We start from the raw sequence: 288,358 nt of genomic DNA on the forward strand, positions 1-288,358 counted from the left end.
GGATTCATTTAGTGACCACAGAGTCCACTTAACAACTGCAGCAACAGTGAGAGCAATCAACCCATGGAACTGAAGTTGCCTTCAGAAGTTGTGGGAGCTTCATCACTGGAAGTTTTTAAGAAAAGACTGGGCTGCCACCTGTCAGAAATGGTGTAGGGTCTCCTGCTTGGGTGGGGGGTTGGACTAGAAGACCTTCAAGGTCCCTTCTGACCTTATTATTCTATGTGTGCTTTCAGAGCAAGGAAATGCCACTGGGATGCTTCTCTGCTCCTCTGTTCTTACATCTCCTCCCCAAACCCCTTTTATGAAATTTCGCCTGTACGGATAAATGTCTGTCCTTCTTCTAGAAGGCTGGAACTCTGCTGGGCATTGAGGAAGTGGCCAAGGACGCAAAGCCTCTTCTATGAAAGGCCCCCCTTCTTTCACCAATGAATGCCCTGTGCAGTCTCCACATCGCCCTTGGCAGGGACCTCACGGGTGGGGCTCCCCTCATCCATGGCCAAAGACATTTGGGAATGGGCCAAGGAGAAGCAGATGTCTGCTCATCCCAGGCACTCTTCGGGCCTTCGCAACCTCCAGAGCCCAAAATGAAGGGATTGGGGGATGCCTTTTTGGCTCAGATCTTGCTTAATGTCAGGCGTCCTCCTTCAGTGTCCAAGAAAGAAAAACCTCAACTCCATTTGAATAGATATAAAATACTTTTACTAGATATGAATTGATAGCAGCGAAAAGGAAAGATCTGAGCCAAAAAGGCACGAACAAGTACATACCAAATGATTGCCCAGCCCCCTCCTTCCAGTTACCCCGGCCCAGTGTCCAATCTGCAACTCCCTAAGGTGTCATGTGGGGTGCATCTTCAAAAGGCCTCATCAGGTTGCTATGCGAGATGGTTGGCCTTGACCAAGTCCAAACATCGGCCATCAGCATGCACAGAAGATGGCGAGAACAAAACTCCCTTCTACATAACTCCTCCAGTACCATACGATTCCCTTCCCCATTACTGAGGTTCAAGGGCAGACCTTCATCCTGGCTGGCAAGCAAACCATCCATCTATCCATCCATCCAGGGGTGAAATCCAGCAGGTTCTGACAGATTCTGGAGAACCGGTAGTGGAAATTTTGAGTAGCTTGACGAACCGGTAAATGCCACCTCTGGCTGGCCCCAGAGTGGGGAGGAAATGGGGATTCAGCAGTATCCTTCCCCTGTCACGCCCACCAAGGCACACAACGCCCACCAAGCCACGCCCACAGAACCGGTAGTAAAATAATTTGAATTTCACCATTGCATCCATCTACCCATCTGTCCATCTATCCATCTATCCACAGAACCATCCGTCACCTAGACATGGTGTCAAAACAAACCTGCCATCTGTCAATCCTTGCCGTGCAGCCAATGGAGCAAGCTGCAGTTTGGGAGACATTGGCCTGTCCATCAAACCTGTTTGGTCTGAAAAAGAAGGGTGCCCAAGCTTCTTGAAGGCCTCCTGAACCCCAGGCGAAAGTCTTGGAAGCGCTAAGAGCAGGGCTGAAATCCAGCAGGTTCTGACAGGTTCTGGAGGACCAGTATCAGACATTTTGAGTAGTTTGGAGAACCAGCAAAGGCCACCTCTGGCTGGCCCCGCCCACATCTATTCTCTGCCTCCCGAGTCCCAGCTGATCAGGAGGGGAGGGAGATTTTGCAGCATTCTTCCCCTGCCACGCCCACCACCAAGCCACTCCCACCAAGCCACACCACACCCACAGAACCGGTAGTAAAAAGAAATTTCAATTTCACCCCTGACTAAGAAGGAACATCTCAGGCTGAATAGCCTTCCTTTGGATTCATTAAGAGTCTCCTTGAATAATCTGAACAGCTTCTTCGGAGGTTTCTTGGCGCCTGGGTTGAGTCGCCTGCCGCCTCTTTGCTTGTTTAGGTCTCTGCTGACTTCCATCCCGCCTGCCAGCCTCCCCACATCACTCATATGTACGTGGGGCTTGGCTCTCCACCTCTGCCTTGGGGCCACCCTCTTCCTGCCCCCACAGGCCAGGCTCCTTGCTCAGGCTGGCCTCCCCCCCTTCCCCCCTCCCCCACCTTCAGGGGCACTGAGGCCATCCTCCTGCAGGGCAACCACAGTCCTTCCTCTGCATCCATTCCTGGCACCTTTCCTGGGTGGGGGAGCAGCTTTCCAGCTGCGGTTTCTGTTCAATCGGACCAGCAAAATGGAGGGAGGGAGGCTTCTTGGCTAGGAAGGCTGAAGACCCAGTTCCAGCCCCTCCCCAGCCCCCTCTCCCAGCTTTTGCTGTTTTTCCAAAGTTGTTGCTTGGATTTCCCCCCTGCGGAAAAACAAACAAACACAGAATATTTTCAGAGAAGAGCTTGCCTTCATCTCAGCTTCAGGGTGGACTGCTGGTTCTTCCTCTTCGGCTCCATACTGGATCCCAAGTTTTATTTTCAAGCATCTCTCAAGTCTTGGTCTGTGTCTGGGTGCATGGGTGCGTATCGGTAGCGATTCTCCATCATCCCAAAGGGTCATGGTTACTCCAAAGGTGCTTTTCATCCTTTTTGAGGGTCCTTTTTTATTTCCATTTTCATTTTCATAACATACTCACATGTATACTATACATAGCCCGTATCATATAGTATTAAATAATAATTACATCAGTTCCTCTTGTCAATAATGCCCAGAAAAATAAAAACCCATTATAGCTCTTCTGCTCTCCGTACACCTTTCTTCTACCATCCTCCAACTTTCTATCTTCCCTCCATCATCCTTTCCTACTCTACTTCCCCTTCCTTTCTACTGCTCCTCTCTCTACAATCCACTCCTCCTTATCCTTCTCATCTTCCCCCTTTGCCCTCTCTCCTATCCTTCTCTTCCCATCTTTCTTCTCCCTTCTGTTTCCCACTCCTCCTCTCATTGGTGTTTTTCCGCTACATGTCAATATGCTTAACATATCCTAGTTTTAAATTTTTGATTTTTTTTTTTGATTTTATTTAGCATTTATAGGCCGCCCTTTTCCCTGAGGGGACTCAGGGTGGCTTACAATAATAAGGGAAGGGGAGTGAAGACAAATATAGAAAAAAAAATGTGAAATAACTAAAAAATACTAAAACACAACATTCACTCAGCATTCGGGAGGGGCAGAAGAGTTTATCCCCAGGCCTGACGGGCTAGCCAGATCTTGAGGGCTGTACGGAAGGCCTGGACTGTGGTCAGGGTACGAATCTCCACGGGGAGATTGTTCCATAGCGTCGGAGCAGCAACTGAGAAGGCTCTCCTCCGAGTAGTCGCCAGTCGGCACTGGCTGGCGGATGGAATACGGAGGAGGCCCGCTCTATGCGATCTGATGGGACGCAGGGAGGTTATTGGCAGAAGGCGGTCTCTCAGATAGTCAGATCCACTACCATGGAGCGCTTTATGGGTGGTAAGTAAGACCTTGAATTGCACCCGGAGATCTACAGGCAGCCAGCGCAGCTCGCGGAGGATAGGTGTTATGCGGGCGAACCGAGGTGCGCCCACAATCACTCGCGCGGCCGCGTTCTGTACTAGCTGAAGTCTCCGGGTGCTCTTCAAGGGCAGCCCCATGTAGAGCACGTTGCAGTATTCCAGCTTAGAGATCACAAGGGCTCGAGTGACTGTCGTGAGAGCCTCCCGATTCAGGTAGGGCCGCAACTGGCGCACCAGGCGAACCTGGGCAAATGCCCCCCTGGTCACAGCCGATAGATGGTGATCAAAACTCAGCTGTGGATCCAGGAGGACTCCCAAGTTGCGGACCCTATCTGAGGGGTATAAATTTTGTCCCCCCAGCCTGATTGATGGTACGGTGGTCAAATTATTGGGAGGAAAACACAACAGCCACTCGGTCTTGTCTGGGTTGAGCACCAGTTTGTTTGCTCTCATCCAGTCTTTAACAGCTTCCAGGCCCTGGTTCATCACGTCCACCGCTTCATTGAGTTGGCACGGGGCGGACAGATACAATTGAGTATCGTCCGCATATTGATGATACTTTATCCCGTGCCTTCGGATGATCTCGCCCAGCGGTTTCATGTATATGTTGAATAGGAGGGGGGACAAGACCGACCCCTGTGGCACCCCATATGTTAGGGGCCTCGGGGACGATCTCTGCCCACCCACCAACACCGACTGCGACCTGTCCGAGAGGTAGGAGGAGAACCACTGCAAAACAGTGCCGCCCACTCCCACCTCCCGCAGTCGTCGCAGAAGGATACCATGGTCGATGGTATCGAAAGCCGCTGAGAGGTCAAGGAGAACCAGGATGGACGCAAAGCCTCCATCCCTAGCTCTCCAGAGATCATCGGTCAATGCGACCAAAGCGGTTTCTGTGCTGTAACCTGGTCGGAAGCCGGACTGGAAGGGGTCAAGATAGTTTTTAAAGAAAAAATAGTAATAATAATAGTAATGAAAATATAAGAAAAAACAGTATATATGTGGAGTCAAATTACATTAAAATCTAACACGTCTCGTCAAACCTGATATATATCCCTTCCCCCCCACAACCCCCCACAACCTTCCCCCCCCCCCCCCCCGACTTCCCAGAACCCGTACATGGTATAGATTTTTAACAAAAACAGTCTAAAATATATTGGGGGGAAAAATAAGAAATTAATAACATCTTTACATTGAACTTAGCTCCTCCTTGCTAAACTAACTTTAAACAATTTAAATCATTCCTGATCTTAAGCATAAGCTATCTGGAATTTCTTAGTCCCATATTTATTTTGTATATAATCAATCCATTTTTCCAGTCTCGTTTATATCTCTCGTTTGAGTAGTCCTTAAGATATGCAGATATTTTAGCCATGTCGGCTAAATTTTGTCCATTCTTGAATTGTAGGCAAGTCTTCCTTCTTCCAGTATTGCGCCACCAACAATCTTGCTGCAGTTATTAAGTGCAAAATCAAGGGTCCTTGACTGAGGTCCTTGAAGCACTTGGAGGTTTTATCTGTGTCCTCAGGGTCACCTGAGTGGTGCAAATGGTTCATGTAGTCTGCAATTTTCCATGTGGAAATCCATTCCTACTCCCACCCCATTCCAAGGGTCTTCATCTCAAATTGCACAGCTAAAAATCTGTAGAGATTCTCCGTCCTCCAGGTCCCCAAGGTGCTTTTTTCAGGAGGCAACTGGACTTTTTTTCCCTTCGGACACAGATAAACCGCCAAATGGCCTCAATGACCCTCTAAAAGGAGGCCAATGACCAGCTGCGTGCAAGGAGCATCAATCCTTCCTTTCCCCACCCTCCAGTCAGAGCTGAAGAAGCTTCTTGGAGGAGAAGCAAAACGTCTTCGAAGAAAAAAATAAGAAAGTCCAGTTGCCTCCTGAAAAAGCATCTTTGGGATGTGTGTGCGCACATGTGTTTGTGTGTGTTGCCCGCACTCGCACCAGCAAAGATGATCCTGGAGTCCTGCCAGTGTTTCCTATCAGGAAGCAGCCCAGTTGTGATGGGAAACACTAGCAAGGTAACTGCATGGACATCTTTACACAAACACACACGAATGAGATGCTGCTGAGGTTGACGCAGTGCAGCTGCCATAAAGCAGGCCACTTATCCAGATCCCATGACCATGGGGATGCTACAACGGTCATAAGTGTGAGGACTGGTCATAACCCACTTTTTTCAGTGCGGTTGTAACTTTGAACAGTCCCTAAATCCAGGTCGTCCACGACTTGCAACTACAATAGAGCCCAACATTTCTGTTGTTAAGTGAGACATTTGTTGAGTGAGTTTTGCCCCATGTAGCAGATTTAACAGATTAAGAGAGTTGGAAGGGACCTTGCAGGTCATCTAGTCCAACCCCCCACCCAAGCAGGAGACCCTACACCATTTCTGACAGATGGCTGTCCAGTCTCTTCTTGAAAGTCTCCAGGAATAGAGTCAGCACCCGCAACCTCTGGAGGCGAATCAGATACAGATTAACAGAGTTGGAAGGGACCTTGTAGGTCATCTAGTCCAACCCCCTGCCAAAGCAGGAGACCCCACACCATTTCTGACAGAGGGCAGTCCAGTCTCTTCTGGAAAGCTTCCAGGGATGAAACTCCCACAACTTCCAAAGGCAACTTCTGTTCCATTGGATTGTTCCAAAAGTTTCAAATAAGGGCAGCTCGCAAACCCTCGTCCCACCCACCCCCACCCGCTGGGCGCCCGCTTGGGGAAGGGCTGCCTCGACCGCCCCCGCGGCTCCCTCGTTGGCCAAAGCCCAGCGAGGGGGGGGGACCCAGTTGCGGGACAGACGACTACCCACCTCCATCGCCCCCCGCCCCGTCCAGTGAGCGGCTGCCCAGCAGAGGAGCCTCCGCCTCCCGCGCGGGGCGAGCCTGGCTAAGGAGATAAAAGGCAGGCGGGCGAGAGCGACGGGCAGGAGGAGAGGAGCTTTGCCGGGGTCCCGCCGGAGAGACCCTCAGCCAGGTGGGTACCCTCGCCCCCCTTCATGCCACCCCGGGTCTTTTCCAGCCTCCTCTTTCCGTCCTTTGGAGAAGGGAGGGGTGTGCGGCCATATCAGAGTCTTTTTTTAAAAAAAAAGTTTGTTATTTGTTATTCCATTTAAATCAGGAGTCTCCAAACTTCGTAACTTTAAAACCTGTGGACTTCAACTCCCAGAATTCCCAAGCCAGAATTCTGGGAGTTGAAGTCCACAAGTCTTAAAGTTCCCAAGTTTGGAGACTCCTGATTTAAAAGGTTATATTATACAATTTGGGTTGCTTCATTTACCATCCTTTCCACCTGTTGTAATACCACCTTATTTTCCCTTTCTTTTCTCCCTCCCTCCCTTCTCTACTTTCTTCCTTCCTCCTCTCTTTCCCCTTCCTTCTTCCCTTCCCTTTCTCCTACTCCTACTCTTCCCCTCCCCACCCTCTCTCCTTCTCTTTCTCTCCCTTCCACCCTCCTCTCCTTACCTCTTTCTTCCTTCCCTCCTCTTCCTCTCGTTCTCTCCCTTCCTTTTTCTGTTGTTATAGGTGTCTCTTTCAGATCTCAATTTATGTTTCCTTGGGATGGTATTTCTGCAAACCCAAATATAGTTTAATATCATTTCTTATTCCCTTTCCTTCGCTAATCTATCCTAACTATGTTTTCTTCCCCTTTATATCTCACTCTTGAATATATACTTGTATATTTAGTACTTTCTTTTCAGAGCCTTTTGAGAGACATTCAGGTTATCCCCCCCTCCTAAGCCCCCATCTGGCCTCTCCTGCTGGCCCCTCTTTCTCTCCCTAAAGTCTGCTCACCGACTCTATCGCTGCTGGGGCAGCCTTTCCCCATGGACCAGGGCGGGCAGCAGATTCCCTGGGAAATGGGTCAGGGGGACTGGTCAGGCTACCTCTGATGGGGTGGGGGCACCCGGAGGTTTGTCCTGAATACCATATCTGACCCACAACTCCAAGAGGCAAGCTGTTCCGTTGATTAATCCTTCTTTTTGTCAGGGAATTCCTTCTTATTTCCAGGTTGGATCTTCCTCTGGCTAGTTTGCATCCATTGCTTCTTGTCCTATCGTCAACAACTTTGAAGAATAACCCCCTTAATCCCCTTTTAAGATTGTGTCCATTTGCAACCTCCTCCAAAAAGTAGGATGGATCAGGGAAGAAAATGATGGAGAAGGTCTGCTCTCTTCTGCCCAAGGAGGACAAAAAAGATGTTGAGACTTTGGAAAAAGTGCAGAGAAGAGCAGCTAAGATGATCAAAGGCCTGGAGACTAAAACATACAAAGAACAGTTGCAGGATTTCAGTTTGGCTAGCCTAAAGAAAACAAGAATTAGGGGTGACATGATAGCAGTCTTCCAGAACTTGAGGGGCTGCTGCAAAGAAGAGCGGGTCAAATTATTCTCCAAAGCCCCAGAGGGCAGGGCAAGAACCAATGGATGGAAATTAACCAAGGAGAGAAGCAACCTGGAATTAAGGAGACGTTTCTAACAGTGAGGACAATTAACCAGTGGAACATCTTGCCTCCAGAAATCATGGGTGCTCCATGGCTGGAAGTTTTTAAAAAGGGTCTACTCTAGACAGGCACTTATCTGAAATGCTATAGGTTGTCCTTCTTGAGCATGGGGGCTGGACTAAAAGACCTCCAAGGTCCCTTCCAGCTCATTCATTCTAAACTGGGAATAGAATGTTGACTTCTTTGACCAGAAGTGAATGTCCAGCTTTGTTTAACTTTTCTTCTCTCTTCTCCTTCTTACTTAAGGAGTGTTGAGGATGCTGCTGCAGGAAGCCATTTCCCTTCTCCCATCCCTGGGAGAGCAGAAAATGTTACCCAGGTTAGCCACCATCGTGATGGTTCTTGGCATCCTGCCTCTGCCCCTTAGCAGTACCCAGGTAAGAGGACATAGAAAGGGCTGAGAAAAGGTGATGCCCAGCAGATCCCAGGAGCAGGGGGCTGGAGAGGGGAGGAGACACAGCCCAATTGTTCCTGGTGGGGGTGGCCAGGAGCCATAAGCCAGGGATATTCATTATTCATGCATTCTCAATATTTTGACTTTGCTCTCCGAAAGTTTTATTTGGCAACTTACAACCGTCTGGCTGGTGTCATGATCTAAAATGTACATGTCCAAAATGGCCTCTCCCAGTAAGTTGGGAAATACAGTTCCCATAATTCCTTGCAGCAACATTGTCCCCAGGAGAGGAGGGAAGTCAGAAAAGTCAAGATGGCGACTGAAGAAGAGTTCAAGTGTTGCCTTCAGCCATGACAACCAGCTGGAGGACTTGGGGCCAGTCACCCACAGCCCAAACTCACCCCACAGGATGGTTGTGGTTGTTGGGGGAAAAATAGGAGGAGGAAGGAGTTCTTTGTAAAACAATTAAGTCCAAGATTTGTTGCTAAGTGAAACATTTGTTAATTGAATTTTGCCTCATTTTAAGTCCTTTCTTGGATTAGTTGTCAAGGGAATCCCTGCAGTTCTTCAGTTGGTAACACGGTTGTTAAGTGAACCTGGCTTCCCCATTGACTTCGCTTGTCAGATGGTCATAGAAGTGGATCATGTGACCCCAGGACACTGCAACCGTCATAAATATGAATCAATTGCCAAGTGGATGAATTTTGATCATGTGACCATGGGAATGCTGCAACTGTTCCACAAGTGTGGAAAACGATCCTGTGGGGCTGTCACTTCAAACAGTCACTAAATGAAGTGTTGTCAGTCAAGGAGTACCTATAATAAAGACGGGATTTAAATACTCAAATCCTTGGTGGCCACAAGCACAACTTGGCTTTTCACTGCCAAGCGATCCTGGTGAATTGGCTGCTGAGCCTGGGAAGATGCCAGCCAGAAGAAAATCTCTTTAGGCTGATCTGATTTCTGGGGGTGGGGGGAGACCCAGTTGTGGGGGGGCTACTTCCTAACCGGCTCCCCTCTCTTCCCTCTGCCCAGAACTGCCTGAGCAAGCAACACGTGGCAGCCGCCATCCAACAGATGCAGAAGCTGCTCTTGGCTCACGAGGCGGCCCAGATGCGCAGCCTGCGAAGCCTGAAGAAGCAGCTGGCGCTCCTGCCAGCCAGTGCCCAAAAGCCGCCGGCCAAGCGGAACGGTAAGAGGACAGCAAACCAAGAGGTGGGCCAAAACGTCAAGATGGCGTCTGTCGTGTAGGTGTCAGCGTTCCAAGTATCATGTAGAATTAAATCAGAGTCCAAGGCAAAACGATCCTTAAAGTTCCAATTTAATAAAGCAGACATCTTAGCACATTGCTGTGGAATTCCCAATTCTGGAAATTACATCAGAATTCCACCCAGTTAAAAGTTCATGATCTTGTCCCCACAATCCATCATATGGTCCAATTGTCTTCTTCCAGGTGCAAAGGTGCTGAGACAAAAGATGGCCTTGGTCTTCTAGAAAAGAATGACAACAACACATTCCACAATCCTACTCCTTTCTATTCCCCCCTCCCATCCATTATACTAATAAAACAGCATAATAAAATAAGAGAAAGTGTGGCAGGCCAAAATTCTAAAAGGGATATAATTGCAGGCCTGACAGTAGGTTACAGACGCCATCTTGCTTTTTTTGACACCCCCCCATCATCTCCACGGGCTCCCGTGGAATCAAAGGCTGCAGAATCCAGGGGGAAAGAGTGTGGAGTTGATTCCACTGGAGTGAAAGCGAATAAACTTTAAAATGTTTTGGTTTTTTTAGCCATACTGACCTGTATCCCACTTTGCTAGTTGGGTTGTTTCAAGGCTGGACTTGAATCCAGATCTACCCTGCAGAGGTCCATTGTGGATCATTCTGCAATCAGGCTTCTTCCAAATCCGATACTATAATAGCAAGGTCTTTGCTGGTTATTTCACCCATGTTAAATTCCTAGGAATTAACTATAGATTGTAGTCTAAAAGACATGTTGCCAAAGGAAAAGAGGAAGAAGGAAAATGTGAGCCAGTTCTGTAGGTGGCAAAGTTCTCCCAATCGTCCTGTTAGTTACAAGTGATGAAGATGACAGCCTAACCGTGAGAACAACCAACCAGTGGAACGTTTTGCCTTTAGAAGTTGTGGGAGCTTCACCCCTGGAGGTTTTTAAGAGTCAATCTATCAGAATAGAACTGAAGGGATCTCGGAGGTCTTCTAGTCCGGTTCCACCACAAAACCGCGGTAGACAAAAGCGTGCTCGACGAAAGCGTGTACGTGACGTCATCACAGCGCGACGAAAACATCGCGCTGTGAGCGGTAAATTTAAAATTAAAGCGAAAATCTTACCCTAACCCCCCCAAACCTAACCCTAAACCTAACCCTAACCCTAAACCTAACGCTAACCCTTAACCTAACGCTAAACCTAACCCTAACCCTTACCTTTATGTGAATCGGCTTGCTTTAATTTTATTTTAATTTCAATTTAATTTATTTTTAATTTTTTTCATCGCGCTGCTGATGACGTCAGGTACGCGCTTTCGTCGAGCGTGGTTTTGTCTACCGCGGTTTTGACGGGTCACGTTCTAGTCCAACCCCCTGCTCAAGGAGGGCACTCTAGACATTTCAGATTCAAGTTGGTTGTCCAGTCTTTCCTTAAAAGCCTGAAGTAATGAAGTAACCCACAACTTCTGAAGGCAATTTCTGTTCTCATTGTTGGACTAGATCAGTGGTCTCCAACCTTGGCAACTTTAAGACCTGTGGACTTCAACTCTGGGAATTGAAGTCCACAAGTCTTAAAGTTGCCAAGGTTGGAGACCACTGGACTAGATGACCTACAAGATCCCTTCCAACTCTGTTAATCTGTTAGTCATCCACCCTGTTAGGAAGCTTCTCCTTAATTCTGGTTTCCATCCATTGTTTTTTGTCTTGCCCTCTGGTGCTTTGGAGAATAGCTTGACTCCCTCTTCTTTGTGGCAGCCCCTCAAACACTGGAAGACTGCTATCATGCCCCCCCCCTCTCCTAATTCTTCTTTTCTTTAGACTGGCCATACCCATGTCCTGCAACCGTTCTTTATACCTTCCTCATCTTAGTTGCTGTTATTTGCATTTTTTTCCAAAGTTTCAATACCCTTTTTGTAAAGTGGTGACCAAAACTGGGTGCAGAATTCCAGGTGTGGCCTTACTTAAGGCTTTTGATTCTATGCCTCTGTTTATGGAACCAATTGGTTTTTTTTTGTGGCTGCTGCACATTACTGGCTCTTACTCAAGTAATTATCCATTAGGACTCCAAGGTCCCTCTCCCAGTTACTGTTTTTAAGTCAGGTTTCGCCTAATCTGTACTTGTACCTTTGGTTTTTCCTGCCTAGGTGTAAATCCATGCTTTTCTCTACATTAAATTTCATGTTGTTGGATAGGAGGAGACTGTCTCCTGCTTGAGCAGGGGGTTGGACTAGAAGGCCTCCAAGGTCCCTTCCAGCTCTGTTCTGATTCATACTGTACATTTAATGCATCGTGGTTAAAATAAATCCCAAGAGCATTTCAGATGCTATTTTATTTGGTTTTATTTTATTTTAATCACAACAGATTTCACAGGAAGACTTTGTTTGAGTCTGCTGGCATTTTCCCCACTGGAAAAAAATAGCCTTTGAAGTTTGCTCAGGAAGTTTTTAATTCCCACCCCCAACTCTTTTCTTCTACGTTTTTATGAACCGTGGTGCCAGGAGAAATTAGCAATGGGTTAGGGTTCCCTTTGGATTTACTTTGGTTAGGGTCCTTTGCATTTGGGGTTTCTGAGGTCTATATTCAACTGTATGAGCAGGAAAGTCGCTTCAGGTTAAACCAGGAGTTGTCTAAGGCAGTGTTTCCCAACCTTGGCAATCTGAAGATGTCCGGACTTCAACTCCCAGAATTGGCTGGGGAATTCTGGGAGTTGAAGTCCGGACATCTTCAAGTTGCCAAGGTTGGGAAACACTGGTCTAAAGAGCTAAAAAGGGTCTTCACCTTGTTTCTTCTTTTTTTTAAAAAAAAACAAACTTATTTTCAAAACAAACAAATCCTCCTTCTTTACATACTGTAGAAAGTGCATCAGTCGGTTACAAAAGGCTTTTGTGCATCTCTTCCACCGTCATCAAATATAATTCATATTAATTCTAATATCTTAACTCGGATATTTATTATATTATCATCATCATACCTCCACTTTTATTTGACTATGATTATTTAAACGTCCTTCATCATAAAATATACCAAGATTTAATACATAACCACATACTGACATTTCATTTGCTTATTCATAAAATCCCCCATTAACATTATATCCTCATATCCTGTTCTAGCTAAACATCCATATTGAATACCAAAATTTTCTAATCCTCCATTTATATAATTTATTATCATTATCCTTGCTTTATTTAACTACATCCTATATCATAACATTTCCCCCCTATTAGTTAAAACTTAGCTGTGTCTAATTTTGTTCTTTTTTATTGTTATTGTTATTAATAACCTTTATATATAGTCCAAAAGTATTTATAACCTTTCCTTCACGGGTAACATTCAATATTCATATCCAATTTTACTTATCATAACAGCTCAACATTGTATACATTACTATCATTATCAATTTTTATTTAACTATACCTATTATCACTAAATTTAACTTGTCTCTTCTTCCATCTTGCTCCCCGCAGAGAGCTGCACCCTCCTTTCCGCACCCACCAACGGCCGGAGGCTGGGCAGAGGAACGGCCGTGGGGAATGAGCTCCATTTTATCTGCAACCCTGGCTTTGCACTGACCGGCTCCGAGACTCGGCTCTGCTTGGACAACGGGACTTGGAGTGGACGGCAGGCCGCCTGCAGAAGTAGGTGGAAGGAGAAGCCTCCCACTGGTGATCTTGGCTTTTAAGCACTCCCGCCTCCAGGTTGCATCTACAGGTAGCCCTCGACTTATGACCACGATCGAGACCTGGATTTATCTTGCTAAGTGAGAAATCTGTTCAGGGAGTTTTCTCCTATTTGACGACTTTTCTTGCCCCCCTTGTTAAGTGAATCGCTGCAGACGTTAAATGAGTCACCCGGTCGTTAAGGGAATCTGGCTTCCCCGTTGATTTGACTTATCAGAAGGCGATCACATCACTATGGGACACAGCGGCGGTCATAAGTATGAACCAGTTGTCAAGCATTTGAATGTAAATCACGTGACTACAGGAGTGCTCCAGTGGTCATAAAGCATGAAAAAGGGTGACTTGTTTCCAGTGCCGTTGTAGCTTCAAACTGTCGCTAAACAAAGCATTGTAAGTCGAGGACTACCTGTATAAAGCCTGCTTTTGGGGGGCCGAGTTGCTTCAAAATCTGTTTTATTGTTCACGCAGATTATTTTGCTTACCTGTTTGTCGTCTATCCTGTTTCCCCAAAAATAAGACTTCCGTGGATAATAAGCCCAATTTGGGGGGGGGGGGGGTTGAGTGCATGCGGAAAGTATTGCAACACAGCAGCAGCCATGGGGGGACCATGCTCGCCGCCTCCTGTACCTCAAAAACAACAAGACCTCCCTGAAAATAAGGACAAGCACTTATTTCAGGGGTCAAAAGAAAATAAGTTATTTTTGGGGAAACAACATTTGCCCCCTTTCCCTGCATCCGCAGAGGGGCTAGAATTCGGTCAAAATCTGGGCCCTGCCAGTGGAGGAGGGCTGCGTCTCAATCTTTGGCCGAACGAAGTATCTCCTCGTTCTTTTATTCCCAACCAGGCACCAGCGATTGTGCCAGTCGCCCCTGTGCCAATGGAGGGACCTGCGTGGATGTTGTCCGCCGCTACAGCTGCTTGTGCCCCAGCGGCTGGTCGGGGAGCACCTGCCAGGCACCCCTTCATGCCCGTAAGTGACAGAGACCCCTGGGGCTGCGCTAGCAAAATCCCGAGGATCCAAGAAGCAGCTCTTTGGCCTTTTCTTCCTGGACTGCCCTCTGTCAGAAATGGTGCAGGGTCTCTTCCTTGGGTGGGGGGTTGGATTGATGACCTTCAAGGTCCCTTCCAACTCTGTTGATCTGTTACTCCCTTTAAGGGAGGGCAAGGAGGGCAAGGCAGCTGCAGGGATTTGGATGGGGGGGCTCCCAACCCTGGAGCGACATTCTGACCCCTGCATCACACCTGCTTTGAGAGGGGAAGCGTTTAATTGCCCTTGGATTAGGTTGAAAGGTGGGAGGGGGTCTCTCAGCAGGTGGTGGCTGAGATGGGAGACCCCAGGCCAACCAGAGAGGGATGAAATAACTCTATAATTCACGCTGCTGCCAAAGAACCAACAGGGAGGTATGTGTGTCCCCTCCTGGACTTATGACCGCAACTGAGCCCAACCCTTTTGTCACTAAGTGAAACATATGCTAAGTGAGTATGCTCCCATGTTACAACTTTTCGTGCCACCGTTCTTAAGCTGAATCACTGCAGTTGTTAAGTTAGTAACACAGTTGTTAAATGAATCTGGACTGCCCGTTTACTTTCCTTATCAGAAGGTTCATAGGAGATCATATGACCCCAGGATTCTGCAACCGTCATAAGTACGAGTCAGCTGCCAAGCATCCGAATTCTGATCCCGTGACTATGGTCATACTGCAACCGTCATAACTGTGAACGATGGTCAGAAGTCACTGTTTTCAGTGCTGTTATAATTTTGAACGTCACTAAAGGAAATATTGTAAGTGGTAACTACCTATAGTCACTAAAGAACTGGTCATAAGTAGGGGATTCCCTCCAGCGGAGGCCATAATAAGCCTATGCAACAAGGAAATTCCAAAGGTCCCATCTCTTTCCCACCCTCCGCTCTGCTTCTTTGTCCCACTGTAAAGTCCACCCTAACGGCGACCTCTTGGCCACAGGCAACGCAACGTTCAGCCGTCAACCCCGCTGCGTTGAGAATCCAGGAGGCTCACGCCAATGCAGCTGCGATGCTGGCTTCCTGTTGACAAGGGGAGGCACCTGTCAAGGTAGGATTATGGGGTGGAGGGGCATACTAGTAACCCTATACCCCAACTGGGATCCTCAACTAAAGGGGCAATCGCTGCTCCCAGATTTCTACCATTTCTTGCATCACTGAGTCTTCCAATCTTGCTTTCCAAGAAAAGAAAAAGAACAGTGACCGTGTTGGAAGGGACCTTGGAGGTCATCTAGTCCAATCCCCCTGCTCATGCAAGAGACCTGTACTAGGGATTTGAAGCGCCGAACTGCCAACCTTTCATGATTGACAAGCTCAGTGTCTTAGCTACTGAGCCACCTAGTCGGGAGCTAGATATCTTCGGAGATTCTCCGTCCTCCAAGACATGGTTGTTCCCAAAGGTGCCTTTTTTTTCCAAGAGACAACTGGACTTTCTTTGAAAATGTTTTGCTTCCCATCCAAGTAGTTTCTTCCGCTCTTCCCCACCATCCAGTCAGAGCTGAAGAAGCTTCTTGAATGAGAAGCAAAACGTCTTCAAAGAAAAACCAGAAAGTCCAGTTTGCCTCTTGAAAAAAAAAAGGCACCTTTGGGACAAAAAGAAGTGAGAACATTATAGCAACCAGGAAATTGTCCACACTACCAAAGTGACACATCTGGTGGGGTCCACCAGCATCAAAAGGGAACATGGCTGCAGACTGTATGTGCTCCCCACCCATCAGGACTGTCCCAAAAGAAGACTCTGGACCAAAGGAACAGAGAGCTGCTGGCCTGCGTTTCTGGGACCATCTCCCCACCACCACCATAACCCCCCACCTGAACATTTTCCAAGAATTGAGCAGGAGAGGGATGGAGTGGTAGGGCTCCCAGAAGCTTCCCTGTACAACCCAATCCTGGGTTGTATAAACAGAGGCATAGAATCAAAATCACGCAAAGTATTAGGACTGCTTTATAAAACCTTAGTAAGGCCACACCGGAAGTACTGTATCCAGTTTTGGTCACCACATTACAAAAAACTTTGTAAAACTTTCCAAGAGACTTTGGAAAAAGTACAGAGAAGAGCAACTAGGATGACCGAAGGCCTGGAGACTAAAACACATGAAGAACGGCTGCAGGATTTGGGTTTGGCTAGTCTAGAGAAAAGAAGAATTAGGGGTGACATGATAGCAGTATTCCAGTATTTGAGGGTCAAATTATTTTCCAAAGCTCCAGAGGGAAGGACAAGAAATAATGGATAGAAACTGACCAGAGAAGCAAAATTAAGGAGAAACTTCCTAACAGGGAGGACAATACAAGACAATAGCAGAGTTGGAAGGGACCTTGGAGGTCTTCTAGTCCAACCCCCTGCCTAGGCAGGAAACCCTATACCATTTCACACAAATGGTTATCCAACATCTTCTTAAAGACTTCCAGTGTTGGGGCATTCATAACTTCTGGAGGCAACTTCTGTTCCACTGATTCATTGTTCTGTCAGGAAATTTCTCCTCAGTTCTAAGTTGCTTCTCTCCTTGATTAGTTTCCACGCATTGCTTCTTGTTCTGCCCTCAGGTGCTTTGGAGAATAGTTTGACTCCCTCTTCTTTGTGGCAACCCCTGAGATATTGGAAGTCCTACTTTTAATTAAACTAGACATACCCAGTTCCTGCAACCGTTCTTCATATGTTTTACTCTCCAGTCCCCTAATCCTCTTTGTTGCTCTTCTCTGCACTCTTTAACAATTAACAATTAACCAGTGGAACAGCTTGCCTCCAGAAATCATGGGCGCTCCATCATTGGAGGTTTCTAAGAAGAGACTAGCCACTGAAATGGTATCAAGTCCCCTGCTTGAACGGGGGGGGGGGGGCTGGACTAGAAGACCTCCAAGGTCCCTTCCTTCCATATTCTATTCTGCTCTGCTCTTCTCTTCTATTCTCAGTCACATTTCTACCCTTAAGTCCTGAAAATACCCCACCCCCATCCCCATCCCCCCCAAAACCCTGCTGTTTTAGTCCATTTTAGACAGTGAGGAAATGGGGCGCTCTGCTTTCTGGAATGTTCTTGGTCTGACATCTACCTGATTTTGAGTGGAGGAAAATGGATATTAAGAGAAAGGAGATGGGATCTTTGATCCAGTCATTTGGCTGCTGAGTGTGGGCAGGAGAGTCTCGGGGAATTTCTACAGTCAATCATTGCTCCTCATCATGTCATAGAGCAGTGTTTCTCAACCTTGGCAACTTGAAGATGTCTGGACTTCAACTCCCAGAATGCTGGCTGGGGAATTCTGGGAGTTGAAGTCCAGAAATCTTCAAGTTGCCAAGTTTGGGAAACACTGTCAGTGTGTCATGTGAACCAAACCACGGTTAAGCTATGATAGGTTGGTTTTGTTGCACTGGCTGGGGAATTCTGGGAGTTGAAGTCCACACCTCTTGAAGTTGCCCAGAGGGAGAAACCCTGCCTTAGAATGTAATGGGAACCATTTCATTGCATCCTGGTTCCATCTTAGCACATTTTGCAAATGTGCTGATGCTTCTCCACTCCAGAGCCCTAAATCAGAGCCTCTCCCGTGATTCGGCTCTGTGGTGCCCATTTTTTCGGGCAAAGCTTTGCTGAGCATTGTACCCCAAGTGGGAAAACCTGCTGGTGTGAATTCACCCTCTCTGGAAGACTGAGTTAAGCAGGGATTGGGGACTTCCTTTCTTGCCCCGGGGACCCACTCAGCAGCTTCCTCCTCCTCCATCGCAGATGTGGACGAGTGCCAGCTGTACCAGTCCAACTACCACACCCGGATCTGCCTCCACGAATGCGTGAACCTGCCTGGGTCTTATCAGTGCACCTGCCCATCCGGCTATCGCTTCCAGGCTGAGCAGAACATATGCAGCGGTGAGTCCCTCCCATCCTCCTCAATAAATTGTAGAAATATAGAGCACTCATTTTACCCTCCTCTTCAGGCAGTGGTGTGTGTGTGTGTGTGTGTGTATAAAAAAGTACAGGTAGTCCTTGAGCCCAACATTTATGTTGTTAAGCGAGACAATCGTTCAGTGAGTTTTGCCCCAAAGTTGTTAGGTGAATCTGGCTTCCCCATTGACTTTGCTTGTCAAATGGTTGCAAAAGGGGACTTTGGGACACAGCAACGGTCATAAGTATGAACCAGTTGCCAAGCTTCCAAATTTTGATCATGTGACTATGGGGATGCTGCAATGGTCATAAGTGTGGAAAACGGCCATAAGTCACTTTTCAGTGGCATTGTAACTTTTAACAGTCACTAAATCAGTGTTTCTCAACCTTGGTGACTTTAAGTCCTATGGACTTCAACTCCCAGAATCCCCCAGCCAGAGGGAGTTGAAGTCCACAGGACTTACAAGTCACCAAGGTTGAGAAACACCGCACTAAATGAACTGTTGTAAGTGGAGGATTACCTGTATTAAATAGCCACATAGATTGATAGCCGAGGATGGTTACCTAACCATGCAATTCAAATAAAGTTTACATTATAATCACAATAGGCTGCTTACCTGTCTCAACTATCATAGAGTATAACCATAGATTACAACAGCAAAACAAAATGCATTCTAACATGTATTCCAACATTTTGCTTGTCCAAAGGTCGCAAAAGGGGATCACATTAATCTTGGGGCACCACAACGGTCATAAATATGAACCCGTTGCCAAACATCTGAATTTTGATCACATGACCATGGGGATGCTGCAAAGGTCATAACTGTGAAAAATAGTCATAAGTCACTTTTTTCAGTGCTGTTGTAACTTTGAACAGTCACTAAATGAACTTTTGTAAGTCAAGGACTATCTGCATGAAATGCAAAAACATAGGGTTGAAAGTGGTTGACCCCATTCATTCCAGAGGCTGGGCATCCCTCAGCGCATGAATGCCATAACCCTGCTCCATATTCATCTCTTCAGAACAAGCCTGCACACTCTTTTTCAGTTGCAGTGGGGAGCTGCACAGAGCTGGCATCCGTATCGCTGCCTGTTTGCTGTGGGTCCTTGCTGGGATTGAAGGGGCACAGGGCCAGCAGCCCAGAGCAGCTCTGACCCTCTGCCAAATTCCTAGAGCAGGGTGAGGGTCTGTAATGTTTGCCAGGACGCTGCAGGGCTCCAGACCACCAGGGTTGAGACAGACTCTCTCTGTTGTCTTTGCAAGATGTGGATGAATGTGCGACAAATCAAGAGCACTGCAGCCGCGGACACACCTGCGTCAACGTCTATGGGGGCTTCCGTTGTGTGAAGGCCGAATGCCCCAAGACTCAGTTCAACACAACCTACGTCAAGACGTCAGCCTCGTAAGTAGAAACTGCAGGAATGAGGACGGAGGGCTGGGCTCTTAGCGGGATGAAGATGACAAGAAGAATTGGGTATATCTAGTCTAGTGAAAAGTAGGACCAGGAGCAGTGGTGGGTTCTGGATCCATTCCAACCGGTACGGTTGGAATGGGCCCGGTGTTGCCCACACGGACGTGCACAGCAAACGCATGCATTGTACCTGCCAGCAACACCTCTGCAAGCCTCCGCGACGCTCCAGCTGCTCGGCAGTGTCGCGCAGGCGCTATATGCTGTATGACCAGTGAAATGGAGTGGCAGCTCAACCACCTGTCTTTTGAGAAATGGGTGTTTGGGACTGCCCTTGCCCACCCAACAGCCATTATGTCCAGAGACAAGCTCCCTTCAGAGAGCCATTAGATGCCAGGATGCTTTCCCCCAATTCAGACGTATCTTTGGGGACCTAAGATGGCTTTAAACTCTTATAGCCCTGATTGGTTGTTTCCTTTCCGCAGGCAGTGTGAACGGAGCCCTTGCCCCATGGGCAGCCAGGCCTGCCAGAAAGCTGCCCATGCCATCTCCTTCCACTACCTGCCCCTCCAATCCAACCACTCCGTGCCCTGGGTCCTTTTCAAAATGTCCACCAGCCGCTCTCTGGGGGACAGCCTGCGCTTCACCCTCCTAGGGGGCAACAGCCATGGGAGGCTCGCCGTCCAGCGCTCGGACCAGTACACGGGGGAACTGGTGCTGACCCGCTCGGTCCTGGGCCCAGCGACCCTGGAGGCCGAGGTGGAAATGAGCGAATTTGCCCAGAAGATCCTTCTAGGGAAGCACATCTTCAAAGTCACCGTGTTTGTTTCCCAGTATGAATTCTGAGTCCCTTTGACACCCCATCGTCGGGCCTTGGAGAAGGCCAGGACCAGATGTGGCGGGAACAGGGGTCAAATCCAGCAGGTTCTGACAAGTTCTGGAGAACTGGTAGCGGAAATTTTGAGTAGTTCAGAAAATCAGGAAATGCCACCTCTGGCTGGCCCTACCCCCACGTATTCTCTGCCTCCTGGGTCCCAGCTGATTGGGAGGAAATGGGGATCTTGCACTAACCTTCCCCTGGAGTGGGGAGGAAATGGAGATTTTGCAGTATCCTTCCCCTGCCACGCCCACCAAGCCACACCCACCAAGCAGGAGTGAAATCCAGCAAGTTCTGGAGAACTGGTAGTGGAAATTTTGAGTAGTTCAGAGAACTGGCAAATGCCATCTCTGGCTGGTCCCGCCCCCATCTATTCTCTGCCTCCCGAGTCCCAGCTGATTGGGAGGAAATGGGATTTTGCAGTAACCTTCCCCTGCCATGCCCACCAAGCCATGCCCCCAGAACCGGTAGCAAAAAAATTCTGAATTTCACCACTGGGCAGGAACCTTGAGGGTGCATTTCTCTGCCCAAAATGGGCCATAAGAAGGGCCAAACAAGCCTTGATCTGCTGAATCAGACTCTCCTCTCTTCTCCCCCTGTGGCTGTACCCTTTCCCCACGATCTGGTCCCTTCGAGACGCTTTGAGGAGAAGCCATGGATGGGAAGCCCCTCCATGTTAGGCAGAAGCCGAATCACGGTGGTTGCGAGGTCTTCCAACGGCTGGCAGAGACAAAGATCCGGAAGGCCCATCCATCCTCCCAGGCAAAAGCAGAGCAAAACCCCAGGATGGGTGAGTGGGCTTTACCAGATGTAGCTGCTCCCCTCGGCCTGAAGCAAAGTTTTTGTGCTGTTTTTAAAAACAAGAAAAAAGGCCCAAGTGGCACAAAGCCCCCCAGAATTTGGAAATTCAGCTTGGGATGTGGGTTAAAAACCACCGTTCAGCAACCTTTTCGGTCTGGTCAGAGAGGATGCTGTTAGCATTTTCTCCCCATTTGGGTGAAGAGAGACTGATACTTTTCTGAACCATTACTATCACTAAATTCCATCAACAGCTGACTCTGACTCCTTTGGGGCAAAAATTGGTGGTTTTTTTATAACTTGCCTCCCATCCTAGCTGGGAATCGTTTACAGCAGGGGTCCCCAAACTTGTCAACTTTAAGACTGGTGGACTTCAACTCCCAGAATTCTCCAGCCAGCTGGCTGGAGAATTCTGGGAGTTGAAGTCCACCAGTCTTAAAGTGGCCAAGTTTGGAAACCTGTGGTTTACAGATATCTGCATTAAAACAGCCTCGCTCAGACTTTGTACCAGTGGACCCGGTTTATAAGCAAACCAACTTTGATGTATAGATAGCAGTTATTAAAATAGAAGGTTTTGTTGTCATCCTGTGTCAAATGTTTTGGCTGCCATGAAAAAAAAAATTGTGGCTTGTCCTCCAATAGAGAAAACCAATGATCAGGATTGGAAACAAAGCTCTGGGAACAAGTGTTTAAAAAAGCTGGTGGCAATCCTACAGCTATGCAATCCCAGGCCCACACAATGCGCCGTCACAGTCATCTTAACCAAAAGCGCAGGTACGCATCATGTGCAGTGAAGAGGCAGGGACAGCATAGCTGGGCTTTGCAGGACACAACTTCCCTTAGTTAAAAACCAGGATTCTGATAGCAGCTTTTCCGACTGTCAAATTACCTGTAAATTTCTGAGCTGTTAGCTAAAAAAGATACTACCAGAGTCCTGATCCCCCCCCCCTCCTGCAAGCTAACCTAGTTCTCTGCTTTGGAGAAGAGTGGATTTTATTTACTCCTGTTTTCTGAGTTAGCCCAAGACAGACCCATAGCTAACTACATTGGCTGGTTATTGTATGCAGTGGATTAATTACAATACAATAGCAGAGTGGGAAGGGACCTTGGAGGTCTTCTAGTCCAACCCCTTGCCTAGGCAGGAAACCCTACACCATCTCAGACAAATGGCTATCCAACATCATCTTAAAGACTTCCAGTGTTGGGGCATTCACAACTTCTAGAGGCCAGTTGTTCCACTGATTACCGTATATACTCGAGTATAGGCCGACCCGAATATAAGCCGAGGCACCTAATTTTACCACAAAAAACTGGAAAAGTTATTGACTCGAGTATAAGCCTAGGGTGGGAAATTCAGCAGCTACCGATAAATTTCAAAAATAAAAATAGATACCAATAATGCCATTGCCCATTGAATAACACATACAGCCTGCCTGTGCCCATTAAATATACAGTAGCCATTGTAAAAAATTGCTCTGCATAACAAATTATTATCACACAATACCGGTGTATTCAATGAAATACTTCACTCACCTCATGATGCTGATGTTCCGCTGTGATGATGATGTCCCGCCTCCTATGACACACGGCACAGTGATTCCTATCATTGGATCACTGTACCAGAGGAGGTGGGACATCGCTATGTGGCTGCTTGCCATAACAAGGAGGAGGTGGGACATCGTTGCAGAGCGGCAGGAGGGGGAGGAAGGGGAATCGTAAGACAGCCCTGCATTACATTAGAACGTGAGGAGGGGGGATGGTGCGGTGCACGCTGCGCGGCAAACTGACAGAGGGAGGGGAAACTCAAAGGGGCGCTGGGCCATTCACGAGCGTCACCCAGCGGCATGGCCCCGTCCCTTTTTCTCCTCCATTTCGGGCAAATTTTTCACTGACTCGAGTATAAGCCGAGGCGGCTTTTTTCAGCTCAAAAAGTGGGCTGAAAAACTAGGCTTATACTTGAGTATATACAGTAATTGTTCTAACTCTCAGGAAATTTCTTCTCAGCTTGCTTCTCTCCTTGATTAGTTTCCACCCATTGCTTCTTGTTTTACCCTCAGGTGCTTTGGAGAATAGCTTGACTCCCTCCTCTCTGGGGCAGCCCCTGAGATATTGGAAGACGTCTATCATGTCTCCCCTAGTCCTTCTTTTCATTAAACTAGACAGTCCCAGTTCCTGCAACCGGTTTTCATATGTTTTAGCCTCCAGTCCCCTAATCTTCTTTCTTGCTCTTCTCTGCACTCTTTCTGGAGTCTCCACATCTTTTCTACATCGTGGCAACCAAAATAGAATGCAAATATTCCAAGTGTGGCCTTACCAAGGCCTTATAAGGTGGTATTAACCCTTCACGTGATCTTGATTCTCTCCCTCTGTTTATGCAGCCTAGAACTGTGTTGGCTTTTTTGGCAGCTGCTGCACACCATATTTAAATGGTTGTCCATTAGGACTCCAAGATCCCTCTCGGTTACTACTGATTAATTTGAGGCAACTATGTGGAATGATTACTCCAAATAATCCAAATCCAAATAAGAACAACATTGGGGTTTTGTTTTTTTTGTAAGGTGGGTTCGTGGGAAGACTGCATGGGAAGAGCTCTTTTGCCAATGCTTTCTCATGGTGGCTGCTTAGCTCCAAGAATTGCTTCCTATTAAAGCCCTAAGAAGCCCGGGCGGGCAAGCGAGTAGCTGGGAGGGGAGGGCCGAGTAAAGGCTAGCGAGGCACCCCTCAACGCGAGTGAAATCGAGTTGGCCACGCCCATCCCGCCGGTCATTAGGCAGGTCATATTAGTGGTCGCAGGATTTAAAATTATGAATTTAGTGGTCCCTGATGTCCGAAAGGTTGGTGACCCCTGCCCCAAAGCAGCTGAAGACAGGGCAAGAAGCAATGGATGGAAACTAACCAAGGAGAGAAACAACGTAGGACTAAGAAGAAATTTCCTGAGAGTTGGAACAATGAATCAGTGGAACAACCTGAATGGAAAAATGACTCTCTGGAGATCGGGTCATATGCACTGCAGGCACATGAGGGCAACTGAGGCTGCACTTCTGCAGATCAACTGCTGGGGCGCCAGCGCATGGCAGAACAAGCGCATCTTTTGAAGCTAATGGGCTGCTCTTTTCCCCAAATGCCAAACCAGGGCAAAGAGTTGCCTCTGGATTGCCCCCATTCCCCATCCACTGCATACCCCCAGCTTGGCTGCTCACCCGCTTGAGCCCCTGAAGGCAGAGCATCTAAACTAGGACAAGCCATTGTGTGTAGTGCACCAGTGTGTAAGTGGCCCGTCAGCTGCCAGCAGAGCTAGCAGCAGAGTCAAATGAGGAGGAGGTGGCAAGAGAGCCTGGGATGGTTTTGGAGCTTTTGGAAGGCTCTGAGAAGGAACCAGCATCGGAGACTGAGCCGGGGCCTTCCGTCCTCCCCCAGGGGGAGAGGCAGCTGTCTTCGGGGCCTGAGCTGAGTGAGAGGGGGGACAGATGGGGCCCGTACCAGATTCGTGTATGCCTAGAGAGGAAAGGAGAGCAAAGGACAGCAATGAGCCCGGCTCTCAGGGAGAGGCAGACACAGACAATAGCCAGTCCCTCCCTGGCTGGGAAAGGAACCGGAGGGGTTTGGGAATGGCCTGTGGTCGCAGACAACTGTTCTTTTTCTGGTATACCGAAACAATTCAGAACCAGGTTTGTTGGGATTACCATATTTTTCGGAGTACAAGACGCGCCTCCCCCACCCCCAAAAAAGAGGGTGAAAATCTGGGTGCGTCTTATACAGTGAATACAGCATTTTTGGCCTACCAAAACTCTGCCCCCTTTACAAAAATGGACGTGCAGAGGATTTGGGAGGCTTCCAGAGTGGTCCTGGGGGTTGGGAAGGGCAAAAATGAGCGGAAAACCTGCCATTTTTGCTTGTTTTTGCCCCCCCCACCCAGCCCCCAGGAACACTCTTAAGAACCTCCCAAATCCTCTGCATGTCCTTTTTTGTTTTTGCAAAAAAGACCAATTTTTGTGAAAAACGGGCCATTTTTTGCTCAAAACGGGGTGCGTAGAGGGTTTGAGAGGCCGGCAGAGTGCAAAAACCTTTTCCCCTTAAATTTACCTCTTCAAAATCATGGTGCGTCTTATACTCTGAAAAATACAGTAATTAAGTTTGGTTTTTGTTTATCCACATGAATAAAAGACTGTTCCTGCCCGGTTTTGAAAAGGGGTTTTACTCACAAGTTAAGCAGCTTATCATCACTTGCGAAGGTTGCTGGGTCAGAACTGGGTGGCTGAAAGGCTGCTCTGTCCGTGAGAAGGGAAGGAGAGGAGGAGATGGGCATCTTGTATAAATGGCTGCATTCATCACACTGATGAGTTTCCAGGGCTGTGGTTAAAGCAAGGTTCCAAAGCAGGAACTCCATCACCACACACATACACATGTCCACAATTCCCCTATTACTGAGCATTCACAATCCTCCCACTGGATTCATAGGCTGCTCAGCAATGCCTCTCCCGAACCCGAGATGCAGAGGCTGGCAGCCCAAATGCTACCTAGTTCTTTGGAAGACCCTGAAGCCAACATCCAGACTAGCCAGCATTTGTAGCTAATCAAGTCTTTATTATATACAAACACAGTGGCCTAAAAAAACAACAACTCTGGGACAGGAGTTCCTTGCGGACAGGTTGTGTGCTGAAGCAGTAGCTTCCCAATTGGAGAAGGGCAGAATAGGGGGGGGTGGGGGAAGCGGATGCTCCCACGAAGGGGGGGGGGCTTCGGGCCAGGAACAATTTCCCCAGCGAAGACGGCCAAGGTATCTTGCAAAGCCAGGAGGGTTTCCTGTGTCTCAACCGTTGGGCGTCCTGATGAGTCCAAGGCTTTTAGGCACTAAGCTGGCTGAGACGGGGCAGGGGTCAAGGCCGAGCTAAGCCCCTCCGTGGTCGCATGGTGAGCGTAAGGCACTCTGAAGAGGAGGAGCAGCAGCAGCAGCAGCAGTGACTTCCTCGGCTTCAGGCCATGTGGAAGTAGCTGCCCAGGGAAGCTTTTCGGTTTTTCGCAAATGATCACGATGGACTTATTAATCACAATGATCTTTCCCCTCCATCGATTCGGGAGGCAAATTCTAGAAAGAAACCCAGGATCCAGGGTGGAGGGGGGCATTCAGCGCCAAAGTAGAGGGGCGTTCCTAAAGTGCATCTGAGAATGGCAAAGGAGGAAGGGGCTGCAAGGAAAGGAGGGGGGGCAGAGGGACTTGTGCTTCTTGGCAGGAGTCCGTCCTCCCCCACCCAAAAAAGGCAGGGGCAGCTAGGCCAGAAGGCAAAGAAGCGGGAGAATTGCACGGAAGAGGTTTTGCAAAGAAAACAGTGAGCCTGGTACAAACGCACACGGAGAAGCTTGGCAGGCAATGCAAAAAGTGAGGAGGGGGTGGGGGGGAAGGTCTTCACTCTAACCTTTGCAGGAAGGTGATGGAAGGCGGTGAAGGAAAAGATATCTTTGGCACAAGGACAAAGGTGGAAGAGCTTTGATAAGCAAAAAACAGACCCCTCAACAGGGACAGGTGATGGGAACTACAGCGCAAACCACCCCAAGTGGCACCAACTGGGGAAGGCTGGCTGTCCCCGGAGGCTTCTCGGATCCCCCTGCCTCGCCTTCTCCCAGGTTTTCAACCTGCAGGGGGTGAGTGGCCAGCTCTTCTGCCCCTCTGCCCAAGCAGACCAGGACGTTGCAGCCTAGCCAGCCTGAGAGGAAGAGGCAGAGAGAGGACGAGGGTCTTGGGGCAGCCCCTGAACTATTCTCAGGCGGCCTTGCTGGGCTTCGGTTAGTGCTGCTTCCAAACTGCCCTTGTCCTGGGAGGCTGAAGATGCCACCCCAGGGAAGACTCTCAGGATGAGATAAAAATCCCTGCGCCTGGAAAGGGAATTTTTCGCAAACATCTGTTTCTTACTGTTCATCCCAGGATGGGAAACTGACAGGTTCAGAGGTGCAGGTACGACACACACACATTGACTGGCGGCGGTGGGAGATCACAGGTAGAACAAAGGAAAGGCAAGGAGAAGAGCCCATCAAAAGGTCTCCGGGAGCCAATTAAGGGACTTTGGAACAGAATCACTTTCCCCAATTACTCCTTCCCAGCCTTCATCCAGAGGGAGGCTAAAAGAGGAGGATCAGAGCGAACGAGAGGGCTGGGAGGGAAGAAGAGCTATAAAGTGAAGCATGATGTTTGTTCTCTTGGGGAGAGAAGAGGAGGCAAGGCTGAGTCTCCAAAAGAGCCAGTCTTCCTGGCCAAGAATTCCCTCCCTGGGGGTGGTCGGGAGGGGAGAAGCGTTAAGCCTGCCAGAAGCGCCACAAGAGGACTTATCTTCACTTCCCACCAAGCAGAAATGCTGTGGCGTTTTGGTTTGGGGGCAGAACCTGGCAGCTCTCGTCATCCGGCGGGGGCCTTTGGAGCTCCAAAACCGACAGGGAAGGAAATCTCCAGGTAGGTGGCTGATTGTCCGACCTCATGGCCAACGAGATGATCACCAGAGTCGGAGCAGCAGTGCTAGCATCGTTTTTGGCCAAATGCAGCGTTTAGATCAGGGATGGGGGGGTGGGGATGAGGGGGACAATGGTTCGATCCCCCAGGCAAGCTGCATGTCGGATCAGCCTTAAAAATTACAGCGCAAGCTGCTTACCCCAAAGTCTCGGCCCTCTCTGTCCCCAATCGTTTCCGTGAGAGAGACACTCCCCGCCCTCCCCACCCTCTATTGCACAAGCCGCAGATATGCCAGGAAATGTCCTGTTCCAGCCCGGCTGCCTTGTAGAGGCTCCTCATCTCCCATGTCTGTGCTGAGAATCCGGGAGCTGAAGTCCACGTCTCTGGAGGTCACCCAGGAGGGAGTTGGCCATGACAGGACGACGACCTGAGAGGCAGCCGTACCTAAAGTAGCTCTCATGAGATAAGATCCCAAAGGGGGAGCAGAGGAGATGAGTAACATCAGGCGGTTGTATTCCTATCCGAGGGACTTCCGTGGCCCCATAGATCGATGCAGATGCATGCCAAAACTACCAAGTGGCTCCTGCTAACAGAATGCAGCATCTCCCACTCTGGAGATAAAGGTGAGATCATCCTCTTGTCATTTCTACTGACCCCTCTTGAAGGGAAGCCGGTAGAGATAGGACCAGAATGTCTTCATGTGAGCAAATCTCTGAATGATGCGAGTAGGTGCCTTAAACGAGCAACAGGTCTCGCTCTGCAGGCCACTCCATATCCCAAGAGGTCCTGCCAAATTCCCAAGGCCTCAAACTCTCCCTGACAGCTGAGGGACCAGGGAAGACTCGGCTCGCTCTAGAAACAGAGCATCGCACCTCCCTGTCATAAATACCCCTTTAAGATTGGGAGTGGCAGGATCACTTTGGGAAAAGGAGGAAGGGAAAGGGTTAAAATATACAAAATGTCTTAAGGAGTCCAAAGAGCAATGTGGGGGAAAAGTCTGGCACTTGGTGGGGATTATTTTCCCTGGAAGCCGCTGAATTCCATCTCGTCCTTGCGCCGGCGGGTGGTGAAGAGGGAGCTGAAGGGGTAGAGCTTGGCCTTGGCTTGGAAGTGCTGCCCCGCAATGTCGATCTGGTATTCGCCCCGGTTGACAAAGTCAGGTGTGACGAGCTGCTCCTTGCCCGTCTCGGGGTCCAGATTTTGAACGAAGCCCAAGCAGACATGCCGTTCCAGCGTGTAACTGTAAGCGCTGCTGGTGGTCTTGCCCACGTAGCGGCCATTGCGGTAGATGGGATCCCCCCACCAGGGCCACAAGTCCAGGTCAGTGTTATGGTCTTCCAGGATGAACATGGTGAAGCGCTTGTAGACTCCTTCCTGCTTCTGAGCCATCAGCGCATCCCTCCCGATGAAATCTATGCCCTGCCGAGAGAGAGACAGAGAGGGAGAAAGAAGCACATCAGGAGACGGGGTTCAATCCACTTCAGCTCTTTCTTCTACTTACTGCTGGGAAAGGTCAAGCAACCCACTGGCAAGCGTTTTAACAAACTGCATTGTTTGGTTTGGTAGCTGCAGTGCGTCAGATAGAAAGTCCCTACAGAGAGTGGTGAGGACAGCGGAGAAGATTATACAAAGCTCGCTTCCTGTTATTCAGGATGCTGCTATGTGCCTCCCCCCCTCCTCACCTTGTCCAGCTTCACCCGGAATTCTCTCCCGCATTCCATAGGGGTGGTGAAAGCGTCCAGGTCTTGTCCCCAGAAGGCAAAAAACTTCTCAATGCGCAAGCTGCGGAGGGCGTAATAACCAGAGTTCCGGATCCCATACTTCTGCCCCACGCTCATCACCTCGTTGTACACGTGGAGGGCATACTGCAGAGGGGGGAGAGGGAGGAGAGGGGCATTTAAATAACCAGCCTGGAAACCAAAGGCTGATAGCATTCCACGGTCACTTGTCTCTTCAAGATGCAAGTCTTGGACAATGACCTCCAATGATACGGCAGACGAGCTGAGCATAGATCAGTCTTGGCCAACATGGCCTCTAAGGGCCACTTCCCTGGCTTCATTTAGGAACCTGAAAAGATGACACAGGCACTGTCTAGGCACTGGTAGTCCTTGAGTTACAACAGTTCATTTAGTGATTGTTGACAGTTACAAGGGCACTGAAAAAAAATGGCTTAGGACTGTTTCTCACACTTATGACCATTGCAGCATCCCCAGGGTCACATGATCAACATTCAGCCACTTGGCAACTGGTGTGTATTTATGACTGCTGCTGTGTCCCAGGAGTTACGTGATCCCCTTTTGCGACCACCTGATAAGCAAAATCAACGGGAAAGCTGGACTCACTTAACAACCGCGTTCCTAGCTTATCAACTGTAGCGATTCACTTAGCAAGGGGGGCAAGAAAAGTCATAAAATGGGCCAAACTCACGTAATGAAATTTTCACTGAGCAGCATAAATGTTGGGCTCCACTGTGGTCATAACTCCAGGACTCTCTGTACTTTTTAGCAAAAGTTCAGAAATTGTGGATGACATCATGCCCTCTGGGGATTGGGCCCCTTTAGGTACAAGTCCCGTCCCCCCATCTCCCCCAACAGAGTGAAGATGGACCTTCAAAGCAGAAGCCCCACTCACCTCGATGGGGATGTAAAGCATGAAGCCGGGCTCCCCCGTGTGCGTCATACTCATGACACGGATGCCATTGGCGTAGCCGACACTCATCTCCTGCAGAAAAGAGGGACCAGGCCGTTTATACATCCAGAACAAAATTCCAGAGACAAAGACAAAATATTTTTTTTCTCATTCAAGGTTTTTTATTTTTCAGTACAAATTATACATATTATAGGAACAAAGAGTTTTCCCGGGTCTTTTCTTTTACCTCCCCTCAGTTACAAAGTCCTTTTTACATCATAGTTTCATTTTCACTTTCTGCCAAATTATTCTCTTCCATTATTTTCCATCTTGATGGTTATTTTTTTTTCTTAATACATTAACAATATCTTCCATTGCCCCTTCAAAGTTACACCACATTTTCATTTCTTATTTTCTCTATTGGTATATTTTGCTATAAACAGCATACATCCTCTAATTCAATTTAAGCATAGAGAGCATTTCTTTCCATTTTTTTCTACAACTAAAAATATACTATCATTTCTTTATTTCTTAATTAGATACATCACAATAACAATCTTACTACTATCCTCTTTAGTCTTCTAATATAGCTCTTTTCCCCTTCTTCCTCTTTTAACCATTTTCTCTTGGGCTCCCAAAAATCCCAGTTTTAATTCTTTTCCTTCATCTCCCCGCTTTCCCCTAACTTCTGCTTCTTTCCCCTATTTTTGTAGTTATTATATTTTTTTTCTTCAGCATGTTTCTTTTATTATTCTAGTAACTTTTCCCAGGGTTTTCCTTTCACTTGACCATAGGTAAACCAGCAAGGAACAGGTTTTAACTGGGGGAAAACAAAACTGAAATTCTACACCAGAAGTATCTTGGCTCAGCGCTCAAGATCAAAATGTGGGTGACTTGCAGAATGGGGGAGGGACACACCTGTTCTCTAGTCTTAGAACATATTCTAGGCCAGCGTTTCTCATCTCTGGCAACCTTAAGACAAGGGGACTTCAACTCCTAGAATTCCCCAGCCAGCTGTGCCACACTCCCCAGCACCCCTCCTATCCCTTGCACTCCTTACCTAAGCCTCCCGCCTCTTCCCACTTAACAACCTACATGGTCCTGAGGTTACAGTCACAACGGAAACTGCCAGGATCGTTGTCACTAAGTGATACCATCATATGGTGCCACACTTTGCGACTGCGTCATTTAGCAAGGGCAATCCCAATCTGAACTGCCATCATACTCAAGGATCACCGCTGTTGAAGTGAGCTGTGGTGGCGCAGGGGTTAGAATGTAGTACTGCAGGCTGCTTCGGCCAACTGCCAGAAGTTTGATCCTAACCGGCTCAAGGTTAACTCAGGCTTTCATCCTTCCAAGGTGAGTACAATGAGGACCCAGACTGTTAGGGGAAAGAGGCTGTAAACCGCTTAGAGAGGGCTGTAAAACACTGTAAAGGGATATATGTCTATTGCTACTGTCTTTCCTTCTTTCCTTCCTTCCTTCCTTCCTTCCTTCCTTCCTTCCTTCCTTCCTTCCTTCCTTCCTTCCCATCCATCCATCCATCCATCCATAGTTTGCAGTGGATAGAAAGCATTATTGCAGTCTGACTCCTGACCAGCTCAAGGTTGATTCCACTTTCCATCCCTCCAAGCTGAGTAAAATGAGGACCCAGATTGTTGGGGGCAATAGGCTGACTCTGTAAATCACTTAAGAGAGCTGTAAAAGCACTTTGAAGTGGTACATAAGTGCTATTCCTTCTTCCTTCCTTCCTTCCTTCCTTCCTTCCTTTCCTCCCTCCCTCCCTCCCTCCTTCCTTCCTGTTAGAATGCACTATTGCAGGATAACTCTGCCCACTCCCAGGAATTCTATTCTCACTAGTTCAAGGTTGACTCTGCCTTCCATCCTTCAGAGGTGGGTAAAATGAGGACCCAGATTGTTGGGGGCAAGAGGCTGACTCTGTAAACCACTTAGAGAGGGCTGTAAAACACTGTAAAGTGGTATATAAGTCTATTGCTACTGTCCTTCCTTCCATCCATCCATCCATGCATCCTTCCATCCATAGTTTGCAGTAGTTAGAATTTAGTATTGCAGTCTGACTCCTGACCGGCTCAAGGTTGATTCCGCTTTCCAACCTTCCAAGCTGGGTAAAATGAGGACCCAGATTGTTGGGGGACAATAGGCTGACTCTGTAAATCACTCAAGAGAGCTGTAAAAGCCCTGTGAAGTGGTATATAAGTCCCAGAGCTGTTGCCATGGCTACTGTCTCCTTTGCACAAAGGGAAAAATGGAAGAGCAGACACAAAAAGCCCCATGAGGGGCATCTTATAACGGAGGCAAGCTGACTTCCGACAAGCAAAGCAAGGGAAGTTACAAATAGCAACCATGGGATTCCTCACTTAAGGACTGCACTGCTTAATGATGATTTTTTTCCTGACCCCCAACTGAAGTCGTAAATTGAGGACTACCTGTAAGCATCTGCATGAGCAGGAAGAAAGTTGCCAAATGAAATGGAAAAGTCCCCTACCTTACAGAAGAGGGAAGGGAAATGCTCAGGTGTCATTGGCGCATACGACAGCTCCGACAGGACATCCATGGCACGTGGGCCAATCAGATTCAAGGCTGGAGGAAAACAAAGGAAAAGAATTCAGCTTCAGGAACCACTGCAGAATAAAATCCTTGCCCCATGACTTCCTTCTTCTTCCCTTTGCAGCTTGTCAGCTCAACACAAACCAGCAAAAGCTGGGAAAGGATCCGGAATCTGAAATTGGATCTCACTTGGGGAAGAGGAGACCACTTCAATGGGACAAGATACCTGGAGACCCTAACACAAGTTCTTGCATCTTTTCCAGCTAAAGGCTTCTCCCATCAGCCTTCCAAAACAAGCGCCCAGCTGTGCCAAGCGCTGATGCCCACGTTGAGCAACTGTCCTCATCCAGCCCTTGGGTTAGGCCTCTGGGATAGGGGAGCAACATCAACTGTCTACCCCATAGCATGGCAGCCAGTTTGGGAGAGCCAGTTTGGTCTAGTGGTTAAGGCACCAGACTAGAAACAAGGAGGTGGTGAATTATAGGGCCATGGTGATGCAGCGGTTAGAGTGCAGTACTGCAGGCTACTTCTGCTGACTGCCTGCAGTTTGGCAGTTCAAAGCTCACCAGGCTCAAGGTTGACTCAGCCTTCCGTCTTTCAAAGGTCGGTAAAATGAGGACCCCGATTGTTGGGGGCAAGAGGCTGACTCTGTAAACCGCTTAGAGAGGGCTGGAAAGCACTGCAAAGTGGTATGTGTCTAAGTGGTATTGCATTTTTTTTCTTTCTTTCTTCCTTCCTTCCTTCCTTCCTCCCTCCCTCCCTCCCTCCCTCCCTTCCTATTAGAATGCAGTATTGCAGGCTAATTCTGATCAGAGTCAGGAGTTCAAATCCCACCAGGCTCCAGGTTGACTCAGCCTTCCATCCTTCTGAGGTGGGTAAAATGAGGACCCAGATTGTTGGGGGCAAGAGGCTGACTCTGTGAACCGCTTAGAGAGGGCTAGGAAGCACAGTGAAACGGTATATAAGTCTAAGGGCTATTGCTAAGTGCTATCGTCCTGCCTTAGGCATAAAAGACAGCAAGTGATTTTGGGCCAGTCACTTTCTTTCAGCCCAACACACCACACAGAGTGGTTGTTGGGGGGCAAATAGGAGGAAGGTCCCTTGAGCGATTTGTAAAAACAACGAACAGAGGAATAAATAAAGGCACCAACTTGGATCTGACGCACTAACCAAGAGACACAAGAAGCCTTGTGTATCTGGCAAAGATTAAAACCTATTTGCCACATTTATGGTTTTTGCTCTGAACAATGTTAAATGTGAAAAGACCCAGGGGAAACCAAGTCATTCCTGCATGCCTGACTTGCTCAGTTTCAGGAACCCAGAGAGCTGGAGCTCCGAGATTCCAACCAGGTGGGCAGGAACACATCGGGACGCTGCCATTCTGGTGGGGACAGGGCCTGGGTGCATTCTTTAGTTTATAGCCCTTTTCCTGGTGCCTCTCTATCCTGTATTTATCTTCTGATTTATCTTTTTTGGGAATGAAAGAAGGGGAGGGCCATCTGTTTTGTCTCTGCTCCGAAGCCTCCAGCAAGCGACGCCTGAGGACTTCTTATCACCTTCTCAGCCTGCGATTCTCAAAACAACTTTGCAGCTGTGGATTGGCTTATTCAACACCAGGCTGAGGGGAGGGGTTTCTAACTGCTTTAACCTAATGCAGGGAATCCTCAGATCCTGCTTCTTTTGTCTTGCTATCACTTTCCTTCAACAAAAGGTTCCTTGTGGAATGGTAATGTGATTCTCAAAATAACTTTGCACCTGTGGATTGGCTTATTCAACACCGGTCTGAGGGGAGGGGTCTCTAACTGCTTTAACCTAATGCAGGGAATCCTCAGATCCTGCTTCTTTTGTCTTGCTATCACTTTCCTTCAACAAAAGGTTCCTTGTGGAATGGTAATGTGATTCTCAAAATAACTTTGCACCTGTGGATTGGCTTATTCAACACCGGTCTGAGGGGAGGGGTCTCTAACTGCTTTAACCTAATGCAGGGAATCCTCAGATCCTGCTTCTTTTGTCTTGCTATCACTTTCCTTCAACAAAAGGTTCCTTGTGGAATGGTAATGTGATTCTCAAAATAACTTTGCACCTGTGGATTGGCTTATTCAACACCGGTCTGAGGGGAGGGGTCTCTAACTGCTTTAACCTAATGCAGGGAATCCTCAGATCCTGCTTCTTTTGTCTTGCTATCACTTTCCTTCAACAAAAGGTTCCTTGTGGAATGGTAATGTGATTCTCAAAATAACTTTGCACCTGTGGATTGGCTTATTCAACACCGGTCTGAGGGGAGGGGTCTCTAACTGCTTTAACCTAATGCAGGGAATCCTCAGATCCTGCTTCTTTTGTCTTGCTATCACTTTCCTTCAACAAAAGGTTCCTTGTGGAATGGTAATGTGATTCTCAAAATAACTTTGCACCTGTGGATTGGCTTATTCAACACCGGTCTGAGGGGAGGGGTCTCTAACTGCTTTAACCTAATGCAGGGAATCCTCAGATCCTGCTTCTTTTGTCTTGCTATCGCTTTCCTTCAATAAAAGGTTCCTTGTGGAATGGTCATTGTTTCAAGAGTTCTGCTTTGTTGAACGGAGAAGGGAGGCAGGCCCTTCACAGTTAGCTTAGGTGTGACATGTCCGAACCCTGCAAACCAAACAGCAGACCAGGCTGCAGAATCTGAGGTTCCCTTGGAGAAGGACCCTCCCTTGATCCAGAGGAGTACCAACAGCTGGCAGCTGCCCTCACCTGTGTATTTCCAGGTTACATCTTCCAAGAAGAGGTTGCTGTTTTCAGGCATATGCTTCTTCAACCAGGCCCAGCAGTGAACCTGCTGGTCTGTGGGGGAAATCATGAAGAAGCTGCAGTAGGAAACACAAGAAACGCATTTAAGCCCAAATGAGACAATTTTTATACAAAGCCTTCGCAAAGATGCCGTCAGATAGCACTTCATTACTTATTCCATCAGGCAGAGTGTCATGCTCAGGATGCTGAAGATGCTGCTCCACCAAAAATCTGTGGAACGTCAGCCTCAGGAGAGAGAAAGATAGGAATCACCTGTAGCTGGTCAAATCAGGTACCACCCGACCATGTGGAACAGTCGGACAATATAAGGCTTCTCAGTCCTCATCCCCAGAGAGGAGAGCAGGGATGTTCTATGAGGCTCCCTCTCTCTCTACTTCTTTCTCTTTCTTTCTTTCATTCCTTCCCTTATCTATCTATCTATCTATCTATCTATCTATCTATCTATCTATCTATCTATCTATCTATCTACCTACCTACCTACCTACCTACCTACCTACCTACCTACCTACCCACCCACCCACCCACCCATCCACCCATCCATCCTACCCATCCATCCATCCTACCCATCCATCCACCCATCTACCTACCTACCTACCATTTCTTAACTGTCCACCTCCCTCGGAAAGGGATTCTTGCCAAGCAAGAGAGCAAATCTCTTGATTAATGACAGCTGACCAGCCTGATATAAGAGGCAATTCTGACCCATGTTCCCTTTGTCAGAAACAACCATCTGATCTCTGGTTCTTGTGTGGCATTCATACAGTTTCTGCTTGTGAAATTCTAGACTGCCTAACAACCCTGATCCATCTCTTGGATCCTTGAACTGATTTTGGACTATTCCTCTGCACTCTTCTTTTAAAAAGCTGACCATTCAAGCAATCATTTATCAGACACTCTGTTTTGATTTGCAGGCTTTGGCTATTGTTATTTCTTGGACATTGAGTAAAATATGAATTACCATAGCAACTCATGTGTGAGTAAGTATTTGGAACCAGAAGGACACAAAGTGTGGCAGCACGGTTTCCAAATAACCTGTTTTATTAAAAAGCATAACTGTTAAGAGTCAGCCAATGAAAATGACCAGTCAGGTGCTCACTATCCAACTCTGATAGCAACAGGTTTCCATGTCATTTAGCAACTTTCTTGCTTGTCTCATTTCTGGAAAGGCATCTTCAATACATTGAGCACATTACATTCTACAGCATTCAGTTCTCTAGGCTTGCACAAGTCCATAGTTATGTATATCACACTATCAAAAGACTGCTTAACCATAGTTTATCAGATAAACCACAGGTAATTGGCCTGACAGGTGACATCACTGATCATGGTTTAAGGAAAAATAACCAGGATCAAACAACGCATTTTGGCTAAGCAATGATAGAAATTCCTGGACTGTCTTCTGAATGTGTTTATATGAAATTAAGTATGGAATGGGGAAAGATCCCTCCCCTTTCTAGTTAAACTCAGGTGATTCAATTTGTTTGTGCCCAATGCTGGAAACAAAATAATACCCCCTCAGACGAATTAGTGATAAAAAAAACTTTGGATTGTGCAGAGATGGACAAATTAACACTGAAATTAAAAGATAAAGAAGAGTTGGAATATTATGAAATTTGGAACAATTGGTACAAATGGCTGCAAAACAAGAATAAAACTAATTAAGCCAAAAAACTATATATAAATATATATAGAACTGTGTATAAAGGTGTGTAAATATAGAAGCGAAATATTATATACATGTACAGGTATGATGACATAACAATGTTGATGTAAGGTGTTGACAGTCAACAGTCAACAATGTTGACTCTAAGGTGTTGTAGAAGGGAAAAAATAATGAAAAAATCTGCTAAACAAAAATAAAATTGTTTGTGCCTGCATCCAAGTGTTATACAGAGACCAAAGCTTCTCTTAAGCCACAATGATGATCTAATAATATTGTGAGCTATGATATAATCCTGCTAATGATGCCACATTGAGTTTACCATTCTGACATCATCACGGCTTTAACCAGATTCCGAGTATGGATCACCAAAGGCTCCACAGGCTGAAGCCAGCGAGTATCCAGGCTGTACCTGGGAGACCTTACCTGCGTTTGTTCAGACGGGCTATGCTGCAGTCATTCTCATACCCTCCGGTGTGATTGAGCATCCCCGTATGCACAATATGCCCAACTGGCACCTCCAGGTCGTTGGAGAAGAGATACTGCAGAACTTCCAAAGCTTGTCCTCCCGTGGACTGCAGCAGGTGGGAGAAGGAACACAAAACATAAGAACAGCTTGACAGATGAGGCCTAGTCACAGCAGACGAATCTGAAGCCTACCAGCTGCCTGCGAGAGGAGATGGAGGCATGGTGTCTCCTGGCACTATTCTGCTGTAGAGGCATTTGGAGCCAAACTGCCCCGACCCAGAGATAACTTGGTCCCTGTCCAGTGCATCCTATTGAACTATTACCATCTGGCAGACAGTACAGGACAATAAAAACAAGGGCAAATTGAAACAAGCAAATTGACTGGAAACCAGAGACATTCCTATTAGGCATAACAACGACTAAATTTAAGAGAGACCTTATATTTTAATCTTGCATAGAATTACAGTGGCTAGGATTGCATTCGCGCAGAGATGGAAGAATAAGTCGACACCCAATGAAGATGAAACAATAAGAAAGATTCTAGACTGCGCTGAGATGGACGAGTTAAATAAAAAAAGTCCAAGGAAAGGAAGAGACAGAGTATTATTTATTATGGGGGAAATGGTACAGGTGGTTGGGGGAAAGAAACAAAGATTAACAATGATAGCCTAAGAAAGATAAAAGTTACAAACCAAGGAAAAGGGTTAAGCAAGCAGAAGGACAAAGATTGTCTGATGTATATAGCGAAAATATAGATAGATAAGTGAAAGATAATGAAATAAGAGGGTTAAAAATGATGAAACTCAATCGAAGTGTATTAGGAGGAAAAATGGTATATATAAAAATGTACTGATTCAAAACTGCTTCAAGAAGGAACATGAAGTTCCGGTGTGTTGTGTAAATTATAGTCTATGTCTTCCTTATTGTGTTCATGTTTTTAAAATTAAAAATTAAAAAGAACAAGGACAAATAGGCTGAAAAACAGCTTCTATCCAAGAGCAGTAACTATGTTGAATTCTACTGGCTAGTGCAATATTAATGCAATATCCGGGGTTTTCAATTTAATTGTATAGAATGTGTGTTTGTGTTTCATTTTTATAGTTATAATGTACACTGAGGATGGCATTTAATTTCATTGTTTGAGGTGCAATGACAATAAACTAAACTAAACTGAACTGAACTGAATTATGAACAATTTAAATAAAAGTTCCACATCCAGAGGAAATCTATTTGTTCCCAGAAACAACAACAAAAAAGGAAGGAGCTAAAACTATGAAAAGTCCTTAACCTTAAATCAAGACTGGCAGTCACAATGTTTGTGTTTTGAGCTTGATTAAAAATCTCCGCCTTCTTGAGGCATAGGCTTCATGTTATACATGTTGCAATTAAAAGTTTTACCCTACCCCAAATTGGTTGCATTTGCAAATGACACTAAGCAATCAAGACTTACGTGCCCCACTGCTTACACTGGCAATACGTTACTAAGCCAAAGGCAAAGTATAAAAACTTATGCCTGAAGTCAGGTCCCTGTGTCAGACCTGCCTCAGCTTGGGCTTCTAAGTAAAAACGATCCTTAGCTCCATTTGCTGAGAAAGGTATAGTTTACTAGAAGTCAAGTGAACTACAGGAGCGTAAAAGCCGGAGCTGAGATTTCACGGCAGACTTTTGCCAGTTACCGTACCTTTTGGACTATAAGACACACTGGAGTGGAAGATGCACCATTATTTTGAAGAGGTAAATTTTAAAAAAAATGTTTTTGCACTCTGCAGGCCTCCCAAACCTGCTGCACGCCTCGTTTTTTGCATACACTCACAAAAAGAAAGGCATGCAGAGCTTCGGGAGGCTTGTAGAGTGCTTCTGGGGGCTGGGGAGGGGTGTAAAAATGAGCAAAAACAGCCCTTTTTTGCTCGTTTTTGCCCTCCTCCCCAGCCCCCAGGAGCACTTTCATTTTTGCAAAGGGGGCGGACTTTCGGGAGGCAAAAAATGCTGCATTCAGTGTATAAGACGCACGCCGATTTTCACCCTCTTTTGGGGGGGGGGAAGGTGCATCTTATATGCCGAAAAATATGGTAACTTTCCTCCCTTGGTCCCTTTTCTCATTGTGTATCTCTCATTGTCCAATCAAGTTTAAAAGAGATGTTTTGGGAACAGTTACTCTACAGGTTGGCGTTCTTCTCCCAGGGAACCGGCCTTGGTTCTCACAGAGGAGAGTTCTCACAGTTCAGTTTATAGCAATAGCAATAGCAGATTTTTATATACCGCTTCATAGGGCTTTCAGCCCTCTCTAAGCGGTTTACAGAGTCAGCATATTGCCCCCAACAACAATCTGGGTCCTCATTTTACCCACCTCGGAAGGATGGAAGGCTGAGTCAACCCTGAGCCGGTGAGATTTGAACCACTGAACTGCTGATCCACTGCTGAACCACTGAACTGCTGAACCACAGTCAGCTGAAGTGGCCTGCAGTACTGCACTCTACCCACTGCGCCACCTCGGCTCCTTTATCTTAGAAATGGCAGAAAAGCTGTTTCCCTTCCAGTTTCCCCCCTTCATGGCAGACTGGCAGGGAGGTGGCGTTTCTGACACCCTACAAACCAACACGGAAAGCTTCCAAAGGAAAAAGAAAGCTCTGGGGGAAGATGCACTTACGCTTATCTCAAACTTGGTGAAAGACGACATGTCAATCACACAGACGGCCTCTTTGCAACACTTGACCTCTGCGCCCACAATGTCAAACCAGTCGGGCTTGTAAAACGTCTTGCTCTGATCCAGAGCCAGCAAATCTGCGGGAGAGGAAGCACAGGACTCAGGATGGGCCCCCAAACGTGGCTCTCAGGTTTCGGGGTGCATTCAGGGGAAAATCATTCTCACCTTTCCCTGGAGGGACAAAGAATTTTGCCCTCTCAAAGCCATGCTTCTCCATCCACCTCGCTCCCTGGGCGTCCAGCCGGTCGTAAAGGGGAGACGTGCGGAGTTGCCGGCCAGTCTGGAAATCCCAGCGGGGAACTTTTAAGTCGTAAATCAGGGCTGGAGAGGGGCCACAGAATCATAGAATCAATGTGCTGGAAGGGACGGAGCACATTATCTTCCCAGTCCTTACAGAATAGCAATGACAATAGCCCTTAGACTAATATACCACTTTCCAGCCCTCTCTAAGTGGCTTACAGTCAGCCTATTTCCCCCAAAATCTGGCTCCTCATTTTACCCACCTCAGAAGGATGGAAGGCTGAGTCAACCGGAAGGAAGGAAGGAAGGAAGGAAGGAAGGAAGGAAGGAAGGAAGGAAGGAGGGAGGGAGGGAGGGAGGGAGGGAGGGAGGGAGGGAGGGAGGGAGGGAGGAAGGAAGGAAGGAAGGAAGGAAGGAAGGGCAATAGTAATAGCAGACTTATATACCGCTTCACGTTGCTTAACAGCCCACTCTGAGTGGTTTACAGAGTCGGCCTATTTGCCCCCAACAATCTGGCTCCTCATTTTACCCACCTCGGAAGGATGGAAGGCTGAGGCAACCTTGAGCTGGTGAGATTCGAACAGCCAAATTGCAGTCAGCCAGCAGAAGTAGCCTGCAGTACTGCATTCTAACCACTGCTCCACCACAGCTCGTAGAATATCCTTTTATAATCCCCCAAACATCCAGATCAAACTTTAACAGAAAAGAAGCCCACCAGGATATCAATCCAAGGTCAAGAGAAGCTCCTGGTAAGGAACTAATTTTGAATTTGGAAAAGTTGTTCCTACTGTTTTCTCTAACACGATCAAATCTGTGGAGTCCTTGATGCTCTCTGAACTTGTTGAACTTTCTTGCAGACATTTCCAGGCCTGACTAGGTAACATCTTCCCAGCATAATGCTCAGCGCTTCAGAGAGCACCAAGAACTCCACAATTCAATCCTGAGCTACCTTTTCTTCTATAGGTATCGTATTTTTCGGAGTATAAGACGCACCGGAGTATAAGACACACCAAGATTTTGAAGACGCAAATTTTTAAAAAAGGTTTTTGCACTCTGCAAGCATCCCAAAAATGGCCCGTTTTCACGAAAATGGGCCCATTTTGTATCAAAAAAAGGGCATGCATACCCTTTAGGAGGCTTGTAGGGTGCTCCTGGGGACTGGGGGGGGGGGGGGAAACGAGCAAAAACCAGTCCATTTTTCACTCATTTTTGCCCTCCCCAGCCCGCAGGAGCACCCTACAAGCCTCCTAAAGGGTATGCATGGCCATTTTTGCAAAGGGGGCGGGATTTCTGGAGGCCAAAAATACTGTATTCGTTGTATAAGATGCACCCCGATTTTCAGCCTCTAAGGGAAAAGGGTGCTTCATACTCCGAAAAATATGTTACTTTTTCATCTCTTACGCCAATTTAGGTAGTCAAGAAGAAAAGCGCAGCATGTCAGATCCCTAAAAGTGATACTGCCATTCAATTGGAAGGAGGGGAGCCTCGGAGTTAAATCCTTAGCTACATCTGAAACAACTGAGTTTTACAACTTTACAACTGGTTTCCTGTCACCAGGAGACTGAAGGTCCCAACATCTCTGGAGGGATGTTTATGGTAGCCATGTGGGATATCTTACTTTGATGTCTAACTAGAGATAGCCATGGGAACGTGTGCTTTATTGACTCCCAGGGCAGAAGAGTTAAGGAAGCATCTTCACACACGTATTGGTCAGAATCTGCATTTGGACAAAGGGAGGGGTCATTATCAGCTTAATCCCATTTGCATGGCCTAAAGGTTTTCAGATGCTGCTCTGCTTCTAATGGTTTCCATCCTGCTTGATTAAAGGTTCCTTTTGAAATAATCCGTTTCAAGAGTCTTTACTTTCTCAAGTTAGGAGAAGAGCCATTACAGTAACCTTTCTTCCTTCCCCTCATTGTGACCTATGGTGTAGCATTACTTTTATAATAAGGTTTCCACTGACTATGTCTACCTTCAAAGGGGAAATTGGAGCCAGGATGTTAAGCTGGTCTGAACAACTGAAAGCCAACTATGGTTAATATGAACCTTCCTAAAAACAGGAGGAGAATGTGATTTCCCCAAGAGGTTCTAAACCACTTAATTCTACGCAAAAGGCCAAGAAGAGTTTTGTTTGCTCTTTCTTAGCAATACATTAATAATGATAAGCAAACATAACACCAATAGCAATAGGCACCTTGGGTGCAATCCCAAAACATCTGGAGCACCACTTGAAAACCATTGGCATTGACAAAATCACCACCAGTCAATTGCAAAAGGCAGTTTTATTCAGAACAGCTTACATCCTTACATCAAGCAACATCATTTTCCTATCCCAGAGCCTTGGGAAGGATGGACGGACGAAAATGCCAAACCCAATTTAAGCATTTGGCTGACTGTGCAGCCAAGGAAAATAATAATTAATTACCATACTTTTCAGAGTATAAAACCCACCTTTTTCTCTCAAAAAAAGAGGGTGAAAATCTAGGTGCGTCTTATCCACTGAATACAACATTTTTGGCCTACCGAAACCCCGCCCCCTTTGCAAAAATGGACTTGCAGAGGGTTTGGGAGGCTTGCAAAATGCTCCTGAGGTTTGGGGAGGGCAAAAATGAGCCGTTTTAGAGCCTCCCAAAGCTCTGCATGCCCCCCCTTTTTTTCTGCAAAAAAACGGCCCGTTTTTCCCTCATTTTTGCCCCACCCCCACCCCCAGCCTCCAGGAGAACTCTACAAGCCTCCCAAAGCTCTGCATGTCCTTTTTTTTGGTGGGGGGGAATGAGGCGTGCAGAGGGTTTGGGAGGCCTGAAGAGTGCAAAAACGTTTTTTAAAAATTTACTTCTTCAAAATCATGGTGAGTCTTATAGTCCGAAAAATACGGTATTTCCACCCATTGAGAAACAGCTTCCAAAGCAGTTCTGAGAGAGCCTCTAACGAATGAACCACCAGCTGCCAAGCCAGGAAACAGGCACAACCCCTCGCCCACCTCCATGAGCTACGTGGCGAGCCCAGGGAACACGAGAGGCAACTACTTACGCATCACTTCCATGACCCGATGACGGAGGAAGGTTCGGCTGCTCTGCAGAGCTCCAAAGCGCTTCAGGTCCAAGGGCCAGATGTTATCGGAGGGGTAGCCATTCACCATCCATTCGGCCAGGTACCTGTTATCAAAAACACACAGAGCTGGAAGGGGCTGTGGAGGCCATCAAGTCCCTCTGTTTGCAGCACAAATTGCATTAAAATGCCCCCCCCCCACAACCAGTAGCTTTTGAATCTCTGAAGATATCCAGAAAACTCATCATTCCAAGTAACAGATTCCAAATCCGACAATGAGAAATGTGAGGAAACCTATAAGAAGAACTCAGAAAAGTAACTCATAAGTCACAACCTGTTGTGGCCCAGCAGGAGCCGTTGGAGCTGCAAACAGACTCCGACAGCGAGGGGCCTTATGAGTCGGCTCTGGAAGTTAAGGACTAGAAAAAATAGCAGTAGCACTTAGACTTATATACTGCTTCACATGCTTTTACAGCCCTCTCTAAGCTGTTTACAGAGTCAGCATATTGCCCCCAACAGTCTGGGTCCTCATTTGACCCATCTCGGAAGGATGGAAGGCTATGTCAACCTTGAGCATGGTGGGATTTGAACTGGTGGCTGTAGGCAGAGTTAGCTTGCAATACTGCATTCTAATAGGAAGGAAGGAAGGAAGGAAGGAAGGAAGGAAGGAAGGAAGGAAGGAAGGAAGGAAGGAAGGAAGGAAGGAAGGAAGGAAGGAAGGAAGGAAGGAAGGAAGGAGCAATAGCCCTTAGACTTATATACCACTTCACAGTGCTTTCCCGCCCTCTCTAGCGGTTTACAGAGTCAGCCTATTTGCCTCCAACAGTCTGGGTCCTCATTTGACCCACCTCAGAAGGACGGAAGGCTGAGTCAACCTTGAGCCTGGTGAGAATCGAACTGCCAAACTGCAGCTGGCAGTCAGCTGAAGTAGCCTGCAGTACTGCACTCTGACCACTGCGCCACCTGGGCTCAAATCATTCTCCTACAGAGAACCCCTCCCCCCCTTTCTTTCCTCCACAGGAAATGAGTCCACTTACTTGCCTGCCCCACCTCCAAAGGATGTACCAGCGGCGTTCATTCCTGCTAGGACGAAGTATCCCTGTATGTTGGGGGATTCTCCCATAATGCACCGCATGTCTGGAGTAAAGGATTCTGGGCAATTCACCAGCTGCACAATCTCCAGGGCCTCCATATCCGGCATCCTCCGCAGCAAGGCACTCAGCAGCGGCTCTAATCCCCCCCAAGAGAGAGCAGACAATGGCAGAGAAAAGAGAGGACACTCCCACCACCCCAAAAGTGCCAGGTCTCCAATAATGACACTTACAGGTGATTCCTTAGAGCAGGGGTGTCCAAACTTGGGAACTTTTAAGACTTGGGGACTTCAACTCCCAGAATTCCCCAGCCAGCTAAGCAAAGCATGTTTCTCGGGCCAGCCTGCTTTCTATAGGTAGTTCTCGACTTACAACAGTTAATTTAGTGATGATTTGAAGTTACAACAGCTTCAAAAATGTGATTTAGAGCCATTTTTCTTTTTCTTTTTTTATTGAAGAGTTTTAATAAATTTTACAAATATTTCCCCTTCCCTCCCCCCACCCCAACCCTCCCCCCCATCCAACCCTCCCTGCCCCCAACTTTCCAGAACAAAATACAGGGTATAAACATTTAACAATCATTCACTAACATAAGCTAACTAACTATAGCATCCTACCTCCTCTTGTACTTTAACTCCGCTTTTATTAAACTGAATTTAGATAAATTGTAACATTCCTTGTTCATTCATAAGCTAATTGAAATTTCTTAGTCAGATATTTTGAATGTAATCAATCCATCTTCTCCATTCCAACTGATAGTTCTCGTTTGAGTGGTCCTTCAAATATGCTGAGATTTTGGCCATCTCTGCTAAATTTACTACTTTTAACGTCCATTCTTGAATAGTAGGCAATTCTTCGTTCTTCCAGTACTGCGCCACCAACAATCTTGCCGCCGTTATTAAGTTCAGAATCAAATTAGTCCCTATAACTGTACAGTCTGTAATTTAGAGCCATTTTTCACACTTGCAACGTCCCCAGGGTCATGTGATCAAAATTGGGATGCTTGGCAACTGAGTAGCATTTTGCAGTGTCCTGAGGTCCCTGGTCCCTTTTTGCGACTTTCTCACAAGCAAAGTCAACCAGATTCACTTAACAACTGCAGGAAAGCCGTACAAGGGGGGCCAATCTCACCTTTAACAAATGTCTCGTTTAGCAATAGAAAGGTTTTGGCTTAATTGCGGTCATAAATCGAGGGCAACCTGTATTCTGCTCGTCATGGTGCCATAAGCAACATGACACCATCTTAAAAGTTGCAGGTAGTCCTTGACTCACAACGGTTCATTCAGTGATGGTTCAAAGTTACAACGGCACTGAAAAAAGTGACTCGTGAAAGTTTTTTCACACTCACAACCTTTTTGCATGCTGCAAAGGTCACGTGATTTACGTGCAAATATTTGGCAACTGGTTCACATTTATGATGGTTGCCGTGTCCCAGGGTTACGTGATCCCCTTTTGTGACCTCCTGACAAGCAAAGTCAATGGGGAAAGGCAGATTCACTTAACCGCGTTGATCTAATCTAACAACTGCAGTGATTCACTTAACAACGGTGGCAAGGAAAGTTGTAAAATGGGGCAAAACTCACTTAACAAATGTCTCACTTAGCAACATACATTCTGGGCTCAGTTTTGGTCATAAGTCGAGGACTACCTGTACTTACCCGGCAGTAAAGATGAAAAAAAGGAGAAGTGAGAAAGAGCAACCAGGATATATGTGCAAAGTTCCCCCCAAAATAAAGGACACTGCAATGCAGCACTGGGAGCCCCTTCATCCCCCAACTGCTTTGCTGAGGCAGGCAGAAAATTCTGTATTTTTCTGAGCCTCAGTTTTGATGGGCAGCATCAAAATGGAGTAAATAAAGAAAAATAATCAAGTAAAACGGGCATTCTTTTACACCAGGGGTGGGGAACGATGGCCCCTTTGTGACTTGTGGACTTCAACTCCCAGCTGGCTCGGGAATGATGGGAGTTGAAGTCCACAAGTCATAAAGGGGTCATCATTCCCCACCTCTGCTTTACAACAATCAATGGCCCGGCCGCCTTACCAAAGTGATCCCAGTCTTCCTGCAAGCGATGGACCTCCAGCTGATTCTTCCCCTCTGTGAAAATAGGCTTGGGGTTCTTTTCAAAGCCTCCCGAGAGGATGCCCCCCTGCCAGCTGCGGATGTAGATCCTCCCATCAAGGTCTACAATAGCTGCGGAGGAGAGAAGCAAAGGCTTGAACCCAGGGAGAAAAACAGGATGCTGGATGGGGTTGGGGCAACCAACCCAAAACACAGAGGAGGGGGGGGGGGAAACACTCTCCTTGCTTACTAAAGGCTCCACTGCACACAGCATTCTTGCACCCAGAGCCAGGCTGCCTTCTCGTGCAACTAGAAGTCCCACTTGGTGGTGCATTGCTTAGAATACAGTATTGCAGGATAACTCTGCCCACTGCCAGGAGTTCGATCCTGACTGGCTCAAGGTTGACTCAGCCTTCCCTCCTTCCGAGGTGGGTAAAATGAGGAGTCAGATTGTTGGGGGCAAATAGGCTGACTCTGTAAACCGCTTAGAGAAGCCTCCCGAAGCCTCCGGAGGGAGAAAAACATCCCAATGGGCAATCCGGAAGTCCGTTCCCGATCTTCCAGTTTGCAAGTTGGGCTGTTTTTCGCCCTCCCCAGGCTCCTAGAAAGCCTCTGGAGCCTGGGAGGGTGAAAAACAGACCTACCTGGCCCATTGGAAGTCGGAAAACAGGCCGTTTCCCGCCTCCAGGGGGCCTCTGGGGGGCGCTTTCCCCCTCCCCAGGCTCCAAGAAAGCTGAATCAGAGGAAGAGGTGTGGGAGTCAGGGTCAGCATCAAGGCAACCTGAGAGCTCGGAGGGGGGAGGGAATGGAGCTGGCAGAGAGAGAGAGAGAGAGGGAGGGAGGGACGGAGGGAGAGGCGGAGCCTGGGACATCCCTCAGCCCTCAGATGGAGAGTCAACAGCCCCCAGGTCTGGAGGTGGTTGATGAGGAAGAGGAGGAACAGCTGGGCCCAGTGCCTGACACATGGATGTGCAGAAAGCAGAGGAGAGGAGTAAAAATCTATGGACCGGCCCTCAGGACGGAAGACCCACCACTGCTAGTGAAGCCCCACCTTAGCTCTGGGGATCAAAGGCAGGGGGCAGAGATGAATAGATGTGAAAGACAACTATTCATCTCCCTGCCAGACAGACCTGTTAGTCTGCGGTGAGAGAGAAATATTTTGTCGACTCCTAATGAAGTCTATTCTTGGGCTGTCAGACTCTTAAACACAACCACAATCACACCACGCACACATGGAAACGTAGGACTAGTTTTTCTTTTCTTTTCGCCCCCTTGCATTGGGAATATTCTTTATACTATTTATGTTGTTTGTATTTGCTGTCATAAATTGCACCAGGGAGCTAAAACCATTTTCGCTGTATTGATTTTTGTACAATGATAATAAAGGCTACACCACTATAAAAGGAATCATAAAGGGTTTGTTTGGGGAACTGGGTCAGAAGAGACGTCCAACCTGGGCAACTTTTAAGACCTGTGGATTTTAATTCCCAGAATTCTGGGAGTTGAAGTCCACTAAAAGTTGCCAAGGTTGGATACCCCTTTCTTTAACTCACAGACAAGAAATCTCTGGAGCTCCAAGTGTCCAAGTGGCAGACATCAGCCTGCACTGAAGCCCCCTGTCCCTGGAGTTGATAGCCCTTAAACACCTGGAGTCCCTGGGGCCTCCAACCTTTGTGGATGCCAAGCACCTCTGCACTGAACACGCTTGGCCTGCCATTGTGCCAAAGCCCAAGCACCTGCAAGACAGCACAAGAGAAGGTTCCTCACTTGGCGTGTTACTCTCCAGCGGGGTCTTCAGGGGGCGCGTCAGCAGGTAGAAGTGTTCGCAGGCATGCAGCGGGATGCTGACCGGCTGTTCATTGGAAAGGCCGAGCTCGTAAGCCCACTGAAAGCAAAGAAGGGCATTTAAAAAAGCCAAGGGCAGATTTGATGTCCGTGGGGCTCATTCTTGAAATTGTGCTGCATCGTTTCAAAGAAACATTTCAACCTATTTTTTTAAATGGAGGAATACAAAAATACCGTAATAGGAAACCCAAAGCCCCACATTTCATAGGAACAAATAAAAACCCAGAAAATTGTGTATATAAGTTGGTTTGTAACATCGAGGACTGAAACAACTGTTAATTTTCAATATTTTGCTCCAAAAGGACACTTGCATTTAATGCATTAAGAATTTCTTTCATTAAACTGAAACCATAGAAACTAAATGAGAATAAAATAATCTTTAAACAAAGTGCTTCAGAACACTTTTAATGTTGTGTTAATTTTTCAGACAGTGATATTTACCAAATTTTTAGATGTTATTCATTCAGTTTTGCTATAATGAACCTAGCAGATAATAACAAAATTAACTGAATTAATTTTTTATGCTGCATCGGAAGGGCCAGGAAAATTAACAGTAAGATTGTGTTAGAATGACTTATCAATTTTAATTGTTGCTTTATCATTTTTTTTCAAAAACAAAAAAAAAACCAAACAGAACAAGTAGATATCAACTTCAGAAAGAGTTATATGGAATATGATGATTATTATATTTCCAGCTCAATCTAGAATTACTGCTATTTTAAGAAGCAGCTTTAATACCACCTATAAACTCTTTTTGGTCAATTCTGGGATTTGCTCTAATAGATGGGAATTTAGTTAATGAGATTCTTATTGTTGCCAAAGAAACAGCAGGGATAATATATCTGACATGTAGTACAAGGAAGAAAGATTGCAGGATGGATGTGAACAGCTGCCTGGGAAGAAGTAGTAAGGACCTCGTCACAAGAGACAAAATGCATAAGGAACAAGTTATTTATTATTTCATTTTATAGCCTGCTTTTCAACTGGTGCAGCACACAAACAGTTAGCAAATATTAGTTAATATGGTTTAACACTCGCTGAGCACAATTCCATGCTCTGCACAATTAGTTCTGATCACAGAACCCAAAGATAACGGTGAGAAAAGCAGATAGACAACCTTCCCGTGAGCTCCTTCTGGTCTCCCAGCAACCATATGCCTGCAACAAGCAGCCATCCATTCACCCACTGTTCTTGATCCCACCAGCCACCCCATTTAGCACAACTGCCACTGAGTCTAACCAAAGAGAGAAGCAACCTGGAATTAAGGAGAAACTTCCTAACAGGGAAGACAATCAACCAGTAGAACAGCTGGCCACCAGAAATCGTGGAAGCTCCATCACTGGAGGTTTTTAAGAAGAGACTAGACAGTCACTTATCTGAGATAGTATAGGTTCTCCCGCTTGAGCAGGGGGCTAGGCTAGAAGACCGCCAAGGTCCCTTCCAGCTCATTCATACTTAGTACCATAATCTACTTTAAAATGTAATTAACAAACCCCCTTTTCCTTCACTTACTCTTGCCCAGGTATGGTAGCATATAAAATTCCATTCTACTCTATCAAATGCCTTTCTGAAGATCGCATTCTGTTCAAAACCATAAACTCTTTTGTCTACTTTAAATTTTCTATAGGATTAATTTCTGTAATTTAAACTGTAATTCAGAGAGCTGGGGGCTAGACTAGAAGACCTCCAAGCTCCCTTCCAGCTCATTCTGTTCTATTCCCCATCCAGTGCCGTGAGCAGTTTGCCAATCTGAATAAGTGCTTCTCCTTTGTTGCACAAAAGGCCCAGCCACATAAAACCTGTTTGATAAGTCTACTTTGATAGGCAGTCCCAGAACCCCACAAAGAGGAGACCCAGTCGTAGTCAGAACCACAAGCCCTTCAGCTCCACAGTCCAATCAGGGCCTCACCTGCCCAGCACAGTTAACGAAGTATGGGCACTCAATCATCCCTCTGTCTGTCTCCACTCCAGTTACGCAGCCCTTCTGGTCCAGGACATGGATGACGCTGGTTCGTTCGTGGATTTGAACACCTGGGAAGACAACAGAAGACAGGAAGTTGGGTGATCTCTGGTGATCCATTGCAAGGGAAAGCTGCGACGAACCTGATGTCAGGGTTCCAAATAGCATCCAAAATTAAATCAGAGTCCGAGGCAAAGTATTGCTCAAAGTTCCAATTTATCAAGAGAGCCATGTTGGCACATCTGGGAAAACCCGAATCTGAAAGCTTCCGGGTTTTCCCCACCCAGTTGAAAGTTCAAGATCTTGCCTCCACACCCACAAGTCCATCCCATGGTCCAATCTCCCACTGCCATGCTGGCAGCTTCCACCCATCCAGTTCCGGTCAGATGCAAAGGGTTCACCGACAAATGCGCGATAGACATAAGCGCGCCGACAAAACCGCAATGGACAAATGAGCGCTGTCAAAATCACTAATTGATTTTTGACAATAGCGCACCAACAAATGCACGATCACAAAATCACGAGTGAATGTGCTGTGCCTTTAACATAGTGGAATGCGTATACGTACGTTATAACGTACGTTATAATGCAGTCAGCACACGCCAGTTTAATAATAAATATTAAAGGAAAACAACAACTGCTATATGAAGGATATCGGTATCAACGCGACAAGTTAAATCAAGATGGATCGTCTTCGTGGAGGTGCATTAAAAGAGAGTGTGCCGGCAGACTTAAGAAGAAAACAGACGGGACGTTACAAACAAGTACTGAACACATGCACACTCCAGATAACGCAAAAAATGAAAGTGAAAATATAAAAGCGACTATACGCGAACGAGCTGAAAATGGTGTGGAAAAACCTTGTCAAATTATTGTGAACAGCACAGCAGGAGTCTCGCTGGAAGCAGCCCATCTTTTGCCGTAGTATTCAGCAAGCCAACGGACTGTTCGAGCGGAAACGGAAGAGGCCTGATGTCAACAATCCTAGGCCACATTCTGTTCAAGACCTCATTCTTTCGGACACTATGAAGGTAACAACACGTTGCGAAAATTTTCTTCTGTGGGATTCGGGTGATCAAGACAGAAACAGAATGTTCATGTTCGGCACTGCAGCAAATTTGCAATTGTTGGAGCAATATCCGCACTGGTTTATGGACGGAACATTCAAGGTAGCTCCCGAAATATTTCTACAGGTATTTACGATACATGCTCTAATTGACAATCACAATTAATATATGTGCTCATGAGAACAAAAACACAGGCAGACTATGAGTGGGTTTTCCGCAAAATGATCGAACTGCGACCATCTCTCACGCCTACCAGCATTCTGATTGATTTTGAAAAAGGAACTATGAATGCACTGGCAATTGTATTTCCACATGCTACCGTACTTGGTTGTCTGTTTCACCTTGGTCAGTCATTTTGGCATCGTATACAAAACGAAGGCTTATCTAATTTGTATCACGACGACGAGAACATTAAACTGTACTCAAAAGTGCTAATTGCACTGAGTTTCGTGCCTCCGGAAGATGTTGGGTCCGCCTTCGACGAATTGAATGATAGTAAACCAGACAATCTTCAGAATGTTTATGATTACTGGGAAGACAATTACGTTGGTCGTTTGAGATGCAATCGACGAGCTAACCCGTTGTTTCCTATCACCATGTGGAACATGCGAGGTCGTGTTGCTGATGGCTTGCCGCAAACAAATAACTCAGTCAAGGGTTGGCATAAAGCGTTCCAGTCGTCTGTAGTATGCCACCATCCAACCATTTACACATTGGTTCATCATTTCCGTCGTGAACAAGACGTAACAGAACAAACCATGAGCCGTATACAGAGCGGAATTACCAAACAGTCAGGCAGCAAGCAAGTCTAAATACGTGCAACTATCAAGACGTCTTGCTGCAATTCTTCCTACATATGCAGGGTGTGATCGTACGGACTATCTGTGTGCTGTATGTCATAATATTGGCATCTAAATTAATTCCGTCAAATTGTTTAGTGACATAATGAATTTTAACTGCAGAGTTTTTAAATTATTTAGTGACATAATAATAAATTTTAACTGCCGAATGCTTTAATTATTTAGTGACATAATAAACTTTTACTGCTAATCAAACAGTAACTTGTGGTTGTCATCATCGCGTTTTTGTCGTCACGATTTTATCGTCGCTTTTTTGTTGGCACGATTATGACGTCTCGTTTAAATCGGCGCTATTTTGTCGGCCTGGATATGTCCATCGCGCAATTGTCGGGTCACGGATGCAAATGTGCAAAGACAAAAGGCTTTCTAGAAAGGAATTTTATTTTGGCTACATCGCATCTAACTCCTTACAATCCCCCTCCCATTTTCCCACAATAGACAATGCAGAGTAGAATAATAGAAAGTGTGGCAGGCCGGACACCTGATCTTTCACTGTAACTCTTGGACTCTGCTCACCTAAAGCGCCACACTGGAAGGAACACAACTCAACAGAACCTCACCGCCATTCACGCTCCTTGACAAACCCAGTTTGACAAACGGAATGCTGCCTTCAAAAGGATATCGTCTCACATGGTGGTGCAGTGCTTAGAATACAGTATTGAAAGCGAACTCTGCCCACTGCCAGGAGTTTGATTCAACCATCCATGCTTCTGAGGTCGCCTCCTCCTCATTTAATTCGGCTACTGGAGGGGCCAGCAGCCAGCAGGCCACAACACAATGTCTTAAAGGAAAGCTGGAGGGGATTCTATCCCTGTGGGTTTGTAGCATCACTCCACCCCCCCCTCCCCATTCCCAAGCAGAGCCCACCCTGAGAAAGGAAGCTCCAGCAGGACACTGGGGAGGCGGAGTCATACCGTTTGCTGCAGCAGCATTGGCCAAAGCAATTGTCACGTCAGCAGATGATACGATGGCGTCCTCGGGCACATGCAGGGCCCCCACCAGGTCGTGGATGTTGATAAAGGGATGGAGCTGGGATACTCTCTTTGGCGGGATAAGCTCACAGGGAATACCCATGATTCTGCCGGAGAAAACATAGGAACCGTTACACTTGTTCCATCCAGGCGTGTGCCACCCCACCAGATGCACCTATGTGCCAGCTTACTTGAGGCGCGAGGCAATGCGCTTCAGCGAGATCAGCCGGTCTTGGGTCTGAGCTAGTGAGATGGAGCCTGTCGTCACGTAACCTGGAACAAAAAAATAATAGCCTACTCTCAGCCTCCGTGAGGTCCCACCAGAGCCATTTTCTGCATTACTTACTGCATTTTTCAGAGTATAAGACGCACCTTTTTCCCTCAAAAAAGAGGGTGAAAATCTGGGTGCCTCTTATACACTGAATACAGCATTTGGGCCTACTGAAACCCTGCTCCCTTCACCAAAATGGCTGTGCAGAGCCTTTAGGAGCCTTCCAGAGTGCTCCTGGGGGCTGGGGAGGGCAGAAATGAGTGAAAAACAGGCCGTTTTTGCCCTGCAGTCCCCCAGGAGCACTCTATAAGCCTCGTAAGGGCTATGCATGCCCCCCTTTTCTTTTTCTTTTGACAAAAACGGGCCCATTTTCAGGAGGTCTGCAGAGTGCAAAAACTTTTTTAATTTGCCTTTTCAAAATCTTGGTGCATCTTATACTAAAAAAAATACAAATACGGTATTCTTGGATGGGAGAAGAACGGAAGGAAGCAGGGGTTAAGAGCGGTTGTTTCCCAACCTTGGTGAATTGAAAGTGAGTGGACGTCAACTCCCAGAATTCCCTGCAATGGCTCTGCTGGTTGTGGAATTCTGGGAATTGAGGTCAATATACTGGAAACTGCCACAGTTGGGAAACCTGTTAGAGGGAAGAGCTTGGACAGGAGAATCCGCACTTCCAACCTCTGCAGCGCCATGAAATGAAGCGAGTTTAAACCACGTGGTTGCTATACGGGCAGTCCTCGACATGACCACAACGAGCCCAAGATTTCTGTTATTAAGTGAGACATTTGTTAAATGAGTTTTGCCCCATTTCTTGCCGCAGTTGTGGTCGCAAAAGGGGGGATCACGTGATTCCAGGACACTGCAACTGTCATGCGTCAAGCGTCTGAATTTTGATCACATGACCCTGGGGGTGCTCTAATGGCCATCGAGGGTCTGGCTAGTCAAAAGAAAGGAAGAATTAGGGGTGACATGATAGCAGGATTCCAGTATTTGAGGGGCTGCCCCAAAGAGCAAAGGTTACATTATTCTCCAAAGCATCAGAAGCAGAGGTGGGTGGCCAATTTTTTTACTACCGGTTCAGGCACGCCCCCTTGCGCATCCACAACGCTTCTGCAGTGGGCGGAGCCTCACGACGCCGCTACTGATTCGGCCGAACGGGGCCGAACCGTGAGCAACCCACCACTGATCAGAAGGCAAGAAATAATGGATGGGAAACTAATCAAAGAGAGAAGCAACCTGGAACTAAGGAGAAACTCCCTAACAATGAGGACAATTGACCAGTGGAACAGCTGGCCACCAGAAGTTGTAGGTGATCTGCTCACTGGAGGTTTCTAAGAAGAGACTGGACAGCCACTTGTCTGGAATGGTATAGGGCAGTGTTTCTCAACCTTGGCAACTTGAAGATGTCTGGACTTCAACTCCCAGAATTCGCTGGCTGGGGAATTCTGGGAGTTGAAGTCCAGACATCTTCAAGTAGCCAAGGTTGAGAAACACTGGTATAGGTTCTCCTATTTGAGGAGGGGCTGGACTAGAAGGCCTGCAAGATCTTTTCTATTCTATTCTGTTCTACTCTCCCCTTACTCCTGATGAAGTTGGAGGGTGCCAACAAGGTAGATACAGGATGTCTTGTTTGCCCAAAGTGGCACCTCCAGTGCTTACCAGTTTTCACCCCTGTCTCTTGCTCAAGCTGCTGGTAGAGCTTCCGTGAGTAATCAGCCATCTTCAGCTCAATGGACAAATGCCGCACGGTGCTTACGATGCCTGCGCAGAACCGAGTGGAACCGGCTGCCAGCCTGAAAGAGAAAAGCCAGGGAGGTGAAGAGAAATTCCAGACCCCCAAGAGGGAGAAGAGTAGAAGACGCCCCCGAAGCTCAATTGCAAGGTAAACACACAGTCCTCGACATACCACTGTAGCAGAGCCTGCTCATCACGGTCATAAGTTGTGATGATTGCAAAAGGGGTTGGCCAGAAGAGTGACTCAACTTACTCCCATCGTGACATTATGACAGAAATTCTGGGCTCTATTACAGTCATAGGTTAAGGACCATCTTTATGGTAAAGCAAGCAGAGATGCAGTCCAGAACAAATAGGCCGGGTGGGGTGGGGTGTCAAACTGGATTTCTTTGAGGGCCGGATCGGCATTGTAGTTCTCCTTGGCCTGGGTACCTGAGAGACCGCCTCCTGCCAATTACCTCCCATAGACTGATTAGATCTCACAGGTTAGGTCTTTTCCGGATTCCATCTGCCAGCCAATGTCGGCTGGCGACTCCCCGGGGGAGAGCCTTCTCTGTCGCAGCTCCAGCCCTCTGGAACGACCTCCCCGTGGAGATCCGGACCCTTACTACCCTCCCGGCCTTCCGCAAAGCCGTTAAGTCCTGGCTGCTCCAGCAGGCCGGGGGGCTTTCGAAATATCCAGCCCCACGGAAACTGTGACTGTTGTGTATTTTAAAGTATTGTTTTGTTTATTTATCCCCTCCCTTGTTTATTGTAAGCCGCCGGGAGTCCTTCGGGAGTGGGCGGCATACAAGACAAATAAAACTAAACTAAACTAAACTTGGCGGGCTGGCAGGATGGGTGGGAGGGAGAGGAGAAAGAGGGGACAGATGCCTCCTGTAGCACTTTGCTGGCAAAAGCTGGGCAGGGGGGGGGGTGCACACAAGGCGCCCTTGTGTCCCGTTTTCTGCCTGGAATGCTACGCAGGTCCCCCATGTCGTTTTGGCTGGCAAAGTGCTGCAGGAGGTCGTCCAGGCAGAAAATGGCATTGGGGGGGGAATACATGAGGTTCCCCCCCCTTACCCATTTTGGCTGCCAGAGGCATTGCAGGCCAAATTTAAGCACCCGTTGGGCCTTGAGTTTGATACCCCTGGGATAGGAGATCAATTCATTCGTTCCTTCTAGCCGTTGTCAGCCCACTGCAAGATGGAAGCCTCTTCTGAATGTTTCCAGCCAAGACTGTCCTGAGCTTTCTTTGGCCAATTGGGCCAGCCAGACTTGCTGATGTCCTCTCTCCATCTCGTTTTAGGTTCTCTTTCGTAGACGCTTTTGATCAAGTGGGATCCATTCTATGACCGCCTTGGTCCACCTGCCCTCAGTTCTTCTGGCTCTGTGACCAGCCCATTTCCATTTCTTTTACTCTCAAAAAGGGGCTCAATGAAGGGATAATATATAGAAAATCACCCAGTGCAAAAAAAGGCATAGAGAGGAAATCTGATCCTTTATAGAGAATAAATGAAGATGTACCGTATTTTTTGGAGTATAAGACACATGGGAGTATAAGACGCATCAAGGTTTTGAAGAGGCAAATTTTTAAAAAGTAGGTAGGTAGATAAGAGGGATAGAGAGGGGGAGAGAGAAATAAAGTTAGGTGGATAGGGAGAGAGCGCGAGTAGGTAGGTAGGTAGGTAGATAAAGGGATAGAGAGGGAGAGAGACAGAAATAGAGAAATGCAGTAAGTAGGAAGAGAGAGAGAGAGAGTAGGTTGGTTGGTTGGTAGGTAGGGGAAGAGAGGGAGAGGGGGAGAGAGAGAGAGAGAGAGAGAGAGAGAAATACAGTAGGTAGGTAGGTAGGGAAAGTAGGTAGGTATATAGATGTTTCCAGGTGTATTTATCCATGTGCTGGAGAAGGAAATAGCTGACAATCTGCAGCACCTAAGACTTTATTTCTGCTGGAAGAGCACTTGACCAATCTAATTCTCATCAATCAAAGAGCTTTCCAAAAGGAAAAAAAAAGTTTTTGCACTCTGCAAACCTCCCAAAAATGGCCCGTTTATCGCAAAAACGGACCCATTTTTTTCTTCAAAAAAAAAAAGGCATGAATAGCCTTAGGGAGGCTTGCATACTGTTCCTGGGGGCTGGGAGGTCCAAAAACAAGCAAAAAACGGCCCATTTTTGCAAAAATTGGCCTGTTTGTCAAAATAAATTGCATGCATAGCCTATGGAGGCTTATAGAGTGCTGCTGGGGGCAAAACTGAGCAAAAAACGGGTCATTTTCTGCTCATTTCTGCCCTCCCCAGCCCCCAGGAGCTCTCTGAAAGCCTCCATAAAGGTATGCATGGCCATTTCAGTGAAAAGGTGGGGCGTCGGAAGCAAAAAATGCTGTATTCGATATATAAGACGCACCCAGATTTTCAGCCTCTTTTTTGAGGAAAAAGGGTGCGTCTTATACTCTGAAAAATATGGTATTTCAGAGCAAATTATGGGTGGTTTGAGAGGAGGAAAACCAAGGAAGTTATGATTGGACAGAGTTGGCAACGTTCTCAAAAACATCATCCTTTACCTGCCCTGCTCCAGTAAGACAATGTCCTTCCACCCTAGCTTGGAGAGATGATATGCCACTGATGTGCCCATGATTCCACCACCACAGATAACCACTTGTGCGCGTGTTGGCAGGGGCATCAAGTGAGATTCAGCTCCATTGCTGCTACTGTGCCGGCAGCCACACAGCCTCCACCACGACAGAGTCATTCTTTGCCACTGGAAGTTTAACAGTCGTTGGAGAAACATCATGCTGATGGTTCTCCGAAGACGCACCAGGAAATCTTCACAGCTGCTGCTAGCTCTGCAAAAGAGGAATATGCTTTTCATTTTGCTTGGAATACGACTTCAATGATATCGGTCAGCATTGTTAGGTAAGCTCCCCATTGGGAGAGCGAGTACGTTCAGCAAAGCGTTGTATGAGTTGTGTTGGAGAACACACAAACCAGCATACAGAAACACTGCAGTTTAAATAGATTTTTTTACTTTCATGGAAATAGAGGTATCAGAGTCCATCAAACAGTCCAAGTCATACACGGATAAGACAGTCAGTCATCAATGTCTTTCAGTTAAGGGATAATCCAAATAACATAGTCCATAATCATACAAACAGTCTGGTACTCAAAGTTTGCTAGCAGTTGCAAAACTTACAATAGCTCACGGCACTTTCTAACAGCCAGCTTCCAAATCAGATCAGATTAGCCCAGCATCTAACAAACAGAGAGCTAACAGTCATTCTGGCTCCCTCTTATGGCGGATTGAGGAAAAACATCAACCAATCACATTTTACAGTATGATTTAAAGAAAAAGGTACAACATTGTTACATGATTTATATATTGCCAACCCAATCATTAGAATTATATTCCTAACAAGCATCACCATCTGAGATGTGAAGAGATCAAGGTTCTTAAAGTTTTTGGATGGGTGGGAACCTGTAAAAGTTTGAGTACAGAACCTGGCCCTTTTTGGAAAAGGATTGCAGTGATCATTCATCAGAAGCCATTTTTATCACTTTAGTATTTGGAATTCACAAACTGAAACAAAAACATTGCACACTTTCAAAAAATCAACAGAAAATGTTGGGGCAAGCCATATAATTCCACCAAAATAAAGAATATGAGCACAACCAAAATGCATTCTGCAAGTACAATAATCCCCACTCGCTACTTCCACTGGGGATATTGGTGGAGCGATGGCGGCCCCGCATATACAGCGGCCGCTAAATTGAAAGGATACGCAAGTTTGGTCAAATTCAATGGCTGCACCTCTTCTCTTTCAACCTCATATACATTTAGAGAATAGACTTGATCTCAAGTCCAGTTAAGCAATCATACAACATGCCATGCGCAAGTATGTATTATACACCTTAATGTATGCAAACAGACCCAGGTGAATTTAACCCACAATCCATCAAAACCCATTTTTAGTTTGATCTAGTGAATCCAGGGACCCAATGGCATAGTGGCTAAGACGCCAAGTTTGTCGATCAGAAACATCAGCAGTTCGGTGGTTCGAATCCCTAGTAACGGAGTGAGCTCCCATTACTTGTCCCAGCTGCTGCCAACCTAGCAGTTCGAAAGCATGTAAATAATGCAAGTAGAATAATAGGAACCACTTTGGTGGGAAGGTAACATTGTTCCGTGCACCTTTGGCATTGAGTCATGCTGGCCACATGACCACAGAGATGTCTTCGGACACTGCTGGCTCTTTGGCTTTGAAACGGAGATGAGCACCGCCCCTTAGAGTCCGGAACGACTAGCACATGTGTGCAAGGGAAACCTTTACCTTTAGTGTGAATTCAGCCAATATGCCAGAGAAGAGGCACCACTTGTCTTATCTCGCTCTGCTTTGGCACAATTCCACAGGTAAAACAATTTACCCACTGAATGCCAAAAGCACAATTACTGCTACAGGGCAGCACTGACTCAGTCACACCTTGACCTTAAGTACAAAAGTGATCACAAGAAAAGACTCACAACGTGACAATAAACGGAAAAGAAGACAAATCCCTATTTAAAAAAAAGTTTTGTATTTTTTAAGAATGGGAGCTCAACCATTATTTCCTTCCGATTTCTTTCTTAAGCCTTAAAAACAACCCTGGTTGCAACCTGAAATCATCTCATTTGAATGCATGCAACCTCCTCCTATTTTATTTATTGCATGGCAATTTATAACTGGGCAGCAAATTCAGCATAGTGGTTAAGGCATCAGGCTAGAAACTGGGAGACCATGAGTCCTAGGGTACAAGGCAAGCTGGAGGATCCTGGGCCAGTCCCTCTCTCTCAGCCCTAGGAAGGAGGCAATGACAAACCACTTCTGCAGGGACTTATCCAGGGAGTCTCTAATACCCAGATACAATTGAACAAAAGAAATATAATTATTTCTATTGCTTGAAATAACCAGGATATAAATAACTGCTATAGTTAAGCCCCTGGTTATCTTTTTATTATGTTTGTTGTTTTATCCTGCTTTTTAAAATATATACATATATATGGTGGAAAACATTGCTAATCCACTTGCCTCCAATTTCCCCACAAGGACACAATGAAGTGAGTTGGGCTGAGAGCGACTGTCCCAAGGTCACCCAGCCAGTTTTCATATCTGAAACTTTTTTCTTCCAATTTTCCCCCCCAAACCCAGAACATATTTTTCTTTCTCACGGTGCCATTACAATTCTCTTCAGCATCCGGTCATCTTCTCCCCTTCTTTTTATGCCTGGTCAAATAGACCTGGATCTCCTGAGTCATCATCTCAGCCCGAGATCATCCCACTCACTCCAGTGAAAAGACCTACTGGGATCCCTCTGGGCTCTTCTCCTACGGGAGGTGAGGTGGGGTCTCCTCCACACTCCTGGCCTGCTGGAAGACCTTCAAAACCTGCTCTGCCAGCTGGAGATAAGTTCCCAGACACCCACCCTGTGTCCTCCATCTTCTTACTTTTTAGTCTTTATTTAATCTTTCTTGATTTTAATTATTCTATATAAAGATTTGCATGGTGGATTTGAATCCAAGAAACCAGATGCAAATTCATTTATTCACCCATGAATCTCTTTGTGAGATTTTCCATTAATGTGATCAACCTATTTGACATTTGGTCCATTTTTTTCAGGTAGTCCCTGGTTTACGACCACAACTAAGCCCAAAATTTCCGTTGCTAAGTGAGACATTTGTTAAGTGTATTTTGTCCTATTTTACGATCTTCCTTACCAAAGTTGTTAAGTGAATTACTACATTTGTTAATCACTACAACTCAGTTGTTCAGTGAATCTGCCCCCCAAATTGCCTTTACTGGTCAGAAGTTTGCAAAAGCCAATCACTTGACACTGCCATCGTCATAAATCTGAGTCGCTTGTCTAGTGTCTGATCCCCCTGACCTCAGGGGTGCTGCAACAGTCGTAAGGGCGAAAACCAAGGCACTTTTTTTCAGTGCCATTTGCGACTGCAAATGGTTGTTAAATGAACGGTTGTAAATCAAGGAGTACCTGCCTTCACCTTATGTCATTTGATAAGCCACTTTGATAAGCCACCTAGAGCCGCTGCAACAGCGGGTGCAACATGTCCTTGACTTACAACGGTCAGAAGGAGGGACCTGCAGTTTCAAGTTCAGGGGCCATTTGTTGAAATCAGTGCAGTTAGAATTATTACAACTTGGCTTGAGATCACTTAATCCACTTTCCTGGGTGCCTGAATTAGCTTGTTTTCAGGATGGGATCCTATCCAGTGATGGGACTCAGTTCGCACCACTTTGGGAGAACCAGTTGTTAACCTTTCTGAGCAGTTTGGTGAAATGGTTGTTGGGAGAAATTCATTAGGGCAGAGAACCAGTTGTTAAATTACTTGAATCCCACCCATTCTATCGGCTAAAATATTGTGGAAATGCTGCTTGTGGGTTTTTTCTCTGAGCCTACATAAATTGGGTTTGTGAATGTATGTTAAACCCATGAACATATGTTTAATGGATGGATTGCCAGTGGTCAGAAACCGTGTAGAGGCTCCTTTCTTGGGCGGGGGAGGGAGGCTCGACTAAATGACCTACAAGGTCCCTTCCAGCTCTCTTCTTCTGTTAAATAAGGTATGAAATAACAAAGAGACAAACAAACCCAGTAAAGGTCGGGGGGGGGGGAGGGGGCTATCTACCTGAGGGAGGTGGCCCTTAAGGCCAAGGAGCCCTAAGACTGCCACTCTTTTGGGGAGGGGGTATCAAATAGCTCTCTGAGCCTCACCCCCAACCCACCCACCCACCCACGAAAGCCCCGCGGGAAACGAACCCACAAGGGTGGGGGACGTTTCGTCCCCCCCCCCAACGCCGAGAAGACTTTCCCACCACCATGGGACGGGAGGGGGGAAAGAGAGAGGAGGGGGTGCTGGACTATAAGGGCTACAAGGGAGGGGGGCGCCGCTCCTACCCTTCGGGGTGCTAGGAAGGTCAGGGCGAGGCAGTCTGCCCCCCCCCCAGCCGGGTTTCCTCTCGGGGCCGCCTGAACGTCCTCCCGCCGTGTCCAGCCCGGCCGCCAAGGACCCACCTGTGTAACCTCCGGCGCGGCGCTCACCTGGACGCGCTGCCTGGAGGCTTTAATTTGCATCGTCGGCCCCGCCCCGCGGCGGGTCATCTGCATACTCGGCTCCGCCCCCGCAGGTATCGTCGCGGGGGGGGGAGGAAGGAAAGAGACCTGGGACGGGCGCAGAAGCGGCGCGCGACCTTCCCCCTCTGCTTTTTTTTTCTCCGTCCGCGCTTTACGGCCGTCCCGCGTGCGACAAAGTCGCGCGACTGCCGGTGGTGGAACCCGTCGGGCGGCAGCCAATGGGCGCTGGGGCGGGGGGGGCGGGAAGAGGGGGGCGGGGATAAGAGCGTAAAAGAGCGAGCGCAGGCGCGCTTCGGTGGGGCAGTGTGCCGTGGTGGTACTGCGCTTGCGCACTCTTCCCGTTGTCGGTCGATCACCTGGATGCCGGTGGAAGCTGGGCGAGTTTTTGATCGGCTTCTTTAAGCGCCGCCGGAGGATCGGGTCAAATGCAACGATCAGCAGCGGAGCCAAATTGAGAAGAGACTGGACAGTCACATGTGAAATAGCAAAGGTTATCCTGCTTCAGCAGGGGGCTGGACTAGTGTTTTTCAACCATTGTGCCGTGGCACACTAGTGTGCCGTGACATAGTGTAAGGTGTGCCGTGGGAAAAACACCTTATATAGTCAATATAGGCACAGAGTTAAAAATTTTTAACATTTTCTAATGGTGGTGTGCCTCGTGATTTTTTTCATGAAGTGTGCCTTTGCACAAAAAAGGTTGAAAAACACTGGACTAGAAGACCTCTAAGGTCCCTTCCAGCTCTATTCTATTCTATTCATTCTTTCTATTCTATTTATTCTCATTCTATTATATATTCTATTCAGTCTCATTCTATATTCTATTCTATATTTATTTATTTATTAAAATTTATATGCCGCCCAATCCCGTAGGACTCCGGGCGGCTTACAAAAAAGAAGAGGAAGAAAAAAAATTAGAATTATACTTCACTCTTCTACTCTATTATTACATTCTATTCATTGTTCTACTCCAGAGTTCTTCAAACTTACCAACTTTTAAGACTTGTGGACTTCAACTTCCAGAATGCTACTCTATTCCTTCTGTTCTTTTCTATTATTTCTTTTCTATTCTTTGGCGGGCTGCCAAGCAGCAGCAGAAAATGTTACTGCCCCTTTCCTCTTTTGGCATAAACCTGATGGTTTACTTGAATATCGATCTTGCCCTGAGGCTGCAAGGGAAAAGGGGCAGCTGGCGGCAACACCTGAGTTGGATCCCTAATACTCAAACCACGAAATAGAAACGATCCTTGGCTCCATTTTAAAATCCAGTTCGATTAGAAGGCCAGTACCTTGCGTTCTCCCTGCCTTGTAGAGCAGAGACCGTAGCCTCGAGACTGACAGCATAGGTCTAAGAGGGAGCATGGATGCACTCCTCTACCCAATGCCTCTACCCCCAAGAACTCTGTCCTCCCCTGCAACAAGTATCAGTCCAGATTGAATAATCTGAGGAATTTACAAAACTGATCCCCCTGGTTTGTCAGTAAACTGAGGATCAGGGAGTTCTTCAAAATTTCAAAAGCGCTAAGGGCAACATCTGGAGACAACCGGTAGTCACCATTAAATGACCTTGAAAAGTAGCAGAACTCGGGTGTGATTATGAAAGGCAGTTGAGAAAAACACAGCAAAAAGCATAAAACCTGCAGACTTTTTTATTAAATTCTCCCATTTCATCTGTACAGAAAAATGCACATTATGTTCAGTATTTCAGTTAACAATTCAAAATTGCACAGCATGAACATGTAAAAACAAAGAATGGCCAAGAATTTGTACATAGATAAGGAAAAAAAAACAATTTACAAACAAAAACCTTAATATTACATTTTTTTAAAAAAAAAAAAAACCAAGATCAGCCCACATTTGCTGTTCTGTTCTGTTTTTTGTTTTTGTTTTTTTAATCCTTTTACCATGTCTCCAATGGCTGTTTTTCAAAGCCGCAAGAAGGGCACCGGACATAACCTAGCTATGCCATTCCAAGTTGTTTGCCGTGGGTGTTCGTTTCAAATCCAGTATTTGGCTCTGCAATGAAAACAAACCTCAAAATCACGACCCTCAAAAACATTCGTTGGTTCTAGGCTGCCTTGCAGGTAAAATGCCTCTTGGTGCCAATTCAGGAAACTCCGGATATGGGGCCACAGGGTTGGCCACACTGCAAATTTGAGGCCGAGGAAGCAATGCCACTCCTACAAAGACCCCAAACGTAGCCAGTCATCAAGAGTGGCAGTTTCCTCACAAAAAACTATAATGCTTGGTCCAAAAGGAAGTTAGGTTCAGTGCACAGCCCCCTCCCCACCCGCTTCTGTCCTCCCTCAGCCTTCCATCTTGAGGCCCCCTGATGCTCTAACTGGCAGGCCAAAGATTCTTAAAGGAACCGCTGCACTAACTTTCCCTCACTGAGTCAAGGGGAGCAGACTGTCTGATGCTGCTGCTTCCAGCTCCAGTTCTCTTTCTGAAGTGCAGCACAGAGAAGAAGGCCAAATGTACGTGTCCCAGGATAAGGTAGCAGGATACAATCTGAGTCGGTCACCGGGACCAGACGTTTTGTCTTCCGAGCTTTCGGAGTTGTGCCAGAAGCCCATCCTCGGGGGAACTTCTTCGCACAGAGAAGTTCCCTGAAGAATGGGCTCCAGGACAAGTCCAAAAGCTCGGAAGACAAAACTTCTAATCCCTGTAAACCGATCCAGATTGGATCCTGGAAAAGGCGGCGTCCTCACCAAATTTAGGCAGAGGAGCCCTCCGCGACCAACCTGTCCCCTTCTGCAAACGGTTGCAAAAGCACAAAGCACAACTATATAGAAGTAGCAAGTGGAAGGAGCCTTCCGGGTCCCAGTTAAGGAGGATTTTCAACCATTGAAACTGGCAAAACTCAGCACTGCTTTCTCTGCCTTCCTTGAATTAATTGATCTAATTAAGCAGAATTAATCTGGTGTGGCACAGCCTAAGTGGAAATGACGCCTGATCTCTCCTCTCCTCTCTTAAGTGACCGGTTCCTGAGGTTGAAAAATAAAACGGAAGAGGCAGCCGGAGAGAAAGTCCTGGGAAAGGAGCATGGGGACTGCAGCAACATTGGAGGCTGTCCACCCTCCTTCCAGAGGGCAAGCTATCTCGGTGCCACTGCTTGTCCGGTGCCCTGTCTTCTCTTTCCGCAGAAGCATCATTCCTTCTCCTCAAGACAAGCTGGGAATGCAGGAAAAGGCAACTACAGCTAGCTGAGGGGATGCAATTTTTTTAAAAAAATGTGTGTGGTGTAATTTTCCAGCTAAAATGAACTGGGGGGGTGGGCACTTTATCAACAAGATGTCTTGCTGGCATCTTGCCCAGTGCTACAATTCTGAATGAGTCTTGTCTGGGACTCTTCCTTGCTTTAGCCTCTTCAGGCCTGCTGTAGTCCATTATCCACAGCCAGCCTCTCCACAGAGCTTCAATGCCCTATCATGGTTAGGTAAACCATTGTCTGACAAAATACTGGAGTTGTTTTTAGATCCTGCAGAGGAGAAAAAGCACCAGGCCCTGCAGCATCCACTGGATTCTCCTATCATGTGCCTTTTACCAGTTCCACTTTCTAGAACAGGGGTGGAGAAGGGTGGCCCTTTTATGATTTGTGGACTTCAACTCCCAGAATTCCTGAGCCAACATGGTGCCTGGCTGGCTTAGGAATTCTGGGAGTTGACGTCCACAAGTCATAAAAGGGCCACCCTTCCCCACCCCCTGTTCTAGAAGATCCAGGGGGAACACAAAAAGAACCGTGACCCAAGTACTGTTCATGATAGCAAGAAGAAAAAAAAGAATCAGTAGTCACTTAAAAATATAAAACACACCAAACCGCCAGCTCTAGGGAAGCAAAACCAGATGCCACATTGCTCATTTTCCAGTATGAAGTCTCCTAAAAGTTCACTTTGTGGAGACACCATTCACCAAAACTTCAGAGCAGCAGAAAATATTCACAGTACTGTTACGAGCGACAGCTTGCCCAGACACTCTGACCGCCCTGGTCCCTTGACAGAAACACCCTCCACTTTCGGGAAGTTAAATGCAAAAATAATAATAATAATAGTAATCTATAAAGGTAGAATCTGCCTAGCAAGTGCAATACTGGGATGAGCTGGAACATGCCAGGGAAATGGAGAGGGGCAAGCAATTAAGCTTTGCACTGGCCAGAACACCCAAATGCAGGATTCAGACCCAGCAGGCTAGCAGGTTAAAAGACTGTCCCATGTGCCAACCAAAGAGCAGGTGCGGCTTCTTTTACTCCCCAATCAGGTCAAGAGTAGCATCCAGGTTCAGGCCAGGAGGGCTATTCAGAGAGCTGCTTCAGAAAAGTTACTGCTTCCTTTCAAATAACAGACAAACCGTCCCCATCAACCCTTTTGTGCTCAGGAAGAGTCTCCAGAAGGGACCCCTTTCCTACAGAGCATGAACCCCTCTCCCCTTCCGATTAATGCCACATCTGCATATCGGGGGAGAGGGTCACCTTATAATCATCGCCCCAGGAATGGCCATCTTCCTCTTTCGGGGCCCCAAATCTTCAGTGTAACTTTCCGAGACGCCTACTTGCTACGCAGCTTTGCACCCTCACTTGTCTCATCTAACAGCTTCCACTGGGGCAGGATGTAGCTTTTTCGAGGGGAAAACCTATAAAAGCACCGGACTTTTTCGTATGTGGGGTCGATATTTTATTCATCCCAAAGACAACGGAGAAAAAAAGTGGCTTTTGCCGGTTGGCGGAAACTAAGGAACAAACTGGTTAAGGAAAGGAAAAATACACACAAACAGACCCTTGTGACAGAAAGAGGAGAACCGGTGGAGATGATATTCCTCTGAGACCATTTTTTCCTGACAGAGGATGAGCTGAAGATGCTGGTTCATTGGCAAACTAGGTATCCAAACCACGGGTCGGTGGTGGTGAGTGGTGGGTAAAATGTCCCATCCTTTCAAGTCCTGCCTAAACTCAGGGTGCAAATATTTCCTCACCGAGACACACTGCCCTCTTCCCCTCGCCAAATTATGCCAAGAATGGATCTTTAAAAGGTTGACTTTAAAAACCTCCGGGGCTGCAGTTTGTCAGTCTGATTTGGAGCACGTGAAGAAGGTAGTTCAACAGGACGAGGGGACCAGAAAATAAAAGGGGGGGGAGGGGGGAAAGAAAGAGCTTTGTCTACAGGCAGGCAAACAACCGTGGCTAACGATGGGGTAACAAAGCTGCTGGACAGGATGGGAGACCAGTCGACCCGAGCTGCTGCTGCTGCTGCTGCTGCTGCTGTTCTAATTGGCTTGTATTGTCTGAAGGAGAGCGAGGTGGGGAGGGAGACTATACAGAGAAGACTGTACAAATTGGGCAGGCCTTCCTCCTCCTCCTCCTTCCCTCCGGTGATCAAGGTCGTCTCTACCTGTCCTTCAGTTCTCGTGTCACTCGCTTGGTGATACGCCCGCACATCAGACCAATCAGGAACAGGACACAGATGCCTGCACTGATCACCGACAGGATGTAGTTCTTGGAGGGAGACGTCACCACTTGCATGGCAAGGTCCGAAAAGCCTTCTGCTGGGGCCACCTGGCAAGAGGAAAAGGAGCCGTCAGCTACCAAGCCCAGGGAAAGACAACTCAACCCAACCAGGACAGGTGGATTCGGGTTGGCAAGGCAGGAGACAAACAAGAGTCTGTTCCAATGAAATTACGCTAATAAAAGGACAATTTCACCTGGCCAAATTCTGTAGAAATCTCTTAAGTATCAGTCTGGCTAGAAGGTGCAACGCTGGCTCTTAACAACCATGAAGCTCACAGCCAGAGAGTTAAAGCATGCCCAAATACATTTCCACACATTTGTTCTGGGAAATGATTACTGCACCTTTCTTAAAACTTTCCAGACGTGTCTAAGGATGGGAACCACGTTTTTAAGGTCAAAAGTTCTGTTAATCTTTGATACCTTTAAATCATTGTTTCTCAACCTTGACAACTTGCACGAGATGTGCAGATTTCAACTCCCAGAATTCCCCAGCCGGCATGTTGTCATGGTTATGATAAACTTCTTTACATGCATCCAAGCTAAAGTTCCACATAAGTTTGTAGTAGAATTTTCTTCAAAGTTGAAGCTGGACAAAACCCTACTACAGTTGCTTATGGATCAATCCCTAACTTTATTACCATCCCACTTTGTAGTGATACATCCTAACGTGCCTTCAAATCAATTTGCCATGCAAGTATTTCCTCTTTAATAAACAAAGCCAGTGAGGTTCTTTTCCATGCAAAGCGCAGGCGAGGTCCAGATCATGAACAGACTACAAATGAGATAGGAGTAGGGGAGAAAATAGAAATAGAAATAAAATAGAATAGAATAGAATGGAATAGAAATAAGAGTAGAATAAGAATAGAATAGAATAGTCACTTTAAATGTACACTAATCAGCATACATGAAAATGAAGTTTCGTTGCATTCAACTCATCATTTAGTACCTCTTTTAAATGAGAGAGAGACAGACAGAGACAGACAGACAGACAGACAGACAGACTCAAATCAGCAATCATACTGGCTAGAAATCCTCCACTTACAACCATTTGTTTAGCAATTGTTTGAAGTTACACCACCACTGAAAAGGTGACTTGTGCCTGGTCCTTGTACATGAACAGCACAGCAACCTTAGTCAACCAATCAAAATTCAGGCACTCTCAACCAACATGCCTTTTCGACATCCCAAAGTTGTGTAAAATTATCATTTGCAATCTTTCCAGCCAGCTTCCAAACGGGCAGTCAATGGGGGAAGATGGATTCGCTTAACAACCACATGATTCACTTAAAAACCACCTTGGATTTGCTTAACAAATGTGGCAAAAAAGTGTTGTTAAAATCAGACACCACTCACTTCACTGAGTGGTGTCTTAAATTACTAAGTCTTGCTTAGTATTGGAAATCTCAGTCCTAATTGTAATCGTAACTCAAGGATGACCTGTATGAGGATGAGAGCCAACCTACCTACAAGAACACCAAACACTTCTTAGGATCTGTTTTACCTCCTCTTAATTTCCTCCTCATTTCCAAGCAGGCCAAGGATTCTTCTATCCCCATTTCGTGCCACCTCACTCACCTTCGCGGCAAAGCTCCACATTTCGATCCGGTCATTAAGGCGTTTTTTGCATTCTGGCTGTAGCCGTACCCGCTTGTCCTCCAGAGCCTCCATGAGGCAGGACATCTCTGCAGAATGAAGGAAAACACTATCACCAAAGGTGGGCTCCCTTGAAGAGGTCAGGGAAAGGCCCTGCCACACCGCAAACCACGAATAGAGCAGAATCTCCAGGAAGGAGGCTCCCCTTAGCGCACGGGTGTCAAACTCGCGACATCACATTGTTGTCACGGGATGTATGGTGACTTTTCCCCTTTTGCTAAACCAGGGATGGGCGTGGCCAGTGTGTGACGTGAGTTTGACACCCCTGCGTAGTGCATGACGTAGGTACCTTCTCAGCCAGCTTCTTTCTCTTTCTCCTTCACCACCCTCCCCAAAATAAATGTAAAAACCCATTTTACAGATGGATAAGTATCTGAAAACAAGACACTTGCAATTTGAAACTTTTCCACCCCCAAAAACAGGGAGAAGCAGGTTAAAAAAATGCCCTTGTCCTTCATCTCTAGCGTGGTATTCATAATTATTCATCAATTCATAATCCAGGTTTGTAAGCAGCCACGATCTGGAGTGAATGAACTTTGAGGTCAGAACAGCCTTGCAGTCTCAGCACTCCACAGGCCCCTCAGTTAATGCAAAACTTACGCCGGCCTCTTCCTGGAGTGATGGCGGCACAGTGGTGCTTGATGTCCAGCGCGCAGGCTGTGTGAAGGACGGGATCCACAAAAATATCAGCCTTGCTTTCCTTCAGCATGTTCAGGACCTCCTGGAGAGTAGAAAGTCACAAGCAACATGATCGGATAGGATCGCAAGTTGTTGTCGAGCTAATGAAAACCAAAGGGCTTGGGTTTTGGGAGGAGGAGGAGGAGGAGGGGGGGGAGGGGGGGAGGAGGAGGAGGAGGAGGAGGGCGGCAATAGGCTGACTCTGTAAACTACTTAGAGAGTTGTAAAGCACTGTAAAACAGTATATAGATCTAAGTGCTATTCCTTCCTTCCTTCCTTCTTTCCTGTCTTCCTGTTAGAATGCAGTATTGCAGGCTAACTCTGCTGACTGCCAGGAGTTCTATCCTGAATGGCTCAAGGTTGACTCAGCCTTCTGTCCTTCCGAGTTGGGTAAAATGAGGACCCAGATTGTTGGGGGCAAGAGGCTGACTCTGCAAACTGTTTGAGAGGGCTGCAAAGCCCTGTAAAACAGTATATAAGTCTAAGCGCTATTGCTGTTCTCGCTTGAGGCAGCCTCTGAGGAATCATCTGAGGAGTTGTCCAAAGAAAACAACACAGCCGATCGGAACCAGGCCTCAGAAGTTGCGCGAACAGACGGGTGGAACAGCAGGTGAGTAAATGCATGCATGTGTCTGCCTCTTGTGCAAATGGAGCTGCATGTGCACACGCTTGCCTGCCGCTCAGGTGGAACCAATCTCCTCTCTACCCCCCCTCCCTGCTGGCCCGCAAAGCCAAAAAGGTTGTGGAGCTCAGATATAAAGACAATTCCGACTACAGATGCCTCTCAAAGGGAGACTAATGCTGAGGGCTCGGAAATGTCTCCCTTCCCTTGGAAGACTAGAGCCGCTGCTTTTATCTGTGTGGCCATGAACTGCTCACCTTTTTGCACATCTCTGCTTTAATTTTGAGCAAGTTCACTTTCAGGCACTCTTCCACCTGCCCAGTCTGCTCCTGGGCTGCAGCCTCTTCTGCGCACAAAGTGAAAATCTGCAAGGACAGAAAGCACGTTAGAATGCAGCGCCCAGAGGGCAACCTAGCAAAGTTCAAGTATTTACAAAAGGAGAACAGAAACATGGAATAGGCAAACAAGTTTTCTAGGTACCTCAGCAAACAAAGGGGAAGGGATGCTGTAACTTTGCCCACAACAAGTGGATTTGTGCTCAAAATAGTTTAGTATTCCGGAGCCAAGGAACAGAGCTCCGCTATATTTAAGGGTAGAAACTTTAGCTGAGGAATGCAGCCTAGGATCGAATTTAGAAGCTAGTCATTTAAGATGATACCAGCTTGATAATAATAGGTTTAAAAACATCGTGGAATGGGAAGTGCTCAGGGGCTGAAAAGGCTCTGGCCGTGTGCCATGGCCATTACAGAGGCAAATGTGATTTTAGAATTACATCAATACAAGCAAGAGTTTCCAAATATGGGAAGTAATCCTTTCCATATATTTTGCGTCAGTCCAACCTCAAGCACTGTGCCCAATTCTGGGCGCCACATTTTTAGGAAGGTTTAGAGAAGCTGGAACAGGTTCACAGAGCCGGGGAACGTGGATCTGCAAAGAGCTTAGGAGAGAAGACTGAGGGAGTCAGATCAGGCCGAAGGAGGGAGAGGTTAGTGGAATGAGAGTCCTTCTCAAAAACTGGAAAATGTGGCGCAAAGAACCTCTGCCTTGTTTCAGGAAAACAGGAGACGGGATGGGAGTCAGTCCTTCTTCCTAACCGTTTTGACATCACTGGACCTGCTCCAGGCAGTTCTAAATCAGAGGATCATAACTGAGCCTAGAATTACAGTTGTAAATCACAATGATCTTAATGTCTCTGATTTTATGACCGTTTTTTGCAGCAGTTATTAAGTAAATGCAAAAGGCCATAAATATGGGCTTTCGCCAAATGCCCAACATTTCATCACGTGGCTCTGAATGTGTATGTGACACAACTTCAAAACTGGGTTGTAAGTAGCTCGGGGGGAGTCTATTGTCATTTCAAACAGCCGCTAACTGTTAAGGACATAAGTCAAGGACTGCCTGTAATTTAGATTCTGGAACGGAGTAAAACTCGATTGTTGTAATGGCCTTTTTCAATTCAATGGCTCTAAGCATTTACAAGTTCTTATTTTCGCACAAGTATCAGAGAAACACCCCCAGATATTCTTGCAGGAGGAAGTCCTCCTGCAGCCCTGGAGAGCAGATTAGCAGCAGCAACACACACACACACACACACACACACACAACAAAAATACTGACTGGCAACTGCATTTTGTCTGCAGTACAAACAGCAGGAATTCCAGCTCTTAGCTTTACTGTTTCTTCCAAAGTGCATAGGGGAGACTTATTTTCACAGAGATCTTAACTGCAGAAAGACAAATTGGGGAATCAGATTCCATTAACCCTGGGGGGGGGGGAGGCCCTCCACAAATAAAGGAATTTAATTGTCCCAAAGGTGCTTTTTTTTCAAGAGGCAACTGGACTTTCCGGTTTTTCTTTGAAGACATTTTGCTTCTCCTCCAAGAAGCTTCTTCAGCTTCAGAAAGCCAAAGAAGCTTCTTGGATGAGAAGCAAAACATCTTCAAAGAAAAAACAGAAAGTCCAGTTGCCTCTTGGAAAAAAAAGCACCTTTGGGACAACCATGACCTGGAGGGCGGAGAATCTCCATAGACAAAGGAATTTAATGAACAAGCTGAGTTCCGAACAGGTCAATACCAGAGAAGAGTTCTCATAGATGATATTAAACTGGTTTTGCACAATGCAAATTCAATGTAAATAATGGCAATGGCGATAGAGGGATTCAGAGAGATTTATATCCCGGTTCATGACTCCTATTATTTACATGATGCGGTTAAAAGTGATAAGAACTTGTCAACATATTTGGGGGGGGGGGGAGGACTGAATCTGGAAGCTCCCACCTCTTCTGAGCAGTGCATTTGCAACTGAGGATCTAACCGGTAATCCAGAGCAGATTCCTCAATGATCACTCGAATCTGATCTTCGCAGTCTGAAGAAAGACGCTGTACAGAAACAAGAACAAGAATTGTCGTCACGCTGGAGAAGAACCAAGCCTGATATCACTCTCGACATCTGACTTGCTGTGCAGCTGAATAGAGATTAAAAACTGCCCAATTTATTGTCATCTAGCCTTGCAAAATGAAAATTATCTCCTGATTGTTTACAAGCAGTTGTAAACAGTTGTAACAGTTGTAAAGCAAAACACAATACTTATTTTGTTCAAAAGCAAACTATCTTCATGGCAGTCGGTGAGATGTCTGGACCTGCCTTTTCACTTCTGCTCCCCCCTCCCTTTTTGTTTTGCTGGTTTCTGTAAAGCCACAATTGCAGCCCTGTTTTGCCTTTTCAGCAAAAGGAAAAGGAGGATGGGTGTCCAATCCTATATCCAAACCAACAAATGGCAATTGCTGATGTCTTTTCAGGATTGCAGAAAAACAGAACTCCAGCTAACCCCTCAGGTAAAGCCCTTGAAACCCACAGCCATTGTTGGTTCCCAGACGAGACAGCTGGAGTACACAAATTCACGCAGCTTGGAAGCCTGATTCATGATCCAGACCAGTAATCCCCATCAACATTTGGACAAACTGCTTCCATATCAAGTCTCTAGCTCAGAGGCCAAGCTACCATCTTTCCCCAAAAATAAGACCTGGTCTTATAATTTTTTTTCCACCGAAAAAGGCACCAGGTCTTATTTTCAGGGGAAGTGGTCCCACTGACTCACCTCACTTGTGTGTGTTGCCCCCAGCCTCCTTTTCACTCTCAGAGGCCTTCAGTAACTTCTTCTGCAGCCTGCAAGACTTTCCTGAAGGCTTCTGCAGCTGATAACAAAGCTCCAGATCAATCAATCTGGCCGCAGAAGAAATAGGCTGGCAAGGCAGGTGTTTGGGGGGGGGGGGTGAGGCGTGGCTGCGACTGTCCAAAGGTAAGTAGTAGGGCAACTCCACCACCCCCATTCCCACCCTAGCTTAATTTTTACCTGGGCACCCTGGAGTGGGTGAGGTCTTAATCAGGGCATATTTGGGGGATAGGGCTTATACTGGATGCATGTGTAAAAATCAAGCTAGGACTTACTTTTGGGGTAAGTATTATTTTTGGGGAAACATGGTACCAGGTCAGTGAAAGTGCATGGCACATCAGCCTTCCTGTTTCTTCATGCCCAGTGGGTTTCCATTCTCCAAAATTCTTAACAATGGCCAAACTGGCAAGGAATTGCAGAAGTCAGCTCACACCTCTGGCAGGTAGGCTGACAGGAGAACCCTGTGGCCTTCAAAACCCTACCAAGGATGCAAGATTGACGCAGGCTTTCTTTAAGACATTTTAATGCCGGGAATTAGAAGATCGGAACCTGCCAGCTTAAGTGAGCGCGTTAAAGCAGGTCTCCTCCCTGATCTTCCTTTCCTGCCATGCTTGTGTGACAGCCTAAGAGTCTCTTTCGTTGATAAGCTTGTAATGGGATCCCACTTTGGGTTGAGGCAGACTTCGCTTTCTTTTTCTCTCTCAACCTCTGCACGGTTTCTACAGAAGCGGAAAGGAAGCTCCGTGGATTGTTCTGGCCAATGCAGGGGACCTCATTACCTGGTCTGCGTATTTCAGTTTCAGGCAGGAGATGACCTGCCCTTCCAGCTCTGACTCCTCCTTGGCTTTACTCAGAATGCTCTGGCAGAATTTGGGGATGTCTGCTTTGCATGCTTTCCTGAGCACTGGATTCAGGCGGTAATCTGCCAGAGAGAAAAAGGTTCAATCAGGCTTAAAAGATTCGCAGGGGAGGCATTTCTGCAGAGCTGTACTGGGTTTACAAAGCAGCCTACAAGTGGAGTTGCATCTGAATGCTCTCTAACGGAGCAAATTACAAAGGCGTTACCTGAAAGGAAGGTCTGGAATACAATTCCTAAACACTTAGAGACTTCGTTTTTTCAGCAGCAAATGTGCAGATTATGACTAGCAAAGAAAAAAATAGCTTCACTGAACTGAAATGGTTGCTGGGATCTCAAAAGGCAGAGGTAATGGTTGAACTACTCTTTGTCTGGTTAAACGAGAATTCAAAATTACCATGATTTTATGTTGACCAAGATAGGCTAAACCCCAAGTCTTTTCTAGTTCAATTTTTTTTCCATTGTGGGTTTTTTTTTTTTAATGGAAGGGGAAGATTCCCCATTCAGTACAATCCAAGGCAAAAATGAAATAAAAGGATTTATTTTAAGCAAAGAGCAGCTCTCACAGTTTCAGCCAGTTCCAAGAGAAAGTTGTTTTGGCTACCTAATGCAGAATTCAGCAATCTCTCTCTCACTCTTCCTCCCTCCCTTCCTCCTTTCTCCTCCTCTCTCTCTCTCTCTCTTTCTCTCTCTCCTTTTTTGTGGTTGCATGTTCAGTTTTTACTGAATCCATATCTTTGTCTATGCCAAAGTCCCTCCCAGCCATGCTAGCTCAGATTGTTTCAACCAGCCAAAGTCCAAATTAGGGGCTTTCCATATGCCAGGTAAATTCTTCTCTGAGCTCCAACATTTCTACTTTGGGTCAAATATATTTAGTAAGTTGCAACCAAGTGCTTTCTGTAGATTTGATGATTACATTTCAGTTCACTTTGAAATGACAAAATGCTCTGCATGGAGAAGACAGATCGGTGACCCTCAGAGGAAAATTTTACTAGGCCTAGGATAGATTTGAGCAGACATAAAAGGCACACTCTGCAGAAAAGCAAGCATCACATTCTGCTCAGACAAGCTGTGTGGGTGATTTGAAATGCAGAGAGGTGGCTAGAAATCAGAGTGCTCAGTGCTGCACAATAAAAGCAAGCAACAAGCACAAATAATAGACTCCAGAACAAGAAAGCAGAGGAGCCATGTGCAAGGAGCACGACGAAAGGAAAGGGCAGAGTCCTTTTGTAGGTTTTCAATTTACTTCAAAGCCCCAGACACAAGCAGAAACAGAATTCACCCACGAATGAAGGCATGCTGTCCTGTTCTGGCTCCACGCGGCCACAGAGCATTACCTGTGTTCTGGGTAATCTGGCGCTTTGTGATCATTTGCTTGCATTTGGGATCCATCACCTCGCTGTTTTTGTTCTGCTTCAAGCACTGCAGCATGTTCTTTGCATCTGCTTCGGGGCAGAACCTCTGCCAAGGGAGACAGGGAAACAACAACTCAGCCAAGGAGAAACTTCTCCTATGCTTGAACATCTCCTCCAAGTAGGAAACAGTGCAGGAAGGCAAAGCTTGGAGACTCATCCTTCCTCCAAGACCCAGACTCAAGACATGGAGCCCTGGATTGCCTCAAAATGCCTGCCCCGTTGGTGTTCTCCTCAAGTACTGTATTTTTCAGAGTATAAGACTCTCCGGAGTATAAGATGCACCTTAGATTTTGGGGAGGAAAATAAGAAAAAAATAACATTCTGCCTCTGACTACCAGGTATTCCTCTGGCTAGGGTCCTTAGTTTGGTCAGAACATTAGTTCGCTGGTTGTAAGCGTGTGCGTGCATTGGAGCAGATTCGTAGCTTCAAAAGCACAGCTGATTGTTGCAGGGAGTTCCAGTGAGTAAAGCGCAGAAAGTGGTACGACAAGGTAGCAGCTGTTCCGAATTGCCATTTTGGGCTCCGCGTCTCACCTTTTCAGCCTCTGAACTCTCCATTTGAGACCTGTTCAAGGCTGCGGGGATCGCCAAAGCAAATCGCCACCGATTGCCACCCAAAAAGGTGATGCGCAGAGGCCAAACAAGTGATGCGCAGAGGCAATATTGATTGAGGGCAATAAAGGGATTGTCCTGTTTAGAGAACTGGATTCTTTTTTCTCACAAACCAACCCTACCACAGCTCACAATCCATACACAGAGGAAGTGAGGGATGAGGACATCAAACATTCTGAGTCTTCCATGCCCATCCCATAACACTCCCCACTCCTTCCAGGAGCCATAGTAGCGCCCTAGTTAGAATGTAATATTGCAGGCTGACTCTGCCAACTACCAAGAGTTCAATCCATCTCAAGGTTGACTCAGACTTTCGTCCTTCCGAGATAGATTGTTGGGGGCAACAGGCTGACTCTGTAAACCACTGCAAAGCACCGTGAAGCGGTATATAAGTCTTAAGTGCTATTGCTATTCTTTCCCACATGAAGCGATATATAAATCTAAGTGCTATTCTTATTCTTTCCCACATGAAGTGGTATATAAGTCTTAAGTGCTATTGCTATTCTTTCCCACATGAAGCGGTATATAAGTCTTAGGTGTTATTGCTATTCTTTCCCACATGAAGCCATATATAACTCTTAAGTGCTATTGCTATTCTTTCCCACATGAAGCCATATATAAGTCTTAGGTGCTATTGCTATTCTTTCCCACATGAAACGATATATGTCTTAAGTGCTATTGCTATTGCTCCTGCTGTTTACTTTGCGGCCTGAACAGCCAGCCCTGAACAAGTTTTTATATAAATTATGATGAACAAGTAGTTACATTTGTTTAGTAACCATTTGTAGTTACAACAACACTGAAAACAGTGACTTATGACCACTACGTGCACTTATGACCATCACAGCATCCTGATGGTCACAGGACCAGAATTGGGGCACTATTCAAGATAGTTACTGCAATTTGGGGTCCTGGGATCTCTGCCTACAACTTCCCCAATCGACTTCCGACAAGGAAAGATGCAACAAAGAAGCCAGATTCGCTTAACAACCTTGTGATTCTCTTAACAGCAGTGATTCACTTAACAACTGTGGCAAAAGAGGTTGTAAAATCAGACTCGACTCACTTAACTATCACCTTGCTTAGCAATGAAACTGCTCCCAATTGTGGTTGTAAATTGAGGACTGCTATATTACACACAAAACTGTGTGGCTACTGCAGACTTCTCACTCCTTTCCCAATAATCCTTCAACATGATTACTCATCAAAAGGGGCAAGAATTAAAACAGAAGACCCAGATGCACATCTCACTCTCTTTCTGATTGGGAGGAGAAAACGCTTTCTGGGAGCTCTAACAAATTAGTACCGTTTTAGTAATGCCACACCTGGAATACGGTGTCCAATTTTGGTCACCACATTGCAAAAAGATGTTGAGGCTTTGGAAAAAATGCAGAGAAGACCAACCAAGATGATTAGGGAACTGGAGACTAAAACATATGAAGAACAGATGTAGGAATTGCATATGGCCAGTCTAGAGAAGAGAAGGACTGGGGTAGCATGACAGCAGTCTTCCAGTACTTGAGGGGCTGCCACAAAGAAGAGGGGGTCAACTTATTCTCCAAAGCACCTGAAGGCAGGACAAGAAACAATGGATGGAAACTAATCAAGGAGAGAACCAACCTGGAATTAAGGAGAAACTTAATCAGTGGAACAGCTTGCCACCAGAAGTTGTGGGTGCTCCATCACTGGAAGTGTTTTAAGAAGAGACGGGACAATCTCTTGTCTGAAATTGTGCAGACTCTCCTTTTTAAGCAGGGGGTGGGACTAGAAGACCTCCAAGGTCTCTTTCCACTGCATTCTGATTGATTGTCAAGTTGTCTCCCTTTCCTTCCCAATGCCCAGCCCAAGACGTTCCTGGGGCAAGGACTGGTCATCCTTACCTTGATCATCTGTTTGCAGACCCGCATAAGGGTGTAATCCAGCTCTGGATCCATCATCTCTGTCTCTTGGAGTTTGAAGACTTTTTGATGGCAACGGCTGTTCAGCTGTTTCTTGTTTTCTTTCAAACACTCAATGATCTGCCAGGAGAGGAGGGGATGAAGAAAACGACCGTTAGTTTATCTGAACGGCCTTTCTATGTGCGCTGCGGGAGAATCGAGGAGCACTGACTGTAAAGAGGGCAGCGCTGATGAAACAGAACTGGGATCGGGTGAAAGACTACACCCGGTCAAAATGCACTTTGGTAAGAAGACCCTTATGTTAGATAGCATCAAATCCCAGCCCAGTCCAAGATCAGCCCTTGCAAGGCCTGGATTGAAGGAACCGGTTGCACAGATGACATCATTGTTTCTTAAACCTGGCCCTGGAAGATGTACGGACCAGGATTCCACAGTCAGCCATGACTTACATCTTAAATTAGCTAAGGTTGAGAAACACGTGGTGATGTTCTCAAAAGTTTTAGTAGCAAATTTTAGAAAAAAATTTAAAGTGTGCAGAGATGGACAAACTGACAAAAGAAATACAAGGAAAGGAGGAATCGGAATATTAATATCAACATGGAATATATGGTATAAATGTTTAGAGGACAGAAACAAGAAGTAGGGAAACATAAAATACTGATGTAGTAGAAGTGTTAAGATATAGTGATAAAATAAGATATAGTTAAGGTAAGTTAAGATATAGTAGCTAAACGATAGTAAGTATATAATGCACAATATGTGTAAAGTTATATTCTGATACAAACAGTCTAGTATAAATAAGTATGAAAATAGAATACATAATGAAGCAAAGAACAAGGGGACTACGAATGTAAGATATGAATGTATATGAGGGAAAACATCAATTGTAAAGACCTACCGATATGGAACTGCTGTATGCTGGAACTTTTTGTTCCTTTGTTGTTTTAATCTATGTTTTTTTGTTTTGTTTATGTGTTTATATGTTCGAAATAAAAAAAATTTAAAAAGTTTGAGTAGCAAAATGTTTAACTTGAGAGCAAGCAAAACTGTAATTTAAGAGGCAAGAAAGAATTTGAAATGAAGCCATTTCTACCACTAGCATGATAATTTCAAAGTGAACGTTTTCAGCAACTGCTTGTTATAGAAGCACTGATTACGAAGTATCCCAGAATACTGCATGTCCCTTGTTCCAAGCAGAAGCAAACAGAGAGAAAAGCAAGGCTGAGGCATCTTCAGCTTTGGCTACACTCCAAAAATTAACAAAAAGGACTAAGGCAAAAAAACTAACTCTGTTTATATTTTAAGTTAATTCAAATGAAATAGTTACCATAAATGCACTGTGGTCATTTTAGAAATATGCTATTCTACCACAGGGACAACCCTATAACAATTTATGAAATCTTTGTAAATCACCTCCCAAACTTAAAAGGATGGCATGCAAATTAGAGGCTTTGCATTAGCCTTGTTTATTATACATTTATCGTTTTACCATTTATAAGCCACCTTATCGGTGACACGAGTGGCATATAAATGTAATAACTACACACATACTGTACATACACACACTCTCAATTAGTAAATCTCACAAGAGTTGGGAAAGGCAAGCTCAAATCTGGCACAGGCACCACTGCTTTGCAATAAAATATATGAGGAGTGGAGACCAATAGCGTTACACCTTGGAGCAAAGTTGCAAACGTCCAAACAAACCCCTGCAAATACATCTAGAGAAGCCTATGATCACCTGGGCATTGCCGTAGGGAACGTTCTGGCAGTAGTTCCTAATGTCAGTTTTACACGCTTCGTGAAGATCTGGTTCCAGACGGATATCTTCAGTCTGCAAGACAAATTCGGATCCAAAAGAGGAATATGAAACGGGAGCAGCCATGGAAGCTCAGAGCAAACTGGCAGCTTCTTTATTTAGACCAAAGGTCTTCAAACTTGGCAACTTTAAGACTTGGGGACGTTGAAGTCCCCAAGTTTAAAAGTTGCCAGGTTTGGGGATCCCTGGTTTAGACCAAACCAAAGCGCTCTGCGCTCTTCAAGATCCCACAGAACCCTTTAACTCGGTGGTTCTCAACCTGTGGGTCACGACCCCTTTGGGGGTTGAACGGCCTTTTCACAGGGGTCGCCTAAGACCATCGGAACTCTTTAGACTCTAAAGCGTGCTGTGTCGCTCTCTCTCTCTCTCTCTCGCACACATGTGCGCACGCAAACACCCACAAATGCACATGCAGGGAAGTAGGAGAAACGCAAACGTAAAAAAGGGTGGAGTCTATATATTGGGGGGGGAGAGAAATTGGGTTCCAAGCCAATCAGAGCTGAGGGGGCGGGGTTTTGGCATAACAGAGCGTTGGTTGGGAGTCACAACATGAGGAACTGAATTAAAGGGTCACGGCATTAGGAAGGTTGAGAACCGCTGCTTTAACTGATTCCTGCCACTGCAGGAGGGGGGCGGGAAGGATGACATGCATTGAAAGCACTCGGGCTTAGCCTCAAGATGCAACACAAAAGCATTATTTAGAGCTGAGCTCTCCTCAGTTGTCTTCCAGGAGGAATCTGAGTTCGGCCCCAGCCTTTACTCCAAAACCTGCCAAGAAAAGATGCTGAGATTGGTGGGATCAGACTGGGCAACACAATGGCACCCTGGGCACCCAAGAAGACTGCTTCCTTGTGGCAAGGCACCAGCGTGGAACACAAACTCGGCAAAAGATAACTAGGGGAAAACCCATAAGCAATGAGTGGCGGTCTGTGCTTTTAACCCACGTCCCACCACATTCCCCGAGAAGCCTGTGCCGGACCGACAAGCAGCCAGGCCTGTTTACCATTTCCAGCTCCTCCACCCGCAGCTGCTTGCGGCACTTCAGAGAAACCCGGTGCTCTTTGGCGTCCTGCAGGGTATCATTGCGCACCGTGGTGCTCAGGCAGATCACCACGTCCACCCTACAGAAGAAAGAAGCATGATGTTTCCCCACAGACCAGAGGAAAGGCCAACTAGGCTGCCCCACTAACCCACAGAGGAAAACAAACAGACGTACTTTTTCTTGATGTTGGGACACAACTTCAGCACATCTTCCTTGCAGGCCATTTTAAATTTGTAGGAGAACCTGAAATCCTTCATTTGGATCTGAACAAAAAAAAAAAAAGTGTGCAGTTATCAGTCCTCAACTCCCCTGAATGTCTCCCTCCAGTCTAGCAACGTTCTGGTGGAGAGCGGTAGGACCACAACTCCTATGCGGATGATGAGAAGCATGTGGTTGGCCAGACTCCAATTAACAGCCATGGAAATAACGGATGGCCATCTGGAAGGAGATGCATTTATGGAGAGAATAATCATTACAAGGAAGCCAGGAAGCCTTGAGGAAAGGGAGCACAAGGAGCCCACTTTCTATTCACTGGGCGATCCTGTCCATTTGGAAGAAGGGGGCCTGTCTGGTTCTTTGCCCTGGCAACGCTCAAATTCTTTTTGGCTTAGCCTTTTTAGATCACGGAAAATCTGCCTGCCCTACATCGTCGAGCAGGGACAGGATGCTCCAGGTACCCATCCTGAAAAAAACTGGGGAGTTGGGACCCAGGGATGAGCTTAAAGTGGCAGTTCCCCTTCAGTGGGGGAAGAAGTGGGGAAATAGAAAAGAAAGTATTAATATATAAGTATATGTTCAAAAATGAGATATGGGGGGGGGTGAAATAGTTAGGATATGATAATGAAGAAAAGGGAATAGGAAAGGATAAACATAAAATTATAACAGGGTTTGCGGGAATACTATCACGAAAATACACCAGTTCAGAGTTGAAAAAGAGATAACCACAACAACAGAAAAGGAACGGAAGAGAGGAGAAGAGAGGGAAAGGGAGAGAAAGAAGAAAGAGGAAAGGAAAGGAAGGGGACAGAAAGAGAAGGAGAGAGGGTACGAGGGGGAAGAGGAAGAGAGAAGTAGGGGAGAGGTAAGGGAAGAAGGAAAGGGAAAGGAGAGGAGGAAGGAAGGAAGAGGAAAGGAGAAGAAGGAGGTAGGGGACAGAAAGAGAAGGAGAGAGGGTACGAGGAGGAAGAGGAAGAGAGAAGTAGGGGAGAGGTAAGGGAAGAAGGAAAGGGAAAGGAGAGGAGGAAGGAAGGAAGAGGAAAGGAGAGGAAGGAGGTAGGGGACAGAAAGAGAAGGAGAGAGGGTAGGAGGGGGAAGAGGAAGAGAGGGGTAGGGGAGAGGTAAGGGAAGTAGGAAAGGGAAAGGAGAGGAGGAAGGAAGGGAGGGTGAAAAGAAAAGAAAAAATAGGATGGTGATAATACAAAATAGGCGTATGGGGTGATAAGAAAATCAACCCAGAATGTATATTTTAACTCTTTATATGGAAAAACAAATATGTAAAAGTGATAAAGATAAATAAGAACAATAACTATGTGAATGTATACCTATAACTATATATAAGAGAATAAAAATTAAAAAACTTTTGGGGAAAAATGGCAGCTCTTCCCCTTCTCTAGAACAGTGGTCTCCAACCTTGGCAATTTTAAGACCTGTGGACTTCAACTCCTAGAGTTCCTCAGCCAGCTTTGCTGGCTGAGGAACTCTGGGAGTTGAAGTCCACAGGTCTTAAAGTTGCCAAGGTTGGAGACCACTGCTTTAGAACAGCTGGCTCTCCAGCAGAATGTACTCTGAGGTTTCTAGAAAAACGGAGAGGGCTGTCCTTTTTAAGACAGCAGCAATTGGGCAGGAATAGCTTCCAAGTGATGCCAGTAGTTAAAAGCATATTATTTTTACTAGTATTTCACGGGTGCTTTTACAGTGATATATATAATCAGTCCCCTGGAGTTGTTAGAATCAGCAACATACAAACAGCTGGGAATAAACGAATCAAATGGCTGTACTCACTAGCTGGAAATGCGTAACTCCAACTGCACACTTCTCATTCATCTCCTTCTGATGTTTATTTTGAACCAGACACTCCATGAGGTCTCCTGAGTCAATTTGGTTGTCTGCCATTTCCTGAAGGGGAGATAGAACAATTAGGGGCATGTAATGACTGTCTGGCAGAAACTCACTCCCTTCTCGGCAGCTTCCGCCATCAAATTAAGGAAGGCATAAATCATAACTTGGAAAAGTCTCAAGGGGTCTGCTTGAACTCAACTGTCATCTTAGAAGGTGAGGGAGGAATAGCCAGTCTTGGCCCCAGAACAATCTAGTTGAGTCGTATTTCCTCAACTCAGCACATCAACCGCTAATTCCATTCGCACCTGGCACTGCCAACCGGCTGCGGCCAAGGGCATTTAAAGTTGCAACCCAGTGCACATCATGAGGAGAGCAAACTGAGGAAAGGTGTAGTACAAGCAGGATAAAATTTTATATAGAACATAGAATAACGGGGTTGGAAGGGATCTTGTAGGTCATCTACTCCAACCCCCTGCTCAAACAGGAGACCTTACACCATTTCTGACAGAGGGCAGTCCACTCTCTTCTTGAAAGCCTCTTGGGATGAAGCTCCCACAACTTCTGAAGGCAACTTCTGTTCCATTGGTTGATTATTCTTACTGTCAGAAAATTCCTCCTTATTTCCAGGTTGAATCTCTCCTTGGTCAGTTTCCATGCATTATTCCTTGTCTGGCCTTCGGGTGCCTTGGAAAGTAACTTGGCCCCCCTCCTCTCTGTGACATATGTTTCCATACAGCCAAATTGCCTCATTAAATGCTACTCAAACCCCACAGGGACAGGGGAATGAAAATTAAAAGTCAGTTCCTATATAAGGTTGAAAGTCTATGCACAGTAACATTTGAAACTCTTTCTGGCATAAAGGTAATTTTTGACTTATGACCAGAATTGAGCTCAAAACCTCTGTCGCTAAGTGAAACATTTGTTAAGTGAATTTTGCTTTATTTTATGACCTTTCTTGCCACGGTTGTTAAGTGAATCACTGCAATTGTTAAATTAGTAACACTGTTGTTAAGTGAATCTGGCTTCCTCACTGACTTTGCTCGTTGGAAGGTCGCAAAAGATGGCCACGTGTCCCCGGGGACGGTGCAACCGTCATAAATATGAACCCAGTTGCCAAGCATCTGAATGTAAATCACATGACCATGGAGATGCTGCAATGATCACATGTGAAAAATGGCCATAAGTCACTGTTTTCAGTGCCGTTGTAACTTTGGTCACTAAATGAACCATTGTAAGTCAAGGACTACGTGTAATTACTTCATTCTATTCCAAAATGCCGGTTTCGCTTGGCTCCATGATTAAGGACAGCACTAGAGCAGCGCTTCCGGAGTCTCGCCTCCACCTTCTGACAAACATCCCCCATCGTGAGAAACTTTGGCCAGTGGAATTGGAATTGGAATTGAAAAAGTTTATTTATAGGCCGCCCTTTTCCCTGGGGGGACTCAGGGCGGCTTACAACTCAGTGCTGAACAAACCTTTTCAATTACGTTCTCAAAGAAAGAAATCCCTTTCTCAAGGGGGAAGAGGGTCTGGAAGGTTGAGAGGAAACTGATGTAACAAGGAGGATGGCCCCAGGCATCCGATTCTCCACCATCTGCCTGCTCTTCTAACTCCACCTTTTTGGTACCCAAGTGATCGCTACAAGACTGCAAATTACATGTTTTATTCTCTGTTAGGCAGGCAAGTAGGAACAGGGGCAGGGCATTTTACTACACTGCAGCTCCTTACTCACAACATTCCCTCAGATGTTACAATACATATACTCTGAAGGAGTTGGGCGGTTTAGAAGTAGGAAATAAAAATATAGGACTCTTTCACCCGCAATTCCTTTGCAATAATTCCATTAATTTTCTTTCAGCACTACAGAGAGTGATTAATTTGGCACAAGAAACCATTGGTTGCCCCCTAACACCACTGGCTGACATCGCCAACTCTCATTGATTCAGCAGAGTAGGGAAGATATTTAGGGACGATTCACATTCTGGTCGGTGTCTTTTCTCACTTTTACCATCAGGCAGAAGACATACAAAAGTATAGCCAGCCGGACAAACAGATTTTAAAAAATAGCTTTTATCCATGGACTGTCAGACTCCTAAATACAACTACAATCACTCCATGCATACAGGGAAACATATGACTGGTTTCTCCCTAATTACTTGTCTAAGGACCAGTTTATATATTATTCATGCTGTTTTCTATTTTGCAGAGGCTAAATCAATTGCGCTGTATATATGTACAATGACAATAAAGGTTATAACTTATAACAGAGGCAGCTAACAAAATCCTGGAATCTGAAAAAAAAAAAGCATCTATCCTGACCCGACTTTTCCAGTATGGCTCCTTGCAGATAGGAAGTGACTGCAATTTCCAGAATCCCCATCTCTAATATATTGGAGGCCATCTGATTGTGCAAACTGATGACAATCAGCAGGAGCAGAACATTTGCATTTTACAGAGATTCCAAGAAGGAACATTTAACAGGAAGGGCATCAGGAGAAGTATCGCCTAATGCAGGGGTGTCCAAACTTGGGAACTTTAAGACTTGTGGACTTCAACTCCCAGAATTCCCCAGCCAGCATGGCTGGCTGGGGAATTCTGGGAGTTTAAGTCCACAAGTCTTAAAGTTCCCAGGTCTGGATATCCCTGACTTAATGGGAAAGGACTTTACATTAATGTGGCCAAAACTATGAGGGGAAAGAATCACTTACATGGCAGAAGGTCTGGATGATGGGTTCACATGCTCGCATCAGCAAAGCTTCTATCTGGATGTCCTGTCAGAGGAATCCAGAAACCAGTCAGTTCACTCTAGGTCATGCCCAATTTTTAACACAAACGATGCTCTTAGATATTTTCTGCTTATACTTCTGCTTCCAATACCGGCAATTCAAATGACGATTAAATAGTTACCAGCCCATAAGTATTGCAAGGGGGTACCAGAAATGACAATAATGCTATCCTATACTCCCATTTAAGTGGGATGCGGTGGCTCAGTGGCTAAGACGCTGAGCTTGTCAATCAGAAAGGTTGGCAATTCGGCAGTTTGGTGGTTCAAATCCCTAGTGCCGCCTAATCGAGTGAGCTCCAGTTACTTGTCCCAGCTTCTGCCAATCCAGCAGTTCGAAAGGATGTAAAAATGCAAGTAGAAAATTAGGAACCATCTTTGGTTGGAAAGGTAACAGCATTCTGTGCGTCTTCAGCATTTAGTCATGTCAACCACATGACCATGGCTCTTCAGCTTTGAAACGGAGATGAGCACCGCCCCTTAGAGTTGGGAACGATTAGCACATATGTGTGAGGGAACCTTTACCTTCTTAGTTCATTTGTCCTAAGAATTTAAAACCATCTTATTTCCCATTCCCATAACATCTCTTTGTTTTCCTGCACAACTGGATAAGGAAGTTCCTTTCATCCACTGAGTTTCCCTTTTGATTCTCTTTTTATAAAAAATTGCTTTCTCCCCCAGGCCCTCTTGTAGCATTTCCTCTGTGTAATCTAATGCTTCTTCATTCTACTTTATGAGAGGATATCTGGACATCTGTGCCAATCCCACTACTTTTCCTTAAGCATCTCAGTAAACATTGCAGCCTGTGCAAATATTACATTTCCACTGACTGCAAATAAATGCCCCCTTTTTCCAGGTCAGCTCATACATACATATCACAAGCCTTGCACATCCCAATTTGTCCTGTCCTTTCTTTTTCACTTAAGTTGCTTAAGGCACCACTGATAGTTTCTTCTCAGGCACTTGGATTAAGTGAAGTATGTATGTCAAGCTTGAGGTGGGGAAATGGAGTCTCCTCCACTTAATTCTCTCTGCTTACTCAATCAAAGAAGTCCCTCCCTGGAAGCCACTTAATATTTTTGCTAAGAATCTGCATCAGCCTCTGATTTCTCAGCAAGAAGGAATCACTCAACAAACATCTAATGTATAGATATACAAATTATCATAAACAAGGTAAGGAAAACATGCAGAGCATGACTCCTGGAATTCTATTTTTTCTCCACAGCCAGAAACTGGATTCATCCCACTTTGGAATTCAGATTTTTTTTCCTGACTTCGTCTACCATGCCGAGTTTGGTTCCCATTCCTTTCTGGATTTTTTTATTTAGCAGTATGGCACTGATGGACAGATACTGAACCAAGTCTCTTCACATAATTTCTCATTTTGGATTGGAAAGGGTCGAAGGCAAAGGCTAGCCAGACCTTGCTGATTTGTTAATAGATTTGTCTGCCTGACTGCCATGATTCCCAGGGATAGCAGCCTTTGGTTATTTCTCAAGGTCTACTCATTCTAAACACTGGGAGATAAAGCATAGTTTGCAATCCATTAACAATGACTCAGTGTTAAGCGTCACAGAATAGTGGAGCTTTCTCTTTTGAAAGAGTGACCTCACCTCAGATTCCAGCTCTGTAAGGTTTCCAACAACGTCTCTGCATTCAGTTACCAGATCATCCAGATGGTCTTGTAGACATTCGAGTTCCTGCACATAAAAAACAACAACAAGAAGACATGAATGCCCACAAAAATATCCCCAGGATTCTGCTATGGATTTTAGCAATGGTGTTATATATCATTTTTCTGACAAATATAAATCCTGATCTAATAAGTCATAATTATTGCTCCAGGTTGCATTGAAGTAAGAAAGCTAAGATTCACACCCCTCTGAAATACCACTGGTCTCTCAGCTGGTCATTCTTTTAGCTACAAATACTTGGCTTAAAACAAAGAAGAAAGTAAGGTTTTACACCTAGGCAAGGAAAACCAAATGCACAGGTACTGAGTAGACGGTACCTGGCTTAATAGCAGTAATTGTAAGAGGGATCTAGGAATCTTGGTGGACAACCACTTAAATATGAGCCAGCAGTGTGCTGCAGCCACCAAAAAAGCCAACACAGTTCTAAGCTGCATTAACAGAGGGACAAAATCAAGATATCGTGAAGTGTTGATACTACTTTCTAGCGCCTTGAATACCGCATCCAGTTTTGGTCGACACAATATAAAAAAGCTGTTGAGATTCAGTAAAGAGTGCAGGGAAGACCAACAAAAATGATGATTAGGGGGCTGGAGACTAAAACATATGAAGAACAATTGCAGGAATTGGATACATCTAATCTAGCAGTGTCAAACTCACGGCCCGCAGGCCAAGTGCCATCACACGCTGGCCATGCCCACTTCCATTTTAGCAAAATCACGACAAAAGTCGTAATATGTCACATGACAATGGAGTTTGACACCCCTGGCCTAGTCTAATGAAAAGGAGGAATAGTGGTGACATGATAGCAGCGTTCCAATATCTGACTAGCTACCTCAAAGAAGAGGACACAAGCTGTTCTCCAAAGCACCTGAAGTTAAAACAAGATGCAATGAATGGAAACTAATCAAGGAGAGAAGCAACCTAGAACTAAGAAGAGATTTCCTGATAGTTAGAACAATTAATCAATGGAATGGCTTGCCTCCAGAAATTGGGGTTCTCTTACACTGGAGATTTAAGAAGCGACTGGATAGCCATTTGTCTGAAACGGTATAGGGTTTCCTGCCTAGGCAGGGGGTTGGACTAGAAGACCTCCAAGGTCCCTTCCAACTCAGTCAGTTTATTAATGCCCAATGCTAAAACTAATTCTTGCATAACATATGAAATGTGCTTGGTTTATTCATTCTAATATGCACGTATTTCCTAACTAGATTACAATATTTCTGGTTCTGAATCTTTTACTTCGTTTCTTATTTCTCTGGCTGATTAAGCAATTGGCCTTGCTGGGGTAAACAGCTTTTGGGCAGCCAATCTTCACTCAAGTATGCATGTTGCCTTTTAACTGTCTACCTGTAAGGAGCAAGTGCCAAAACCAATCTCCCCTTCATCAAACTCCTTGGAAGGAAGGCAGGATAAGGTCGCATGAAAAAGCGATTGAAGAAAACGTTCCCCGCTTTGTTCAAATACTCATTATGCTGAATAATAAAATCCGTTTAGAGAAACCTCTTATGAAAAAGAGCCCCAAACATCTCCTGCTTTGAGGTTCTTCTTTCTCCATTAAAAAGTCTACATTAACATGCTGAAGGAATGTCAAAAGACAAAACAATCAACCCGAATTCTCTTCTCCAGGGTTGCCACCAAGTTCCTTCTTTGGGGTCTCTTCAGCCAGCTCAGAAATTCTGAGAACTGAAGTACACGGGTCCCAAATTTTGCCAGAGTTGCCCACCCCTGCACCAACATTTTCCCTTAACATCCATAATTTCAAACACCCTTAACAATTTAAAAACGTAGCCAACCTGTTTCTTGACCAGCAATCTCACAACTCCCCTTTCCTTATTACTTCCTGCTGAATTGACGATTGATTTGGCTTGGGGCAATCTGGCAGGGAAAGTCGCAAATTGCAATCACCTGACTGCAGATGTCGCAACTCTCATAAGCGCAAGCTGGTTGCCAAGCATGCAGATTACAATTGTGTGACAGCAATGACCAGAATTTTGAGAACAGGTCCTAACCACGACTCATCTCGCACCATTCTAATTTTATGTGGTTGCGGAATGGGTGGCTGCTAACCAAACACCACCTGTAGTATTAACTGCACTGTAAAAACAGCAAGGACAGTATTCAAAATACGAAATAGTATCTGTGTGATCGCCTCCCTGTCCTGGTTGCTGGAGTCAGTTCTCTTGTCAACTGTGCTATTTTTCTACTATGTACAGTAAAGGTAAAGGTTTCCCTGCCAGTTCTGTCCAATTCCAGGGCATGGTGTTCGTCTCCATTTCTTGGCCAAGGGAGCCAGTGATGTCCGAAGACAATCTCCCTGGTCATGTGGCCACAATAGCTATATGCCAAAGGTGTATGGAATGCTGTTACCTTCCCACTCAAGGGGTACCTATTAATTTACTTTCATTTGCACGCTTTCAAACTTGTACAAATTCTCTTCAACCAACACATGGCCCCACAAGCAATCAGGTTTCTATTCAAAGCAGTAGGTTACAGAAATGCTCATATTCTAAACCTGAAGAAAAGTTATATTGACACATTATTTAAAAGTCGAGATATTTTCAGGTAATTACCACTGCTTAGCCCCCAAATATAACAATTCCAGTCTAGTCTAATCTAATCTAATTCTGAAAAGAATGAATGCCACAGTTACCTGTCCAGTTTCTGTTTTCTCACTGCACCACTTCCCCAAATCTATCATGCACTTGTCTTGAAGGGCTGGATCTAGTTTCACATCCAAAGCGCGCTGATGAAGAATTCGCTGTACTTCCGCTCTGCATTCTCGGGATAACTACGAAAGACGGATATGGACATTTCTGATGAACAAACCCACCCACTCAAAAAAATTGTGTTTTTCTTCCAGAAGCAGACACCAATTCTCCAGCTGTTCTTGGCCAAACCCAGTACCAGGTCAAAACATTGTCTCTTCTGAGTCTTCCTTTTTTTGCAGTCCCCTTCCAATTCTTACTTTCATTGATATTTGAATAGCTCAAATGTTTATTTAATCAGAAAGTACTTAAATAAACCATCAGAAGGCAGCAACTGAATCAATTGGGTCAAGCTGCAATTCTTGTTGTAGGTAGCTAAAAATAGATCCAATCTCTAATTTGTGCTTGTATCGAAGTGCTCAGAATTCCAGATTTTCTATCTTACATTTAGGAGGCTGTTTACACCGAGAAGTCTCACAAACATTACATGGCTAGATAAACTGTCTATTTATAGAAAATAAAGTCATATATCAGCAGAAGACTCAACTAATGGACAATACAAAAATCAGATTGAAACTAATGTTCTAAAAAATTAAGACTAAGTTAAATATAGCCAAATTTATTGGGGAAGGAAGCAGGGAAGGAATATAAGAGATGCTCCATTAATCCTCTGGTCTTTTATAAGTTTCTTCTATAAAGCTGACTGTATGATTTTTTTTTAATCTACAAAATGCCACAATCTCATTTCAAAAATCCATTCTTTCTTGGAGGCAGTTATGGTTCAGTTTCCCCAGATCTCAAGCACATTGCAAGAAAATGATGTAACCAAGGTGTTATTGGTACAAGAAAAAATTGATCAAACCCACCTCCACAGCTGAGCAACAGTCTGCCAAATCTTTTCCCCTCCCACAATTTCAGTTACTCCTCTGTAACATCGGGAGAGAGATCTTCCCGTAAAATGGGTAAAATACAATTTTCCAACTTTTTTGTCCCCACACCCAATCTCTAATTGCAAAAGGTCTGTAGAGTCTACTTGTAGAGTCATCTGGGTTTGTTAAATCCAGATGACTCTACAGCGGTGATGGTGAACCTTTTTCCCCTTGGGTGCCAAAAGTGCATGCGTGCATGTAATAGCGTGCGTGCAGATATCCATAATCCAATGCCCACCCCGCATGCATGCACGACCCCCCCCCTTCCATTTTGGTGCTAGTAGGCTTCCCTGAATGCTAAGGTTGAACCTGGGATGCCAAGGTTGAATCTGGGATCCTCTGATATGGAAGTACATTGCATTATGAAGTCTCTCCCAGGGACTAACAGCTCTTGACCTCCTTCCGGTGGATCCTTGCCTCATTATAGAGGCAAGGAAAATAAAAATCTGTAGGTTTTCCCATGAACATCCTAATATGCACATGGAGCTTCCCAGCCAAGAAGGCTGGTGTAAAGATCCAAGCAACTAGTCCAGCAAAACACTGCGTTCTCTTCCCAGATGTTCCCAGACCTTCTGCTCAGTTTCTCCTTTAGGAACATTCAAAGACTACCATATTTTTCGGAGAATAAGATGCTCCGTGATTTTGAAGAGATAATTTTTTTAAAAAAAGTTTTTGCACTGTGCAGGCCTCCTAAACCCTCTGCATGGCTCATTTTTTTGCAGGGGGGGGGGGGAAAGGCATGGAGAAGCTTTGGGAGGCTTGTAGAGTGCTCCTGGGGGCTGGGGAGGGGGCAAAAACGAGCAAAAATGGCCCATTTTTTGCTCACTTTTGCCATCCCCAGCTGCCAGGAGCACTCTACAAGTCTCCCAAAGCCTATGCACGTCCATTTTTGCAAAGGGAGTGGGGTTTCGAGAGGCCAGAAATGCCGTATTCAGTGTATAAGATGCCCTCAGATTTTCACCCTCTTTTGGGGGGGGGGGGGAAGATGCGTCTTATACTCTGAAAAATATGGTACTTCAGGAACTAAACCCACTGCATGCTCCCAAAGCCTATTTATTCTCTGAGAAGCACCAAGATGTGTCAAGAAGATGATGGGATAATACCTACCCTTCTTCCCTGCTCTTCTGTGCGATAAGCGTGTCTGTATAGGCAGGAGAAGATGGCTCCGGGAGGAATAATCTCGCTTGTTTCATTCCAACCATGAGTGTGACAAAGTCGAGAGGCATCTCCTTGGCACTTACGGTAGAGGACGGAATCCAACCTAGGAGGGCCCAAAGAGCATCAGCGTGAGATTTCTGGGTGGCTTGGCTCCCCACAGCAGCCATGGACCAGGTAGGAAGTCTCAGAGTCACAAGCAAAGCGCCTCAACGCCCCTTCCCCGTGCACTCACTTCCAATCCCGTGAAATAAAGTACTGAAGCTCTAAGAGCCGGTGTTCACAATCCTCCACCATCTTCTCTGTGTACAAGTGCTCCATGAGGCAAGAAAGAATCCTACAGGAGAAAGAGAAAAGTTAAGACCGCAACTACAGCATTTCTTTTTTTAAAAAAAGTTTATTTTTTCATTTCAAGTTCATTCACACATATACATTTTATAGTTGCTATTTAACATTTGTCTATTCATTATTAGTCTCTATATTTATTTTTACACACACACACACACAATTCAGTTCTTGCTGCCCCGTGCCTTCATCTTATCTTGCAGCAACCTTGCTCCTTCCATCTTCTCAACCTCCCTTCTCTGCCTTCTTTCCTCCTCTCCTTCCTCCTTTCTTCTTCCCCTCTCCTCCTCCCTTCTAATCCTTCTTATCCTCTCTCCTATTCTAGGTTCCCCACCCTTGCTTTCTCTGTTTTACCCTTTCTTCCTCCCTCCTCATCCGCCCTCCTTTCCGTTGTTGCCCTTGCAAATACAGCATCTCTGACACTCTTGTATTAGGTCCTACTAACCGCCAGCCTCTGGCAGGCAGGCAGGCGAACCAACCTGCCCACAAACTGGCTGCCCATTGCAACCACAGAGCCTTCTCTAGATGAAGGTCTCTCTCTGGTCCACCCTTTCCCTATATTGCTTATCCGCAACACCAACTTGAAGCGGCATTAAAATCCCCGCATCTCTCTTCTCTTGGCAACCAATTGCCTCTAAAAATCAGAATCTCCCAGTTTCTTTTAACAAGATAGGCAGAAAGGGAGGTAATCCTCAATCTACAACAGTTCATTTAGTGACCGTTCAAAGGTACAACAGCACGACACTGAAAAAAGTTGCCCTTGGCTGTTTTTTGCACTTACGAGCACTGCAGCATCCCTATGGTCACATGACCAGAATTTGGATGCTAGGCAACTGGTTCAATTTATGACCATTGCCTTGTCCTGGAGTCATGTGGTCAGATTTTGTGACCTTCTGACAAACAAAGTCAATGGGGAATCGAGATTCATTTAACAATAAATGCAGTGGTTCGCTTAACAACTGTGGCAAGAAAAGTCGTAAAATGGGACAAACTCCCTTCACAAATGTTTCGCTTAGCAAGATACACTTTGGGCTCAATTGTGATCGTAACTCAAGGACTAAATGTAGAATAAAATTATACAAATCCCAGCCCATTTTATCCCTCAGAGGCTTTCTTCAAATTTTACCACTACCCGCTCTGAATCAGAAGAAGATGGTTTATTTCCTTGATAAGTGAGGGATGTAGAAATGGCCAGGAAGATGCCATTAACGTATCATTGTATTGTATTGTATAAGTTTATTTATAGGCCGCCCTTTTCCCTGAGGGGACTCAGGGCGGCTTACAACTTATGTAGGAGGGGGATACATACAATGACATATAGGACAGTACATAATTAAAAGAATAAAGCAACATTCATCATTCGGGCGGGGATGGATTATAATCTTTAACCCCAGGCCTGACGGGATAGCCAGGTCTTGAGGGCTGTGCGGAAGGTCTGGAGGGTGGTGAGGGTACGAATCTCCACGGGGAGATCGTTCCAAAGGGTCGGAGCTGCTACTGAAAAGGCTCTCCTCCGCGTGGTTGCCAGTCGACACTGACTGGCAGATGGAACTCGGAGGAGGCCCAATCTATGCGATCTGATGGGTCGCGAGGAGGTAATTGGCAGGAGGCGGTCTCTCAAGTACCCAGATCCACTACCATGAAGGGCTTTGTGGGTGGTAAGTAGCGCCTTGAAGCGCACCCGGAGATCAACAGGTAGCCAGCGCAGCTCGCGGAGGATAGGTGTTATGTGGGCGAACCGAGGTGCACCCACAATCACTCGCGCGGCCGCATTCTGGACTAGCTGAAGTCGCCGGATGCTCTTCAAGGGCAGCCCCATGTAGAGCACATTGCAGTATTCCAGCCTAGAGGTCACAAGGGCCACAATCACAATCATCACAGCACCAATCTCTTCTAATCTTTCTTAGTCCAAATCTTCCCTCTGCAAGAGACCACCTGGAATCCGTCCCTTTCTCTGTGGGTCCCTCTCACCCCAAAGAAACATGTGCGGGCAAAAAAGGGCAGGGCTTGGCCACCTACATGGGATCTCCGGCACGGATGTGCTTGCAGGCCGTTTGGATCACTGACTCGCAGGCTTCGTTCAAAGCTCGATCGATACGATAATCCGCCACAGGGTCCACCTCCTGGATCAGCGTCTGAAGCTGAAGGAGGGAGAAGAAACAAAAGTTAAGATCCAGAATCCTCATTGGGACAAGCAGCTGTCTCGCCACCAGTTAAATCCAGGAGGCCATGATTCTGAAGCATGGATGTCACCCATTCCTTGCAACTTCAACGTGGCCCATAGCCCCCCCCCCCAAAGGAGAGGTGGCTTTGGGCAAAGGGTTTTTCCAGCCCAACCCAATCAAGAGCAAACGGCTGGACTTTGGACTAGGTAAGACACCCGACTTTTTGTAGTTCTGCTCTTTCATTTGCAGCAGGAAACTTGAAGTCAGGCAGGCAAAGGGTCAGGCTACCCCACAACATCTCAAGATCCAGGCATTTGCGACCCAAAGTACCATCCCCTTTGTCAGGCCCCAGGAACCAAGACAAATGTGGCTATTCTGCATGTCATATAATATATGTAGGTATATACATAATTTTGCATTTATGTATTTATCTTGCAATCTTTATGTAGTGTAAAATTGGAGGTGGTGACCCTTTAAGAGCTGTATGCAACTAGATTTCATTTTTAATGTATGCCAATTAGTGTAATATTCAAAGTGACAATAAAGTTATTCTATTCTATTTCATATTTCTGTTCTGTTCTGTTCTATTCCACATTTCTATTCTATTCCATTCCATGTGGAGTTACTTCTGAGCAGTTATTATTCCTCACCTATAGACGGAAAACTTACCAAACGAAAACAACTACTTGTATTACTATAGATATACTCTTAAGAATCACCAGGAAGGAGCCTTAACTCTCCCCGAACAACCCTTCCCTTGCCTTTTGGAAAGCAGCCCCGCCCTTCTGGAATCCAGACTACACTCTACCACACTCATTATGCAATTAAGATTAATCTCAATGAGAACAACCAGAACCACCTTAGTTGCATTGGGTCTTTTTCTCTTCCTAGAACTGACAAGGCAGGTGGGCAGGGCGAAGCTGTGCTGGGCACTCTAGGACGGTGGTCTTCCCCCCCCCCCCACCAATTCCACTCATGAATGCAAGTTGCAACCTCCCAAATCTGAAACAGCTTTCAAGTAAAGGATGTTTGAGGTGAATGACAGCCTAGGAATTTAGTGCTCTTAGTTATTTCATTTGGGATGAGAAGAAAGCAAAATATAAGCCACCGGACCCAAATTATAGAAAACATACTGACATTCCAGTTTAATACAGTGCAACATTAACAGCAAGATGGCCAGTTTCCCAAAAAAGCTAATCTGAGTGCAGTTCTGAAGAAATCTCAAAGCTTATGGCATCCTATTACCCGTTCCTGGAAAGAAAGGAATTCAGTAAAAGGTTCTTGTAAGGAAGCAGATTTTTATTTAAAAAGCCTTATCACTTGACAGTTTTCTAAGGAAAACAATGTCAGCTTTGAACATTCTACTTCTCGATTCAGCCACCTGTTCGTTGTGGACTTGGCACTGCAATCAAACCACAATCTTTCCAAATCCTCGCAAGCTAAAAGAGTTCCCTAATTCTTTGGAAGCAAAATTCTTCCTGAAAACCCAAGTGCTGCCAGGAAGGGTGGCCAAAGGGGATCAGCCGAGCTGCATCCCAGCCACTCCTTTCCCAGCTGATATGTTGCAAAGTACCTGAATGAAAACCTATCCAGAAAATCTGGACAGTCGTAAGGTACCAAACCACCAACTTCCTTGCACTAATGCACCTATCCAACAGAGGTGTGTACCCAACAATGGAAGCCTGCAGGGGACACCAGCATCATCTGTGTCTGTCTGGGAAATAAATCTACTGCTCTCGTCACCCAAGGTACAACACACCGAAGCAGGAGGAAGTTTTCATTTCAGACACACAATTCTTTGGCTTCCTTTCTTTAATCTTGATTCTGTTTATCCTTCCCCAGCTGGAAACATAAAATGATCAGGGCCCTCCTTTTATGTACAACCAGCAAGTTCTTGGCAGACTAAGAGTCTGTTATTGAAGAAGAGGGAGAAAGCAGTGATAAAAGATTAATGTTGCTCCCTTTTATCGTTGTTAATTCCTGCAACTAGGATGTATTTGGAAATACCGAATGGAAATACTGTGCCAGAAAGATAATGTATGCACCGGAATAGGAGAGGTGGCGGCTACATGGAGCAGAACCAAGGGAACATACCCTGAACCTAAGCTACCACATTCACACAGCCGTCCGTGTGTGTGTGTCTGTGTGCCTCGTGTGTGTGTGTGTGTGTATGTGTGTGTGTGTGTGTGTGTATGAGAGAGAGAGAGGGAGGGAGGGAGGGAGGGAGGGAGGGAGGGAGGGAGGGAGGGAGGGAGGGAGAGAGAGAGAGAGAGAGAGAGAGAGAGAGAGAGAGAATGAATGAATGAATGAATGCAGGCTAGCTGCTCCTGGTTTTTATGTTTGGTATAGATCAGTGATGGGGAACCTTTTTGGCACTGAGTGGCCAAACCGGAACGCACATGCACATGCTGGCGTGCCGAAAACCGGAACACCAACTGGTCTTCCAGTTTCTGGCAGACGCAGGCGTATCAACCTCAATTGTGGTTATAAGTCGAGGACTACCTATGTTATGGAAGGAAGGAGAGGGAGAATAAAGAAGGGAGAGCGAGAGAGGGAGAGATGGAGAGAGAGGGGGGGGAGAGGGAGAGATGGAGAGGGAGAGGGAGCGAGAGAGAGAGAGAGAGAGAGAGAGAGAGAGAGAGAGAGAGAAAGATCATCCTCCCCTCAGCCAGTCTGCAAAGTGGCAAAGTTGAATGATTGTTGCTTTAATGGGAAGAGTTCCTTCCAAACAGCCCACTGCTTTCTGCACAGAAGCCGGAAAAGATTATGCCCAAGATGCTAAAATCCAGCAAGCACCAAACAGGGCATCCCCCTGTGAGGAAATTGCAGGTGAAGACTCCCCCACCCCATGCAAAGCTTACTGAATGTTGGCAGCTGTCCCCCAAGTTGCCTTTCTCTCCCCGAACCACTTTCATCAGGCAGTGCAGAGTGCGGCCCTTTCGATGCAGCCCCGAGCAATGGTGCTCGATCTCAGTGCGGCAGCCGAGGATGATTTCTGGGCTCAGGGAGAAGTCCTCCATCAGCATCCGCCTGTAGTCCAGCATTTCTCCCTGGCATTCGCTGCTTACCTGCCGGCCTAGGACAAATCAGAGGAGACTCAAGGAAGGTGGAATAGAATCCCAGCAATGAACAAGTCATCATGGGCCTTGGATTGTTGGAATGGCACATCAGAAGAATTGCTCTGGCTGGGACTCGTGCATTACATAGACACTCTTGTTGCAATAACAAAAATTGGGAAAGGGATTTTCCACTTGGAAATTTTACATTTATCATATTTTTTCGGACTATAAGACGCACCAGTGTATAAGACGCACCAAGGTTTCGAAGAGGTAACTAAGAAAAAAAATTTTTTTGCCTTCTCCCAGCCCCCAGCAGCCCTCTGCAGGCTTCAGCAGGGCTCAGGGAAGGCAAAAACAGCCCCATTTTTGCTAAAAATGGGCCATTTTTCACAAAAATTGAGGCATTTTTGCCTTCCCCCAGCCCTGCTGAAGCCTGCAGAGTGCTTCTGGAGGCTGGGGAAAGGCAAAAACGCCTCAGCTTCGGGAGGCCAAAAATGGCTGCATTTGGTATATATAGGATGCACCAATTTCAGCATCAGAAAGCTGATAAAAAAGGATGACTTGACTGAGTGAAAGGAATAGAGCTGAGGCAGGCACCAACCCAGCTATCGGCATTTTTAGTTTTTTCAGGCTTGAACCTTTTCCTAATAAGAGCGTTGCTTTAAATTACTCACATACATATCTGAACACGTTTTTGTTTTCAGTCTGCCCCTTTTTTTATTAAATGCTCTAAACCAACTTCTACTGTCTTTGTTGGGGAAAGTGCGTGAAATTTTAGATTTACTTACTGGACAGACTTCCTGCAACTGGCAATGATGCAATCCTGCATTTTAGCATAGATGTAGTATGGTCATACAGAAATACCTTGATTGGTTGATATCTGGAGCTTGTCTTGCATGGCTGCTCATGTCAGGTGACACTACAAGCATCTCAGGTGGGTTAAAAGTCAGGGCTTTAACTTGCCCTCCCAAAATGCAAAAATCCCTTTTGGCCCAGCCAACTGCCAGATTCATTTGAACACCGGGAATTGTTGTTGTGCTGCATCACTTACATCTGTGTAAGCTTCATCTCACAGAAATACAGCCTGACATTCTCCTGCAGAATTTGCTGGTTATTATCCAGAATCAATTGCTCACTCAGCCATCGAGAGCTGCACAGCAGCCCCAAGCCATGATACTCCCACTGGCATGCTTCACAGTTGAGTGAGGCACTTTTATTGAAATGTAATGTTTCATTGTCTCCAAACACAGCGTTTCTCATTAAGGCTCAAAAGTCTGCTTTTGTTAGTCCCAGCTCCCGACACAATATTGTTCCAACTGCCTGCTGGGTCATTCAGGGGGTCTTTGGCAAATCTGAGACAGGCAGAAATGCAGTTTCTGAAAAAGTAGAGATTTTATCCTTAATATCTTCCTATGCAGACTGTTCTTCGGTGTTGCCCTGTTGGTAGACTCATGAATACAAAGATCAAGCAACATAAGGGCCAGTAGATCCTTTATTCTCAGGATTCTTTGGGCCCCTTGATCTTGGAAGATCTGTCCTCAGAAGAATAACAAGGTGCTCCTCCATTTGCCTGACCTGGAATCCAACATCTCTAGAAATTGCTTTGTAGCCGTCTCTAACCTCACGAACATCCCAAATCCATGTTCCAAGGACCACAGAGCTCTCTTTTAATCGTGACATGATTTATTGCCACTATTTTCTCCTATGAACAGAAGCTCCAAGAGGGCAAACAATTGGTCTCTTTTTTTGAAGAGACGGAGCTGCTCAAACATGCCCCGAAACTCACAATTGTCTTCTGATGGATGACTTTGCATATACTTCCCAACAAAGACAGTGGATATTGGCTTAAAGTCTTCAATAAAGCTGCCTCTTTAGTCAGTTTCTCTTTAACTATTAATAGTCTTTAGATCAAGCTCTGATTGTTTTGAAGGTCACAATTCTGCAGGATTATGAATGGATCTAAAGAAGCGTTTCAAGCTTTCTGTGGATTTCAATTCCCACAATCCTGGGGGCTTAAGTCCACACATCTAAAAGTTGCCAAGTTTGAAAATGCTGCACTAAAGGTTTCCCAACTTTGGTGTCAGCACTATGCATATTAATTCAGGGACAATCAGAAGTCCGGCTCCAAATTAAATTCAAAGTATAACATTGGTTTTAATACTCTAAATAGCCTAAATAGCCAAACTTCCGACAATGGCTGATAAAAATGTTTTGTTGACCAATGCCAACATCTGTCCCGTCAGGTGCAAGGAACCAGAACGACACAGTGGATCAGAACAGTATGCTTTTTTAAACTCACCCATTTACAAGGATTTTTCTAAACTAAATGCACTTTCTAGAGTACAGCCATATAGTCACTCCAGGCTTTTGGGGGAGAGGGGGATGTCAATTCCCTGTGGCTTCCTCTCCTTCAGATTCCAGAGACTGACATGATTTTCATGCAAAAAAATTCTGAAGTTTTTTTTTTTTACATTTCAGATGCTACACTTGTTAAAAAATATATTATTATTTAATGTGTTTTTCTCCTGTGCTATCTAAGGATTCTGCATGCATCTCAGTGACCAGGGCTGCACCCACAGATTTCTGTTACCATATATTCCACCATATAAGGTGACTGGGTGTATAAGACGACCCCCTACTTTCAGGCGCCCGCGAGCCAACTGAAGGCCTCCGTGCTGCCGGGCTTTCGTAGTTTGAGCTCAGCACCTTCCTCCTCCAGACCTCCAGCCAGACTTTACTAAGCCATCCCAGCGCTCATCCATCCACATGCCCAGGCAAGGAGCGCCGAGGTTATCGATTGAAAGGCCAGCATCTGGGCTGGTGGCGGCGCAGATTTTTGCTTGATGGCGTTGCTTTTTCTTTTGTTTTGGGGTTAAAAAGTCATCTTATATGCCGGAACATATGGTATGTTCTGTTCTGTTCACAAATTAGGGTTTGACAAAAGAGCAAAAAGGATGAACACTACCTCTGTGCACAGCAGATTCGAGGCACATGAGCAGGTAAGAGAGACGGGCTTCCCGGGTACGAGGCAAATTCTCCACATTACAACGGTACTTTTTCAGGTCGCTTTTGCAGGATTTGGCCAAGGAGTAGCTGACTTTGTAATCCTGGGCAATCAACTTTTGCCGAGTGGTCAATGCATCCCGACACTGAAGGGGACAAGCGAGAATTCAAGTCAACTGACCATTCACCTTTGATTTATATTGATTTATGACATAATTAAAATTTTGCACCAATTAAAAATGAAGACACATCTGAATTAGAAGATCCCAAAATGCTCCATGGTTACAAAGGGCTCCATTTTTCTATATCACATCAGTCCAATTCTTTTGGGAATCGCACAACCTTTTTTTTTCTGGTTATAAATCTTCTGGAGCAGGAAGTGGCCCTGAGAAACTATGAACTCCTGTTCCAAAAGATTTATCTGTAGACCAACCCTGGATGGGCTGAATCAGTATGTATCTGGAAGGAAAGCGGAACGTTTTCTTATTCCCCGGAACATACAATTTTGCTCAAACTTAATATCAATACACCACCTCTTTTGTCATTCAGAAATTATCCTGACTTTCACTAGACCAAGGGACAGAAGTGCTACAATAGACTAGCCCAGGGTGCTCTTTCAACTTGCTCTGTCCAACAAGTTGACTTTATGACATCTTTGTCCCAAACTGATGTTTACTTCGTTTCAGGCAAAACCAGGCCCATCGCGAACAATGGGTTTATTTAGCAACTGACGTGTTTCATTTAATAACCGCCACAATCGCTTAATCACTGCCACAGAAAGGTTGAAAAAATGGCTCTGGTCTTGTGGTGGATGCACTTCATGGCCACCACAACTTACCACTGTAATTTCCAAACTTAATTACAATTGTAAGTCAAGGTCTACCTGTGCTACATTCTGCAATTCAGGGCAACTTTCCCTTGGTTCACAAAGCACAGACAGAGATGTCCTAATACTGACTCCATGCCTCCACCTAAATCTCCTCTCCTTTCTACTGTCCTCCCACCCAGCTAATATGATCTCCATAGACCTGCCTGAGTGGACGCAAAAGGAACTGGGGAATTTGTGGTTCAGCCTATTTTAGAATCCAGCCACAGTCTCAAAAGTTGCATGAACTACCTTATCTCTTTAAGCCATAAGGCGATTTATTTGAGCTTAGGGTGCTTGTGTGAATAAGCAACTGCGGTGTGGGAACTCATGACTCTAGTTAGTCAGCTGGCTTATCCTCTCTTGGGTGCATAGATTAGAGAAACCCAAGAGGTGACTGAGAAGCCAAACCTTGGGTGAAGGAAGGGGCAGCGACTAAAAGGCTGAATTCAGCACTCACCTTTTCACTCATGGCATCTTCAAACTTGTGGTTAAATAGACACTTGTATACTCTGCCTTCGCCTGCTTGAGTCTGTGAAATAAAGCAACAATTATTTTAGTATTTACATTATAGTCACTTTTCAAAATCTGATACATACCGTTATTCACCATATACCGTATTTTTCGGAGTATAAGACACATCTTCTTTCGTCAGAAAAGAGGTTGAAAATCTGGGTGCGTCTCATACACTGAATACAGCATTTGTGGCCTCCCAAAACCCTGTCCCCTTTGCAAAAATGGCCATGCATAGCCTTTAGGAGGCTTCCAGAGTGCTCCTGGGAGCTGGGGAAGGCAGAAATGAGCAGAAAATGGCCGTTTTTTGCTCAATTTTGCCCACCCCCAGCCCCCAGGAGCACTCTATAAGCCTCCTAAAGGCCATGCATGGCAATTTTTGGACAAAAAAACAGGTCCGTTTTGCTCGTTTTTGCTACTCCCACCCCCCAGGAGCACTCCTACAAGCCTCCTAAAGGCTATTCGTGCATATATTTTTTTCAAAAAAAAAATGGGCCTGTTTTTGTGAAAAACGAGTCATTTTTGCGAGGTCTGCAGAGTGCAAAAACTTTTTCCCCCCCGACAGATTTTTTAATTATTTTTTTCCCTTCTACAACACCTTACAGTCATTATATCAACATTCTTATGTCATCATACCTGTACATGTATATAATATTTTGCTTCTATATTTACACACTTTATACATAGTTCTATATATATTTATATATATGGGTTTTTGGCTTAATTAATTTTGTTCCTGTTTTGCAGCCATTTGTACCAATTGTTCCAAATTTCATAATATTCCAACTCTTCTTTATCTTTTAATTTCAGCGTTAATTTGTCCATCTCTGCACAATCCAAAGTTTTTTTTATCACTAGTTCATCCGTGGGGGAATTATTTTGTTTCCAGCATTGGGCAAATGCTATTCTAGCTGTAGTTAGCAGATGTGTTAATATGTACTTAATTTTCTTTGTATATTTCCCTTTGATTATTCCCAGTAGAAAGATTTCGGGTTTGTATTTTATCTGTTCTCCTGTAATTTCTTGCACCCATTTCCAAATTTTTATCCAATATTTTTGTGTTTCCAGGCAGGTCCACCATATGTGATAATAAGTCCCTTGTACTTTTTTACACTTCCAGCGGGTCGGCTTCATGTTTGGGTACATTTTAGCCAATCTTGTTGGTGACAAATGCCAACGATAAAACATTTTGTATATATTTTCTTTAAGGGCTGCTGATCGTGTTAGTTTATAATTTGTGTTCCAAATTCTTTCCCAATCCACTAGATCTATGTTGTAACCAAAGTTTTTGGCCCACGCTATCATGCAACCTTTAACTTTTTCTTCTTCTAATGTTACTTCTAATAAATATTTGTAAATTTTTGCTGTGAATTTATTTTCCGGGCCAATTAAAATTTTATCTATTGGTTGTAATTCTGTGTATATTCCATATTCTTTTACATCTTTTTTGTATCTCGATTGTAGTTGGAGATATGGCCACCAATCTATATTTATATTTTGCTCCTTTAATTCTGGATTTGTTTTCAAATTCCCTTGGCTGTCTAAAATTTCAGTATATCTAACCATTTTCGATAGATCTAGCGTATTGGGATGTGTCATGGCTTCCATAGTGGAAAGCCATGTCGGTATTTTCATGTAATGTTTTTCTCTAATTTTATTCCAGACCTGTATCAGTGCATTTCTAATATAGAGTCTGTGAAAGTATTTTTGTTTCTTTTTAACCTCTTCCCACTTTTTTTTAATTTGCCTCTTCAAAACCTTGGTGCGTCTTATATTCTGAAAAATACGGTGCTGTTCCAACAAACTCATAGACAGACTGAAACACAATTGTCAAAGCCAATTAGAACTTCAGCTACGCTCCATTTTACTAATATATATTTTATTCATTGCACTTCTCCGACTGCTTTTTAATCATAATCCTGTACTTTATAGTTTACAAGTCTGTTGTTATTTACGAGGTAGCATCCTCAGTTAAATGAAATCAATGTTGAATCAAGTTTGTTATTTTGTAATAAAAAGTAGCCTCCTTAAATCAAGCTTGACTTTTTGTTGCCTTCATAGCTCTGTCCAATAGTTTCCTTGGCAACAATACAAGCCATATTATGGGCTTTTTCTTCTCCTCCTTCTTTCTTTTCTGTTAATTGCCAGGCTGGCCTACAGTTTGGAAATGCCGTGGAGGAATCTCGTCCTAAAGCAGGCCATGTCAAAGACTTTGAGTCCAGGCAGTGCCAGTGTGCTGTCCCACTCCCCCACACACACAACTGTGGTTTAGTGGGTTCCCCTGGAACTCCCTTCACCAAAAACCCAGAACTGTCCCAATGAAGTCCAGCCATAAGCAGACCAATGCTAGTCCACAGAACAATGGCCGAGGAGTCCAAGGCACTTGAAAGTGCCCCAACCAAAATAAACAGGCAAAATTAAATCCACAACACAAGAGGCAACTTCACGAGGCAAGAAAGGCCCAGAGTTCACAAGGCAAGTTGTCAATCCAAAGCAAGGCAAGAATCACAACGACCGGAGAACACACAGCTAGGAAATGAACACATTGCTCCCAGCGTAGCTCCCATCTGTCTGCTGTGCCAAAAAGCCAGTTTCTGCTGCAGCCCATCAAGAAGAACCTCGGCTACCTCCTCACAAGTAGTCGGGCTGACCTTCTCTGCTCCTGCCTTTTCTCTGCCCTGCGTGTTCTTGGATCAGGTGCAGAAGGTGGTTCCTCTTTCTCAGGGGTCTCAAACTAGCAGCCCCTAGGCCAGATGCATCATGCGGAGGCCATGCCAACCCTGGCTCCGGAAAGGCATAAAATACCACAATGCTTCACCTGATATCACAGGTTTGTCATCCGTGCTCGTCCTCATCCCTGACCGGCTGCGGCTGCATGCTTTCCCCAAAGCCTCGGTGCTGTCCTGCTGCAGCTGTGCTTCAGCCAAATCCCTCTCGGACGGCTGCTTGGAGCCACTGACCAACTCCCCACCTGACGTGCCGGGAACGGGTTCAGCCTCCCCCAAGCTGACATCGGGAGAGATGCCTAGGCCAGTGTCTGGCCTAGTCAGCACAGCCAGCCAGATTGGCTGAAGAGGGGCATTTTGATTAAAGAAGAGGAAAGCTAAACAGGAACTTACAGTCTCACAAAAGTGCTCCCGATCATCTCGGCAAGCAAAATAGAGATGCCGGTCCAGGTGGAAGTCATCCGAGGACAGCTCCGCCACTCGGAGAATCGCCTTCATGCAGGACTCCGAGACTTTGATGCGATGCTCGTTGTCCTCCGCCACTTTCACCAGTCCTTTCTCCAGGCAGGCCACCACTTCCCCTTGAGAATGGGCATCCTGCGTGCAGAGGAGGAAGTCATTCCACAGCAAGAAAAAATATATTCAGCTCAAATTTAGGGGCAGTTCTTGACTTACGGCCATTCATTTAACCGCTGTTCAAAGTTAGGACAGCCCTGGGGGAAAAGGCAATTACAACAATCGCAAGGATCCCTGTGGTCACATGATTAAACTCTGGGTGCTTGGCAACTGGCGTGTGTTTATGACCGCTGCAGGATCCTGGGATCATGTGATCATCTTCACTGAGGGATTCTAACAAGTAAAATTAATGGGGGACACTGGTTTCACTTGATGATTATTTGATTCATTTAATGACTACAGTGATTTGCTTAGCAACATATGGTGGCAAGCAAAAGCATAAAATTGGAGGTAACTCATTTAATGACCATATTGTTAGCAATGAAAATTCTTGCCCCTACTGTGTGGTCACACATTGAGGACTACCTGTTTTCTAAATGCAAAACTGAACATCCCTAATCCCAAGGGCATCCTCAGACATTTTATTTCTCATCCAAGAAGCTTCTTCAGCTCTGACTGGATGGTAGGGAATGGAAGGATTTATATTCCTTGCAGGCAGCTGGTCATTTGCATCCGTGGTTGTTGAAGCCCTTGGACGCTTATCTGTGTCCTCAGGGTCACCTGAGTGGTGCAAATGGTTCCTGTAGTCTGCAATTTTTTCCCCTCTGGAAATCCCTTCCTACTCCCACCCCATTTAAAGGCTGTTCATCCCAAATTGTATAGCTTAATCCTTCCATTTCTTACCATCCAGTCAGAGCTGAAGAAGCTTCTTGGATGAGAAATGAAACGTCTTCAAAGAAGTAACAAGGAAGTCCAATTACCTCCTGAAAAAGCACCTTTGGGACAACCATGCCCTGGATGACTGAGAATCTCCATAGACTTTTAGCCATTATCTTCCAACTGGTCTCTTCAAAGCAGATTAGAGAACTTTCCTTTTTTAGAGAAATGATGCTCCTCCCCAAAATTAATAGCTATAGAATCAAAATATTTTCAAATAGATTACCTTTTCTCCCGGTCGAATACTGCCACACTTCAGGAAGTTAATATCAGACCTGCATTGATCCATAAATCCACAGATCAGGCGGTAATCGCTGAAAATTATGGCTGTCATTTTGGTGATGTACTGGTGACACTGGTATTCCGTGATGTTTCCTCTGTGCTCCACCAAGCACGATACCAAATAACCTTTTCCGACCGGTTCATCAGCACACTCTTTGATCTGTTCAGAAAGAGCCATGAGAAAATGAATAATACCTTGCCCGGATTATTTGTGGAGAATTTAGTTTGCCAAGTTCCTGTCCTTTAGTTTTCAGTACAGAGTTAAAAACCCAGACTCCAATTTTCAGAGACAAAGGCTAGAACAGATATTAAGGCTTCAGCATTCATGGATCCCCTACAACATGGTTCAGCAACCCCACGGCTCTGGAGTCGCATGTGGCTCTTTCATCCCTCTGCTGCGGCTCCCTGTCACTGGTCGGCTTCACCATTGATAGGACTTTTAGCTGCGACAAGTAGAGGAAAAAGGATGTCGCGCTAGGAGAAGACTCTATGACGGGGGAACCGGACTTTTGGTCAGCTCCAGAATTGAATGGGGGCCTTCCGGTTAGGACCTTTGTGGCTCTTTGAGTGTTTAAGGTTGCGGACCATTGCCCTATAAGTATTCAGAGAATGAATTGTTAACGTGTCAGTCTGGTTGCTCATTCTGAGAAGCCACGATGAAGTTAGGGTGTCCAACCTTGGCAACTTTGTGGACCTCAACTCGGAGGATTCCCCAGCCAGAGATGCTGTCTGGGGAATTCTGGGAGATGAAGTCCACAAGTCTTAAAAGTTCCCAGGTTGGACACCCCTGCTCTACAGTGAGCAACCTCCGCAGGGAAGGTTTTGGAGTGATTGGTGGCTTTTACCACTACTGTCCATGAACTAAATCCAAGGGGAAGTATCACAGCTCTCCTCCAAGGCAGGAAAATAAGCACCAGAGCAGACCAGGAATCTTGAAGCCATTTAAACAAAGCGAGAGACTGAAAACAATTGCCTTGATGAGTAAAATCTTTGCAAAACAGTATTTGGAGGCCCAGAGCGCAGTGGAAAAGCTACTTCCTGCTACACAAATAACTTTTTATGGGAGCTTGAAAGCATCTTCAAATTCTACTCAAAAGAAACTCAAGGTAAGACCGCCTTACAGGTAGTCCTCAACTTACGACCTAGGCCTGGAAGCCATCTTTTGCATTGGGCCTTCAGACCTGCCACGTTTTCTACTGTGGGAAAATGGGAGGGGGGATAGTATGGGGTAGGGGAGATATATAGTCAAAATAACATTCCTTTCTCCGAGAGTCAAGGACATCTTGCCCTGCACATGGAGTGGTGTGACTGGGAGGCATCTCCAGTTGGGAGGGTGCCTGGTTGGACCATGTGACGGACATGTGGGTGCTGGGCAGGGGCTTGGACTTTCTTTTGGGTGGGGAAAACCTGGAAGCTTTCAGATTCGGGTTCCCCCAGATGTGCCCATAGGACATCTCTAATAAAACGGGACTTTGAGGAAACTTAAGCCTCGGAGTCTTCTTTCCTTACGGGTGTTACTTGGAACCTTGTTAACCACCACAATTGGAACTGGCACTTCTGTCATAAGTCAATGTGGTCGTAAAGCGAGTCATCATGCGACCAGACCCCATTTTACAACCATTTACCACAGTCATTATTAAGTGAATCGCCATGCAAATCCAGTTTCCCCTGATGCTGTTTTGGGTCAAAAACTCTCTGGGAAAGTCACACATTTCAACCACATAACCACAGGACACGGTCATTGGTTGTAAATGGGAGCTGGCCGCCAAGCATCCTAATGGGGATGCGACCGCAGGGATGATGGCATGATGGTCGTCAGTGTAAGAACAAGTCATAAATTATTTTTAAGGATGTCGCAAATTTGAACGGACATTAAATGAATGGTCATAAATCGAGAACTACCTTCTATCAAGGTGTAGGAGCTATATTCTGAGACCTGGGGACTTAACTATACAGAATGCAGATCACACTAGGCATTTTCTACCAACAAGGGTTTTAAAAAGAAAGTTTCAGATACCAGGCATAATCCCTGCCTATACATGTTGATGTTATTGAAGGGATCTCGTGGTATTTACCCATCAATCTCCCTGGAAGTAATAGAAGTTTAAAGCTAAGCTAACTGACCAAGTCAGGAACAAGAAATCCCTAACTACACTGAACAAGCCTAAGAGTAAATGGGAGTTACTAATAGAACCACTTAACCACAGAAGAATTATCTTAAATCACTTAACCACAAGTGGATTACCTAGTGAATATTTAGAAATCACACCCTTAAAAGAACTGTAATGACGCATCACAAATGTCTGCAGTTGGAACACTTGTTTAAACAATGATAATTTTGATTCTCATCAAGTAAACCTTAGTCTAACAAAATCATTACATTCAACTGTTCTTTTTATGCTACAATTTTAAAAGAAATATTTTTTCTAATTATGCAGAACTGGGCAAGAAACCTGATCCACAATAACTTCCACACTTGTCGATAAAGAAAATCCATTATATCAGGGGTACCCAAACCCAGTCTGAGGACCGACACCGTCTGTGGCCCGCCGCACAAGCAATCAAGTCCCCATCTGCACAGGTGCAGCACCCAGGCAGTGCACGAAACCACAACCCTCCCCGGGTGGCAGAAAAACCGTTTGCCATAGAACCGGTCCCTGGCACCCAAAATGTTGGGTCCACTGCATTATATAGTGAAGAGGCAGTGGCCTTTTTAAACAATCCTGCTTAAAATACAGCTTTTATCTGTTCGCATCAGGAAAAAAGAAGGATCTATTTTGTACTGGTGCCTTAGTTGCAAAGGTACCCACACAAGTGAGTGTATACTTGGAAAAGAACAGGGTTTTTTCACCCCCAAAAAATGAGTTGTTCCAAAAGAAATGCAGGGGCCAATTCAGATGGACTGCTGTGATTGCAGGAACTTCAATTAGGTGGAGTCATGTATTGAATGTCTGGAGTATTTTATAGCTGCAAGAAACACAAAAAGAACAAGCTATTTTCCCATCTTCCTACTAGACAATACAGAATAGATTCCCTGAAGGAAGAAATGTTTGGAGGGGAGGGGAGGGGGGGACCTCACCTATTGTCCTGAAAGCTGAACACCAAGTTCTCTCTTACAATTCTTCTTCAATAAAAAACTAGGTGTTTGACTTCTTGTGGCGGGGAAAATTAATCAAAGAAAACTATTGTGTGCAGTTGTGTGTTGCTAATCCGAGTGCATTTTTAAAGAATCATTCACTGGTGCTTCTGGCATCAACCCTGTCTCGCCACTAGATGCAAAATGGCAGAAAGCATTACCCAACTAAAATCCACAATTGTCCTTTTTGTATTGAGAAGCTCAGAGTCAGTAAAGATTATTTGAGTAAAATCTCTCCTGGGATATTTTATCTGATGACAAACAGCCTAAAAAGAACTCGAGGGCGAAGGCATGAAGACTCAACAAACAGTACAACCTTTGGTCAACTTAGCGGTCAGCTATTGCCATAGTTTTATGACTTAATGTTTAATTTATTGGACCAAGCAAAAGAGAATTAGCTAACTATAATATAATAAATGATTACCAGAAGACTGGTAATTGGATAGGGTCGTTTTAGCCTTCAAAACTAACCCTTGACTCCAGGCAAGATCCAAATTAAAGATTTTGCAACAGGTGATATCCCTTCAGCAGCTCCTGAGAACCTGGGGCACACTTAGAAACTTCACTTGTACTGTTCAGAGGATTGCAGTTTTGTGTGTAAGCTTCCGTTAAATCCTGATTTCCAGTTATTCAAACATTGAGTTGCAGGCATGTGTGAAAGATGATACATACTGGCTATGTCTCTGCCCAGGAGTTTTCATTATCATTCATTCAATAATAGCAATAGCATGTAGTCTTATATGCCACTTCGCAGTGCTTTACAGCCCTCTCTGAGCAGTTTATAGAGTCAGCTTATTGCCTGCAACAATCCGGCTCCTCATTTTACTGGCCTCGGAAGAATGGAAAGTTGAGTCAAACTTGAGCCAGTCAGCATCGAACTGCTGGCAGTTGGCAGAGTTTGCCTGCAATATTACATTCTAGCCACTGCGCCACCATGGCTCTGGAACAGGGGTGTCCAACAGGCTGGCTGGGGAATTCTGGGAGTTGAACTCCACAAGTCTTAAAGTCCCCACGTTTGGACGCCCCTGCTCTAAGGAATCACCTGTTAAGTGTCATTGTTGGGAGACCTGGCATTTTTGGGGTGGTGGGAGTGTCCTCTCTTTTCTCTGCCATTGGTGGAGATCATTGTCTGCTTCTCTCTAGGGGGTTAGAGCCAGTCAGGATCGAACTGCTGGCAGTTGGCAAAGTTTGCCTACAATATTACATTCTAACTATTGTGCCACCATGGCTCTGGAACAGGGTGTCCAAACTTGGGAACTTTAAGACTTGTGGACTTCAACTCCCAGAATTCCCCAGCCAGCCATGCTTCTACTGAGGTGATTAAGACGTCTGGCCGTGTTCTCTGGAATCCCTTCTGGTCTGTGGGCTATTATGAAGTAGAATGGCTGTTCCTGTGGTTTTCTGCAGCCATTTGGACTTGATTGTGGCTCTTTGATGGATTTGATGGGGTATTAGCAGTGTGATCTGGAAGAGCCAGTTCCTTCATTTGAGAAGGTGCCATGCCAACAGCCTTGTGTGCCATGCAGCTGAGCAAGCCCAAGGCTAGGAAAGCTACACAGATTTGAGTAAGGCCTCGTTTAATGACAGTCTGGAATAAACGTAAAAACTTGAAAGCTGTAAGGAGATTTTCCTACTTCCACGAGTTCATGAAGGTTACATTTCTTGAATGAACTCCAATGCTCCTTCTCAGCTTTCTTGCCACCTGGGCTAAACAAATGAGATAAGGTGTTGACTGATCCATCCTCTTGATGGTTTATGATTATTCTCTTCCAATCCTTTCCCAGCCTCCTTATAACCCTTGACAACTATCACCGTGGAGGAAGAGTGCTGAGACTGTGGCTGCAGGAACCACTTGGAAGAAGCAGAATATCTGAAGCCTTTTAACTTGGGGTTCAGAGATGGGCGAGGCATGAAAACAGTCACTCTTGTGAATGTCTTCTGCAGAGACCTGGGTGGGAAGAGCCTGCCCTCTTGATCATCCTATATCCATGATGGCGAACCTATGTCGGAAGTGGTATGCAGAACCATCTCTCCGGGCACGCCAGCCATCACCCATTGCTCTTCTGGGTTCAGGCGGTCTTCAGGCACGTGGGAGCACCAGAAATTGGAAGAGCAGCTCCCTGGCACGCATGCACATGATGGGAAGCTGATCTTCCAGTTTCCGGCACTCCCCCTCACACACACACACACTCCCACTTCAGCACTCGGTGCTGAAAAGGTGTGCCAACACTGTTCTGTAGCCTTTGATACCCCATTTTGTGATCTGGTTCAGGAGAGGGGAGAAACCCCAGGGTGTGGGGCCAGTGGGGCCAGGGGCAGTGGGTGCTTCTGAGGGCAAGACTCCCAGGCGACCCAGAGGCACCCTGAAAGTGTGGTCAGGTCAGAAGCTAGCTGCATGCAGATGAACAGGAAGGCACAAAGAAGGTCTCAGTGCACTGCGGGTGAAAAGTCCAAGATAAGGAAAAAGGAATGGAGCTATAGGTAGTCCTGGACTTACGACCATAATTGGGCTCAAAATTTGTGTTGCTGAGGAATTAGTTGTGAGATTTGCCCCATTTTATGACTTTTCTTGCCATGTTTGTTAAGTGAATCACTGCAGTTGTTAAATTAGAAACTCGGTTGTTAAGTGAATTCAATTCAAGATCACGTGAAGTATTAATACCACTTTATAATGCCTTGGTAAGGCCAAACTTGGAATCCTGCATTCAGTTTTGGTCACCTCGATGTAGAAAAGATGTGGAGACTCTAGAAAGAGTGCATAGAAGAGCAACAAAGAGGATGAGGGGACTGGAGGCTAAAACATATGAAGAACGGTTGCAGGAACTGAGTAGGTCTAATTTAATAGAAAGAAGGACTAGGGGAGACATGATAGCAGTCTTCCAATATCTCAGGTGTTGTCACAAAGAAGAGGGAGTCAAACTATTTTCCAAGGCACCTGAGGGTAGAACAAGAAGCAATGTGTGGAAACTAATCAAGGAGAGAAGCAACTTAGAACTGAGGAGAAACTTCCTGACAGTTAGAAGAATTAATCAGTGGAACAGCTTGCCTCCAGAAGTTGTGAATGCCCCAACACTGGAAATCTTTAAGATGTTGGATAGCCATTTGTCTGAAACGGTATAGGGTTTCCTGCCTAGGCAGGGGGTTGGACTAGAAGACCTCCAAGGTCCCTTCCCACTCTGCTATTTTATATCTTGAATCCAGCTTCCCCATCGACTTTGCTTGTCAGAACGTGGCAAAAGATGGCCACGTGACCCCAGGACGTTTCTACAGTCATAAATGTGAGTGAGTTGTCAGGCCATCTGAATGTAAATCACATGACTGTGGGGATGCTGCAATGGTCATAAGTCTGAAGTCGTAAGTCATAAGTCAATTTTTCAGTATAATTGTAACTTTGAATGGTCACTAAGTGAACTGTTGTAAGTCGAGGACTACTTGTACCGGGAAGGAGATTGTGAGATGTGTGTTTGCTGAAAGCTGAAGGAGGGATATAAGTGAAGTTGAACAACTGCAGTGATTCACTTAACAAATGGGGCAAGAAAAGTCATAAAACGGACTGTCGTTTCTGTTCCCCTAAGAATTGAGTCTTTTATCAGCAATATTTACCATTTTTCCCCCTAGGGAAGCCTGGAATACGTTTCTTCCGGCTGCAGGAATGCTGGGTTGTGTCTCTTTCTTAGAAACTATTGATGAATAGTTTGTGGGTGTTCTGCATATTTTCTTCTACCGTGTTTCCCCGAAAATAAGACATGGTCTTATTTTCTTTTCACCCCCAAAATAAGTGTTTGGCCTTATTTTTGGGGAGGTCTTATTATTTTTGAGGTGCAGGAGGCGGTGAGTGTGGTCACCTCATGGCTGCTTCTGTGTTGCAATATTTTTGGGGAGGGCTTATTTGTGGGGGATGGCTTATTTTAGCGCATGCGCTCAAAAGTCCGATTGGGCTTATTATCTGGTGAGGTCTTATTTTGGGGAAAACAGGGTAGGGCAGAGTGTCAAACTGGTGGCCCATGGGACTGTATAGTCACATTGCAGGCCGTGCCCACCCCAGCTCCGTGAATGGGAAAAATGGGAAACCTCACATGACGGCAATATAACATAGCAAGTTTGACGCCCGTGTTCTAGGGGGAGGCTATGAAAGTGATCGTTCCGTTCCAGAGGGGTTTCATTGCAGTAGCTTCATTCACTACTACCTTAGTGTCATTTAAACGGCAGAAACAGGTATGCTTATCATCTTCATCTTAAGAAACCCTCCCAGCAATTTCATGCAGATGCTAAAAGATGGAGCCATGGATATTCATGGATAAATGATACACATTTTAACCACTTTTTTTGAAACCAGGGCTTCAGAGAGGAAGGAAAACACTGGGGCAGCTTTCTTCAACTTCCCTGCAATTGTAACATCTATATTGGGTGCCAAACTCAGAAAGACTCCTCATACCTCCCAGATTCCATCAAACTATGATCAGTGGGCATCGCATAGTTCTGAATAATCCAAGCAATTAGTAGCTTTGCACTGATTCCACGTCCCCTTTCAGAGAAATGCCCTACTTTTCCCAGCGGACTATTCAAGGTGGTTGCAATTCCAAAATTAAAAACAAAATCAAACTCAGCACAGAATTCCTGTGTTGTCGGTGGCACAGCACCAGATGCACCCAGTTATCCACTCAAGCACCATGCCAAAGAAGGGCAGTTTGTAAACAGTACCAGCTGGAAAACCTGGTATGGTAACATGGAGATATTTTTAAAAACATGATCTCACAACTGCCTTCTCTGAGGTAACCAGTACATTTTTTTAGCAAGCCCTCATTATCTCCAACACTTAAATAGACATTATCAATCCAAATAAGGACAAAGAGAGAAAGGTGCCGCCTGCAGGCAGAATACTAATGTTCCATGAAGAGATTGCAGCTCTTTCCCTCTTCCTTGCAGCTTGCATTCATGTCTGTTAAGGAAAATCTTTGTAATTCTTTGGATCTACAACAATTTGCCATGGCCCACTCCACACATGACAACTCACCAGAGGATAAGAGTTACACTAATATTAAATGAATAAAATCATTAAAGAAGGATGCCAAAAGAGGAACAAAATGAAATGAGAATGACAAAAAATAAAATATTTTTTAAATTACTTCAAAGAATCAAATTGAGTTGTTGAATTGTTCTGGCAAGTTGTCCCCTGGTGAATCAGCTGAGACGAGTTGGCCACCATGAACTGACTGTGGCAAGTTATCCTATTCTGTCAGATTCTGAAGCTCCAGGACCACCTATACTGGTCCTGGTTTTGGAAAACATCATGCTAGTTAAACTGGGCACTGGATACTACCCCATGACCATCTTCAGGCTGCAACTGGAACTAATCCCAGGGAAACTATAGTACATCTTAAAAGCAGAGCTTCTTAATTTTGACTCCTCCTAAGATGATAAAAGAATTATGCAACTCCTACTCCCCCCCATCCCAAATGCATAAAATTAATTGCATTCACTGCGCATACGGTTGGACCAGAAATAAATGCACCGTATTTAATGAAGAGGATCTTGAATTGCAGATTGAGAAAGAGGCTTGAAGTCCCCATTACTTTGTAATGCATTGCTCTCACATTTTTGATAACTAGCAAAAAAACATAGACTAAATCTGCAATGGAAGTTAGTGGTTTTAAAAAAAAACATGTTTCAAATTCTATTTAAAAAAAGAAACAAAATCAATTCAGAAGATATTTACACTTTTTGGAAGAATAACTCAACGTTTTCATCTTTTACTCTGTTTTTCAGAAAAAGGTAGTCAGTTTCCAGGCTCTGCTCACTCCGCTAAGAAATCAAATTACCTCTGATATAGTGGATTTGCAAACTTCTCTAGCCACCGATTCAAATTTTGGATCTGTAGTCAGGTTCAATTTGTAGTTCCACAGCAGCTAAAGGGAAAACAAGAAACAAAAGATAAAACTTAGCTTTTAAAAATGCTGCTTTGGGATCTTTTTTTTTTAAAGGAATAGCTTAATCTAATCTAACATAAATCTGACAACATTTTTCCTGTGATATCAGAACTTCAATTTAGATTAATTTATTGAACACATTTATGTAGCCGCCAACTCTGGGCAACTCCCAAAATGTATAAAACAACATTTTCTACACATCAGATTAATCTTTGCTTCCTGGTTTTTAAGAATAAGGCAACATGTAGATCAGATATTTTTTTCTTGAAGTTTACACTGTATATAATTTATGAAATTTATACTTTATCTCTACATGACTCACCAGTATGTGAATGGTTTTTAAACCTGGCAACATGTTTAAGACATGTAGATTTCAATCCCAGATTTTTTCCGCCCACCAAATTAGCCGGGATCTCTGGGAGTTGAGGTCCACACATCTTAAAGTAGCCAAAGTCACATTGGTGTATATGTATTTCTATTCCTTATGTGTTGATATGTTTTCTTTAATAGGTTTTACTATTATAAGCCACTGAGTAATTGCTGCAGGCAAGTAAATGACAATTAACATAGAGAATTTTGTGCCCCTAAATGCAGATGATAAAATAGAGGCAAGGAGGGGTACTAGACATGTGAATCTACTCATTAAAACTCACACCAATGCAGCTAGGGAGAGAATGGTTCTCCTTTCCCGTGCTCCAAAAAGCTCAGTACTCTGTGATGAGAACTGTTACTCTATCCTCTTGTGACGTTATTTTCAGCACAATGCAGCCTTCTCTTGCCTTTGAAAGGTCTGTGTGTGTGTGTGTGTGTGTGTGTGCGCGCGCGCACCTGTTTTGCTTTAGTTTTATACCCTAGGAAGCCGGGTGCAGTGTAAATGCAGTGCCAGTCCCCCACCCACCTTATTTTCTTTGAAGCTCATTGAAATCGCCAGTGGAATAATCAAGATGGCATTCAATTGGAACAATGCTGGAACTGCACTTTGTATATGCACCTTGTTAGGGAGCTGTGTGTTGTTGTTGTTTTACATGAACCTCTTCCAAAAGGCATCCAGCTTAGAGCAGCACAGACCAGAGGTGAACCGGTTGCAAACTGGAGCACGAGATTAGGGCAGCAAAAGGAGAAATGGCTAAACAATGAGCTGACTGAACAGAAATTGTTTCAGAGCACAAACTGAGTGCTTAAATTCGGGGAAGTTTATTCGGTTGCATTCCTCTCAGTAGCTTAAAGGAAAATGATTGATGAGTTGTACGCATAGGAAAGTTTTGCCTTTCGAGCACAATGCCTTTCCAACAAGCATTTCCCGACAAACACAATTCTGACTGGCCTACAGAGGCAGCCATAGAAAAGTAAAGAAAGCTGAGCCTTTTCCATTTGGTTGAGTTAGTCAGGATCCCACCAACTTCCCCTTTTGTCAAAACAAATGTGCTCAGTGCTCTTGAAACAATATGTGCCAAACCTTTTTTTCAAAAAGCACACTTACGTGGTTGCAGTCAGAAGAGATCTCGTTATCCGGCTAGAAATAGAAAACAAAACAAAATGGTATTAATTCAGAGGTCAGGATACCCTGCTTTCCTTCCCCACAAATCAGCCAATGTCATTGTCTCAAAATAATGTGCGTGATCAGACTAACCTGACAAATCGTTCTGCCAAAGCCAGCAGCCCGCAGATTAAATACCAGTTTATCTTTTCTAATCAATGGCTACCACCAAGGAATTAGTTTCAACTCAAAGGCATCAAACTAAGTTTCTTTTCCGAATGTTCCATTTAGCTTGCTTTTCCACAAGTCTTATTTCATAAAGCAATCTACTTTAGACAAGCTGGCGCTCTACGCAATAAAGGCCCGCAGGATTGTGCGAACAAAGCTTCAATCGTTCTTAAGATGGTGGAACACTTCACTTTTTTTTTTCCTGGCCATCAGTCACAATTGCAATTACGAATTATCATTTTACGGGGAGGAGAAAAGCTCACAATGATGAGAACATCACACCATCCGTTTCTTACCAGATCTAAGCAAAAGCCAAGAAGCCATCTCAATTCAACAAACACCTTAAGATGAATGGGATCTTTTCCCCCAGATGTGACTGAAACAAGGGAACAAACTCAAGGAGATTCCACTGTACGCATACCCAGCCGAAGTAACGCAAAACAAGTTTTTCTCATGTGCCTTTGGCTTGTATTCCTTGTCTATTTGGGGTACCACTTCACTACCCTGAAATAGTTTTAACCCTGAAATATTTTTAACCATGTTTAAAAACGTGTAACTATGTTTGCTTACATTTACCCCTTGATATATCCTTCATTTTTCTCACATGCACTACTTTTTTTTTTCCTTTACTCAACGAAGCACATTCCTGGGCAAAGGACTCCCTAAAAGGCTTATAAATTTAATGCTGAATTACAACCTCCATCAATTCCCTGTCAACAAGGGACAAGGACTGCAACTGCAGCTGTAGTTGAAACCTCTGGAGGGCATCATACCAGAGGTGGGTATTCAGCAGGTTCAGACCAGTTCTGGAGAACCGGTAGCAGAAATTTTGAATAGTTCAGAAAACCAGTAAATACCACCTCTGGCTGGCCCTGCCCTCATCTATTCTCTGCCTCCCTCCCGAGTCCCAGCTGATCGGGAGGGGATGCGGATTATGCAGTATCCTTCCCCTGGAATGGGGTGGGAATGGAGACTCTCTAACCCTGACTCTCAGGCCTCCCCCTTTTCCTATTATTTATCTATTAAATTTATTGGCTGCCCAACTTACCATAGGGTAAATCTGGGCAGCTTACAGTTACAAAATACAGTTAAAACAGAAAAAAATAAAACCAGACATTAAAACCAAGGACACACAGGGAGGGTGGGGGCCAAATGTGGGGGGAGATGGAATCTGTTATTACTCAATCAACCACCTCCACTGTTCCCCCACTGGTGCCCCAAGCCAGCTGGCACAGTCAAGTCTTATGGAAAGATAGGAGGGTTGGGGCCAACCCCACATCAAAGTGTTGGAGGGGGGTGTTCCAGAGGGCAGGAGCCACAGCAGAGAAGGCCTTCCTCCTAGATCCTTTGGGCTGACAGAACCTGAGCATGCCTCCTCTGCCAGCAAGAGTGGTATGGGCCATTCCCAGTGGGGAGAAGGTCCCTCACGTAATCTAAACCCACGTCATGAAGGGCTTTGAAGGTGGTCACCAATACCTTGAATTGCACCCAGAAGCAGACAGGTAACCAATGAAGTCACAGAGCAGTGGTATTACAGGCGCCGTTCCAGAGGACCTCAAAAGTACCCGAGCTGTCTTATTCTGTACTAGCTGTAGCTTCACAATGCTCTGCAAGGGTAGCCGCATGTACAGCACATTACAGTTCCTCCACCGTGAGATGACCAGGGCCTGAACGACTGAGCACAGGCCATGTCTAATCAGCAGGGTCAGCAATTTGGAATTGTGGGGGATCAATCCAAAACGTCTCCAGGAAATCCAGTTTAAGGGTATACAGGTATGACCACAATTGAACCCAAAAACGTATGTGGCTAAGCAAGACAGTTAAGTGAATTTGCCCCATCTTACGGCCTTTCTTGCCACAGTTGTTAAGTGAATCACTGCAGTTGATAAGCTGGTAACACGGTTGTTAAGTGAATCTGCCTTTCCCAATGACTTTGCTTGTCAGAAGGTCGCAAAAGGGGATCATGTGACACCCCCCCCCCCAAGGATACTTCAGCATTATAAATGTGAATCGGTTGTCAAATAGCTGAATTTTGTTCACATGACCATGAGGATACTGCAAACACTTGTAAGCGTGAAAAACAGTCTTAAGTCACTTTTTTCAGTGATGTTCTAACTTTGAACAGTCACTGTATGAAGTGTTGTAAGTCGAGGACTCGCTGCACAGGTTTTAGAGCAAAAATGCAGAATATTTCAGGCTTCTTACAAGCCAGGCATTTTCTACCATTTTATCCAGACAGCTTCTAGGAAGGAAGGGAGGGAGAGAGGGAGGGAGGGAGGGAGGGAGGGAGGGAGGGAGGGAGGGAGGGAGGGAGGAAGGAAGGAAGGAAGGAAGGAAGGAAGGAAGGAAGTAGGAAATGAAGAAACCATCCTATGTCACAGGAAGCTTGAAGTTTCACATGGGAGCCAGTTTGGTCTAATGGTTAGAGCACCAGGCTAGAAAATACGAGATCACAACTTGGGTACGAAAGTCAGGTAGATGACTTTGACCCAGATGCTCTCTCAGCCCAACCCACCTCACAGGAGTTTTTTTGGGGGGAGGGGGGGATAGGAGGAGGAAAAATAATAAAGGAGGGATAAAAATAAAGATAATGTTCACAACATATTGTAAACAAAACACAAGGTGATTGTTTTTAGTTTAATGCACATGGTTGGGATCAGCCTATTTTCCTTATTTTAACCAGGGAACAAGCTCCATTTACAAACTACATCAACAGAAAGTATTCAAAACAAAAGCACACAACTTTTTCTGTCCTTTGGATGATCAAAATCTAAGAACCACAATCCAAGAAATAAGTCTCGGACCATGATGGCAAAACTATGGCACGCGGAGCCATTTCTGCAGGCACACGAGCCGTCGCCCTGGTCAGTTCCACTGCACACATATACCTGCATCCTGCTGTCCAGCTGATTTTTGGGTCTCTGGTGGGAGTAGTGCATGCATATGCAAGGGGGGGTTGTGTGCGCATGCATGGCAGGTGGAGGGGATGGGCCTCCCTAGGCTCTGTTTTGGGTTCCAGGAGGCTTCAGGGAAGCCTGCTAGCACCAAAAGGAGAAGGGGCTCTCACGCGCATGCGTGAGTGTTGGTATGCGCACTATCACACGCACGTTTTTGGCACCCAAGGGAAAAAAGGTTCGCCATCACTGGTCTAGGACAAGAACTATTTAAATGTGAGTGCTATCCGGACTTATATTTAATCGTTTCACTTTCCAGTTAAACTTTAAGTTAAACTTTAAATTTTAATTTGTTAACCGTTTGTATATCTTAGCATTCATATAGTTGCTCTATGACCTCTGCTCTGGGACAATGGCCATAATTCTAGAGAAAAGAGAAATGCAAGGTTCCATTTCATTTTACTTTTCTAAGGCCAGATTAGGGAGTGAGGTAAGGCATACTTTATATAGTCTTTCAATAAAATCCACATCCCAGCAAACAGGATGTGATATTTATAAAAGCAAAGTAGTTCACTTCTCCACAAACAATTTTGCCACCACTTATTAAATATAGTTTGAGAGTCAAAGAAAGTGCAGTTCTAAATTTTGACAGGCCCACTGAAGGATATCTCTCTTCTTGGCACAAGGCAAGCCCCTCCCTCCCTCCCATTTTTTGTGAATAAGTGTGCAGCCCCATCCTTCAAAGACTAACCAGCTATGATTTTATCAGCATAATGCTATTTATGCAACAATTGTAAAGCTCATCTAGCAAAAGCTTATAATTAAGGTAACAGTAAATCAATTACCCATAATTTAGCTCTTGGTTCTTGCTTCAAAGACTAAGTGCAGGTTATGGAGGAATATATTCAGAATTTTTACTCACTCACAGTAGCAATTAGGCGCTTCAGCCACCAAGCACCTAGAAATTAACTAGCCTTACTAACTTGTCCATACATGTTTAGTTTTTTTTTAAAAAAGACTCTTCCTGGGTTCTTGTGGCGCCTTGCTAAATTTGTACTTCAAAAAGAACATGACAACCAAGTTTTTATAGCCACCAGGAAAGTCATTCAATCTGGATTGCACAGATTATGAACTCTTCCTTTAGGATGTCACCTTAATATTGACTTAAGCTAACAAGCAGGTTAGCTCGCTCACTCAACAGTGAGACGCTGGCAAGGTGAGCACAGCAGCACCTGCATTTTCTGCATCGCATGTGAGAAGAACGCATCTTCCTTCCCCTGTCCTTACCACTTTCTATAGAGGGATGATTGAAAGCATCCTGTCATATGGTATTATTGGGTGGTTTGGAGGTTTTAACTCCTTCAGGCAGGAAGGCTGTGCAGAGAGTGGTGAGGAGGGCAGAAAAGAGTATTGGAAGTTCACTTCCTTCTATCCAGGACATGACATTGTTCCATTAGTATCACCCTTCTGAACTCTCAACTCTCCTCTTTCCGCTATGTATTCAAAATGGACAATGGTGTGTGTGTGTGTGTGTGTGTGTGTGTGTGTGTGTGTGTATTTCTTTTAAGAGCAGGCAATATAATTTCATTAGTAACGTGTGCCAAGTGTGCTCATAGTAAAAAAATGACAATAAAGGTTATCTTATCTAACTTACAGGCTGCTAAATTAGCCCACATCACTGATACACATTTCGAACTGCAGACCAAACTGGCTTCCAACAGCAATCTAGGAAAATGATGTCCTAGGTAACAATAATGAAAAGCTCTGAACTATAAATTTGATTGTGCTGCTGCTGCAGCCTTGAACTACAATAAAAATTGGCTTCTCTTCATAAGAAGGATCTGTGAAGGATGTCTCTAGAACAGCCAATCTGCTTCCTGAAATTGCCACCACTTCCAGAGTATCCAAAGCTAGTAATTTAGGTCACTTTTTAGTAGGCTGTAATAATAGGTTTCAGGGCTTTCTAAAATGGTTAAAGATGGAGGAATCTCCTTCCAGATACTCAGAAAAGCAAGACTTGCTGAAACCATAAAAGCTAATTTCACGTCTAACTTCAGAAAAAGAAGTTGCCATGGCTGAACTGATATCCTGCAGCAAATAAAGTATTTAATTTCATTTATTTTACAATATTTATTGCCCACTCTAATCCTAGCCGATCTGGGCAGGGTGAAACACTATCCAAAAATGGGAAAGCGTCACACTCAAAATGGTTGATAGATAGAATGTTGGTGTTACCTGAACATGTCTTTTAAGAGGAAGGGAGGGAGTGGTCACGTATGGGTATTCTCAAAGCCTGATTGGTCCAAAGACTGAGAGCAAACACTTAAATACTGGTGCCTTCCAATCCTGCCCCAGTTTCCTCAAAGGCGAACAGTAGAACTGAAACAACAAAACAACAAGAACAAACCCTCCCCCACTGGGAACCACCCGAGTCCTCCCCTTGGCCCCAACACGGAAACCTCAGGGTGGGTCGTGACCACTCCCTCCCTTCCTCTTAAAAGACACATTCAGGTAAGACCAACATTCTTTTTCCAGAGGAAGAGAGGGAGTGATCACGTGTGGGACATACCCAAGCTACTAGTCCCAGGGAGGGAGAACAAAAGACCCTTAAGGCTCAAGGGGAGCATCAGCCGCCACCCTCTGCAGGACCCTCCGACCAAAGGATGCGTCCGCCGAAACAAAGGCATCCAGGTGATAATGTCGGATGAATGGCATCGGAGAAGCCCAAGTGGCCGCCCGACAAATGTCCTCAAAGGGAGCTCTTGTGGCCCACGCCGCCGTGGTCGCAGCACTCCTAGTAGAGTGGGCTGTAATGCCCAACGAGGTCAGATGACCAGCCGCTCCATAGGCCTCCGCAATGGCCTGACGCAGCCAACGGCCAATGGTGGCCAAGGACACCCTAGATCCTAACGTACCCCGCTGGAACGAAACAAACAAGGCCTCCGACCTACGGACCCCCTCGGTCCGCCAGAGATAGATCCACAGCACGCAGCACACATCCAACCGACTAGCAGCACACATCCAACCGATGCCCTATATTGGACGGGCCCGGGCAAAAGTCAGGCAGGAAGATCTCCTGAGCCCTATGAAAAGGAGTATTCATCTTTGGGAAGAAGGTAGGATCAAGGCGAAGCACCACCCTGTCCTGGTGAAAATGGCAAAGGTCGTCCCTGGAAAACAGAGCGCCCAGTTCTGAAATACGCCTGGCGGAGGTGACCGCCACCAGGAAAGCCACCTTCAGAGACAAGAACCGTAGATGAACAGACCGGAGAGGTTCGAATGGGGCCCCCGTCAAAGCCCTGAGAACCAGGGGAAGATCCCACATGGGAAACCTGTGGACGGGGGGAGGCCTAAGGTTAGCTGCCGCCTTCAGAAAACGTTTGATCAGCGGAACATGAGAGAGAAAAGAAGACCCCACACACCCCAAGACCGAAGACAAAGCCGCCACCTGGTGGCGCAATGTATTCAGTGAAAGCCCGTCATGAAGGCCCCTCTGCAGGAAGTCCAAGACGCTGGGAATAGTGGCCCTGTCGGGAGAAATGGCAACAGGAGAACACCACCGGACAGAGGCCGCCCAGGTGGAATTGTAAATGCAGGTCGTTGATGGACGCCGAGACCCCTCGATGGTACAATGACCCCGGAGGATAGGTTAGCCCCCCTTAGTAGCCGCTGTTTAAGAGCCAGGCGGTCAGATGGAGGCACTGAGGCTCTGGGTGAAGCAGGACCCCCTGCTGCAAAACCACCTCCTCCCGTGGAATCCTCCACGGCGGAGCCACCGACAGCTGGACTAGGTCTGTGAACCAAGGCCTCCTGGGCCAATAAGGGGCCACCACAATGACCAGCGCCTTCTCCGCTACCACCTTCCTGATGGTCCCCAGAATGAGGGGGATGGGAGGAAATGCATACAGAAGGCCTGAGGGCCACCTGCTCCTGAGGGCATACGTGCCCTCCGCGGACCTGGACTGGAAACGGGTGAAAACCGGGGAAGTTGTGAGTTCGCGGGCGAGGCGAACAGATCCACCAGAGGAGTGCCGAACCTCTGACAGATCCTCTGAAACAACGACGGATGGAGTTGCCACTCGCCATTGTCCAGAGTCACCCGACTCAGCCAATCCACCTGGACGTTGGAGAGCCTGGAGATGTGTTCCAACACCAAGGACAACAGGTGTCTCTCCGCCCAGACGCCCAGTCTCAGAGCCTCTAGCCAGAGAGCCAGAGAGTGGCCCCCCCGACGATTGATGTGGGCCTTGGTGGCCTCATTGTCCATCAGGAGGAGCATGTGACGCCCCTCTACTGAAGTCTGAAAGTGTCGCAAAGCCAGGCAGGCCGCCTTCAGCTCCAACCAATTTATGTTGTGGCGGAGATCCAAGGCCGTCCACCTGCCCTGAGCCATCTGGGTACCCACCAGGACCCCCCCCCCACCCGAACAGACTCGTGTCCGTGGTGACGGCCACCCTGTCCGGCTCCCAGAAACAGCAGCCCCGCTGAATGGCCGGGGAAAGCCACCACCCCAGCGAGACCTGGACCCCCACTGGGAGGCGGAGGGTCCGAAGAGAATTGTTCAATCGCCCCCTCTGAAAAGGGATGAGTTCCCACTGGAGAGGCCAAAGATGAAGTCTGCCCCATGGGACTATCCCAATGCAAGAAACCATCTTGCCCAACAACTGAGATAGAGTGAGGATCGAAACTAACCAACTTCTGCGAATGTTTTCTGCCAGTTGACGCAGGCTGCTCTGGCGCTCCTGGGACAGATGCACTACCCCCGACACGGAGTCTATGATCGTCCCCAGGTGAAGAATGTGTGTGGAAGGGGAAAGGTGGCTCTTGGGAAAGTTCACCAAGAATCCCAGGCTCTGAAGACTCTGGATGGTGAGCTGAAGGTCCGAAATGGCCTGAGGAAGAGACCCCCGCCTGAACCAAGACATCATCTAAATAGCATTGGAGCCGAACCGGAATGGAGCGCAGATGAGCCGCCAGGGCCGCCAGAACCTTCGTGAAGGCCTGGGGAGCCGAGGCCAGCCCGAAGGGAAGAGCCCTGTATTGGTAGTGACGGTTCCCATGTGAGAACCTCAAGAACCTGCGATGACCGGCCAGAATCCACTGAAGCCAAGAAGTCCCCCTTTCTGATGCCCTGCCCAATTAAACCAAATGAGAGATCAGATTGAAACAAATAGAAATCCTACCAGGAATATTCTCACAGTACTTGGACCAAGAAAGACTGAGAGGAAACTGGGCCAGGATTGGAAGGCATCAGTATTTAAGTGTTTGCTCTCAGTCTTTGGACCAATCAGGCTTTGAGAATACCCACACGTGACCACTCCCTCCCTTCCTCTGGAAAATAACAACAGATCCCACCTACCCCACTTCTCATCCTACTCCCTCTCTCTCCATCTTTTAGTTATAGTTGATAAGTTGCATTTTATAGTATATAAGAATAAAATACTATTGCATTTGTATAATTTTATTCTTTTTAACACTGCAAGCCACCCAGAGTCAACTCATGTGAGATGGACAGAAAACAAATTTAATAAATAAATATCAGCAACAAGTACAACATTAATCAGAACTTAAAAATCTTCTATGTATCAAAAGTGCCACTTGCGTAATCTAAAGGCCAATATCATCCTTTGCCCTATTTTTGAAATATCTCTCTGCAACTTTAACATGCATGGCCTTCAACTCCCATAATTCCACAACATGCTAGCTGGGCAACTGTGGAAAGTGAAGAAGGCCACATACCTTAAAATTACTGAGCTGGAAAATAAGGCCTTTGGAGTATAGGTCACCCTTACCACTAGAGAAAGTGTTTCACAAAAAGGAAGCCACATTGTTGGGGACTGTTGGGCTAATCCATGCTTCATGAACCTCACAAGAGGGGTGCATAATAGGAAGGAAGGAAAATATCTGACTGGAAAGCTGATCATTCTTGATTCAAAAATAGATGGAGACAGGGCCAGCCAGCGATAGTATTTACCAGTTCTCCAAACTAGTCAAAATTTCCGCTACCGGTTCTCCAGAACTGGTTAGAACTTGCTGAATACCACCTCTGGTCCGTAGTCATAATAATGAGACAATAATTATTCAGGTTATATATGAGTAACTTCAATCCGCTTTTTATCCAGAGGGATAACTGAAATTACCTTAAAATTCCATTCCAAAGACATGAAAGAGCTGGGGTTTTTTGAAGTATATCAATAACTCCAATTTCAATCACTTGCATTGAGTTTTACCATTTTCTTAAAGCATTGTGGGGATGATGAACCCAACGCCAGAATGAAATAAATCGTAATCATAATGTCTACACGCAGTCTGTGAATATGCTGATTAACTGAGCTGGTTTATCCTCTTGCAGGTGAATGAACAAGCACAGCACCACCAATTCGCGGTGAATACGGGATGTGAGGATAGAGTAGAGCCAAGTGACATTTATATAAATAGAAAGGTTGGGGAAAAGAGCAAGGAGGACTTCTTCCGGCAGCCCTGGAGAAATCAAGACCGAATGTCCATCATTGAATAGAACACTTTCACCACTGCAGACTGCAAAGGATCCCTTTCTGGGATTGTTTTAATGAAGTTCCTGTCACTTAAGCGCTCAAATTTGCAGTCTACTGAAATGATAATCTGGCCTCTTCTGAAGTTGCAAAGAGAAATGTTTCCTTTTCCTTGGACTCATAAATTCTCAACTGGGAAATAACTTGCGAAACTGAAAAAGAAAAGATCTCTATTTTGCAGAGTGAGAACAGTAAAACTGCACCCCCAGAATGGACACCAAATACTTCATGTATGTTTTCACATGTGATTATCCTACACATTTTTTCAATGCATGTACAGACAGCCATGGTTAAGAGAAACATTTTCATGTTGTTTAAATAATGTTTTGGTGATTTGTTGAGGAAAGGCGTGTCAAAATAGATAAGCTTATTGCCACACATAAAAGCCGCTTTAGTGATTAAAGGGATAGTTTCCCTATCACTACAAGAGCCCGGTTGCTGCCTAATGATATGCCAAGCATGTATCTGCTTTGGTACCAAATAAAATTATTCTAGTATCACCTCAAAACATCTGAGCTAACAATTGCTGCATAATGTGCGCATCTACCTTCTGAAATTGAAATCTACATAAATCACAGAAAAATAATTAATATGCATTAAGGTTATATCAGGCAAGAAAAAACTTTCTTTTACTGAATGAATGATTAAGTAGAACCCTTCCGACAGTGACTTAAATCATTAACATTTGAGTTCTCCTGAGCAGGGCCTTAAACCAGGATCTAAATCCATTTTGTTTAACTTAAGTCTTCCTCCCACAAGATAATGCCAAAATGCCAAACGCCAGCAAAGCCACCCTCAACTGAAAAGTTGGAATTGGATGGGTTGGTTCTCTTTCTCACAAGGCACCTGATAAGGGTCAGCAGAGATGGAAGGGTGTGTGTGACTCACTCCCACAGATAGGCTTTGCAAATGCATATATTGGCCTTTGAGCCTTGATCCCACATGACTGTGGCCACTTTAAAGAAATGTCCTGGCAGGGAACAGATCTACTTGGCTGGTTGCAGCTCCCTTTGCCCAATGAAAAACTTGGGTCCCTGCTGCAGATTTCTCTAGCTCTGCAGTGAAGCCCTCCTCTCTGGCTTCACCCACCCCTCAGCCCTCTCAATCAGAAAGTGAAGAGAAGGGCAGCCCAGTCTGGATGTACAGGTAGTCCCCAACCTACAGTAGTTCCCTTAGTGACAGTTCAAAGTTACAAGAGGACTGAAACAAGTGACTTATGAGTTTTCACACTTGTGACCATTGCAGCATCCCCATGGTCACGTGTTTTAGATTTGAGTGCTTCACAAGTGACTCATATTCACGACGGTTACAGCGCCTCAGGGTCATGCGATCCCCTTTTGCAACCTCCTGACAAGCAAACACAATGGGAAATCCAGACTCACTTAAAGTTACTAACTTAACAACTTCAGTGGTTCACTTAACCACAAGGGCAAAGAAAGATAGTAAAATAATAATAATAATAATAATAATAATAATAATACAATCAATAATACAATAATAATACAATAATAATACAATAATACAATACAATCAAGGCCATAAATACCTGGGCAATACCAGTTATAAGATACACAGCTGGTATAGTTAACTGGACACAAGCTGATTTGGACCTTTTGGACCGAAAAACCAGGAAACTAATGACAATGCACTACAGTTTACATCCACGTGGTGATACTGATAGACTATATCTGCCCCGAAAATCAGGTGGCAGAGGATTATTACAAGTGAAGCAAACAGTTGAAGAAGAAAAACGTGCACCAGCTGATTATTTAAAAGAAAGTCAAGAACATCTATTAATCGAAGTAAAGAACAAAAATCTACTGAAGGCCCAACAGACGAAATAAGAATACAGAAAAGATGTGATAAAATCAAGAATGGAGAGTTGGCAGAACAAAGCACTGCATGGCCAATTTCTGGAAAAAATAAAAGATGAAGTGGACAGTGAACAAACTTGGTTATGGTTAACAACAGGTACATTAAAGAAAGAAACAGAGTCACTAATCCTGGCTGCGCAAGAACAAGCTGTCCGCACAAATGCCATTCAGGCCAAAATAGAAAAATCCTCTGATGATGCCAAATGCAGACTTTGCAAAGAAGCTGATGAAACTGTTGATCACATACTCAGCTGCTGTAAAAAAGTTGCACAGACTGACTATAAATTGCGGCACAATTCAGTAGCACAAATGATCCATTGGAATTTGTGCAAAAAATTTAATATTAAAACAGCAACAAACTAGTGGGAACATCAGCCTGAAAAAGTCACCGAAAATCAGATGGTCAAGATCTTGTGGGATTTCCGTATACAAACGGACAAAATACTGGCGCATAATACACCAGACATCACACTGGTTGAGAAAAATAAGGTCACAATCACAGACATTGCAATACCAGGTGATAGCAGGGTCGCCGAGAAGGAACATGAAAAAATCGCAAAATACCAGGACTTAAAAATCGAAATTCAACGACTATGGCACAAACCAGCAGTGGTAATTCCAGTGGTAATCGGCACACTGGGTGCTATTCCAAAAGCACTGGAATTACATTTAAAACAGTTAAAAATTGACAAAATCACCATCAGTCAAATGCAAAAAGCCACACTGCTTGGATCTGCACGCATATTACGAAAATACGTTACGACGTCCTAGGCCCCTGGGTGGGGCCCGACTAGTAACCAATGCCAAATCCGGCGAAACAACTGGCCGCTGTGATACAATTGTAATAATGATAATAATAATAATAATAATAAGCCAATTACACACAACATAAATTTTGGGCTTAATTGTGGCTATAAGTTGAGGACTACCTGTATATAAAGACCAGCATTTGATTTGCCCTCTTCTCCTGGGCTTGGAAACATTTCTTTTTTTCCTTTCTTTTCCCTCCAGTTCCCTTTTCTTTCTTCTCTTGCCTTTGAGACCAGGAGCTCTCTTGTTTTACTCGAGCTGCTCTGGGAGAAAATAGTTGCCTGACTATCAAGATAGAAACTTCCTGAAATTGCAACACTCTGGTATTTAACACTGTTACTTCAGTATATCTTCCCCAGGTAATTGATCCGTATTTCCTTTAATACTTATGTATTCAATACCTCAGCAAGATAAACTGAAGTAACAATTTACTGTCACATGAAGGCTAATTACTGACTTGCATTACCTTTTTATTTGTTTGTTTAAATACAGAAGCCATTTTTCTGGAAATTTTGAAGGAAATGAAAAATCAAATGGTGGGGAAATTAAATGCATGGGAGTCAGTTTTTTAAAATCCTTACTTTATTTATAAAATAAGCAGGCTTGCTTAAAATTAAAAGGGTTAGTTTAATTCAAAAAAGCTATAAATCTGCTGATAGAATTTATATGATAATGAATTGTAAGGAAAAGAACATTTTCTTTTTGCCTTTCCAAAGAAACATGCAATCAAAATGTTATCAAGGAAAAGGAAAAGAAACCGTGAACACTGTAAGTTATATATTTTTAGTTTTGTTCCCCATTTTGTCAAACGGACAGGAAGTAAGCTGACAAATGAAGGGGAAGAAAGCTCAGAATACAACTGTTGAGACATGAGGCATTAACTGAATCTGAAACACTATCACTTTCAGCAGTTTTTGTTTCTTATTTTTTTTAAAAAAAACCTTGTTATCATTCATAGACTTCTAAAAACTGGTTTCCTAGGCCGAGGCGAGAATAGAAATACTTATATCAAAACCGATGTCTTAACAATTTTGTGTAAAAAGAAATATTACAGGCCATTTCTTTCTTCTGTTTTTTTGGTAGAACTTCCCTCCCACCCAAAAAAAGTCACAGGGGGAAAAACAAACAACAGAACACCAATGTTAGAAGGCACCACTGAGGCCATGAAGTCCAATCCTTTGTTCAGGCAGGAACCACATCAAAGCTTCCCCCATGGATGACTGTCCGGCCTCTGTCTAAATATGGCCAGCAAAAGATGGTCAACCACTTCTCTGGCTAAGAGGCATTTTGTGCTTCTGTCTAGAGCTTTTCATCCCAGCCCAGTTTCGGCATCTGGTTCTCTGGCAGCAGGCACTGGGCGAATACTTAATGCCCAAATAATAGGCATTTACAGCCTCTCTCCTGTAAATTATTTCAGTTCTATCCCACCATCATTTGCAATGTTTTTTCTTTTTATATTGTTTGTTTGCCATATTTAAGAATCACCCTATACATTATATTATTTGAATGCAATGTTTTTTCTAAACTGTTTACTGGAAATTATTAACATTCTGATGGTTAGATAACATAGACCCTTTAACAATAAAGAGAAAACGTGTATGCTAATATTAACTATGATTTCGCATTTAAAGGTAAGCCATCAGTTGCAATTCAACTCAGCTACATAAACTAGGCCTATTATTGATCACCACTGTATTAATCATTTATCTGCAGAAAGTAAGAACAGCCAACTTTCTTCCCATATATTACAAAAATATTTTTCTGCATGATTGCCCAGGGGACAATTACTGTTTCTTCTTGGGGTTCTGAATATCTGTTTGCAAGTACAATTTCCCCCCACCAAATAGGCCTCCATTTTTCTGAAGGATTTTCATTTGATTCCTTCATACAAATGAAGTGAGCCCATAGCAAGGCTCCTTTTGGAAAATATCCAGGAATTCAAGTTATCTAAAATGCTAGAGAGAGAACCAGATCACCAAAAGCCTCTCATCCTATTGCAGCAATTACAATGTCTTCTTAGTTGGTTCACAATTGTTTTCTTCCATTTAAGACTGAAAATCCAAGAAAGCCACCTTGTCTAGTCCAAGATGTTTAGTTATAACAAAGGAACATTGTTCAGAGGTTCTTCCCAGGTTTGCCCCCCCCCCCAAAACTGGGCTCTTCTTGGTGTCGAAGGCGATAAGTCACCAGGCACAAAGTGTGATACAGAATTATACTTTTATTTTGGTACCAAGTTATAAGGACCCCGGTTTGAAAAGCTAAGCAAGGGTCCAGATTAGGATCTTACAGCAGTTTTTATAGTCAAGGGATGGTGGCATTCAACCCTTTGCCCTTCCCCTAATAATGCATGCATAACAGATAATATTGATTGTTATTTGGGCTTCAGCCCCCCCCAAACCCTTACACTCATTATGTTAAATAGCTAAATGTAGTGTCACCTGTTTTTCACCCCAGGTCACGGGTATCTTGCAAAGTGTGCCACCTCTATGTGGGTTTTGGGGTTTTTCTTATAAGCGAGCTATTCTTGTTCCTAATATCCTGGCTAGTGGTTTTAAGGTGCCAACTTCTGTCTCGCTGTTAATGTGCAGCCCCCCCCCTTCCTATTGCAGAGCAGAATAAAAGAACAGTTTTATCTGAGGCAGCCCTCTGCGACCCCCCCTCCCTCTTCAGTGAGAGAGACAGGAAAGGAGCAAAGCTCTTAATTGTCAAGGCAAAGAAATGAAGACAAGAGCAAATGTTTTATCAGAATTAATATTCCTCACTCTCATGTCCATTCCATCCATACCTGCGTCCTAACTCCTCTGATCCCAAGGGCCTCATCTGTGCATACATTCCATCATTTGATCCTTCAGGTATTACCTTTCCAAGAGTATCATATTTGCACAAATCACAGTAACTTTAGATAGGCTTTTGTTTTTTTAAAGAAAGTACCTTATTGCCCTTTTAAAAAGTGTAATCATACTGGTTTTCATAAATATACAGATGAGATTTGGAGATTAGTTTTCCCCCCTTTGTTTTACTTGCATCCTATTGTGAGCCAATAAATTTGTAACCGAGTGGTATGTAAATTGCATAAACGAACAGAAAAAGCAACCTTAAAAATGCAATTCAATTTCATCAAACCAAACTTTAATGTGGAGAAACATTGAAGGGGTAGAAAGATAGTCCGATCTGTATCTGTAGCAGGAAGGCAGGGTTCGGTTATAACTTCAGTGGCTTTGGTTTTCCCTTCCTTCTCTCTTGCCTTGTGATTTACCAGAATGTGGTCAGCTGAAGCAGTTTATTCTTTATTATTGCAAGCCATATCAAAAATTTGTCAAAAATTTCACAGCTATGATGGCTTTTTAATCTTTCAGTAGTCCTGAGAAACACAACTTGCTTCATAAAACAAGCCAAAATGTTGTGAATGTGAAGAAATATTAATTTCAATTGTAATTGGTAAGCCTGTTTGGATAGTTGCTGCAGTACACCAGAGGTCTTTGTGCATAATTAAACCACAAGGAAGTCTTGCAAGGCAACTGATGCCAAGCCCACAAGCACAAACTGCTGAGAAGATTTGAGGAAGGGGAACTAACCTGACAGCTCCCAGTACTTTCAGACAGCCTGGCCTAAATTGTCAATCCTTGGGGACCAGTTATAGCTTGTAAAAAAGGCAACAATGGCTTGATTAATATGGGTTACAGTGTTGGAATCTTTTCAAACAAAAACATATAATTTAAGCAGACTGATCCATTTAAAAATATGAATTGAACCACATTTTAGTTCAAATGCATGAAAAATGTCACAAGCTGGCTTGAAATATAAAGTTATTCTGCCTAAACAGACACATCCTCAGTTATGCTCAGTCTAACAACTTGTACAGCCCAAACTGACTTTTATCAAAAGGAATTTGTATATTTTTAATGTAAAACTGACCAAAACCAGAAGATTTGGGATTAGAATTTCCTATCTTTAGCCAGTACTGAAGACCATCTGGTTCTGAGATTTTTTACAAGTCCCATAGACTTAATCAGCAGGATATAAAACTAATTCAAAATCATTATAACCTGCCTTATCTCTTAAAATCCAAAGCAAAATCCAATAGTACAAAAACAAATACAAAAAAACAATATAAAGAATAAAACTTCCTGCCAAAATAACAGGGAAGGTAAATAATAGAATGATATCAGAGGTTCCCAGGAGCATGCAAGTATAATAAGTCCAATGAGTTGGCCAGATCAATAATCTGCAGCAGAGATCTCCAACCCCCAGTCAATGGACCTACATTGGGCCGTAGCATGCCAGAAACCGGTCCGTGCAAACAAGCAAAGCCCAATCCGTGGGATGCTGGCAGCACATGAAACCACGCCTCCTCTGGTCTGTGGAAAAGCCTCTCTCCATGGAATCGGTTCCCTGGGGCCCAAAGATTGGGGACCACAGATCTACAGGACAAAACAGATTTCTCTACCTATTTTCAGCATTCTCTTTTTGATTGAATAAGTACATGTGTAGTTCTCTTCAGCCTTCAGTCCCTCTACAAACAACACTGTTGCTGATATGTACTAAATATTGTCCATTTCATTTTCAATCAAACTTTAAGCATTCGCTGACAAGTGTAATGATCCAAAAGTAATGCCAAGGGCCAGCATTCAATGGATTTGAATGAAGCATGCGCATAACAGAGAAAAACAAAACTACATATTGAGAGTTCATCTTGAGCCCCAACTTTTAACTATATTTAAAATCTTCATTTTTATAAAATATAAACAATTCTATATAGAATAGAATATAAAGATGTAATATCATTGGATGATTTCAGGATGTAATGAAATGCCATAATATAAATTTACTTCAAATTTAATATGCCTTATGTTGAAAGGATGTAATAAGAGCTAGGTTTAATGGATGTTTAATAATTATAACAATTTGTATACATGTATATTAGATTGATGATACTAATAATGGGGAAAACCATGGAATTGAAAATTATTAGAGAATGTTATCAATGCTAAAATAATAGAATGACTTAGAATAGGATAAAAAAAATAACTCTTTATTATTGGATATATTGAAGATGATATAATGAATAATTATAATATAAATGGTTATATATTTAGAATACCTTGTTTAAAATGGAGAAACAATAGTGATAATCAAACAAAGGAAGCATAATAACAATGTATACAAAGATATTTGATTGACAATATGTGAATTTTGATAAAATTCAAGTGATGACTATGGAAAGGACGCAGAAAGACCTTGTAACCAATTGACACACTGTATGTAGTTGAAGAGGCTTTTATGTTATATGTGTTGTGTGTTTGTGTTTGTTTTAAAATAAAATTTTCATTAATAAAAAAAAATATTCCTTCTTGTGTGTTGACAAACCAAGCCCCCCCGTCTCTCTCCTCGGGACCTCAGCAATCCAAAATGGCCTTGGCCTCTCAGTGTCATCTTGTGCTCACAGTCAATGTGGCAAACAAGAGTTTTCTCTCTTTGTCTAGCAGATGAATGGTCACTCCACCCCAGTGGCTCTTAGCACACATTCATCTGTCCTCAAATACACAGGCTTAGCTTCTGATTCACCAGGACAATGTTATGCAGATCACTGATTTGGTTCAGATGCAAAAATAGTCCTGGAGCAGCTTAGAAACGTGGAGAGAATCCAGACTGGCGTCCAGCTGTCACTGCTCTCCCACTTCCTTCCTACTGAATATTCATGGTTTTAATGGGAAATTTCATCATCACAATATGGGTTAACCAAAGATGTATCAATCAATGATAAGTTGTAGCTCCGATGGAGAAAAGAAAAGAGTGAAAACAGATTCACTCTCTTTTATTCTTCCAATGCTTAATTAATATAAATGAAACAAATACAGGAAGTCATCTACTTACAACCACAGTTGAGCCAAACGTTTCTGTTCTTAAGTGAGATATTTGTTAAGTGAGTTTTGCCCCATTTTATAATTTTTCTTGCCACTTTTGTTAAGGGAGTCACTGCAATTGATAAGTTAGCAACACCGTTGTTAAGTGAATTTGGCTTTCCCATTTGCTTGTCAGAAGCCACAGAAGGTAAATAACATGACCCCAGGATACCGCAGCTGTCATAAATATGAACCAGTTGTCAAGCATCCGAATGTAAATCACATGGCCATGGGGATGCTGCAATGGTCATATGTGTGAAAAATAGTCACGAGTCATTTTTTTCCAGTGATATTGTAACTGCGAGCGGTCACTAAGTGAACTGTTGTAAGCTGATGACCACCAGTACATTGTTTTGATCCTTGACCAAAACCCTACTTGCAAGGTCCTCTCAATAATAAGCTCTTTAAGATCCAACACCAAGATAGGCAAATACCCACACAGCACACTGTGTGTTCAAAAACATTTGTGGGTGGTTCTAGGAGAAAGAAACAATATATTTTGTTCTGGTTCAAACATAAAGGTTTTGGCCAGAATTTAATCGGAGGATGAGATGAAAATCAAACTGGGTCAAACAGCAAGTGCAGAAGCGCAAAAGACCCCCACCAGGGAAGATCTAGGTTTCCAGAATGGGACAACTTGCCACAGCCAACTTGCTGTGGGACAATTTAACAATTCAATTTAATTATTCAAAATTAATTTAAAATTAATTTTTAATTTTTGTCAATCACATTTAATTCCCTCCTTCGACATCCTTTTTTTAATGATTCTATTCCCCCATTTCTTTGATAATTAGTGTCACTCTTGACCCACAGTGAATTGTCCTGCAGCGAGTTTGCTACAGCAAGTTGGCCGTGGCGAGTTGTTCGTGAATTGTCATAGACTCCTGTGCCTCTGCTATTATTCCTCCTCACCCAGCAACACTTAAAACCCGGAATCTGAAGCCAAACTGAAGTCCACAACTGATGAAGCAGAAAAACACAGCAGGCAAGAGATAGTTCGTTGTTTCTGAGCTAACTAAGAATATTTCACACAGAGAAGTTCCCCTTTCCGTAGAAGATGGAACTCCACAAAATATCAGCCAATGAACTGCAGCAAGCAAAACAAAGCTTCATTTTTGTGTAGTGGTCATCAACAAACACAAGATTATTGTTAAAGCTTGGTGACTTCAGTCCAACACGATTTTCAGGATGGCTGGAACAAAGGCTTTGGAGAAGCAGTGCTCAACGTTCTTGTACAGGTAGTCCTTGACTTACGACCATTCATAATTATTATGGTGCTGAAAGAAAGGACATATAGCCTGTACTCAATGCTATGGCCACTGCAGTGCCATACACAATGAAAATTCAGGCACTTGGCTATCTATCCTTCCGCTCTTATGACTACAGGTAGTCCTCGACTTACAACAGTTCACTTAGTGACTCTTCAAAGTTACAAAGGCATTGGAAAAAGTGATTTATGACCATTTTTCACACTTATGACCGCTGCAACATCCACACGGTCACATGTTTTACATTTGGATGCTTGGCAACTGGTTCATATTTATGATGGTCGCAGTGTTCCTGGGGTCATGTGATCTCCTTTAGCGATCTTCTGACAAGCAAAGTCAATGGGGAAGACAGATTCGCTTCACAACCACGTTACTCTTTGAACCACTGCAGTGATTCACTTGACAAACGTGGCAAGAAAAGTTGCAATATGGGGGGGGGGGAACTCACTTAACAAATTTCTCACTTAGCAACATAAATTCTGGGGCTCAATTGTGGTCGTAAGTCAAGGACTACTTGTACAGTGATGCTACAACTCCATCTGGGTCCCAGAGCCTTGGGCCTCCTCCCTCCCTTGGCATGCCTTGCTCCCCTTCCCTCTCCTGAAGACTGCCTCTTCAAAAGCATGCCCAGCCAAGGCAATGCACAGCTTTCCTCCAGAGAAGTCCCTCACACTATCCCAAGAAATGGAGGAAATTCTGGATCCGTCCACAATTCTTGTGATCTCAGAAGAGCACAATTTTTCAAATCACACAATTTGGAATGTTAATGATGATGTACTTCTGAGCAAATGCACAAATGATGCCCACTTCCAGAATGGCACAAGATCTCATGTCGCACCAGCTGGGTCCTCTTTTGGAAAGGTGAGTTTTGGTAAGTGGGGCAGGGAGGAGACCCACGGCCTGAAGCAACCCAGAAGCAAGCCCAAGGCTGGTGAGACCCTACAGGGTGGGAAGCTATGCAACGGGAGGGGGGGGGCTCAGTGGGTGGAGAGACCCAACATAGCCCAATTGAGAGAGGTGGTCTGGGCCTGCACTGGGCCATCCCAACCTCCAGACACACGCACTCAGATTACTGACCTAGTATTTAGTTAACAGCCACCACAAAGAAATCTGGGCTAGTCATGTGGACATTTTGTTTAATGAGCACAATAACTTACAACCATAATTCCAGGCTCAATTTTGGTCATAATTTGGAGGATTGCTTGTATTTAGCAACTTGTTTTGCACCTTACAAATTCCCCAAAATAGTAGTTCTCCATTTTTTTGCAAGAAGCTCCCTCTACTTCCAGCAAACCTAAAGTAAAATACCAAATACCAGGAAATGGATATAACTACAGGCAGAGACTTGAACCATATTGCAAAACTTTTCTACACACCTCATTTCTTTCAGAAGAATACTTAGCCAACAGTAACTCCAAGATCTTTAGAAAGTTTGTTACGTTAGCAAAAAAAAAAAAAAAAACCTCCCTCAATTATGCAGAACTTAGGTAAAAGCTGTAACCAGCTTCTCAAAATTTTAAGATATTGTTTAGGAGGAATATGAGAAACCGGCTGATAAACACAGGTGGAAATATTCAGTAGACAGAAGTACAAAGAATTTGCTAGCTCTGAAATTGCTCTTTGAAGGAAAAATTAAGCCTATTTCATAGCTGAACACTATGCAGCAGCCCAAGAGAGACATTATTGACGATTCTGTGCTTTTTGATACAGATATAGCTGTTATTCAAAGAGAAGCAGAAAGGAAATTAAGCAATTGTGCATCCAGCAAAAAGCCTTTTCTCAACCACTAGATCACAAGCTCCCGTTCTCTGCATTCCTCATTTTAATTTGAAAGTTTTACTTAAATCAGAAATATTTTATGCTGCTGGGCCAAAATCCCATGCAAATTGTAGTGACTTAATTTTTTTTGGACAAAACAGGCAGTGTTGCAGGGACTACTGTCTAGTTAAAACTCTATTAACAAGAATGAAGTCCAAGACTTCCAAAGACTTACACACATTTAATAATGCAGGGGGGGAGCTCCAACCGAGTCTGGTTGCTTTCTGGGGAGCATCTACTATATATACATATGAATAATGACAGGTGTGACTTTTTTTTTTAAAGTGCTGTATGGGCACGGTGAAAGCAAGGACGGTTTGCGAGAATAGAAAGAGGTATATACAGTTAATAACATTGAGGTAAACTAGATTTAGCAGCCCATCTTTTTCTTAAGGTTAGTGTGTTTATTATTTCAGACAGTCTTTCCGCATAATATTGCCTACCGCAAAAGGGAACAGCGTGACAGTTACAGAGCACAGAACATATACGGGTATGTGTATGTATGATGCCAGTATCTTTATAGTAGTTAACTATAATCTCAGCCTTTACTTTGTCTATTATCCTCAAATTGTCAGACCCTCTGATCTTAACTGCTTGCCCCCATTCCCAGGTCTAGGAAGCAAAAGCATACACGCACACACACACTGCATTGCAAGGCAGATTCCTTGAATGGCTTTTCTAAGATAGGTATTCAAAAACTGAATGTAATGGAAGCGCTGAAGCTAGCTTGGAATAAAACCGCTCGGGCGCGCAAGGCTCGGCAGTTTAAACAGAAGCATGACTCATCACCGCAGCTATTTATTACATTCTGGTTACAAAAATGCAGAGGTAGGGATGATCTGCTTAACTAAGTTTCTCAAAAGAGAGGGGCGGGAGGGGAACATGCTGTTTGAGGCCACCTTTGGCCTGATGGGAATCTCTGTAAGAGGCAGACCTGGGAAGCCTCAGCCATCTTGGTTTGAGATCTGACAACTCCAACAGGATTGCCTACATCCTGTTCAGGCTCTGTTGGAAATAGGTAACTACCTGTTTACTACATTTTTATTGGGAGGTACTCATTAATGAGCCTTAACTAATGAGCTAAACAGCTGTACTAACTGCTTAATGACTGAAACTATTCTGGTGATATTGCTGAAGAACTCCAGGTGCCATCTGCTCACTGCAATTTCCAGGCAGACAGTAAAATGATAATGTCTATCTGATCACAAAGTACGCAAGAAAGCCGAAGTATTTTTTTTTAAAAAAAAAAAGCAAATAAACCCACAAACCATTTTGAACCAGTGCTCTGTGCAACAAATAAACAAAATGTCAGCTCCGAAAGAACAATGGGGACTCATGGAAGGATTTTCCAAACTCTCCACTCAGCTGAAAGTAGAAGTACAGTATGTAAAGATCTGTTTAAGGCACATAGACAGAGCTTTTGTAGACACACAAAACTGTTGTGTGCCAACTCTGGTAACTCTGCTACTGGTCCCAGTTTTGCTTAACTCTCCTAGAACTTTTTCCCCGCAGTGACGATTCCCAGAATGAGACGCTCCTGTCTGATACAGCAACTGAGAAGTCGTCGTCTACTACTACTATTACTACTACTACTACTACTACTACTACTACTACTACTACTACTACTATTGTTCCCTCCATGCGTAGGAAGATCACAGCTAATGGTCAATCTTCAAATGTAGGGGTTGAATGAGGGTTGCTGAAAGACAAACTGCAAAGCAGGAAAGAGATAAAGAGATAGCACAAATGCAATAAATACTTTTCTAAGTTCCTATCATTGTTTCGCATCAGGTTATCCTCTTCATTATTTTCATTGGGTTAATGTTTATGCATCTTTGATCAATATTTAACTCCTTCATTAGGTCAGTGCTTTGAAATAAGGACGCTTCTATGAAAAGAGCTCATCCAGAAATCTTGCCTGTCTCTGCGGCACAAAGCAGAACACCAAATGCAGCAGAGAGAAAGAAAGCTCTTTTTAATTCTATATCGATGCTTCTGATCTTCCCAATGGAGGAGGACAGTGGAATCTCTTAAGGACTTATATTTCATTATGCTGGTTCCCTCAGAGGAAAAGGAGCGTCCTTAACAGTCCCCCATTGTATTCACACCTGCATGGCTATAAATTACACAAACAGCCTTCAGGCTCAGCATGTTTATTGATCTAAGATCAAATGAAGACTTACAGACTCAATTCTCATCAACAGCCCATCTCCTAAAAATTTATCAGTGATACAGAGCGCTTTCTTCTCAGCCAGAGCTAGACACTGGGGTGTCCTCCAGATGTTTTCAAGAAAAAAACATCCTTTGCCATCAGCTACACTGGCTGGGATTGACATCTGGATTTACCTACTAGTGCAAAGTCAGATCTAAATGTGAACTAGCATTAAATATTTTTGTCTAGACGTTTCATATACATCCCCTTTTAATGTTCATCTATTTAGTTCCTATCTGTTAACACAAACAATTCCTATACCTATCTCCTAGGAAATAAGACCCAATAAGTTTATTATAGATGAACATAACATCTAAATGGCTGCAGCAAATCAGTAGGAAAGGCTTCTACAAATATCCTAAATCATAACATTTAGAGTAAATATACCACTGAGAAAGATTTCTAGTGAAACATATTGGCTATTATGTTTTTATTGTATCTGTATTAACTGTTGGATTAGGATTAGAGAGACCCAAGTTGAAATCTATCTTCATGTCCCTGAGTCCCTTCGGGGAATAGGGCGGCTTACAAATCGAATAAATACCAATACCAATACCAATGTCACTCCCTTCAGAACAAAGAACCAGCATGGCGGTGTGGTTCAAATATTGGACTACAGACTAGGAGACTGTGAGTTCTAGTTCCCTGCTGCACCATGTGATATAAGGATAAGGGATGATAAGGGATCAAAGCTGCTGTTGTGTAGATAAAAGAGAAAGCCATACTAAACTTGCCTAGAGCACTTAAAAAAAAGGCGGGGATAGAAAAACCAACAAATACAGATAGTCCACAACTTACAACAATCAGAGTCTGCCCATTATGATCAGAAGTTGTAACAATCATAAAAATGAGTCACCCATGTGACCAACTTGATTTTACGAACTTTTTTGCATTGGTTTTAAAGTGAATGTCACAACTGTAAGGCAAACCCATTATTTGCTGTGGGCCATTTTGATCAAAAATAGGAAATAAACACCAGTTTTCAGCAAAAAAAAAAAAAAAAACCTTGTAAAACCCAGTCATGTGACAGCAGGATGCTGCAAATGGTCATATATGCAGGCTGGTTGATGAGCCCCCAACATATACTCACATGTATATGAGAGCTCAGCGGGGGGGGGGGGGGGGGAGAAGGAGGCTGTCGGAATTTTGTAACCAGGTCATAGATATTCCCAGAAAGTCTGTCGTAACATCAAATTGTCACTAAATGATCAGTCATAAGTCAACAACTACTTATACTCCACTATGTCAATATACAGTTCTCATTTTTGTCTTCACAAAAACTGGATCGATTAACCTTATCTGGTGTAATAACTGAAAATGTGGTATTTTTATTTATTAAAGAAAGAGTCTGAAACCTTTCTATTCTGAGCTCTCAGCTTGTATTTCTTAAGCTAGGGCTCTGTATGCTTCACTGTTATTTTAGTTTCCCTGCATTTCCTTGTTATTTGCCATTTTAGTCTTTCAGTTAGCTATTTATCCTGGCAAATACAACTTAAACTTCAAAGCATGCTAGAATCACACAAGCCACAATCAAGAACTACGGTACATGACAGCAGCACAAGCCTCTGAAGGGCTAATAGACCTTTACATATTTTAATAAAAAAGCATATTATTTACAGAAAAGGGTTTTTAAAAATGAGTATTTTTACAATCAGTACTTAACAGGGGACACAATGATCTAATTCAGTGTTTGCATTCTTGATTCAAGCCTATTTGAGATTTATTGAACTGAAAAGGAATTAAGAACTGGGGGATTCCTCCCCACCTCTCCTCTTGGCACAGAAGACGCAGTCTAGGTATTCCTAATTGTGTGCTAGGAACCAGGTGGCCTCTTCTATGGTTGGATGCAGGGAAAGAGGCTGTCTCTAAGTCTTGCTGCTTTTCCTCATTCATAACCTGAGCTGCAGATTAAAGAAAGCTCTGCAAACTCTGTTATTATTCAAATGGTGACTCCAACCTTTGCCTGTTTTGCCTGCAAGACTAAAGCTTAATTTAATCTACAGCTGTTTCCCAAATACTACAAACAAAACTGATCACAGTATGAGGGACAAGACCAGAAGCCATAAAAATTGAACTGTTTAGGCAGGGCCTTCCTTATCCATCAGAATTTGAGATTGCCAATGCATCTCCTAACTTGGAGGAGAAAAAAACAGAAGACGAGGAACTATGGCCTGAGATTAGAAGCAGCAGAATCTGGACATAACGTGTGTTACGGTGTATGATACTGAATCCTGTCTGTATAAAAGTAAATAGTGTATCCAGTCAAGTAAGAAATCTAACTCATGTTTTTTGTTTTTATCCAAACTATCTCACCAACCTAAGACCATCTAAATGGATCGTTGGTTCCTGCATGGTGATATAACACCTCTGGAAGTTTTCAAAACCATGGAAAATGTTTTAATATCTTAACTTATAACAATTAAAAATATGGGAATGGACATGGAAGATGACAAGAAAAGAAACAGGTAAGCATAACTATATAAATATTTAGTGAGAATTTTCATTTAATAAAATTACTCCCAGGTAATTTCTGAATTCAATGTTACTGAATAATAAAAAGATTAAAACTATTATATAATAAACTTTTTAAGAAGATACAAGGCAATACAAAATAATATACTCTCAAAAGGATGTTAACATATAACTTGAGTCATATTGGGAAAAACAAGGGGAAATTTTTAAAACAAAGGTATTGCATAGATTTTGAAAATCATAAATCCATAAGGAAGGAAGTAGTCATTCTCTGGGTTTGACTGATTTGTAAACTTGGAATAAACTTGCTGTCCCTAAAGACCACCCAGAAGCTTCAACTGATCCAGAAGGTGGCAGCTTCACAAGCTGCACTGGGTGAGGTGCAATTCAAGGTATTGCTTGTAACCTACAAAGCACTACAAGGCACAGGGCCTGGTTCCTGAAAGAACTAACATCTTCAATAGTATATACCAGTGGCCTCCAACCTTGGCAACTTTAAGACCTGTGGACTTCAACTTCCAGAGTTCCTCAGCCAGCATTGCTGGCTGAGGAACTGGGACTTGAAGTCCACAAGTCTTAAAGTTGCCAAAGTTGGAGACCACTGGTATATACCACACTGATTCAATCCTGCAGAATGAGTGTGCTTCAGGTTCCTTCAATTAAACTATGTCATCTATCAGGACCCCAGAAGTGAACCTTCTCTGTAGCAGTGCCTGCCCCCTGGAATAAAGACCCCCGTCTGTTCCCCAATCCAGATGGCTCTGATTCTACTGTTGATCAAAGGAGCTGTGAAAACCTCCAACCAGTCCTTTGGAGAAGGAGAGAGACCACTTGCTTCCTCATGCTTGCCATCTTTTATCTTTTATTGATTTTATTGGTAATTTTTAATGTCTGGTTGTTGTGCGTCATATAATTGTTCAGTTCATGTAGCATACAAGTTTAATAAAGTATTATTGCTAAATAAATGAGCTATAATTCATTTATTATTCTAAAGCCAATTATTTCATAAGGGTATGCTTTAGGCAGGGCTCAATCTGTATCCAGTCTCATGTATAGAGATGAAACAAAACTATTTTGCTTTAATATCTGACATTTATATAACATAATGAGATAAGAGCATTTAAACGTTTTCAGATTTTTCATAATCATTTCTTGAGCACCTTGTAAGAACCAAATGATGTGGGACTAACACGAAACAGGGGGTTGGACTAGAAGACCACCGCAGCCCCTTCCCACTCTGTTATTCTGTATCCCTGTCTCATGCAAAGATTGCTACTTATCCCCATTTAACAGCAACAGACTTTAGGAATTGTTGTCCAATATATCTGGCTGTTGCAATGTACAGACAGCTGGATTAAATGTCACAAAATGCTGGAAAGACCAACCTCAGAACTAATGCTCTTCCATTCTCTGGGGCTTCAGCTGTAGAATGACAGATGTGTAGAAGTCTCTCTCTTCAGCTCATAAAACTGTTGTTACATGTAAGATTTCCTACATGAAGTCCATTTCATATTAAATCCTAATAAACACTTCGAAGGACTGAAGCCATTTCAACTTGTTAAAGGTAATGTCTACTCCAAGGTCTTGGAAACAAGAGAGAAGTAGCATCTCCCGGCTTCTTTCAGAATGTTGGACTTCGCCATCCAACTGGATGGTCTGGTCTTTCTCCAGGTATTAAGAAGGTCCACTCATTCTGCTTCCTCAAAATCATCAAAATTCACTTGATGCCGCCACTTTGATCTTAAAACTTTATTTCTGATAATACATTCGGCACAAATATCCATAGAATATGGTTTTTAAAAAAGTCAATGTGGCCATGGATGGTGCAATTGAAGCTCAGCCACTTACATGTTTGTGCACAATGCACACAAAAACTAGGTTCCACCACAAAACCGCGATGCCCTTATCCGCGCCGACATAAGTGCGGAGGCAAATCCGCGGCGTCCGAAGCGCTAAGAAAAAAACGACCCTACCGCTGCAACAACAGCGCGGTGACAGAAGGGCGTTCTACATGCTTCGTTCTTTGCCTCCAAAGGTAGCCCTCCTCCTCCAGCTGACAGCGGCAGCGGGCACGGGGCAAAGCGGGCTGCCCAGCAGCAGCAGCCCGTGGGAAGGGTCCAGCTCAGCCGCGGGGGGCAGCAGGAAGCGGAGGAGGACGCGGCAGCGGCGGCGGCTGAGGCTCTCCTGGGCCGGCGAAGCGGGCTTGCCCGGCGGGGGCAGGCTGCCCTCTTCTTCCTCAACAACATCTCCTTGGACGGGCGGCCTCCACCGCCGGCGCCTCCCCCGGAGGAAGAGGCAGGGCGGGCGGGCGGCGGCGGCTGAGGCTCTCCCGGGGCCGGCGAAGCGGGTTGCCCGGTGGCGGCGGCCACCCATCCAAGGAGATGTTGTTGAGGAAGAAGAGGGCGGCCTGCCTCTGCCGGGCAAGCCCGCTTCGCCGGCCCCGGGAGAGCCTCAGCCGCCGCCGCCGCTGCGTCCTCCTCCGCCGTCGGCGGCCCTGCTCGCCCCCCCCCCCGCGGGCTTCCTGCTGTCCCCCGTGGCTGTGCTGGACCCTTCCCGCAGGCTGCTGCTGCCGCTGTCAGCTGGAGGAGGAGGGCTACCTTTGGAGGCAAAGAACGAAGCATGTAGAACGCCCTTCTGTCACCGCGCTGTTGTCCCCGCGGTGATGACGCGCGGTGATGACGTCGCGACTTTAGTGACGCGATTTAATCTCCGCTATTTTGCGTAGCGCGGTTTTGTCGTGCCACGAAAAACTAGGCATACTTTGACTGCATTGAGATGGCACCATCTTGGTTTTTTCCCCCTACATAACCTGCAGACACATCTATTACCAGGAGTCAAGCTCGCAGCCCACAGGCAATCACACACTGGCCATGCTCACCCCTGGTTTAGCGAGGGGGGGGGGAGTTGAGATACATCACCTGACAAGTTTGACACCCCTGCTTTATATGCTATATAGAGAGAAGGGAGGAGGCATCTTCAAAAGATCTCCAGGAATCAATGACAGAGAACTGTAAGACAACCAATGTAGGATTTCAACAGCACATGCAAATTTTGTTACTGGTTTTAACTCTAGAAGAACAAACTTGCCAGCCACTACAATATTCTAGAATACACAGTACAGCAAACGGGGCATTTCATAAAGAATTCCACGTCACAAAAAGAGTTACACAGTTGTATCCTTTAAGTACTAGGACATTCCCTAAAATTCAGTGCAATCAGTTTCCTAACCATTCACGTTCCTTCTAAACTTTCTTTCTGACAATAAGAAAGCAAAATAACAAATTCCAAAACTTATGAAATATTTTTAGCTGACATGTCTGGACAGTTCACAGTTTACATCGAAGTATCATATCTAGAAAACTAACTGTAAAACCAGAATTCCTCAAGAATTCACTGGTGCCACAAAAGATTTAGGCAGCCAGAGCACCTGTCTCTCTTATAATCATTATTAGGTACCTTGGAGGTCTTCTATCCAACCCTCTGTTCAGGGAAGGAGACCTTATACCTTCCACCATTACTGTCTTATATCAGCCCTCATTTGCTATGATCTTCTGCAACATTCTTCCTTGTATTATGTAGGTGTTAAGATTGTAGTTACATGATAGTACATCTAGAACATAATGCTGTTCTTTTGAAACTATTGAAAGTATAAATTGTAAACTCAAAATCTAAAACAACACCCACTATCTAAAAACAAAAACCACAATCCACTGGCTCGTTCACTGTCATTCACACTGAAAATAAATATTACAATTCAGTACAAGAGCACTAAGATCTACTGTTTGAAACAGGAGAACAAACTAGAACTCAGGATGCAATTCATCCCAATGCAGGGTGGAACTGACATCAGAGAAAGTGCTGTACTTAACGTGACATCAGACAAGGTGCTGTACTTAACGTAAGTTACACTTCTCTTACACAAGATGAATAATAGTTTTCCCTGCCCCTCTAGTAGTATTGCAAGCACCAAGAGCATGGGTAATGGAAACACTAATTGAGCCTTAGGTTGCAACTTTTAGGGATGAGGGGATCATTTAGAAGTCTAAGACAAAACTGTGAGTGTTCAAATAATGACTGTCATATTTCTGACAATTCATTAAAGAACTGCCATGGTGTGAATGACCAACCACAAAACCATCATTTACCAAGCAGTGAACTGGTGAGTTTGGCTTCCTTTATCTTTCTAGCCTTCTGAGATGCTGTCCATCAAACCCACTCTATCACTGCGCATTCTCTGGGGGAGACACCACCCTTCCAAACGATACACTAAAGCACAACTTAGTTTTGCTTCCTAAGGACATTTTGAGGCCCACTTGAGGCATTTTCAAAATAGAGATATGAGAGAAGCTGGTGTTTTATGGGAAATGGCTTTAAATGTCTCTCTGCTTTAAATTAGAAAAGCCAGCAACTATATTAAAGTCTGGGAAGATAGGCAGTCTGGTGGACACCAAGGGAGCTAGCTGTCTGCAAGGACACAGATATTCACATTGATTTCCTCAGTAACTAGCTATTCCTTCCACGTCACTTTTGCTTCCTTTACCCTTAGTTCAGCCAGAAAGTGAGACATTTTCCAATTTCAGAACTCCTCCCCCTGTGGTTTTCATATTCATGGTTTTAGAATGAAAAAAAAATAAAGAGGAATCTGGTAACGCCTTTTCTGATTAACAAATTTGACTAAAAGGCGCTAAGCTTTTGTAATAAGCCTTTTAATACAATGTATTAGAAAAAAGGCTTCCAGACTCCTCCTGTTTTTTGGTCACAGTAGACACAGCTTTCCTACAATAGCAATGAAAGGAAACCCGAAGTAGCCAGTGCAGCACACTGGACACTTTTCTAACAGAACAAACAGATACAAAGCAATTCCATATCACAATCTAGAATTTAGAAACATTTGGCCTGGTTCACACCAAGTTAAAAACCTGTTTGTAAGTCTTATTTTTCTTTCTAGGAGGATTATCCATGTTATAATTCAAAAGAAAACTAAATTAAGTGGTGCTAATCAGGCTCTTGCCAATACTTACTAGCAGCACCATCTCACCTGAACTTACAATAAAATGCTGCCCATTTTGTGACTGTGAAGCCTGAAAGTAAACCCAATGAAACAAAAGACATTATTCTCCTGCTTAACCAAACTCAGGATTCTATGTGATCAAATAGTGAGTGTTCTTTTTAAGCAGAACATAGTATCTTGCCCCACAGAATGTCTTGACTTCTTTCAAAAACGAAGGACAGAGGGGGGAGTAAAACTCCACCTCATGAGTTAAACATGTCTTCCCACTCTTACATTCAGTCAAACGGATTAATTACAATCTTTTCACTGAAACTTTTTCCAATATTGGTATTATTATTAAAAGCACCATGTTACTGGCCTCAGCCCACAGTTTTGAAGTTATTCAAATATTTGAGAGAGAGAAAAACCAACAAAGAAAGACAGCACAAAGATAAATTTCAGCTTTTTCCAGTAAAACCTATCAAGATTGGCTGGTTTGTGCTCTTAATCTAGAGCTCATTCTTCGCTTGCCCATTTCACAAATTGCCATACTTTGCATTCTTATGAATGGAACACTATAAGAATAAAAATGTTAAGTAATTTCTATTCAGAAGAACTTGGAAAGAGCCGAAACTTAGCCGCAATCATTTCTTAAAGCATCATGAAACAAATAATAAGCCTTTCAATTTAATCTGTGTAGCAGACATATATTTGTTCATGTTCCTTTAGAAATTATTTCTAATAAAATCAGTAGTTTTAAATGCCTAAATTCAGTTGTCTGTTCTGTTAACCAAAGTTAAAAAATGAACCTAGTCAGTAAGGATAAACGAGCAGATGATGCACCACTCAAAACTGGAAAAGCCGAGACCCCAAATAACCTTTATAAAATCCAACTTTTTCTTCTTCTTTGGCTGTGGGTCAATGGGCGCTTTTTTAAAAAATCCACCAGTCAGGTGGGAACCAAGCTTCCGCCTTACTGCTGCTTGAACTTCCAAAAGTTCTGAGGAAAGTCCACAAGTGTTTCTTGTGCCAGCTGCACCCACCTGATTCTCTCAGGCTAGATTTTGGGGGGGACAAAGTCACACAGCCAAAGAGGAAACAACACTGGCTTTTAGGAAAGCGTCTTTCCCAAGACCACCTCACCCAGTCCTGGCAAAAACCTCACGGGTGGGATGCCAGGTCTACCTCTGGTGGGGCTAGATCCGCCCAAGCGAGGCTCTCTGGGCAGCACAGGAAGCCGGGGGTGGGGGTAGGACACCCCTACACAGAAATGGGGCTGCACCCTAAAATCCACAGCAAGACCGAAAAAGCTAGCTTTTGGGGGGAGAGGGGGCAGGGCCAGTTCTACCCACCCTCTGGATCCCCAAGTGTCCCATAATGCTCGGCCAGCAAGGATGCCCAAGGAAGCGACCCTAATGCGCGGCCAGGTTAAGGAACGCCCGAGGTCGTCCCGTCAAGCCTGCCTAGGTGAGCCTAGCGAGGTCCCATCATCCACCGACGCCTCAGGAAGGCCTGGCAGCCGGGTGGGGGGGTTCGCTGATCCTCCCCCCTCCCCGCCCGGGGGTCCCGCGCCGCCCGCTGACCTCGCGCACGTCCTGCAGGCACTCGAGGACGGCCAGGTTGTTGGCCCAGCTGTGCTTGGGGCAGACGCGCATCACGTCTTCACGGCACACCGGCTCTTCGGCCAGCTTCCAGCCTCCGGAGGAGCCGACGCGGGGCGCCCGCCCGCCGCCGCCAACGCCGCCCACGGCCGGCCCGAGTTGAGGCGACTGCTGCTGCTGCGGCTGCGGCTGCTGCCCCCCCTGCGGCTGTCCCTGCGGCTGCCCCGGAGGCGGGAATGCGGCGGCGGCGGCCCCGGCCGGCTGAGCCAGCGCCGGGCCGAGGGCCGCGAGGAAGAGGAGGAGCAGAGGGCCCGGCCCGCGGCGGCCCCGGGCCCCGACACGTCCGCACAGCGCCATCTTGGATGCGACTCCTTCGCTCGGGCCGCCCCGCCCACCGCGACGCCGACGACGCCGAGGCACGCCCACCGCGTCCTTGCGCGCGGCGCCGCGGGGACGGAGACGGCCGTTTCGAGAGGGTGGGGCTGCTGCGCCTCCCCCGTCTCCTTGGCAACCGCTGGGCCCGCTGAGAGGTTTCGGTCGCTTCCGCCGACCGGGCGACGCAACGGGGAGAATGTAACCGGCGCCCGTTTGAGAGAAGAAAAACGCCCGCCGTACAACAGCAAGGACCGGTTGCATTCGCTAACTCCCTGGGCTTACGGGTGGCATCAAACCCTCCTTTAACCATGATTTATTGTTGAACTGTTGTTTGCAGGTCACAACGGCTGGGGGGGGGACGGACAAAACACACGGAGGCTGTTTCAGAAGGAAGCGCATTGCACGTTGATCGCTTTGTATCTTGGGTGCTTGCACTTCTAGGCTGCCAAATCGGAACACCAACACACCAACAAATCCAGGTAGCTTAGTCCTGGTCTGCAAACTCAGCTATGGTGGGCTCGTAAAGATGGGCAACATTGAATATGGGATGGAATGGGAGGACAGAAGAGAACATAAAAGATTGTAGAATAGGATAGAAAACAGAAAAGGAATAGAATTACAGTAAGGATAGAGTAGAATACTAATAGAATAGCAATTAGAATAGAATAGGAATAGAATAGAATTAGAGTAAGGAATAGACTACAGTACAGTAGAATACTAATAGGATAGAATAGCAATTAGAGTAGAAGAATAGAATAAACTTTATGGTCACTTTGAATGTAACCTAATCGTCATACATTAAAATGAACTTTCATTGCATACAGCTTTCAAAGGGTCACCACCTCCAATTTTCACTACATAAACATGACAAAATAAATACAAAATTATGCGTATACCCACATATATTATTATAGGACGCAGAAAAACAACCCAGTTTAGTCCGGATGTATATGCGTGCAAGGCAAGAAGACCGAATTGCGAGTTTAGCAGGCGAATGGCACAGGGAACAAAGCTCTCACAGAATCGAGTTTGAGGAGGGGTAGGGGGAATCTTCCAGGGCTATTAGCTCTCAAAGGGAGAAGCTGCAAAGAAAATGCTGGTCGCTCGCGGGGGAAGATTGGGGACAGGAGCCTGTTAGCTTTTCCGACCTGCAGAGTTTATTCCAAGGCATCAGTTTTCACGAGCAAGCAAAGCACAGCCCTCTTCCTGATTTCTTACTTCGTTATTCTTGCCGAAAAGGATGTGAATTGCAATCCTGTGCAAGCCCAGTTGAAAACGCAGGCTACAGTTGCGAGCCCTTTGAGAAAACTCCCCATTTGTGAAAGGATCTGAGCAGCCTATTAAAAGGGGAGGGGGCGTCGGCTGAACCAGTCCCTTTGTTTGAGGGTGGACGTGTTAAACAAAGTGACTCCCGAGGGCTGGTTGCAGAGACAGGAAGGGAAGCCGCAGCACCCTTCTCAATAGCCACTTAAGACTTATACAACACTTGGAAGCACAAAAAACACTTTGGGGAGGGGGAGGGCAGGGAGGAGACAAGGAAAATCACCAGGCACTCCCACACTTAGCAACTTAGAGAGGGGTGTGCGTATATGTGTACACAAAAGTTGAAGAGACTTGCGCAGGCTAAATGGGAACAATTGCAAACTTGTCCTACGCTTTACCTGGAGAAGCCAGGGGTGGGGGGAGGACTGAACCTCTAAGTCCAGCAGGTAAGGGTGGGTGGGTGCGTGCTTTAGTTTGATTCATGAGGTTGCCCAAATTAATTGTATCCCTTGACGATGGAGACTGCAACACTGCAAACTTTGACCCCTGCATATTTTTTAAATTTATTCTATTATTGCTTTTAAAATAATGACAAAGAAACAGAAACAAAACACAAAGATAAAAACAGATACATTGTTAAAAAAAGAAAGAATACATAGAAAGTGGGCTTTTTAAATGGAAAAAACAAAAGAAAAATGTATCTTTTAGGTGAAAATAGTTACAACTCCATATATAGTTATCTACTGCAATTATTATTTGAGTACAACTTCATTTCTAACACCTTTATATAACTGAATTTTTAAATAGGCATGTTTTATACAGATGAATTCCATATTTCAATTAATTTGTCCACACAAAGACAACACCTATAGGCAATCTGCTCATAGGTGGCAAGGGCAACTACATAGTAACTTCCTTGATTTTCATAATACAGGAATTAGTACGGCCATCAGACTAACACAAGACAGCATTATCCCAAAAACTAAACCAAATTCTTCCAAAAGAGCTCCATTTTACTAAGTGTTTGGAAGGCTGTCAGAAGCCTTTGGGCAAGGTTTTCCAAGTTCAAAACTGTAAGATGCGTTTGCCATCTTCCACAATTGTCTTGGCTGGATAATATTAGGAGCTGAAGTCCACTTAATTTAAAGGTATCAAAATTGGGAAAGGTGGTCTTTTCAAAGGCTTCCTTTATAAAACACATGGTTACAACAGGACAGCATCACGTTCTCAGCAACCTGACTTTATAAAAGAGCTGACCAACATCCACAATTGTATTGGCTGGGTCAATTAATAGTGGAGAAGGCTGAGATTTCTAAGACTTGTTGAAAGAAGTGTCCATCTGGGTTCAGTTCGAAGTGGGAAGAAAGACACTGGAAACATGGAGACTGCTTGGAAAAATGGTTTCATGGTGGACAGGACCACATGGTTCAAGATCCTGGGCAAAAAAAAAACCCAAATGGGTGGGAGATATATATTTATACCCTCTCTTGGGGCCCACCTTGGATCTTCCTGTTCCTGTTTAAGAAGTGTACTGATTGGTTGAGGACAAATTCTACCTTTGTTGGATCTTGGGTGAGGGCATTTGCTTATCTCTTTCTCTGTTAAGTGCAGACGTCTGCTGTGAGCTATTAAGAGTGAGTCTGCTTCCTGCCTACCAAAAGCATGTTTTTCCATTCCTCAGCCAGGGAAATACAATATTCTGCCTTTTTTTATATTTCCTAGAATATTTTATTTTTCTAGGAGAGAGGTGAGTGCTGAGTTCCAGACTTTTTTCCATTTCTGCAGAAGGATTAGGCCATGTATCCTGAGTTAAGCCTAAGTAACAATTTATAGTTTTCTGCTTCTCCTTAAAACATGCTTTCCTGTGTTGATTATTAATATTCAGCACAATAGGATTTCTGAAGCCCCAAGGCTGCAAAATGTGAGTCCAGTGGCATTTATGTTCTCTCTTCTGTATGAATTCACTGAAAGAACACCGCACTGGAATTGGACAGCTAATAAATTTAAATAAATAATAAGAAATAATAATCATTCTTTCACATATCTCAGGCAACATTTAATGCACTTACAGTTTCTCCTCTATATAAATTCTTCAACACTTGGTAAGATTTGCATTCTAAGTACAGCTTTTTCCTCATTCCAGGGCTAAAATGATTTCTTTACTCCGTAAATATTTGAGAAATGATGGTCTTTGTAGCAACACTAAAGGTCTTCTCAGCGTTTATATTATTTATAGAGCTGTTTTTCTCCCTACAGAGAAACCTTATTGGATGCCTTTTCTATGTAAATGTCTTGGTTTTCTTTCTTCCGTGTGCATTTTGGTCTGGATTTTAAACAACTTCCATTTCTGCAACCCGATACTCAAAATTAATTTTTGCCTCTTGATACACGGCTCTTTCAAACACATTTGGTTTGGCTTGTCTCATCTACTGGATGCTGCAATGAAAAGAGAACTAGAGAAAACAAAACACAGATCTGGAAACGACCCAACTGTACTATTTGGAAAATAAGAGAGAACACCTAAGTGTCTCTTCCCTTTTAGCATATCCAGTAGACAGAGCCAACAGAAACTGCTCTGAAAAACATGTGATTAAGGTTGGTTATAGTCAACTAGATGTTTACATTGGATTTGGCATTTTTATCTCTTTCGGGTTGTTCCCAAGGACCTGTTGCTTGATGGGACTGCTGCAGGATGTAAGCTGATCTGAGAAAAGCTGCTTTTTGCAATTGACTGATGGGTTGTTTTTTTCAAGCAGTGGTCCAGAGGTTTTGAGATGGCACACAAGTCACTTTTTAGTATTGGTACTACGTTTGCTTTCTTTTGCCACTATCATCCCACCTCTGTTTGCAGATTTATTATTAATTGGAGGATGGAACAATTTATTCATTCGGGTTAAATCTCACTTTTTCTCCTGGAGCTCAAAGGCCCCTCCATCTTCCCTCACAACAAGCCTACAAAGTAGGATGATGATCATAAATGGTTCCGTTAAAGGTGAGACACTCTTATCATCAGCATTGTTTGGCCAAAGTAAAAAGGATTCCACTTATATTTTTATTGTATAATTTGATTGTATAATTATATAAACAGAAGTGTAGAATCAAAATCACACAAAGTATTACAAAGCCTTTGCAAGGCTACACCTGGAATATTGCAACCAGTTTTGGTCACATTACAAAAAAGATGGTGAGACTTTGGAAAAAGTGCAAAGAGCAACTAAGATGATTAAAAGGCCTGGAGATAAAAACATATGAAGAATAGTTGCAGGAACCAGGTTTGGCTATTTTAGAGAAAAGAAGGATTAAGGGGGACATGATAGCAGTCTTCCAATATTTGAGGGGCTGCCACAAAGAGGAGAGGGTCAATTATTTTCCAAAGCAGAAGGCAGGACAAGAAACAATGGATGGAAACCAATCAAAGACGGAAGCAATCTGGAATTAAGGAGAAACTTCCTAACAGTGAGGACAATTAACCAGTGGAACAGCTTGCCCCAAGAAAACATGGACGCTCCATCATTGGAGGTTTTTAAGAAGAGACTGGACAGTCACTTGTCTGAAATGATGTAGGGTCTCCTGCTTCAGCAGAGAGCTGGACTAGAAGACCTCCAAGGTCCCTTATAGTTTTATTCTGATTAATCCTTATGCGGAGAAGGCATATTCTTGTAATATTCTAACATGACAACATGAGACCATATGTAGTCCTGAGTTCAACCATTTTTTAAATTTCTTAGATTATCTTCTAATTTATTTCTGGAGTTCAAGTAGCTCGGTTTGGCTGAGAAAATGTAACTGGTTCAAAATCAGCCCGGAAGTTTCTATGCACAAGAATGAACTTGAATCCGCATTAGTCCAACACCTTTTAGCACTATATACAATCACATCTTGGAAAGTCAGCGTTGCCCAGAACGGAAAGGGAAAATATGTTCTCTTCACAAATAACCCCAGGCAGGATTTGGAAATGTTCCCAGTTCCTGCATAATTGTAAAGAAACATTAAAACGGTGATGGAAAAACAAATATACCAGGCACCCTTGACATTTCTAGAAGCAAAGGGAAAAAAACCCAGAACTGAGCTAAACCTTATTTATTCCTGCTTTCATTATCATAGCTACCTTAAGATAGGATCTATTGCAGAGAGGAAATTACACTGACCCGGTCAGCGTTGGGAAATCGGCACCCTCACCAGCCCCCTTGCCAGGGTGCTGGTGATTTGTTTTAAAAGGAGATTTGGGATAATGTCAGCGTTCCAAATATCATGCAGAATTAAATCAGAGTCCAAGGCAGAGCTATCCTTAAAGTTCCAATTTAATAAGACAGACATGTTGGCAACAAACTGTAGAATCCCAAATCTAAAAGCTTCCTGGGATTCCACTCAGTTGAAAGTTTTTGATCTTATCCCCCACCCATAAATCCATGACATGGTCCAACCTTCTTCGGCCACGCTGGCATCTCCACCCAGCTAGTTCTGGTCAGATGCAGAGGTGCGGAGACAAAATATTACCTTGATTTCTAGAAAGGAATGACAACACATTCTACAATTCTTCTCCTTACTATTCCCCCTCCCAATTACTACACTAATGAAACAGCATAGGAAAATAAGAGAGTGTGGCAGGCCAAAGATCCTAAAAAGGAATATAACTGCAGGCCTGACATTAGCCCTATTTTATTACCTTTCTTGCCACCGTTAAGTGAATCACTGCAGTTGATAAGTCAGTAACACGGTTGTTAAGTGAAACTGGCTTCCCCCATGGACCTTGCTGGTCAGAAGGTTGCAAAAGGGGGTCATATGATCTCGGGAAATTGCAACTTTCACAAATACATGCCAGTTGCCGAATGGCTGAATTTTGATCACATGACCATGGGGATGCTGCAATGGTGATAAGTGTGAGAAACGGTCATAAGCGTTGTTGAAACTTCAAACAGTCACTAAAAGAACTCTTGTAAGTTGAGGACTGTATACTGTACTGTATAAAGCAGGGGTCTCCAAACTTGTCAGTCAGCTGGCTGGCTGGGGAATTCTGGGAGTTGAAGTCCACAAGTCTTAAAGCTGACAAGTTTGGAGATCCCTGGTATAAAGGGAAAACATTTATCCATCAAGTCTCCACCCAAAGCTGCAGTTTAAGCGTGAAAGCTGAACAGCCCCCAAATTACCACAAATACAGGTAGTCCTTGACTTATAACCACAATTGAACCCAAAATCTGTCGCTACATGGGACATTTGTTAAGTGAGTTTGGCTCCATTTTACGACCTTTCTTGCCACAGTTGTTAAGTGAATCACTGCAGTAGCTAAGTGAAACTGGCTTCCCCCATTGACTTTGCTTGTCCGAAGGTCGCAAAAGGGGGGTCACATGACCCCGGGACACTGCAATTGTCATAAATATGAGTCTGTTGCCAAGCAGATGAATTTGATCACATGCCCATGGGAATGCTTTTAATGGTTGTAAATGAAAAATGGTCATAATTCACTTTTTCCAGTGATGATGTAACTTTGAGCGGTCACTAAGTGAACTGAACTTGTTAAGTTCAAGGACTACCTGTATAAAACACTGCACATAGTCACACAACCTCCCCAAATCACATCCCAACTCCAGCCTACACTGCAAACAAGCCTCAAAGAAATAAACAACAAGCAGATTTCAGTATAAAGAGAAATGGCTCATTACTACCGAAAGCTACGGTAGCACACACCCAAACTGTTCAAATTCTAAAGCAAACACTCCATTTAAAAGCCACCAATATACAAATATTTAAAATATAAAAGTACACATTTTCTCTCAATGTTGCACCGTCAAAAACTGGCTACAATGCAAACACTCTCAAACAATTACTCTCAAATTACGTTGCAATGCAAACACATCGTTCCTTAGATATGTATTAAACAAAAACAGTGGCAATGTAAACATAGTCCTTCCTCCAAAGGTAGGCCACCATGTAATTCCTATAGCCACCATCACCTTGGGAAGAATAAGGTTTTTTTTAAAGAAAGACATAGAAATCAAGGAAACTTTTCATGGAGTGAAGGGTATGGAAATAGATAAGGCAAAGATCCGGGTGGGGGGGGTGGGGGAGTGATATACAAAAAAACCAGTGCGAATTACACTGCAGAGCTGCAGACAAAACACCCCCAAATTCCTGATACATATGAAGCTGTGATTATAGAACTACTGCCAGACAATCTGGGAAGTTAAATGAGCATATTGCTAAATGAGAAATATTGCTAATAGCAAAGCTTCGCAGTCTGGTTGATATTGCCAGCAAAACTGTTTAAAATGTCACACGATGCAGCTAAAATACTTCTTGCGGTTTGCAAGTAGACATGGAGTACAGGTAATCCTCAACTTACAACAGTTCACTTAGTGGCCGTTCAGTTACAATGGCATTGAAAGAAGTGTCTTATGACCTTTTTTCACACTTACGACCATTACATCTGTCTGCATGGTCATGTGATCAGAATTCAAGAGAAGGGAAGAGAAGAGGAGAGGATTATTGACCAAGTGTTAATTAGACACACAAGGAATTTATCTTCGGTGCATAAGCTCTCATTGTACATAAAGGTTGTAAGTGAAAAATCATGATCATAGTCATCATAAAAATACATTAATCATAAGATACAAGACTTAGTGATAGAATCAACATAAATCATACTAGGAAACTAAATAAAACAATATAAAGCATAAAGATACAAGCCACAAAGTTATAATCATAAGTAGAAAGGGAGCTAGGTAATAGGAAAGATAAGAATATTAATAGTCTTACTAAATAGTCTGATAGTGTATTTATGATAGGTGCAATTCACTTCTGACAAGCAAAGTCAATGGGGAAGCCAGGTTCACTTAACGATTGTGTTACTAGTAACTGCAGTGTTTCACTTAATAACTGTGGCAAGAAAGGTTGTAAAATCGGGCAAAATTCACTAAACAACTATCTCGCTTAGCAACAGAAATCTCAACTGCAGTCATAGGTCAAAGATTAACTGCAAAAATGATGGGAATAGAAATTGGGATTAATATTGCTGGGAAAAGCAGCAACAATGATAAGATGGTGATTCCCGTGGAAAGCTAAAAGGGAGAAAAACCTGAAAGATTTCTTGTGGAAGGTGAAATAAGGGCATGTAAAAGCCAGCCTGATGCTCAATATGACATCAAAATTATGCCCACCCCAATGCAAGCAGAAAGCTGAAACAGTAACAGAGTTTATATTCTTAAAATCAGAAACTGCAGGCAAAACATTAAAGTGCAGAGGCATCATCCTGACAACAAAGGTAGGAACTGTCAAGATCATAGTTTCACCAATAGTGACATGATTTTGAAATGCAGATCATCAGAAAGTCTGAAAGAGAAAAGTGAATATGTGCAGCAGAAAATTGCTGATAAGATTTTACAATTCTCTCCCTAAGTCAGTGTAAATTGGCACCCTTGCCAATGAGGCACTGCAGGAAACAAAATGTACACCACTAGGTGTCATTTTCTGTGAGAGGGGCAGCTATATAAATTTGATAGATAAATAAAGTGGCTGATCCCACACACAAAAAAGAAAAAGAAAAAAACAGGTACATTCATTTGAAATTTCAAAGGACCAAAAATTACCAACGCCAAGCTTTTCCAGCCTAAGGTTACCGACTCCTGTTGAAATCAATCCTGTATGTACGTGCGCATCATATTTTTGTGTGCTTATATTTATGTGGATGTGTGTGGCTAAAGCCACATTCTATCCAAGGGCAGAGTTAAGACAGAACAAGCAAATTAACATCTACTGGTTCGCCATAATTATAAAATAATTATCTTATTCCTAAAATAATTGATCCCATCTTTCTTTAACAACTGTTCTTTGCCCTTTCTTTTACATGCCCTGAAAGCAGAAACACAACTCCCATATATTCCCTGCTCATTTTGTGCTGCTTGATATTAAACTACGCTCCCCATCAATCCACTACAGTAATTTCTGTGCTGCGTGAAATTTATGAAAAGATTAACTGTGCCTTCTGATCTTTGTGATCCAGGTAAAGTTCCAGAGAGGCCCTGCTAGTTTTGCTGTCCCTAATAACACCATCTTGGGAGGAGGAGGGTCCTCCCATCCAAAAGAGATTTTTAAAAAACCTTTAGGGTAGATGATAAGGCTAGAGCCGAGCTGCTGACCAACTTATTCCATGGCCAGTTATTCTGAACTGTGTGTTGCATGAAAATTAACTAGTACGGACAAAATGCAAGCACAGCTTGCCAAATAATAACATTGACATATATGCAAGTCTTTAAAAAATACATCCAAGATTTCTTAGCAGCCTGGTTGCATTTCACCTGGTTTGATATATTTTTGTTGTCTAAATATTCTCAGCTATGATGCATGAAAAATGAACACACAATGTAAGAATTGGGCAAGGGTTCAAAGGCATAATACTGTATCCTCCAAGAATTTGGGCTGGTATTAATACCATCTTAACCCTATTCTGTAAATAGGCTATACACTGCAATAATCCAAGCACCGATTGAGGGTTACATCCTGCATTTGTCAAATAATTTTTAACAGCTTTTTTTCTAAACTGTCAAAACAGGTCATCTAAGAGAAGTACAGGAAGTCCTTGGCTTTCGACCACAACTGAGCCAAAAATTTATATTGCTAAGTGAAACATTTGTTAAGTGAATTTTGTCCCATTTTACAACTTTTCTTGCCACAGTTGTTTAAGTGAATCACTGCAGTTGTTAAGTTAGGAACACGGTTGTTAAATGGATCTGGCTTCCCGATTGACTTTGCTTGTCAGAAGGTTGACACCCCCCCTCCCCCCGGGACACTGCAACCGTCATAAATATGAATCAGTTGCCAAGCATCTGAATTTGGATCAAATGATCCTGGGGATGCTGCAACCGTCATAACTGTGAAAAAAGGCCGTGTCACTTTTTTCAATGCTGTTGTAACTTTGGTCACTAAATGAACTGTTGTAAGTCAAGGACTACCTGTCTATTGAGAGACTAAGACACCAATGTTGTCAGTTACATTTACCTCTGCAGTGTTATTAGCTGGGCGGTATCTCTAATAGAACTTGGGCTACATTTCACATATAATCCTTTTGCAAATATCATTTTAGAACATTTTAAATGTTCTTCAGATGTGCTCTAGATGTTATCTATGCATAGACAGGATATTCAAAATTCCTTATAAATGCTTGATAAAGAAGTTTATTATACAGAAACTTGTATTTTTAAAGCAATTGTAATTCTGGCGATGTCACAAATTCATCTGTGTTTACATTATAGTGATCATGTACTTTAATATAAAGTGACTTGCTCACTGTTAAAAGCAGAACCGTTTCTACATTCTAGAGATTCCCACAAGGTAACAGTTCATTCCAACACATTTCATTAAAAAAATTAACTATGTTTTCAACTTAGTTAAGGTATAATCATTCATTTTTGAAAAGAGTTACCTTATAAATTGCACCTTGCTAGTTGCCAACAAAAAGCTAAGGAAATATTCCCCAAACCCATATACCGTATATATTAATTTACCACATGGAAGCTGTCTGGTCTGACAACAGGTACAAAAGGTATCATTTTCCTACAGATCTTTTGAGATGCACACTCTCCTTCCCTTTCTTGGCACTTATGCTTAATTTTAAAGCGATTCGAATAGCCTAACAGCAAAGTGTTTTGCCCACTGGAGAAAACCACTGATTTTTAAAGTTTGTTTCACAATTGCTAGTTTAACAAATATACATAACAGGACAATTGGACATACTTACATGTCACAGTATTTCAGTTTAAGAATGTTGTTCTGAGGCTTGTACTGCCACGCACAGTAGAGGCAGTGCAAAAAGCTTCCATTTCTACAGCTTTCGGATTTTAAAAGGTTTTCAGATGAGCCTTGCAGTATATACACTCTAGTAATTTGCTTTGTGAAAGCCAGCAATCAAAATACAATGTCATTTTAATTCAGAGCAGAAAACAGATCACCGGTGTACTTAAGAAAAGCCAAGCAAAACCTTTTTTCTTGCAAACATACTTAATCAAGTTCTGAAGTGGCTTCACTTTTCATTTTTGCAATGGTCTGGCTTTGGGAGATCGGCTGGAAGTCCCCTAAATCACAGTTTCAATCCAAACAGTTAGGCTTGTACATTAAGTCACTGCATCTCACCAAATTGCATTCGAAATCCATGTCAGCAGCCAGTTTCAGGCAGAATTTGCGATCACTTTTCCTCATGATCAGAAAACATTTTGCTAGAATAGTTCATTGCAGAAAAGTGAATTTAAGTAGACCAAAAGAGAAAGAAGAGCGATACAAACTGCTTTTTGCTTTGTACACAATAGGTTAGTGACCTATTAGTACCCACATTATGAAGTTCTAGGCCACTGTGGAGCAGGGCTAATTAAGGTAGTCTTAGCAAGCACCAATGATTAATTTCCAGAAACTATATCCAGAAAATGGCAGCCAAGTTTCTTCTTCACTTACTCCCAGAATAATGCAACCAGAAGACCCATAACAAGATTTGTTGCATGACTGAAACAACTGTCTTCATTGAAAAAAATATAAATTGGGGGGAGGGGGGGAGGGGGGGGAGAGAAACAGAGACATAAGGTGAGCAGAGATGGAGCAAATAAATTACCCTGAGGTACAAATCTAAGGTGATTCAGGAATAATCCTATCTTCAAGACAGCCAAACATCCAATTAGCAGCAAAGCATCTGCCCAGGGATCAGGCTTGGAAGGCAAGGGAGACAGTCACTGCCACTTGTAGATTTTCACCATCTTCTCCGTCAAAGTAGCAAGGAAGCTGTTGCGATTCACCTCAAAAGGACAGACATCCAACACAGGGAGGTCAGCTGGCAGTTTCTGAAGCAGAGTTCCACTTCCTGCGTCCCAGAGCTTCAGGATAAAGAGAAGGCCATAATTCACCACATATCTCAGAGGGCAAGACATGGTTCTGCAAACTACAATGTTTTACAGGAAATAATACTTCCTAATAAAGCTACCCTCCTTTCCTGTCCCCTGATAAATGGTTTTTAGAAGACTTCAGACTAGAGCTGTAAAGACCAAATAAAATAGAAAAATTAGGGACTGGCCTCCCTTCCTTCTCACCTCTAATGAACAGTATTGCATGGAGGAATACTGGCTCTATATGCCCCACAACTGAGTTCATCATTTTCCTCCCAGTCTCCTATCCCTAGAGAAATAAATAGAGGACAGCCCCAGTCCCAGCTCAAGGTTCAGCTGCACAAGAGGTTCTCTAGTGCAGTGATCTCCAACCTTGGCAACTTTAAGACTTGTGGACTTCAACTCCCAGAGTTCCTCAGCCAGCTTTGCTGGCTGAGGAACTCTGGGAGTTGAAGTCCACAAGTCTTAAAGTTGCCAAGGTTGGAGAACACTGCTCTAGTGGCATGGATGTATACCAGAGGTCTTCAAACGTGGCAACTTTTAAGTCTTGTGGACTTCAACTCCCAGAATTCAACTCCCAGAAAAAAGCTGTGCTGGCTGGAGAATTCTGGGAATTGAAGTCCACAAGTCTTAAAGTTGCCAAGTTTGGGGACCCCTGATGTATACTGTGGCAATTGCAACACACCCGCACCCTCACTCAATCACTCCATGGTTTTTGTGACTTAACTGTTGTGGAAGAAGAAAAACAATCAATACCTAACACTACCAACGAAAGGCAAAGTTCTTATCCAAAATTAAGGGCATACCATGGCAGAATTTGATGCTTCATCCCCTGCACACACAAGGATGCTGCCATCATCTTCGGGACTTTGAAAAATGGAATTTTTGGTTAAGAGTTTGCACGTTGGACCTGCAGTAAGAGTTTGAATGGGGTTGCACGAACAGACAATTTCGTCATCTCGGTCTGTCAGATGAGTAGATGTCAGCTCCATCACCACACACTGCAAGCAGTTGTTGTTTCGGTCTGTGAAAGGGCAAAATTGAAAAAAGTTACAAAGTTGGAAAATATCAACACCCAACACTGCAGAAGCATTTAAATGAAATCCCTGTTTGATAGATGCTTGATTTCCTTCAGCTGCTGCTTGTCTGCACATTGAGACAGTGGTGGGTTCCGGGCGGTACACCCCGGTACAGGCGTACCGTACCGGAATGGTGCTTTGGAGGGCTCACCCGCTTGCCCTTGTTACTTACCTGTATTTAAGCCAACAGGGCCATTTGTGCATGCGTGTGCAGCGTATGGTGCCTGCGCGATGCTCCGAGCAGCTGTAGCATCGCAGGGCGGTGGGTGTGCGAGCGTGCACAGAGCGCATGCCCATGGTGGACGGACGGCCCCGTCAGAGTGTACCAGTTGCGATGGGATCCGGAACCCACCACTGCATTGAGACCATTATTTCACTCAGTCCTGAATGCCAAATGCCAAGGTAGGGCCTGCTACCTACCTACCTACTACAAGAGTGGCATTAGTAACAATCTCTGAGGTTTGCTTGTAAAGCAGTATTCCAAATGGGGGCAAAAGAGAAAATCAGATTTAGCACAAAGCTCCGTGTGCTGGAGGTATAATTCTTAATGTTTCCAGGCAGTGAGAAAGACATGTTGACAGGAGATTCCATGAAAGATGCTATGTTGGAAAAGGAGGGGATTATGTCTGTGGTCTTTGGGGTAGAAGCAATGGCCAGGGGTACAAAAGGAGAGCTCAGGCTACGCCCATGGCCCAGTCACATACATTAAATGAACCCTGAAATGATTCTCTCCTCCATCTTCAAATCTCTCCTAACTGACAAAAAGGAGACAGCCAGAATAGCGACCAAAAGGTACTACCAGCAATGCCCTACAGTCCAACAGGAAGCGCCATCCAAAGTCCCCCTCCTATTTATAAGTAATGGATCAGGCAGGAATCTAACATAAACAAGTACTGTCAAGAGGGAGGTTACACCATTTGGTAAAAGGAAAAAGGGAGGGGAGGAAACAGAATGCTTTCCTGAAGATGATTCCGTGTCCAAATTCGATGCTTCTGCTGGGCCAATCCTAACCCTAAGCAAAAAAATATCCCCAGATGACAACTTACTGGGTCTGAATGTTGCAAGGCAGTGCCGTGTGCTGGGTTCTGTCTGAAGGTCAATGCAACCTCCGGGTTCAAAGAGGAGATCGTGAGGTCGGTAGGAATTGCTAGACTTCTGCTCCCAAAAACAGGCACCTTCCAGCGTTCCAGACACCAGTCCACCATATGGCAGTGAAGTTGAAGCCATTCGAGGAAGGTAAGATAAAGATACCACAGGACATCTGATGGGGTCAGAGACAGCAGCAAAATCAGTATCATCAGACCATTCTCTCTGATTCCCTAAAACGAAAATCTTTATAGCAAGGGTGTCCAAACCTGGGAACTTTTAAGACTTGTGGACTTCAACTCCCAGAATTCCACAGCCAGCCATTCTGGGAGTTGAAGTCCACAAGTCTTAAAAGTTCCCAAGTTTGGACACCCCTGCTTTATAGGAATGTTTTAAAATGATTTCAAAGAGAAACCATCTAACTTAATTGCAAGTGTTGCTAAGACTGAAATCCCCTGCTTACTTCAGATTAAGCATTACTAAACATTGTAGAGATAAGAAGGGTAACTTGATTCACATCACTCATAATTGCTCAGAAGACTCATTAATGCAGAACTACTACAAGCAAGATAAATGCCATCCCACAACTTTACCCTCACTGTATTCTTTCCAATTCCCCACCATGAGAAAGCTAATGTCAGCAGTGACTTAAGGAGTAGAAATGCCTCTATGGCAAGATTAGTTCGACATTAGCTAGTCTGGCCCTTTTGCTCTCGCCAGTTTGGAGATTTATCTGGATCACAGCAAGGAGTTTATATTCTGTATCCAAGTCTTCAAAGGAATTCTTTTCAAGAAAGGTATGTTCCTAGCCTACAGCATGAAGTATTTTTAGCCTTAGAAATGAACTTATTACGGAGATGTTTTAAGTTTTCCGTGGTCTCAGTGTTTGGAAAGCAATATTGTCTTATGAAAGCCATACCTGGACTTCTGTGGAGGCAATTCCTGGATGTGGGAATTTGTGTCCCTCAGATCATAGACCAAGATCGATCCATTAGCCAGCCCAGCATAGACGTAGTTGGTGTCGTCGAGGCACCAGCAGCAGCACCAGATGGGGCGGCTAGCATTATAGGTCTGTACAACAGTGTTTGTGGCTAAGCTGGGAGAAAAGGAGAGAAGAGCCTCTCAGCATCTGTGCCCCATGCCTACCCTTGTATCTCTTCCCTTGGTCCATTACCACTCAACAGCAATAATGGCCAGGCGGGAAACCATTTCCCCAAAAAAGGACCACAGACCAGTTTCCTGAGTCACGCAGCGTAAAGCCTCTTCACTACCAGTAGAACTATAGGGCTAGAAGGACCCGGAAGGTCTTCTAAACTAACCCCCTGCACAAGGTAGGAGTCTTTATATTATCCTGGAGAAATGGCTGCCCAATTTTTTCTTGAAAACCTCCTCTGATGGAGCACCTCAACCCCAGGAGGCCAGCTGTTCCACTGATTAATTGTCCTCACTGCTAGCAAATCCCTTCTCATTTCCAGGTTGGATCTCTCTCTGCCAAGCTTCCAGCCACTGCTTCTTTTCCTGCCCTCAGATGCCATAGAGCCATGATAGCAAGCCTATGGCAAAAATGCCCAAAGTGGCATGCAAAGTCATGTTACCTGGCACACGCGGCCTTCCCTGTTTGTCTTCTGGGTGTCTGGCATGCATGTGCGCGCAATGATCAGTTGTCCTTCACAGGCGACAGTGCGGAAAACCGGTGTGTGCATGCACATTGGTCAGCTGATTGCCAGGTGCACATGCACACCAGAATCTGGAAGTTTGGATTTTCCGGAGCGCGGCCATGACGTTTCCACATGACTTTTTTGGCACTGCTAGAGAGAATAAACCGGCCGCCTCTTCCCCTTCAACTATTAAAAGACAGCAATCCCGTCTCCCCTAAGCCTTCTCTTCCTTAAGCTAAGCATATCTAGTTCATCAGACATTCTAACCTGCAGAACTTTATCCTCTTTGTTGTTCTTCTCTGCACACTTCCTACAGTATCAACCTCTTTTTTTATAACGTGGTAACCAAACAGCATCCCAAGAGTGGCTTCACTAAAACACTATAAAGCGGTACTATCCCTTCACACTGTCTTGAAACTATCCCTCCTTTGGTGCCGCCTAGGATTGCATTGGCTTTTTGGGCAGCTGCAGCACACGTCAGGCTCACACTTAAGCTGTGATCGACCGGGACACCTAGATACAGCCTGTCTTCTACCTATGCATTTGGTTTTTCTCCCTAAATGCAGGGCCTGACTTTGTAGTGTAGATACGCACCTTGTAAGCCTGAGCGTATGGTCCAAAGAAGCAGACAAGAGCAAGCCATCTGCCCGGTTGCTGAAGGCCAGGCCCCGGATCTGCTTGCTGTGGATGGGCACATACTGACTGCTCTTCAGGTTGACGGCACTCATCATCTTAATGCCATAACCTCAAAAGACACGGAAAAGGCCACTTAGCCAACTCCTCCCTTTGACTGAGATAGCAATCACACATCCCCACCTCTTGGTTTGGTTACTGACTCACCAGGGAGGAGAGTACTTTGCGGAGAGGGCTGTGAGACCACGAGGCAGCTCAGGGGGTCACAGTAGGCCATCACCCGGCAGTTGCCCATCTGAGAGACCAGAAAGGCTCTCTCAAAATGGTACTTGTGCTGACCCTGGCTGGAGGAGAGGCAGCCGGGAAAGCAAGAGCGAGCACTGCTGGACTGCTGAGAGGAGGAGCTGGCGTTGTGCCGGACCAGCAAAGTCTTCAGTTCCTGCAGAAGGGAGTGTTAAGTCAAGCCCAGAGAGCTCGTTGTGTTTCTTGCCCATTGCAAGGTGTGCAGACTTCAACTCCCGAATTCTCCAGCCAGCATTCTGGGAGTTGAAGTCCACATGTCTTAGTTGGCAAGGCTGAGAAACAGTGTTCTATATAAAATATATGATTTGGCATGGGAGGGCTAGTCCAGTGATGGCTACCCCACCACCACCCCATGCCCCCGTCCCCCTGTGCATGGCACATGCCCCACGGCATGCACTCCGCCCCACCACCGTGTGCGCCCTTTGCCCCGTGCATATACGGCAGAGACCCAAAAATCAGGTGGTTGGTGGGAGGTGCGCGCGCATGCATGGCGGAACTGAGCTGGGGCAGCAGCTCATGTGCCCTCAGAGAGGGCTCTACGTACAACCTGTGGCATGCATGCCATAGGTTCGCCATCACGGGTTTAGTCCCTCCAGGTATTTTTTTTCCCATGGGTACATTCCAGATAAATAAAAGGCCATATATTTCATATATCTCTTATCTTTTAATGATCAGCTTAAAGGATGGAGGTTTTTGTGCTTAGTCAGGAAAGCCCTAAACAAAGGAGACTAATTTTGTTAAGCTGTAGATAAACATTCTTCTTTAGTTGGACTAATTATTTTAGGCCAGCAGTTATAAATTTTAATTTATAATGGGATCAACTAATACAACTTTTTATTTCCTTGTACAATTTCAAATTTATTTCAAAATTCAGATGCCATTGATTGGCCAAGTAGCAAAAACAGACTAACTGCCATCTTCTCCAAACTTCTACAGAGCCTTGCTGTTCCATTCTCACAAGCTCACCAAGCAAGATTGATCCATGCCAAGCAATCCCTTCTCTCCATTTTGATACTTTGAATCCAGCTTATCAATTCACTAGCCCCTGCCTTCCCGCCTCCATTCATGTGTTCTAAAACTCAATTCACTTATACTTTCCCTTGTAAGGCAAGCATTTATCTGGAATGCCACAGACTTTCTCCTAGGAAGTGTCTCAAAGTTCACTGGTGGTTAGGCTGTCAGGCTAGAAACCAAGAGATTGTAAATTCTAGTCCCGCCTTAGGCATGAAAGCTGGCTGGCTGACTTTGGCCCAGTCAATCTCTCAGTCCAATTCTTCTAATATGGTGGTTTTAGTGGAGAAAATAAGAGGAGGAACAAGTGGTAGGTAGGTAGGTAGGTAGGTAGGTAGGTAGGTAGGTAGGTAGGTAGGTAGGTAGGTAGGTCGGTCGGTCAGAAGAAAAGAAGGAAGCTTGGCACGCCCCAAGGAACATCTCTGGGGATATCTGTACTCTTTAACAACCATGAAGGGGATACCATAAGAATCTCTTCCACAAATGCTTCCCCGCCCCCAAAGAGCATGTGACATGGATTACAGAGAGTCCTTGACTTACAACAGTCCATTTACGACTGTTCAAAGTTACAATGGCACTAAAAAAATGACTCATGACTGTTTTTCACACTTACAACTGTTGCAGCATCCCCATGGTCATGTGATTAAAATTCAGATGCATGGCAACTGGTTCAAATTTATGAGAATTGCAGTGTCCTGGAGTCACATGATCCCCTTTTGCGATCTTCTGACAAGCAAAGTCAGTGTGGAAGCCAGGTTCATTTAACAAGCGGGTTACTAACTTACCAATTGCAGTGATTCACCTAACAACTGAGGCAAGAAAGGTCCTAAAATGGGGCAAAACACACTTAACAACAGAAATGTTTGGGCTCAATTGTAGTTGTAAGTCGAGGACTACCTGTACAGTTGTCCTGGGTGATTGACTGCAGCTAATCTTACCTGTACTTGCTGCTTCAGTTTGCTGCACTCCTCTGTCATGACCTGCAGTTGAAGGCGGCTCTGGGCTGATTCCAGTTCTGCTTTCCTTCGCAGGCATTGTTCCTTTTCTAAAGAGCTGTGACAAAAATGGGACAGATCTGGTTAGAATTTTGGATGGGAAATCACCAAGAATTCCTAGACTGTAGACTGGACTGAAAAACTGAGAAAACATCATAGAAGAAGTCCGTGACAGATTATTTTCCTCTGGATTCTAAGGAAGCTGCTTTGGTCTAATGATGAAGGTGCTGGCCTAGAGACCAGGAGACAGTGAGTTCTAGTCTGGTCTTACCCGCATTTCCCCAAAAATAAGACCGACTCATATTAATTTTTGCTCCAAAAGATGCATTGGGGCTTATTTTTAGGTGATGTCTTATTTTCAGGTAAATATGGTCCTAAATGCATCTGTCTGGTTGATTGTTTTTAACTAGGGCTTATTTTTGGTAGGGCTTATATCACAAGCATCCTGAAAAATCATGCTAGGGCTTATTTTCTGGCTGGGTATTATTTTTGGGGAAACATGGTAGGTAAGAGAGCTGGCTGGATGACTTTCAGCAAGTCACTTTCTCTCAGCCCAATCAACCACACAAGATGTTTGTTATGGGGTAAATAAGAGGAGGAATACCACCTATGCAGGCCATCTTGAGTTATTTCTAAAAATAAAGATGGGATAGAAATTAATAAGAAATAAATAAAAGCTACAAGGAATATCCACGAAGTCACCAAACCTGACCCAAGAGACTCCCAAAATCCTCACTGTGTGTTACAATATTTACAGTACAGTGTGAGTCTGGCAGCAAAGCTCATTTTTTAAAAATGCACTAGAAGTCCTTTTGGCCTTAAAAGCGCTTCATATAAACTTTAGTATCAAAAAGTTACAGAACATTTCTGCACACAGACATCTAAATCTTATACATGGAATAGCTGATTAAACAAGACTGAGAAAGATTAATCTGAGCTGTGATGTTAGAATACAGAAAATGTCTACAATTTCACGGTGACCTAGTTTTTCTGGACGAAGTTAAAAGTAACCAAGTTACAAAATGTATAAAACTGTCAAGAACAAAAGTTCCATTGACGTTTATATTCTTCATGTCATCTGAACCCAACTATTTGCTAACTTATGATTAAGCAACCATTGGCTTTCCAGAATAAGGCAGAGTTGCAGAAGCAGGATCATTCCCATAGAAATATTGTTGTTGTTACCGAGGGAAAGAATTATACTCCTCAGCATATCTGACCTGCGGTAACTTCAATACTTATCAAATCACCACCCTTCTTTATACACCAGTTGATACAGTAAAAACGTTGTCAATGCAGCTGCAACTGCCACAGAAAATGGCCTCAATCTATCGTTGCTCATTACAGCATTCAGTGAAAGATTTGATGCTAATCACAGTCTTTACATGCTGCCGATGCACCCATTAATCGTTAGTAAACTTTGTTTGAAATCATTTTCTGAGTCTGGATACCAGGTTGTTTTCATGCTTTGCTGCCTGATCTGGACTCACAGATTAATCAGGCACAAAAAATACCACTACAGGTTTGCTTGATCTCCTAGACATAACTTGTAATTGTGTTAGTGTTTTCATTTATTCGTTATTTATACAGGTAGACCTCAACTTACGATCACAGTTGAGCCCTAAATTTCTGTTGTTAAGTGAGACATTTGTTAAGTGAGTTTTGCCCGATTTTATAATCTGTCTTGCCACAGTTAAGTGAATCACCACAGGTGTTAAATTAGTAACACAGTTGTTAAATGAATCTGGCTTCACCATTGGCTTTGCTTATCAGAAGGTTGCAAAAGAGGATCACATGACCCGGGATACAGCAACTGTCATAAATATGAGTCAGTTGCCATGTCCAAATTTTGATTGACCATGGGGATGCTGAAATGGTTGTAAGTGTGAAGAATGGTCATAAATTTTTCAGTGCCATTGAAACTTTCAACGGTCACTAAATGAACTGTTGTAAATCAAGGGCTAGCTGTACAAGATTCTTTCAGCTCCAATCTGCAAACCTTACATTTATTATTTGTAAAATTTATAGGCTGCCCATTGTACTTCAAGATAACTCTGTGGCTTACAATCATAAAAAATAAAAACCATATAAACTAAAAAGATAAATTAATATAAAATCTAGACCACGGCCCAATTAAAAGCTGGGAGGGTGGAAAATCCGTTGTTAATCAACCACCTCCACTATGAAGTTCCCCATTGGGCCCCAAGTGTCTTTAAGCTCTTTAGGTGAGGACGATTAGGGCTGACCTCATACCTGGGGGGCGCAGGAGGGAGAGAAGAGGTTCCCCAGGGTAGAAGGCCCTTCTTCAAGATCCCACCAGTCAGAATAATCAGGTTCATCAGGCCTGCAGCATGCATGCTCTGCTGATATGGATAGGATGGGCTAATCCCAGTGGGATGAAACGGTCCCTCAAGTAGCCTGGCCCCATGCCAGGAAGGGCTTTAAAGGTGATTACCAACACCTTGAATTACACCCAGAAGCAAATTGGCAACCAATGCAGCTCACGGACCAGTGGTGTTAGATGGGCCATTCTTCAGACCCCAAGAACTGCCTGCGCCACTATATTCTGTACCAGCTGAATGCTCTTCAAGGGTAGCCCCACGGACAGCACAAAGCCATTCGGTCTTGCCAGAGTTCAGTCAAAGCCTGTTGATCCCCATCCAGGCCCTTAAAGCCTCACAGAAACACAAAGAACACATTCTGAGGGAACCTGGGCTGATCTATTCTATGCACAACACATTTCAATAAAAAATTATTTTGACTTCATCCTTGACCATAAATGTACATAAAATTTCATGTAAGAAAATGAAGGTGATCCAGCATCAATACCTTTTCATGTTTTCCTGTTCAGTGGTGTCCAGTGCTTTCAGAGTACGGGCATAAAGGACAACAATATCTGTGCGTTTGGCTTTCTTATTGCACTAAAACAAAACACAAAATGAAAGTGAGTCACTTTCTGGCAAATAATCTATTGTTTGGCTGTGGTTTGGATAAAAACAACATTACAATCTCGGCCCAACAAACACATCAAATATGGTGCATTTTTAGGAAGATTGTCTGAAATATTTTCACATCGTGAGGGATACTGTGCTTGTGGTTACTTGCTTTATCAAATGTAAAGTGTTTTTTTTCTTTATTTGGGCTCTTCTGCTAGTATCGATATACTTTTAAGGTACTGGTAAGTTTGTGGATGTAAGAATTCTGTTTCGTACTTGTCTGAATGCAAGAGACCAGTGACTCCTTGTAATCTGTTTAAAACTTCTTTGGTAACTGATCTTTATCACAACAAGCCTCCGCTGCCAACAGTCCAAGTGCACTGTGCACTGTCTGTTGCAATTTGCATACAATAAATAATTCTCCTGAATGATAATAGCACTTTCCCCCTTAGAATCCTAATTAGTTTTATTTCAAATGAGTCTTTCTTGCTAAAAGACTTTTACCTGGGGGCATTTGCCCACTTGACCCTTCAGCCATCTCTCAATGCAGCTGTAGCCAAAGAGATGCCCACAGCGCAATGCTGCAAGACGATGCTGCCCAGCGTTCGTCCACTCTTCAAAGCAGATGGCACAGATATCGCCACTGTCCTCTTCCAAAGAAACCAGGGATGCCGCCGGATTACTTTTCTTTAATGGAGTTGTCTAGAAAAAAGAAAATATGGAAGGTAGCTCAGGTAAATGAGGGCCCAGGTATTCAACTTCACTTCCTCTCACCTTCTTTGGTTGGGAAGCTGTGACTCTAGAATCAGGATGCTCTATCTCATTAGAATTATCTCCAGGAGGCTCCATTTGATTTGAGACAATTACTAAGAGAAAAAACAAAGAAATATTTCATGTAAGCAAATCAATCTATATGAAAGTGCAACCCTCCCAATAAGCCATTTCAATTTTAAAGAAGAGACAAAAAAGAATAAGCAAGTTATTTCCATTTAATTCCAAACCACAAAAACCTCACAGACAATAAGCATATAGAATTCAAGACAGACTTAATCAGACTATTTTAGATAGTTACATACAAATATACATACTAATTAGCAACCAATCATTACTGCACAGTAAAGGTAATGCCAGGCACAAAATCTGCCCAAGACTTTTCGTCTTAGCTCAGCCAATTTCTTAGATTGTTAGGTTACAAAACGTGATCCATCCTATGCAACAGGAGATGCAAAACAACAGGGATATCTATTGGGTTTGGTTAAAATAGTCAAAATGGCATCCGCAACCGGCCAATCAAAATTCCACCTGTTTTTAAGGTGTAATTGGAGCAGAGCTTCAATTGTGCCATTGCAGCCCCCACATCCTGCCCCCCTCAAAAGACCGAAGCTCATGAAAATGTTACACAAACAAATAAATTGCTCTGATCAAGGATGGGCATCATGTCCTGAGACATTTACATACATTTAGATTTTCAAAGATATGGAAACAATGCAAACCTTCCAAGCCAATTAGAGGTATTTCCTCTAAATTTCTTGCAGGTTCCTCTTCGTCCTCCGTCGGGCTGCTGCTGTTGCCGCTGCTCTCGGAATCACTTAGGACCACCGTTTCATCTGAGCTGCTGTCATTGTGGATTACTAGAAGTGATGGTTCTGCTGGCTGGGTCCTACTGACCTGGAAATAGCTGTCCAGCGATGCTGTGGATCTAATCAACACAAGGTAAATGTGTATTTGTGTGAAATCTGATTTTAGCCCCCTCGAAACATGCATTTCCTTGATCTCAGTGGCTGAGCCGTGCAGACTCCAACACCCAGAATTCCCACAGCAACCCAGCAGCAGTTTTCACATGTCTGGACTCCAATTCCCAGAATTCCCAGCCAGCCCAGCAGCCACTTTGACAGGCCTGGACTCCAACTCCCAGAATCCCACGCATTTTAAAGTGGCTGAGATGGAGAAAGGAGGCGATGAAGCGCCAGTACCATTCCAACCCCCAACTGCAGAATTTAGGCGCTAACCACCCACCCCCGGCCCCGAAAACAGCCAGGGAGCGTCCCCGGGGCTCGGCCTGCCGCTTCTTCCGAGGAACGTCTCCGCAGTCCCGGCTAGCCCGCCGAGAATCTGAGGGGCGTGGAAGGAAGGAAGGAAGAAAGGCGGTCGCCAGGCGATGGGCAGGCAGCGCGCGGGGCCCACGACTACTCACCTGGCCCGGGCTGCCCGTTGGGAGGACGACGCTGAGGCGGAGGAAGGCGCTGCCCGAGGGGCGCCAGGCAGGTTCCTCCGGGAACGGCGCGGCCTCCGCGACTCCGCCGCCCGAGCGTCTCGTGAGGAGCGGGCAATCGCCGGACGGCGCCCCGAGGCTTCCTCGCGATCGGACGCGACGGCCGGCTCCCTCTCGTCGGCCTCGGCCACAGGCGGGAGATCCACTTCCATGGCCTCCTCAGCCGCCGCCATCGGCCTCCTTCCCTCCCGCCCTCTGAGGGGCCAGGCGACGCGCGCGCCGGCCAGCCGCTCAACCGCCCCGCCTCCTGCCCACGCCCCCCCATTGGCCGCCCGGGAGGCGCGCGAACGCAGAGTTTGATTTCTATTGGACACTGAGTCTCTCTATTGGTCTTCCCGGCTGTCACTCTTCTGGGTAAACATGGAGCGGAGCAGGGAGGGGGAAGGAAAGGAGGACTGGAAGACGCGCGTGCGCAGTTTTAAGGCCGCTGCCGCCACCAGCCGGAGTTTAAAAAGAAAGCGCGTTTTGCAGCCTGATGCGGCAGTGGCGTTTGCGGGTGGGGCGGATGCGGTTCCGTTGGGCATGAAACACACCACTAGAATTTTAAAAAAAAACAGTGGAAAAACGGGATCCATAGGAAGAAAAACATTGGGGGGGGGAGGAATTGACAGTTTCAAACAGCAACGTTGAATTGCCAAAAAGGCACTAGGAGTTGTTAACCTAATCTTGGGAGGCTTCTTCTCTGGTAACTGCGATTTCTCCGTGGGTCGTTCATGAAGCCAATGTGGAAGAGAGACTCGGACACGAATTCCCTTCGGGACGAACCGACCCAGAACGGAGTCCGGGGGTCCTTTTTTATTGAGCATACACAAGAGAGGGGTGGATTTACATAGCCAATGGGGACCAATCATGATTGTGCAAGTTTACAGTATATGGTAACTCATTTACTTCCATGTAGACCTAAAGAATACTCATAGTCAATAAATCTTTTATCATCGTGTAAACTTCCAATCCTTAATTAATGTTTGAGAGTTAAACAGTTGTAACCCCTGATTTAATCAAGCTTGTAATTAAGAGTCTGTGATTACTGATCTGCTTAGTGTTAATTACTAATTTACTTAATGCCTAGAGTTAAACAGTTTGTCTTACTGATTCAATCATAGGGTTAATCATTGCTTCTATTCTATACACGTTTCAGCATAGCTAATGTATGCCTGCGCGTATTGCAACAGGTAACGTTGTATTGCTAACTAGGGCATACAAAACCTTTCCTAGACCAATTCTCCAATGCAGCTCATCTACCTGGAACCCGCACTGCATATTAGACATTTACACAATTGAGCTAGTCCAGAGCAGTGGTGGGTTCCGGATCGGGTTCCAACCGGTACGGTTGGAACTGACCCGGCAGCGTCCACATGGACGCATGCACACACGTGCAGCGCGCACAGGCATCAGCACCTCCGCAAGCCTCCGCTATGCTCCAACTGCTCAGCGGAGCATCGCGCAGGCGCCAAAGACTTAAAAGACCAGTAAGGAGCTCGGGCAGGCGGATGGACCCTCCGGAGCACTGTACTGGAATAGTATTTGGTGCTGCGGGCAGGCTCCGGGGCACCCGTACCGGGACGTACCACCTTCAACCCACCACTGGTCCAGAGATATTTCACGGGGAGAGTCCTCCACTCCTCTGCTCACAACAGAATCCCTTATGCCACCAGGCTTGAAATTTTGGGCTTATGCCGTCTTCGATCCAACCTAAGCATAGTACATAAAACTATCTGCTACAATGTCCTACCTGTCAATGACTACTTCAGCTTCAACCACAACAATACACGAGCACACAATAGATACAAACTTAAACCTAAACTTCTCCAAACTCGATTGCAGAAAATACAACTTCAGCCACAGAGTTGTCAATGCCTGGAATGCTCTACCTGACTCTGTGGTTTCTTCCCCAAACCCTCGAAATTTTAACCTTAGACTGGCTACTTTTGACCTCACCCCATTTCTAAGAGGTCTGTAAAGGGGCGTGCATAAACACACCAATATGCCTACCTGTCTTACTATCCCCACTTATTCGTATCCATTTCCTGTATTCGTAACCATTTTTATACGTATCCATTATCTTATACATGTTTGACAAAATAAATAAAATAAAAGATAAATAGATAAATAAGCTTTATTGTCATTTTTAGGGCATTATAAGACATTAGAGAGCAATGGGTAAAAACAAAGGCTGTTATTTTATAGGAGGTTGATTGTGCCAGGCGGCATGTATCAGTGCAATATAATAAAGGTCCCTTTTAACTATTAAGGCGTGAGCTAGTTCCTTTTGTGTGTCCCATGAAACATCTTTCTTTCTTGTAATCTGTCGTTTTTAAATCAACTTTCAAATCAAGAGCTGTGGTGGAGCAGTGGTTAGAGTGCAGTCCTGCAGGATACTTCTGCTGACTGCTGGCTGCCAGCAGTTCAGCAGTTTGAATCTCACCAGGCTCAAGGTTGGTCTTCCATCCTTCCGAGGTGGGTAAAATGAGGACCCAGATTGTTGGGGGCAAATAGACTGACTCTGTAAACTGCTTAGAGAGGGCTGTAAAAGCACCGAGAAGCGGTACATAAGTCTAAGTGCTATTGCCCTTCCTTCCTTCCTTCCTTCCTTCCTTCCTTCCTTCCTTCCTTCCTTCCTTCCTTCCTTCCGGTTGATCCTGCCTTCCATTCTTCTGAAGTGGGTAAAATGAGGACTCAGATTGTTGGGGGCAAGAGGCTGACTCTATAAACTGCTTAGAGGGGGCTGGAAAGCCCTGTGAAGCTGCATATAAGTCTAAGTGCTATTGCTATTGCCCTTCCTTCTTACCTTCCTTCCTTCCTTCCGGTTGACTCAGCCTTCCATCCTTCCGAGGTGGGTAAAATGAGGACCCAGATTGTTGGGGGCAAATAGGCTGACTCTAAACTGCTTAGAGAGGGCTGTAAAAGCACCGTGAAGCGGTACATAAGTCTAAGTGCTTTTGCTATTTCAGATCAGTCTTTTTGGGAGGAAATTCTCCCCTGTTGCGTTTCTTAATGATCAACGGCCTGAAGAATAAATTGAATAATGAAGCGTAGCTGCCAGAAAGAAGCCTCTAGTGACAAAGAACCAAGATGAGTGATATTCAGCAAGGCTTCTTGGCTAGCTAGAAAGATCGACATTCAAACATATGGTGACTTTAATTCTGTGTTTATTGATGGGATAATGTTCTTTTGGCTTTGTGTGGAAGGAAAAAGGCTAATTTTGGTTCCCCAAAGAAAGAGGCTACCATATTTTTTGGAGTATAAGACACACCTTTTCCCCCCCAAAAAGAGGGTGCCCAGGACTGAGTGGTTTAAGGCTGTTGTGCAAATACAGATAGTCCTCGACTTACAACCACAATTCAGCCCAAAATTTATGTTGCTAAGTGAGAAATTTGTTTAAGAGAGTTTTTGTTGCGATATACGTGCAGGTATGCATTCAGCCATACTGTAACACTATAGAACAGAAGCAATAATTAACCATATGATTAAATCAGTAAACTAAAAGCAATAATTGGCCATATGATTAGATCAGTAAGACAAACTGTCCAACTCCAAGCGTTGATTAAATCAGTACCCTTAACACTAAGCAGATCAGCAACCACAGACTTGTAACTAAGCGTTGATTAAATCAGGGGTTACAACTGTTTAACTCTCAAACATTAATTAAGCATTGGATGTTTGCATGATGATAAAAGGTTTATTGACTATGAGTGTTCTTCGAGTCTACATGAGAGTAAATGAGTTACCATATACTGTAAACTTGCACAATCATGATTGGTCCGCATTGGCTATGTGAATCCACCCCTACTTGTGTATGCTCAATAAAAGAAGCCCCCAGACTTCGTTCTGGGTCGGTTTCGTCCCGAAGGAAATTCGTGTCCGAGTCTTCTTTCCTCATTGGCTTCATGAACGACCCACGGAGAAATCGCAAGTTTTGCCTCATTTTAGGACCGATGAAATCTTCCACGTTTCCCTGGGAGAAGAATGCCAACCCATAGAGTGACTGTTTCCAAAACATCTCTTCTAAACTTGAACCAGACCATGAGAGACACACAAAGGAAAAGGGACCAAGGGAGGAAACTTAACTGGCGTGAAATCTCAGCTCTGACTTTTACGCTCCTGTAGTTCACTTGACTGCTAGTAAATTATACCTTTCTCAACAACTGGAGTTAAGGATTGTTTTTACTCAGAAGCCCAAGTTGAGGCAGATTTGACATTGGCCTTCAACATCTGGGGGGGATTTGCTACCCCAAACCCCCACATTTTATGGAGCCAACAGAAGATTTGGGTAAATGGCAAAGATGGCTCATGGTTCAAAGATCAGGCTGAGCCAAAGAATATTGAAACATGTGTTAGGAATATAATCTAATGGTTGGGTTGGCAATATATAAATCATGTAACAATGCTGTTTCTTTAAATCATACTGTAAAATGTGATTGGTTGCTGTTTTCCTCAATCGGCCATAAGAGGGAGCCAGAATGACTGTTAGCTCTCTATTTGTTAGATGCTGGGCTGATCTGATCTGAGTGTTTTTGGAAGCTGGCTGTTAGAAAGTGCTGTCAGCTATTGTAAGTTTTGCAACTGCTAGCAAACTTTGAGTACCAGACTGTTTGTATGTTTATGGACTATGTTATTTGTATTATCCCTTAACTGAAAGACGTTGATGACTGACTGTCTTATCCGTGTATGACTTGGACTGTGTGATGGACTCTGATACCTCTATTTCCATGAAAGTAAAAGCCTATTTAAACTGCAGTGTCTCTGTATGCTGGTTTTTGTGTTCTCCAACACAACTCTCACAACGCTTCTCTGAACGCACTCGCTCTTCCAACGGGGAGCTTACTTAACAACGTAGGAAAAAAGAGAGACAGTTCAGATGATAGAACGTATCTCCCACAATCACTGATTTTCACTCATGAAGTTGCTGCCATTATCATCCTGGTGAATGAGGAGTTGGTTCACAATAACTGCAAAGGAAAAAAAATCAGTTTTCAGAAATCTTCCTACCTCAGTTTTGTAGCTCAGCCTTCAAAACATGGTGCCATTTCTCTGCTTAATAAATGAGTAGCAATTCCATCTTTGCTGGTGTCATTGCTGCCATTCTGCTAAGATGCGCATCGCAAGCTGACAGCCTGACATCAGTAACGGGGGGAGGGAGCAGTGGGGGAAGGGATAGCAATAGCAGTTAGACTTATACACCACTTTACATTCAGAACCCAGATGAATCAAAAGCAAGCCATCCCATCCTCTGGGAAGCCAACTGTCTCAAGGTCACACCAAAGGAATGTGGAGCCATGCGCATGCACAGAATATTTCCCAAACAAAGTGTTAACTGGACATTGGCTGATAATCAGGGAGTTGGCCAGGAACAAGGGAAAGTTAACGGTATCTTTTGTTCGTGAAAATTTCAGATCCAGCTTTGCGTCTTCTAGGACCACTTTGGCTTTAGTAATGTATACTTTTGGCTAATTATGGGCCAGGAGTCTTTCTTTCTTTCCTAACTGACCAGGCTGGAAGAGTTGACAGCTAGTGAGATAAGGAAGTGTGAGCCCAGAGTACTTATGTCTGGATTCATTGCTCCCCGAATACCCCAATATTGGTGCACCGTTTAGTGTTGCATTATATACAAAACTAGCTACAGGTTACGCATCAAACCCTAACTAAAAGCAAATTATGGCTTAGTGAAATGTGTTACCCCAACCACGCATCCCAATGCCTGCTGCTTTCTCATACCTTCAGTAGTTGGGCGCTTGGAAGGGTTATAACTGCGACACTGGTTGATGATTTCCCGTAAATAGGGCGGGCAGTCTTCCGACAAAGGCTCCTGTACTTTTTCCTTATGAACCTTCTCATAGATTTCTTGAGAGTTGCAGCCTAGAATCACAATCAGAGAGGTTGCAAGGTTTCACATAGATAGGCATACCGAGAGCTTGCATCCAGAAATTGTGACTGCTCCATCATGGGAGTTTTTCAAGAAGCGATTATACAGAGATGATTGTCTGAAGTCGTATATGGCAGGAGTCCCCAACGGGGGGGTCTGCAGCCCACTACTGACTGGGCCACTTTCAGGGCAACTATGACTTGGATGATTGTTTGTTTGTTTGTTTGTTTGTTAGATTTATATGCCGCCCTTCTCCCAAGGACTCAGGGCGGTGTACAACATTAAAAAAAACATATATTACAAGTTTAAAAAAATTAAATATTGTATCCAAAAAACAAACCCAATTAAGATGAACAATCACATTTTTAAAAAATTGATTAAAATTAACAATAATCAAACATTTATTTTATTTTGTTCAGGCCAGGCCGGTTTGCTGGAAAAGCCAACTTTTTAGGGCGCATCAGAAGGACTGGAGGTCAGGGATTGAGAATCTCCCGAGCCACTGAGGTCTTCCTGAATTTTATTTTTTATTGCTGCCTTCTGCGCCTCTATCTGGACTTTTCATATACGTTTCCAAGACTCCAGTAACAATTTTATTGGCCGCACGACAGACATCTGTATTTGTAAAGGCGAAAAAAATCAGGGAGAGTCCTTAAGCAAAGCCCGGCTGATCATTGTCTGGGATCATATCTCTTAGGGTGTGTTGAAAGAGGGATCTTTCCTGACTGCTGCAAAAAAAGGGCTTGACCTGCCCAAGAGCAGCAGATGTGGAAGAGAGACAAGGGGTGGAGGGGAGCAATGAATCACTCCAAACTGTAGCCAGCTGGTCTTTGTCTCTGCAGATAAAAAGGAAGTTCTGGGAATCTGCACAGGAAGTCTCCTGTGCAGATTCAGAAAATCCAACTTCCTCAACCCAAGATCTGGGAAAGTCCTTGATCCCAGGTTTCACTTCTACTGGCTCTTGATTCAAAACGCCTCCATTTTAGGAGCCTCCAACACAGCCATTCTGGGCTGCTCTGGAATCACTGCCCCTGGCCCTCTCTGCCTGTGCTCCATCTCCAACTGCTGAGCTGAGACCACGGCAAGAGGAAGGGCCAGAGGGCTCTTTATCAGCATGGACCAGACCCTTGGGCAGGAGAGCAGTTTCCCTTATCTCTTATCTTCCCTTATCCCTCAGCTTTCCTTCTTCCCCACCAATGGAGAAGTAGGATATGGCATTCCTGATAGGGGAGTGGGACATGGCCCTCTTCCACTAATTGGCAGGAAGACAAACCTTGAGAACTGTTCAATGGCAGCCTACTGTAAGAAACCCCAAAGCAGTGTTTCTCAAGCTGGACGACTTTAAGAAGTGTGGACTTCAACTCCCACATTTCAACTTTAAGATGGATGGAATTCATGGTTGGCTGGAGAATTCTGGGAACTGAAGTCCACCCATCTCAAAGCTGTCAAGGTTAAGGAGCCCTGCGCAGGGGAATGCCATGAGAAACACCCCCCCCTTTAGAGAAGGATTAGGGGAGACATGATAGCTGTCTTCCAATATTTGAGGGACTGCTGAAGAGAAGATGGACGTGCTCTCCAAAACAACTGAAGGCAGGACAAGAAGGAATGGGTGGAAGATCATTAGAGAAAGATCCAGCCTAGAATTCAGGAGGAATTAATTCTGACTAAGAAAGCAATTAAACAATGGAAGAGCTTGCCTCTCAAATTTGGGTGCTCCATCACTGGAGGTTTTCAAGAAAATATTGGACTACCTTTTTTCAAGGATAGTATCATTTTGGCAGGTGGCTGGACCAGAAGACCTCCAAAGTCCCTTCCATCCCCACAGTTCTTTGTTTTACACAGTGGTTGTGCCACAAGATGAAACTGTACCCTTCTGTTTTACCTACAGCATCCTCCCCCGTAGAGAAGAACCCAGACCTTCCCCAGAGAAGAGCCCAGGCCTCACCTGTAAAGGGGAGCTTCCCAGTTGCGATCTCCCATAGCACAATCCCAAAGCTGAAAGAAAGGAAGGCAGGAGCTGTCACACAAGGGGGCCAAGAGATGGCAGCTCCTTCCCTGCCATTATCAAGCCATGGGGTGGCCCATCTGAGTGGGCCCTGACACATTGGCCAGATCTGCACAATACTATTCAGTCTCCAACCAAACATCACGACATCACGGCTTAGTAGATTCTGTTGAAAGCTTTTAGGCCTTTCATGGTTTGCAAAGCTAGCTAACAGTGGCCTATTCAATAAATCATGGTTAAGCAAATGGCTGATGTGTGGTATGGATGGAGCCACTCTGGGATTCATGGCCCATAGACCCACCTTGAAGGACACCAAGGGTGGGTCATGGCATTTTGCCCTTTTTTTACCCCTCTCCCTCAAGATGGCAGCCTGCGACTAGGGCAGAGTCAGTTCTAACTAGGGGTTTTGATATCTTCAGAATGCCTTTTGGGGTGCTCCCGCTCAAGGGAAGCCTTCCTCCCCTACTCCCCAAGATCCAGCCTCCACAGTGGGCCACTAGCCATGACAGTGGCACTCCTGCAGATTCATTTCTCAAGGAAAGCTGAGTTCACATGTCCCACTAAGCCTCAAAAGTGGCCTATTGTGTGAATCCAGACACCGTAATCATTAGTTCAAGGTTTATAACTTAATATGTCGGGCATACACAGCTATTGGAATTTAGTCAAGTCACGGTTAAAGAAATTGAGTATGACATCTGAACTCTTGTCACTTCCTCCTTTCATTACTGCTCACATAAGGGAATCTCCAGAAAGGAAACTGAGGGAGTTTCAATGCCACACAAATTACAGATATTTGGCTGCTCTTCTCAAAGCGGCCCCTGGAGAGACAAGGGAGGGACATGTTGCCATAGATTGCTGGCTCTCTGCACAACACACTTTAACCTTGATACTGAATTAACCCATTTTCTGTGCTCCCACAACATTATGAATTCTAATGGAAAAGGCTAAACCACATACAGACGGGCATCCACTGGCAATCCTAATCCAATTTAAAATTAATCAAGTTCAACATGACATAGCAATGCAGAATTCGGTCTGAAACTGACCCCATTAAACCGAGGCCATACTGAGCTCCAGAAAACGATGTGTTGACCCCACATAGCTCTTCATAGCTGCGAAGAGGCAGGATACAGACATACCTGTATATTTCACTAGCCAAGTTGTATGGGTGGTGTAAAGAGGCCAGGCCCTCTGGACAGATGTAGGCTAAAGAAGACACCGGCCTGGAGACTTTATCCTTGCTTTTTCGACCGATGGAAGACTCAGTTTGGTCCAGTTTAAATCCTGACAACTGAATGGAATGGAAGCAAAGTGAGTTCTGTGAAGCCTGTTTGGAAATGCATCCACAGCCAATGGAGTTATTAAGGTTTTATAAAGCGGTCCTAATCGCCTGAAGTATTAGTACTGCTTTATAAAGCTTTATAAAGTAAGGCCGCACCTGGAATACTGTATCCGGTTTTGGTGACCACATTATAAAAAAGATGTTTGAGTCTTTGGAAAAACTATAAAGAAGAGCAACCAGAAGGATTAAAGGCCTGGAGACAAAAAGATACGAAGAACAGTTGCAGGATTTGGGTATGGCAAATCAAGAGAAAAGAAGGACTGGGGTGGGGGTGGGGACATGATAGCAGTATTCCAGTATTTGAGGGGCTGCCACAAAGGGAAGGGGGTCAATTATTCTCCAAAGCACCAGAAGGGAGGACATGAAACAATGATTGGAAACTAACGAAGGAGAGAAGCAACCTAGAACTAAAGAGAAACTTCCTAACAGTGAGGATAATTAACCAATGGAAGAGCTTGCCTTCAAAAGTTGTGAGTGCTCCATCACTGGAGGGTTTTAAGAAGAGACTGGACAGTCACTTGTCTAAAATGGTAGAGGGTCTCCTGCTTGAGCAGGGAGCTGGACTAGAAGATCTCCAAGGTCCCTTCCAGCTCTATTTTGATTGAGTTGTGTTAACAGGGAGTCCCTGTAATTCTGGCATCCACCCAACTAGAGCATCTTCCAAAATCATCTCCCATTGTTATACTTCCCCAAAGTAGTACAATGAGGGCTTATATCCTTCCAGGGATGGATGGGTAATGCTAGGAAGATATTGACTCCCTCAAATACAACACAACTTTCTAAGGGCAGGTTTGTGTAGGTTTTCTCCAACATAATCTCACTGAAAGGAAATACAAGCCCCCTCTTACAATTCTGTAACGATTAGACTTTTAGGCTCATTGTCTTTAAACCAGAAAGTACAGGTAGAGATAATCCTTGACTTACGACCACAATCAAGCCCAAAATTTCTATTGCTAAGTGAGACAGTTCTTAAGTGGGTTTTGTACCATCTTACAACCTTTCCTGCCACAGCTGTTAAGTGAATCGCTGCAGTTGTTTAGTTAGCAACATGGTTGTTAAGTGAATCAACCTTGTCAGAAAGTCGCCAAAGGAGATTGTATGACCCAGGGACATGGCAAACGTCATAAATACGAGTCATATGCCAAGCATCCGAATGTGACCACGGGGATGCTGCAACGATAATAAGTGTGAAAAATGATCGTAAGTCATTTTTTTCAATGCTATTGTCACTTTGAACGGTCACTATATGAACTGTCGTAACTCGAGGTCTATCTTTATAGTATAGGGATGCTACATGCAGACCTCACCTTTACACAGTAGCCCTTGGCAACCAAGAATTTGGAACTGTTGATGCAACGATGCAGTTGGCACTTCTCTCCTGTCTGGTGCAACCTGCAGCCAACAAAAAGGAAGAGCTTCACCCAATTCTTATGTGCAGTTTATAGCAATGGCCCCCTCTAAGCAGTTTACAGTCAGCCTTTTGCCCCCAACAATCTGGGTCCTCATTTTACCCACCTCAGAAGAATGGAAGGCTGAGCCAACCGGAAGGAAGGAAAGAAGGAAGGAAGGAAGGAAGGAAGGAAGGAAGGAAGGAAGGAAGGAAGGAAGGAAGGAAGGAAGGAAGGAAGGAAGGAAGGAAGGAGGGGCAATAGCACTTAGACATATGCAGCTTCACAGTGTTTTTCAGCCCCTTCTAAGCAGTTTACAGTCAGTCTCTTGCCTCCAACAATCTGGATCCTCATTTTATCAGTCATGGAAGGATGGAAAACTGAGTCAACCAGAAGGAAGGAAGGAAGGAAGGAAGGAAGGAAGGAAGGAAGGAAGGAAGGAAGGAAGGAAGGAAGGAAGGAAGGAAGGAAGGAAGGAAGGAAGGAAGGAAGGAAGGAAGGAAGGGCAATAGCAATAGCACTTAGACTTATAAACTGCTTCACGGTGCTTTACAGCCCTCTCTAAGGAGTTCACAGAGTCAGCCTCTTACCCACAACAATCTGGGTCCTCATTTTACCCACCTCAGAAGAATGGAAGGCTGAGCCAACCAGAAGGAAGGAAGGAAGGAGGAAGAAAGGAAGGAAAGAAAGAAAGAAGGAAAGAAGGAAGGAAGGAAGGAAGGAAGGAAGGAATGAAGGAAGGAAGGAAGGAAGGAAGGAAGGAAGGAAAGGCAATAGCACTTAGACTTATATGCCGCTTCTCAGTGCTTTACAGCCCCCTCTAAGCAGTTCACAGAGTCAGCCTCTTGCCCCCAACAATCTGGGTCCTCATTTTACCCACCTCAGAAGGATGGAAGTCTGAGTCAACCTTGAGCCTGGTGGGATTTGAACTGCTAAATTGCAGTCAGCCAGCATTCAGCAGAAGTAGCCTGCAGTACTGCACTCTAACCACTTTGCCACCAGGGCACTTTTCCAAATCTGAGACAGACCTGATCCCTCAGGGCACACCAGGCAGCCAAGGCTTAGTCAATGAGTCCTTTACTAAGACCTAAAGCTCATTATTCATGGGTCAGGATGTATTGAAGACCACATGGGGAGGCTGGGACTGAGATCCCTGGATATGTGAAGCTTGTAGACCTGTGGCGGTGCAGTGGTTAGAATGCAGTATTGTTGCAGGCTAATTCTGCCCACTGCTAGGAGTTCAATTCTGATTGGCTCAAGGTTGACTCAGCCTTCCATCCATCTGCGGTAGGTAAAATGAGGATCCAGATTGTTGGGGGCAAGAGGCTGACTCTGTAAACTACTGAGAGAGCTGTAAAGCACTGTGAAGCAGTATATAAGTCTATTGTTATTGCTTTCCCACATTCTTTCCCACATGAAGCAGTATATAAATCTAAGTGCAACTGATATTGCTATTCTTTCCAACATAAAGTGGTATATAAGTCTAAGTGCTACTGCTATTGCTATTCATTCCCATATAAAGTGGTATATAAGTCTATTGCTATTCTTTCCCCCATTCTTTCCCACATAAAGCGGTATATAATGAGTGCTACTGCTATTGTCAGGACAGGATGAGACAAGAACTGGTGTTGAGGATCAACCTTCAGGAACACCTGCTTCTTCTCCCTCCAGCCACACACACCTGTACAGCCCAGCGGCCGCATCCGAAGCCATGTCGCAGCGAATCTTCCAGGGCAGGTCCTGTTCTTTTCTCAACACTTCCCGCAGGGTGCCCTTCTCACAATACTCAGTGACTATGGAGAACTGTGGAATTGTCCCTAAAGGAACAAAGATCCTCCATGAGGAGATGGCTACTCCTGGGAGTCTGCCCCGCTTAGCTCACCTGGCCGGGATGCTCCGTTTCTCAACCCCAAGCCAGAACAGCAAAGGGAGCCCCCCAGTGGTGGGTTTCAAAAAAAAAGGAACCTATTCTGTGGGTGTGGCCTCCTTTGTGGGAGTGGCTTGCCGGCCATGTGACCTGGTGGGAGTGGCTTGCCGGCCATGTGTTTTCTCTCTCTCTCTCTCTCTCTCTCTCTCTCTCTCTCTCTCTCTCTCTCCTTCCTTTTGTCTCTCTATCCCTTTTTTCTTTTTTTCTTTCATCTCTCTCTCACTCTTTTTCTTTCTTTTTTCTTTCTTTCTTTCTTCCTTTCTTTTTCTTTCTCTCTCTCTCTGTGTCAGTGTGGGGGGGGGGCAGTGGAGGGTTTTCAAAAATTTTGGAACCTCTTCTGTAGGTGTGGCCTGCTTTCCAGGTCCACTGGTGGAACCTCTTCTAACCGGTTCGGTAGATTTGACGAACCGGTTCTACCGAATAGGTGCAAACTGCTAGGAACCCACCTCTGGAGCCCCCCTACCCCACCCCCTGCTCCGCTTAGCTCCTGTTCATTGAACGAAAGGCAGAAGTCAGCTATGCTGGCTGGGGAACTCTGGGAGATGGAGCCCAGCCATCTTCAAGTTGCCAACTTTGAGAAACAGTGAGTTAGAATGAAATACAAATGTTTTGCTGATATGCAATGGCAGGTTTTGCACAGAAATCTACCTGTGGCTATGTTGACCGCCTCACTGGAAGAGCCGAGGCTGAATGGCTGTGCCTACCAGGAAACATCTGCCCCTTGAGTTTAGGTCCCTGTCCAGAGTTCCCACCCACAATCCTCTGAAGAGCTGGCTCTGAAAAGCTGGCCACAAACCTTGCCATTCTGCCAACAATGGAGTGACAGCAGCGCTCCTACAACCTCACTTCCCTTTTTCTGCAGGAAATCTCTCCCCTTACTCTGCACGAAAAGAATCGGTGGAAGTTAGAGGGGGCTGCATCAGGACAGGAAGTCCTTTCCTTTAGTGACTGTTTGAAGTGACAGTCGTGATGGAAAAAAAGGGACTTATGACCTGTCCTCAGGCTTACAACTTTGCAGCATCCCTGTGGGTCTATGACAACTCGCCACAGCCAATTCACCCTGGCCAACCTGCCACGGGATCACTCACTGCAGGACAAGAGTCGCACTAATGTTAAACAAACAGTGGAATAGAATCATTAAAGCAGTGTTTCTCAACCTTGGCCACTTGAAGATGTCCGGACTTCAACTCCCAGAATTCCCCAGCCAGCGAAATCCAGACATCTTCAAGTGGCCAAGGTTGAGAAACACTGCATTAAAGGAAGGATGCAAAAGGAGGGATAGAGTGAAGTGTGAAATTGTTTTGTAATTTATTTTAAATAATTAAATAGAATTGTTAAATTGTCCCAAGGTGAGTTGGCCAAGGTGAGTTGGCTATGGCCAGTTGTCCCATTCCAAATCCCTCTAGTCCAGTGTTTCTCAACCTTGGCAACTTGAAGATGTCCGGACTTCAACTCCCAGAATTCCCCAGCCAGCATTCGCTGGCTGGGGAATTCTGGGAGTTGAAGTCCGGACATCTTCAAGTTGCCAAGGTTGAGAAACACTGCTCTAGTCACCTGATCAAAATTTGGCACTTGGCAAACAGCCATGAGTTTATATAGTTGCAGCATCGCAGGGTCTCCATTTGCCACTGAAGGGAGATAGTCACATGAATCAATGGAACCTTTGCTATTTGCTTCTGTTAAGAATGGATTTTTGCTATTTTACTTCTGTAAGGGATTGGAAAACAAATAAGAAAGATACAACCAAGAGCTACCCAGGAACATTCTGCTCCATAGATAACCAGGAAGGGGGGGGGGCAGGCAAGGAGCTGCCCAAGAATGCCCATCAAACAGATAAGGAGAGCAGGGATACATAAAGCTACAAGGGATGCTCTACAGACATGCTTTGGAGATAAGAAGGACACGGACAAGACATTGCCCACATTGAGTAACAAACATTGTCTCTGACTGGCTACATGAGTGCATAAGTTCTTAACCACACTCTCCCCAGGTGTGGCTTTTTCCTTGCATGCCTGTATGCTGTGAACTTGCCCACCCAGCTCTTTTGCTTTGGCCCAAATCAAAGCCCTTACTTTTTCCAAGCCTTTCCTTAGTCTCTTTTTGGCACTTTGGTGACTCTTAAGTACATTTTGGACTTTGCCGCTTGGCTTCAGAAAAGCAAAATCAACGGAGGAAGCCAGATTCACTGAACGACCGCACAATTCACTGAACGACTGGAGTGATTCGCTGAACACCAACACCACCCCCGCTGGGTAAAAAAGATCGCAACATCCAGTGTGACTCACTTAAAACCCGCCTTGCTTAGCAATGGGAATTCTGGTCTTAGATTGTGGTCATAAGTCGAGGACTTCCTGAATTCATCCCCATGAGGCTCTTCTCCAAATCCCAAGCCAGCCAAAGATCTTACCGCTTTCGTCAATGCAGATGCCGTACAAGCGCACAATGTAGGAGGACTCCAGCCTCTTCAGGGTCCTGATCTCCTCCTCGAAGATCTGCCTCACCTTCCTGCGAGAAACTGAACAGGGTCAGTCTTGGGCAGGAGCTGATGGCCTCGCCCTCAAAACCCACCCACCCCAAACAGAGAGAAGGATTTGCAACGATGAACAGATTAGCAGAGTTGGAAGGGACCTTAAGTCCTCTAGTCCAACCCCCCACCCAAGCAGGAGACCCTACACCATTTCTGACAGATGGCAGTCCACTCTCTTCTTGAAAGCCTCCAGTGATGAAGCTCCCACAACTTCCGAAGGCGACTTCTGTTCCATCGGTTGATTGTTCTCACCGTCAGAAAATTCCTCCTTTTTTTCAGGTTGAATCTCTCCTTGGTCAGTTTCCATCCATTATTCCTTGTCTGGCCTTCGGGTCCTTTTGGAAAATAGCTTGACCCCTTCCTCTCTGTGACAGCCCCTCAAATATTGGAAGACTGCTCTCATGTCTCCCTTGGTCCTTCTCTTCACTAGACTAGCCTTGCCCAGTTCTTGCAACCGTCCGTTGTATGTTTTAGCCTCCAGTCCCCTCATCATCCTGGTTGCTCTTCTCTGTACTTTTTCTGGAGTCTTTTTCTCGAGTCTCAATATCTTTTTTATAGTGACCAAAACTGGATGCAGGATTCTAGGGATGGTCTTACTAAGGCTTTATAGAGTGATATTAGTACCTCCCTTGATCTTGATTCAATCCTTCTGTTAATGCAACTTAGGATCTCATTGGCTTTTTTGGCTACCGCCACACACTGCTTACTCCTATTTAGCTGGTTTTCCACTAAGACTCCAAGATCCCTCTCACAGTTATTGCTATTAATCCTGGTTTCACTCAGTCTATCTGTGTCCTTTTGGTTTTTCTTGCCTATGAGGTAGAGATATACTTTTAATTCAGCGCTGAAACAAAATCTCGCCCCATGTTTTGGATAGTCCTACTCTTACTGGGAATCGACTTCAGGTGGCAACTGACCTTGGCTAACCTCAGAAGCCTGAGCAAGTCAGTCCTTGGATGGGGGACCACTCAGAAACCAAGGGGACTTTATTCTAGCCCAAAAAGGCTGGGGCATCCCAGAACAAAAGGCAAAAGTGACAGCTAACCACTTGCTGCCAAGAAAATGTCCATATGGATGCATCACATGTGTGACATGAGGAAGGGCACCATGACAGTGCATGATCTGGGATGTCCCTTACCTCCTGGAACAGCCTCCCCCCATAATCACTCTGGCATCTATGCTGGAGTTATCCTGGGGAGCCATGAAAAGAGAACTTCCACATAAATCACTGGGTCAGCCCTGCCAGGTAGGCCATCTAAGAAAACCAACCCTATAGGAGGATTAGAACTAGAACTTCATTGAGATTGGCCAACATTACATAATCCTGCAAGTCTACTTGTACTTTCCCTCCGTTCCCTCTTTCTTGCAGTACAGCAGCATTTAAGTGCCATTCTCTAAACCAGTGGTTCCTAAACTTGGCAACTTTCAGACTTGTGGAATTCAACTCCCAGAATTCTCCATCTAGCTCTTCTGGCTGGAGAACTCTGGGAGTTGAAGTCCACAAGTCTTAAAGTTGCCAAGTTTGGGAACCACTGCTCTAAACAAATCAGTCTCTAGGTAATCACCAGAATGATTGAGGGCCAGGCCTTTTCAAATCTGTGCAAATAAATGGATAAAGTTATCCCTAGAAGACAGTTTTTGTTTTCTTTCAGGTCTGATTGCCGGAGACTTCTTCGACTAGTTCCTGCAGGATTTTTTTTTCTTTTGTGATAATTTAAATTTTTTTAAAAAAAGAAAGACAAACCTATAAACAAACATCAAGCACTGACAATAAAAAAATGTGTACAAAAAAAATAACAAATGATAAGTATTGCCTTAGCACTAACATTAAACATAAATTCAATGAGATTCATCACTGGAAGCTTTCAACACTAGACTGGACTGCCATTTGTCAGAAGTGTGTAGGGTCTCCTTCTTGGGCAGGGGGTTGGACTAGAAGACCTCCAAGGTCCCTTCCAGCTCTGTTAATCTGTTAAATTTGTTAAAATTATCCTCCCTGGTTGAATGTTAAAAAACATGTCCCTGCAGTTTCCTTGGCAATCTTTTTCAGAAGTGGCTTGCCATTGCCTCTTTCCTAGGGTGGAGAGAAAGTGACTGGCCTAAGGTCACCCTACTCGCTTTGTGTCTAAGACAGGACTATAACTCAGTTCCCCAACCTGGTGCCTTAAGCACCTCAAATTGGCTGTGAAGACATCTTCACTGGACAAAGGACAAAAGCAGGAGGTGGGAAGAGCAGCGATAAACAATGTGAAAAGTACAAAGTGGAGGCAGCAGCTGGAGGAAAAAGTCAGCTTAAGTTTTCGACTCGAGTCTAACAGCTTCTACCATCCCCACAACCGCCCTTCTTCACTCACTTGGTGTTGATGGTCACGGGGTTTTTGAAGACTTTGACGGCCACCGGACTTTTGTAATATTCTCCTTTGTACAGGACGTGGTCTTTCATCTCCGACAGAAAGGCCATCTTCGTTAAGAAGTGCCTGTCGATCTCTGTGATTTCCGTTTGAGCTTCTTCCTTCTGCCCTGGAAACAAGCATTGAACGGAACGAAAACAGTGAGGCTACCATCCTGCACTTTTCAGTCACAAAAAATAAAAACAGCCCGAAGGAGAGAGGGACTTTCCAACAACGTTTGAAGAGGGAGGCAGAAAAGATGACAATGCGAGATAGGATGGCTGAGATAGGATGGCCCAGTCTGTGCATGTTCTTATGTGCATCGCATTATCCTATTGTTGCCTTGAACTGTGAGTCGGGTGGCAAAAAAGTCTGGATAGTGGGCGTGACAGGACCTGGAGGCAGCAGAAACAACTGGAGAAGATTACAAAATGCAAAAGACCTGCAAATAGAAATAAAGATTGTGGCAAAAGAAAGCAAAGGGAGCACCAGAGGTGGGTTCCTATCAGTTCGGCCAAGTAGGTAGTAACTCGGCCACCCACGCACCCGAACCAGTTCTATTGTTGGTGGTGCCATCTTGAGTTTTGCTTCTGCACATGTGCAGAACATTCTCCATTGCAGAAATGTAATTTCCCCCCCTTTTTTTACGTTCCACGCATGTGCAGACCTTTTTAGGCGTAAATGTGCATGGAGAACGTAATGCCGGTAGCAACCCACCCCTGGGTAGCACCAATAGTAATAGGTGCCTTGGATGCAATCCCAAAACAACCGGAGTGCTGCTTGAACAACCATCGGCACTGACAATATCCCCATCAGTCAATTGCAAAAGGCAGCTTTTCTCAAAACAGCCAACCTCCTGCAACGATACCTTTAATGTCATCCAACATCCATATCAGGCTATCCCAGGTCCCTGGGAAGGACTCGGCAGGGGGACAAAAATGCCAGATCCAGCCTGAACCCCTGGCTGCCTGTGCAACGAACTATAATAATAACACAAATGCACACATATCTGGAAGCAGTAGAAGTGATGTGCCAGTGCCTGGAGGCTATTAGGGTCTGGATGGGAGTAAACAAATTGGCACTCAATCCCGACAAGACCGAGTGGCTATTGATGCTCCCTCCCAAAGATTGGCCAACTATTCCATCTCTCAGGCTGGAGGGTGAAATTATACGCCCCTCAGAGAAGGTTTGCAATTTGGGAGTCCTCCTGGACCCCCAGCTGACTTTAGAACACCATTTGTTGGCTGTGACCAGGGGTCCTTTGCCCAGGTTCGCCTAGTGCACCAATTGCGATCCTACCTGGATCGGGAGGCCCTTCAGATAGTCACTCATGCCCTTGTGACCTCAAGACTGGATTACTGTAACGCGCTCTACATGGGGCTGTCCTTGAAGAGTGTTCGAAGACTTCAGCTAGTCCAGAATGCAGCCGCGCGAGCGATCGTGGGTGCACACAGGTACACCCACGTTAAACCTATCCTCCACGAGCTGCACTGGCTACCTATTAGTCTCCGGACTCGCTTCAAGGTGCTAGTCGTTACTTATAAAGCCCTACATGGCATCAGACCTGGGTACCTGAGAGACTGCCTCCTGCCAATTACCTCCCATAGACCGATCAGATCGCAAGACTAGGCCTCCTCCGGATCCCATCTGCCAGCCAATGTCGGCTGGCGACTCCCCGGGGGAGAGCCTTCTCTGTTGCAGCTCCAGCCCTCTGGAACGAGCTCCCTGTGGAGATCTGGACCCTTACTACTCTCCCGGCCTTCCGCAAAGCCACAAAGTCTTGGCTGCTCCGGCAGGCTGGGGGGGGCTGTTGAAATAGTCAGCCCCACGGGAACTATGAATGTTGTGTATTTTAAATTGTTGTTTGTCTATTGTCTATTTATCCCCTTCCTTTGTTTATTGTAAGCTGCCCGGAGTCCTTCAGGAGTGGGCGGCATACAAGACCAATAAATTCAATTCAATTCAATTCAATACCGCTGCAAAAACTGCAAGGAAAAAAGCAAGGCCCAAAGCTCCTTTCTTTCAAAAGACAACGGGACTTTTTTGTTTTGCTTGAAGACGTTTCGCTTCTCGTCCCAGATGCTTCTTCAGTTCTGACTGAATGGTGGAGAATGGAAGGATTTATATTCCTTGTAGTCATCTGATCCTTAGTACTCTCTCTGAGAGTCATTGAAGCTACTTGGAGATTTATCTGTGTCCTCGGGGCCACCTAAATCTTGTGATCTGCTATTTTTTTCTGGAAATCCATTCATACTCGGCACCACTCAGTGTTCATCCCTAAATGCGTAGCTAAATGTCTGTCGAGATTCTCTGTCATCCGTTGTCCCAAAGGTGCTTTTTCAAAAGGCAACTCAACTTCCTTTATTTTTTCTTGAAGACATTTCGATTCTCATCCAACAAGCTTCTTCTGTGCTAAGGACCAGATGACTGCAAGGAATATGAATCCTTCCATTTCCCCACCATACAATCAGAACTGAAGAAGCTTCTTGAACAAGAAGTGAAATATCTTCAATCAAAACCAAGAAAGTCCAATTGCCTTTTGGGGAAAAAAACACCACCTTTGGAACAACCATAACCTGGATGACTGAGAATCTCCATAGAAAAAAAAAAGAAAAAGGCAAAACGGAATTTTTCTACTGGGCACTATTTTTAAGATGTTTAGGAACTGATGCAAAATACCTTCCACCTATCCTTCTTCTTTTAAATTTTCTCTTGTAGGTTCTGGTGTGCTGTGTTGTCTCCTTAGACAGGTTCCATCCATCCATAGTGCTAGATTTTTTTAAAAAAAATATATGTTTTTCCTTTCAGTTTTCATAGCAGCATCTATATGTCTGCTTGTGTGCTTGGAAGCCGTTTGTCTAACGGTGGCAATATTCCTGTTCTGATGTTGACTCTTGAATGCAGACACAGATTTCAGGCATGGGTCACCCTCCCTCCTTGGTAGGCAATCGCGATGGTCTCATTTGAAGACAAAGAGAAGTTGCCAGATCTCAAAATATTAGGAAATGACACTGCTGAATGTGGGATTCATGATGCAACAGTCCGAATATAAAGGTTGGAAGGTCACGAAAAAGGGGGCCTTCTCCAACTTAATTCTGGCCCAAAGAGCATCCTCAGAGGTATAAGCCACTTCTAGAAGAAGGGAGAGCATAGAGCAGCTTTCCCTGGTGAGAATCCCACAGAAGCACCGAACTCCAGAATTCCCACCCTGCATGAGTTAGCATCTTATCTCCCATTGAACACACCTCCCCTGGGATGGCTTTACCTGCCTCTAATTGCTTAGAAACATCTGGAACTTATGAGAGAGAGAGAGAGAGAGAGAGAGAGAGAGAGAGAGAGAGAGAGAGAGAGAGAGAGAGAGAGAGAGAGAGAGAGAGAGAGAGAGAGAGATTCCCTGTTCCATTTCTCAAAGGAAGCACAGAACAGAATAACAGAGTTGGAAGGGACCTTGTAGGTCATCTAGTCCACCATCTCCCACCCCCACCCAAGCAGGAGACCCTACACCATTTCCAGTGGTGGGTTTCAAAAATTGTTGGAACCTACTCTGTGGGTGTGGCCTCCTTTGTGGGAGTGGCTTGCCACCCATGTGACCAGATGGGAGCGGCTTGCTGCCCATGTGACCGGATATGAAATTATGAATTAGTACTTAGGTCGGTCCAAATAGCTATTCAGAAACACTGGCATTAAAACATGCAAGTCTTAAAGCTGTCAAGTTACAAGATCCTTGCCAGTGGTGGGTTTCAAAAATTTTGAAACCTCTTCTGTAGGTGTGGCCTGCTTTCCGGGTCCACTGGTGGAACCTCTTCTAACCGGTTCCATAGATTTGATGAACCGGTTCTACCGAATAGGTGCAAACTGGTAGGAACCCACCTCTGACCATTTCTGACAGATGACAGTCCAGTCTCTTCTTGAAAGCTTCCAGTGATGAAGCTCCCACGACTTCCGAAGGCAACGTCTGTTCCATGGGTTGATCGTTCTCACTGTCAGGAATTTTCTCTTTATTTCTAGGTTGAATCTCTCCTTGATCAGTTTCCGTCCATTATTCCTTGTCTGGCCTTCAGGTGCCTTGGAAAACAGATGGACCCCTCAAATATTGGAAAACTGCTATCATGTCTTCCCTGGTCCTTCTCTTCACTAGATTAGTGAAGACAAGAAACAATGGATGGAAGCTAATCAAGGAGAGAAGCAACCTGGAGAATCTTCCTAACAGTGACGACAATCAACCAGTGGAACAGCTTTGCCTTCTGAAGTTGTGGGTCCTTCATCACTGGGGGTTTTTGAAGAAGAGACTGGACAGCCATAGGTCTCCTGCCCTACCCAAAACATAGCCCTACCTTTGGCCATCTCCTTCCAGCAAACTTTGTCTTCCGCCAGATCTTGGCAGCATTCCTTGCTCACCACGCACTTCTGGAAGTTCACTAGCACCTTCTGCTCCACCTGGAGCTGCAGCAGAAGTCCTTGGCCCGTATCACCAAAGCGCTCATTCAGGTTTGCAAACTCTTCCAGCATCTCCCCAGCCTTGATGAACCTCTCCAGTATGTTATGGTTTTTGTACTTCTCAAAGAGTCCGTGGGCTTCAAGCAAAAGGTCCAGCATGCTCTGCAGCATCCATGTCAGACTGGAGGACAGTTTGCTGGGGGGCTGAGCCTTGAGGAGCGCAAGAGGTCTCAGGAGGACCTCCATGCGCTTGACAAGGCGCTCTTTCTGCTTCTTGCAGTACTTCATGTGCTGATATTGCCCGTAGATGACATTCGCAACGGCTAGAATGCGATCCACGATTTCCATGGCTGCAAGGAAGGAACAATCCTGTGAACAAAGCATGACTCAACTGGCAGCTAGAATTGTATTTGCACAAAATTAGAAAGCAGACAAAATCCCATCAGAAGGAGAGATAATAAAGGAGATATTAGATTGTGCAGAAATGAATAGGTTGACATTCAGAATAAAGGACAAAGAGGAATAAGTCTACTACAGGACATGGGGCCGATTTTATGATTGGCTTGAAAAAAGATACAAACAGAAAGGAACAAAGCACAAAACAAATAACTCATTATTAAATCAGGAGGAAGGGAAATAAGAAAGTATGAAAATGTAAATATACAGGCAGAAACATGATATTAATTGACAAATGTTAAATAGCAATTATAAGAATGTATATTTAAGAATGAATTTGAAAGGAAAAATAAAAAACTTTAAAAAAAAAAAGCATGGCTCAACTGGACTGTGCCCTTCATCTAACCCAGAAGACTTCAGGTACAGAAGACAACTTACAATGGCCCAGAAGTTGGTTTTTGAAGCCTGTCCCGTTGCGCTACTGGGAATCCTAATCAAGAAACCACAAGAGTGTGGAAGAGAGGAAATCAGTAAAGGGAGGAAGAGAAGGTTAGGAGAGGGGGCAGGGCGGGGGAAGAGGAGGAGAGAAAGAAGGACTGGAAAGAGGAGAGAGGAGAAGAAGAGAGGAAGGGGAAGCAGAGAAGAGAGGGATGACAGAGGGAAGAAAGGAGAGAGGGGGAGGGGGAGGGGGGAGGAGGAGGAGGAGGAGGAGGAGGAGGAGGAGGAGGAGGAGGAGAGAGAAGAAAGCGATGGATAAGATACAAATATGGTGTATTGAGAGCAGAAGAGCCAATAATCATTCTCGGGGGTTGATGGTAAGACAAATTGACGTAAATATTTAATAATACAAAACAATGATGACTACGTGGTTATTTATATGAAAATGAAAAAAATAAAAAACTTCATAAATCAAGAAACCATGGGAATCGTAAGCCCTCCATGGACTTACAATTAGGAAGCTTCTTTGGCAAAAGATAGACATCCTCACCATCACCAACATCTTGGGAAGCCAACCTGCGCGGCTTCAGTTAGGTGCAGGGATTCTGAAAGAAGTCATGTTATTTCAGGCACGGATCACCCTCGTTGCTTAACAGGGGATCTTTTTTGAAATCAGGGGCTACCACCCCAAAGCACCATCTTGCCTACTAATACAAAATGATTACACACCATTGTATTATGGGGTCCTTAGGCTGCCCTTATTTTAGGTGATAGAGATCTGTCAATTTGGTTGACCCTTAGATCAGGGGTGTCCAAACTTGAGAACTTGAGAAATTCCCAGAATTCTCTGGGAGTTGAAATCCACAAGTCTTAAAGTTCCCAAGTTTGGACACCCCTGCCTTAGATGGAAAACCATCTAAGACTGAAAAATCTAGGAGACTTTCCAGATTAACAGTCGGAAGGGACTTTGTAGGTCATCTAGTCCAACTCCCCTCTTCCCCGCCCAATCAGGAGACCCTACACCAGTGTTTCTCAACCTTGGCAACTTGAAGATGTCCGGACTTCAACTCCCAGAATTCCCCAGCCAGCATGCTGGCTGGGGAATTCTGGGACTTGAAGTCCGGACATCTTCAAGTTGCCAAGGTTGAGAAACACTGCCCTACAGCAATTCTGACAAATGGCTATCCAGTCTCTTCTTGAAAGCCTCCAGTGATGAAGCTCCCTCAACTTCCGAAGGCAACTTCTGTTCCATGGGTTGATTGTTCTCACTGTCAGGAAATTCCTCCTTATTTCCAGGTTGAATCTCTCCTTGGTCAGTTTCCATCCATTATTCCCCAAAGATACTCTGAAAGAATCCCAACTCTTTTCCACATTAATGCCAAGAAAACTTCAAACATGGGAAGCAAGGACAGCATTCTAACTCTATCTTGGGGAGAGCGGCCTCCATTACAAGTCTAACTCAGGATGTGAGCAGGTCCTCTCCGGCTCTTCTCTGCTTTCATTCTCCTGACATTCAGTTCTTCCCCAACCGACATTTTCTGTAAGTTCAACTTGGCCTCAACTGTGAGCTGCCTCTCCCGCGGGTCTCTTCAACCGAAGAAGCAACTTTCCTTCTCCCTCGACCTCCTCCAGCTTACCTCGAGTCTCTAAGATGTCTTCTCCTCGGCTTTCTCTTGTGTTTTCACAAAAAACACAGCAAAAACCTCCTGCAATTCCTCTTTTGGCCCTACTTCCTGGCAAAGAGTGATGAAATGGATTATGCAAGCTGGGGAACTCTGTGTGCCACTCAAGCTGTAAATATAGTTTCAGTTTCTGAAAAATACCCCAAGCTTCACAGGAAAACCTGTGAAAAATCAGGAATGAATGAATGAAATTATTTCATTTTTATCCTGCGTTTATTACTGTATAAATAACTCAAGGTTGCAAACATACCCAATACTCCTTCCTCCTGCTATTTTCCCTACAATAACAAGTAAGTTGGGCTGAGAAAGTGACTGGTTCAAAGTCACCCAGCCTGTTTCCATAGCTAAGGCGGGCTTAGAATTCACAATCTCCTGGTTTCTAGGCCAGTACTTTCACCACTGCACCAAAATACTGTAGCTCCCATCTAAGGTTCATCACACAGTCAGCCAGATGTTTAAATTGGATTTAACATTTTTTAAAATCCATCTATCAAGTCCTTCCTAAGGTTCTGGACTAGGCAGCTGTTGTTTGATGCTGTTAAAGCATCAATAGGCCAGTTCAGACATAACAAGGATTACAGGAGTGCCATTTTACTGTTATGGAGTGCAAGTAGTCCTTGGCTTACAACAGTTCATTTAGTGACTGTTCAATGTTACAACGGCACTGAAAAATAGTGACTTATGCAACACTCCTATAGTCACATGATGAAAATTCAGATGCTTGGCAACCGGTTCAGATTTATGACGGTTGCAATGTCCTGACATCATGTCAATCACCTTTTGTGACTTTATGACAAGCGGAGTCAACGGGGAAGTCAGATTCACTTAACAACCGGGTTACTAATTTAACAATTGCAGGAATTCATTTAACAACTGTGGTCAGAAAGAGAGTAATATGGGGCAAAACTCACTTAACAAATGTTTCACTTAGCGGCCTAAATTTTGGGCTCAACTGTGGTCGTAACTCGAGGACTACCTGTATAATAACAGAATCTTGAAATGGAATTTTTTATTTTTGTTCTCTTACATACCATTTTAAGTATACATTCACATAATTATTATTATTCTTTTCATTTGTCATTCTTATACATTTATAATTTCATTTCATAGGTTATAATATACAGTTTGGGTTTCTTTATTTACCATCCCTTCCGCCTATTGTAACACCATCTTATTTTCCTTTCCTTTTCTCCTTCCCTCCCTTCTCTACTTTATTCCATCCTCCTCTTCTCACCTCTTTCTGCTTTCCCTCTTCTTCCTTTCATTCTCTCCTCCTCTCTCCCTTTCTTTTCTATTATTGTAGGTGTCTCTTTCAGATATTTCCTTGGGATGGTATTTCCGCAAACCCAAATAAAATTTAGTATCATTTCTTATTCCCTTTACTTCGCTAATCTATCCTAACTATGTTCCTTCCTCTTTATATCTCGCTCTTGAATATATACTTATGTATTTAACATTTTCTTTTCTATTTTCCCCTTCTCCTCCGACTTTCCCATTAAATAGTGTATTGACTGGGTTCTCTATCTTCTCCCAACTTTCTTTTCTAGTTTCCTTTCATCATGAAATCTTCCCCGTGTCTTGAAGTACTCTGATTCCTCTTTATCCTTCATTTCCATTGTCAACCTTTTCATCTCTGCACAATCTAATATCTTTTTTATTAGCAATAGCAATAGCAATAGCAGTTAGACTTATATACCGCTTCATAGGGCTTTCAGCCCTCTCTAAGCGGTTTACAGAGTCAGCATATTGCCCCCAACAACAATCCGGGTCCTCATTTTACCCACCTCGGAAGGATGGAAGGCTGAGTCAACCTTTGAGCCGGTGAGATTTGAACCGCCAAACTGCAGAACTGCAGTCAGCTGAAGTAGCCTGCAGTGCTGCATTTAACCACTGCGCCACCTCGGATTATCTCTTCATCTGTTGGTAGCTTATTTAATTTCTAATTGTGGGCAAATACAATTCTTGCTGCTGTAGTATAATAACAGAATCTTGAAAGCCTAAAAGAGTTTTCCTCGGCTTTCTCTTATACCCAACAGAATGAAGGCGGGATTCTCCTGAGGTTTTTCCCCCTCACCCTTTCCACACACCTCTGACTCATTTGTTATTTTTTTCTCCCTTGCCGGCGCCTGCATTCCTTCATCAAGCTTATTGCATTTTCCTCCCAACAACTTTCTTCGTCAAATTTCCTTGCATTAAAACTGGACAAATAGGGTGATTCGCTGGCCTTGTTCCTCAGGCACAGGAGGGGTTGGCTGTTGGGGGAGCAGAATCCAGGGGAAGTGGAGATTTAAAAGCGAATGAGGCAAAGCATCAGATGTACAGATTAACAGAGCTGGAAGGGACCTTGTAGGTCATCTACTCCAACCCCCCACCCAGGCAGGAGACCCTACACCATTTATGAGAGATGGCTGTCCAGTCTCTTCTTGGAAGCCTCCAGGGATGAAGCTTCCACAATTTCAGAAGGCAACTTCTGTTCCATGGGTTGATTATTCTCACTGTCAGAAAATTTCTCCTTATTTCCAGGTTGAATCTCTCCTTGGTCAGTTTCCACCATTATTCCTTGTCTGGCCTTGGAAAATAGCTTGACCCCCTTCCTCTCTGTGACAGCCCCTCAAATATTGGAAGACTGCTATCATGTCTCCCCTGGTCCTTCTCAGCCAGGCCCAGTTCCTGCAACCGTTCATCGTGCGTTTTAGCCTCCAGTCCCCTAATCAACCTGGTTGTTCTCCTCTGCACTTTTTCTAGAGTCTCAACATCTTTTTTATAGTGTGACTGGTGACCAAGCCTGGATGCAGTACTCTAGGTGTGGCCTTACTAAGGCTTTATAGAGTGGTATTAATACCTCCCTTGATCTTGATTGTATTCCATCATGCAACTGCTGGTTTTAAATCCCTTCCCTCCATCCCCTGGTAGAATTTATGCAGTTTTTGGGCAGTTCAAGGACTGGAAGATGGTAAGCTAAGCACAGAGTATATTATATCTATGGAGATTCTCAGTCCTCCAGATTGTCAGGGCTGCAGCCTGCTGGTCATGTCTGTCCCAAAAGTGTTTTTTTTTTTAAACCAGGAAGGCAACTGGACTTCCTGGTTTTTCTTTGAAGACATTTCACTTCTTGCGATTTCTCCGCGTGTCGTTCATGAAGCCAATGTGGAAGAAAGACTTGGACATGAATTTCCTTCGGGACGAACCGACCCGGAGCAGAGTCCAGGGGCCTCTTTTATTGAGCATACACAAGGAAGGAGTGGATTCACATAGCCAATGTGGACCAATCATGGTTGTGCAAGTTTATGGTATATGGTAACTCATTTACTTCCATGTAGACCTAAAGAATACTCATAGTCAATAAATCTTTTATCATGTGCAAACTTCTAATCCTTAATTAATGTTTGAGAGTTAAACAGTTGTAACCCCTGATTTAATCAACACTTATAATTAAGAGTCTGTGATTACTGATCTGCTTAGTGTTAAGAGTTAAACAGTTTTTACTGATCTAATCATATGGTTAATCATTACTTCTGTTCTATACGTGTTTCAGCACAGCTAATGCATGCCTGCACGCATATTGCAACAACTTCTCATCCTAGAAGCTTCTTCAGCTCTGACTGGACAGTGAGGAATGGAAGGATTTATACTCCTTGCAGACAGCTGGTCATCTGCATCCTTTTTAGAGAGTTGTTAAGGCCACTTGCAGGTTTTTCTGTATCCTCAGGGTCACCTGAGTGGTACAAATGGGTGTGGAGCCTTCTTGGAAGGACTCAATTCAGTGGTGGGATTCAAATAATTTAACAACCGGTTCTCTGCCATAATGACCAGCTGGGTAGGCATAGCTCGGTGGTCATGTGACAATGTGGCTGTGGCCAACTCGCGTCGATGGGCGCTTCGCCTTAGTTGTTAATAATAATGGAATCAAGGAGTAAAGCAACCTAGAACTAAGGAGACATTTCCTGGCAGGTAAAGTGTTTTTTCTGGTGAGGCCGCTCTATCAGGGCAACTACCCACATATGAGACGCAGCCAGTGGTGGGATTCAAATAATTTACCAACCAGTTCTCTGCCCTAATGTCCAGCTGGGTGGGCAGGGCTTTGTGGTCATGTGATCATGTGGGCGTGGCCAAGTTAATTTCACTCAGGTCGATGGGTAATAAGGGTTAACTGGAGAGGCAGTTTCTGTAAGCAGGGCAATAAAGATGAGGCTAGAAACAACACCAGAATGTTTCCTTCCTGCCTTCCTTACAGGATTAGCCCTGTAAAGTGGGGGGAAAAATAAGATTTCTTCCAACAACCGGTTCTCCGAACTGCTTAGAAAGTTACGAACCGGTTCTCCCGAATAGGTGCAAACCGGCTGAATCAATTGTAGACTGGAGATAGATGATGTCATACCCCTCACCCTCTGTTGAGAGAGGGCTGTTCAAGACGGAGAGAGTGCTTTTTTGACCTCTTTCAAACCAGCCGTCCTCTCTGTCCAAAATGTGGATTTTGCTATCTTCAAAAGAGTGGCCGTTGTCTTTTAAATGCAAATGGACTGCTGAATCTAGCCCTGATCGGTTTGTTCTCCAATGTTGTGCCATCCGTTTATGAAGTGGTTGTTTTGTTTCCCCAATGTACAGCTCTGCCCATGGCTCACTGCACTGTACTGCATATACCATGTTGCTCAATTTATGTTTTATCCTTGGGGTGGAGAAGCTTCTGCCTTAGTGTCTTCTTGGGTTTTTGAAGTGTCCATGTATGTTGTGAATGCCCCAACACTGGAAGTCTTTAAGAAGATGTTGGATAGCCATTTGTCTGAAATGGTATTGGGTTTCCTGCCTAGGCAGGGGGTTGGACTAGAAGACCTCCAAGGTCCCTTCCAACTCTGCTCTTCTATTGTATTGTATTGTGTTGTCTGAAGTGCATTGGTCCATAGCCTATAGTAGAAAGGCCAAGATGGAGACCGCAATGGTGTGTCCAAAGCTCCAGCCATGTTTTATGTCCCTCATAAGGACGTATCTTGATGGCTGCTCTATTCTGGGCTGTGAGTCCTTCCTCTCGGCTCTCCCAGATGACCAGAATCATAAAATCTTAGGGATAGAAGGGATTTTGGAGGTCTTCTATCCAATCCATTGACCAAGGTAGGAGGTTCTATACTAAAGGTATCCAAACTTGGGAACTTTAAGACTTGTGAACTTCAACTCCCAGAATTCCCCAGCCGACTCGCTGGGGAATTCTGGGAGTTGAAGTCCACAAGTCTTAAAGTTCCCAAGTTTGGACACCCCTGCTCTACCCCATTCCAGATAAATGGCTGTCCAATCTTTCCTTTAAAAATGCAAGAAACAATGGATGGAAACTAATCAAGGAGAGAAGCAACCTAGAACTAAGGAGAAACTTCCTAACAGGGAGGACAATTAACCAGTGGAACAACTTGCCTCCCAAAATTGTAGGCGCTCCATCACTGGAGGTTTTTAAAAAGAGACTGGACAGCCACCTGCTTGAAATGGTATAGGGCTGAGATGCTTAACCTATGACACGCATGCCAGAGGTGGCACGCAGAGCTCCGAGGACATGTGCGCTGTCGCCAGCTGCTCTTCTGCTTTACGTAGTGCACATGTGCACTGGCCAGCTGATCCTCACAGGGGCAGGAGCACCAGAAAACAGCCTGAAAACAGCCCCCCAAACGCCCAGAAAACAGGCCATTTTGGGGAGCATTTTCAGGTCATTTTCAGGCTAGAAGACCTCCAAAGTCCCTTCCAGCTCTGTTATTCTGTTACTATCCTGTTTCTTTCCAACATGCCTCTATACTCAAGGGTTATCGGCATTCTTAGGCAGCCTTAAATGTGATGATAGTGGACTTTGAGAAGTTTTCCTTCTGAAAGAAGATAAGAGAAGCCCTGATTAAATGCTATCAGCCTTAGACAAAGAGCAGGCAGAGGGAGTGAGCAGTGACCGTCCTTAACTCTCTCTGTACACCATCGCCCCCTAGTGGTCAGACAGGTCCTGGTCATTGGATTTTTTAAAAATAGTTTTTATTGAACATATCGGCTTTCATATTTAGCCTTTCTAGTTCTCTGTTTTGCACTGCCTTCCTACTGCTTTTACTTTGTCCTATAATATAACAACAGTAGTAGTAACACTTATAATAATATTAATTATTTATATCACCATTATATTTACATTCTCTATTTTCTGTTTTGGCTTCTGTTTTCTAGCCACTTATAAATTCTATTCCAAGTTTTGTAGAAATCCGATTCTTCTCTTTCTTTTAATTCTATGGTAATCTTGTCCATCTCTGCACATTTGAGTACTTTTCCGATTATTGTTTCATCTATGGGTGTATTGATTTTTCCCCAGTTTTGTGCGAAAGAAATCCTAGCTGCAGTGAGTATATGTATTATTATAGCAATAGCAATAGCAGTTAGACTTATATACCGCTTCATAGGGCTTTCAGCCCTCTCTAAGCGGTTTACAGAGTCAGCATATTGCCCCCAACAACAATCCGGGTTTAACCACTGCGCCAACTTGGCTCTTTGTTTATCCATTTTTTGATGGTACAAATCATTGGATTTGTACAGCCAACCATCAGAAATCTGGCTGGCTTTAGAGAAGGAGAGGATGAATTACTGGTAGCAATGGTGCTCAGAGTAAGTAACTGTCTGAATGTCAGCCACTACATTTATGAAAGAAATCACTCCAGGGAATCCTTCCTTGCCTGCACAATTAGTTTTTTTAAAACAGTAATTTTATTTAAAAATTGCACTGATAAAACTAACCCAAACTGAAAAGAAGAAGAAAAAAGAAATTGAACGTGCAGAAAAAAGAAAGTAGAAAAGAAAAAACAGAAAAAATGTAATATAATAAAGAAAAAGAAAAGAAATATATAAAGAAATGGCTTCCCCTTTCACCACAACGCATAAACACTAGTAGTAAATTATTAAACTACTCACTAAAAATGCAACATTTCTTCGTCTATATCTCATCTCTTATCTATAAACAAATCCTCAAAACCTTGTTATTCCTGTCCCGATCAGCAAAATTATTAAGAGCTATCAGAAATAACTTGTTTATTTTAGCCTTGATCAAACAAACCTTTGTTTTTTATCTTTAACAATCTTGATATTTAGTCCCTTCAAATAATGCCCCGGAATTTTGCTCTGTTTCATTTTTTTTTGCTTTATCCCTTCCTTCTTGCAAAATTGTTCAAGATTTTAACCAGTCTATTTTTATAAATCCAGTATGGGAAAATTATACAGCTCCTTCTCTTGGTTTGTTATTTGTATATAAAATACAAAATATCAGAGCTGGAAGGGACCTTGGTGGTCTTTAATCCAAACCTCTGCTCAACATCATGTCTCATTCTTTATATTATAATCCAGTGTTCATATTTTGTGACATACTCAGAGTCCACTAAAATGGGCAGCTGTATTAAGATGTTGTGGTGGTGGTGGGTCATTGCAGCCAGCCAGATGTTCAGACTGGATTTGGCATTTGTGCCCACCTGTCGAGTCCGGGGACCTGGGTTAGTCTGATATGGATGTATTAAGACTTGTGGACTCCAACTCCCAGAATTCCCCAGCCAACCATTCTGGGAGTTGAAGTCCACAAGTCTTAAAGTTCCCAAGTTTGGATACCCTTGCGTTATAGGAATGTTTTAAAAAGTTTTCAAAGAGGGTTGAAAATTAGAAACCATCTAACTTAATTGCAAGTGTTGTTAAGATAATGGAACACTGCTATCATGTCACCTCCTAGTCTTTCTATTCTCTAGATGTTCCCCTTCTCATCAAAATTGTTTAGGAAAATATTGAAATAATTTATGAAGCTATTCAGAGATATGTAAAGGATTACGGGGGACATATTAGTTCTCTTCCAATACTTGAAGAGCGAGAATGGAGAAGAGGATGGACAACTTATTCTCCAAAGCACTTGAGGGCAGGAAAAGATGGAAACATACCAAGGAGCGATCTAACCCAGAACTAAAGAGAAATTTCCTGACAGTGAGAACAAACAATCAGTGAAACTGTTTGCCTTCAGAAGCTGGGAGTGCTCCATCATTGGGGTGTTTTTAAAGAAAAGATTGGACAGCCATTTATCTGGAATGGTGTATGTTAGGAATATAATCTAATGGTTGGGTAGGCAATATATAAATCATGTAACAATGTTGTACCTGTTTCTTTAAATCATACTGTCCAATGTGATTGGTTGCTGTTTTCCTCAATCGGCCATAAGAGGGAGCTAGAATGACTGTTAGTTCTCTGTTTGTTAGATGCTGGGCTGATCTGATCAGAGTGTTTTGGAAGCTGGCTGTTAGAAAGTGCCGCGAGCTATTGTAAGTTTTGCAAATGCTAGCAAACTTTGAGTACTGAACTGATTATATGATACTGGACTATGTTATTTGGATTATCCTTTATCTGAAAGACGTTGATGACTGACTGCCTTATCAGTGTATGACTTGGACTGTTTGATTGACTCTGATACCTCTATTTCCACAAAAGTAAAAGCCTATTTAAACTGCAGTGTCTCTGTATGCTGGTTTGTGTGTTCTCCAACACAACTCTCACAATGCTTCGCTGAACGTACTTGGTCTCCCAACGGGGAGCTTACCTAACAGTGTAGAGCAGAGGTGTCCAAACTTGGGAACTTTAAGACTTTAAGACATGCTGGCTGGGGAATTCTGGGAGTTGAAGTCCACAAGTCTTAAAGTTCCCAAGTTTGGGCAGCCCTGCCTTAGATGGAAAACCATCTAAGGCTGAAAAATCTAGGAGACTTTACCGATTAAAGTCTTAAAGTTCCCAACTTTGGACAGCCCTGGGTTAGAGGAATCGTCACAGTATGTAAAGTTATTTCAAGTACATTTTGGAATATTGGGTGTAGAACATACTATAGCAGTGATGGTGAACCTTTTCGGCGCCAAGTGCCAAAAGGAGCGCACACCTGCATGCTCGTCTGGCCCGCAAGCCGGAGGAGGAGCTGTCCAAGGGACATGTGCGCACCCCCCAATGAACTTCCTGTTTCTGGCGCATGCATGCATGCCAGCCAGCTAGTCTTCCCATTACTGGGACTCATGCATGTGTGACGATCAGCTGGGCGATGTGCATGCTCATGCTGGGAAACGGAAAACCAGCCCTTCCACTCTGCAGCTCTGCCACAGGCACAATGGCAGCTGATCATCACAGGTGCATGCATGCCAGAAGCCAGGAAGAGGAATGGGCAAGACCCGCATGCAAGTCAACATGGCTCCATGGGCCACTTTGGCCGTGGCATGACAAAACCGCGCTGGTCAAAATCGTGGCGATAAAATTGCGGCACTAAAGCTGCTACGTCATCACCGCGCATCATCACTGCCGCGACAACAGCGCGGCAACAGAAGGGCACTTTAAAACAGCACCGCGGCAGAAATCCGACTTCAATTAAGGTAAGCGTTAGGATTAGGTTTAGGGGTTTGTTTTAGGGTTAGGATTAGGGTTAGGGTTAGGTTTAGGGTTAGGTTTAGGGTTAGGTTTAGGGTTAGGTTTAGGGTTAGGTTTAGCGTTAGGTTTAGCGTTAGGTTTAGCATTAGGGTTAGGTTTAGAGTTAGGGTTAGGTTTAGGGTTAGGGTTAGGTTTAGGGTTAGGTTTAGGGTTAGGTTTAGGGTACTGAGTGCTTGGGAATGCACGATTTTGCCCTCCGCGATTATGTCATCGTGGTAGGGTCGCGTTTTTCCTTAGCGCTTAGAACGGCGCGAATTAGTCTTCGCACTTATGTCTCCGCGCAGAAGGGCTTCGCGGATTTGTGGTGGAGCCCACTTTGGCCATGCGAACGCTAGGTTCACCATCACGGTTCTCTAGACTTCTGAGTCATATTTTCCAATTTTTCATATTTCAATTTTTGCTTCTTTTTCTGCAAAATAATTGGATCCTCAAATTCCACACAGTCCCTTAAATTTACAGCCTAGACAAAAACAACATTTTCCTTTCCTTGGTTCCTTCATTGGCATCTACCTGTCCTGGCAATTCTGTTTGCAGTGGGATGCTTTTCTGCACAGGTCGTCCTCTACTTACAACAGTTCATTTAGTGACCAGAGTCACCACAGCACTGAAAAAAGTGAATTCTGGGAGTTGAAGTCCACAAGTCTTAAAGTTCCCAAGTTTAGACAGCCCTGCCTTAGATGGAAAACCATCTAAGGCTGAAAAATCTAGGAGACTTTATAGATTACACAAGTCTTAAACTTATGACCATTTCTCACACTTATGACCATTGCAGCCTCCCCATGGTCATGTGATCAAAATTCAGACGCTTGGCAACTGGTTCATATTTATGACGGTTGCACTGTCCTGGCACCATGTGATTCTTTTATGCGACCTTCTGACAAGCGAAGTCAAACCACCCTGTTACTAATTTAACTGCAACGATTCACGCAACAACTGGGAAAAAGAAAGGTCGCAAAATGGGGCAAAACTCACAACCAACACAAATCTTCGCTTAGCAACACAAATTTTGGGCTCCATTGTGGTCGTAAGTCAAGGAGGACCCACCTTACTGCAGCTTTGATGGGTGCTGTTTTTTGTACTTTTGTCAAAAAGGAAGCCAGCCTCTTTTAAAAGAATTGCCCAAACTCATTAAATCAGAGCCTGAGGCTTTACGAGTCCTCCAAAGCTGACTCTCATGATCTCTGTCTCTGCCTGTGTGTATGTGTGTGTGTGTGTGTGTGTGTGTATTTGTGTGTGTGTGTGTGTGTGTGTGTGTGTACTGATTGGGACTCTAAAGCAATTTTTTGTTTCATGAATTCTGCAACGACATGATTTAATCTCAGGGATAGGGAGATAGGGAAGAGGGGAACTGCTTACAGCAGGGGTGTCAAACGTGCATTGCCACGGCACCGTTACCAGACACAGTGGTGGGTTCCTACCTGTTCAGATCGGTTCGGCTGAACCGGTAGTGGTTTGGTGGCCTGGTTCGCCGGAACCGGCAGCGACCTAGGCCTGCCACGCCCCCGAACGGGTTCTCTGGGCTCCGACGTAGCCGCTGCCATCTTGTTTTTTGCTTCTGCATGCGCGCTCGTGCAAAGCACCCGTGAGTGAACTGATTTTTTTATACTCTGTTCAGCCCAACCTCTCTTTTCCTGTTTCTGTGTAAGAAATTTATTCTGATTGGTTGTCAGATTCCCATGGGGCCATGCAGGGGCAACTCTCTAGGCTGTGTTTTGAGTCCAAGTTTGATCTGAGTTTCCAGATGCCATGTGGTGAGTTTCTCTAGAAGGCTAATCCTACCTTTATCACGTAAAGTAGACCAGCTCAGGCTTTAATGGCTCATTGACAAAGGGCTCCTTGACAGGAAGCTGCACCGTCTTTAAAAACATGTTTCTCCCTTTTCACATTCAGGGAAATATAATATTCTGCCTTTCCCAGGATATTTCAGTTTTCTAGCAGAGAGGTGGGTTTTAACTTCATACACCCCTCACCGCCCTTCCCAGCATTTCCACCCCAACTACTCCCACATCAGAGGTGGGTATTCAGCTGGTTCTGACCAGTACTGGAGACCCGGTAGTGGAAATTTTGAGTAGTCCGGAGAACCGGCAAATACCACCTCTGGCTGGCCCCGCCCCCATCTATTCTCTGCCTCCCTCCCGAGTCTCAGGTGATCGGGAGGAAATGGAGATTTTGCAGTAACCTTCCCCTGCCATGCCCACCAATCCATGGCCACCAAACCAAGCCACACCAACAGAACCGGTAGTAAAAAAATTTGAATCTCACCACTGTCCCACATGCACAGAAGCTTCAAAAGGTTCTTTATTGTCAAAATATACATCCTCTATGTACAAGTATCTCATGACTAGTTTATATATGCCACCATCCTTCTTTTTCTAAAACATTTATGCAGTCAACCTTAGAAGAGGGGAAGGCAGAAGGCCGAAAGGAGAGAAACACAGCAGCGTTTTCGCAATGGCTTTCATTGGAGAGGACAAATTTCAGAAGGCATCTCAAAACATAAGTTTGTTTCCCAGTTGATGTCAGGGTAGTTAAAGTCCCCCGTTACTACAAGGGTGTGTTTTCTGCATGTCTCAGCTAACGGAGTAGCCAGGAGGTCATGCGTTTCCTCTGGTTTGTTGAGCAGCCTGTAGTACAAACTTACAGCAAAGTCCTTGTTTTATTCTTCAACATTTACCCAAATACTTTCTAGAAGGCTTCTGTTGCAATGTAATAATTCCTTATACACAATACAATTCTCCCTATTTGTTGAGTCTGTTCTTTTTTGAACAGCTTTTATTTATATCCTTCTAGTTGGATTCCAGAAAAAAAGGACTAGGGGAGACATGATAGCCGTGTTCCAATATCTCAGGAATTGCCACCAAGAAGAGGGAGTCAAACTATTCTCCAAGGCACCTGAGGGCAGAACAAGAAGCAATGCGCGGAAACTAATCAAGGAGACATGCAACTTAGAACCGAGGAGAAATTTCCTGACAGAACAATGAATCAGTGGAACAGAAGTTGCCTCCAGAATTTATGAATGCCCCAACACTGGAAGTCTTTAAGAAGATGTTGGATAGCCATTTGTCTGAAACGGTATAGGGTTTCCTGCCTAGGCAGGGGGTTGGACTAGAAGACCTCCAAGGTCCCTTCCAACTCTGCTATTGTATTTGTATTTATTTGTTCCCTCCTATCAACTTTCAGTAAGTTACACTATCATACTTGGCTTCATATTCAGACAATCCTTGGCTTACAACCCCCATTAAGCCTGAAATTTCTATTACTAAGTGAGACAGTTCTGAAAAGAATATTTGCCCCGGTTTATGACCTTTCTTGCCACAGTTGTTAAGTGAATTTACAGCCATTGTTAAGTAATATGGTTGTGAAGTGAGTGTGGCTTCCCCATTGACTTTGTTTGTCAGCTTGTAAAAGGTTTATTCCATGAGGACACTGCATGAGTCAGTTGCCAAGTATCTGAATTGTGACTATGTGACAGTTGTAAGTGTGAAAAACAGTCATAAAGTCACTTTTTTTCAGTGCTGCTGCAACTTTGAATGGAAATGAACCGTTGTAAGTCCCTGTACTAGAACTTCCAAGCGCTCCCTGTTTGTTTCCCATACGATGAGCACCGGTGTAAAGGCATTTGACCCCTTTGCGGTTGATTCTAGATTGGCTTGCTGTTATCTCCTGATGAACACTGCCAGAGGATAAGGCTGGTACGCAGCAGAAACGGGGCAGGGTTACCAATGACCAGGGGTGAAATCCTCCTGGTTCAGCCCAGTTCAGCCGAACCGGTAAGGACGATTCTCCCTGGTTCTGTGAACTGGTAATTAAAAAAAGCTTCTGAGGATCGCAGCAATGGTGGGAAGCTCCTCCCTCCCCTTCCCTGCTTTTTAAAGTGTTTTTTTCCTGCCGTTTTGGGAGAATAGGCAGGGGAAAAAATGCTTTAAAAAGTGAAAAAACGAGCTTCCGACGATTCTTTGGACGCTCTTTTTTTCAATTTTTAAAACATTTTTTTCCTGCCTATTAGCCCAAACGGGCAGGAAAAAAACACTTTAAAAAGTTTTTTTTTAATTGGCCATGCCCACCCAGTCACATGCCCCCCAGCAAGCCACGCCCACAGAACCGGCAGGCAAAAAAATTAGATTTCACCACTGCCAATGGCCTTACAAAATCCAAGAAAGACTCCTGCTCTTGGTATGTAGGTGGAGAAAGCAGAAGTTTTACCTGTTGGGGAAGTTGGAGGTAGAGATCGAACATGATGACTTCAGGTTCTTTCATTGGGATTCTCCTGACAGGACAACAATGTCCTGAGAAGCTTGCTTCTTTCCCGTCTTATCAGGAATCTTGCATTCACACCTTTAAAAGCCCCTGAAGGCAAGATGAAGAAGCAACACATGGAAACTAATCAAGGAGAGAAGCAATCTAGGACTCAGGAGGAATTTCCTGACAGGGAGGATAATTAACCAGTGGAACGGGTTGCCTTCAGAAGCTGTGGGTACTCCATCACTGGAGGCTTTTAAGAGATGGGACAACCATTTGTCCAGAATGGTATACGGTCTTCTTCTGCTTTTGCAGTGGGCTGGACTAGAAGACCTCCAAGGTCCCTTCCAACTCTGTTATTATGTTAAATCAAAACCAGATCAGAGCTAGGCAAACATTCCAGGCTCAAGTGGACTTCTCATTTGTTATCGCTCCACAGAATAATCAGAAGTCTGCCAATGCCTCGTCTGACTAACCAATTTAATTAAAAGGCAGCAGTTTGTGAAAGCAGACACCTTGCAATGAACTTGGTTAGTCAGGAAAGGCACTAGCGGACTGCTAATTTTTCTTTTTTTGCTGCCATCAACTTCCATGGCTTTCCTCCGGCATCACTAAAAACCATCCTATCTCCACAAATGATCAATGATTCAGGCTGGAGAAAGTCCCTTTGGAAAAAGTCCAAGAGTGTCTTTTCCAAAATAAGAACTCTGGGATGTTGGCAAGCATTATTGGCCAAGACTCAAACCAGTCAACCCCAGTTTAGCACACATGCCAAGTCAACCTTCCTCAACCTTAGTCACATTTAAGATGTCTGTGGACCAACTGCCAGAATTCCTGAGCAAGTCATGCTGGCTGGAAAACTGGGAGTTGACATCCACCTAACAGATTATGCAAACCACTGTGGCTGGGAAACTCTGGGAGTTGACATCCACCTAACAGATTATGCAAACCCAGCCTGGGTGCTTAGTTCATGTGGCTTCAGTAGGTTGTACATAGGTCCAATAGAGATTGAACTCAGCAGATCATAATTCAATAAACTGTAATTTAGTTAGCCATTCCCTGATTCCTATCGCATTAAATATATCACCTGTAAGCATCTGCTTTGGCTGTTTCTACACAGCAATTGGTAAAGCAAATAAAGGTGAAATTAGATTAAAATTATCCACAGCAACTGGCTTGGACTTTAAAAAGCAGCCTAACTACAGGTAAGGTGGAGCACCTGAGGCTTCTCTTTTCATCTGTTTTGCTATAATCTCTATATTATCCTGGCCAACTTAACCCACCCACCCGACTCTTCAGATTCAAAGGTAGAGGCCAGAAGTGCTGCTAAGTATTTGTGTGTGGGTGTTTGTGGGTGCGTGCACGTGTGCACTCAACCGGAGAGACTCCCTCTGCTCCTTGTTAGATTCATGAAGCTCATAAATAAAATCACTATTTAAAAAAGAAGTACAAACTGGTAGCTACTACCAAGACACTGTTAATAGGACTGCTCAGTCCCATCCAAGGTGGCGCAGTGGTTAAATGCAGCACTGCAGGCTACTGCTAGATCAGCAGTTCAGCGGTTCAAATCTCACCAGCTCAGGGTTGACTCAGCTTTCCATCCTTCCGAGGTGGGTAAAATGAGGACCCAGATTGTTGGGGGCAATATGCTGACTCTCTGTAAACCGCTTAGAGAGGGCTGAAAGCCCTATGAAGCGGTATATAAGTCTACTGCTATTGCTATTGCTATCTGTATTTTCCACGTGTGCCATTTTGCTAGGCTGGCTGGTACAGAATGAGGGCGGAGGGAGTATCATTTTCTTACCGATGGTTCCACCTGGATATCTTCTGCGAATACACCAGGTTTCTGGATTTTTTTAGAATCTCTGATTGGAGGGTAAAATGTGATTTTTATATGCCAAGATTCTGGGATAGCCACAGATATGGGTGAGCAGTGCAAGACAGGTGTCTCTCCTTGAAGAGGTTCTCGCTGCCTTTAGCCATGGAGCCCCAAACAAAGTTGGCAGGAGAAGGACACGCAATCTAGCTGCCAGCTGCTTGCACACACACCAACGTTTCATCAGTGGCATTGAATCCTAAGGGGAGCGAAAGGAAAAGTTGGTAGCAGAATCACAAGGCAATGAGCAATCAATGATTGGTGTTGCCACTTTCAGAGCAACCAGAAAGCAGCAGAAACTGTATCCCATTGCTGCAACTCACTTGTCCTCCCAGCAGGAGGCAGGCTGGAGTAGAGGACTCAGAGGAGATAAGATGAGAGGATCCTAGAGGGAAAGAGCTCGAACCATCCAACTCTCATCTCCTCCAAGAGTCCTCCATCCCAGTCTAGTGAGGATTCAACCCTCCAGCTCTTGATGCCGCTGGCCATATGGCAACCAGGGCCCAGGCCAAAGGCTGGTCCAAAGCGCCCCCCTTCCTGGAGACAGAAAAACACAATTTGAGCCAGGGTGCAGGAGGTAAGAGGGAGATGCTCCCAAGGGTCACCAAGGACCCCTGGACGGAGGGTGGAAGGAGCAGCTCTTGGCCATGGCATCTGGGGTAGTTGAGACAGAGAAGGTTCCTGTGTCCAGGGACATCCATGGAGGGAAGATCATCAAGATGGCAGTACCCACACACGCACACCTGATGATCACACTTGCTATGCACAGTGTGATAAAAATTGCTCTGCGCATGGACAGAAGCAAAAGCCAAGATGATGGCGCCTATGGCACTCCCTGGAGAATCGGTTCAGGGGTATGGCAGGCCTGGGTCCCTGGCAGTTCCAGTGAACCAGGCCACCAAACCACGACCGGAATGGTTGAACTGGGCCGAACTGGTAGGAATCCACCACAGGCTGACAAAGCAATAGTGCAGCATCAAAGTGAAAACAGGTCCCTTTTTCTACCTATATTGTGATGTCATAAAAGAGAAGGGTCAGAATCACAGAATTATGGACTCAGAAGAGACCTTGGAGGTCTTCTAGTCCAGCCCCCTCCCCTGTTCAAGCAGGGGACCCTAAACTATTTCAGAAAAGTTGCTGTCTAGACTCTTCTTGAAAACTTCCAGTGATGAACCTCCCACAACTTCTGAAGGCAACTTCTGTCCCACTGGTTGATTGTTCTACCTGCCAGGGAGTCTTGAGTTTATATTTTACCAGCAAAGAAATAAAGGGAGACTAGCATAGATCTACTTCAGGCTATTTAGCTCTCGTCAGCCAGCCATACCCTCTCTGGGACTCTGGGAAGTAGCCTGGTTCGAATCCCAGAAAGGCTATGGCTAGCTGACGAGAGCTAAATAGCCTGAAGTAGATTTTTGTTAGTCTTCCTTTATTTCTTTGTCGGTAAAATATAAATTCAACACAAAAAATAGTTTGTCACAAAAGCGACTGCTCTGTCCAGTGGTGGGATTCAGCCAGCTCGCACCTATTCAGGAGAACCGGTTCGTAACTTTCTAAGCAGTTCGCAGAACCGGTTGTTGGAAGAAATCTTATTTTTTCCTCACTTTACAGGGCTAATCCTGTAAGGAAGGCAGGAAGGGAAAATTCTGGTGTTGTCTCTAGCCTGATCTTTATTGCCCTGCTTACAGAAACTGCCTCTCCGGTTAACCCTTATTACCCATCGACCTGAGTGACATTGACTTGGCCACGCCCACATGATCACATGACCACAAAGCCCTGCCCACCCAGCTGGACATTAGGGCAGAGAACTGGTTGGTAAATTATTTGAATCCCACCACTGGCTCCGTCTCATATGTGGGTAGTTGCCCTGATAGAGCGGCTTCACCAGAAAAAACACTTTACCTGACAGGAAATGTCTCCTTAGTTCTAGGTTGCTTTACTCCTTGATTCCATTATTATTTCCTGCCCTGTCCCCAGGTATTATTATTATTATTATTATTATTATTATTATTATTATTATTATTATTATTATTATTTATTTATTTATTTATTTATTTATTTATTTATTTATTTATTTATTTATTTATTTATTAAATTTATCGGCCACCCAATCCCGCAGGACTCTGGGCAGCTTACAAAGTGAAGAAAAAAAGAAAAAGGAAGAAAGAAAAATTAAAAAATGATTTAAAATTCATAACACGCATTCGCTCTCGTCAGGGCTTTCAATAAGGTCAACAGCCCCAGGCCTGCCGGAACAGCCAGGTTTTAACAGCCTTCCTGAACTTTGAAGAATAGGCTGACTCCTCAAAATTGGAAGCAAAATGCTATCATGTCACCCCAGTCTTTTTGTTGTTGTTGTTGTTAGACTAAGCAGACCTAATTCCCACAATTCATAAAGTTTAGCCTCCAACCTTCTAATCATCCTGCTTGCTCTTCTCTGCATTCTTTCTGGAGTCTAGATATCTTGTTTGCATTGTGGTGACCAAAACCAGATGCAATATTCTAAGTGTGGCCTATTATTCTATCTTCAATGTTCTGCCAAGAGCCATAAAGAGCTTCCAACGTGCGTCTATGCAAGTGTGGTTAAACGTCGTTTGAGAAATGGCCTCTTTTTCCCACACCCTTTTCTCTCACCCACAAAACCCAGCCCTAGAAGCCAGGACATCTAACAGCCAGGAGCCCCTGGCAAGGCACGTTCTCCCACAAGATCTGCTTAGCTGTGAGAGGGATAAATTCAACCACGTAGGTTACAAAATAAGACTTTGGTGCTTGGAAAGGCAGCTGAGCAATAGGTGCAAAAGGGGAAAAGATTTGGCACTATCCCTCATGGGGGAATGGCTGGTGGAGATGACGGAGTTTGCTGAGATGGCTAAATTGATTTCTTTGATCACAAAAAATACAATATCTGTTTATTGCTAACTAGAAATCCTTTCATGGACTTTCTGTGTAAAATAGGGGGGGGGAAATGAACTTACAATTTATGGTTTGGATGATTAGGATACATTATAGAACAGTGTTTCTCAACCTTGGCAACTTGAAGATGTCCGGACTTCAACTCCCAGAATTCCCCAGCCAGCATTCGCTGGCTGGGGAATTCTGGGAGTTGAAGTCCGGACATCTTCAAGTTGCCAAGGTTGAGAAACACTGTTATAGAAAGAAGAGTTATGTTGTAACCATAGAATAAGTTTTATGATCGTACTTATAACTGCTGTAAAATAGATCAGAAACTACTTCTTTGTATCTATTTCCCCCTATTTTTCTTTTTCTTCCCCCCATTTCTTGCACTTTTAGCTTTCTCTTTGGTTTTTTTTTCCTTCGCTCTTTTCTTGTTCCCACTTTATATTAGTTTGCATTAGCTTTCGTGTTCTTTCGTTTAAGAAAAATCTTTAATAAAATTATACCTACATAAAAGGAAATAAAGCTGAGCAGGATTTCTGTCTGACATCCATCCCTGACTAAGATGCAACTGGCCCTCTCCCCACCATTTGCTTCTTCACAGCTCCGGGAGATCTTAAGGCACTCTTGGTCCCCCCCCCAAAAAAAATAAGGCCACAAAGCAGCAGGAAAAGGGGACTCAGTTCTCTCCCCAGTCCAAGTCGAAGGGTTGTTACAGGCCTTGCAAAGTTCCAGCAACCACAGCCGCCAGGCCTCTGGTCGCAGCCCCAGGGGCCCAGCAGGAAAGTTTGACGCTAATCGCTCTTCTTGTTTTCTTCCGGAATCAGCGTGTGGAAGGGACGATCCCAGAATCGGCTGGAAATCCCAAAACCTGAAGCGGGCAGAGGGGAAAAAAGAACATATAGGATGATAATACAAAATACAGAATAACAGAGTTGGAAGGGACAGTGGAGGTCTTCTAGACCAACCCCCTGCTTAAGCAAGAAACTCTACACCACTTCAGACAAATGGTTGTCCAATGTCTTTTTTTAAACTTCCAGTGTTGGAGCATTCACAACCTCTGGAGGCAAGTTGTTCCACTGGTTAATTGTTCTCACTGTCAGGTAATTTCTCCTCAGTTCTAAGTTGCTTCTCTCCTTCATTAGTTTCCACCCATTGCTTCTTGTTCTATCTTGGAGAATAGTTTGACTCCCTCTTCTTTGTGGCAACCCCTGAGATATTGGAAGGCTGTTATCATGTCTCCCCTAATCCTTCTTTTCATTAAACTAGACATACCCAGTTCCTGCAACCGTTCATTGTCTGTTTTAGCCTCCAGTCCCCTAATCATCCTGGTTGCCCTTCTCTGCCCTCTTTCCAGAGTCTCCAAGATCCATTTCACAGTTACTGCTAAGAGCCGAGGTGGCGCAGTGGTTAAATGCAGCACTGCAGGCTACTTCAGCTGACTGCAGTTCTGCAGTTCGGCTGTTCAAATCTCACCGGCTCAGGGTTGACTCAGCCTTCCATCCTTCCGAGGTGGGTAAAATGAGGACCCGGATTGTTGTTGGGGGCAATATGCTGACTCTGTAAAACCGCTTAGAGAGGGCTGAAATCCCTATGAAGCGGTATATAAGTCTAACTGCTATTGCTATTGAGCCAGGAACCACCTAGACTATACTTGTGCATTTGGGTTTTTTTCAGCATTTGATGTTTCCCCCCTTTTCCTAGCATTTTTCCACAAGGTCAGTTGCCAAGCGTCTGAATTTTGACCATGTGATTAGGGGGGATACTGCAGTGGTCATAAGTGTGAAAAATGGCCATAAGTGTGAAAAATGGCCACATGTCCCTTTTTTCAGTGCTGTTGTCACTTCAAATGGTCCCTAAGCAAACTGTTGTAAGTCAAGGACTACCTGTATTGGCTTAGTTTGGCTCCTGGAAGCTACGATGCTTGAAAGAAAATAAAGGGACTCAAAGCCCAACTGTACCTTTCTCCCTCTCCCCCTCCCCACCCCTCCGCGGTGTCCACCCTCACCTGCTTTCTGGTGCTCGAAGTGGTGCTTGATGTGATAGGTCTTCAGACCGTAGAGGTAGGTGCCTTCTTTGGGCGAGCCGTAGTGCAAGTAATAATGCATCATGTCGTAAATAATGTAACCAACGATTCCTCCGGATAGGATGGAGAGCCCCAATTCTCCAGGTACAACCACTTGAGCAAGGAAGTAGAACAGGAAGAAAAGCAGGGAGGCCGGCACAGGTGGGAAGACCAGGCGGGTGTGGTCGAACGGCGACTGCGAGAGAGGACAGCGGAGAAAATGAGGTCTCGGTAGATACCGTAGAACGGCGGGTTTCTCAACTTCTGCAAACTTTAAGCCAGTGTTTCTCAACCTTGGCAACTTGAAGATGTCCGGACTTCAACTCCCAGAATTCCCCAGCCAGCTGGCTGGGGAATTCTGGGAGTTGAAGTCCGGACATCTTCAAGTTGCCAAGGTTGAGAAACACTGCTTTAAGCTGTGTGGATTTCAACTCCCAGGATTCCCCCAGCCATCAGCTCTGAGAGTTGAAATCAGAATAACAGAGTTGGAAGGGACCTTGGAGGTCTTCTAGTAATCTAGTTCAACCCTCTGCTCAGGCATGAAGCCTAGGACCATTTCAGACAAATGGTTGTCCAATCTCTTCGTAAAAACCTCCAGTGATGGAGCACTCACAACTTCTGGAGGCAAGTTATTCCGCTGATTACTTTTTCTAACTGTCAGGAAATTTCTGCTAAGTTCTAAGTTGCTTCTCTCCTTGATTAGTTTCCACCCATTGCTTCTTATCCTGCCCACAGGTGCTTTGGATAAGAGCTTGACTCCCTCTTCTTTGGGGCAGCCCCTGAGATATTAGAAGATTGCTGTCACCCCTAGTCCTTCTTTTCATTAAACTAGCCATACCCAGTACCAGCAACTGTTCCATTTATGTGTTAGCCTCTGGTCCCCTAATAATCAATTCCCCGACAGGCTCCATCCAGTATTTTAAGGACCGTGACCCGTCAAAACCGCGTTCCACAAAAGCGCAGTTGACGAAATCGCGTATGTAACGTCATCACAACGCGACGAAAAATAAAAATAATTTTTATTGAAATAAAAATTAAATTACAGCAAGCCGATTCACATAAAGGTAAGCGTTAGGTTAAGGGTTAGGGTTAGGGTTAGGGTTAGGTTAAGGGTTAGGGTTAGGTTTAGAGCGTTAGCGTTACGTTTAGCGTTAGGTTAAGGGTTAGCGTTAGGTTTTTCGTTAGGTTAAGGGTTAGGTTTAGGGTTAGGTTTAGGGTTAGGTTAAGGGTTAGGTTTAGGGTTAGGTTTAGGGTTAGGTTTGGGGGGGTTAGGGTAAGGTTTTCGCTTTATTTTTACATTTTTTGATCTTTTTCGTCGCATTGTGATGACGTCACATACGCGCTTTCGTCGACCGCGATTTTGTCGTCCGCGGTTTTGTGGTGGAACCTTTAAGGACATGCCTGTTAAGATGGCAGCCACCGGGCATGACTGAAGCTCAGTCCAGCCCTTCTGTCCACATGATGCACATCAAAAGGGTGAGCTTTTGATCCCGCAGGCCATCATCTTGATTTTTTGGACAACACCCCACCCCACCCCCATTGCATTGAACACTCTGGCCCTCGTCTCCAGGGCTTCTACCTGAAGCTGGAATTATGACAAATCCTACTTGGTTTCTCTAAAACGGAAATGGGTCCTTTGTGGCTCAGTAGAATATCCTTCCCACCCATCTCCATCCTCAAGCGGAAGTGGTAACATCGGGGCTGGGGGAAATCCAAAAGCTTTCGGCCTCTTCCTGCCCTGAGGATTAAAACGCCCAGGAAGGGTGCTGAACTTTGCAAAGACTCGAGTGGCATGGAACGCCAGAGCCTTTAACACACCTAAATTGAAGTCAAGCTGGCCAAACGGGGTAGAAGACTGAGTGGTAAACAAAGCTAATTGCAATGATGTGACTTCACAAAAAGTCCAGGCCTTTGGATAAAATGAGGGGGGTGGAAAAAATGCGACCACGTCCCTCTAGGATGGAGGGGGTCCATCAAGAAGGGATGATCCCTACCTCCAGGGACCACTTCAGGGGTGGGTTTCAAAAATGTTTACTACTGGTTCAGTGGGCGTGGCTAGACGGGGGCATGTGGCTGAGTGGGCGTGGCCAACCTGACAGCACTCAGACCCACTCAGTCACATGAGCCCCTCATCAAGCCATGCCCACCGAAACAGTGGCGAAAAGTTTTAATGGCGGGGGGAGGGGCTCCAGCCTCGCTAAGGGAGCGCCTGCAAACTACCCAGTAAGGAAAAAAAAAGTTTTTGTCCTCCTTGCCCCCCCAGGAACACTCTGCAGGATTCAGCAGGGCTGGGGGAAAAGGCAAAAATGCCTCAGTTTTTTGCTAGTTTTTTGCAAAAACAGGGGCGTTTTACACTTCCCCCAGCCCTGCTGAAGCCTGCAGAGTGTTCCTGGGGGGCAAGGAGAAAGGAAAAAGCCACCACTCACCCCTCACTCAATCTGCTGCTCAACCTCCCTCCCACCTTCACCCAAAGCCTCGGGCCGTACCAGGAGGCTGAAGTTGGAATTTCTTCCCCCCCACCTGTTGTGTACCTTGGCAACAGGACTGTTTCTCTCTGCCTCCTTTTCCAGCCACAAAACATGCTGCCAACGGCAATAGTGACTGAGGGAACCGATTCGGGGGCATGGCCAGGCTACCATTATTACCGGTTCACAAACATACGCTAGATTTTTACTATCTATTCTGCCGAACCGGACCGAATAGGTAATAACCCACCTCTGGACCACTTGGTATATCTCACTCTTCCCATACAGGTAGAAAGGCAATTAATGGGAGCGATGACCCAGCCTGGGATCCCTTAAATAAATTTCAGGAACAGGCTGGAAGAGAACAAGCTGAGGATATTGTGCAGAATTGCCCTAAGTCGGGCAGCAACCGAGCACAGAGCACTTTGAAACTCATCATGTCATTGACTTCCGACTCCTTTTGGGGCAGTAGAATAGGGTAATAACATCAAACGGCGACTTTTTAGTTTTACCTAGTAGTTTGAACTACCGTATTTTTCCGAGTTTAAAACACACCAAGATTTTGAAGAGGCAAATTAAAAAAAAAAAGTTTTTGCACTTTGCACACCACCTCAAAATGTCCCATTTTGCATGAAAAATGGCCCGTTTTTTCTTCTTCAAAAAAAGGGCATGAATAGCCTTTAGGAGGCTTATAGAATGCTCCAGGTGGGGGGGGAACTGAGCAAAAAACGGCCCATTTTTCACTCATTTCTGCCCTCCCCAGCCCCCAGGAGCACTCTGGAAGCCTCCTAAAGGCTATGCATGGCCATTTTGGTGGGGGCGGGTTTTCCAGAGGACAAAAATGCTGTATTCAGAGTATAAGACGCACCGAGATTTCAGCCTCTTTTTTGAGGGAAAAAGGTGTGTCTTCTACTCCAAAAAAACACGGTAGCTATTTCCATAATACCATATCTATCTAATGGGCAAACCCCAAAATCGAAGTTTCATTTCTTTTCTAACCTCAACCAAAAAGTCCAGAAGTGGTTTCCAGATAGAAACAAATGTCTTTGCGTTTTCCCTTCTCTATTTCTCCTTCTTTTTGCTTTTGTATTTATTTATCTTTGGTTATTCCAAACTTTTATTGAGTTATAAGATAAAATAAGATACAAAAATGAGAGAAAATAGGGGAGGAAGAGGGAGGGAAGAAGAGTGAGGAACAATTAGGAAAAAGAAAAAGAAAAATAAGTACTGACTTAATAGGGGAGGAAGAGGGAGGGAAGAAGAGTGAGGAACAATTAGGAAAAAGAAAAAGAAAAATAAGTACTGACCTCTCTGTTGCAGTAAAATAAGGCATTAATCACGACTTTTTGTTTTTTCATAAGAATATAAACTAGCCATTCTATCAGGATCCATCAATCTAATTGGTAAAACCCAAATTCAAATCAATTTTTTTGGTATGTTATATCAAAAACTACCGTATTTTTGGAGTATAAGATGCACCTTTTACCCCCCAAAAAGAGGGTGAATGCAGCATTTTTAGCCTCCCAAAATCCTGCCCCCTTCGCAAAAATGGACATGCAGAGGGTTTGGGAGGCTTGCAAAGTGCTCCTGGGGGCTGTGGAGGGCAAAAACGAGTGGAAAACAGGTTGCTTTTTGCTCATTTTTGCCTCCCCCCCAGGAGCACTCTACCAGCCTCCCAAAGCCTATGCATGCCCTGTTTACCCATCAAGTCAGCCTTGACTTTTCCATGCCTGGCACTTTTGCAATATTGGAAGTGCTCTTCAATGCGCAAAACTGCTGAGCCAAATCTCCCTTCGGGCTGCTCTTGAGCTGGTTGATATGGTGAGGCAGGCCAGGATCCCCTACCTCAGTGGTTCCCAAACTTGGCAACTTTAAGACTTGTGGACTTCAACTCCCAGAATTCTCCAGCCAGCAGAGCAGAGCTGGCTGGAGAATTCTGGGAGTTAAAGTCCACAAGTCTTAAAGTTGCCAAGTTTGGGAACCACTGCCCTACCTTATCATGCTGTCCATGTGCCAGAATCTCACCCCAAGCTGCCATCGCCCCCGTTTCCCAGGGCTCGCCTACCTTATGATGCTGGCCATGGACCAGGAAATGCAGGGTGATCAGGTAGTAGTTGTTGGCTGGAGGGTTCATGTGGAAGAGGAAGCGATGGATGATATACTCCACCAGGGACCAGGTGAAGATGCCCAGGATGAAGAGCAGCGGGAAGCAGTACTTGTGGACAGGAATGGCATAGGCTACGCAGCGGAAGGGAAAGCGGCAATGAGTGAGAAGGGAAAGGGTCCCCTGGAGCAGAGCACGCGCCAAGGAAGGCTTATTTCCCACAGCAGCCAGCCAGCCGGGGGCTATTTCCCAAAATCACCCAACCAGGACTAGAACTCACTGTCTCCTGGTGATTGGCCCAAAGTCACTCAACCAGGACTAGAACTCACTATCTCCTGGTGATTGGCCCAAAGACACCCAACCAGGATTAGAACTCACTGTCTCCTGGTGATTGGCCCAAAGTCACTCAACCAGAACTAGAACTCACTGTCTCCTGGTGATTGGCCCAAAGTCACCCAACCCAGACTAGAACTCACTGTCTCCTGGTGATTGGCCCAAAGTCACTCAACCAGAACTAGAACTCACTGTCTCCTGGTGATTGGCCCAAAGTCACCCAACCAGGATTAGAACTCACTGTCTCCTGGTGATTGGCCCAAAGTCACCCAACCCAGACTAGAACTCACTGTCTCCTGGTGATTGGCCCAAAGTCACTCAACCAGAACTAGAACTCACTGTCTCCTGGTGATTGGCCCAAAGTCACCCAACCCAGACTAGAACTCACTGTCTCCTGGTGATTGGCCCAAAGTCACCCAACCAGGAGTAGAACTCACTGTCTCCTGGTGATTGGCCCAAAGTCACTCAACCAGGAGTAGAACTCACTGTCTCCTGGTGATTGGCCCAAAGTCACCCAACCAGTACTAGAACTCACTGTCTCCTGGTGATTGGCCCAAAGTCACCCAACCCAGACTAGAACTCACTGTCTCCTGGTGATTGGCCCAAAGTCACCCAACCCAGACTAGAACTCACTGTCTCCTGGTGATTGGCCCAAAGTCACCCAACCCGGACTAGAACTCACTGTCTCCTGGTGATTGGCCCAAAGTCACTCAACCAGGAGTAGAACTCACTGTCTCCTGGTGATTGGCCCAAAGTCACCCAACCAGGACTAGAACTCACTGTCTCCTGGTGATTGGCCCAAAGTCCCCCAACCCGGACTAGAACTCACTGTCTCCTGGTGATTGGCCCAAAGTCACCCAACCCGGACTAGAATTCACTGTCTCCTGGTGATTGGCCCAAAGTCACCCAACCTGGACTAGAACTCACTGTCTCCTGGTGTTTGGCCCAAAGTCACTCAACCAGGAGTAGAACTCACTGTCTCCTGGTGATTGGCCCAAAGTCACCCAACCAGGACTAGAACTCACTGTCTCCTGGTGATTGGCCCAAAGTCCCCCAACCCGGACTAGAACTCACTGTCTCCTGGTGATTGGCCCAAAGTCACCCAACCTGGACTAGAACTCACTGTCTCCTGGTGATTGGCCCAAAGTCACCCAGCCAGCTTTCATGCCTAAGACGGGACTAGAACTCACTGTCTCCTAATGGTTGGCCCAAAGACATCCAAATAGATTTCATGCCTAAGGCCAAACTAGAACTCACCATCTCCCAGTTTCCAGCCTGGTGACTTTACCTCTAGACCAAACTGGCTGTTTGCTGACTCCCAGTTACATCCACTCCCATCAGGCTCTTAGGTACTTGCCCTTGGGGATTCCAAAGCTACTGGGTGTAAGTGGCTAGAGAAAGGAGGAGAGCATGTTGAGAGAGCCTACTTCCCAGGCCCTCTGCTGTCTCCATTTTGGCTCCCTCAAGTGTGTAGAGAGTTTTGTGTGAAAACGGTACCGGCCAGCACAGAAGCCTCACCTGATGTGAAGGAGGCAAACAGCTGGGTTTTGCCCTGGGCAAGGGTGGTGTAGCAGTGCTGGCTGAGGAAAAACACCACCGGTAGCCAGAATATACAGACCACGTGCCTGGAAGAAAAACAAGGGTCAAACTGGTTTGGGATTTGCGACACATCCTGTCATCGAAATCTGGCCTTCAAAGGGGGGCGAAGCAGCTTTTTCAGATTCTGCACTGAATCTGCACACAAAGAAACTGGCAGGACCATTTCTCTGACTTCCTTCAGGGACAATCCCTCCAGGAGAAGATTCCCCCCCCCCTGATAAGACCACCATGCAGTGCTGGGTTCTGGTCCCCGTAGCAACCAGTATGCTGCACACAAGGCCGGGCGTCCTAGGCGGGCACGCTTGCTCGCCCCCTCCCCTGCGACACCCAGCTATTCAGCAGAGGGCGCACAGGTGTCACACGCTGTGCACATGTGCACAATTGGCCGGTCACATTATAGGTATGGAATGTGGGTGGCCCAAACTAGCCAACGTACCGGTACGGTGGCTGCTGCTCCTGGTTACTACCGGTACGACCGTACCGGCTAAAACCCACCACTGCCACCATGTCTGAAAAGGCCAAGCACAAAGGCTTCTTTCCTGATCTTGGGTTTTTTCTGGAAGCCGAGGGGCCCGTTTGTTTAAGATCTTGTTTTACCCAACTTCAATCGTATCTGATTCTCAGAGGCTGCCTGGGGAAGTCCCTGCTATTTTCTTGGCAACACTTTTCAGGCATGATTTGAAGAGGAAGTGACTGGCCCAAGGTCATCCAGCTGGTTTTGTGCCCAGAGCAGGACTCAGAAGTACGAACTGCCACAGGAGGTACTAACTAAGCCAACCTCAACTGATCTTGGAAACGCTAAACAGATTCAGAGCTTGAAGGGGAGACCAACAGGAGATCTCAAGACAAACGAAGAAGACTGGGGAATAGGAAAAGAACAGCCTGATGGGGCCCATGCAGTCCAAGGAATGAGTTTGCCTCTGCTCCCTCTAAATCAGGGATGGGGAATGATGGCCCCTTTGTGACTTGTGGACTTCGACTCCCAGAAATCCTGAGCCAGCCATGGCTCAGGAATTATGGGAGTTGAAGTCCATAAGTCATAAAAGGACCGCTGTTCCCCATCCCTGCCCTAAATGAAGCTAGGTCTCCCTCCCCAGAGCTGGTTGCTACTGGTTCATACCAGTTCGGGCAAATCAGTGATAATCAAACTCCTGGCAGTTGGCAGAATTAGCCTGCAATATTGCATTCTAACCACTGCGCCACCATAGCTCTGCCACTGTTGAAGGCACTGGATAATCCATTAAGAAAATATTTCTGAAACAATGATCCAAAGTGTCCTGGGTTGCCTCCTTCTTACTCTAAATTCATTTTTATTTTGTCCTAGCCTTGGTTATCTAAGCAGAGTGGTAGTGGAGATAAAAAAAAGATTGCAACTGTAATCAAGGAATCGAAAACATGTTCCTTCTTCATATGTATCAGTGCTCTCCACCCACATAGCAATAGCACATAGACGTTTATAGTCCTTTACAGCCCTCTCTAAGCAGTTCACAGATTCAGCCTCTTGCCCCCAATAATCTGGGTTCTCATTTTTCCAACCTCAGAAGGATGGAAGGCTGAATCAATCATGAGCCAGTCAGGATCAAACTGCTGGCAGTTGGCAGAGTCAGCCTGCAATATTGCATTCTAATCATTGCACACCAAGGATGGATGGATAGATGAATGGATGGATGGATGGATGGATGGAAGGAAGGAAGGAAGGAAGGAAGGAAGGAAGGAAGGAAGGAAGGAAGGAAGGAAGGAAGGAAGGAAGGAAGGACAATAGCACTTAGACTTATATACCGCTTCACAGTGCTTTCAGCCCTCTTTAAGCAGTTTACAGAGTCAGCCTATTGTCCCCCAACAATCTGGGTCCTCATTTTATCGACCTCGGAAGGATGGAAGGCTGAGTCAATCGGAAGGAAGGAAGGAAGGAAGAAGGAAAGAAGAAAGGACAATAGGACTTAAAACATATACCACTTTAACAGCCCTCTCTAAGTGGTTTACAATCAGCCTATTGCCCCCAATGATCTGGGTCCTCATTTTACCAACCTCAGAAGGATAGAAGGCTGAGTCAACCTTGAGCTGGTCAGGATCGAACTGCTGGCAGTGGGCAGAGTCATCCTGCAATACTGCATTCTAATCATTGTGTCACCCCGTCTCTTTATCCTGGCCAAACCTGTTTTCTTGGGACTCTGTGCCTTTGGCCTGCACCCATTGCACACTCCTGCCCCACGTCTGGCTCTTACCATGTTGCCCTGGAGAGGTACTCCAGGAGATTCGACTGGAAGAGGCGAATAGGTCGATCCACTGGCTGGTGCACCCATTCATCGTACTTCTCCCGTAGGTGGCCCACTTGCCAGACCAGAGGCTTCCCCCAGTCCACCAGGTCCTGAAAGGAGAGATTCCCGTGATCTTTACAACTGCATTGTCTCAACAATCAGAGTTATGGCAGAGTTGTTCTGACAACATAGCATGTTAGAAAATTTGATGAATGGCACTGCAAAGAGACCCTAGGAAGAGTGCAGAGAAGAGCAACCAGAATTATTAGGGGATTGTAGACTCAAACATATGAAGAATGAACTGGGCATGTCTAGTCTGGTGAAGAGAAGGACCAGGGGAGACAGGATAGCAGCCTTCCAATATTTGAGGGGCTGCCACAGACAGGAGGGGGTCAAGCTATTATCCAAGGCACCCGAAGACCAGACAAGGAATAATGGATGAAAACTGATCAAGGGGAGATTCAACCTGGAAATAAGGAGGAATTTCCTGACAGGGAGAACAATCAACCGATGGAACAGAAGTTGCCTTCAGAGGTTGTAGGAGCTTCATCACTGGAGGCTTTCAAGAAGAGACTGGAATGCCCTCTGTCAGAAATAGTGTAGTGTCCCCAGCTTTGATGGGGGGGGGGTGTTGGACTCGATGACCTACAAGGTCCCTTCCAACTCTATTAGTCTGTTAAGAAGCTAAATTCAGGTTTCTAAAAATCCCATTTTTTCTAGAAAGACACAGATTTTCTAACAATTAAGCAATAAAGAGTTTTTTTTCCATTTTAACTTCTTATTTATTTGCTAAATTTATTTGTCCCCATTTCGCTGTGGGGCTTCTCTGGGTGGCTCAAATAAGCACTTAAACTCCAGAGTCTCAGCTTAAGGAAACAGGATTTTATTTACCTGAGTTTGTGGGCAAATATAAATTACACAGTCCAATAATATATGGACGCTCTCTCCCACTCACTAACCCATTTAAATATATATAATTAGCTCTGATTAGTATGTGAGAGAGAGCAAGGGGTGTAGCAATGCCAATTAAAAAATAGCCATCCCAAGTTTTTAAAAGCCTTATATTGCAAACAATTGATTGTTGTCAACTTGAGTTCTGTTTCCACAATGGAGTGTATCCAGAGGACCCAACACATAATTTGTATTTCATTCTGCCCACAAGTTAGGACAACCCAGGAGAAAGGAAGCATCTTTTATAGTTTACAGTTTATAATTGCTTGATAAATCCCTTCAGAATTAAACTGGGGCATCCTCTTATTGCTCACAAAGAAAACAACCTGTGAATAAACCGGAAAGTTTTGGGCTGTACGCAGCAAAACCAAAACTATTCTAGATTAGGTGTTTGTGCCAGGCAGAAGAGTTCACGGGAATCTGGGCTTCAAAAACCTGGATCGCCACTGGATGGCAGCAGAGAGCTGGGGATTTTTTCATCACTGCTGAAAGATGGCAGCTCTCACCTTTGCACCACAATAAGGTGTTTAAAATTAACCTCAGCTCTAATGCTGGGACAGAAGACTGCTCACCATGCCCATTCTTTCATATTTCGGGAACAAAATTGTCAAAAGTCATATTTACTAAACCTTCCTGTTTATCATGATCATATAAACATAGATAAGAAGGAGCTGGCCTTCAGTTGCACAGTATTATCTTTACTTTTGTGAACCAACCTCCCACAGATGCCACCTAAAATAACAAAAAGTTCAAGATGCAGAATTGACACACAAGGAATTTGATCCCTGCCAGCTGTCTCTCCTTTGTAGATGAGCTGGGCAAACTTTTCTGAATATATATTTTTCCCTCTGCAGATCCCAGCCCATTTCCAGCTCAATTGTCTTTTGCTGGCTTCTTCTCCCCATCATCCCCTTTGCACAATCCTGGTAAATGGACTTCCTAGCCCTTTCTTTATGACATTGCGTTGGGATGGAAAGGCCAACGAGGCTAAGCAAAGGGAAACCTGCTTAAGAATAGCTGCGGTTCCCATTGTCAGGGGAAGGAAGAAGAGGGAGCTGCCAGCAGCATCTGAGCCATTCCCCTTTGGGATTTTGGGGGGGAATTATTTTGTGGGTGTTATCCAGATAATGGATGGACAAACAGACAGTCAGTCTGGAGGCCCTTTGATTAATTCCTTACCAACATTCTGTATGCATTGCATTCTATATGCAAGGTAGCAAAATTTATTACAACGAATTATATATACTCTGTGTCAGCAGCACAACAAAGACGGGGAACCTATCCTGCCTATGAATTTGGATAGGGAGATGGGCAACCTGTAGACATAATAAATAAATAAAAGCAATAAATGTGGGAAGTTAACAACGGAGGTGTTCAAGATTCCTGCAATCTCACCATCTCTTTGCCAACTCTGGAGAAACTGCCAGTGAGGTGCCCTTGAAGTCACCAAGAATTGGATTCTCCCAGCAAGAGATTTTCCCTTCCCCAGCTAAAATGAGATTTATTCCACGTTGTGCAAAAAATTCCTAGTTTGCAAGAAGCTACAACTTTATATAAGGGAAAACATTACTATTATTTGATCAAAACCTGTTTTTTGTTTTTTTTTGCTGGGGTGCCATTTCCTTCTGCCATTAGATTTATACTTGGAAATCCCCTAAAACTGACTTACCCAAGAAAACTTCCAGAACTAACTTTATTACGTTTGCAGATCTAGTGATAGAGATGAACCGCGGAGGCCCAGCCCTGGGGGCCCTTTGCCAGCTGAATCAGGATCGTGTCTTTATTTCCTCACTGTTTACGTACTCTTTCCCCCTATTTAAATGGTGTGTCATGGCTATAAACGTTATGGCGTGCCCTGTAAAGCACATCTTGCAATAGTTTTTACAGAGCAGAATTCACATGGCTGTTTGTACGGGTGAGAAAGAGCTGGGAAGAAGCCTTCCTACCCCCGTTAGAAGATGCCATGCCCAGATAAAGCTCCTAAGCACTGGGACCTAATACAAAGCTAGTTTCTCAGAAGGATTAAAAATGGGTTTTGGTCAGATCGCTGCCCGTTTCAGGGCTGGAAGCCATCTTTTGCATTGGGCCTCCAGACCTGCCACATTCAATGCTGTGGGAAATTGGGAGAAGGGATTATATGGAGTAGGGGAGATATATAGGCAAAATAACATTTTTTCTCAGAGAGTCAAGGATGTCTTGCCCTACACCTGGAGTGGTGTGACTGGGAGTCATCTCCAGTTGGAATGGTGCCTGATTGGGCCATGGGGTGGACATGTGGGTGCTGGGCAGGGCTTGGGTTTTCTTTTGGGTGGGGAAAACCTGGAAGCTTTCAGATTCGAGTTTCCCCAGATGTGCCAATAGGACATCTCTAATAAAATGGGACTTTGAGGAAACTCAAGTCTCGGAGTCTTCTTTGGTTGGGGGTCTTACTTGGAACCCTGAAAGCCCCCCTGCTTCAAGGAGAGGTGCTGTTAAAACTGCACAGTCAAGAAGCAATTAACTGGCGTCTATTTTCCTTTCCAGAAAGGGCATCATACAGTGTGAAGTGGTTCCCCCCCCCCCCAGTAGGCAACCTGGTCTACCCAATTATGGGGCGGAGCATGCTACTTCCGCTTTTGCCTTTCAGCCCGAATCAAGAGGCCTTTGCACGCAGCCGTTTGCGCGACAAACTATTTTTTTTTTTTTTTGAATTTATGTTTTACCGACAAAGGCTTTATTTATTTCTTTGTTGGTAAAAGATGCATGTCAGACCTGAAAGCCATCTTTTTATATTTGGGCCTTCAGGCTCTGCCACATTTTCTACTGTGGGGAAATGGGAAGGGGATTATATGGATTGTAGGTGATACGTAGTGAAAATAACATTCTTTCTCAGAAAGTCAAGGCCACTTTGCCCTGCAGCTGCGATGGTGTGACTGGGTGGCATCCCCAGTTTTGGATAATGCCTGATTGGGCCATGGGACGGACATGTGGGTGCTGAGCAGGGGCTTGGGCTTTCGTTTGGGTGGGGAAAACACGGAAGCTTTCAGATTCGGGTTTCCCCAGATGTGCCAATATGACATCTCTAATATAATGAGACTTTGAGGAAACTCAAGCCTCGGAGTCTTCTTTGGTTGGGGGGGGGTGTTACTTGGGACCCTACTTCTCTGTCAGTAAAACATAAATTCAACATCGCAGAGGGGGATTCACCAAGGCCAATCACCTTTCGGCTGATTGCAAAAGTTAACCTCCCAAAGGCCACTGAGGTGCTTCGAGGCTACAGAAAGTGTGATTTTGGTTCCTCTGCTTCTTTTGACTTTAATAAACCCAGATTACTTTGTGGATTTTTCTTCCCAAAACAAAGCAGCAATTGGCCAAACAGAATGAGGAAGGGAGGATGTCGAGAACTGCACATTCCTTCACAATGGTTGCAGCGCCCCGGGGTGTCATGTGATCGCCACTGGTGTCCTTCACGCGGGGGGAGGGGGGGCTTTCAACAAGCAAAGTCAATGGGGGAAATCTGATTCATTTCATTCATTTTTCATTTTCATTTATTTCATTTGTATGCCGCCCTTTTCCCCGAGGGGGACTCAGGGCGGCTCACAAGTTGAGCAAAGGAAAGGGGATACAGACAATTTGACACCAACACAAAACAATACATAATTTAAAAGCGCAACAATCATACCATTCGAGATAGGGGCAACGGTTGTTTAGCCCCAGGCCTGTCGGAACAGCCAGGTTTTAAGGGCTTTGCGGAAGGCCTGGAGGGTGGTGAGGGTGCGAATCTCCACAGGGAGTTCGTTCCAGAGGGTCGGAGCAGCCACAGAGAAGGCCCTCCTCCGGGTAGTCGCCAGTCGACACCGACTGCGACCTGTCCGAGAGGTAAGAGGAGAACCACCGTAGAACAGTGCCTCCCACCCCCACCTCCTGCAGTCGTCGCAGAAGGATACCATGGTCAATGGTATCGAAAGCCGCTGAGAGGTCAAGGAGCACTAGGACGGAGGCATAACCTCCATCCCTGGCTCTCCAGAGATCATCGATCAATGCGACCAAAGCGGTTTCCGTGCTGTAGCCAGGCCTAAATCCCGACTGGAAGGGATCTAGATAATCGGTTTCCTCCAAGGATCGCCGGAGCTGAAAGGCTACCACCTTCTCAACAACCTTCCCCACAAAGGGGAGGTTGGAGACTGGACGATAGTTATTTAAAACGGCTGGATCCAAGGATGGCTTCTTCAGAAGGGGTCTCACCACCGCCGCCTTTAGAGCGGGGGGAAAGAACCCCTCCCGAAGGGAGGCGGTAACAACTGCCTGGATCCAGCCCCGTGTCACCTCCCTGCTGTTAGCAACCAGCCAGGAGGGGCACGGGTCCAGTACACATGTGGAGTTAATTTACAGCTCCCATGGCCTTGTCCACGTCCTCAGGGGTAACAGCTTGAAAATCAATCCAGTGATGTCCTGCCAGATTATCCCCTGGTGCCTCAGCTGGTTCTGCGCAACTGGAGTCCAGGTCCATCCGAAGCCGAGCAACTTTATCCGTGAGGAATTGGACGTAGTCCTCAGCTCTGCCTTGCAAAGGATCGCTCGTATCCCTCCTATTTAGGAGGGAACGGGTTATCCTGAACAAGGCGGCTGGGCGCGACTCAGCGGAAGCAATCAGAGAGGCAATGTGTGTTCTTTTAGTCGTCCTAATTGCCCGGAGGTAAGCTCTGATGCTAGATGTTAAAAGTGCTCAGTCTGACTCGGACTTACTGGATCTCCATCGTTGCTCTAGGCGTCTCTTTCGGTGCTTCATCTCCCGGAGTTCCTCAGTAAACCATTCACTTAAGAACTCTCACACGCTTAATTTAATGAGCATAAGTGATTTGCATAAGTAAATGACTGCCTTGTTTGCAGAGGAAATTCTGGTTCCAATTGCGATCATCAGTTGTTGAGGTTCATCTGTAGCAACTGAGCTGTTGTCTAAGTTTGCACAATACTCAGCAAACCAAGTATGGATTGTAATTGCACAATAGATTCTCGCCAGTGGTGGGATTCAAATAATTTAACAACCGGTTCTCTGCTGTAACAACCATCTGGGTAGGTGGGGCTCAGTGATCATGTGACTGGGTGGGCGTGGCCAACTCAAGGTCACTCACCCGATGGGCGCTTGGCCTTATTTGTTACAATGGTAATAAGGGTTAACCGGAGAGGCAGTTTCTGTAAGTAGGGCAATAAAGATGAGGCTAGAAACCACACCAGAATGTTTCCTTCCTGCCTTCCTTACAGGATTAGCCCTGTAAAGTGGGAAAAAACAAAAGATTTCTTCCAACAACTGTTTCTCCAAACTGTTTAGAAAGTTACCAACCGATTCTCCCGAATAGGTGCGGACTGGCTGAATCCCACCACTGAGTCTGGCCTATCAGCTTGAGCAATCAATCTTCTTGACCCTAACTTTAACTGCGGTTCTGAGCCTTTGCACCTGAAACAATGCTAATGTTCAATTCTGCTTAAGAAGATTGATGGCTCAAGCCAGGCTGCTTCTTCTCCTGACTCCCCCCCCCCCCGCAAAGATTCTGCCTCATCTTCTCCTACATGGGTTTGTGACAGTTGCAGAGTCCCAGGGGTCATTTGACAGCCACTTGTGACCTTCCCAGCTGCCGTCCAAAAGCAAAGTCATTGGGGAAACTGGATTGGCTTAATGACCACGTGTTCACTTAACAACTGCAGGGGTTTAACAATCATGGCATAAAACAAGGTCATAAAATCAGGCATCTCACTGAACAACATTGCTTAGCAATGAAAATTCCATCATATCATAAAGGGTCATAAGTCAAGAAGTACCTCTATACTTTTACTATGACAATGTTTACACTATTACCTATTACAATCACCAATATGCTATGCCAGCGTTTCTCAACCTTGGCAACTTTAAGTCCTGTGGACTTCAACTCCCAGAATTGATATGGTGAGGCAGGCCAGGATCCCCTACCTCAGTGGTTCCCAAACTTGGCAACTTTAAGACTTGTGGACTTCAACTCCCAGAATTCTCCAGCCAGCAGAGCAGAGCTGGCTGGGGAATTCTGGGAGTTAAAGTCCACAGGACTTAAAGTCGCCAAGGTTGAGAAACACTGTGCTATGCTATGCTATGCTATGCTATGCTATGCTATGCTATGCTATGCTATGCTATGCTATGCTATGCTATGTTCTAGGCCAGCGATCACCAACTGGTGGTCTGTGGCCCATTGGTGACCTGTGAGAAAATTTTGGTGGTCCTCAGAAAAATTATTTGCATTTTTATATTGCACTAAATGCTATTTTTTTAGAAAAAATCATATTAGTGGTCCGTGGGATTTAAAATTATGAATTTAGTGGTTCCTGAGGTCCGAATGGTTGACGACCCCTGCCCCATGCTATTACTGCTATGCATCAATGTTTCTTTCTTAAGCCTGTTCTGTAATAGCAATAGCACTTAGACTTAATATACTGCTTCACATTGCTTTCCAGTCCTCTCTAAGTGGTTTTTCAGCGTCAGCCTATTTGCCCCCAACAATCTGGGTCCTCATTTTACCCACCTAAGAAGGATGGAAGGCTGAGTCAACCTTGTGTCTCGCCTTCTCAGTCTCAACCTGTCACTCATCTGATTGTTGAGACTTCTCCGGAAGCACTCTCCGAGCCCTGATCCTGACCCACATTTGCCTCTATACTTTCCTCTGCCAACTCATATTCACCTCCCTCCTCCGAATTTGTGTCCAGAGAGGAATCCGGGGTGGGTGGGTGGGTGGGCGGATCCATGACAGTTTGACTGCTGTAATCTGCTTGCAGGTGGCTGCAGAATTCCAAAACGCGCCTCTCGTCCTTCCCACACCTGTCTCAAGGTGGTAGTTTTACTGCCCTGGGGTGGAGGCTCAAATGGGTGGGAGGCGAGGAAGGAAGGAAGGTAGGCTGCAATTTGGTTAAGCAGCCTGCTCTACCACGCTCACTAACCACAGTAGTGAAAAAAATGACTCCCACTCAGTGCCTTGGCTTTTCTCTACACACATACACACACACACCGCATTCCAAATTTGATAATTGGCAAAATGGAAATGTGTCCTAGGAGAAGAGCCTGATTAGGCCGCTGCTCTTTGCGACACAACACTTTCTCAGTAGTGAAGCTGTACAATTTTCACGGCTGACTGAAATCAAAGGGAGTTGGTAATGAATCCGACATGCAATTTAAATTTACAATTTGTAATGTAGGCCACTTAGAAGGAGCCCGCAGCCCCGGCTGAAGGAACTGTACTGGGTTTGGTGCGCTTGTTTAATGTTTAACACACATATACACACACACTATCCTTCCCCTGGAGTGGGGAGGGAATGGAGATTTTGCACTATCTTTCCCTGCCATGCCCACCAAGCCACATCCACAGAACCGGTAATAAAAAAAAAATTGGAAAGGCCAATTCATCAGGATAACAAATCTACCCATTTAATCTCCAATTGATGGTATATCAGGTAACTCTCTGTCTTATCTTGGGCTCATAACACAAGAGTCCAGCTCCCTGGAGAAGGCTGGGGATGGAGGAAAAAAAGAACAAGAGGATGACCAGCAGCAAGGTGGATGGACTCAGATACAGTAGTGATGTAGTACTGTAGTAACCAATTTCGTTGTATTTATTTTGCACAATGATAAAGACTATACTATGGGTGTATCATTGGAAGAACGAAATTATGGACCAATCATGATGGAAACAAATCTATACAGCTGGTCACTCAGAACTGACATTGTCTGGTTGGGCCATCACCAAACAAATATCTCACTTTGAATTGAGTGCCCTGGATACTTTCACAAGTTAAATTCAATAAATTAATCTTTGTGGGCTGGGGAGGCAATGAGAAGCAAGAGCCAGAAGGGGAAAAAAGAGAGGAAGAGAAAGAAATGAGGAACAATGGGAAAAAGACATGATCCCCTCCCGTAAACTAAGAAATGAAAAAAGACTAACTTATCAAAGAAAGAAAGTTACTTGCTCTCCAGTTATACTGAACTGACCTGCTGTGGTCAGAACTGTAGTTCAAATCCATAGCAAGATAAGAAGCAATGGTTGGAAACTAATCAAGGAGAGAAGCAACCTGTAATTAAGGAGAAACTCCCTAACAGTGAGGACAATTAACCAGTGGAACGACTTTGTCTTCAGAAGTTGTAGGTGCTCCATCACTGGAGGTTTTTAAGAAGAGACTGGACAGCCACTTGTCTGGGATGGTCTGAGTTCTCCTGCTTGAGCAGGGGGTTGGGCTAGAAGATCTCCAAGGTCCCTTCCAGCTCTGCTCCTCTGTTGTGTTCTGTTCATCCAAAAGATTCCTTTGGTGTGGTTATGCACAATTCTCTATCTTCAGGCATAATAACCATTTGCAATTCTGTTCTCACAATTACAGTGTTGTCACAAATGATTTCGCAAATAGGTTATGTCTTCCTACATTAAGTTGTACAAATCTATTAGCATTAAAAAAAACACCTAGGGAGCTGACTTACTAAAATTAGAATATTATGGCTTCATACACTAGCAAAAGATCTTGTTTACGCATCCCTCTAAAATGCAAAATGAGATAAGTTCAGACTCATTTGAAAATTAAACAGATTTCTCCTCTGCCAGTGCGTCTGGCAAGGGAGATAAGTATTTGCCTTTAATAATAAAACTGATAATTAGTCAGCAGCAGTCTGTCTGCTAGATAAAGTGAAGTAGGCATCCACCTCGGTGTTAGGGAAGTGTTCCCAAATTAAAGGTTGGTAAGGGTTTTTACACTATGCAACACTTCATGAGCTGCGGTGGCTCAATGGTTAAAGCGAAGTACTGCAGGCTACTTCTGCTGACTCCCTGCAATCTGGCAGTTCAAATCTCACCAGGTTCAAGGTTGACTCAGCCTTCCATCCTTCTGAGGTCTGTAAAATGAGGACCAGATTGTTGTGGGCAAGCGGCTGACTCTGTAAACCGCTTAGAGAAGCAGTATATAAATCCAAGGCTATTGCTATAATTGTCCTTATAATTTCCTAATTTCTTTCATCAAAAATTACAAAGTAACAAAACTATTTCTTGCAAGCTACTTCTTGCCTATTTGAAATAACATTATTAAAACTATTTAATAAAGTTTCAATTAGATCAACTCTACACTATGCTACAGTACCTACACTACAGGACAGCAGTGTAGTATAGAATACTATACATAGTATAGTATAGTATAGTATAGTATAGTATAGTATAGTATAGTATAGTATAGTATAGTATAGTATAGTATAGTATAGTATAGTATAGTATAGTATAGTATAGTATAGTATAGGACAGGACAGGACAGGACAGGACAGGACAGGACAGGACAGGACAGGACAGCTTAGCTTAGTTTAGCTTAGTTTAGCTTAGTTTAGCTTAGTTTAGCTTAGTTTAGCTTAGTTTAGCTTAGCATACTACAGTTAGTTGAGCCTAAAATTTTGGTGGTTAAATGAGAAATTTGATAAGTGAGTTTTCCCTAATTTATGGCCTTTCTTGCCACATTTGTTAAGTGGATCACTGCAGTTGTTAAGTTGGTAGCAAGGTTGTTAAGTGACTCTGGCTTCTCCATTGACTTTGCTTGTCAGAAGGTCGCAAAAGCAGATCACGTGACTTTGGGACATTGCAATGGTCATAAAAATGAACCAGTTGTCAAGTATTTGAATTTTAGTCGTAAGTGTAAAAAACAGTCATGAGTCACTTTTTTCAGTGCCGTGGTAATTTTGTATGGTCACTTAATGAACTTTTTGCAAGTTGAGGACTACCTATATACTAATGTATTGTATCTAATATATAATTATTATTGCATTATATTACATTACATTCACAGTATAGAGTCTATTTTATTATATTCTAATCTAGAAGGCCCTAGAGAGTTCCAAGATGGGACCAAATTTCCTCTTTCAAGGAAATTTGTGCATCTCTGGACACCCAAAAGTCAGCGGAGAATTTTGGCTTAACTCCTCACAGTATTTTTTTTATATGTGCCCACTTTCTACAAATCCTGCTTCCCCTCCTTCTGGCTCTCCGCAATATCTTGTCTTCAGAGGCCTGCTTTATTCATTCATTCATTCAGGTTTTATGCTGCCAATGACTGGGCAGCTTACTAGTAAAATGTTTACTAAAGTTATCTTTTTATATTGACAAAAACCTTTTTAAAAAGATAGTAAGAAAAAAAAGGAATAAAAGAGGCGAAGGTGACAGAAACCAGATTGGGACAAACAGCAAGGGACGTGTCAAAGGGGATGCCACTCACAGTCATTGGAAACCTGGGGGAAGAATTAAGTCTTTAAGGCCCTTCAAAACACCACCAGGGAACCTCATTCCAGAGCCCTGTTTCTCAATGGTGGCACCTTTTGTTTCCATAAACAAACTTTGGACTCAGCCTGAGGCTGACCTTCCGCCTCCTCACCAGAGAAGCTTCCAAGAAAGTATGCCAGCCGCCCACAAAGAGGGATGCCAGCTCCATCCTACCAGCTAGGAGGTGTCATTTTGCTGGAAAGATTAAAAGGTGAGGGAGTTCCTTCAAGCAGTGACTCACGGTGGGAAGGGAAGGTCTCCTGATTTGGCCAGGGCAAGGGCACTTCTGTCTGAAGAACCTGCTCCTCTTCCTCCATCGCTTCCTTCCTGCAGGCTAGTGTATGATACGGTTAGTGTACAGAACAGAAGGACTAGACCCGTGATGGCAAACCTATGACACGCGTGCCATAGGTGACATGCAGAGCCCCCTCTGCTGGCATGCGCACCGTTGCCCCAGGTCAGATCTCCATGGTGTTTCTTTCGCGAGCTTCCGTTTCCCTGCAAACGATGAAACAGAAGCTCACGGAAGAAAAAGATCTGACCTCTTGCCCCACTGCTGGTGTTGGCATGCCCCGCCTCCCACTGGCCAGCTGGTTTTCGAGTCTCTGCTGCGCATGTGTAAGTGCATGTCCACACATGTGCATGTGCTCATGCATGTCCACACATGCACGCCTTTCAGTTTGGGCATGCGTGCGCACACCGTTTGGGCACTCGGTGTCTAAAAGGTTTGACATCACTGGACTAGGGGATGGGGCTGCTACAAGGAAGAGGGGATGAATTTATTTTCCAAAGCACCCGAAGGCCAGACAAGAAACAATGGATGGAAACTAATCAAGGAGAGAAGCAACCTGGAATTAAGGAGAAAGTTCCTAACAATGAGAGCAATTAACCAGTGGAACGGAAGTTGCCTTCAGAAGTTGTGGGCGTTACATCACTGGAGGTTTTTAGAAGAGACTGGATAGCCACTTGTCTCAAATGTATAGGATCTCCTGCTTGAGCAAGGGGTTGGACTAGAAGACCTCCAAAGTCCCTTCCAACTCTATTCTGTAGCTAACTAAGGACTTGGCTAGGCAGAATAGCTTCCAGGTTTCCAAGCTTTGCCCCATCCACCTTCTCCCCAACAACTTCCCTGTCAGTTACCCTATTCATCTCTAGAGCTCCGTTTGTGCAGTGACTGCCTGGACACAGGTCACCCAGCGGGAGGCTGATTTAATTAGCTGAGATCACTACAGGATTCAGCAACAATCCAGAAGACCCCAGCCCCGACTACAGAAAGGAAAGGCAATTTAGCCAAGTTGCACACTGCCATAAGGAGCCGGGGGGGGGGGGGGATCAGCATCAGACTGGAAAAAAAACCCAAAATAGAAACCAGGAAGACATGGAAACACTATTATTGGCGGGGACCCAATTCTTTCCCTTTTCCACAATGCGAAGCACCTTAGTCAGCAAGGAAAGTTAGACAGAGAGCCATCCATCATATTTATACTTCTTATTTTAGAGAAACATTGCTGAGGTTTTATGAGAAGGATCAACAGAGTCAAGTCCCATGCTCAAAGCCTCACGCTTTTAATCTGTGCTACAGGTGCCCTTTTGACTTTCGGGGACACCTACCCTGGAAAATCACTTGCTGAATGGAGTACTACAGGCTAACTCACTGCTCACTCCAAGGGTTTGATCATGAGGGGGCTCCAGGTTGACTCAGCCTTCCGTCCTTCCGAGGTGGGTAAAATGAGGACCCAGATTGTGGGGGACAATAGGCTGACTCTGTCAACCGCTTAGAGAGGGCTGTGAAGCACTGTGAAGCAGTATATAAGTCTAAGTGCTATTGCTATCTTTCTTTCTTCCTTCCTTCCTTCCTTCCTTCCTTCCTTCCTTCCTTCCTTCCTTCCTTCCTTCCTTCCTTCCTTCCTTCCTTCCGCCCTGTGCACAATGATTAGAATGCAGTATTGCCAACAGTTGAAATCTCACCAGGCTCAAAGTTGACTCAGCCTTCCATCCTTCCGAGGTGGGTAAAATGAGGACCCAGATTGTTGGGGGCAAATAGGCTGACTCTGTCAACCGCTTAGAGGGGGCTGTAAAAACACTGTAAAGCGGTATATAAGCCCAAGGCTATTGCTATAAATGTTTTCTTATCTTATGGAACACTGCCCTAAACACGTGAGCTCGAGGGAAATCAGCTGGACATCTTTATCCACCTCTACCCTAAAATGAGGGTGTATAACTAAACATCCAGAGTAAAGGGGTAAAAGAGCCCATTTAAATCTGACATGGAGGGATGAAGCAGAAAAGAAATCATTTAATTTCTTCTCTCTCTTGCCACTTTAATCTTTCTCACACCCTGAGCAGTGGTGGGATTCATTTTTTTTTTTACTACCAGTTCTGTGGGCGTGGCTTGGTGGGCCTGGCAGGGGAAAGTTACTGCAAAATCCCCATTCCCTCCCCACCCCAACAACCTGCTTTCCAGCTCCATTCTCCTGTGCAGGGCAACAGAAGAAGACCCAGCAGATCAACTGGGACTCGGGAGGCAGCAAATAGATGTGGGCGGGGCCAGCCAGAAGTGGTATTTGAGTACTACAAAGTACTCAAAAATTTTGCTACTAGTTCACTAGAACCAGACAGAACTGGCTGAATACCATCACTGATCCTGAGATGATGCTAACAGGTTCTGCAGCTTGGCTTTCAAGGGTCAACCGAATTCCCCTTTGTCTTTCCATCACATCTCTTACCTTATCTCCATTGACGGATGCCAATCTATATTTCTCGGATATGACAGGAGCTGAGGCTTCAGAAGTGGTGGAGTTCAGTGTCTTTGCACAAGTCTGCAAGAAAAAGCATAGGAGGAATGATTCAGGGGGAAGATCTACTTCTGGAGAACCAATTCAGTCCATTTTTGTGGCTGGCAACTTCAGTCTGCGATAAGGCAATGGGCTTCACAGATTCCAGACTGCACAGTTCTATGTCTTAAAAACAGCCTTGGAGTCCCAAATGTGCCTTTTTCAGAAAGCAACTGGGTTTTCTTTGTTTTTCTTTGAAGATAATTTGCTTCTCATCCAAGAAGTTTCTTCAGTTCTGCTGAACAACCTTCTTGGATGAGAAGTGAAACTTCTCAACCATAACTTGGATGACGAAGAATCTCCATAGACATTTAGCTTTGGAGTCCAGAACTTTTTCTTTCCAGTTGATTCTTTTAAATTCAGGCTCTGTAGCTATGAATAAAGGCTGCAGTTCAATTCAAGTGGGTCTCTCAACTGCATCCAGAAACAAACCAATGTACAGATTCAAGTACCTAGCAGTTATATATGAAATGGTTTGCACTGATCCACAGTGGTACTCTGGAATTCCTAACAATAACATTTGTTTGATCATTGTTTCCCAGAGTTATACAGAGTGGTGGAAGTTGCCTTCTTTTGACATTCTGCATTCAACCAGAATTCAGATGTCTATTTGTTGGATAGACTTTCATTTAAACTGCACAGTGAGCACTGCTTTCTTTCAATTTTGGAATTCTATCCCTCAAGATTTCCACTGTGGCCTTAAAAGTCCTGAGTTATCTAAGGCTGTCTCCCTGAGGGACTACTCCTCATTGCAAAGTTGCTCAGATGTGAAGTTCTACAGCAGAGGCCCTTCTGAAGATGCCTTGCACAGGTCTTCCCTTAGGAATTGTGATTGGTCCCCAGTCCTTCCAATTTTAGATGCACGCTTTTTGTTATTGGGTTATAACCCAATCAATCAATCGATCGATTTTATTATGGCCTCCAACCAGCAAATTCTGCTAATAATTACAGCCCTGTGCTATCAATATTTTCATTCTCTTTTCAATGCCTCCCATCCAACAGGCTTCCCTCCCCCCTAAAAAAAATGTTCAAAATCTAAATTCCCAGAAATAAAGAAAAAAAAGTAAAGCTTTTCAAAAGAAGCACAGCACAATCAGTTCACAGTCAGGTGCTGCTTGTAGAGTTATGCTAGGAAAGGAAATCTTACAGGCAGATCTCAACTCATGGCCTTTTGCTTCATTCTGAAGTTGGAGCCCTACAGATCCTCCCCAGGGTTTTAGAGGAAATCTTAAAGACAGCCAGGAAAAGGACTGTCAAAAGAAGAAGGATGTTCTCAGCCACTTCATCATCCCTCAAACTGTTTCTCCCCAAAATGGTGGCTGTCCGATATCCATTGTTTGCTGTCCTGCCTCCAGGTGCTTTGGATAATAGATTGACCACCCTCTTCTTCATGGCAGCCCCTCAGATATTGTCTGTCCTGTCCTTGTCTGTTTAATTTAATTAATTGATAATTAGTTATTTCGTTTTATTTAGTCCCTGCCTGTTCAATTTTAAAAACTTTATCCGGCTGACAGCCAGCATTCTGAGCCCTTTCCCCCAACGGTTTTGCAATATTGGGGGGGGGGGGGGAATAAGAACAGGGAAGAAGCCAGGAGGTCCAAAAAACAGCCAGGAGGTCTCCAGCTAATAGCGCAAGAAAAAGTCCAAGAAAAAAAGGGAAAGAAAAGTAGGGAAAAAAATACAATGAAGTAGCTTCTGGTCTTCTTTACGGAAGTTATAAATACAATTATAAATTTATCTGTTACTTTATGGCGACAATATAACTCTCTTTTTTCTATGACCTATCCCAGTGATGGCAAAACTCTGGCAGGCAGAGCCATCTCTGCGGGCACACAAGCCATTGCCCAGGTCAGTGCCACTGTGCATGTGTGTGCGCCTCCTGCCGGCCAGCTGATTTCCAGGTCTCTGCTGGGAAAAGCACGCAAATGTGCAGGGGTGGGTTAGGGAGTCACACTTGCATGTGTGATGGGTGGGAGGGATTCCCCCCCCCATGCCCCGTTTTTGGTTCTAGGAAGCTTCAGGGAAGCCTGCTAGGACCAAAACGGAGATGGGGAGAGGGGTCCCGCATGCATGGTGGGGCCTGCGGTGGGCATTGGATTATGGGTGTCAGCACACACGTTATCATGCACACACGAGTACTCTGGCACCCAAGGGAAAAAAGGTTTGCCATCACTGGCCTATCCTCTCTATTCATTAAGCCAGTGGTTCCCAAACTTGGCAACTTTAAGACTTGTGGACTTCAACTCCCAGAATTCTCCAGCCAGCAGAGCTGGCTGGAGAATTCTGGGAGTTGAAGTCCACAAATCTTAAAGTTGCCAAGTTTGGGAACCACTGCATTAAGCCATAAATATTTTATATCAAAAGTCCATAAGGTGTTTCCAGTCAGCAGTAAACATATTGTCTTTTTTTCTAATCCAACATGTCAATTTCTTCCCTTAGCAAGTTCCAGCATCTTCACCAACCGTAATTATGGGCCCAATTATATATAAATCTTTAAACTCCTCTGAATCAGGATATGCATTTGAGTCCAGAATTTTTTACGAATCCACCAAAGGGAGTAAAATGACCTTTCTTGTTTACATTTCAATGTTCACCACAATGGGTGTGGGTGGGTGTGTGTCAAGTTACACCTGGAATTTATGGGCAAAGCAATTCCCTTGGTTATGAAGGCATGCGGTCCATTAATCCTTCCTTCTGTCTTGGGCAAAGTTCATAAGAATTGAGCTCAGGAGCAAGGAGAACTTGCTATCTTTCTATCCAGAGACCGACAAATATTTTGGGGTGGTGTAGAAAGCAAAATCAGGTCAAGTAGTCTGCAATGGCCTCTTTTCCACCCCAGGAAAAGGAAGTTTTGAAAGCTAAAATAAAGCAATGAATCAATCAACCAGAATAGAGCTGGAAGGGACCTTGGAGATTTTCTAGTCCAACTCCCTTCTCAAGCACCATTTCAGACAAGTGGCCGTCCAGCCTTTTCTTAAAAACGTCCAGTAATGAAGCACCCACAACTTCTGAAGGCAACTTCTGTTCCACTGGTTAATTCTCCCTACTCAATCTTCTGACTCTGGGCTAAGATAGTGAAAACTGCTCCAGAACCCTCTGGTGAATTCCCGCCTCAGGGGAGCCTAGTGGATCAAAGAACAGCGGGAGGCATCAGAAAATGAGGGCTGGCTTCATAATCTCCTTCCAACCCCAGATCACCTAAGGCTGAGCACAGCACAGGGCAGAGGAGCTCTGCAGGGCTTCTTACGTGGGAAGGAAGGCCCACTCTTGGTTGCCTGCCCTGGTGCAGGCTCCGTTTAAGAGCCATTTAGACCTAGCAATTTGTCTGACCCCCTTCGGGCTGGCATTCCTCTTGAGTATCTCCTCCATCTTAGTATCCCAGGATCATCTTTTCTGATCAGCCTGTGGTCAGAGGACTGAGTCTTCAAAATGCACGTCGCTCTTCAATGTTGTGGAAAATCAACCAGAATAGAGCTGGAAGGGACCTTGGAGATCTTCTAATCCAACCTCCTGCTCAAGCAGAAGACCCTAAACCATCTCAGAAAAGTGGCTGTCCAGTCTCTTCTTAAAAAACCTCCAGTGATGAAGGACCCACAACTTCTGGAGGCAACTTATGTTCCACTGGTTAATTGTCCTCCCTGTTGGGAAGTTTCTCCAGGTTGCTTCTCTCCTTGATTAGCTTCCATCCATTGTTTCTTGTCTTCACTAACCAGGGGAGACATGATAGCAGTCTTCCAATATTTGAGGCGGTCAACCTGTTTTCCAAAGCATCTGAAGGCCAGACAAGTAATAATGGATGGAAACTGATCAAGGAGAGATTCAACCTAGAAATAGGGAGGAATTTTCTGACAGTGAGAAAAATCAACCAATGGAACAGAAGTTGCCTTCACATGTTGTGGGAGCTTCATTACTTGAGACTTTCAAAAAGAGACTGGGCTGCCATTTGTCAGAAATGGTGTAGGGTCTCCTGCTTGGGTGGGTGGGTGGGTTGGACTAGATCAGTGTTTCTCAACCTTGGCAACTTAAAGATGTCTGGACTTCAACTCCCAGAATTCCCCAGCCAGCAAATGCTGGCTGGGGAATTCTGGGAGTTGAAGTCCGGACATCTTCAAGTTGCCAAGGTTGAAAAACACTGGACTAGATGACCTACAAGATGCCTTCCAACTTTGTTAATCTGTTTAAAAATGTCTTCTGCAGTTTTGCAAAATAAGTTGACCCCCTTCTTCTTTGTGGCAGTCCCTCAAATTCTGGAATACTGCTATCATGTCCTCCTTGGATCTTCTTTTCTCTGGGTAGTGTTAAAGTCTAAAGTTTAAAGATATTGTTAGGCTTGGTTTCCTGCTCTGGATTACTGTAGGAAGTTAGCACCTACCCCTCTCCCAGAAAAAATGAAATATTTTAGGAAATACTAAAAAGGCAGAGTATTTCCCCTAAGAGACAGGCAAAAACTCAGCCATCCCCCACCTTTGTTAATGGGCCATTCTACATAACAAAGATCTACCTCCTTCAGGCAGAGCCATCCTTCATTGAATCACCCAGCAAGGCTCAACCAAGCTTGGGACTCAAAACACAACCTACAAAGTAGCCCCTGCATGGCCCCATGGAAGCCTGGCAACCAATCAGAACACAAGCTCAAATTCAAAAGCCCAGAGAGGGCATAAAACCCAGGAACTCTCAGCATCTCTTCCCGTTTTGCCCAAGACCTCAAACCATGTGATCCTGTTTATCAATAAACTTTCTTTCCAAGCAGCTTCCATGAATCCAGTGTCTTTTTCCCTACTTGGAACTGAACCCAGATGGACATTTCTGGGTTCAACAATTCAAAGCTGCCTTGAAGGGCTGACAAAGCGGATAGAATTTTCAGAGAGAAGGAAGATCCGTACCAGTGGTGGGATTCAGCCAGTTCGAACCTATTCGGGAGAACCGGTTGTTAACTTTCTAAGCAGTTCGGATAACCAGTTTTTGGAAGAAATCTTTAGTTTTTTCCCACTTTGCAGGGCTAATCCTGTAAGGAAGGCAGGAAGGAAGCATTCTGGTGTTCTTTCTAGCCTAATCTTTATTGCCCTGCTTACAGAAACTGCCTCTCCAGTTAACCCTTATTACCATTGTAACAACTAAGGCGAAGTGCCCATCGACCTGAGTGACATTGACTTGGCCACGCCCACATGATCACATGACCATCGAGCCCTGCCTACCCAGCTGGTCATTAGGGCAGAGAACTGGTTGGTAAATTATTTGAATCCCACCACTGATCAGTACGCAGAAGGAGAGAAGTGCAGCCCTGCCCAGATGTTCCTCAACTCCAGGCCTTTCTACATTATTCAAATTCTTTACCTTCAGCACTTTGACCTTGAGGAAGTAATTAATTCCTCAAAAGATTTCATTCCAAGTTTACGGGAGGCCCCAAGCCATCCATCAGAAAAGATGGACATCAGATTTTCTTGGCTGTATGTAATGTAAGAAATTTGATGACCCCTTTAACCCAAATGATTTGGTCTTCTTTGTTATTTGTTTTTGTTTTTAATACTATTAATATTTAACGGTATATAAGTACTGTAGATTCCTGGGTAAATGTTTTCATGTTAAATGTGTGAATTGTTTTCAAAACCATGGTCTTTTTCTAAGGAACTTTTGTCGTATGGTGAAGTTATATTGAGAAACTGAAAAAATCCAAACATCACAGACTAGATACAATAAAGGTGTAATTTATCATTTTTTTGAAAAGGCCTTTTTTTAACCCAATAAAAATGATATGGATATCATGATATTTTACAAGAATAAATCCATTTTCATGATTAATATATATTATCATTAAATATACATACTATATTTAGATGATTTATAGGTAATATGTTATTTCTAGGGGGGGTGCATTAGCTTGCCTGTTGTTTTGATTTTTTCCCCTTTGTTTTGCTAATACAGTTTTCATAAAATATAATAATATAGTTTAATAATTAATTAGATTATTTTATGGGCCAGTGCATATTAATAATTTCTTTTCATGGCTATTTGTTTCTCATATAGGTTTTCTGTGGAAGCTTGAAGAAGCCATCAGCCAATTGTTCAAAAGCAAAAACAAGCCGGGAATTCTAAGCTACAGCCTTGGAAACCAAACCTAACCACCAACCATTGCTCCATCCCTTTCCAGTGGCCATGATGGCTGGGAATTTTGGGAGTTCAGCCACATTAAGAGGGCTGTATATCCATATGTCAAACTATAGGTTTAAAAACTCAACTTGCCTTAGGTAAGGGGTTGGACTAGAAGACTTCCAAGGTCCCTTCCAGCCCTATGATTCTATGGTTTATAATTGCATACCCAAAGATTAAATCCACACATTACAAAGATCCAAAGTGGTCCAACTAAGACTACCAAATTTAGCCTTCAATCTGGCAGCAAAGAGCGACCAAAACCATTATTCTGTGCTTCTGAATTTCACACTCATGGGTGGCCTTGCAAAATTCCCTCCGATACTACCATCCATGAAGAGACGATATTCTTTTCAATGGAAGCATTTACTTGATGTTCAACCCAAGAGGAGGAGGTTAATATGTCCTTGACTGCAGTGGTGGGATTCAAATTTTTTAACTACCGGTTCTGTGGGTATGGCTTGGTGGTCATGTGACTGGATGGGCATGGCTTGGTGGTCATGTGACTGGGTGGGTGTGGCTTGGTGGTCATGTGATGGGGTGGCCGTGGATGGATGGTCCTGTGATTAGGTGGGCCTGGATGGGTGGTCATGTGATTGGGTGGGTGTGGCCAACATCTCCTGTAAGCCTTTGCAGACGGAACAAGGTTGGGTGAGCTGGGAAAAAGAGGCCTTTGCGGTGCGGTGGGCTTTACTAACATGGCAACATCTCCTTGAGGGGGCCCAGGAACCATTTGAGGTTTGGTTAGACCATAAAAACCTTGAGGCCCTTCAAACCCCACAGTGGTTGTCGCCAAAACAGGTCCAGTGGGCACAATACTTTCAATGGTTTAATTTCATCCTACGGTACATCCCCGCAGAGAAGAACTTATTGGCCAATGCCCTATCACACATGCCCCAATACCAAGACGTGGTGCAAGCCATCATTTCACCCAGGCAACTGGTGGCTCAGGTGATGGGTGAAGGTCCCGGGGAGGGGTTGACAGAGGAGCTGTGAACTGCATTGTTACAGGACTCCTGGCTGTTGGAGAACAAAACACTGTTCATGTATAGAGAAGGACTAGCATGGAGGAATGACAAACTATATATACCACCTGCCTTGACACACACTGTATTACAGCAGTGCCACGACTGTTGGCCAGTCAAACAGCTGGCCATTTTGGGCTCCTTAAAACCATCCACCTGGCCAAATGGCAGTTCTGGTGGCCTCGCATGAGAGCAGAGATTGAGAACTATGTGAAAAGCCGTCCGATGTGTGCATCAGCGAAGGCGTGGCCTGAAAAACCACTAGGTCTCCTGCAGACCGTGGCTGATCCTGTCTGACCATGGGAAGAGATCACCACGGCCTTCATAGTAGACTTTCCAGAGAGTAATGGGCACACTGCAATATTGACAGTCATTGACTTGTTCTCAAAACAGGCACATTTCATTCGTGCACTGGGGTATCATCGGCCCAGCAGCTTGTCAAACTGTTTATTAGTCACATCTACTGTCTCCACAGTATCATCTCTGTTAGGGAGGTGCAATTTCGGCATGACTTTGTACGCCTCATAGGTTCCTCCCAAGGCTTGAGCTCAGCATTCCACCCCAGCACCAATGGAGCCTCTGAATGTGCAAATGCCATGGTGGAATGCTATCTGAGACATTACATCTCATATTATCAGACAGATTTGCCAGGCTTACTTTCCTTCGCGGAGGTGGCATATAATAATAACATGGTGCACAGTAGCACCGGGTTCACCTCCTTCTGGGTGCTGCATGAGGTGGAGTTTGTGCCCATTCTAGAGTGGACCCAGGGGCCCCAGGGCCCAGGAACCCTGAAAGAGTGGGCAGACAAGATACCAGACACCTGGGGAGTTGTAAAAGCGGCCTTGCAGGAAGTGGCCAGAACCTATAAGTTTCAGGCCAACAAGAAACAAGCAGCCCACAAACCTTTCAGGGTAGGGGACCAGGTATATCTCTCCACGAAATACCTTAAATTGAGGGTACCATGCAGAAATCTGGGGTCAAAGTACATAGGGCTTTTCCTATAGTTCGGGTAATAAACACCATGACAGTGGAACTGAAGCGCCCACTCGCTGAAGCACCCATTCACAGGCATCCCGTGTCTCCACAGCAGCCTGGTAAAATCCGTGAGGCTATCAACATCCGGCCCCTTCCTGAGCTACCAGGCCCAGTGGGACCGGATTAATATGAGACCAACAGGGTGTTATACTCACGGCCACACAAAGATAAACTCCAATATCTGGTATGGTGGGAAAGGCTACCTCACTAAACATAAAACAGCTAGATTAGGTTGTGGCTTGTTTCGTTCTACATGAATAAACTAGAGTTGGTTGGGTTGGTATCAAAAGCGAAAATCAAGATAAATCAAATTACACCTCGGTAACATGGATGAAATCCAGCCTAATGTTTATATAATGTATAATTTAATAGATTAGAGAGATTTGGTTTGCTTGGATTGTAGCGTATAATCTTCAAAATCTCAAATGGTACAGTGCGAACTGAAAAATAATCTGTATGTTGCATTGTACAGTGAATAGTTATAGGCACACACACCCATCAAGCTATTCCCTTCTAGGCTATTATTTATTCATTTATATTTCATATTTCTAAGATGCCCATACCCTCAAACAGGGGCTCAGGGCAGGGCATCATACAATGTAAACAATAAATAAAAAATGTATACCAATTAACAGTAGAAATTAAAAATTTCAAAGTGATAAAATAATGACAATTGTCCATCAAAAAGGGGAGGGAATTCTAAGACTGCCTTTTAGTGCTGGATTATTACAGGTGGGGTCTGTAATACCCTGAAGGGACTTGCCAGCCCCACAATTTTCAGGTCCTCTGTGGCCCCCCCTGAGGCTGCAGAGTCACGTTTTGACCTCTTTGCAGAAGGCCAAGAGATGGGAGGCTTTTCTCACATCTGGGGGCAAGATGTCTCACAAAGCAGGTACAGTGGCAGAGAGAAACAGAAAGTCAAAGAAATGAAAGACATAAGATAAGAAAAAAGCTTTGATTAACAGAGCTAGCTTGTTAAACCAATCTTCAATGGATTAGACCACCCCACTTGCTCCAACAAGAGGGACTTGCTATGGACCCAATCAAAAGGACACATATAGACGGGGTGAAACCAGGCTTAATAGCAATAACTGCGTCCAGTTTTGGTGACCATACTATAAAAAAGATGTTGAGACTCTAGAAAAAGTGCAGAGAAGAGCAACCAGGCTGATTAGGGCCCTGGAGGCTAAAACATACGATGAACTGGGCATGGCTAGTCTAGGGAAGAGAAGGACCAGGGGAGACAGGATAGCATCTTCCAATATTTGAGGGGCTGCCACAGAGAGGAAGGGATCTACCTGTTTTCCAAGGCACCCGAAGTCCAGACAAGGAATAATGGATGGACCCACCTGTAAGGAATTTGGGCTGGTGGTGTTGAGAAGAACCTTTTCCGTTGGGGCACCTGACCTATGGAACATTCTACCTCCGAAGGTGAGATCTTCTCCCTCTCTTCTGGTCTTCAAATCTGGTTTTGCCAGTTGGGTTTGGGCCCTGATTTGGGACATCCTCATTTGCTGGAGACGATGGACAGTAAGAACATGACTTCATCCCTGTGCCATCTTTCTACTTGGTTTTAGCTTTCCTTAATTTTATTTGTTCTTACATTTATCTTTCTATCATCTATAACCCAAACAGACTTACTTTATTGGTGGGATGGGCAGCATATAAATGTAATAAATGAATGATGAAAATAATCTAGTTCACACCAACACCATCTACTCTCCTTCTCAATACTTTTGTACCTTCCAGCCTTTGTCCCTGTTTCCACTCATCCCGCTGAGGACCTTCTCCTGCCCTTCCGTGTGAGAGCAGTTCCAGAAAATGCTCCTTGGAGCTCATCTCTGAAGACCTGAAGAAACTGACTAACTACAAACAACTGAAACACAGATTTGCAGATAAACTGCAAATCCAACTAATCTGGTGCTAATCCAGAACTCACCTAGGTGCTGTAAAATCCCAAGAAGGGCTCTTTTAAATCCATTTTAAAAAATCCTCCACTTGCCTCTCCCTGAGATTAGGAAGGCTGGATAATTCAGAAGTTTAGGGCAGTGATGGGCAACCTTTTTGGCGTGGTGTGTCAAAAATCGGCAAAAAATCGAGCATAACTCACGTTGTGTGTCACTTCGACAAAAACATAATTTTGCGCAATTTATAGTTTAAACTACAAAAATGTATAATTGCAATATAATTGTATTTAATAAACCAAAAACAAATTATTTAACATTTAACAATTTCACAAATCCAACGTTTTTCCCCACCATGTTTGGGGCACCATCTGTCGTCACTGACACAACTTTAGATATATCAATGCTTAGGTCGCAGAATGTTTGCATAACAACCTTACATATTTCGCTTCCTGATGTACTTGTTGGCACTGATACTAACTTTATCAACTCTTCTCTCATTGCGTGACCATCAAAATATCGATCAATAATGGCCAACTGAGCATGCGATGTGACATCAGTAGTTTCATCAAGAGAGATGGAAAAATATTTACAATTCCTTATGTCTCTCTTTAATTGCTGTTGTACGTTTGTGTTCAGTCTCATTATTCGGTCTTTTATGATATTTCTACTGAGTGGTAACTCAGATATTCTCTTAATAATTGCATCTTTATTCTGCATATCCTGAAATAGAACTGGCGCACATCTTAGGAGAGTTTCTTTAATAAATTCTCCCTCATTAAGCGCTTTTGCATGCTGAGCTATGGAGTGAGCAATGCTCAAACTTGCAGAGTTTAAATTTGTAGAGCCTTTCATAAATTTAAGGATGGAGTTAGATTGGCTCTTATAAAGGTGTAGCTTCCTGGAAATGTATTCCCTCCTTTCATCCTCACTTTTTTCCAAGAGCTGGGAATGATTAGTTTCAAAATGTCTATTTATATTCCACGTTCTGCTTACTACCGTTTCAGTACATAGAACGCAAAATGATCTGCCATTTTTTTCTATAATGCCATACATCTCGCTCCATGTCTCTTGAAAGGGTCGGCCACTGCCACTACCACTCCCTTTACTTAACCTTTGTTTTTTATTTTTTGGGTGCTCCATCAGTGGGCCAGTGACAGCAGATAGAATTATAGATAGCCAATTAGGGGTTAACTAGCCTAACAAGCTAACACAACCTCCCCCTCACTTATCTCAGTTATTGTGGGCAATTACAAGTCCATGGCACCCCAATAGTTGCTGCTAATGGTGCTCACAGTTCCCGTTGGCACTCCGCTGTTCCCTGCTGTGGTGCGGTCGTAACCGACAGTCCCAGGAGTAGACTCTCTGTGCCGGCCTGACTGGAGAGAGGCGCGCACTGTTCCCGCGCTCCTCTCCTGCGGGTCCTCCCTCACCGCGCTGATGACGTGTGTGCGCATGGCACGCACGCCTTACCAGCAGCCCCTGCACTCAGAAAGGGGCGGCGGCGATACAGTAAGTGAGTGTGGGCGGGGGAGATCACACGTCCCGCCCCCCCGTTCCTCCAGCACAGATTCTTTCATCCTCGGCGGCCGTGCAGGAGCCGAGGATGAATCGCATGAAATCCTGTGCGTGTCACCCCAAATGGCTACGCGTGTCAGCACTGACACGCTTGTCATAGGTTCGCCATCACTGGTTTAGGGCATGAACCAAAGCAAGCAGAAAGCAGGAAAGGCTTGCAAGAACAGAAGCACAGAGAGAGGTTCAGGGAACGGTATAAAATGCCGTTCTCGACTTATTGAGCCCAATATTACCATTGTTAAGTGAGACATTTGTTAAGTGAGCTTTGTCCCATTGTACAACCTTTCTTGCCACAGTTGTTAAGTGAATCACTGCAGTTGATAAGTTAGTAACCCAGTTGTTAAGTGAATCCGGCTTCCCCATTGACTTTGATTGTCAGAAGGTCGTAAAAGGGGATCCCATAACACCATGATACTGCAACCGTCATAAATATGAGACAATTGCCAAGAGTCTGAATTTTGATCACATGATCATTGGGATGCTGCGACAGTCATAACCATGAAAAATGTTCATAGGTCACATTTTTCAGTGCTGTTGTAACTTTGAACGGTCACTAAATGAACTGTTATAAGTGAAGGACTACTTGTAGTTTGGGCTGATCCTTTTTTTTAATCTCATGCCTATAATGCAACTTTTATTTCAAGTAATCAAACCACTTTACATTTATTGCAAGCGTAATTTGAGTCCTCCATAGGTACATTCTACCATATGTGGTGGACGTGCCCCATCACAAGGAAATACTAGTGTAAAATTCAGAAATGCTTGGAAGAAATTACAGAGCAAAAGACAGAACTGAAACCGGAATTGTTCTTATTAGGAATATTAGACTCCGAAAACGGACAAAAAAATCTCAATACATAATACTACACATATTCACTGCAGCTGGGATTCCTTTCGCACAAAACTGGAAACAAATCAATACACCCGCAGACAAAACAACAATTAGAAATGTATTCAAATTTTCAGAGATGGACAAAAGGACCATGGAGTTAAAAGAAAGAGACGAATCAGATTATTATAAAATATGGAATAGAATGTATGTGGCTAGAAAACAAAAGCTAAAACAGGAAATAGAAGTCTTTTTTTTTTTTTGCTTTTTCTAAACTAGCATTGAATAAAAATTAACCAAAATTACTAATTACTATCAAACTTAAAAGTATTTACCATAATGTACTATAATATAATTTACATAATAATGTAAATATAATGGTGATATGATCAAATTATTATTGTTACAACTGTGAGTACAACTGTTATTACACTATTACAGATGTTAAAACTGATAGGAAGGCAATGTAGGATAGAGAACTACAAAAGCTAAATATGTAAGCCAATACAGAAGGCTGTAAAACTATTTTATACTATTATGTGTGTCTTGTTTTTTCTGTATTTGTCCTCCCCACTGTTTTTAAAGGTTAAAATGTTTAATAAAAACTATTTTTAAAAATTTTTTGTTTATAACCCTACAAGAAGCAGACAAGCAGTGATTTGTTTTTTCTCTTGTGGCAGCATTTATAACTCCTCAAATGAGTCACTAAATGAATTGTTGTAAACCAAGGACTACCTGTATTAAGATCCTATCTGGATTCCCACAAAATACACCAAACTTCCAAAACTTAATTTTGGCTATTCTAGCACATTACATGGATTCAACATACCGTAACTTCTTTCAGCTTCAAACACAAAGTTCTTGGCCTCCCCATCTATGCTAACCACTTTCCTTCACCTGTTCCAGAAATATGACACCTAACTGCTGTGATAATAGCCTTGTCTAGTTGGCCATGTGGCTGCCCTTTTCACACCCAAAACAATTGGAGAGGTGCAGGGTGAAATGTTTATTAAGCCATGAGCTGTGGTGGCTCAGTAGTTAGAATGCAATACTGCAGGCTGCTTGCAGTTTGGCAGTTCAATTCTGAAGAGCTCAAGGTTGACTCAGCCTCCCGTCCTTCCGAGGTAGGTAAAAAGGGAGCCAGATTTTGTGGGCCAATAGGCTGACTCTGTAAACTGCTCAAAGAGGGCTGTAAAGCACTGTGGAGTGGTACATAAGTCTATTGCTACCTATCTCTATGTCTGTCTGTCTGGCTGTCTGTCTGTCTCTCGCTCCCTCCCTCCATCTGATCTATCTCTATATCTACTGTTAAGAGCTGTGGTGGCGCAGTGGTTAAGAATACTGAGTCTCTATCCTGAGTGGTTCAAGGTTGACTCAGCCTTCCATCCTTCCGAGGTGGTTCAAATGAGGACCCAGATTGTTGGGGGCAAATAGACTGACTCTGTAAACCGCTTAGAGAGGGCTGTAAAAGCATTTTGAAGTGGTACATAAGTCTAAGTGCTTTTGCTATTAAGTTAGTTTTCTTTCCTGGATTCAGAGGTGGGTTCCTACAGGTTCAGCCCGGTTCGGCCGAATAGGTAGTAGGTGGTAACTCGGTTGGCCACGCTGCCAAACTGATTCTATTGCGCCTATGGCACCACCATCTTGTTTTTAATGATGAGGGACGGCTGCTACCTCATCACGAGGGATCTGGCTTCCTGGTTGCCTTGGTTCTGGTGCCTTGTTGAGCAAAAGCCCAGATATCCTGAGCTGAGCAGAGGACACATCTGGGAAAGTGCTCGATTTCATTTTCTCAAAATATGGAGGAACAGGCAGCTGGAGATGCCTTGAATATATTAGAGACTAATCCCATTAAGTCTGCAAAAGACTTCCTAAATGCAAATCCAAAGCAGACTCCGGGACTCCATAAAGGTGCGAAGTTACATCTTCTGAATCAGGCTCATCCCATATTCGTATTCACAGGCAGTCCAAAACCCTCAGTGTCAGCAGGGCACTTCAAGCATGAGACAATGCGCAAACTCAGCGTAAAGGAGATCCCATTCTTCTCCCATCTCCTGTTTCCCACCACATCCTTGCCGGAAAAACAGCTCTGGAGTCTTTGAAACAAGCTTGACAAGCCACCACATGACTGTCTTTGCCCTGGGGGAGTCATTATCGCAGGCATATATGGACTCCCCCAAATTCACAAACCAGCGCACTCCACTCAGACCAATTGTCAGCAGCATCAACTCTGTCCACACCTAATTAGCTCTTTGGAAGAGCTTTATCATTTCCCGCTGCCTTAAGAAAGTTCAAAACATACTTAAAGATCCATCTCATCCTATGCAACCCTTTTTTTGAACTTCTTTAGAGCAGTAATGGTATTCTATTCTCTTCACTACCAGTTCGGTAGCAGGAGGCGCATACACAGAAGGACTGTGATGATGTCAGGGTGGGTGGGCGGAGCCTTGTGGCACTGCCATTACCGGTTCGCCCAAGCCAGTGCGAGCCGGCAGCATACCACCTCTGCTTTAGAGATGGCAAAGGTAGACACGCTACATATATCTGAGCCAGGTTGTCTCATCGGAACGTAAGAAGCTGCCTGGAATGAAGAATAAAACTTCAATACGCAAAGTTGATGTTCTACCAAGAAATGTGTCTTCAGCTAAACCAGGGGAATCCAAACATGGCAGTTTTAAGATTTGCGGACTTCAACTCCAAGAATACCATAACTAGGCTGGCTAAGGAATTCTGAGAGTTGAAGGCCACAAGTTTTAAAGTTGTCAAGTTTGAAGACTTCTGGTTTAAACAGTGTTTCTCAACTTTTCGATGTGTGGACTTCAATTCCCAGAATTGCCCAGCCAGCAAGGTTGGCTGGGGAATCTTAGGAATTGAAGTTCATATACCTTAAACGTGCCAACCCCTGCTTTAAACACTACAGCAAACTGACTTTTAGTTCGGTTTTGTGGGTGTGGCTTGGTGGGCCACACCCTACTGTAAAATCTCCATTCCCTCCCTACTCCTGGGGCTAGGATACTGCAAAATCCTACATTCCTTCCCCACTCCAGGGAGGGATACTGTAAAATCTCAATTCCCTTCCCACTCCAGGGAAAGGATGCTGCAAAATCTCAATTCCCTCCCCACTCCAGGAGAAGGATACTGCAAAATCCCCATTCCGTCCCCACTCCTGGGGAAGGATACTTCAAAATCTCCCTTCTAACCCACTCCTGGGGGAAGGATATTGCAAAATCTCATTTCCCTCCCCACTCCAGGAGAAGGATATTGCAAAATCCCCATTCCCTCCCCACTCCAGGGGAAGGATACTTCAAATCTCCCTTTCCATCCCACTCCTTGGGGAAGGATACTGCAAAATCCTCATTCCCTCCCCATTCTGGGGCCAGGCAGAGGTGGTATTTGCTTGTTCTCCGAACTACTCAAAATCTCTGCTACCAGTTCTCGAGAACCTGTCAGAACCTGCTGAATTTCACCCCTGATGTGAAGCCATCGCATGGCTGATTTGCTTGACTGTCGAACTCAGCAACTATGGTTTATGAACCTGGGTTTATTACGTAACAGAAATTCAGTCAGCATTTATGCAGGGGAAGGAAACAATGCCCTGTTGATGCGGCTGATTCTGCGAATTGCAAATGCGTACAAAGGACCAAGGCAAGCATTTCTTCCTCGATCCTTGCCCATAAATGAATGAGAGGGAGGGGACCCGACAGACGTAATGACAATGAAGCCTTCAGTGTTCTGGATGGCAGCTACTGAATTTCAAGTCAGTATATTTCAAGTCTTCCCATGCGTAGTGCAAGGCATGGCTTCTCCTGTGAATATCTTATCTGGCGATGAAATGCCTAGGCTAGAATGCTGCCTAGCAAGTAGGTCAGGATGGCTGGGCATAAACCTTTACTTTGTGGTGTGAGAACTTCTACAACCTTCCTCCTCAATTCATTCCAGATCCCCAGGAGATAATCTGAGTAACACCACAAAAGTTCCTCTTCCCAATCCTCCCACGGAGGATGAGTTCACCGTTGCTACCTGGAGGGCAGATTTTGGATCTACTTGACAAGAACATCTCTGCAGAATTTTAATGGGGAGGGAAAGATCACTGGGCCTTTTGATCTTGAAGGAACAAAAGGAGGCTGTTTGCATTTTTAGCAGGCCAGTTCTGAAACTGGCGGGACTCAGCAATCCTATCTGTTTAGCACAGGGGTCTCCAACCTTGGCAGCTTTAAGCCTGGCGGACTTCCAACTCCCAGAATTCCCCAGGCAGCTGGCTGGGGAATTCTGGGAGTTGGAAGTCCGACAGGCTTAAAGCTGCCAAAGTTGGAGAGCCCTGGTTTAACACATTGTGGGACATCAGCATGAGGTTTATTCCACTAGCTGTGAATGGCCGCATTTGGGAGGAGAGGGCAGGAGATGCTCTTGTGACCAGCAAATCCCCGGAGCTCTTGGGGTGACCTGGGGGTCCAAAGAGCTCACGGAGCAGCTGAGAACAAAAGCCGAGGAGGAGGCCCACCCGGGCAGCTTTCTGGGGGCACCAGGGTCTTCTGAAGGGTGGGGCTGGGGCCCGGATGATTTCATTTATTTATTGTCTGCCTGCCTATTTGTCCATCCAGGCAGCCATCCCTATCTGTCTCTCTACCTTACCTACCTACCGATCTCTCTCTCTCTCTCTCTCTCTCTCTCTCTCTCTCTCTCTCTTGTGACCTTCTGACAAGCAAAGTCACTGAAGAAGCCAGATTCACTTAACAACTGTGTGACTACCATATTTTTCGGAGTATAAGACACTCCAAAGTTTAAGACGCGTCTAGCCTTGGGAGATGAAAACAAGGGGAAAACAATCTGCCTCTGCCTCTCAGCAATTTTGCCTCTTTGCAGCAAACAGCCCGTTTCACTTTCAGCTTCAGTACCAGCGTTCCGATGATCAGCTGTTTTAGGCTGCAGGGATTGCCATAGCCCTGTGGTGGCGAACCAATGGAATGTGTGCCACAGGTGGCACACAGAGCCATATCTGAGGGCACACGAGGCGTTGCCCTGTGTCAGCTCTAGCGTGCATGTGTGCCTTGGCCAGCTGATTTTCGGTCTTCCAGAGGGTGGGAGGAGGTCGTTTTCGCCCTTCCTAGGCTTCAGAAAAGCCTCCGGAACCTGTGGATGGCGAAAAATGGGACCAACGGGCCTACCGGAAATTCATTTCCAAACTTCTTGTAGGCCTGTTGAGTCATTTTTCACCCTCCCCAGGCTTTAGGTGGCTTTCTTGAAGCCTGGGGAGGGCGAAAAACAGCCCAATGGGCCTACCAGAAGTCGAGAGGCTTCAGTGAGGCCTATGTGCATATGCAGGGGGGGGGGGTTGTGCGCACATGCACCAGGGGAGGGCATTGCATTATGGGTCCCTTTTGGCACTCAAGCAGAAAAACATTCGCCATCACTGCCATAGCCAATTGCCACCCCCTCAAGCCTCATTTCCCCATTTGCTGCAAGGAGGTAAATTACTGGGAGGCAGAGGCCAAAGAATGTGGGCTGGTGGGTGGGCCAAGCTACATTCAGTGTATAAGACGCACCCAAATTTTCACACACACTCTATCTATCTATCTATCTATCTATCTATCTATCTATCTATCTATCTATCTATCTATCATCTATCTATCTATCGTTTTTTTTATTTTTAACATACATATAATATATATAATCCAAAGTATACCAATACATTTTAACAAATATTTTTGAGTATTCAATAACATATCAATTCCTTTTGCCATTAAGCAATTTTTATTTGCTCTTCTGCTTTCCGAACACCATATTATAGTCTATATCATCTTCAGCTCTTCCCCTCTCCCTCTCTTCTCCTCCCTTCCTTCTTTTTTCCCTCTGCCAAATTTTCACCCTCTTTTAGAGGGGGGGGAAGGTGTGTCTTATACTCCGAAAAATACGGTAACTTAACAACTGTAGGGATTCACTAAAGCAGGGAAGGGCTCAGCCTCCCTTTTGCCACTGTCCTGGGTCTCTTTCCCTTGTCAGCCCCTGGACTTAAAGGATTTCTTCGGCCTCCTTCCACACCCTGAGATGACCTGGATCGAATCAAGCAACAACATGAGAAAGGCAGTGTAATTTTGCTGCTCTCCAGCACAGGAACGGGGGCAGAAGACAGCCAGTTTGGCCAAGTGGTTAAAGGTGTTGGATTGGAATCTGGGAGACTCAGAGGTGTAATTTCACATTAAGTGCAGAGTTATTGCCACAATCTCTTGCTTTCAGCCCTAGCCGGAAGTTCAGGATAAACCGCTTGGAAAATGTCATGGAGAAAATTGCAGGGACCTGCCCAGGTAATCACCAGGAGTCAGGACTGATGCAAACAAGGGAGCCAGTTGGGTGTTGTGATTAAAGGCTCCTGACCAAAGGTCTCCAACCTTGGCAACTTTAAGCCTTGGCAGACTTCAACTCCCAGAATTCTCCAGCCAGCAAAGGGAATTCTGAGAGTTGAAGTCCTTCGTGGCTTAAAGTTGCCAAGGTTGGAGACCCCTTCTCCTGACTAGATATCCGAGATTGTGTAAAGCTGTAGGGAATTGACATGTCTCTGAACTCATTGGGAGATGAGAAATAACTCCAAGACCCATCCAGAGCAGAGGTGGTATTCATCAGGTTCTGACCAGTTCTGGAGAATCGGTAGCGGAAATTATGAGTAGTTTGGAGAACCGGCAAATACCACCTCTGGCTGGCCCCACCTCCAATCTATTCTCTGCCTCCCGAGTCCCAGCTGACCGAGAGGAAATGGAGATTTTGCAATAACCTTTCCCTGCCACGCCAACCAAGCCATGCCCACAGAACCAGTAGTAAGAAAATTTGAATCCCGCCACTGATCCAGAGGTGTACAAGCAAGAGGCCTCTGAGAAGCCAACCAGTTCCAGAGTTAAAACTCCCTCTGATTCTCATATTCGCAAATCACATGGCTATTATCTAGGGCTGCCAGTTTTCAGTATCCCGGTTCCAGCTTCAAATCCCTGGATTGTGGTTTCCCCAGCCCAGGGATGGGGTCCCTGCCAGCTTCATATAATTACACGGTTCTTTAACTAACACCCCATCATTCAAAGTCTTAATGGGACCAAAAGTTTAAAAAGGTCAAATATGGAGAACAGTGGATTTGTTCAAAGCCTAATTTAATCATTGCCCTACCCTGCCTCCTGGCATCCCACTTAAATCCTAACCGTGATTTTTTAAGTCCAGGAAATTTGGGCACCCGTCAGCGAAGCTCCCAAGTCAGCGGTGTATTCCTCTGAAGTGTGCAACCCGTTAGGTGAGTCTGCTGCCGAGCGTGTGGTTTGCATGTGCGCCTGAGGCCCAGTGCTAAAAAAAGGAACATTTTGAAGCCTTCCGAGTCTGCAAAGGTAAGTAGAACAGTGAAGGGGGGGGTGGAATTCGCTGTGCCATGCGATTTACAGGTGAAACTTGAAAAATTAGAATATCGTGCAAAAGTTCATTTATTTCAGTAATGCAAAAGGTGAAACTAATATATGAGCTAAGACTCATTACATGCAAAGCAAGATAGTTCAAGCCGTGATTTTTGGAAAATGAAGTCAGCATCCCCATGAAGCTCGACTGCGGAAGGAAGCATGAAGTGCTCCAAAATCTCCTGGTAGACGGCTGCAACTTTTGCATCTCATTTGGAAGCCAAGGACCCAGCGTATAGAGGAAGAATGGAGAGGCCAATCAAGCACAGTAATCCCGCGGTCATTGAATCAGGTTTTAGTGCCTTTGGCAAAAGTTGCTCTCATCAGAAAAGAGGACTTTAGACCACTGAGCAACAGAACTTTGGACCACTGTGTTTCATTAAGTCCAGAGTCAATGCAGCCGTCTACCAGGAGATTTTGGAGCACTTAATGCTTCCTTCCACAGACGAGCTTCATGGGATGCTGACTTCATTTTCCAGCTGCCCACACTACCAAAAGCACCAAAACCTGGTTCAATGTCTGTGGGATTACTGTGCTTGATTGGCCAGCAAACTTGCCTGACCTGAACCCCATAGAGAAACTATGGGGCATTGCCAAGAGAAAGATGAGAGACATGAGACCGAACAATGCAGAAGAGCTGAAGGCCGCTATTGAAGCATCCTGGTCTTCCATAACACCTCAGCAGTGCCACAGGCTGATAGCTTCCATGCCACGCCGCATTGAGCCAGTAATTGCTGCAAAAGGGGCCCAAACCAAGTACTGAGTACATATGCATGCTTATACTTTTCAGAGGTCCGATATTGTTCTATGTACAATCCTTGTTTTATTGATTGCATATAATATTCTAATTTTCTGAGATTGTGGATTTGGAGTTTTCATGAGCTGTACGCCATAATCATCACAATTATGACAAATCACGGCTTGAACTATCTTGCTTTGCATGTAATGAGTCTATCTCATATATTAGTTTCACCTTTTAAGTTGCATTACTGAAATAAATGAACTTTAGCATGATATTCTAATTTTTTGAGTTTCACCTGTAGATTAGCTAAGAAGCAGAAAATCTGATAATTCTGGCTAATACAAATCGTGCGTCACAGCTGATCATCAGCCAGCTGATCGTTGGAAATACTGATTCACCCAAAGTGGTAGCATTCTTTACTACTGGTGTGGGCGAACGGGTCTGAACCAATAGCATTTCACTCCTGTCCCAGGTATGACGGATTCCGAATCAAAGCAGCCCTTTTCAGGAAGATAAGCAAACCTGAACCCAAGTTAGAAACTGGATGCACTTCATGGTTCAAGTACCACAAAAAACTAGGTTCACACATCATGTTGTGGTGGCGCAGTGGTTAGAGTACAGTATTGCAGGCTACTTCTGCTGACCGCTGACTGCCAGCAGTTTGGCAGTTCAAATCTCAACAGGCTTAAGCTTGACTCAGCCTTCCATCCTTCCGAGGTGGGTAAAAAAAGAACCCAGATTGTTGGGGGCAAATAGGCTGACTCTGTAAGCCCCTTAGAGAGGGCTGGAAAGCAATGTGAAGCTGTATATGTCTATTGCTATCTTCCTTCCTTCCTTCCTTCCTTCCTTCCTTCCTTCCTTCCTTCCTTCCTTCCTTCCCACAATGATTAGAATGCAGTATTGCAGGCTCACTCTACCCACTGCCAATAGTTCAAATCCCACCAGGCTCAAGATTGATTCAGCCTTCCGTCCTTCCAAGATTAGTAAAATGAGGACCCAGATTGTTGAGGGCAAATAGGCTGATTCTGTACAGCGCTTAGAGAGGGCTGTGAAGCACTATGAAGTTGTATATAAGTCTAAGTGCTATTGCTATTGCTACGTTAGGCCAAAATTTGGCAAGCCACATTTTGACTGAATGTAATGTATGAAGCCAGCTTCTGGCATCTGTATAACTGACCAGCTTCTCAAAAGACCATATAGGACACCTGTCCTCTTCTACAACCAGAAAAGGTTAACTGTGCCAACCCAGCCAGATTACATGGAGCATTTCCACAGCGCATTTAATCTAGCTACTGAATCAACCTATTCCCTGGTTCATACCATACAGTGGCCCCAAAGGGGTTGATTTGCCCAAGACAAATGACCGCAAAATCACCTACTGTGGGTAACTTTAATCACCCAGAAGGTACATTATGTGGATTGAATCTCTGAATAGTTATTTCTGAATACATCTTATTCTTCTTTATCTGATATCAGAAATTGTTCTTTAATGTTTCAGAGTATGTGTCTTAGCAACAGAAAGCAATCAGAAATGCATGACCACACATTATAACTCCACTGATTATTATTCAGCTACCCATTACTTTCCCAAAGTAGCAAACTGTCACGGCAGCAGCCCCCAATTGCAAACATTTTTTGAGGCTTTCATCTAGCCCTTTTATTTCATAAACAAAATAAATGTTTAAAATATTTATATACATTTCCCATATAATTTCAGGAAGGATGCACTTTCCCCATATTTCCTAAATTTGTTGGGTAGTACAGTACCCCGTTTCCCTGAAAATAAGACCGCCCCAGATAATAAGCCCAATTGGACTTTTGAGCGCATGCACTAAAATAAACCCTCCCTGAAAATATTGCAACACAGCAACAGCCATGAGGCGACCACGCTCACCACCTCCTGCACTTCAAAAATAATAAGACCTCCCCGAAAATAAGGCCAAGGGCTTATTTTGGGGGTCAAAAGAAAATAAGAGCCTGTCTTATTTTTGGGGAAATAAGATATTTTTCAGTTCCAGAAGAGAAAAGATCATATCAGCCTGCATAACATGGTCTCTAATGGAAACCCTAACTATTTTCATACATAAATTAGTTTTTCCTAACTGTTTCAACAAACCTTGAATGAGAACCTATATTTTGACTTTCCTGCTGTAAACAAAAACAGAATCAAATCTCCGCCTTCTTTAATTGTGCCTGTACCTGGCTCAACAGCAGTAACTGCCAGAGGGATCTTGGAGTCCTAATGGACAGCTACTTAAGGATGAGCCAGCTGTGTACTGTGGCTGCCAAAAGAGCCAATGCAATCCTAGGCTTCAGCAACAGACGCATAGAATCAAGATCACATGAAGGGTTAATACCACTTTATAAGGCCTTGTAAGGCCCCATCTTGGAATACGGCACCCACTTCTGTTCACCATGACACCAAAAAGATCTGAGTAAGAATGCAGAGAATAGCAGCAACAGTGATAAGGAGTCAGGTGGCTAAACCGTATGATGAACCGTTCAGAGGATGAGGAATGTTCAGCCCAAGGAAGAGAAGGATTATGGAGAAATGATAGCTGTTTTCCAGCCCTTGAGGACCTGGCACAGAGAAGAGGTGGTCAACCTATTCCCCAATGCACCTGCGGGCAGAACGAGAAGTAACAGTTGGAAACTGACCAAGGAGAGATTCAACCTAGAACTAAGGAGAAATTTCCGGAGCAGGAGAACAATCAGCCACTGGCTTGCCTTCGGAAGTTGTGGGAGTTCCATCACTGGAGGCTTTGGAGAAGAGACTGGACAGCAATTTGTCTCAAATGTTATAGGACCGTGATGGCAAACCTATGGCACACGTGCCAGAAGTGGCACACAGAGTCAACTCTCTGGGCACGCGAACTGTCGCCTGTTGCTCTTCCAGGTTCCAGTGTATGTGTGTGCGCTCCAGCCACCTGGCCTTCTGGTTTCCGGCAAGCATGCGTGTGCAAAGATCAGCTGGTTGTGCGCAGAAACCAGAAGAGCAGCTGCCCGGCATGCGCACACCAGGTGGCTGCTCTTCCAAGTTTCCGGCACATGTGCGCATGCACACGCATGCTCCTGTGCCTAAAAGGTTCGCCAACATTGGTATTAGGAGGTTGAACTAGAAGACCTTCAAAGTCCATTCCAGCCCTATGATTTTATGATTCTTGCTGTTTTAGATTTGGTGACTTGTTCTGCAAAGAAGTCTTTTAATTTTCAAAGGTTTTTTGGGGGTGGGTGGGAGGTAATTTGAAAACAACTTGTTCTTAAGAGCCTGACAGCTCTACTGGTTAAGGCTCTGGGTTAGAAAGATGAATCTGAGCTCTCATCCTTATCTTACGCCCGGACATCAGCTGGATGACTTTGGACCAGTCCTCCTTCTCTACCAAGAAGGCCACAATGAAAATCTACTTCCAAAAGGCTCCCAAGAAAACCACAGGGACCTGTTCATGAAGCTCAGTGTTTCTCCAGCTGGGCAACTTAAGAGAGCACAGCTGGGAATTCTGGGAGTTGAAATCCACCCATCTTCAAGTTGCCGAGCTGGAGAATCACTGGTGTAGCTGTAAGGGGCTCTGCCCCAGCCCTCCCGACCACCAAGTAAAGGATGAGTAAGTAAGAAAGCCTGCTCTGTTGGTCAGCCTTTGCCAAGGGTGGGAAAAAGTCAGTCTCCAAGAAGGAAACGCAAGCACAACAGCGAGGAGCACCAGCTTGAGCTGGAGGCAGACAAGCCGCCCCTTTGGTGCCAGGCGGCAATTGTGCGCTTGAGATGCCTCGTCAACGGGCTCGTAGATTTGCACCACCACTGGCATTTCAAAGGAAGCAGAATAAGAACTTGTTTGTTGAGTTCAGCCGGTTCCTGGGAACTGGCTGGACTTGTTCTGCCAGAGCAGGGACAAGGGGAGATGGGGGATTCCAGAGAGGGCACAAAGAGGAAGAAGAGGAAAAGGAGGAGGAGGGGAAAGGGGGCGGTTAGGCACAGGGATTATGACCACAAACATGGAATGAGGCACTCACTGACAAGCAGGTTCCCTGGCATCTTCACCAGGAGAGTAGGGTGTGTGTGCTCAGAGCAGTCTCTTGAATACCGAATAACAGAATTGGGAGGGATCTTGGAGGTCATCTAGTCTAACCTCCCCACCACCATCCAAGCAGACCCTACACTACTTCTGACAGATGGCAGTCTAGTCTCTTCTTGAAAGCCTCCAGTAATGAAGATTCCACAACTTCTGAAGGCAACTTCTGTTCCATTGGTGGATTGTTTTCACGGTCAGAAAATTCCTCCTTATTTCCAGGTTGAATCTCTCTCCTTGGTCAGTTTCCATCCATTATTCCTTGTCTGGGCTTCGGGTGCTGTGGAAAACAGGTGGACCCCCTCCTCTCTGTGGCAGCCCCTCAAATATTGGAAGGCTGCTATCCTGCCTCCCCTGGTCCTTCTCTTCACTAGACTAGCCATGCCCAGTTCCTGCAACCATTCATCTTATGTTTTAGCCTCCAGTCCCCTCATCATCTTGGTTGCTCTTCTCTGCACTCTTTCTAGAGTCTCAACATCTCTTTTTATAGTGTGGTGACCAAAACTGGATGCAGTACTCTAGGTGTGGCCTTACTAAGGCTTAATAGAGTGGTATTAGTACCTGACTTGATCTTGATTGTATCCCTCAGTTAATGCAATTTAGGATTGTGTTGGCTTTTTTGGCTGCCGCCACACAGAAGTGGCTCACATTTAACTGGTTGTCCACTAAGACTCCACAGTCACTGCTATTAAGCCTGGTTTCTCCCACTCTATGTGTGTCCTTTTGGTTTTTCTTGCCTAAGTGTAAGACTTTACTTTTCTCTACATTGAATTTCATTTTGTTAAATAGGGCCAGTGTTGGGTTTCAAAAATTGTTCGAACCTACTCTGTGGGTGTGGCCTCCTTTGTGGGAGTGGCTTGCCGCCCATGTGACCGGATACGAAGATGCCGACGACACTTGTCAGAACCACCTTAAATTACCCCACACACAGCACTGGCATGCATAAGAATATGATGTAAACTTGTTTTTTAAAAGGCATCTTTGGTTTGCGTTAAAGCAACTTCAACACACGCAATGTTCTGATTGCACCACAAACGCAGTAGTCATCCTTACCTTTCACAGAGGCACTGAATTTTATAAATATGAGCATGATAGTGTAGAATAATCATATCCAAGGACCAGTGGTGGGTTTCAAAATTTTTTGAAACCTCTTCTGTAGGTGTGGCCTGCTTTCCGGGTCCACTGGTGGAACCTCTTCTAACCGGTTCGGTAGATTTGACGAACCGGTTCTGCCGAATAGGTGCGAACTGGTAGGAACCCACCTCTGAATAGGGCCCAGTGTTCAAGTCTGTCAAGATTCGTCTGGATCTTGAGCCTATCTTCTAGGGTGTTAGCTATTCCTGCCAGCTTAATATCATCTGCAAATTTGGTAAGTTCCCCTTCTATTCCCTCATCTAAGTCATTTATGAAGATATTGAAGAGTATTGGATCTAAGACGGAACCTTCTGGTATCTCACTGCTCCCTTCCTTCCATGTAGATGGAAGCATCGTTTAGGACTACTTGTTGAGTACGGTTTGTCAGCCACTGATGAATCCATTTAGTGATGATGTTATCTATCCCACTTTTTTCTTACCAAGAAGTAGTTGTGGTCTACTTTGTCGAATGCCTTGCTGAAGTCCAAGTATATTATGTCCACAGCATTTTGCTGGCCTACTAATTTAGTCACTATGTTGAAGAATGAAACAAACCCGTGCCGACTGCTAGTTATTATTTTATTCATTTCTAGATTTGGCAGGTCTGGTTTTTTTATTATCTTTTCCAGGATCTTCCCGGGTATTGATGTTAGGCTGATTGGTCTCTAGTTTCCTGGGTCTGTTTCCCCCACTATTTTTTTTGAAGATGGGAACCACATCAGCTCTTTTCCAGTCCTCTGGTAGTTCCCCGGTGCTCCAGGATCTTCTAGCCCAGTGATGGCAAACCAAGTGCCGAAAAGGGAGCGCGTGCCAGGCCCGCAACCTGGAAGAAGAGCATGGACCTGGGAAATGAACTTGTGCACTGGCCAGCTGGTCTTCCAGTTTCTGGCACGCATGTGCAGACGACAGTCAGCTGGCTGGCACACATGTGCACGCCGGAAACTGGAAGACCAGCTCTTCCGGTTTCCGGCACTGCCACATGTGCTAAGTCCAGCTGGTTGCCGCGCACTCATGTGCGCCAGAAACAAGAAAAAGGAAAGGGCGATGCTGCACATGCCGGGCAACATGGCTCTGTGTGCCACTTTGGGCATGTGTGCCATAGGTTCGCCCTCATGGTTCTAGTCTAACCCCCTATACCATTCTGGACAAATGGTTCTCCAGTCTCTTCTTGAAAACTTCCAATGTTGGAGCTCCCAGAATTTCTGAAGGCAACTTTGGTTCCATTGGTTGATTGTTCCCAATGCCAAAACTTTTATCCTGTTCTAAGTGGTGCCTCCCTCTGAGCTTCCACCTGCTCCTTCTTGTCCTGCCCTCTGATGCTTTGGAGAGTTTGGAGAGAATCCCTCAGATATTGGAAAACTGCTATTATGTCACCCCCTAATCATTCTCTTTGTTAGACTGGACATACTGAATTGGCCAAGGAACGCAGGATGGCCCACATAGCTGCAACCATCTTTAGTTATTCAGTTCCCAACGTTGCTCCTCTTTTTTCCACACCTCATCTCGTCTGCAGCAAACAACTACTTCTCACACATTTCTGGCAGAATGCTTGTGGTTCTCCCAGAAAAGCAGCTTCTAAACTCAGCCCCCCCACAATCCGGAGCCCTCCAGATGTGCGGCAGCCACAGTTCCAAGAATGCTGAGCCAGCCGGATGAGGTTGGGTTGGGTTGGGTACGGGGGGAGGGGGTGTTAGGCTGGTTTGTGATTGCAAGTTTATCTGCTCTAGTAGGCATAACTTAACTATCCGTCTCCATTTCATTAATTTTCAGCCAGTAATTATAAGTTCTAATTTTAGACAGTGCATGAATTGTGTAAATTCCCAATTCTGCTCTGACAGCTGCCGCAGATGTCTTAGGGTCCACACCCAAAATACATCTCGGGTGCTGAGACTGTGTTTGTTCTAAAACTGTAAAACCCACACCTCAGCTCCATATAGGAGGATGCAGATTTCCTTAGCTTTATATAGTTTGATTAGTGGTGTAACTGCTTAGAGAAAGCTGTAAAGGACTGTGAAGCAGCATATAAGTCTTAAGTGCTATTGCTATCAGCTATCACTGATGTTAGGGACGCGGTGGTTCAGTGGGTAAGATGCTGAGCTTATCGATGAGGAAAGTCGGCAGTTCAACGGTTAGAATCCCTAGCGCCGTGTAACGGAGTGAGCTCCCATTACTTGTCCCAGCTTCTGCCAACCTAGCAGTTCAACAGCATGTAAAAAAATAGGGACCACCTTTGGTGTGAAGGTAACAGCGTTCCGTGCGCCTTCAGCGTTTAGTCATGCCAGGCACATGACCAGACAAGATCTAAGCAATGTAGTTATACCCATGAAGCTCTCGAAGAATTAACCTTTGTCTGGTCCTCTTTGCATTTGTGTCTCCAAAGTTTGCATGAGCCCCTCTTAGCTGACTTAAAGTCAGTGGCATTGGACATTGCCCTGAAAATGCCCTTTGCTGCCCTCAACTCGTCAGATTGTTTGCCAAAAAACCCTATCTCTTCCTGACCTCAATCAAATCCTATACCTGTTTGATTGAGCCTTTTTCCACGACTGGAAAAATCATGATTTATCAGTTAGCAGAGGTGGGCTCAACAAATCTCAGAAATACCCCTGAGAGCCTGTTTGGTCCAGTGGTTAAGGTACCAGCTAGAGACCTAGTCATACCTTAGCCATGAAAACCAGCTGGGTGATTTTGGGCCAGTCCCAGTGGTGAAATTCATTTTTTAAAAATATTGGTTATGTGGGCATAGCAGGGGAAGGATACTGTAAAATCTCCATTCCCTCCCCATTCCAGGGGAAGGATACTGCAAAATTTCCATTCCCTCCCCACTCCAGGGGAAGGATACTACTAAATCTCCATTCCCACCCCACTCCAGGGGAAGGTTACTACAAAATCTTGATTCCCACCCCACTCCAAGGAAAGGATACTGCAAAATCCCTATTCCCACCCCACTCCAGAGCCGAGGTGGCTCAGTGGTTAAATGCAGCACTGCAGGCTACTTCAGCTGAATGCAGTTCTGCAGTTCGGCTGTTCAAATCTCACCGGCTCAGGGTTGACTCAGCCTTCCATCCTTCCGAGGTGGGTAAAATGAGGACCCGGATTGTTGTTGGGGGCGATATGCTGACTCTGTAAACCGCTTAGAGAGGGCTGAAAGCCCTATGAAGCGGTATATAAGTCTAACTGCTATTGCTATTAAGTCTAACTGCTACTCCAGGGGAAGGATACAGCAAAATCTCCATTCCCACCCCACTCCAGGGGAAGGATACTGCAAAATCTCCATTCCCAATCCCACTCCAGGGGAAGGATACTTCAAAATCTCCATTCCCACCCCACTCCAGGGGAAGGTTACTACAAAATCCTGATTCCCACCCCACTCCAGGGGAAGGATACTGCAAAATCCCTATTCCTACCCCACTCCAGGGGAAGGATACTACAAAATCTCCATTCCCACCCCACTCCAGGGGAAGGTTACTACAAAATCTTGATTCCCACCCTATTCCAGGGGAAGGTTACTACAAAATCTTGATTCCCACCCCACTCCAGGGGAAGGATACTGCAAAATCTTCATTCCCACCCCACTCCAGGGGAAGGATACTGCAAAATCTCCATTCCCTCCCCACTCCAGGGGAAGGATACTGCAAAATCTCCATTCCTACCCCACTCCAGGGGAAGGATACTACAAAATCCCCATTCCCACTCCACTACAGGGGAAGGATACTGCAAAATCTCCATTCCCACCCCATTCCAGGGGAAGGATACTGCAAAATCTCCATTTCCTCCCCACTCCAGGGGAAGGATACTGAAGAATCTCCATTCCCACCCCAGTCCAGGGGAAGGATACTACAAAATCCCCATTCCCACTCTACTCCAGGGGAATGATCCTGCAAAATTTCCATTCCCACCCCACTCCAGGGGAAGGTTACTACAAAATCTCCATTCCCACCCCACTCCAGGGGAAGGTTACTACAAAATCTCCATTCCCACCCCACTCCAGGGGAAGGTTACTACAAAATCTTGATTCCCACCCCACTCCAGGGGAAGGATACTGCAAAATCTCCATTCCCACCCCACTCCAGGGGAAGGATACTGCAAAATCTCCATTCCCACCCCACTCCAGGGGAAGGATACTGCAAAATCCCTATTCCCACCTCACTCCAGGGGAAGGTTACTACAAAATCTCCATTCCCACCTCACTCCAGGGGAAGGATACTGCAAAATCCCTATTCCCACCTCACTCCAGGGGAAGGATACTGCAAAATCCCTATTCCCACCCCACTCCAGGGGAAGGATACTACAAAATCTCCATTCTCACCCCACTCTGGGGCCAGTCAGAGGAGGTATTTATCAGTTCCCCGAACTACTCAGAATTTCTGCTACCGGTTCTCCAAAACCTGTGAGAATCTGCTTAATTTCACCCCTAGCCAGTCTCCCTCTCTCCCTTAGCTCAACTCACCCTACCAGGTTGTTGTTGTGGGGCAAACAGGATGAGGAAGATAAACTAACAAACAAATAAACAATGACACGCTAACCCAAGCAATTGTAGGGGAAGGAGGCAGAGGCAAGGGGCAGAAATATCACACAATAAAGCAGGGGAACAGAACTGGCAAGCGAGGCAGCGATGCAGCTAATCATTGGTAGAACCAAGTTTGTTGCTGCTGTCGCCTGTGTTAAGCCTTTCCATGTTTTCCCTGGCAAAGATCGGCCTGCACTCCACCCAGCTCACGTGGCTATTGCAGGCAAAATAAGCTGGTCCTTAACTTCGATAAATCAAAAATTTTACTTTTTGCTAAAAGACCAAGCCATTACTCCTGGCAAATAGAAGGATATAGTTTGGAACAGGTTAGAACATTTAGATACCTTGATGTGGTTTTCCACTCGCTAGGGACATGGAAGGCACACCTGGACCACACATTGTAAGTGGCCATTAGGTCCTCAAATGCAATCAAACATTTCTTTTATACAAGTGGAGGTCAGTTAGTACCTGCTTCCTTAAAACTTTTTGAGGCCAAAACATTGGCACAAATTCTTTACGGGGCACAACAGGAATCCTTGCAAAGAGAGACTTGCTAGAAACCATACAAACTAAATTCCTGCGAGCCATCTTAGCCGCACCCAATGGAACTCCAAATGCCCAGTTAAGAATTGAGACAGGCATGCCTCAAATTCAGGTAGGAGCCTGGAAGATGATGATCATTTATTGGCTTAAAATGCATTTCTTCCAAAGGGACTGTCCCCACTAGTGTTGACTGACAATTTCCCATCCCCCTGGAAACAGGCAATTGATCACAGGCTGGGCTCTTATGGGCTCTCAACATTATTCTTAATGTCCCTAGGCTTTAAACAAGCAAAGCAAGTAGTAATCAATAGAATGAGGGACATGGAGTTCCAAGAACTAAACAGTTGCCTCTCCACAGTAGGGACAGAATCAAACAGGGAGTGTGGGAATCGGCAAGATATCTAAATGACCTGATCTCCCCAAAACAAAGAATAGCTTTCTTCAGAGCCAGATTTAGCATTCTTCCTTCAGCACTCCCCCAGGGCAGGTATAAGAGAACACCTATAGCAGAACGGGTTTGTATATGTGGTAAAGGAGAAGTGGAAGATAATTCACATGTTCTATTACACTGTGAGCTATACAGAGCTTGTAGGTCTGCACATATTCTCCCCTTATTAGAGAGATTGCCAGGGAGGGCAGACAATTTTTATCTAGGCTTTCTCCTCCAGGACACTAACCCGGTTACCATGTATGCAGTGGCAAAGTTCTGTTCTGCTGCAATGTCCATAAGAAAAAAATTGGCTATGGAAGTATAGTTGTCATCTTATACCAATTATCTGGACATACCTTTTCACAATCTTTGGACCATTATATTATTATCCACTTCTAATGTCAATACTTTTTAATTATATTTTAATGTTAGTATTTTTTGATATAGTGTAAAAACTAATGTGTATTGCTGGTCTTTGACCGCGTAATAAAGATTTTACTACTTACTTACACCCAACTCTACCCTTTACCTGAACCGAAAGGAAATGAACTCTGAATTAAATAGATAGTCTGATATGTCCCTTGGCCTGAAGTGGGTGTACACAGCAGATACATATAACAAGGAAAGAGCCGCAGGTAGACAGCAAAGTCAAAAGAACGCACCAGGAGAAGCCACAGAAAGCCACGCCCACGATGCCACCAAGATGATGGCAATGCATCAGGAGTCGAGCTTCAATGAAGATGATTTTGCTTCCCCCCTCCTCCTTATTGTGCAATTTTTCATCATCTCAAAAAGGCCCCCAGCACCAACTTTCATGGACTACACCCATGCAACAGGTAAGTAAAATATTGCCCTGGGAAGCATCTGCCACTCCACCTACCTAGCGATGGATCTATCCTTGATATTGTTACTTTGAAAGGGAGTGGGTGAAAAAGAGCACAATAGGTTTCTAAGACATTCAAGCACTAAAACTTTGCTTTCAGGTGTTGCCATGCATAAAACAAACCTTGGGTATGATGCTCATATTTTTCACTGACATGCAACATGGTGAGAGTTTCTGATTTCACAAGGACCATTTTTTTTTGTTCTTCCAAGCTATCTGGCAACATAACCTCTCCCTTTGACTTTTAATTTCTTCTTGGCCAAACTTCCTTTCTATTCTCTCTCTCTCTCCTTGGCAGTTGAGGACGGAGTAGAAAAGTCACCCACTAAAATTAGAAGTCTACTAAACTGGAGTTTTCTTTCGTCCCCAGAGAGAAGTCTCCAGCACAATTTTCATGGCCAAAATTGGCTCAATGGAAGTTCCCCAGAAAATAGAAAGACTAGATTAGTGGGGGGCATCAGCTGAGCCGGTTCAGAAGAAACAGAACAAAACAGCAAAGGTGGCCTGAACCACTTTGAACTGCTGCTGGGTCTGAAATTGGAAACCCTTGAGATAAACAGGTGTCCATGCTCACCTACCATGGCACACAGGATAAACTCTGCAAAATTGTACAGGTACCATACCCAGCACCCATCATGCACAGCCAATCCTGACTGGGGGTGGATGGAATCTGGAGTTTTTCTCTCTTGGAGAGGGCTTCTAAGCAGCTCAAGGATGACTCAGCCTTCCGTCCTTCCGAGGTGGGTAAAACAAGGACCCAGATTGTTGGGGGCAATAGGTTGACTCTATAAACCGCTTAGAGAGGGCTGTGAAGCACTGAAGCAGCATATAAATCTAAGTGATATTGTTATTGCTATTCTTTCCCACATAAAGCAACATATGTCTAAGTGTTATTGCTATTCTTTCCCACATAAAGCGAGGTATAAATCTAAGTTATTGCTCTTCGTCTCCCATAAGGCGACATATAAATGCCATTGCTAATGCTTCCAGGCTATCAGCAGCTACTTCAGGCATCGGTTTTGGTTAACTGGTTAATTACGGCTCTGAGTTCAAGAAGCGCCGTACAGGGGTGGAGGGACCGTCGGACCCTCCCGAAGACTGGAGCGCCCCTGCCAGCCGTGGACTTCAACGCCCAGCATCCCCTCGGGCATCTTGGCCCCTGACGGCAGACGAAGCCCTCGCGTCCCAAAAGGGCCCGCCTGAGCAAGGCCGAAACGGCGGCTGAGGCGGCGGGGACTGAGGGACGAGACAGCCCGGCCCTTTTCGGCCGCTCTTTGCCCCCCGCGGCTCTTCCCCGCTTACTGCGGGGTTTTCGCTCCCGCGGCCGAAAGACGAGCCGGGCTCGGCAGCCTGAGGTGGGGGCGCGCACTGCCTTCGCCCCGCGGCGGGACAGCCCGCAGCCTCGCCCAGCAGCCCGCAGGAGCCCCGGGAGTGAGTGCGCGCCCTGGCCCCGCCCGACGCCTGTTACCTGCTCTGCCTCCCCGTCGGCCTCCAGCTCGCCCAGATAGTACTGCTGGAGCCATCGGCGCGCGTTGGCCGAGTGCCGGTGCGGCGGGCCGTCCAGCGCGGCGCTCACGTCGGTGCCAGCCCGCTCCAGCAGCACCTGCTGCCCGCCCGGGTGGAGGCGCGCGAAGGCGCTGAGGTCGTAGAGGCGGCGGCCGGTCAGCACCAGGCAGGCGCCCTGGGCGCAGCCGGCGCGCAGCTCGGCACGGCTGAAGGAGCGGCTGGTTGGTCTGGCGGCCATCGAGGAACGTCTGGCGAGGATTCGGTTGCGCTGGCCGGGCACCTGCTAGCCTCATGGCTGTGCGCCCGCCCCGCTCCGCCCCCGACGGCGCCGCCCCTCCGCCGAAGCATCGCGCCCGCTGCCAGGCCGCCCCCGCCGCCAGTGGCCGGGCCGGCGAGTGAGGGAAAGGGGCCTCTGAGCGCGCGCAGAGTGCCGCCGCTTCCCCTGGCGGGAGCATCTCAAAAACGGCGAGGGGATACAAGCCACCCCAACCCACTGCCCTGAGGCGGACCACGCCGTCCCCGCCCGGGCTTCCCCGCAAGAGCGCTGCCTCATTCTTAGAATAGAAGCTGGAAGGGACCTTGGAGGTCTTCTAGTCCAGCCACCTGATCAAACAGGAGATCCTGTGCAATTTGACACAAGTGGCCGTCTCAACTCTTCTTAAAAAAAAAACCGTGATGGAGCAGCGCCCACAATTTCTGGTGGCCAACTGTTCCACTGGTTAATTGTCTCCCTGTTAGGAAGTTTCTCCTTAATTCCAGGTTGCTTCTCTCCTTGGTTAGTTTCCATCCATTATTTCCTGCCCTGCCCTCTGTTGCTTGTAGAATAGAATTTAGAATAGAATAGAGCTGGAAGGGACCTTGGAGGTCTTCTAGTCCAGCCCCCTGCTCAAGCAGGAGACCTTATGCCATCTCAGACAATTGACTTTCTAGTCTCTTCTTAAAAACTTCCAGGGATGAAGCACCCGCAACTTCTGGTGGCCAGCTGTTCCACTGGTTAATTGTCCTCCCTGTTAGGAAGTTTATCCTTAATTCCAGGTTGCTTCTCTCCTTGGTTAGTTTCCATACATTATTCATCTTCCCTTCGGGTGCTTTGGAGAATAACCTTTCTTTGTGGCAGCCCCTCAAGGACTGGAAGGCTGCTCTCGTGGCACCCCTAATTCTTCTTTTCTCTAGACTCAAGTCACCAGCCAGACCCAAGACCCGCAGCCCTTCTTCGTATGTTTTAGCCTCCAGGGCTGCGATCGTCTTATTTGCACGACGCGCGGCTGAGCCATTCGGGGAGAGGGACGAGGCGGCGTAACGCAGCCGCTCAAGAGCCCGAACACGCGAAGTAGCCGGGAACGGCCGGACTCAGCGGTGGTGCAACGGCTCGGGATGAAGCGAGAGGGCTCTTAGATCGGGCTGGCTGGACGGTTGCGGGAGAGGATGGTTGAGCCCCCGGCCTGCGAACAGTGAAGCCCGGTCCGCAGAGCGCCACGAGCCTCCACCCTTGCAATATTCCCGGCGTGAGAATCTCCCGACTTCAGCCTGCCTGGGAAGATCCCCTGCGCAGTTTCCCCACGAGGGACGCCTTCTCCCCGGGTGTCTCAATTGAGCCCGAGAACGGGCGGGAGGTCCCGGGACCAGGAGCCTACCTCACAGGGGTGTTGTTAGGGGACAAGGGAGGAGGGAGCACTCTCGAGCTCTCTGCTTCCTTGAGATCCTGAATCAAAAGCAAGGTGGGTTTTATCTAATGAATGAACGTTGTCATCTATTCTAGAGGAGGGAAGGAAACGGTGTAGGATCCCCTGCTTCAGGAGGGGGTTGGACTAGAAGACCTCCAAAGTCCCAGCTCTATTCTGATTGATTGAAATAAGAAATCTCGGGACATCACAGCCGTGCTCTCCGCCCTTAGAATGACTTTATTGTCACTTTGAATGTACAGTAATCAATGTTAAAATGAAACCCCTAAAAAGGGCACAACCCCGTTCACAGCTCCGTCCTTTCCCCTCCTTGCTTGGCCTCTTCCTCAGCCCCTCTTCTTCCTTTGAAGCCCAGCCAAGGAGTCCCTCAAAGCCCTGTAAAATCTGTGAAGTTTTCTCCCCTTTACCTGGGAAGTAATGGCCCATTTCATGGCGGTCTTCTTGTCTGATCTATCTCTATATCCATTTATCTATCCATCCATCCATTTATCTCTCTCTCTCTCTCTCTCTCATATATATATATATATATATATATATATATATATATATATGTATATGTATATGTATATGTATATGTATATGTATATGTATATGTATATGTATATGTATATGTATATGTATATGTATATGTATATGTATATGTATATGTATATGTATATGTATATGTATATGTATATGTATATGTATATGTATATGTATATGTATATGTATATGTATATGTATCAATTTACCTATCCATCTATCCATTTATCCATCCATCTCTATCTATCTATCCCTATCTCTGTGTCCATTTATCTATCCATGTATCCCTGTATCCATCCATCCATCCATATCTATCTATCTATCTATCTATCTATCTATCTATCTATCTATCTATCTATCTATATCCATCCATCTATCCATATCTATCTACGTATCTTTCCATTTATCTATCCATTTATCCATCCATCCATCTATATCTATTTATCTATCTATATCCCTTTATCTCTATATTCATCTATCTCTATATCCATCCATTTAGCTATCCATCCATTTATCTATCCATCCATTTATCTATCTTTCTTTCTTTTTCTCTTTCTCTTTCTATCTATCTATCTATCTATCTATCTATCTATCTATCTATCTATCTATCTATCTATCTATCTATCTTTATCTCTGTATCCATTTATCTATCCATCTATCAATTTATCCATCCATCTCCCTATCGATCATCTGATATTGGATCAAAGCGATGGCCTGGTTCACTCAATTTTCTAATCAGTGGCTGGAGTCCTTCAAGATGTCTCCCCTCCCCACCCCAGTGCAGACCTTGCTTTAGGTTTCCTGCTGGGCTTTGAAGGGGCTGCCATGCAAGGTTCTCTTCGAACACACCCTGCCTTTTTCAAGGACCAGAAAGGAATCCAAACGCCCCTTCTGATGGCCTGATGTGATACCCGGATTCACATGGCAGGTTTCTACCCATGGCCACCTCACCAAGCATGCCTAGGCTAACTTTCTTTTATCTTCATCTACCCATGGCCACCTCACCAAGCATGTAATTGCACAGTAATTAATTGCAATGAGTGGTGAGCTCAGCTGTAATTAATTTTGTATACGCCTCACAGTGTCCATGCCTCATATTTCGTAGAACTATTATTTCCTTTGTGGGACAAATTGTGGCCATCAGTAGGATTTAGGTGCATTGTGGAGATATACAAAGCGATATTGGAGACACCCTGTTCAGACTGCTCCACCTTTTCAGAGGAAAAAGACATAAACACTGCATGAGGGCTGTGGAAAACCAGGCGTGTCACAGAACAAAGGAACAAACAGATGTCAACCCATCGCACATGTTAGGGTCTTACCCAGGTATGTTCCCAAGAAAAAATGTGAAGAGTAGTGATGCTTACCTAACAGTGGGAGCCACTCCGAGTCCCAGCAGATAAATCTTTAGGACATGCTCCCATAGGACCTGCCATTCTTGGTCAAATTGTGCTTTTGAGGTAGATTTGATCCCAGTTCAGAGAGAAGGTGATGTACAGACCACTCCATCTGCCAGGATGTAGTTTTAGAACGAGAGCCATGTTAATGTGACAAAAAAATATCATCAAAGTTGACACCTTTTAAGAAAGCGTATTAATCAACACAGAGGGTGTCAAGAGTCCTTCATTTTTCCAAACTAACTCTGGAGGGCAGTCATGGCTTGGTTTATAAACACTGTCAAGCAAGAAACCTTGATCAACCATATACGCTGCCTCATTTTGGCCAGTTGTGTAAAATGATGGGTTTACAATGCAAAGTTTTATGGGGCTTTTGCCAATGGAGGTTTATTGCCCAACAATTAGAAAATGTGGGTGTGATTTTCACATACATATTTTTTATTAAGGAGGTGCTTCTGAGATTGGCTTTATCTGGAATTCACAGTCCAACAGAATAACAGTTGTAAGGGACCTTGGAGGTCTTCTAGTCCAGCCCCCTGCTCAAGAGGAGACAAGATACACAGCTGGGCATTTTCCAGGATTTTTACCGGTGTTGCATTTTTCCTCCCTGCTGCCAAATCTTCACTTTTTGGAGGAGGTGGGGGGAAATTATCTTAAGTTCAGGGCTGTTCTCCTTTTGGAGTAATACAATGTATTGAAAGTCCTGAAATCAAGTGTATAAAATTCACCTCTCTCTACAGCTAGTCCTCAACTTACAAATTGCCAAAATTTCTGTTGCTGAGTTATTTTTTAAGTGAGGTTTGCCCCTTTTATGACTTTTCTTGCCACAGTTGTTAAGTGAATCACTGCCATTGTTAAGGTAGCAACACGGTTGTTACGTGAAGCAGGTTTCCCCTTTGACTTTGTTTGTCCGAAGGTTGTAAAAGAGGATCCCAAGACCCTCCGACACTGCAGCGGTCATAAGTATGAGTTAGTTGCCAAGGGTCTGAACAGTCATAAGTGTGAATAATGGTCATAGGTCATTTTTTTTTAGTGCTGTTGCAACTTTGGACAGTCACAAAGAACCTATCAAAGATTACCTCTATTTTGCTGCCAGAATTCTTGTTCCAAGATTCACCCATTTTATTTTGGTTCCACCACAAAACCGCGGAGGACAAAATCGCGCTCGATGAAAGCGCGCATTTGACGTCATCACAGCGCGACGAAAACATCGCGCTGTGATCGAAAAATGTAAAAAAAAAGCGAAAACCTTACCCTAACCCCCCCAAACCTAACCCTAAACCTAACCCTAAACCTAACCCTAAATCTAACCCTAAACCTAACCGTTAACGTAACGCTAAACCTAACGCTAACCCTTAACCTAACGCTAAACGTAACCCTAACGCTCTAAACCTAACCCTAACCCTTAACCTAACCCTAACCCTAACCCTAACCCTAACCCTAACCCTTACCTTTATGTGAATCGGCTTGCTTTAATTTTAATTTTATTTCAATTTTTAATTTTTTTCGTCGCGCTGTGATGACATCACATGCGCGCTTTCGTCGAGCGCGATTTTGTCCTCCGCGGTTTTGACGGGTCACGTTTATTTTTGGCCAAAAGGTCCCAAAGGAAGTATAAAATGTAACTTAAAACAATTTAACAAAATATCTAATAAATATTACATTAAATATTACTTAATATTTTTACTTACTAATACAATATAAATCATTTAAGTACTAAACATTACGTAAAACTGCAACCTCCTGATTTTTTTCTTTTTACTAGAAGCCTTATTTTTATAGCAGTCATTAAAAATCTGGCTGTTGCCACTGTAATTATAGGATTTTCATCAGGAGGTCAAATTTGTACATGCTCAGAAATCTATCTTCCTGGTATGGATTTTAAAATAGGTCAGATAAGTTCTTGCCGAAGACTTACAAAAATTCGTTATGGTAAGACTTTAAATCAAAATTGAATTTAATCCTGCACCATCTCTGACTTTTTATTTAATTATTAATACTATATGATCATCAAGCAGAGTCAATATAATGTTGGAATGGTTCCCAGACTATTTCTTCTGCTGATAACTGACAGTCGGGATGAAAATGAGTAAGCCAAACAAGTGATAGTCAACAGAATGCAAACTTCCTGAGCATATAGAAGTGGCACCCAGAGACACATCAAAGGAGATTTGTACTTTCAATAAAAGTCAAATAAAACATTTCCCCATCAGAACAGCAAGTTCACCAAATTAAACATTACTGTGGGCACATTCACACACATACAAAAGACCATCTTTTATGAACCAATAGTGTGTGGCAGCAGCCAAAAAAGCCAATGCAATCCTAAATTGCATTAATTGAGGAATACAATCAAGATCAAGGGAGCTACTAGTACCACTCTATAAAGCCTTAGTAAGGCCACACCTGGAGTACTGCATCCGGTTTTGGTCACCACAGTATAAAAAAGATGTTGAGACTCTAAAAAGAGTGCAGAGAAGAGCAACCAAGAGGATTAGGGGACTGGAGGCTAAAACATACGATGAACGGTTGCAGGAACTGGGCATGGCTGGTCTAGTGAAGAGAAGTGTCAGCGTCACTCCATTACATAATTAGGAAAGAAAGACTAAGAGACTCCATGGATTGGAAATCCAAAGTACTTTTACTAATTATAAATGGTAAGCAAGCAGTTGCGAAGCAAAGTCTACTTAATCAGGCGCGAAAGCGATTGATATATAGAATAGTCCATTCCCCACCCCTTAGGATCATAGCTCCAGGCCAATCATAAGTCCTTCAAGTGTCAGGTGTGAGATAACTTCAAACAGGCATCACGAAGATGGAATGTCGAGGCCGTTAATCTACGCGGGAAGCTCTCACGCATGCGCCATCCGAGCATCTCGAACATCCTAGAAGATTCCTCCAGCCCATCAATTAACCCCTCCCAAATACTAGCCCTCCCTCCCCGTTTCATGGCAGCTGAAGCAACAGCAAGGCAGAAGCTGACATCCGGCCGCCCCCCGGAAAAAGGCTGTTAGGCCTGGGGAAAAAAAACAAACGAAACAGACAAACAACAAAACACAAAAAGAAGAAGGGGGGGGGGGAAAGAAAGTCAAGGCTTGTCGGGATAAGCAGCATAAAATTTCTGAAGTAGGCGGGGAGCACGAACATGGGATTTATCAACCCATTCAGTGTGGGAGGGAGGAAAATGCTTCCAAGCCACCAGGTATTGGATGCGATTACGGTGCTTGCGGGAATCAAGAATGGAACGAACTTCAAAATGACGTTCCCCATCAATTAGTAATGGAGCAGGCGGAGGTTCATCTGGGGGACGCAAGTGGGAAACCCGAACAGGTTTGATGAGGTTAATGTGGAACACCGGGTGGATGCGGTTGAGGTGTTTTGGCAATTGTAAACGAACAGAAACAGGATTGATGACCTTTACAACAGGGAAAGGGCCAACATATTTGGGTCCCAATTTCTTTATCTTCTGCGTAGTGTGCAGGAATTTCGTGGACAAATATACCAAATCCCCAGGCCGGTATTCATAGGGCTGAGAGCGCTTTTTATCTGCTTGCTTCTTATGGGCTTTATGTGCAGCGTCCAAAGTGGAGAGGGTCAATGGCCAAATTCGACTGAGACGCTCACTCCAGTCCGCAATTGAAGGGACTTGCGGTTGGTCACTAGGCAATTCGGGAATAGGAACAAAATCCTGACCGTAAATGACCCGAAAAGGGGTGAAACCCGTGCTGGAGTGAACCGAGTTGTTGTAGGCCACCTCAGCATGTGGTAACAAGTCTACCCAATCGTCTTGTTGATAATTGATGAAACAACGTAAATATTGCTCAAGAACGGAATTTGTACGTTCACAGCCGCCATTAGTCTGAGGATGGTAGGCGGAGCTAAGGCCCTGGGCGGAGCCAATGCGTTTGAGGAATTCTTTCCAAAAATTAGATGTAAATTGGACACCACGATCGGAGATAATACGGTCGGGCACCCCATGCAAACGGTAAATGTGGGAAATGAACAGTTTAGCTAATGCCTTGGCGGAAGGAATTTTGTGACAAGGCACGAAATGAACTTGCTTGGAAAACAAATCAGTGACCACCCATATAACAGTATGCCCCTGGCTTTCGGGAAGCTCAACAATAAAGTCCATAGAAATCTCCTTCCAAGGGGCAACCGGGCGAGCGACAGACTGGAGCAGTCCTTGCGGTTTCCCTGGCGGTTTTTTGGCGGCAGCGCAAACTGGGCAACTGGCCACATAAAGTTCAATGTCCTTTTTTAAAGAGGGCCACCAGAATTGTCTCTTTACGAGATGTAAAGTTTTTACGAATCCAAAATGACCCGCCAATCTGGAGTCATGAGCACGACGAAGGACCACGAGTCGTAGGGACGCGGGGGTGTATAATTTAGCACCAATCCACGGTAGATCGTCTCTCATAGTGCACTCGTCCTGATGGTTCAGGAACCAGTTGTCGTGAGGAAGAGCTTTTTTGAGGTCAGAAAGGAGATCGTGAGGCACCTCCCTCTGTGCTTGGGTCTGTTGACGCGTGAGTACCAGAGTTGCTAGGAGCGGTTGGACGATACTCAGTTTAGAGCAATTATATTGAGGTAATCTGGACAAAGCATCCGCCATGAAGTTCTTCCCTCCCGGGATATACTTTAGAGTGAAATTGAAACGGTTGAAATATTGGGCCCATCGCATTTGTTTGGGGGAGAGACGACGAGGCGTCCGCAACGCTTCCAGGTTCTTGTGGTCAGTCCACACCTCAAACGGGTGTTTAGCGCCCTCTAGGAAATGGCGCCACGTAGCCAGGGCCCAACGGACCACGAAAGCCTCCTTTTCCCAAACCGCCCAACGCCTCTCCGTGTCAGTGAGCTTTCGGGAGGTGTACGCGCAAGGCTGCAGGTTACCTTGGTCGTTGGCTTGCAGCAGAATGGCCCCTACGGCGACATCGCTGGCATCAGCCTGGACGACGAAAGGCCGGTCCAGGTCAGGATGCTTAAGTACTGGCTCAGCGGCAAAGAGGCGTTTAAGTTTCTCGAATGCCGCCTGGCATTCCATGTTCCAGTCCAAAGGCTTATTAGGTTTAGGTTTCGGGTCTCCCTTCGTCTTGAGCAAATTAGTAATAGGAAGAGCAATCTTAGCAAAAGAGGGAATGAACTGACGGTAGAAATTAGCGAAACCCCAAAATTTTTGTAATTGTTTACGAGTTTTGGGCGCGTCCCATTCAGTGACCGCCCTCACCTTCTCAGGGTCCATTTCAATGCCATCTGGTGAGATGCGATATCCAAGATAGTCAATTTTAGTTTGGTGAAACTCACACTTAGACAATTTGGCATAGAGGTCAGCGGCACGGAGTTTTTTCAAAACAGTGCGCACCAGAGCGACGTGGTGGTCATAGGTGCGAGTATAGATAAGGATATCGTCCAAATATACGATAACTCCTTTGTACAGATGATCGTGCAAGATTTCATTAATAAGTTGCATGAAAACAGCAGGAGCCCCCTGTAGGCCAAAAGGCATGACCCGGAACTGGAAGCAACCAAGAGGGCAGTTGAAAGCAGTCTTCCATTCATCCCCTTCCTTTATGCGGACTCTATAGTAAGCTTCTCGGAGGTCCAATTTAGTAAAAATGCGGCCCTTCCCTAGCTGTGCCAACAAGTCTTTCATCAACGGGAGCGGGTAGAGATTCTGAGTTGATACAGCGTTAAGGTTTTTAAAATTACAGCATAAACGAAGAGAACCATCTTTTTTTCCCCGAAAAAGTACAGGGGCAGCCACTTTGGGTCGAGCCGGTTCAATGAAACCACGTTTCAAATTTTTGTCAATGAAAAAACGCATTTCCTCCATTTCCCTGGGTGACATGGAGTAAATTTGAGGTTTAGGCAGTTTAACCCCGGGTAAAATGTCTATGGAGCAATCAGTAGGCCTGTGGGGGGGCAGATTGTCTGAAGATTTTTCGCTGAAGACCTCCTTAAGATCCCAATACTCTTTCGGAATTTTCTCCTCTCCGGCAATCCTCTCCTGCCCTCTAGCGGCCACTTCAGGAATGTCAGTTATAGGTTGGTCCGGAGAGCCCTCCCCCACTGGAGGCACCTTTGAGCGAACGCGTAAGCGGCCTGTCCGCCAATTTATGTGAGGGTTCCACTTCCGGAGCCACGGGATGCCCAAAATGAGTGGCCTGTCCATGCCAGGTGCGACCACAAAGGAAATTAGTTCAGTATGGGTACCCATCTTCATCTCCAAAGGCTCCGTAAAAAAATGGGCGCCCCCCCCCCTGCAATAGATCCATCTATTTGGCAAAACACAATTGGGGTTTTCAAAGTGTGCAATTTGAGGCCCAATTTTTCCACCATGGCTGGATTGATCATGGACCGGGAACAGCCTGAATCGAGCAAGGCCTGGGTGGGTGGCAGGTTGCCCCTCAGGGGGTACTTTTAACTCAATGGGGATTAGCAGGGGCCCTTTGTTTGAACTCACCCAGTGAGGCGATGTGTCGTCATCGGAGTCCTCAGAAGAAGAGGAGTTGGCGTTCGTGTCTCCCTCTAATGGCTGGGCGAAACGAGGGGGGTTGGAGTCCACAGCGAAAGCAGTTTCCTTCTTCTTCTTCTCGGAGGCTCTGCCAGACTTTTCCTCACGTTTGGGATGGAGTTGAGCAGAGATGGGTAATTTAGCACGACATTCGGGGGCGGTGTGCCCCAATTTTCCGCAACGGAAGCATGTTAAAGGTCTGGAGAGGCCTGAAGGGGGCCCCCTCCCTTCCCCCCGTCGTTTGAAGAGCGATTGACTGGCTTGAGGGGGGGTGGACTTAGCAGCCCTCTCTTTCCTCTTCCTTCTCTCCTCTTTAGCGTAACGGAGCCTGGTTAAGTCGAGTTCAGCGTCCGCTGCGTGTTCAAACCAAGTGATCAAACGTCTGGGCAGGTTGCGGTTGACACATTGCTGATAAATGTCTTCATCTAACCCCGAAGCAAATTTGTCCAGCAGGGAGTCCTCCCCCCAGCCTCTCATGTATTGTGAAAGACACTGAAATTCCTGGATGTATTGGGCGACAGGTCTATCGTCCTGTTCGAAGGTTATAAATTTCAATTTGCTCCGCTTCTCCGTTAAAGGGTCATCAAAACGTTGGCGGAAGGCCTCCATAAAGCGGTTGAAATTCCCCAAGAGGGGAGAGCCAGACATATGTAAAGCCGTTGACCATTTGGCAGCTTCACCATCCAAAGATAAAAGAACCATTCTGACCCTCATGACATCAGTCTCAAAATCACGGCCATAAATTTCCATGTAATTAAAAACTTGCATAAGAAAAGAGGCCAGGCTAGCAGAATCACCATTGTAACGCACAGGCAAGGGAGGGATTTTAGCCATCCGGTGTCTTCGGGGAGGTGGGCCCCCTGGGTCAGCAAAGCCTCTAGCCGCAGGGGGTGAAGCAGGCCGAGGGGGAGGGGGAGACGGCACGCGTGGGTAATGTTGCTGCCAACTTCTCCAGTCTCTTTCATCCTCCCCACTTCTTTCCCCAAAGTACCTTTGACCCCAATAATCAGGTAATTCACTCCTCTGGGGTTTTCTCATGGCTCCCTGTTGCTGCCAGCTTCTCCAGTCTCTTTCATCCACCCCACTTCTTTCCCCAAAGTACCTTTGACGCCAATAATCAGGTAATTCACTCCTCTGGGGTTTTCTCACGGCTCCCATCTCCAGCGTTGGTTGTCGGGGTTGCCTTTGGGTGATTCCAGCATTCCAGCTAGTCTCTGCCTCTCTTTGTCCCACCGAAGTCGACCATCGGGGGGGGGAGGGTCAGGCTGGCTGGAAATTTGCAGTTGAAATAAATCTTCGTGCAGGGAGAAGTCGGGCGGTCCGGGCTCGTGAAGCGAAAGTTCGGGAGGCCCTACTCCGCTGGTATCCGCACCTCCAACGGCCCCCTCCTCTTCCCTGATCGGTGAAGACATTTCCTCCCTTCACGGTAGACGTAAATCTCCTGGAAAGGGTTTTTGAGACTTTGCTTCTTGTCAGCGTCACTCCATTAC

General features: G+C 44.9%; 6 protein-coding genes across 10 annotated transcripts; 1 reads left to right on the top strand and 5 right to left on the bottom strand.

The window, feature by feature from the left end:
- The first annotated feature begins 8,237 nt into the window (after positions 1–8,237).
- LOC148042744 (fibulin-7-like) lies at positions 8,238–20,376 on the top strand. Of its 2 annotated transcripts, XM_087728899.1 has the most exons (9): positions 8,238–8,306; positions 9,359–9,515; positions 13,018–13,188; positions 14,076–14,201; positions 15,020–15,034; positions 15,196–15,303; positions 17,969–18,106; positions 19,386–19,524; positions 20,016–20,376. In XM_087728899.1, the coding sequence occupies exons 1-9, from the start codon at positions 8,238–8,240 to the stop codon at positions 20,374–20,376; spliced, it is 1,284 nt and encodes a 427-aa protein (XP_087585025.1). The 2 variants fall into 2 exon arrangements, with proteins under 2 accessions (XP_087585025.1, XP_087585026.1); XM_087728900.1 differs by lacking the exons at positions 14,076–14,201; positions 15,020–15,034.
- A 7,109-nt stretch (positions 20,377–27,485) lies between these two features.
- On the bottom strand, positions 27,486–62,860 carry PDPR (pyruvate dehydrogenase phosphatase regulatory subunit). 3 transcript variants are annotated; one of them, XM_087729571.1, is made up of 18 exons: positions 62,679–62,860; positions 58,151–58,432; positions 55,535–55,668; positions 53,796–53,877; positions 53,548–53,711; positions 50,656–50,777; positions 48,669–48,786; positions 46,884–47,033; positions 44,788–44,980; positions 43,733–43,857; positions 40,628–40,783; positions 40,406–40,539; positions 37,717–37,865; positions 35,574–35,686; positions 32,779–32,873; positions 30,276–30,365; positions 29,327–29,509; positions 27,486–29,063 (listed from the first exon to the last, which is right to left on the bottom strand). In XM_087729571.1, exons 2-18 carry the CDS (start codon positions 58,378–58,380, stop codon positions 28,659–28,661), a joined length of 2,643 nt encoding a protein of 880 aa, XP_087585697.1. In that variant the 5' UTR covers positions 58,381–58,432; positions 62,679–62,860; the 3' UTR covers positions 27,486–28,658. The 3 variants fall into 3 exon arrangements, with proteins under 3 accessions (XP_087585697.1, XP_087585696.1, XP_087585695.1); XM_087729570.1 differs by having other exon boundaries at positions 62,652–62,860; XM_087729569.1 differs by lacking the exon at positions 62,679–62,860 and having other exon boundaries at positions 58,151–58,849.
- A 1,481-nt stretch (positions 62,861–64,341) lies between these two features.
- On the bottom strand, positions 64,342–151,181 carry GLG1 (golgi glycoprotein 1). Of its 2 annotated transcripts, XM_087729024.1 has the most exons (27): positions 150,792–151,181; positions 118,192–118,224; positions 116,604–116,690; positions 107,593–107,808; positions 106,368–106,571; positions 103,196–103,267; positions 101,833–102,016; positions 98,670–98,884; positions 95,663–95,784; positions 93,534–93,635; positions 93,251–93,404; positions 91,160–91,297; positions 88,429–88,515; positions 86,742–86,804; positions 83,977–84,090; positions 82,150–82,238; positions 81,937–82,054; positions 80,856–80,948; positions 79,097–79,234; positions 76,527–76,650; positions 75,113–75,255; positions 73,438–73,539; positions 71,419–71,526; positions 70,462–70,582; positions 69,784–69,890; positions 68,093–68,256; positions 64,342–64,724 (listed from the first exon to the last, which is right to left on the bottom strand). In XM_087729024.1, the coding sequence occupies exons 1-27, from the start codon at positions 151,164–151,166 to the stop codon at positions 64,706–64,708; spliced, it is 3,492 nt and encodes a 1,163-aa protein (XP_087585150.1). In that variant the 5' UTR covers positions 151,167–151,181; the 3' UTR covers positions 64,342–64,705. The 2 variants fall into 2 exon arrangements, with proteins under 2 accessions (XP_087585150.1, XP_087585151.1); XM_087729025.1 differs by having other exon boundaries at positions 64,342–68,256.
- An 11,795-nt stretch (positions 151,182–162,976) lies between these two features.
- Positions 162,977–175,471, bottom strand: RFWD3 (ring finger and WD repeat domain 3). Its single transcript, XM_014067275.2, has 12 exons — positions 175,202–175,471; positions 174,501–174,706; positions 173,782–173,873; positions 173,512–173,709; positions 172,901–172,992; positions 170,015–170,129; positions 167,970–168,201; positions 167,724–167,874; positions 166,391–166,567; positions 165,432–165,646; positions 164,113–164,330; positions 162,977–163,297 (listed from the first exon to the last, which is right to left on the bottom strand). Exons 1-12 carry the CDS (start codon positions 175,450–175,452, stop codon positions 163,154–163,156), a joined length of 2,091 nt encoding a protein of 696 aa, XP_013922750.2. The 5' UTR covers positions 175,453–175,471; the 3' UTR covers positions 162,977–163,153.
- A 3,330-nt stretch (positions 175,472–178,801) lies between these two features.
- On the bottom strand, positions 178,802–197,542 carry MLKL (mixed lineage kinase domain like pseudokinase). Its single transcript, XM_087701774.1, has 9 exons — positions 197,056–197,542; positions 192,686–192,851; positions 190,212–190,309; positions 187,559–187,694; positions 185,797–185,881; positions 184,287–184,438; positions 183,088–183,137; positions 180,995–181,135; positions 178,802–180,228 (listed from the first exon to the last, which is right to left on the bottom strand). Exons 1-9 carry the CDS (start codon positions 197,540–197,542, stop codon positions 180,161–180,163), a joined length of 1,383 nt encoding a protein of 460 aa, XP_087557900.1. The 3' UTR covers positions 178,802–180,160.
- Positions 197,543–218,682: 21,140 nt separating this feature from the next.
- On the bottom strand, positions 218,683–277,048 carry FA2H (fatty acid 2-hydroxylase). The gene is made up of 7 exons (XM_087728897.1): positions 276,716–277,048; positions 242,892–242,984; positions 228,908–229,050; positions 226,602–226,708; positions 224,712–224,884; positions 220,125–220,377; positions 218,683–218,987 (listed from the first exon to the last, which is right to left on the bottom strand). Exons 1-7 carry the CDS (start codon positions 276,989–276,991, stop codon positions 218,911–218,913), a joined length of 1,122 nt encoding a protein of 373 aa, XP_087585023.1. The 5' UTR covers positions 276,992–277,048; the 3' UTR covers positions 218,683–218,910.
- Positions 277,049–288,358: the final 11,310 nt, after the last annotated feature.

Source organism: Thamnophis sirtalis, unplaced genomic scaffold (genome assembly GCF_051295495.1).
Source record: "Thamnophis sirtalis isolate CommonGarterSnake01/CBP01778 unplaced genomic scaffold, rThaSir2_p1.2 scaffold_14, whole genome shotgun sequence".
Lineage (NCBI taxonomy): Eukaryota > Metazoa > Chordata > Lepidosauria > Squamata > Natricidae > Thamnophis > Thamnophis sirtalis.

Bases quoted from the DNA above. Each gene is read 5' to 3' on its own strand.
- LOC148042744 (XM_087728899.1), top strand. From the start codon at position 8,238: ATGTTACCCAGGTTAGCCACCATCGTGATGGTTCTTGGCATCCTGCCT. The intron at 8,307-9,358 runs GTAAGAGGACAT...CCCTCTGCCCAG, and splicing joins TGCCCCTTAGCAGTACCCAG to AACTGCCTGAGCAAGCAACA. The intron at 15,304-17,968 runs GTAGGATTATGG...CCTCCATCGCAG, and splicing joins AAGGGGAGGCACCTGTCAAG to ATGTGGACGAGTGCCAGCTG.
- PDPR (XM_087729569.1), bottom strand. From the start codon at position 58,458: ATGAAAAGCATATTCCTCTTTTGCAGAGCTAGCAGCAGCTGTGAAGAT. The intron at 47,034-48,668 runs GTGAGGAACCTT...TCTCCTCCGCAG, and splicing joins GCTGGAGAGTAACACGCCAA to CTATTGTAGACCTTGATGGG. The intron at 43,858-44,787 runs GTAAGTGGACTC...TTTTGATAACAG, and splicing joins TTTGGAGGTGGGGCAGGCAA to GTACCTGGCCGAATGGATGG.
- GLG1 (XM_087729024.1), bottom strand. From the start codon at position 151,166: ATGGCGCTGTGCGGACGTGTCGGGGCCCGGGGCCGCCGCGGGCCGGGC. The intron at 106,572-107,592 runs GTAATCTATTTG...CTCTGCACGCAG, and splicing joins GTATTCGACCGGGAGAAAAG to GATGCCCATTCTCAAGGGGA. The intron at 82,239-83,976 runs GTGAGTACAGCC...TTTTTTGTTCAG, and splicing joins GAGTTACGCATTTCCAGCTA to ATCCAAATGAAGGATTTCAG.
- RFWD3 (XM_014067275.2), bottom strand. From the start codon at position 175,452: ATGGCGGCGGCTGAGGAGGCCATGGAAGTGGATCTCCCGCCTGTGGCC. The intron at 167,875-167,969 runs GTGAGTCAGTAA...GTGTCTTTTGAG, and splicing joins GCAAAGTACTCTCCTCCCTG to GTTATGGCATTAAGATGATG. The intron at 164,331-165,431 runs GTAAGTTGTCAT...GCCCTTTCACAG, and splicing joins CCTTGCAACATTCAGACCCA to ACCGAAACAACAACTGCTTG.
- MLKL (XM_087701774.1), bottom strand. From the start codon at position 197,542: ATGCTTTGTTCACAGGATTGTTCCTTCCTTGCAGCCATGGAAATCGTG. The intron at 187,695-190,211 runs GTAAGATCTTTG...TTGTTCCTTTAG, and splicing joins CATCTGCATTGACGAAAGCG to GGACAATTCCACAGTTCTCC. The intron at 184,439-185,796 runs GTGAGGTCTGCA...CATTCCATTCAG, and splicing joins CCAAGGGCTACTGTGTAAAG to TTGTCAGGATTTAAACTGGA.
- FA2H (XM_087728897.1), bottom strand. From the start codon at position 276,991: ATGGCCGCCAGACCAACCAGCCGCTCCTTCAGCCGTGCCGAGCTGCGC. The intron at 220,378-224,711 runs GTAGGCGAGCCC...CCTCTCTCGCAG, and splicing joins TCCATGGCCAGCATCATAAG to TCGCCGTTCGACCACACCCG. The intron at 218,988-220,124 runs GTGAGGGTGGAC...TGCCCGCTTCAG, and splicing joins CTTCGAGCACCAGAAAGCAG to GTTTTGGGATTTCCAGCCGA.